This window comes from Microcebus murinus, chromosome 5 (genome assembly GCF_040939455.1).
Source record: "Microcebus murinus isolate Inina chromosome 5, M.murinus_Inina_mat1.0, whole genome shotgun sequence".
NCBI classification, from domain to species: domain Eukaryota; kingdom Metazoa; phylum Chordata; class Mammalia; order Primates; family Cheirogaleidae; genus Microcebus; species Microcebus murinus.
The window spans coordinates 70285736-70574093 of record NC_134108.1 but is presented as its reverse complement, the minus strand read 5'-3'; the positions used below and the strand labels follow the sequence as shown (position 1 = coordinate 70574093).

The 288358-nt window shown below is 38.4% G+C and overlaps 3 protein-coding genes and 1 non-coding gene across 4 annotated transcripts; all 4 read left to right on the top strand.

Annotated features, from left to right (window-relative positions):
* The first annotated feature begins 46564 nt into the window (after positions 1 to 46564).
* Positions 46565 to 105227, top strand: RIPPLY2 (ripply transcriptional repressor 2). Its single transcript, XM_012769157.3, has 4 exons — positions 46565 to 46680; positions 101757 to 102156; positions 102473 to 102537; positions 104954 to 105227. Exons 1-4 carry the CDS (start codon positions 46565 to 46567, stop codon positions 105099 to 105101), a joined length of 729 nt encoding a protein of 242 aa, XP_012624611.2. The 3' UTR covers positions 105102 to 105227.
* A 1967-nt stretch (positions 105228 to 107194) lies between these two features.
* Positions 107195 to 193830, top strand: CYB5R4 (cytochrome b5 reductase 4). Its single transcript, XM_020287073.2, has 16 exons — positions 107195 to 107440; positions 112175 to 112328; positions 135850 to 135950; positions 139350 to 139431; positions 148143 to 148172; positions 151296 to 151356; positions 152701 to 152758; positions 154579 to 154672; positions 155793 to 155825; positions 157218 to 157340; positions 169758 to 169898; positions 172057 to 172209; positions 175210 to 175360; positions 176023 to 176109; positions 185973 to 186137; positions 189460 to 193830. The coding sequence occupies exons 1-16, from the start codon at positions 107366 to 107368 to the stop codon at positions 189512 to 189514; spliced, it is 1563 nt and encodes a 520-aa protein (XP_020142662.2). The 5' UTR covers positions 107195 to 107365; the 3' UTR covers positions 189515 to 193830.
* Positions 145028 to 145164, top strand: LOC142871295 (small nucleolar RNA SNORA2/SNORA34 family). Its single transcript, XR_012919545.1, has one exon. It is a non-coding gene; the product is annotated as a small nucleolar RNA SNORA2/SNORA34 family (small nucleolar RNA).
* A 51487-nt stretch (positions 193831 to 245317) lies between the features above and the next one.
* On the top strand, positions 245318 to 284163 carry MRAP2 (melanocortin 2 receptor accessory protein 2). Its single transcript, XM_076003136.1, has 4 exons — positions 245318 to 245453; positions 264006 to 264139; positions 270962 to 271061; positions 281818 to 284163. Exons 2-4 carry the CDS (start codon positions 264013 to 264015, stop codon positions 282209 to 282211), a joined length of 621 nt encoding a protein of 206 aa, XP_075859251.1. The 5' UTR covers positions 245318 to 245453; positions 264006 to 264012; the 3' UTR covers positions 282212 to 284163.
* Positions 284164 to 288358: the final 4195 nt, after the last annotated feature.

Genomic DNA, 288358 nt, shown 5'->3' with positions numbered 1-288358 from the left:
ATGATTCTAGTTATCTATTGTTGTATAACAAACTTCATGGCTTAAAACAAAAATATTCTCTCTCACAGTTCTGTGAGTTAACAGAGTTATGCTGGGTAGTTCTCCTTTGAAGTCTCTCAGATGGTTGCAATCAAGTGACAGTAGGTCAGGTGACTCTGTGGTCATCAGAAGTCTCCACTGGGCTGCCCAACATGGCTTGTTCACTCCCATGTCTAGCAGTTGAAGCTGGTAGTTGACTGAGAGGTGAGCTGGGGTTTTGACCAGAGCACCAAAACGGAAGATCTCTATGTGGGTTACTTATGACAGAGTGGTCCGGGGTAGTCATATTTCTTTACATCGTAGCTGGCTTCCAAGAGAGAACATGTTCCAAGAAACCTATGTGGAATCCAAAAGGTTTCTTATGACCTGTCAAGCATCAGTCTTGATTCTATTGATCAAAAGCAAGTTGCAGAGACAACTTGGGTTTAAGGGGAAGAGATTTATTGGGTATTTACTGGGAGATTTATTGGGGATTCATTGGGAGCCTTATTGGGGAACCAACTACCATAGTGATACACACAAACAAACCCTTGTGAAAAAATTATAGAGAGAAACCTCTCAGAAATATAAGGTTAAGTGATTCACATAGATTCATTGAGAACTACCCGATAATAGTTGGCTACTGCTGAAAAATTTTTTTATTTTTAAACAACAGAAATTTATTTCTTATGGTTCTGGAGACTGAAAAGTCCAAGATCAAGGTGCTGGCAGATTCCATGTCTGGTGAGGTCCCACTTCTTGGTTCATAGAGGCCTTTTTCTCACTGTGTCCTCATGTTGCAGAAAGGGTGAGGGAGCTCTCTGGGGTTTTATAAAGACACTAATCCCATTTATGAGGGAGGCACCCTCATGACCTATCGTCTTCCAAGGTCACCACCCCCAAATACCATCACTTATTAGGTTTTGGATTAGGTTTCAACATATGAATTTTTTTTTTCTGTTACACATATATATTGCATAGTGGTAGAGTCTGGGTTTTTGATGTACCCAATACCCAAGTAATCCAAGTAATATACATTGTACCCCATAGATAATTTTTCATCCCTTATCCTCTCCCATCCTCCTCTATTATGAGTCTCCAATAGCCATTGTATACCCTTGTGTTGCTATAGCTTAGCTCTCACTTATATCTGAGAACATGCAGCATTTAGTTTTCTGTTCCTGAGTTACTTCACTTAGGTAATCACCTCCAGTTCCATCCAAGTTGCTGCAAAAGACATTATTTCATTCTTTCTTGTTGCTGAGTAGTACTCCATGATATATATATATATATATATATATATATATATATATATATATATATATCACATTTTCTTTATCCACTCATCAGTCAATGGGTACTTCAGTTGATTCCTTATCTTTGCAATGTGATTTGTCCCACGATAAACATATGAATGTAGGTATCTTTTTGATAAAATGATTTATTTTCCTCTTGGTAGATACCTAGTAGTGGGATTGCAAGAATGGTAGATCTACTTTTAGTTTTTTGAGAAATCTTCATACTGATCTCTACAAAGGTTTTACTAATTTACATTCCCACCAACAATGATTAAATGTTCCCTTTTCACTGCATCCACACCAACATCTGTTGTTTATTGATTTTTTTAATAATGGCCATTCTAATGGGAGTAAGATGGTATCTCTTTGTGGTTTTAATTTGCATTTCCCCAGTGACTGGTGATGTTGAGCATTTTTTCATATGTTCCTTGGCCATTTGTATATCTTCTTTTGAAAAATGTCTGTTCCTGTCATTTGCTCACTTTTTAATGGGGTTGTTTAATGGGGTTGCTTTTTCTAGCTGAGTTGATTGAGTTCCTTATAGATTCTGGTTATCAGTCCTTTGTTAGACATATGGTTTGTAAATATTTTCTCTCATTATGTATGTTGTCTATTACTCTTTTTATTATTTATTTTACTGTGCAGACAGAAGATTTTAGTTTAATTAAGTCCCATTTGTCTATTTTTGTTTTTATTGCATTTGCTTTTGGGATCTTAGACATAAATTCTTTGCCTAGGTCTATGTCCAGAAAAGTTTTTCCTAGGTTTTCTTCTAGGACTTTTATTGTTTCAGGTCTTACATTTAAGTCTTAATCCATTTTGAGTTAATTTTTTATATGGTGAGAGATAGGACTACAGTTTCATTCTTCTGCATATGGCTATCTAATTTTACCAGCACCATTTATTGAATAGTGTGTCCTTTCCCCAGTGTATGTTTTTGTTTGCTTTGTTGGAGATCAGTTGTAGGTATTTGGATTTATTTCTGGATTCTCTATCTTCTTCCATTGACTTATGTGTCTACTTTTATACCATTATCATGCTATTTTGGTTATGATAGATTTGTAGTATAATTTGAAGTCAGGTAATGTGATTCCTACAGTTTTGTTCTTTTTGCTTAGGATTGTTTGGTTATTTGGGCCCTTTTTCATTCCATATGAATTTTAGAATTGTTTTTTCTAAATATGTGAAAAATGACATTGGTATTTTGATAAGTAATTACATTGATTCTATAGATTGCTTTGGGCAATATAGTCATTTTTAACAATATTGTTTCTTCCAATGCATGAGCATGAGATGGATGTTTTTCCATTTGTTTGTGTCATCTATGACTTCTTTCATCAGTGATTTGTAGTTCTCCTTGTAGAGATCTTTCACCTCCTTGGTTAAATTTATTTCTAGGTTATTTATTTATTTATCTGTAGCTATTGTAAATAGCATTGAATTCTTATTTGGTTCTCAGCTTGGTCATTGTTGTTGTTAGAAATGTTATTGATTTTTGTACATTGATTTTATAACCTAAGACCTTGCTGAATTCATTTATCAAATCTAAGAATCTTTTGGAGGAGTCCTTGGGGTTTTGTAAATGTAAGATTATATCATCCACAAACAGAGATTATTTGATTTAATCTTTTCCAATTTGGGTGTCCTCTATTTCTTTCTCTTGCCTGATTGTTCTGGCTAGGACTTACAGTACTATGTTGAGTAGAAGTGGTGAAAGTGGTCTCCTTGTCTTGTTCCAGTTCTCAGGGGTAATGCTTTCAACTTTTCCCTATTCAATATGATGTTGGCTGTGGATATGTCACATATGATGTTTATTATTTTGAGGTATGTTCCTTCTATGCTGAGTTTTTTGAGGGTATTTTTATGAATGGTTGCTGTATTTTATCAAATGCGTTTTCCATATCTATTAATATTTAGACAATCATATGTTTTTTGTTTTTAATTCTGTTTATATGGTGAATCACCTTTATTGACATATGTGTGTTGAACCATCCTCACATTCCTGGGATAAAGCCCACTTGATTGTGGTGAATTATCCTTTCAATGTGGCATTGGATTTGGTTTTCTACTATTTTGTTGAGGATTTTTGTGTCTGTTCATCAGAGATATTGGTCTGTAGTTTTCTTTTTTTGCTGCATCCTCTCCTGGCTTTGGTATCAGGGTTATATATAAGGAAATTTAAGACTAGGGAGTTGAAGGGACTTTTCCTCTATCACACAATGAGGTAATGGCATAACCAATCCTAAATTCCACTTGTTGAACTTCCAATTCATTTTTCTTTCCATTGCACTAATTGCTTCAGATAAAGGTATAGTAGTATGATGGTAGATTCCCATTTCACAATATTAATTATTTGGTCAAAAAGTCTTTTTAAAATTTATGGGCTAGAAGATGTGGTGACTAATATTTTAGGTTATGGATAAGCCCTTATTTGAGTTCCTGGCATTGGCCTTTACTAGCTATATAACTTTGAACAAGTTTTATAGCCTTTAAGGCTCAGTTTCCTGATGTATAAATTAGCCATGATCATAATATCCATTTCAAAGAATTGTTATTACTATCAAATGAAATATTGCATATAATAGCACAGTGGTACATAATATAAGTCTAATAAATGTGATTGATAATACTCTGAGTAATTGTTGATAGGATAATTGGTATATTATTTTATTCATAAATGTTTATATTTCTATTACTTTATTTTGTTATTTAGAACTATAATCCAAGTGTATACAGTTCCCTAATTGATATATCATTCTATTAATATCATTTTTTAAATAATAAAATAAACAAATTATTTATATAGCTCATGAGATGTGAAATCAAGTTACTCTTCAGTATTATCATGGGTAGAACTGAGCTCCCATTCTCAGGAAACTAAAGTAGAAAACATAATAGATATATATATGTAGATAGTCATTTTACAGCAATGCTGTTATGAACAGAAATTCGTTATTTCCTTTTTTCAAATCAAAAGAGATGATTGTAAGGGAATTCTTGGGAATGAGAAGATTTTTCTTTGAGAAAAGAGAGGATTAACCAGGGAAGTCTGTCTGGAGAAGGAAGTTTCCAAAGAAAACTTCTAACTCAAGAGCATGGGAGAGCAGAAGCAATGTGCCTACCCTTCAACTGTATATCTCTAGGGTTTCCTCTCATTCTTTTACTTTATCCTCTATTTTCTGTTGCTGTTTGTGTTTGTCTACAGTTAAGTTTACATTCTGAGTTGCTTAAGAGGAGCGATACTCACTCCGCTTGATAATTCATCGCCTGGGTATTATAGAAGTCACCAGCATTTGTCTTTGTATAGCTCCAGGAAAACAGCAGAAGACTGTGAGAAGAGCTGATATTTTCACATTCTTTCCAAGTGTGTAATAGAACATATCCCTGCTACTGGTCAGTGCAAAAAGTTCTCATGTAAAAAACAAGTTGTGTGTGTGTGTGTGTTTGTGTGTATGTTTTTTTTCAGTCAATAATTTTTGTTCCTCAGTAAAGAAAATATTAAAGAGATGGAAAGTTTGGGCTATTTCATATTCAGTATAACCAGAGAATGAACTGCTGTGTTACTGTTTAAACTAATTTTCGCTGGAACAAGTAAGGTTTTACTCTTTTTAGAGCATAATGTGTTTAACAATATTGAATTTCTTTTCTACTTGCCTCAAGTATTTTCCTTTGTCCAAAGATTTATGCTTCAGACAGTCAGGAGTCATACATAAGACAGAGTGCTGTTGTGGGAGGTTCAGAAAATTAGCAACTCTACATTTACAATTTATTTTAATATTGTATTTATGTTAGCTTCATGTCAGAAAGTTCCCAAATTGATCCTTACATAAAAGTACACTAAAATGTATAATATTCTTTCTTTTAAAATGTTAGTTTGCAGAGCCACGTTTTCAGGTGAGGATCACATTTTCACTTTTAAGTAGGAAAATAAATTAGAATAATGCTAGAGTGCCAATGATTCCCATGGAGAAACTACAGAGTGAGTTGGTTATACTTCCCCAAATTTATGGCTGTTATTGATTTGATTAATTAATATCTTCACTTTAAAATTTTGTCTTATTCACCCTAAAACCGGGTTAATTCTGTTGTCATTTTGAATGACTTTAAATGTATTCTTAAAAATAAAACTCAAGAAATTCTCTGCCATAATCACTCCTGGACTTGGGTTAAATCTCTATATCCGATGCTTTTAGGTAGACATTATCAGAGATGTGCATTTGGTTTAATGACACCCATGGCAGTGTTAATAGTGCATCTCTTATATCTGGTAGATGCAGAGAGGCAATCAATTTGTTTCTATTGTTACCCACTTCGTTCCAAAGCCCCTGTCAAGTTCACTCAGGATTTGGCTGATAAGAAAAAACAGGCGTTGGCCTTATAAGAAAATCCTGAAGTTTCCACTTCATGGGCAAAAGTAATGAAATATGGATCAAATAAGTAAGTTGATAAACTTAGTATTTATGCAACAATGTTTCCCAGGGACATCAAAGTATTTAGCCACTAACCTGCTGCTATCCAGTGAGTGACATTATTTAGCAGCTGCATGATTTATTGCTGGTTGCGTTTGGAGATGTTACTGATTGTTATTGTCACATGATCCCTCTTAGGAAGCCATAGCCCATCCTGAACTGTGTATATAAATATTGCTGATTGATTTTTACTATAGTAATGCTTTATGTGGCTGCCTCCATTTGAGACCTGCCTCAGATACACAATTTTTTACTTATAACCTCTTAATGGTAATTATGTCTGCTTAAGTGCATCATCTTTCAGGGGCCATAATCTCTCAGTGGCCTTGCCACTTATTAGGCATCAGTAAGTCCTTAAAATATCTTCTGTGTTTTCTCTAGTTGCAGTTGTCTGAGCTTCAGCTGGCCATCCTGGAGGTATTTCCATATCCTCATCCTCTTCTGCTTCACTGCATACAGCTGTGTGCATGAAGAATCATTTTAATGACAGGGGACTGGTCACAGTCAAGGGATTCATTGCCAGACAGTCTCTGTTGCCACTTTGTTCTCCATAGCTACCATCTCAAAAGTGGGATGTGACATTATAATAGCTCTAAGGGTCACTGTCATATGGGAGGTTTGACATATACCTCTGGAGCTTGACACCTCACTGGCTCTAAACTTTGCCAGTTTCATCTTGACTTCCTTCATTCAGAAAACCAAAGTACCTATCATCAAACAATGCACCATGGCTTTTAGCCACACGGAATAGATGAAAGGTCCTGATTGTGGGTAGGGCTACATGACAGAGACTTGTCTGAAATCAGGTCAGTAGAAATGTGCTCATTTCATGGTTGGCAAATTTTTTCCTACGTGGGAACTTCCAGAGCATAGTAATTAGGAGAATCACTTGAGAAATTAAATAACTTGAGCTACCTTCATAATGCTGGAGGATATTTTGGACTAATGGATTTTCTTAAACGTGTGAAAGAATATTCCAAGACAATGTCTAATTTTTATAACACTAAATTACATGAGCAGGTTTGTGAGGAATAGATTGCTTTAGCTATTGCTCAAAGCATGTACTCTGATGCTTCATTGAGATGGGTCCAGCTACAGAAAGATGAAAACAATGGGATGTGGACCTCAGCCTACCTCCAGGGGTCAAGATGCAGGTGCCTAAGCCCAAATTGCACATGCAAGAATAAAATTCAACATGCCTGCAAATGCTTGGTGTTTGTTAGTGATGACAAACAGAGGACCAAGCAGGCAGTACTCGGTGGTCCAGGTAAATCTGCCATGAGGAAGCAGGGCCCAGTCAGCAGGCCAAGGACGGGGCAGGACTCCAACTTTGGTAGGGATACCAGTAAGAGAAAATCTAGAACAAAGATTACATGCCATTCTTAAATACCTTTTGGTTCTGACTTGTATGTAATAGCATTGATTCTGCAAATATGAGTAAGATATTACTAGTCCCAATTCTAAGATAGGGTGCAAAGGCAGGAAATCAAGGTCACTGAGAACTATAGGTGCCTATATAAGCTGTCCTCAAACATATAATTGGAATAATATTACTTTTGGTATTTATATTTGGTTTACTATATCTACATATGTTTAATGCAAAGAAGATGTTTTGTCTTAATCTCATCTCCTTGTTTGCAGCCTTTCTCACAGCAAAAATAACTTTTGAAATTAGTGCTAACTGGATTTTTATAAAATCCAGTTTTCTTTTTATAAAAATCAAACATGTCTTCCTTTATTTACATATCTTTTCAATTTTTTAAATAGATGAATTAGTTTCCTGGCTATGTAACCGTCCCATTTTACCTCTTAAAATCTGTACCTCTCCTCAGTACAGATACATGTTTGATGAATGAGATAATAAATAAATGGACTATACCTAAATTTGCTGTACCTGAAACATAGTAGATGCCCAATAAATAAATTTAATAAATGAATGAATGTGAAATCATGTGTATAATGACATTGCCAATAAAAATTAATATTTCCAGGAAACTAAATTTCTGAAATAAGCCAGGAACCTCTGATTATATGAGGTCAGATGCACAGAGAAATTAAAAGGAGACTGCCTGACACTTTTTGCAAATCAAATGGCTTTACTCCAAGGAATTCTAGACATTGTCACAAGCCTTAATTCGTCAACTGCGTGTTAGTGCTTAAAATACCTTCAGTAAGGCTACAATAATTGTTCAAAAGTAGTTTTATAGGGTTAATCACTGCTGTGTTGTGAAAATACTATAATTTTGTTAGCACAGCAGTACATTTTAATAGGTATATGTAGCCACATTGTAAAATAACTAAGCTGTCACTATGACTCATGATTCCTAATCAAGTTTCATAATCTTTTCTTCCTAAAAATTTGCTCAAGCTTTTGATATTTTATCAACTAAAATAACATTTTTTCATAAGCTTTAACAAGCATGTGATCAATTTCTTCTGCAAGATCAATTTTCATATTTAAGAAATCACAGGGACCTAGGGAATCACATGGTTAGGAAACGGTTGTTTTAAACTAGCTATATTATTAATAAATCATAAACACTGATAGATAAACCATTCTTACAATATTGCCTTAAATAATAATGTGATATGTCATTAATTCAACAAAGATTTGTTGAACACCCATGTGCAGGCACTTTCTAGGAAAAAAGAAATCCTTGCCAAAGTGGAGTTTACATTCTAGCAGAAGATGGACAATAAATTAATAATAAGTAAATTATCTAAAGCAGCAGTCCTCAACCTTTTTGGCACCAGGGACAGGTTTCACAGAAGACAATTTTTCCACGGTCGGTGGGGGGATGAGGTGGTTGGAGCTCAGGCAGTGATTCGAGGGATGGGGAGCAGCTGTAAATATAGGTGAAGCTTTGCTCACTCACCTCCTGCCCTGTGCACCCACTTTCCTATGTTTCATAGAAGACAATATTTCGAGGCAGTGGGGGGGGGGGGTAGTGGAGCTCTGGAGCCCGGTTCCTAACAGGTCACAGACCAAAGGTGAGGGACTGCAGATCTAGAGTGTTAGAAAGTGACAAATGCTGTGGCAAAAGAGAAGAGCAAGTGGCATCTGGAGGCTAGTGTGGGGAGAGTAGAGATGTAATCTTAGGGTGATCAAAGGCAGGGTTCTTGGAGGAAGAACATTTGAATAAAGAAGAAGGTGAAGGAATGAGCCACTCTCCTGTGCAATACCTTGATAATTACTCTTGTAAATTTCCTTTTGCACAGCCTTCAAATGTCTATGTGGATGATGTCATTCCCTTTCCTAAAACTCTTCAGTGACTTCCTATAGCTTTTAGCATAGTGTGTAATGTCCTTAATTTGTTCTATGACAACCTCTGTGATCTGTCCTAGTCTCCAGCCCCCTGCCTCTTTCTCTTGCTTACTCAACTTCAGCCATGCTGGATTTATTTCAGTTCCCTCCTGAGTATCAATGTCTTTCCCACCTTTCAGCCTTCTCTCTGCCTGTGATCATTCCCTGGACTTTTACCCAACCAGGTTCCCGACTGGCTGACTACTCTGCTATGCCCTGTTCTTACATTCTCATTGCACACCATATTTACCTTCACAGCTCTTATTGCAATCACAAGAAAAAAATTGTTTGTGTAACTATTTGTTTTATTTCTATCTTCCCTGATAGACCATAAGTTCCTTGATGATGGGGAAGTTGTCTGACATCTGCCTTGTTCACTACTATATCCCCAATACCTGGTGCATCGTAGATGGTCCATATTAATTGAATGAACAAAGCATGCTTCAAATGGAGTGGGATTCATGTTGCTGGGCTGAGAAGAGAGAATGTACCCAAGGTTAGGGTGGGAAAACAGAAATGAAAAGTATACTTTCACTGACTGAACTTAACATTCTATCAAGTTAAATGGCCACGACTGAAAGATGATTAAGGTCTTTAGGAAACTCTAGGATATATTCTTCTCATGAATCCATGTATAGCTGGCAATGACTCACCTTAGATAATGATCATAGGCCAGGAGTGTGGCTATTAGGGCTTTTCTGTAAATATTCTGGTTCTCCTCCTTCTAGGCATGTGGTAGAAATGCACTTCCCTACCCTCTTAAAGCTGGGTGTGATCATGTCACCCTGGGTTGTGAACCGTGAGTGGATATAGGATGTGTCACTGCTGGGAAGAAGCTTTCAAAGTCACTACACAATTAGCACCTTTCTCTTTGCCACAGTATCTGGCAGCACTTGAGGTAGCTAGTCCCTGGTGGGGATAACATGGAGATCTCAGCTACCCATGAAGGACATACAGCATGAATGAGGAATTAATCTGTATTTAAGCCACTGGAACTTTGGGTGATTTGTTTTTCAGAATAATCTAACCCATCCTGTCTGACACAGAAATAAATAGGAGGCTTTGAGGCTCATGTGTACAAAGAAATTTTCAAGTGGCCAGTACTAAAATGAAAACTGAACTCATCCTCTCTCCTCCAAAAGTGATATCTCTAGACCACTGACCCAAGGTCAACCAGTTGTCCAAAGCAAAGCAGCTGACTCTATTTTTATTTATTTATTTATTTTGAGACAGAGTCTCACTTTGTTGCCCAGGCTAGAGTGAGTGCCGTGGCGTCAGCCTAGCTCACAGCAACCTTGATCTCCTGGGTTCAAGCAATCCTCCTGCCTCAGCCTTCTGAGTAGCTGGGACTACAGGCATGTGCCACCATGCCCGGCTAATTTCTTGTATATATATTTTTTAGTTGGTCAATTAATTTCTATTTTTAGTAGAGATGGGGGTCTTGCTCTGGCTGGTTTCAAACTCCTGACCTCGAGCAATCTACCCGCCTTGGCCTCCCAGAGTGCTAGGATTACAGGCATGAGCCACCACAGCCAGCCCAGCTGACTCTATTTCGAACTCCTTCCTTTCCTTATCCTCTATGGACAATGCCTCTTGGGTACTTTCTCTTCTTCACTATTTCATTTCTCTGTCTTATCTCAGGTTCCCACCATTTCTCTTCTGCATAGCTATAGCCTCTTACTGGTATCTCTATCTCTGTTTTCACTTTCACCCCTCTCTGATGCATCTACTGCATTGTTGCCAATGTGGACTTTCTAAAAGAGAGCTCGGATCACGCTCTTTGTATTTTAAAACACTCCAGGGAATTCTCATTAACTCGAGGATTAAGTCCAAATCCTCAGAAGGATGTATTTCAAGTGATACCTTTGAGACTCTCAGCCTCTGCCCCATCCCTTCATAATCTAGGTGGACACCCATACTCCATGTTTCCATAACATCTTACACTTACTTCTGCATTGATGCTTTTCACAACACCCCACAGCAACTCCTTGTTGGCTCTGTGGCAGAACACTGGCTGCAGGGATTATAGTGCTACTCCATGGCACCCGGAAGTCTTTTTTACTTCAAACTAACCTAGTGAGTAAAAGAGACTATACACCATGCTTGTTTTAGAAATCACCAGGTATATAATCTGCTCTTTCACTTATCATCTTTTTTTTCCCTAAAAAGTTAAAATATTTGTGTCTGGAATCGCTGGAGAATGCTATCACATCCCTCTCACCCATCTTGGTTGCCACTCTACACTCCAGAACTCTCCAAGTCACCTTTGGCCATTTCTAGTAACACCTGACACTGTTCCCACGGTAGTGATTTGCTCCCAGCATAGACTCTTTCTCTTAACTCCTCTAAACCTCGGCAAGGTGGGGACGATAATGCTTTACTGACTGTTTGGAAGGTCAGGTTTGGTGCCTCAGACTTACTGTGGACATTTGAGTTCATTGCTGGGGTTGTAGCCTCGCTGCCTACAAATTCCCATGTGTCTCAAGGCCGGTCCACTATGCCGGCTAAGGACAAATCTCTACTTTCCTTTGCTTCAGAACTCCTATTTTTTTTTTTTTTTTTTTTTTGAGACAGAGTCTCGCTCTCTTGCCTGGGCTAGAGTGCCGTGGCATAAGCCTAGCTCACAGCAACCTCAAACCCTTGGGCTCAAGGGATCCTCCTGTCTCAGCTGCCTGGGTAGCTGGGACTACTGAAATGTGCCACCATGCCCAGATAATTTTTTCTATTTTTAGTTGTCCAGATAATTTCTTTCTATTTTTAGTAGAGATGGGGTCTCGCTCTTGCTCAGGCTGGTCTTGAACTCCTGAGCTCAAGCATTCCTCCCACCTCGGCCTCCCAGAGTGCTAGGATTACAGGCCTGAGCCACTGTGCCCAGCCTGGGACTCCTACTTCTTAAGCCCCATATCTCAGAGATGATTTCCTCCTTTCCTAAGGCCCAGCCCACCAATTCTTGCCCTAGCTAGACTGATATTGGAAATACAAACCCATTCCTTAAGCAAAAGAAGCCAAACATAGTCAAGGCTCAGATAATGCAATCACAATAGGCAAAAATGTGTTTCCCAAATTTTGGGTAATTCGATCCTAATGTACAGAAAGCCATTGATATTTGGTGTACATCATAGTTGGGAAAACAATTCTTTAAGTACAATGGTACAGCCTGCCTAAAAATGTAGCCATTTACATTGCTCAAGAACTCATCCTGCAGCTTCTACATTCAGATTTGTGGAGACTTCACACTTTTCTCCAGGAACAATAGTAGGTACTTTTATGTAACAGAAGGTTCCATCCTGGCGAATTTTCCAAAATAAAGGACATTTGTTCCAAAACTTAAATTGGTATTTCCAACTCCAGGAACTGAAACATTCAGCAACCACAAACGGCAGGGCAGTTCCTTTTCTAAAAATAATAACAAAAGCAATTCTTATAATTCTTCCAAGGGAACCACACGGTTGTAGTTAACAGCCACCATGAATTCAGATTAATGTGGGGAAATGTGGAACAAGATGCGGCACATGCCTTTCTTTTTAAAAGGAATAACTCAGAGAAATGGATTGACATTTCTATATGTCCATTTTTTTCATGGAGACAAGCCCTAGTGCAGGTCCCTTTCTATTTTCAGAACAGCATTGACACACATTCATTCAAATTGAATTATATTCTAATTCTAGTCATTTGTGAAAATATAGATCTTAAGCTACAGAGGTGATTTGGGCAATTAGCTAGAAGTGAACTATGTGAAACATGAATAGTGATTTTAAGACATTTTAAACAAGAAGATTTTAAAAATTACACAAGTAGTTATCTGTTTATTGTTTTAAAAATTGTAAGATATTTGAAAGTAGAAATAAGAAAAATATCCAACGACAATCCTACCACCCAAAGATAATCAGTTGTTAGTTTACTGTCTTTCCTTCCCATGTATTTTTGTAATAATACAAAAATGGCTGTGATTGTATGCTATCCTAATTTTCCCATGCTGTTTGAAATAAAAGTATTTTATATCATTAGAAATAATTTATAAATATCGTTTTGATAAAAAGAAAGTAGTATTATTATTGATTTTGGCTTGTGATGGCGTTTTTAGTTTTTGAGGTTGGTTTTAAGCCATGTTCATACAGGTCAATAGAGAACAAACAGTTTTGTTTAGAACTGAAGGTTCCATTACAATCCAGTCTGCTTTACCAATATTGTTATGAGGAGACTGGCTTTTCAGATCCAGTACAAGGTACAGAGCAAAACATATTTTTTGCCTCCAGTCTGCTGAGGTAACTTGAGGTAGAACCCTTGGTTGATGCCTATTAGGAAGTCTTGGAAGAGCCTCTATTGATAAGGGAGCTGAGTGGTCCCATTGTAACTACAGCCGATCATCTTACCTAGTTCCCCATAGACATAAACCAAAAGCCTTTCTTGATTTCCTGTGATGTACCAGCCTCTTTCCCAGATGTCACACATATAGCAAACAAGCAGATCCGGTCCTGCCCTGTGGCCCTGCAGTGAAAGGTGGGATCCCTTTTCTCACCCGTCATGAGGGTCACAGCTGACACTCCTATAACAAAGACAGGCTAACAAGGGAAAAGCACAGCAAATTTATTTAACCAAAGTTTTACAGGACACGGAAGCCTTCAGAAATGAAGACCCAAAGACCCAGGGAAAACCCTGTTTTTATGCTTTGGTTCTATAAAGAATGGACAGCTGTGTAGAAATGTGGTTAAACAAAAGGGTGTGATCTAATGGTAATAGACTGAGGGGGAAAATCCTGCAAGCTCTGTCTGTTTAGATTCTTGGTCTTCTTGTGTAGCATCACTTCCTCTAGGTATGGGGGTATGGGGAAGAACTCCTCTGGAATGAAGGGCTTCAAGGGAGAATGGTGAAGGGAAAGACCTTTCTAGGGTTTTTTGTTTTGTTTACTTTTTTTGAGATGAGGTCTCACTCTGTTAACCTGGGTAGAGCGCAGTGGCATCAGCCTCGCTCACAGCAACCTCAAACTCCTGGGCTCAAGCAATCTTCCTGCCTCAGGCTCCTGAGTAGCTGGGACTACAGGTGTGAGCCACCACACCCAGCTAATTTTTTCTATTTTTAGTAGAGACAGGGTCTCACTCTTGCTCAGGCTAGTCTCAAACTCCAAACCTCAATCCATCCTTCTTCTTAGGCCTCCCAGAGTGCTAGGATTATAGGCCTGAGCCACTGCGCCAGGCCCCTTTCTAGGTTTTATGGCTTGCACTGAGGGAGAGGAGTTCTAGTGTTTATAACCCACCTTGAGAGTGAGGAATTCTGGTTTCTGTGACTTGCTTTGGGGGAGAAAGAGGAGGAAGAGATAGCAAGGTAGGAGAAGATCAGAGAGAATTTGCTTCTAAGGTCCTCTACTGTCCTTTAGTTCAAAGTGATCATCATGCCAATGCGTCATACTTTGGGGTATTGTGTTCTGAGCTCTAACTGCACTTACAACTTAGCTGGAGATTGTTAACCAGAATTTATTTGGAGGTTTCTGTGCAGTATCAAATCATTGGAGTAAGTCTTTTCAATCACTAAGCAGTAATATAGCAGTACAGATTATAAAGCAATATTCTAAATCTTCAAAGTAAAATAATTGAGGAAGTGTCTATTTGATTATCTGGTATATTTCATTTCTCAAACCTTGCAAAATAAAGAATGCCATTTATAGATGAACTAGGGAAAATAAAAGCATGAAGTTATCCTGGTTAAGAGCAGATAATGAGCCTCAGGAGTCAATGAGTAATTTGTCAAAAGTATACTGCACAAAATGTACCCTTCATAGAGCATTTAATCAGAAATTGTGTACTAGGCAATGGATTCTATATTCAAAATAATCAAATAGATGGAGGTCTTATAGCAAAAAAATATGCTATCTGTTTTATTTATTTATTTATTTATTTTATTTTATTTTTTTTTTGAGACAGAGTCTCCCTTTGTTGCCCAGGCTAGAGTGAGTGCCATGGCGTCAGTCTAGCTCATAGCAACCTCAAACTCCTGGGCTCAGCAATCCTGCTGCCTCAGCCTCCCGAGTAGCTGGGACTACAGGCATGCGCCACCATGCCCAGCTAATTTTTTCTATATATATATTAGTTGGCCAATTAATTTGTTTCTATTTATAGTAGAGACGGGGTCTCGCTCTTGTTCAGGCTGGTTTCGAACTCCTGACCTCGAGCTATCTGCCCCCGTCGGCGTCCCAGAGTGCTAGGATTACAGGCGTGAGCCACCGCGCCCGGCCTGCTATCTGTTTTAGAATTGACAATTCCTCCATCTTAAAAGAAGTGTTCTAGCTGGATTTCATAGCAGCACAAAATAACAATATATATTTGTCCATTTAATCTGAAGAACCTGCCAGTCACTTCAGGTAACTTGTTCTTGAACAAGCGATAGATAAAGTCAGTGGCTTAAGAAAGAAGAGTAACAGAGCAGAGCAAACAAATACAGGCCAAATGCATAGTTCTAGATGTATATTTATATAGCCAACACCTGCTACCGAGAAATTGTGAAGATCGCATTCCATGCATGCTATACTAAAAGCAACCATTTTATCACATGTGCATTTAAATTGTTGGTGCATTAGATAATACTCTTTTATCGACTTGCTTTCTACACTCTAAGATTCCTAGGAGTGTAAAGTGTCACTAATTATGGTGTATGAACATGTGGTAATTCTGTTGGCACACAGCCAAGGGCAAATTTGTTTATTCAGTTATTTGTGTTGCCATAGGGCAAAATTTACTCATTACTACGATGTGGGGATTTAACATTTTCCATTACACTCATCACTCTGTAATATTTATGTGAAACTATGAATCTTTTACAAAGTAGCCATAAATATCTTTTTCACTAGGTGTTCCCATTTGATGTCTTTCCTTGATGTTTGCATTAAAATAAAATTAATTATGGCAAAAGATAGAAGGATAACATCACAATTTAAGTGGCTCCTAAGCTAAGTATGCAAAAGTCTTAATTGCCCGTTTGTAAGCATTGCAAAACTGAACTCAAATATGTGTGACTGCAGAGGTAATCATATATATTGCTAGTTTATTTTTATGATTCGATTTTGAAAGAAAATGGCCCAGAAATGTTTTTACACAATGAATGAACAAATAGTATTTGATAATTAGAGCTAAAAGTTTAAGTTTTGAACATGTTACTCTTGATGATATGTTAAAGTAAAAGGATGCCTTTCATGCTAAAAACCAGTTGTTCACTTGGTGTTGGCAATGAATCACTGAAAAAACACTGCCTTGAAGAAGCCAAAACAGTGCTAGCTTTCTTATTTTATGCTTTCTAGTATTCAATGGGGGTAGTTACTGAATTTACTAATTACAAAACGCTCATTCTTTTCAGTCTTGCTTACAAGAGCTTACTGGACTAATAAACTATACATTTCCCTGAAAACACATAAAAATAGAAATAGAAATTTTATTCTGTTTTTGAATGGTGAGGGGTTAAACTAACTGTTTTGGATCTGTAACATTAGAGGAAAATATGAGGCTTTGCTATAGGGAAGCACTAATTTAAAATGTTGTGTATTTATTCAGCTAAGAAAATCCCCATAGCAATGGAAAATGTCAAGAATTTCATAGGGCAGGTGAAAGGTTTTTATTTCTATTATGCTTGCCCTGTTGCTAGGGTTCATGTTGGACAGGATGGAATTGTTTATACATAGTCATTTCAAGACTTTTATTCCAAGTTTTAAGATCGTGGCTGTGAAATTATTTTCTTAAATCTGAACCATTGAAAAATCATTTTATAATACAAAATAAAGTCTGAGGAAGAAGTTGAATTCTGCAAATGATCTGATAACTGAACTGTTAGTTAAATGTGGCTGAAACTGGTGCTTTCAGTTTCACCTGAAATCGATTTTAAACAGGTCAATGAAACGGTGGGACAGAAGTGGTATGAGTCCTTCATATGAAGACAGAATTTCCCTGGGATAAAGTAGAAAGACAGCTTTCTTTATAAACAAGTGAAATAGGTTGATTGTGAAAGCAACAACATTATTTATTATGAAAAAGAAAAGTCTCCACTGTATTCTTCTCAAAATAAATTCTTAGTATTTCTTGATGACTCAAAACAATCTACCTACTTACATGACAATGATTACTGGAAAGCCATTTTTATGCAAATCTAGTGATCAAGAAACATCTGATGAGTCAAATAAAGTAACAGTCAGTTCTACCTTCTGATATAGTTATGGTTCTCATGAGAAAATTTACCAACTTGGAGGAAGATTGAGAAACTATAAAACTTAGGACCTTGGTAGTACATAGCTTTAGTTCTGAAACCTACAGGGACTATTGTGGGGAATGAGGATCAGTAGCCATTTAGGGATATCCAACATCAACTTTAAAACTTCTGAACATGAAACAGAAATGCAATTAAGACAAAAATGAAACACAAATATCACAAAATGCCTAGGGACATCTTTTCCTTTTTAAACATGAAAAATATTGTTTTATTAGGCAAATCTGTGTTAATTATCTACCTGGATTTCAGGAAGGCATTTTCCAGAGTCTCTTATGGTGACACAGTGAACAGGAGAGAGATGTGGCCTGGATTACAGTGCGGTGGCATGGACCCCTAAGTGTTTAAAGCAGAGAGGGGAGCTTGAGTGCATGTCAGCAATCCTGCACTTGACAATAATTTTGAGTCAGTAAATTGGATGAAAATAAAAGGAACATTCTTATCAAGTTGTAGATGATAAATCTGCGGGTGTGAATATATTGAGGAACAGAATTTATATTCAGAAGGATCCTGAAAAGTTGATTTATGGGTCAAAATTAACAAGATTAAGATTTAAAGGAAGAGCATGACACTGGCCTGCCAGTCCCAATGTCTGCCACAATTTGACCACTTTCTGAGCCTTGAAATTAGGACAAATCATGAAGGGAATGACCAACAGATTCTCTCAGAGCAGTGAGGTAGGATAGGATCTCTGTAGAGGGTCAAAGGCCAGTGGAATACAAAGCCAAGAAGTGGCCAAAGACGCTGAATTGTAACATAGCTTTATGTCCGGGCTGTGCATGGGAGGTTGGGGGCTGCACTGATGCTGACAGACACCATGGTCTTTGTGGGTGTAAACAGCAGTTTGAGATCATGACATCCAAAAGGTGAGGTGAGTTCAGACTCAAAGGAAGCCTTTTATTATCACTAACGGTTCTGTCTGAGAGTTGGGTCAAGGCAGTAGGAGTTTCTCAGGAACAGGTACAGTCTACTGCGTAGTGCCCAGGTGGCCTGTCTAGGATGAGCAGGCCGTCCTGATCAAGGAGCAGCACAATCGCCGGCAATGGAGGCTGGCAAAAGCAATGAAGAAAGTTGGTCCTATAAAAGAATGGGTCTCAGTCCTGGCAGGGAAAGGAAATTACATTCTGGAAGCAAAGATAAAATTTCCACAATCAGGATTACATGGGGAGGTGGGTAGTCAATGAATATGCAGATACTTGCAGCCCACTTTGGGGTATCAGATGCCAGGCTGGGCAAATCAACATTGAAAAACAACCAATATATTTGAGGGAGTAGGATTCTGAGGGCCATAATCCAGCTTGAGTCTGGATTGTCCTAGATAATGAAATTATTTTAAAATTTTTATACAATATTAAACTATAAAAACAAAATAATAAACAACTATAAAAAGCAAAATAGACTAGTTGATTGATTATAGCAAACATTATAAAAAGTCAATTTTAAAAGATAAGCGCAGCATAAAATCAGGATGCTGAGGTGCCTGGGTTTGCATCTTGGCTGCACCACTCACTGTGTGACTTCAGAAAAGCTACTTAATTTCTCTATATCCCTGTGCCTCAGATAGCACCTATCTCAAGGGGGTATTGCAAAGATTAAATGAGTTAATGTCTGTAAAGTATTATACTTGGAACAATAAGTGGTAAATATTAATAAGTGCTATATAAACATTTGCTAAATAAACAGAAATTAAATGAACACTCAGGTTGATGGGAGAAATATGAAAGCCTATCCCAACATATAAATGGGCGAAGAACATAAACACTCACATAAGGTGATTTTCAACATTAATAATAATCAATGGAATGCATTTTAAAACAATAACAAGGTATCATTATAATGATAATACTACTATCGACAAGATTTAACGGTTATGTTTCTCTATTCCCTCATAAAACTCCTACGCTTTATGTTAGGTACACTGATAGATACTATTAATATTGATGGAAAAATGAATATCTCTTCCTTCCCTTGAAAATCTCATAGTCTAGATGAAAGACAAACATGTAGACAATAAGTATGGAACAAAGTGATAAGTTGTATACCTTACTCATGCACACATATGAAAGGTTATTGGAACATAAAAGTGGAAGTTATTAACTCCACTTAGGGAAAGAAAGGAGAGTAGGAGGAAATGATCTGAGAAAGGTAATTCCAGCCAGATCATAGCAAATGCTTGCATAGCATTGCTAGGTAACATGGCATAAAATGAAAATGATCATAACTGCTCTTCATTATCTAACATTGGGAAGTTAAACCCAATATTCGTAATGTCCCTGCGTTGACTTGAGGAAAACAAAGATGCTCTTAAATGCTTAGTCCTTGGGATCATTACTTCTGGAGAGTTAGAGAAAACCTAGCACAAGCATCTCCTTCCATTTTGGAAACAATTTGGCAATAGTACTGTAGATTCATAAAGGGGCTTACTTAACCTTATAATCCTGAGGATTTATTCTAGGGAAATAAGGAAGGTTATTTACAATTTTAAAAAAACTAGAAATGCTTAATGAAACTGTGGTATATCAATTTGATGGAAGATTTAGCAGATTTTAAAAAGACGAAAATTTTGGAATTCATGTAGAAATGTGTAAACATGTTATGACATCTTATGAAATAAAATAGTTGAAATGATATCCATTATATCATTACTACCAAGCATGTGGGAAAGACTTAAGGAAAAAATTTAAATAGTTGACATGCTTAGATTGGTAGAATTGTGTTTATGTATTTTGTGATTCTATTTTTGATAATTAAATTTAGTGCAAGAGAAAGCAAGGAAAATTTTTCTTTTTTTTTTTCTAGAGGTGAGGTCTTGCTGTTTTGCCCAGGCTGGTCTTGAACTCCTGGCCTCAAATGATCTTCTCACCTTGGCTTCTCAAAGTGCTGGCACTACAGGTGTGAGCCGCCACACCTGGACAGAAAATTTCTTCATATAGATCCAAAAAGATAAATACTAAATTAAAGATACTAGCTTGACAACAAATCATATAAAATGGCTCAAGTTTAATCAATTGAAAAGTCAAAATGAAACAACCATTTAACATCACTGCCAAAAAAAAAAGCAAATTCCATGTTAAAGAGCAAAAGTACAAGAGACAGGATTTACAGCAGGGAGGTGGTAGCCCCATCTCAGTTGTCATCTGTCAGACTACGTATAAAACTTGCTTTGTTTTAGAAGTCACATTTTAAGAGGGATATGGGCAAATTAGAGTACAGTCAGATAAGGATGAGGGAATGAAATTGAAGAATGTCCCAACGTTTAACTTGGAAATGAAGAGGCAACATGGGGATGAGTAGATGTCATAATTACCTCCAAAAATTTTAAGTGCTGTCTTCTCTAAGACTTTTTTAATGTAAATCCAGGAGTCCCAATCAGTGGACATTACAGGAAGGCAGGTCTAGGTTTACAGTATTAAGGCCATTTATAATACACTTAAGTACTATTTAAGGTAATACATGATGTTTGTGGGATTCACTGATCTTTTTCTTTTGAGACAGAATCTCTCTCTGCTGTCCGGCTAGAGTGCAGTGGCATCATCATAGCTCACTGCAACCTCAAACTCCTGGGCTCAAGTGATCCTCCTGCCACAGCCTTCCAAGTAGCTGGGGCTACAGGTGTGCATAACCACACCTGGCTAATTTTTTCTATTTTTAGTAGAAACGGAGTTTCACTCTTGCTCAGGCTGGTCTCCAACTGAACTCCTGACCTCAAGCGATCCTCCCACCTTGGAGCATCCCTGAGTGCTAGGATTACAGGTGTGAGCCACCATGCCTGGCCCACTTTAGTACTATTTAAAACAAAATAATCTGTCATGAAAGACAATTAATTCCTTGGAGTTAGATTGATTTAGCCAGATACTGTCAACAATCTGCTGGGGATATTGCAGAAGGGGTGAGAGTTTGGAACAAATGTTGATTAACATCTACCCAATACTGAAGGCCAATAGCTCAAATTATTCTCTCAAGAAATCCACAACTTGGCATGCTTTCCAGAACTTGCAGAACCTACTTGTTACTTCTTTTCTTTTTTGTATTGTGTTAAGTGAATTGGGCTGCTATGATTAGTAATGACAAAGGGCTGGGTAAGATGTTAGACTGACAGCTGAAATGAAGAAAGTTGGTATTTAAGGAAGAAAAGGACGACTTGAAGAAGGTGCTACTGTCAAATCTTTAGTAATGAGAAGTTAGAAGAAAAACAGAAACATTGTGTTATAGTAACGGTTCCAGTCACTGACATTTTTCAATGAGGAACATTTTTATTAAATTTAATTCCAGTAAAAATTAAATCCATTTAAATCCTCAGAAAGAATGTTGAAGGAACATTGCAGAACCTTGAGAAATAGCTATGGGCTCGCATAGTTTCTGGCCTTTGAAAATGAAAGATATACTTAAAATATATTTTAAAGTGAAATCTTTTTACTTTTGGAAAGATAATTTTTGAACTGGAAATTTTTGTGATTAATGATTAAAGACCAGTCTCTCCAAAGTTTCCAATAAAATAGCATATTTATTGCTTTCTGTGTCAATGATTTTCACAGGGCAGCATTACTTTCTTTGGAGTAACAGTATGAACAGAGTCAAAGATTAAGATTCCTATTGTTGTCATTCAAGGTTTTGTGTTTTAATGGAATGATTTGTGGCAAACTACAAGGACATGATTCAGCTAAAGGAATGCTCTGCATGTCTTTTGGTTTTGTCTTCTCATGACTCTAGAAGTGTTGCACTGTGTAATCACTGAGGAATGACTAACATTTAAGAAGTTCCTCCTCATAATAACTCACTTTACTAGATCTTAGAAGTTTTGTTTAAATGTGGAATTTTAAGACTAATTGTTGATATCTGTTTTTAAAGTTCTTAAGGACTATAAATACTGTGTTTAATTCTCTAATGAGAGGAATGGGTGCTATAGTAGTTTAATTAAAAACGCTTGATTGAACTATTTTATCTTGTGGCAAATTGATTTTGTGGCTCCAAAAGAGATGACCCATGTAGCCTACATTTCATTTCAAGACAATTTGGCTATGTCCTTCCTGTCTAATGGTATTTGTATTGTTTTGTTTTGGTGTTTGGTGTTATTGTATCATCAGGAATTTCGTTGAACTTGAAACTTTGATTCCATTTAAACTCTATTATCTTTATTCTGAAAGAAAATATATATGTATGTATATCTATATGTGTGTCATATATTATTTGTCATTTCAAAAAATAGCTCAGAAATTATTCCATTTTGCAACATTTTCTTTTGGCGAATCTCAGAACAAATTGTTTATATTTTAAATCTATTTTTCCTTAGTGATTGGTAGGCTTGGTAGCAGATATAAGTAAATTAAAAGAGACAAAGTTAATTAGTTTCAGCATATAACATGCTGATACCCATAAATATTTGAAAGTTCCCACTGCTAAATAAACAGACAGCCAAATAAAACTGGGCTATTGTTTTACAGGTTCCAACCTCTATCATATTAAGCTTTAAAGCTGATATATGGAAGAAAATCTAAATGGATTAAATACAAACATAATGGCATGTTTGTTTATTAGATTGCTATAGTTCCCTATTCTTAGATAATTAGCATTCAGAACAAATGCTTAGTGATCCACAAAATGCATGGTGGGGAAGTAGAGCTTAAGAATTATGAGAAAAGATTCTTTTCTCCAAACACTTAATAAGCAGGTGTCCTTATGATGCACAAATATACACAAATACACGCCCACGCATGCCATCCATCAACAACTGCTGCTGCTCTACCCTATAGACCAATTCTGTTCTTGGCTGATGGCCCTGTATTTCTGGCCTTGGGCTTTGACATTGTCCTTAAAAAAGGAAACAGATGACTGTAGGAAACTGTTCCAAGAAGATGTAGGTCTAAATTATCAAAATAGCCAACAATCCCAGGGAGAGAAATGCCGTTATGTCTTACAGAGCCTGAAGCACTGCTCATGGTATTCTTTGATGGCAAGAAACAAATAATGGGTGGCATTAATTGATAGAAGAGACCTTGTAGGAACAGAGAAGTTGTTTCATATCAAGTCTGAGTGTTCCTGCTTCCTGGCTACATTCTAGGAATTTTAAATTAGTAATATTGTAATATTAGTAATTAGTAACATTAGTGAGAACCATGTTTTAAAGTTTATTCCAGAAGGTATTTGAGTACAAAGAGATAGAAGAAAGGACCTGATTAAGTGAAAATTCATACAGTCCCATGTTCCTGGTTGGGAAGTCTAAATAGTGATATCAATTCTTCCTAAATTAATGTAAAATTTTAACATATTTAAACACAATGTCAGTGACATTTGGAGAAATATATACCAGTATTAACTATGGATAAACAAAGAGATGACATATGACAGAGTTAACTGATGAAGGCCCATTTGCCCATACCACCCACTTCAAACACATGGCAAGTCTAAATAAAATATAATACAAAAAGCAAATATCTAAAAATGAGATTGAGGGAATAAAAATCCCACCAAGAAATGAAAACAGAAAACAAAAACCTTCCATTCAAAATGACCCCACAAAATAAATAAATAAATAAATATAAAACAAAATGACCCCACAAACCGAAATTCCACCATACATGACCAAACTTTCACAATGTGTGAAGTTTAGTCTCAGAAAGCCATTTGTAATGGTTAACTTTATTGTCAACTTGACTGGGCTAAGGGATGTCCTGCCTTTGGACTCAGACTGGATTACACTACTGGCTTTCCTGATTCTCTAGTCTGCGAACAGCAGATTGTGAAATTTTTGACCTTCATAATTGTGTGAGCCAATTCCCATAATCTCTCTCTTTCTCCCCTTCCATCTCTCTCTCTCTCCATATATATATATATATATATATATACACATACACACACACACACACATATACACACACACACATACACACATTATATATATGTGTGAGTGTGTATATATATATATAAATATATATATTATTGGTTCTGTTTCTCCAGAGAACCCTAATATACCTAATACATCATTTAACAAAATCAACAATAGAACATGGATTGTCCTCATATTAAAATAATATAAATAGTTGGGCAAAAACTTTAAAATAAATATATGTAGAATGCTCAAAGAGTTAAATTAAGTAATCAGAATAATAAAAAATGACATAAAAAGGCAAAAATAAATTAAAATAAATGGGCATAAAACAAGTATTTAGAGGTTGTAAACTAAAAGTCACTAAAATAAAAAACTTTAAAAATAGAATATTCTGGATTGGATTTAGCTAAAGAGAGAATTAGCAAATTGAAAGATGGTATTGAAGAGTTTACTTAAAGTGTCAAAAAGATAAGATATATGAAAGAGTGATTGAGACATGGAAACTAGGTGTTGCAGCTCTAACATGTGCATGATAGAAATGCTAGAAAAGGGAATGGAAGAAAAATAATATTTGAAGAAATAATAGCTGAACTAGAGAAATATATGAGTTAACATAACAAAAGTACATTATGAATATTAAGCAGAATAAATTCAAACCAAGATATATTATGGTGAAACTGCTGAACATGAAAGAAATAAATAAAATTACTGAAGCTGCCAAGAAGAAAACATAAATTACGTTAAAAGGAAGCACTTTGAAACTGGTGACAAATGTCCTTGGCAACCATGGACGCTAGAAAATAATGGGGCAATATCTTTAAAGTGCTAAAGGAACATACCAGCCAAAATTAAAATTGTCAGTGGATAAACTATTATACAAAAGTAGGGTAAAACTAAAAGATGAAAGTCAGACATAAGAAGAGAGTTTTTACCCTCATACACCTTTTCTAAAGTATTATAAAAGTATTAAGAACACTGAATGGAGAGTGGAGGTAATGGAGTCCAGGAAACAATTGTAAATTCAGAAAATAACATATTTTAAAAAGGAACCATTAAATGTAATTTAGTATTTAAAAATAATTAAAGTTTCGCATTAAAAAGAAGAATAAAACTCTATATAACATCAAGATTGCAGGTACAGTGGCTGAAGAGGCAAATTGCAGTCATTTGAGAAGAAGATAGAAGTATTGAAAAAAGTGGACTGTTAGAAACATCTACAATACATGTATGAAAAATTTTAAGAGTAACCAGTAAAACAGTAAAAATGCAACATATAGCTTCCAAATCAGCAGTGGAGGGAAAAGTGAGGATCTGAAAATAAAATCAATTCCAAAATGGCACTAAAGGAGGAAAAAACAAGAACCAAATAAGAAGAGTGATAAAAAGCCTCAAATAAGATGTATTAGTCAATCAAAATATATCAATACTTAAATACCAATGCATTAAACTCATAAATTAGGAGAAATGAGAATTATCTAATTAGATTTTTAAAAATCCAGTAATATATTACTTTTAGACACAATTTAAACAAAAGTACACAGAGAAGTTGAAAATCAAATGCTGGGAAAAGATACACACACTATTGCTACATGAGAGCAATATTGATGCCACAAATAGAATTTGAGACAAAAGTATTAATAGGAATTAAGAGGAATGACATAATAATACAAAGAAAAATTCATCAAGAACATAAATTATAAACTTCTAAGTACTGAACAACAGGATCTTGAAATATGTAAAGCAAAAACTAAGAAAATAATAAGCAAATTTGACAACTTCACAATTATAGTGAGTGATTTAACAAAGCTTGCAAAAATTCACAGATCAAGCAGACACAAAATTAGTAAAGGTATAGAAGATCTTAACAATGAAATAACAAGCCTGATTTAATGGATATATATGGAACTCTGCACCTTCTAATCAGAGAATATACATTCTTTTCAAACCCACATTGAACATTTCTAAAAATTCACCATGTACTAGGCCAGAAGGAATTCCAGTAAATTCCAAAAAATCAGTATAATATCTATCAAATTCTCTCACTATAACAGAATATTAGAAATCAACAATTAAAAAGTCAAAACATATACTGTTGAAAACATATAGGAGAAATTTAAAAAACAATGAGAAAAGAGTTGCCAATCATATATATGAATGTACCATAGAGATACAATAATAAAAAGTGTTGTCCACTCAAGAATTGACAGTCCAGAAACAGACAACAGAACATATAGAATTATATACATAACGTATAAATATATATTTGTGTATGGCATAATAATTGAATAGTAAAGAAAGAGATTCAGTAAATTGTATTGAAACAATTATTTCATATTTGGAAAAATTCCTTTACATCTTCATTTTGTACTATATACCAAAATCAATTACAGATGGACTAAACAATTGAGTCAAAAAGTCAAGACAGAAAATAAGTAGAAAATAATATAAATAAATATCATATCTCTTGGTAAGAGAATGTTTTTTAAGCCTAAGAAGCCAATAAACTATTTGATGTGCAAAAGATAGATTTGGCTATATAAAGCTTTTCTAGAAACAGCTTCTGTTGTGGCCCGTTTGCAGGACAGAGGATGAACACAGAACATAAAACACAAATGCGCAGAACACAAAGAAAAATGCGGACACACATACAGATGGTTGACTCGAGTGCCAAATACACCAGATCAGTTTTATTCTTATACTCTAAAAGATTAAAGTTAGTTCCTTGTACATAACGGCCCAGGCATTGCAGCAATGGCCATAAATTCCAGAATAGCCTTAGGGAAGCAGACGTCCCCTGACTCAGAATCTCAAGGTGGTTGCTCTAGGCACTAGGCATAGATAAAGGACCGAGATTAGCAAGGATGGGCAAGGTGAGCCACAGGGGCATTTCTCATCCCCAGCTTCTCTTAGGGTGATGCCCTAAGATCTTGGGCTGAACCCCGGTGACTGTGCCTAGCTTAGGTTGCCCCTCTCTTGAGGAGTCTTACCCGTCATTGACTAACCAGCCATCTTATGGGGTGTATGCAGCAATCACATCGTGTGGCCTCCAGATCCCTAATGCCATGGGGTGGGGCTGCTCTTGCTAGTTGCAGCTCAAGTCCTTTGTTATGCCTCTAGGCAACACCTTTGTTTATCACAGGGAGCTTGTCCGGAAGAGATTACTTTCAAAGGCTCTGGGCAGAACACGTACATTACTCACTAACTTTAATTCTTAAACTAGGAAAATATATGTCAGTCCCCTACAACTTCTGTACATTAAAATGTCTGAAAATTTAAGAAAACAGAACAAAACATTTCTAGCACTGATTCAAATGAGGACAATATCCATAACTATAAATATCACATACAAATCAAAGAGAAAGACATTATGAACTTCAGTAAATGAGCATTGAAAAAAATGGATTATTTACAGAAGGTGAAATACAATATAAATTTTAAATTTTCTATTTAAACAATGAGATTTGATTTTTCTTGAATCAAATTAGTCAATACCTTAAGAGTCTGTGAATCTCTGGTGAGATGGTCTGTCCTGTACAGAGCCGGTCCTCAGTTTGGCCGTCTGCATCAAGGTGTTAGTAAAGTTTTGCTTCTAACCCAAAGTATGGACAAAATTTTATGCACAATGACTCTTTCATCTCTTTATTTGAATAGTAAAAATTATCAGATCCTGATTACAAAGGATTTAACTATGTTATGATTACAGAGTTTGATTATATGAAGTTATGTTTATATTCCAGGAAATAATATAATAATATGTTTTGTCATAATTTAAAATAAATCAGTATACTGAACTATTTATACAGTATCATTTAACTACATAAAAAATTAAAAATAAATACATGAACATGTTAATTATATTTTTCTTGGAGATGAATGGTAGGTAATTTTTATTCTTTGAAATGCTCTCCTGTATTCTCTAGGTAGACCATATATTACCTTTTATTAACAAGTAATTAAAGTGAAACAAAAATAGGCTAGAAATGGAATAATAGACCAGCTAAAAACTTCAAAGATAAAAGAAGTAACAATTTTAGAAATTTTAGAAACTCCTAGAAATCTTACCTAGCAACCAAGTCTTGTCTGCCTTTTAGAGGTTGTATGACCTAGCCCAGGCCAAAAAAAAAGCAACAAACACATAAACAATAATATTTTTGTTTCATTTAATGCAAGTAATTACCAAATAGTTCTTAGGATGGTGCTCAAAAATATTTATGAAGCCGGGCGCGGTGCCTCACGCCTGTAATCCTAGCTCTCTGGGAGGCCGAGGTGGACGGATTGCTCAAGGTCAGGAGTTCGAAACCAGCCTGAGCCAAGAGCGAGACCCCGTCTCTACTATAAATAGAAAGAAATTAATTGGCCAACTAATATATATACAAAAAATTAGCCAGGCATGGTGGCGAATGCCTGTAGTCCCAGCTACTTGGGAGGCTGAGGCAGGAGGATTGCTTGAGCCAGGAGTTTGAGGTTGCTGTGAGCTAGGCTGACGCCATGGCACTCACGCTAGCCTGGGCAACAAAGCGAGACTCTGTCTCAAAAAAAAAAAAAAAAAAATTTATGAACTGTGAAGTTATACACCAATATCTTATCATGTAATTGGATTTCTCATTCAATTATTGATAAATATCTTGTCAGCAGGTAAAGCCCTTCTCTTACTAATATTTAACATGTATTTTGATGTTATTGTTTCTCCAGGACCAATGGGTTCATTGATCAGCAAATCTTTACTGACACATTTTGTTCAGGGAGCTAGCTTCTCTCTGGCTCAGTTTTTTGGCTCATACAATGAAAGGTGTGCTTTTCAAACTTTACAGTGTACGTGAGTGAATTGGGGAGCGTATTAAACCACAGATTCTGGGTCAGTAGTTAGGCAGCAAGAGTCTGCATTTCTACTCAACACTTATTTTTAGTAGCAGGGTTCTAGAGAACTCTGAGGCACCCAGCAGCTATAAGAAGTCTATGATTTCATCTCCTACTGTTAAGGGAATTCCTGCAGAGGTGTGGGGCTCAGGACTAGTTATGCTGTAAAGGGCCTCTTCATTGTCTCCCTACCAACAATTTTATCTACTTGAGTTTTTTGGCTGGAGGGCAGAGGTGGGAAGTGACATCTGCCAGATTGTGACTGTCAGTATGGAAGAGGCAGTTGAACGGTGACAGCAGAGGGAGGAGGAAATGGAATCACAAGCTGACATGAGTTCTATTTTATTGACCCTGACTGCCCTGTCTTCTCACTGGAACTAATTAAATAGGTCCATCAGGCTGATATGTGACACAGCTTCAATCCCACCAAATAGTAAGATTGCATTCAATTGTCCCATTCTTCCAAGCCCTGGGGACTCTTTTACCCAGTGGACTCAGGCCAGACACTGAAGGCAACGGAAAACAAGGAGGCTTAATTTTTCTCTCTGGAGGGGCTCACACCCTGTTTGAGGAGGCAAGAAAGTGGGAGAAGCCATAAGAGAAAGTGAGAAAAATTGGGGTATTGTCCCTTTCTCCAATCAACTGAGAACATAATGTTAACCTTGCTTTGTTGGAAGAAATTTGGGGATGGTGTGAATTTTATAAGAGGAAAGATTGCATCTGAATGGATCCTAATCAAGTTAATTGAACAAAGGGAAGAGTTCCAAGAATACCTTTATTACTAAATGAGAACATTGATTTTCATTGCAAGACATAGACCCTAAGGATGAAATGTGAACTCTTACAATAAAGTTGATATTCCACTTTACATTATTATGAGGATCAAACCATATATTTGGATTATTAATAAGCGACACAAGTTCTAAACTTAGAATACTAAACTATTTTTTGTTTTGACTTCAAGAAGTATATTTGAAACAATTATTGGCCACCAGAGAAACAAAGAAATTTGGTTTGACAGTTGGTAAGGCAATTGAAAACAATGGTTTAGCATTCCTGTTGTTGAAACCGTTATTGAAAATACTTTTATTGGCCTGACATCAGAAGTGCACAGTGTGACCCTGTGAAACCTATTGCACAGGAAGCAGATTTCAAATTAGTTCACAGAAAAGCTCTTGTGTCCTTGGATAACATCCATGCTCTGCCCAGTGGACTTTTTCTTCTGTAGGCTGCTCTGCGGGTTTACGGCAGCTGTTTCAAAAAGGGAAGGCTTCGGGGTAACGGATGCTCAGTTTTTTGTGAGGCAGAAGAAAGACAATTCTCAAGGGAAAAAAAGATTAATGTTCCCAAATTAGGAAATTTTAAACTTCCACTAAATTCAATGGTAGTGGTTAAAGCTTTTTAGTGCCCAAGATTTAGTGCCCAAGATTTAAGCTACAGAGTTATGGAATTTCTGTCAAGATTCGGGGAGATAGGAAAAGACCAAGGAGGTTTTTGGGAAAAGGTCCCTAGATCCCTAGAATCTGGCTGATCCTCACAAGGCTCAGAAGGTAATATCTACAGCAGGGCCCAAGGTTAAACATACTTGTATGGGATACTATGAGTTTCCTCCCCACACCTTTTCCCCTCTGATATTAAATCACTTTCAGTGAGTTATATCATTTTCCCCCCAAACTTTTTTTCATTTGTAATCTTTCTTGAAAACCAAACTAGAAATCACTTTCAAAAGTACATCTTAAAAAACCTTCTCAGTGACCTTACAGCATACCAAGTATTTAGGTCAGTGAGATTTTGGAGTATTTTCCAATGTAAATGAGAAAGTTCTGGCACACACTCTGGGCTGCAAATTAAGATCAGGCCTGAACGAAGCCTATAGTCTTTCAAGTAAAATCTGGGGTCATTTTGGAGGACTGGAATCTTTTTCAGACCTGACCTAATCTGCATTTATCCTCATGGAATTCTGGTGAAAACAACTGATCTCCCTTCCAGGAAGGATTGGATGGCTTGGCTATCAGAACCTTCTGGGTCTGTGTCCACTGCAAACAGTCCCTTCCTTCGAGGGCACAGCCTTCCCAGGGGGCACACATCCAATGACTGGTGGCAGTGGGATGTAAAGGCCCAGTGCAACCCCCCTCTCATGAACCACATGCACTCTAGCTCTCCAGCGGGGGATTGGCTGAGACTTCGTTGTCCTGTATCATGGTTTGGCATATTTCTATGTCCCATTCTGCTCCTGCTCTACCCCCCCCCTTAAATGTGAGTTGATTTCTGCATCCAGAGAAGCCAGTCTGAGATGTTACCGGGAGTGGTCCCAGAGCCCAGGTGATAAGATGGATAACATCTTTGGAATTGGATCACTCTGCTACCCAGGCAGCAATGAGGACTCTGACACTGGTGGTGGACTGGGCACAGTGCCCCTGGCACTGGCTGTGAATTAGGACGGTGGTATGCTGGTGGAATGGATTTCACTAGCAGGTGTGATTTATCAGGCATGTTGAGAAGTGTGAGAAAACGGCAACTACAAAGAAAATGACATTGGATGGCTATTGTTTAGCAACATCGATACATTTGAAGATAAAGAAAAGCTAAAGGTCTAAGAAAAAGTGTTTCTATCAATAGACAATGAGCTGGGATTTAGATAAATGAATAAGAAAACACATTTCTAGGCTACAGAGCATTTTGTATAGGTGACAACTCTCTGGAAGACCAAAAAAAAAAAAAATAATAAGTTTAGAAGGGAATAAAGATTCCCCGGGGGGGGGGGGAGGTGAGAGATTCTGCCCATTGATATAATTTGTTGAAATAAAGATGATTACTTTTGGTCACTGTTCTTACCAGTCTTTTTTACTTTCTTACCTTACTTTGTGGTTTTTAAGGGAATATCAATATCTACATTTGTGAATTTCAGCTGTGTCAATTGACTCTTCTTCATTAAGCTTCTTGTCATGATTGCTAATAACTAGATGTGCAAAGTGATAATGTGTCTTTTTTGTTCATATTAGAGAAAACTCTTGAATTTTTTTGATCTGAATGCATTCCACATTGCTCCTCCCAAAAGCAGAGAATGAGAGCATTTTTCTGCCTTTATTATCTTGTCAAGTAGAATTAAGGCACCAAATGAACGTAAGCATTTTGTATTGGGTCAAACACTGTGTTTCTCAATCTCCTAATGGAGAGAGAAACTCTCCTTTTCCTGAGTATTTTCAGAATGTTTTAAAATTATTGTTAAAATAAACAGAGTTAAAACTACCAAAAATTAGAAAATGAACACTGGGGATATCAGAACATCAGTTTAACTAATATTAACTAGAGATGTAAAAATGAACCCTGAGAGACATATATATTACTTCCTTTATGTTTATTTATGGATACTTTTATGCATATACCATTTTAAAATAATAGAAATTATCTAAGAAAGTTTTCATGGGAAAAGAGACCAAAATGTTCACTTTCTCTTAGATGAAAGAGATCTCTCAAGCAAGCTGTGGAATCTACACTGAGTGGGTTTGTTAAGGATAGCAGAAACAGTGTAAGATTTGGGATTCCTTTTGCCTATCAATCTTGAGATTTATTAAAAATTCTTATTGAACATTTGGATATCCTCTTTTATAAAATGACTGTTAAAGGTTTTACCCATTAAAAGTCGGTTTGCCTTTTCCTTATTGAGCTGTAATGGTTCATCATATAGTTTGGATACAAGTCCTTTGTGAGATGTATGAATTGAAAAATTATTTTCCCTTTCTGTGGCTTTTCATTTTCTTAATGCTGGATTTTGATAAAGAGAATTTATTGATTTAATGAAGTCTAATTTATCATTGCTGTTCTTTATGATTAATGCTTTTTGTGTGTCTTATTTAAGGCTACCCCGTGGCCATGAAATATTCCATGTTTTCTTCTCACAGCTTTACTATTCAAAGCTTTTATATCTAGATCTATAATCCATTTGAAATTGGTGTAAATTAAGGGTCAAGTTTCATTTTTTCCCCATATGGATATCCAGCCATTTATCAAAAAGATTTTTTGGATCTATGTTCATGAGATAGATTGAGCTATAATTCACTTTTCTTCTAATATCCTTGTCACAGGTTTTGTTATCTGTATTATGCTGGCCTCACAAATGAGTTTAGAAATGCTTCCTGTTTCTCTATACTCACAGAAAGTTTATGTCAGATTAGTATTATTCCTCCCTTAAATGTTCAGAAGAATTCACCAGTGAAGCCATCTGGGCAGTTTCCCAAACCAAAGTCCTGCTGGGTTAGTGTTAGAGCCCTGTAGGTATTCTCTGGCCTGTCTGTGTATCCCCCAACCCCCAATTTTTTGCTTGTTTGCCCAGTTATAAAGCCATTTTTTTTTATTTCGGCATATTATGGGGGTACAGATTTTAAGGTTTCAATAAATGCCCTTCCCCCCCCTCCCCAAAGCCATTTTATTTTTTTTTATTTTTTTCTTTTTTTTTCTTTTTTTAACAAAGTCACTGCCATTGAACCCAAAGCCATTTTAAAGCACAAAAGAAGAAAATACTTCAAAAGATTTTCAGAGTGTATTCAGATTAATTCCATAGAGGAAATTCTAGTTATAGTTTAGAAAACTAGGAATCATGTGTCATTTCTCCATTTAAGTGAATGGAAAAGGGGAAAAAATAGTATGTATGTGTGATAAATGTTCTTCTCTTTTTGTAAAAAAATAGGAGAGCTGTGTCTGTGAACTAAGGACATATTTACTTATTTATTTGATTTCTGAAAAAGTGCCTTTACTAATGGGCCACTCGGTGTTGATAAAAAATAAGCACTGTAATTAAGTAAAATGGCATGGATCTGTTGAACTGTGAGAGTTTTTTCAGATAGAGATGACTATAGTCCTATTTAGGAGAGTGGTAGAGAATAAATATTAATAGGTAGGTTGTCCAGGTATCTGACAAATATCACCACTGTCTGCTACAGGAAGAAGGGGAAAAGGACTGCTTCCATTAACTTAGCAATCCATTAAGTGACTTGAAAAGGATTAGCTACTGCAGCAGGTTGGAATTTCCTACAGAGAATCAATCTCATTCAGTCTCTCTCTCTCTCTCTCTCTCTCTCTTTCTTTCCTTTGACCTTCTATACTTATACTTCAGCTCTTTGGGTCTCCCAGACTCCTATCCCTCCTGCTAATACAGCTTAACTATGTAGTACAGAATAAACTCTCATCTCCCAACAAAATCAAATGAAAACTATATGGTGAAACAATTCAAACAGGCAAAAAATAAAACCAATAAAGTCTATGCAAAGACATACCATGATGACGCTTCATGTGGAGTTGTGCAGAGAGCGCTGACCAGATGTAGGCCCTGGAGTGTGGAAAAAAAAAATCACTGGAAAAACTGGAAGAAAATTTGGGAGTTTTTAGGGAAGGTTTTAGAACAGGAAGAAGTGGTTGCAGTATGGATACCTTTGAGCTTCTGAGCCAAGGATATGTAATTGGGGATAATTTTATAAACAAATTAAGTTACAGTTCAAGTGGCTTTAAGCAATTAGATGGATATGACCTGAAAATGGAGGTGACCCTGTAGTTCAAAGAGAAGAAATTTCTCATTAGCAAGGAAGTTGAGAGAAATAGCTCTGCTTTGCAAGGCTGACAGATGGAAGATGGAAGTACACAAAAATTAGGAGAAGGCTTGCAAAACTGCCAGAAAATGTCATCACAATGGTCAACTTATGCCAGAAAGAATATATTGGCACCCACTCAAGTAGCTGTAACTGCCCCGCCTTGTGTGTAGTAAAATGTCTGTGTATTCTATACAGCTGACGGAACCAGGTGGGAGAGGATCACGGGAGAGCTTGAGGGGTCACGCTCCACTGGGTGTGGTTTCTTCCGGGATAGCTTCTGGCCTCCTGGGTGTTAGAGGTAGAGGACAACCCAGGTGAAACTGTAGAAAGCCTTTTTGTAATATTCTTGGTCACCTTATATGACCCTAACCTCACAGTCAAGACAAAGATTGTCTACCAAGCTAGAAGGGATCCAATTTGGTTGGTGGCTGTAAGAATTCCACATGTAACCTCTTATCAGTGTCTTGACCTCTAGGGCAGGATTTACAGCTTCCACTTTCTTGGTAGCCTTTGCATTTACTCGGCCCAAATAGAACCCCCTGGGCCCTGATATCAGCGCTCTGGGGTTTTCTGTCTGATAATAGTGTTTCCCAGCTGTCACCAACCATGTGAAATTGTTCCCGACTGCACTTTCACTTCGTGAAACCTTGAAGCGTTTCATCAGACCGTTAGGTGTACCGATCCCCTCTCCTGCTTGCCAGTCTCTGGGAAGCAGGTGCTGACTGTGGTTCTTTCTCCTGTGCCTTCCTCACTGGGTGACCTGAATTTACATACAGCTTTGCTTCCTTTCCAGAAACAAATCAGAAATACTTTGCTCAGCCTTTTGAGGCGAAGTGCCCGAGGAAAGAGAGGGATGTAGCTTGATCTCAGTGTTGAATGTGGCTCTTGAGGCTACCCTAGGATAAAACTCAAAAAAGGATCCCTTCCCAACACTCACACACATTCACTCTCTCCCTCTTCCTCCTCCACCCCCCTGATTCCTTGTGGTTATGCTAGAGACAAGAAATCAGTTGGCAGGGAGTGATTAAGACTGAAGATTAAGCTACACTTGAAGAATACAATAACCGTTTTTCTAGATGCTGGGGGGAGGAATGGATAACTACTAATGATTCTGAAATATTCCACTTTTTTCCAGCCCTTAAATAGTAATTTTCTTTATTGCTTACATGCTGGCAAGTGAAAGCGCATCTCGGAGACCATGCAGGTGAGACAGAGCAGAGGGGCCTCCAAAAGGAAACAGCCCAAATTCCATTTGTCCCTTGCTATTGACCACAGAGAGTCAACTCTGGGAACCTATTATTGACCCTCCTCTGGTTCCCACTGAATGAGATACAGTAAGAGTTTGAGCCCACACTGAGTTCGTGAAGGCCTAGCCGGTGGGTTCATTTGTTGCTAACCCCGCTGAGGTTGCATCCTCTCACCCTGCTCTTCTGTCTTGAAGCTATAGGAAGTTCTTGGTGTCCTGGAGGGGTTGCTCTTTGATCACTCTGTCCTCTCTGACAGAGAGGAAGTTGACTGAGCATGTGAGTGAGGGGATGTGAGGGCCTTTTGGCCAACATCAGTCAAGAGGGAGTATGGAAGAGCAGGGCAACCAAGGAAGGAAAACAGAGCCTGGAAGAGTGGGCCAGGAGGCACAGAGGTCCGATGGAGGAGGGGTTTGGGAATGAAAGTGGATGATGATCTGCAAGGGGGGTTGGAGAGTTCATAAGACAGTTCTCCCTAGATGCTGAAGAGAAGGCTGTATCCTTTCCTGCTGCTTCTCATCTACCCATGTGCACCAATGGTAAGACGTGAGTAGGAAGAACTGGGTGATTGACTCAAACCTATGTTAGGAGGTGAAGCCACCAGACCCCTCGTCACTCTTCCTTCTAGGTCATGTGTGTGTATGTGTTGAGTCTCTTTCCTTAAAAGTTCCCATGTCCATCTCTTCTTGTCCATTCCAATGGCAGAATGGCAGGGCTTAATTCCAACCCTCATATCATTTCCTGCCTTAAAGTCTGGATTGATCTAACTCATATCCCAGCCTCTAGTGGTAACTGTCCAATCCATTACCAACATTGTAACCAGAGACATCTCCAAATCCCACTGTCTTACTGCCTTATTGACAATTCTTCAGTGGTCCCACTGAACCCCAAATTTAAGGCCTACAGGATACTTTATGATCTCCTCCCTGCCTACCTTTTTAGCCTATTTTGTGCTAGGCTCCCAGCACTGCTGAACCACTTCTAGCCCCAGAGATTCATGATGTGTTTCTGACCTCTGTGCCTTTCCATAAATGGTTCCCCATGCCCTGAATCCCCTGTGTTTTTTCTCTTCTCCAACCTTCTACTCCTATCACCTGAGCGACTCCTACTTATTCTTTTAGACTTTGCTGAGCTATCATCTGACCTGAGGAGCCTTCCTGGCCTCCCCAACTATTGAGATGCCCTTTCTGAGTGCTCTTTAGCACCCTTTATTGTAGCAGTTATGACAATGTCTAAACACTGTTGGTTGCTAGCTTGCTCTGCTCTTCTCCGGACAATTACCTTCTCAAAAGCAGAGAGTAAGGCTAGAACAGGAAAGGGCACATAGTGACTGTTCACTAACTATTTGAAAAAAAAAGCAATAGTGAGAGAAAGTTATAAGGAGACTATACCAGAGATGTTGATCATCACTGCCCTGTTCATAGTCCCTTCTGTAGCATGTGATACTGTCCTTCAGGCTGAATGGATTCAAACCATCCTAGTTTGGCTTAGAAAAATCCAGCTGAGCCAATCAGATTCATTTCTTGGGGCTTTGGACTTAGGGAATGAGAAACTGAGTGAATTAGAAGAGGGGACTGCAGCTGAAGACATGATGTAGAGTCAGGACACAGAGGCATGGTGGAAGCAGAAGTCAGTTAATAGAGAGATGCAAATTGAGCAGATGCACGTGGAAAAACAGAGATGTCATGAGAGAAAAATCAGAGAGAGACACACACAGAGAGACAGAGAGAGGGAGTCTTTTGTGATTTCTGTCACTTCCTGCAAAATCTCTATATTTTCATAGTAAATATTAATGGGAACTATTCTGAATAAAATTCTGTTATTTGTAAGTAAAGGAGTTTAAACTGAAACATAGAGAGGAGAAAAGCTCACAGAAGAGGAGAGAAGAAACAGAAAGGAAAAGAATAAATAAGAATTGCTTTATACCCCCAAATTCCCCTTTCTCCTAGGCTTCTCTGTTTGCTTTGAGATTTAGTCCATGCCAGAAAGGAACAAGGAAACCCGTCCCTTCTCTGCCGGCCCCGACCAGGGAGAAAGTGCCTCCAGTGTCTAATATCCATCATTTCCTCCCTCCTGCGAGCTCACTTTGGTCACTGCTTCATTGCATTGTCGTGAATTATGTACAAATAAACAGAGGTTGGAGGAAACACTGTAAGTCCCTGGTGCTAACATGAAGAAACTAATTAAGGAAGTTAAAAATGTTAAAACCTTATTGATCTCCAGATATGGTTGGTATAAGCCTAACTTCAATAAGAAAAAAAAAGTACAAAGAAATATTTTGGCTTTGGAAAATGGATTATTAAATGTTTTTAAAATATGCATGAATTAAATATCAATGCTATCAAAGAAAAGTTGTAAAATAAGTGATGAAAGGCAAAGATTGTTTTGTTTCTAATTCTATACCTGAACAATTGGTTTATGGGTTGCTTGTGTGGTTATAACTTTATATTTTATTATGCAAAATTAACATAATGATTTATAATACTAAGAAATATAACTTTTATTTACTACTTTCTGGATTTATCAAAAGGAGTATCTTGAAAGAATGTCTCTAGGCTAATTCTTAGTAAAGAAAAGTTAATATACTTACGTGAGATGCCAAAAAACTGATAGAGGGAAGTAATAATTTATGTGTAGTTGTAAGCATAGCTAATATTTTAATAAATTTGTAGGAAATAATTGAAAATGTATAATAAAGTGTTAGATTTTGGCACAAATTTATTAACTATACGTGATAGCTGTCATGGACTTTCTTGGGAAAAGAGTCCCCAAGGCATGTTTGTATGGAGATGACCAAAATTTCCAAGAAGGGTGGCTTTTGACTTGTTAAATGAGAAGATTTACATTTAATTCTTGACTTCTTTCTTTATAAAAAGCAGAAGTTAGAAAACTGCCAACTAAAATAATAGGTGTGCAGTATAATATTTAATGAATCCTTCGGGGAATTCCATATATTTTGAAAGCAGTTTCTGTCTTAACAAGAAACGCATTAAGGGATAGGTTCTTTTCTACAGGAGCATTTGAGCTGTATTATTCTTTATTAAGTTGTCTGTGGCTAATGTAAACAAAGTAGATTATATATACTCATAAGACTATAAGTGAAGAACCTATTTTTCCATCAAGGGCTGTTGATTTCTAAATGTTAATCAGCTATGGGTCATACAAGAAGAAAAATAAACAACTTGATTTTTGTTAGAGAAATAAGCAATGTTCAACTCATCTGTTTAAAACCTAACTAGAAAGATGGAAAAAACATCACCACGGATCCCATGGACAGAAAGAGGATGACAAAGATAAAGTTTATGAATTTAAAAACTTGACTAGAGAACTATATTCAATAAGCACAGAAAATAGCATATTGTTTCATTCACATGTTCTAACCAATTCAGGGGGAAGTGGCACTCTCATGGTCACTGGCTCCTCCATCTTGCTCCATTTTCAAGGACCCAACTTCCAAAACTTACATCACTGTCTATTCTGCCCCTAGGTCTAACAAGGGGAACTCAGTGAAAAGTCATGAAAAATGTTAGAAATGCAATTTTACAATATGCAAAATAGTTCTGCTGGTTTTAATCACACGAAACTGTTACCCTTTAGAGACTCAACTAGAAAACCTGTAACAGGACCAGTTGGAATTTCAACTACTCAGTGAAACAAATTGTGACTTAATGTTTTAGCATCTTTGTGGTCTTTGAATCTAGTCAAAATTCATTTTCTCCTTAAACTGACAGAGATCTCTAAATACCCTTGATCCAGATCCAATCCTAAATCATGATTCACTTGTTGATTTATGTATCATATGACACCTATAGCTATCACTAACTGGATAATATTTTTTATTGTGGTTACAGAAATGCTGAGAGAATTTATTCTATTATAATTTCATGACGTGAGTGGGAATTTTAGAAGTAGGAAAGGTCTTAGGAACTATCTCATAAAACACATCATTTTACAGATTAGGGAACTGAGTGACAATGAATTTAGTGACCTGACCAAAAGGTCATTGCTAATTAGTAGCAAACCTAAGATTAGAACCTAATTTCTATAAATTAAGAGTTTTGAGTCAAGAGAATACAAAGTGTTGACCTCAAAATGGAAATGGGAAAATATTTGAACACTTAAAGCTTTTATCAATCAAAATTTTGAGCAAGAGAAATTAGCAATTTGACCAAAAGGAGTTAATTTATCAACTCAAACTTTCTTTGATTTGATATGGCTTGCTTGTAGCAGCAATGCACTGTAACACAACTCAAAGAAACAAGAAATTTATTGCAGGATATGACTTCAGTTTCTCTCTTAAGGGTCTTTCCTTAAAATAGAAGCTAGTTCTATTTAGAGAGCAGGTGTGTTTTTGCAAAAAACACAACAGCTTTACACTTTGAGTACATTTCAATAGAGCACTCAATTCCTGACAAAGGGGAAAGAGGAAATATGCTGAATATTTAATAATACAATGCTTTGTGGTTTCTCCAAAACCTCAACATGAAGGCAGTATTTGTTTGTCTTGAGTGATGATTATGTCTGATGCATTGTGTTCCACTTTGTATGTTATCCATACCATGTCAAAATCATTACTGTTGTGAGAGAAGAATAAAGCAAAACTTCATTTGTTTGTGGTCCCAGAGAAGAGAAATAATATTTTTGTCATTGTATAAATCAGTTTTCACAGATAGAAGGCATCTTCATCAGAGACAAGCAAATGATAAAGTATTCTCCTTGCTTGAGCTTGCCAATGTGTCCCTTCCCTAAGATGACTCTTCCTTCAAGAAAGAATGATTGTTTCTTTCATTTTACCTACTTCATTGATTTACTTCCCATTTTATAACAGAGGATTCAAGAACTTTTGTTACTATGCTTTTAGATTTCTATCAAAAGCAAGGCTGGAGGCTCCCTACCTTGAACTTCATTCAAATATTTTGAATCTCCCTGCATGACATTTTTTTCTCTTGCCCAGTCCCCAAAAGCTATTCTAATTTTAACTTTTCTCTTGACAACTCCTCTAAAGAGAGAATCTTGTGTTTAGAACTAATAATCACTATGGTGTAGCACAAGCAAGCAGTATATTGATTTTCTCCTCTAATTATTCCTTGCTTCTATTTAAATTAATATTGACGTTTTGAAAGTATTTTACCATATCTCAGAAATTCAGTGCTAAATGTAAAAACTGCTTTAGTTACTTGTGGTGAAACATGAAAACATTCCTTTTTTGTTGTTGTTTTTTTTGGTCACAGTCCCTTATAGTATTGAACTATCAGACTGTACCCTGAGCATTTGTTCATTTCTATGATTTGTCTTCTTTATACTTAGGTAGAAAGAATTTGCACCAGGCATGCAAATAACTTTGAAAAACCATTAGGTGACAGAAATTATATATTGATTGGCTATTCTTAATTTTTATAATTTCTCCTTCCAGACTCTCCTGCTTATCACTTCTTATCACTGAGCACGAGAGTGCCGTTGCCTTACTAAAGCAGTGGCACGAGGATCGTGTGCACGCTCCCATCACCCAGCACACCAAACCAGAAAGGAGGGGCATGGCTGTTATAGAGTAAGTGGGATAATTTATGTGAGAGGGATTTGTTATTGCAAAATAAAACAGTAAGAATGTAAATCCTAGGTTTTTTTTTTTTTTTCGGCATATTATAGGGGTACAGATTTTAAAGTTTCAATAAATGCCCTTCCCCCCCCCCCAAAAGTCTGAGTCTCCAGCATGACCATCCCTCAGATGGTGCGCCTATCACTCGTTATGTATGTATATACCCGCCCCCCCTCCCCCCTCCCCAATACTCTATTACTGCAGTACCTATGTGTCCACTTAGGTGCTACTCAGTTAATACCAGTTTGCTGGAGAATATATCTGGTGCTTGTTTTTCCATTCTTGGGATACTTCACTTAGTAATATGGGTTCCAGCTCTAACCAGGAAAATATAAGATGTGCTATATCACCATTGTTTCTTAGAGCTGAATAGTACTCCATGGTATACATATACCACATTTTATTAATCCATTCTTGAATTGATGGGCACTTGGGCTGTTTCCACAGCCTTGCGATTATGAATTGTGCTGCTATGAACATTTGAGTGCAGGTGTCTTTTTTGTAGAGTGTCATTGGATCATTTGGGTAGATGCCCAGCAATGGGATTGCTGGATCAAATGGTAGATTCACTTGTATCGCTTTAAGGTATTTCCATATTGCTTTCCACAGAGGTTGAACTAGTTTGCAGTCCCACCAGCAGTGTAGGAGTGTTCCTCTCTCTCCACATCCACGCCAGCATTTGTCATTTGGGTCCTAGGTTTTGAGTTATTATTAGGAGTTATTGAGGCCAGGGGCAATGGACTGGCAGGCAGGACACTGATCTCTAGACTAAACTCTGCCACTAACCACTTATGTGATACTAGGAAGAGCATTTCATTACCCTTTTTTCTTTGTGCTTGTATCACTTCAAAAATTATTACTAGTCTAACACCAAGCCTATCATATTATAATGATTTGCCTATGTATCTGCCTCACCTATTAAAATTATGTTCTCCTTAAAGATAAAAACCGCATTGCACACATTGCTGCGTCACTCATGCACAGCCCTGTTACTGATACAAAGTAAGTGCTGGAAAGAACTTAGGCTGATGAATACAAAAACAAATCTGTGACTCTAAGATTTTATTGCTTAATTCTCAGGAGGCCTGTCTTGACTTGTTTAAGACCCTATGTACAAAGCCTGGTGCCTGTTTTTTTTCCAAATCTGATTTAAAATAAGCTCTGTGTAAGGAAGTGAAATGGAGGATATAAGGTGCAGGGGATCATCTGACAGACAAAACCTCCGTGAAAATCAGCAGCAAGAGGTGTTTTATAAGATCACTGTCAAAGTTTAAACATACGCATGTGAAGCTCCCACTGAAATAGGAGTTATGCGTGTCAGAGTCTGCCAAACTGAGCCCGCCTTCCCTATTTCTGTCAGGCAACTCACCTCCCACATGAAAACCACCACAAATGCTTGCACATGCTATTTTTTTTTAATGCATTTTTAAGCTGTGCCCTTTCATGAGCACTATTTCTAGCTGGCCATTTTTTGTGATACAGGTTTCATCTGGGTCAAATGGCAGTGGCTGGTTGGGGCACTAGGTTTAGAAAGATTTTGTTAGGAGGATTCCATGAGAAGTTTTCCGAGCCTATGTCTAAGTTCTACCGAAAAGCATGGTCTTGGTTTGTGATGTGGCAGTATGCATGCCAAGGGTTCACCCTCTCTGTTGGATGTTTGATATTGATAATATCTGATATTTATTAAATCCTTACTGTGTCAGGCACTCACTCCTGTGAAGCTCTTTATTATAACTATTAGTTCATTTGGTGCTCTCAGTAATCCTCTGAGGTATGTACAATTATTAAGCCATTTTACAGATGAGGAAACTGATGCCTCGAAATGTTAAGTTATCTGTTCAAGGTCGCATATCTACACAGTAGCTGGTCTGTGATTTAAACACAGGCCATCGTTTCCCTGGGCCTGTACACCTGAATCTATACTTTCTGCCCAGATATATTTACCAGGAAGTATATTATTTCTCTTTGATATCAACAACAAAAAATTGGTGAAAATATGAAGGCTCTCAAATCCTCTGCCATCTGCCATGGCCTTTTCTTTCTTTCTTTTTTTTTTTTTTCTATGTGCACATTAATCTTTATTTATTTTTCTTTATTTTTTTTATTTTGGCATATTATAGGGGTACAGATTTTAAGGTTTCAATAAATGCCCATTTCCCCCCCTCCCCCCAAAAGTCTGAGTCTCCATCATGACCATCCCCCAGATGGTGCACATCTCACTCATTATGTATGTATATACCCGCCCCCTCCCCCCTCCCCCCTGCCCAATACCCTATTACTGTAGTACCTGTGTGTCCACTTAGGTGCTGCTCAGTTAATACCAGTTTGCTGGCGAGTATATGTGGTGCTTGTTTTTCCATTCTCAGGATACTTCACTTAGTAGTATGGGTTCCAGCTCTAACCAGGAAAATATAAGATGTGCTATATCACCGTTGTTTCTTAGAGCTGAGTAGTACTCCATGGTATACATATACCACATTTTATTAATCCATTCTTGGATTGATGGGCCCTTGGGCTGTTTCCACAGCCTACCATGGCCTTTTCTTAAAGGGACAAACTGGCAGCAATGGGCAGGGGGACTCTGCCTCCTTTCTGTGTGGACTTGAAATGGCATCTCCAACATGTGCATCTTTACAAGGCATAAGTTTGGAAGTCTTAGGAGGCTGTGAGATTACTGAGTTACTTGCTATTCCTTACCTTCTTCTCCAGCAATGACATTATTCATGTTATTATCTAGCAAATGTTTTTGCTCTGAATGCATTTGCATCTTTAGTAAAGGCTCAATGAGTTGGGGCCTACATCTCATTAACTTAACAGAAAGAAGTACACCGTTACATTCCAAGAACTCATGGGATAGTGCAAAGATGGACTTCACTTATTAGTATTGGGAGCACAACAGAATATTATCACATGGGGAAAAATGGAAGATTTTTCAAATAAAATACATCAGTGTAGAGTTGCAGGGGACCTACACCATAGGCTGGAAAAGCTAGACCATGTTTCTCCATCTAGCTTTTTATGAGATGAATGTTTGAACATTTGCATAATGTAGACTAAGGCACCTGCTTAACCTCCATGCAGCATTTTTATTTATAAATACCTTCTCTGTTTCCTTAGAAAATAATACATTTGCATTTCACCATATCAGAGAAAATGCTTTTAGCCTTTAAAAAGAAACACTTTTTGCCATACATTTTAACAACATAAAGCATTCCTGGTAAACTTATTTGAATTACAAATGAGTATTTTATTAGTTCATCCCCTGCTAAAAAATCTGGGACCACTCCTTTCTATAACTTTCGATGATGCTGACCTCCTTAAACGCTAATTATCCCCAGGATTCTGAGCTGGGTCCTAAGAACTTCTCTTTGCTCTACCCACTTTCCCTCGGATCTTGTTCTCTTCATCCTATAGCCTATTGATTGTGAAGATTTTTTAAAACACCCCTGCGCCAGTTCTTATTCCTATTGTGATGGTCGTAGTTCGGTCTAAATTCCACTAGTTTCTTTTCTTGGCCAAGGAAATAATACTTATAGGAGGCTCAATAAGGCAGGGCCTACACCTCACTGACTTGACAACAGGACATTAGCACATCTCAAAAACTCACGGCAAAGTGCATAGACGAACTTCACTTATTACCCTTTGGAACACAACAGAATATTGTCACGAGGAGAAAACTGGAAGATTTTTCAAATAAAATATATCTCAGAGGTGATTGTATTAGACTGTGAGCAATGAGCAATTTTTAAAAATTTTATACAGCATGATTCTGTTTCCAAACCATTTCTGAAAAGACGTAGTCTCAGATAATCAAGAAAACACAATGATTTCTCTCTAAATTAGCACCATATTACATTAAAATAGCTAGTTTCTCTTGTGACAAAGTCCATCAGGACATTACCAAAATAAAATCATGTTGCTAAACAGGCATGTTGTTGAGGAGATGAAGATCCATGTGCTCATTGATTGGTGAACATATTTTTGATAATACAATTTGGGAAAGATACTCATATGTACTTTTGCATTAATGCAGGTGTACCCTGTCACCACAAGAAGAGGAGAGGTGAATTGTCTCAGTGCAGAGACAGAATTTTCTTAGCCCACACCTCCACACTGCCTATTGAAGTGCACAAATGAGTTTCTAGTTAAGCTCAAAGTTCTGCATCATAAAATACAGGAGAAAAGGCTTTGGCTTAGAAGTTTTGCTTTGTTTTGTTTTAAGAGCTGGATCTTGCTATGTTGCCCAAGCTGGAGTGCAGTAGCTATTCACAGGTGGGATTACAGCACACTACAGCCTCAAACTCCTGTTCTCAAGCGATGTTCTCTCCTCAGCCTCCCAAGTAGCAGGAACTACAGGCACCCACCACTGTAGCTGGCAGATTTTGAAAACTGAAGTTGCAAAATGCCCTCACTCACATTTATCCTCATAAGACTTACTATGGTTAAATCTTTACATAGCTCCCTTTCACACATTTATTTTGTGCAGAAAAGTAACCTTACAAACCTGTCAGATTCAATAGACATTTTTTACACAACTACTCTGTGCTAGCGTCTGTGTCAGATAACATTAGCCACAAAATAGACCCTGGGCAAATGACAGAGCTGATCTGTTAAATATAGTTGTTTGATGCATTCATTAGTATGCATGTTGAACAAAAATAACTGTTTGAATGTTGATATAATAAATATTTAGATTTTAAAACCATAGTGAACTCATAAGACCATTCCTAGTGTGAATAGCAGAATATAGGGTATTTATCATCATGTTTGTTGTGGGTAGGTCACCTGGTATGCCTGGGACAATTCCTGCTGATACCTGTTGCCCTGGTGAAGTTATTACTAGGACTCCATTTTACTTTCAAAACTGTGCTGGTTTAGATGTCAAGTTATATGATTGTCTCAGCGTTGGCACATATCATAGCTCAGGCAAGCTCAGGCTGAGACATGCTGTGACTGAGCAATACGGCTGAAGTGGAGATCAAGAAGAAAACCTCAACAGAATAGGAATGGGAGAGTTGAAAGACCCTAGGAACACGTAACACACTAAAAAGGCCCAACATAGTGTGTTTTGGTTCTAGAGTGTGTTACACAAGAAAGATCCAGTCTGGTAGATGGGACCAGCAATGGGCAGTCATTGGACCAGTCATATGGTCCAGTTCTACGTAGGACAAGACTCCATGCGAATGCACAGAACAGCTGGTTCTGGTAGTGATGGTGGAGACATACTGGCAGAAGCCAGGTGAGTCAGAACCCCCAAAGTGGACTGACTTAAGGCACATCCCAGGGCTGGGAGGGAGGCTAGGATGCAAGTTGAGAAAACTGAGGCATAGACTTCATTGTATGGATTGGGCAATACAGCAGGAAGTAAGAGAGGGCTGCAATGCAGGGCTTCATTCCAGGCACACTGGATATGGGGCCCACAACAGAAAGACCTATTGCAGGGTCAATCCACCAGGAGTGCTGCACCTCCTGATCATCAGTATTGACCCAAGAGCAGGGAGTAACTGAATAACAGGTATAAGCCATCGTTGTAACTACAGATAGAAGGGGCTGGGAAAAGGGTAGTCTAAGTCCTTCTTTGGGGAAATAAGGAACAAATTCAAGAACTGAATCTCAAGGCAGGGTGCTAGACATATATTAACTGTTTTATAAAAATTTATTGAGTTTTAACTGATCAGCACCTAAGTGGACACATAGGAATTACATTTATTGGGTATTGGGCAGGTGAGAGGGGGGAGGAGGGGGCGGGTATATACATACATAACGAGTGAGATGTGCACCGTCTGGGGGATGGTCACATTTGAAGCTCAGACTTGTCGGGGGAGGGGGACAAGGGCATTATACGCAACCTTAAAATTTGTACCCCCATAATATGCTGAAATAAAAAATTTTAAAAAATTAAAAAGTAAAAAAAGAAAGAGAGAAAAAAATTTATTGAGTAAACAAATGCCCAAATGTTGTGGGGTTCACTATTGAGAAAACCCCAAGTGAAGAGAGCTGCTAGTATAAATGCAAGCCAGAGTTTGTGAAGGGCATCAAAGTATGGACCAGAAATTCACATGTCTCAAGGTCAGGAGTGTGGTCCTCACAGAACTGATGGAGGCAGGGGCTGGAAACCAGACTGGGTCACAGGAGGAGCAGGCAGCACGAGTGAGGAGGGCCCACTACAGTGGACGCCACCACTAGATGGCCAAGGCTTATCTATGTGGGGCTACAGATGTGGGCAGCAGAGAGGTGTCTGCTACAGACACAGAGCCGAGCTCAGTGACAGGCAAAACTGACCCCAGGAAGGAAGCAGCTTTGTTTTCTGAAAACTGACCCAGTTATGAAGCATGTGATGAGAAAACCAAGAAGGGCTAAGGTAGCCGCCTGTTTTATACCAATTTTAAAAACATAACAATGCCAGAAAGGCTTTTCTGCCCACACTGATTCACGTGGTGGGATTTTAATACAGATGGTAAGAGAGCTTAAAAGCTTAAAATCAATATTGTAATTGTACCACTTTTTCCTATATATGATTCTTGTCCATGAAGTAAAAAGGACAATAGGTCGTTAAATACTTCCAAAGGAAAAAAAAAACAACTCTCAAACATTTTATGCAAAAGTTTCTTAGTTAAAACAATATGACAATAGTCAAAGGTACAGTAGTTAAACTTTAAAGGTGATAACTCCCCATGTGGGATATTAGATATAGAAACTTGTTTCTTAATTATTGGAAAGAAAAGTAACATATCATTTAAGGGGAATATCCAGTTGAAGGAGGTCTGTAATTTGGGGAAACTAATGAGTTTCTGTTTATATAGATAAGATATATTAATAGGACCGGGCGAGGTGGCTCATGCTTGTAATCCTAGCACTCTGGGAGGCCAAGGCGGGTGGATTGCTCAAGGTCAGGAGTTCAAAACCAGCCTGAGCAAGAGCGAGACCCTGTCTCTACTATAAATAGAAAGAAATTAATTGGCCAACTAATATACATAGAAAAAATTAGCCGGGCATGGTGGCACATGCCTGTAGTCCCAGCTACTCGGGAGGCTGAGGCAGTAGGATTGCTTGAGCCCAGGAGTTTGAGGTTGCTGTGAGCTAGGCTGACACCACGGCACTCACTCTAGCCTGGGAATCAAAGCGAGACTCTGTCTCAAAAAACAAACAAACAAACAAAAAAAAAACAAGATATATTGATTTAGATTATATTTTGGTCCATCCTGTAGGTACCATATCCAGATTATATTATTACATATACACTCAAATACACACACATATCTCCAGTTCTCATAGCCATCCAACAAGGCAGTAATCACCCTTTTATAGATGAGGAGATTAGGAATGACTCCACTAAGTCTATCTATGAGAGACTGGTGTAGGGTTTTAAATCCATATCCACCTAACCTCAAAGCCCACTTGCTTTCCAAAAACTAATACGTCACTGTGCTACTTCATTTTGATTATTTTACTTTCCAGCCTGTTTCTATGTGTGTGCTAGGAACTCAATAAATAATACTTCCTGGTTAAATTGCATAAAAAAATACATTAAATACTATCAAAGTTCCATTAACATCTATAGGCTCCTAAGACTGTAAATTCCTGTTCATGGATATATCCTGGGTACTTTTCAAGGAGTAACCACTCAATAAACATTTGATCAAGGAAGAGTAAGAGAGACGGAAGAGGGAGGGAGGAAAGGTGGAAGGAAGAATAATTATAACCTTGAATGTTATTAATATATGGTCATTGACAATGGAGAAAGGGGATTTGAAAGATTAGCATTTGAAGGTAAAGATGATTTCATGATTGTCACCTAGTGCGGTAGACTGGCCCCTGAGGCTAAAATCGAGCAATGGGAGAACGTTTCTGGCTCAGATGAAGATGGAACATAAGGGACAGGGAGAAGTAGGTAGAAACCTATGCTTTTGAGAGTTGAAAATTTGAAGGGCATTCAGGTGAAAAGAGAAAGTGGAAGAAAACAGAAGAACATAGAAACACTATGTTCCCAAGAGGTGAACACTGGGACTTGTCAGACATGTAACCCAGGTATTAAAAAGCACTTCCAAAAAATTAGCCGGGCATGGTGGCGCATGCCTGTAGTCCCAGCTACTTGGGAGGCTGAGGCAGAAGGATCACTCAAGCCCAGGAGTTTGAGGTTGCTGTGAGCTAGGACGCCACGGCACTCACTCTAGCCTGGGCAACAAAGCGAGACTCTGTCTCCAAAAAAAAAAAAAAAAAAAAAAAAAAAAAAAAAAAAAAAAAAAAGCACTTCCTTTTTCGTGCTTCCTGCTGTTTTCTCTACCCAGTGTGTATTTCAATTAACAGATGTTTCCAAGGGAAAAAGCATAAGAGATAAAAGGGGATCTAAAATTTCAAGGATCCATATGTGAGAGTGACATAAACCTAGAAGGATAATCTCAGAAAGACTCAAGTGTAGGATGTGCTAACAATATTTTTAAAGGGTTTTGAGTGATCTTTTTCTTAAGATGAGTTCAGAGCAAGAATAACAAGAAAGATACGGCCAAGGCTTGGGGCAGATGGTATAATATTAACAGATGGTAGAGAAAAGACAGAACTCAACTGTCTTTTTATTTCTCTGTCAAGAAAAGTGATACTTAAACTGGGACTCATGAAGCAAATGCTGTTAAGAGGGCACAAAAGACCACCTTAAGGGAGGCAGTTATTGAAAACTGCCTGTGCTTATTTAAATGTCTTTAAAATTCCAGGTATACATGAATTGTACCCGAGATTCTCAGAGATTTGTTCACTCTGCGAGTAAGCTTTGAAGTTCATGGGTAAGAGTACAGCTGCCAGAAGCAGGAAAATATTGCCATGATTTTTAAAAAGTTGGATTTTGAAGGATGGATCTTGGAAATGCAGATCAATGAACTTGAGGTCAATGCCTGGCAAGATTCTAGCATAGGTTATTAAATAGATAGACAGTGAGCACTTAGGAAAGCTTGTTACCGAGCCTCTGCTAGCCAGAATATTGACAATGGAAGGAGGAAGGCACACAAGGGAGTTTTGAAGGGTCTGAGGAGCTATTCTGATTAAAAAAGAAATCAGACATAGACAGAATCAGAAAATCATTCTGATACCAACCAAACAAAGAGTAACGAAAGGACTGGGAGGTCTGAATCCACAGACAACAGGAGACAGAATAGGGCTGGAAAGATATTTGAGCTAGGCCAGAGCCAGTGGGGATGAAACAAGCTAGATCTGGCAAGCTGAAGTGGAGTTTGTCAGGACTAAACTGCCCCCGCATGGTTTGGTGCCTTTGGAAGCTTTGGACTCGGTGCTGCTTTTGGGCTGCCCAGGACCACGTGCCCTCCGAAGAGACAGACACCTGGGGACTAGCCCCTCCCACCCCCCCTTCCAGTTCAGAGCACTTTCCAGATGTTTTCATTTCTTTGTGTAAAAAGAAAAGTCATATTTTGAAAAGAGAAAGAATTTGATCTTCTTATACCATTAATTGCTTAAGATGCTTGCTGTGGTCTGAAGGTTTATGTCTCCCCATAATATGTTGAAATCCTAACCCCCAGGGAGATGATGTTAGATGCTGGGGCCTTTGGGAGGTGATTAGGTCATGGGGGCACAGCCTTCCTTATAGAAGAGGCCCTGGAGCCACCCCCCCACCCCTCCCAACATGTGAGAACACAGTGAAAAGATGCTATCTGTGAACTGGAGAATCTCCGCAGACACTGAATCTTCTGGTGCCTTGATCTTGGACTTCCCAGTCTTCAGAACTGTGAGAAATAAATTGCTGTTGTTTATAAGCCACCCAGTCTAGGTATCCTGTGCTTGCAGCCTGAACTAAGACAATACAGCTTTAGAAAAGCCTTGATTTTTTTTTTTAGTCACCAAACATTAAGCACTCACAAAGGAAAAGCTGTTTCTTTCCTAAACATTGCTGTAGGCAGGAAATGAGTGCTGCAGAAGTCCTGCCTGCCTGAATGCTATTTACTGCCTGTAACTTAAATAAAGGATATTAGGAAAGAAACAAAATAATATGTTTTTCTCAATTAATTTCAGTGAATACTGATTATAATTTTCAGCATCATTTTTCAAAATGATAACTTACTCCCAATTAGCTACTCTTGGCAGGACTGTTTCAATTGTTATAGCTCATATTTCCTATATCTAGGCAATTCTTCACTGAAAGAACTGCATTAGACGTTCAGTAATATACAGTAGAAATTTATATTTCCACTCTGAGAGGCTAGAATAACATATTATTTATATATATATATATATATATATATATATATATATATGTTTTTCCCTCTGACAGTTATATGGTTTATTTTGTTTTTAGGTAACCTTTCCTCAGATTTAATTTCCTGTCTACTGTCATGTATTTCTCTCATCCTTGAATGTGTTTAGGGTCAGGAATAAAATGGATTTATTTTTCTGCACAGGAAATCTCTTGATTGACAGAAATTTTCAATTGATGTTTTCTGCCATTGTATCAACTTCCTGGTTATATAATCAATAATTGATAATGAAATACATAGCATTGATAATTGAAAGGTGTTTATTCTTAAGAAGTTAAACCACTGTTTTTCATGAACTCAGTTTCACTCTATCTCTCTGTCTCTGTCCTTCTTCTCTCCTGTGTCTTTCTCCCTTTCACCTCTAATTTTGACACATTTTATGAGTTAAAAGTATTTTCAGTGGAAAATAAACACTTTTATAGTGGCTTAAACATACAGGAGTTTATTTTTCTCCATGGATTGGCAGGGCAGTGTGTCTGGCAGCTCAATGGTGTCATCAAGGATTCAAGCTTGAACACGTTCCGCCATCTTTAGTGTGTTAGCTTCTGTGCTGGTGATTATTGCCTCACTCCTGTTCCACCTCTGAGCAGGAGCAGAGGGGAGAGAATGGCAAAAGTCAAGTCTTTCTCTTTATGAAAACCTTTCATTTATTTCATTGGCCCTACCTGGATTGACGTCCCCACACCAGTCATTGGAAGGTGACTAGACAGAAGGGGTATGGATGGGACTGGGTCAACCAACCAATTGTCTGCCACATTTATCTATTTTCTCCTACCACAGCCTATAACTTAGTAAAAGAGTAGTTTTAACGATTCCTAACATGTTTAAAATGTTCAGTATGTGCCAAGCATGATACAAAGTACATGATAGTCATTATTTCATTTCAACCTGACAAAATTCCATGCAATAGTCATCACAGTTATTATAATTCTCATTTTAAAGTTAAGAAAAGAGAGAGGCTTGGACAGCATAAGGTCACACAGCTAATGAGTGGCAGGGCACATGTCTGGCCCACTCTAAAGCCCATGGATGTAACAGTATCAATTTGGCATCCCAGTTGGGAGCTACAGTGTAAAAAAGTGGGCCAGGAGACTGTTTTTTCCCTAAAAACAAAAATGTAAAATCCTTGCATGTTAATTCGCTCAGATTGCCCTCAGATTTAAATAAAGCGAACCTATAAGATGAGGTATGAAGAAATGAAAGAAAGGAACAAGACACTTTTCTACAATCAGCAATTGTAATCCTACCCCTCTGCCTTACTTCTCTTTGAGAGGATGGACCAAGCAGATTGAGGAAAAGAATCCTAAGCTTGGGAGACAGGGTCTGAGCTTGAATCTCCACTTTAACCCATATTAACTGAGATGAGATGGCTTGTTAAGAGCAAAAACCAGCATAGCCCTATAATGTTCAAGGACTTAGACAGGGTTCTAGCTATTATTTAGTCTCCATTAATCTTTATGAGAGTCCTGTGAGAAGGTATTTTTAATCATATTTTAATTCTTAAGGGGCTCAAGCACACTGGTTAGACTGGGAATATGGTAACTATCAAGTTGACAAGTGCAAGGAAGGGTATATATGATTTGTGTAAAGAATATTCATAGAAGGTGTGTTGGAGTTTAAAACTGGTATGTGGAAAAGATATTTGAGGTATTATAGATATATAAGGAAGTCTATTGTTAAGTAATTAATAAGTGTTTATTTTTGTAGCTGTAAAATTTGGATCACTTGAACATGGGGAAAATGTGCTCCAAAATTCCTATACTTAAATTTTAAAATAAGGACAAGTATTTGGGGAAATTAGTTTTCTACATATAATGCCCAAGATTGTATCTGACAGTCACTACCAGTGATTCTACAATAAACTTCAGTGCTTTTAAAAGTTGGATGTCCTTTCTGAATTTCACAATAGTATTTTACATTTAAGGGTATAATGATGGCTATTAATATTTATCACATTTGACTAATACATATAATAACTCCTTAATTTGAACTAATAAATTAATAGAAAAATTTAAAGCTCTCCAAATTATACACAAACATGTAAACTTTTAAGTAATGAATTGATATATGTGAAATTAATTTAATCTTGAAATTTAAAAAGAAAAAATCTATAATGCCCTTACTCATGCAAAGCTTAGTTTTTATTAAGAAACTGATAATGAGGCCGGGCGCGGTGGCTCATGGCTGTAATCCTAGCACTCTGGGAGGCCGAGGAAGGCGGATTGCTCGAGGTCAGGAGTTCAAAACCAGCCTGAACAAGAGCTAGACCCCGTCTCTACTATAAATAGAAAGAAAGTAATTGGCCAACTAATATATATAGAAAAAATCAGCTGAGCATGGTGGCACATGCCTGTAGTCCCAGCTACTTGGGAGGCTGAGGCAGAAGGATTGCTTGAGCCCAGGAGTTTGAGGTTGCTGTGAGCTAGGCTGACACCACGGCACTCACTCTAGCCTGGGCAACAAAGCAAGACCCTGTCTCAAAAAAAAAAAAAAAAAAAAAAGAAAGAAAGAAAAGAAAAAGAAACTGATAATGAAAATACTGAATTTTAATAATTTTTCCAACTCCTCATCATTCTTTCTTCAAAATATCCCCATTATCGTTAAAAAAAAAAATATATATATATATATATCATCCTGCATGAGTTATCCTGAACATTTTGGTCAGAGTGTCTGCATACAGCAAGAAACCATTCACCACTTGCTTATTATCATCTGCTTTACTTCTTTAGGAAAGAAAGTTATTTTGAGATTAGCTCTTAAAAGGCATAGGGAAACTATCAGAATTATTTGCGCTTTTCTTTATAGAAGGATTGCAGAAAGCATAAAGCTTATTCTAAAGATGCAGTATTGGTCACAGGTACATCATGAAGATGATCTCTGTCTTTGAAGGCCCCATTCCCTTCCTCCACTGCTGTTTTTCAGCATCCTCGTGCTTCCTTCCCAGGATCAAGTCTTTATGGTGTTACCTATCCAGGCAAGTACTTGCATTTTTTCATAAGGACCAAACCTTTAAATTAAATGGATAAAATCTTACCACGAGAAATTCTTGAGTTAGCTTGGCTGTATGTGTGGGGGTGTGTGTGTGTGTGCACGTGCACAAAAAGGAAGAGTATGTGGGTCATCATGACATCACATCCCAGGGCCAGTGATCTATTTCACATATGCAGATTTGGATTTCTAAGGCTGTAAATATTGAGATTATATTGCCCTTCCTCCCATTTGTAATTTAAAATAAAAACAGTATTAAACTATAAAATAAATGGAAGGAGTTCAGCAAAATTCTGGCTTTTCTAACAGTGTTTCCTTGAACTGATTTTAATATTCATATCAAATGCTTTTAAACATACTGCTTTTTTAATGGTCTTTGGACCTCTGCCTACCTCTGAAGCCATAAGCCAGATACTAGGTGCTGCCTGGTGGGGATTCAGCACAGCATGCATGGTGAGGCCTTTTCTGCAAAGACAGCAAGCTGGCTCTCCAGGAACAGTAATGGTAACACAGCCTCACTGAAGGCCATTCCACATGGAAGGATGATAGCTGCCATACCTCTGGCTCCCTACTCATTCTCCAAGCCTCTTCCTGGCCTACCTCTTCCACCTCCCCAAGTTTCTGTGTTAATACTGTCTGTCTCATCCTCCGTCTGGTCGGATTTGGTACTAAATCCCTGAACTTTTGTCCTGGTCTTAGAGTTGCAACTTGCCTATAATAGCATTGTCTCAGGAACCACTTAGGCAAAGTGCGGGTCAAGACAAATCAGGCAGAGGTGGAGCAAGGCCTGGCTTCACCTGAGGGTCTGCACAAAATAAATCATGCTGGTGGGAGACCCAGGCCAATAGGTATGTGTGGGTTTGGTGTATGGACTCCTGAGGATCTGAGTAGGATGAGGATAGAGGCTGAAGTGCTGAGCTCCACCAGCAAAATGCCTGCCCTATTTCAATCTCAGTAAACTACCAAGACTCACACACACACACATACACACACACACACACACACACATCCTGAAATATAGCAGTCATCAATTTTACCATCCTGAGCCATGCCAAGGGGCATTTATATGAAAATGAGTCATTTTATGTTTAAATACATTTTTATTATTTTCTTTTTTCAAATTAATGCATAGTAATTGTAGACGATTAGAAAAATGCAAGTAAGTAAAAAGAAGAAACAAAAATCATTCACGCTTGAAGCTCTTACTCTAGTGGGGATGGGGGGCATGGGCAATATATATAACCTTAACACTTTTACCCCCATAATACACTAAAATAAAAAAAAAATCATTCACAAATATATCACTTGGATTTAAGTATTGTTAATATAAAATAATTTTGGTGTGTCTTCCTATACTTTCTTTACACTGTGTACATGTATAATGCTTATATCTATTTATCCATCTTTTTAAATGGGGTCAGACTGTACACACTGTTGGAAGTTTGCTTTTGTTCATGTAACAATATGTTGTGGATATTTTTAACAGAATCGCTTTCAAGTAATTCTTTTCTTTCCCCTTTCTCCTTTCATAGAATGATCTGACAGCTCTTTTTTTTTTTTTTTTTTTTAGGGAACTACTGGAAGATAGATGACAGCTCTTTAATCTTGCACGTTCAGTCATTTTAAGTAATTTGATATAGTTTTTTTAAAGTATGTTTTGAACAGCTTCAAACTAAGTCCAATTGTTTTATAAAAAATATTAACTGAGAAATTGTCAAGGCAGGCAAAAAAAGCAAAAGCAAAATGACCAAGACTAGAGAAGTGTTGACTTGAAACAAAATACTTAATATATTTTGAAGTTTTCGCCTGGTTTTTAAAATAAAACCAAACCACTACAATTTCCAATTTGTCTCAGAATTCTTGAGACATATATTTCTATTCAACCTAAATTTTTAAAAAGGCCCAAGTAATGTAATCCAGCCTGATTCCCCAAATTACTTTGTGATTCTAAATTTCATGGGTTTTTCAGGGCAGTGAAGCCCGCTGAATGTGGTCAGTCCCAGTCTGTAAATGCACCACTGTGAGAGTTCTTTGAAGATGTTCGCACATAGAAAGGCCTCTCAAGCTTTTTGCCCTTACCTGAAGACATCTATTCCGACCATGGGATATCCTGCCTTCCAGTGTGCATTCCCAGGAGACCACAAAGCTCGGGCAGGTGTCTAATTCTATCAACACATTCCTAAACTTTGCCAGAACGTCTTGATGCCTGTCTAACGTATCTCTTTCTTATCATCTGGAGAGATATCCTGTAACTATCAAGTAATAAATGTTTTCTTCTCACAATATAATCTTGGTTTCAATAGTTCCAGGCTCTTTTGGCCAATTCACCACATTCAGCAGTTGTGGCATATAACTTTACTGTCTTCACAGGATTTAAGCTGGGCTGTTCATTTCTTTTATACGTGGCTGATTCTAGGCCCCTTGTATAATAGTAAAATGATGTGTCTTGTTTAAAAATAAACATAAAGATTTGATGATTTGTCATTACTTCCGGGCATGTGAATTCTGTGGTTCAGCCATTCAAAGACAATTTTAAAAATAAGAATTAATTTAAACTTGTGGAGGAGGGTGTGGCTACTGCATTCATACAACTTCCTCTTTTTTTTGGTGGTGGGGGGGGACATGGTCAGAAATGGGGCTTTTATTGACAATGTACCAATGTGATGTCACAAGGGCAAGCCTAGCTCAGCTAAAGACCAACCTTCCTGCCACATGTCTGTGAAAATGTGGGTTATATAGAAGTTCCCTGGGTGCTTCTTGCAATCCAAAACACATTGTCCACACCAGAATCTGGAAACAATCTCACTGGAATTGGAAGAACGACCAATGATACTCAGTGATAAACAATACATTTCTAATATTCATAATTTTTTAAAAGTCTAGCACTTAAAAAAATCACCCTTTCTTTAGCACTTTGCTATTCACAGCAGGCTTTGAAAAGGTTGCACCATCTACAATCACAAATATGCCTTAATTCTATCAAGTTTACATCCATCAGAATTACCCAAGGTGCAAGGAGTTGACAATTCAGCAGAGCAGGAAGACCTGAATGGAACTATATGCAAAACAAACCACTTCCTCTTGAATACCCCATGCTTTTGATGTTCTTTGATTTTCTTTGTAAATTTTTGTTGTTTTTCCCATTTGTGTTCTAGTCAGCTGTTGAATCCATATAACTGGAGAAGCATTTTTTAAGGGAATCATTAGCAATTCTCTCTAATACTTCTTAGAGTTTTATGGCCAGGGAGCCATTTTTCCCAATTCATCTTTATTTCCTCCTGAGCGGTGACCACACACTATCTTTTCCTGAGGACTCGTTGTTGGGAGTATGATTGTCTGCAGGGCAGGATTTCAGTGATTTGGTAGAGGAATGAACAGTGTATAGACTACTTCAGTTGGGTTTTGTGGGAGCCAGTCCTTCTCTTCCTTTGAAAGTTCAACCCATCTCCTTTCTTTTCCTGCTCTGACATGACATGTTCTTCAACATTAACTCTTTTTTCTCTTTTTTGGTTAACATTTAGAACTACAGAAGGTTTCTAAGAGCTCATAGGATGGCATCTTGTCCTAAGGCTACCATTGTCTCTGTTGCTCCCAAGCTCATAAAGCCTGTACTGCCAGCCCATCTGGGTTTCTCATTTTCTTTCCTTTTTTTCCTCAGGGGCTCTGGGAGCACTTATCTTTTCATTTAGGACCATCTATATCCAGAAACCAAGCTTTAGTGCTGTGTTCCTTAGCTGACTTTAGTCTTCCATGATTTTGGTTTCAATGCTCAGGCTTTCTGGTGTTTAATTTCGTGTTCTCTTTGTCCAGAAACATGTAAATTTCCTCTCCTCACTATTCTATCTGGAAGGACATAAAATGTATGCCCATCAAATCCTTAGTATAAAAGTCTATAACATGTCACATTTAAGTAAGCAGTCTATGCTTGTTTATTATGTCATAGACATGTTAAAATAATTTTTACCTTAGGAAAAAGTAACATTAGTGTTCCCTAGAGCCAAGTCACATGGTATAGAATAGTTAGAAATTCAGTAAACATAAATTCTGTAGTTTTGTTCTTAATGCATTTGCAAGTCAATATTTTTCAATGCACATTTGCTTAAATATTTAGAAGTTTTTCTTTGATGACTAGAGATATGATTAATTATTCCATCCTGAGACTTTGAAAACCTGTTAAATTATCCTTTTGGTTCATATGGTGCACTCTAGTGGGGTCTACTTGAATTACAAACAGTCCTGTTCCCAACTCCTTCCCATGGGGCTTGGGGCATGACTTGGAGAGACAGAAATTAGTGACAATTATACTATGGCATAATATTCATGATAAAAAAGCTGGAGAAATTTTTTTGAATAAAAGACACGTAGATCTAGAAAAAAGGTGGAGATATCTAGTTCCTTCACTTGCCTCTGATAAGTACTTCACTTAAATCAATCTAGAAAATAGAGTTCTACCCTAAGTGTACATCTGAAGGAGAGAAGTAAATTATGCAAAACAACCATGTATGTGTTTACTTTGCAAAGGTTTCAAATAGATGTTAAGTATCATTATTATCAAATATTTACAAAGCATGGCTTGTACATTTGAAATTGTACTAGATGTTGCAATTATTTTTTCCTGGGCTACTGTATACACTAAAACTACTGACAAGCCACTACACACAACTGTATCTTTACATTTAATTAAGAAACCACAATAGAACTCTTGTAGGATGGGGTTATACCACAACACTGGGTGAAATAGCCATGTCTTGCCAAGAATGTTTAGAGGCCAGCATGGGAAATTTCTAGTCCATACTTCTTTAATAAATATAGCACATTTTTATTTCTGTGTGTTTTAAAGAAAAGAAATGCAATAGACATGAGGCTGTGTAATGTTGCAGAGCAGAGAGTACTGAGAATTGAGAGGTCTGGATTCTAGTTTGTATTCTTTCACCAGCTAGCTGGGAGAATGAGCAAGCCAATGAACAGTTTGGGCCTCCCAATTAGGAGGTTAGCCAAATATTTCTTCATTGGTTGGCTCATAAGTTGATGTTATCTATGAAATTGCATTGTTCACAAGCAGAAAAACTATTTTTCAAAGTCCCTGAAAGTCTGTGGGAAATTTAGGGTACTTTAACATTTTTTATTTCAAAATATTAAGGGGGTTCAAATGTTCTTGTTACATGGATGACTTGTATAAGGCTTAAGTCAGGGCTTTTAGCATGCTCATCACCAGAATAGTGTTCATTGTAACCCATAGGTAAGTTTTTACCCCTCACCACCTCCCAACCGCTTCTTGGATGTCAATGTCCTTTAAATCTCTCTTTGCCTGTGTGTACCCATTGTTTAGGTCCCCATTATTTGAGAATACATATGGTGTTTGGGTTTCCATTCCTGAGATACTTCTCTTAGGATAATGGTCTCCAGTTTCACCCAAGTTGCTACAAAAGACATTCATTTCATTTCTTTTTATACTTGAGTAATACTCCATGGTATGTGTATGTGTGTGTGTATGTCTATACACACACACACACACACACACACCACATTTTCTTTATCCACTCACGAATCGATTTAAAGTCCTGGAACTTCAGGACATCATTTTAACTATGTTAACACTAGTTACTTGTTAACATAATTCAAGCAAATGAGAACCACAGAAGAATGTTCTTGAACATTCCCATTTGTTTATAATGCTTACATTCCCTTGGATCATTTGAACTGAGTAGTATGAAAGGTTTACGGTACTCATAACAGACAGAAGTGCCTAGTTGCACATTAGGCACTTTTTGGTTTTGATGAGTAAATGTAGATACAGATAGACTCTGTCAGAGTCCTTATTATAACTTTCAATTTGGTATGGGAAATCACTTGTCACATGTTTTCTTTTTTTTTTTTTTTTCTGTTTTTAAAGAAAGCCACTCCTTGATCACTGTCACATGTTTTCTTGTTCTTAATATTAAATATGTATAAAAATTCATATATAATATAATAAGGATTTTATATATGGCTTTAAATATATCTATATGACTAAAGTTTTATATTAAGCCATACTAAAATGTATGAGGATTCTGAGTAATAATTTCCGGTTCTTACTTAAAGCTTATACAAGAAATATGGTCTGCTAAACGAAGCAAAATTGAAGCAAGAATAAATGACATGAAAGCTTCCTTGAGAAATGATTAAGTCCATCTCTTTGCCCACAGCTAAACCTATGCGGTACATTATCTGAACAGAAAGAGAACATTGACCTATTTTCAAATTCCCCATTCTAATGGCTTTTGCAGTCCTCCTGAGTAATGCTCACATTCCTGTGTGTAACTGCCTCTTCAGACTCCACCCTCCTCTTCAGAATACAATATTTAAAAACACCATAGAAGAATAAAAAATCAAATAACATAGGGTATATAGTTTATGCTACAAATTAACTCCCATTTCATACACGTATTCCATTGGTTGTGTGTTTTGCTTTTACCTTATCATGATTACCAAGCAGACGTAGTTGAATAAAAACTTCACCATTCAATCATTTTAAGAATAGTAGTTACTAGTGCCTAGTAGGCAGTGGGTAGCATGTAGATGCCAGGGTTACAGTCTAGTAATTATCTTGAGACCTAAGCTTGTTCTTTTTTGGTTTTAGTAATGTCCCTAACTTCACAAAATGAACTCTGTGGTAAACTACTTGATACCAAACGAAACAGGTGATTCAGTCAATACAGTGCCTGGCAATGTGTAATCAAAATTTAAATAACATTCAATTCAAGTATAAAGTCAGTTGAGGAAAAAAACAATACTATTGAAACTATATGTGGATTCATACAAAACTGAGTATGTTGTTATAATTTTTACTGGTTTCTCACATACACAGAAAGCAATTTTTAAAAAATCATTAAAATATTATTGACCTGAGATTGGTAAGGTACTTGTCCCTGAAGCAAATGAAATGTACTGTAGCCAAGATATGTAATGTCAGCTTACTACAAAAGCTTTAATCATCTACATTACGGTTTTATATTAAGGCACAAGCCAAGAGCAATTGAAGAATTTGCCACACAGACACCCCGATCAAGTTTCTGCATTTAATGAGCTACAAATAGATACTATATTTAGTTCATTTCTCAGAGCAGTACTCCAGTTATTATCGCTATCTTGTAAAAATATTAATGGAAAGGATTCACTTGGAAAGCCGATAAGCTTTCAAAAATACCCTAACTTCACAAATTCATTCTAAAAATGGATACCATATAGATTAGCACAGGAAATATAAATACTATAAGAGGATTCAATTCCTCAGAAATTCACATAGAGTTCATCTCAGGAAAGAATTGGTCTCAGTCCAATAACAATTACCTCCTATAAATTCCGTGTCTGCTATAGGTTATTTCCTATCATACAGGTGTGTTCAGACTCTCTATAAATAAAATGATGGTTAGAAATGTCATGCTATGGCATCCTGGTGGACATTTGACCTGGGTAAAACAATGAAATATAATCACAAATTTTTAGCCTGTCCTTACTATAAATGCTAAAGAGCTGAAAAAGGATAATCACATCTACTTTCATGAAATATTCCATTATCAAATGTTTAAAGTGCTAAAGCACCTTTATTGAGGTGGAAACATTTACTACAATGGAGGACCTTAGAGGGAGTATATTTATACACAAAAGAAATTCTTATTGTAGAAGAGCATGAATTTGGTTGAGCTGTTTTCTTCCTGTTACATAACAATGTGGGAGTCCGCCAATGGACATTTTGCCACAGAGAATTGACAGATGCTTGCAGAGTAAAAGTGGGAAAAGGCCAAGAAGACCAAATTGGCAAACGTCATATTGACTATGGACAAAATATTTGCTTTAATCAAAGATACTCAACTAGTTTTCCAGTTTTGACATAGGCTTTTAAGACTTTATGAACATATTTTATTACCTACTTCTTTGAAATTTCTTAATAACAATTTATATACTCACTTTCATATGTGCAGTGTATTTTATTATATACCAATACATGAAATGGACTATAATATGTGGCCAGAAATACTGAATATTTCAATATTGTAGACATACATTGTTGCTTTTGAGATGCAGTGAGAAATCTGTGGATTTGTATGAGAATGATCAATTAGTAAAATCTCTTAAGAAACAAAATTAATATGTTTTCCTGCAAATAATTATAATTCTCAACACTACATTTCATTAGTGTATTGTGTACTTAAGATCTTCCATCTTTTTCCAGTTATTGGCCCTTTTCCAGCTTACCATGTAGTATGACAGAAGGGCACAGCCTCTGAAATCTGACAGACCCACCCTCAAATCCAGCCCTGCTACTTACTAGCAGAGTGACCTTGAAAACTGAGCCTCAGTTTCATCATTTATACAAGTATAATGATATTAATATTTAATTTGAATGACTATTCAGAGGATGAAATCAGGAAATAATGTTTGCCACACTTAGTGGGTAGATGTTCATTAGCTTTATTTCCCTTCAAATCCTCCTCTACCTTCAAAACAACAAAACAATAAAACCTGAATACATCATAAAGGTATTCTGGTTTTGGATGATAAAAAGCTTAAGAACACAAAATTAGTTTTAAAAATAAATGTACATTTAGAGGAGAAAATACATCGTAACAATCTGCAATTTTTTAAAAAGCTGATTACAAATGAAACATCATACATTTGATCACCTCCTCATCTGACAGCAATTTTATAACAGCATTTTTCTATGTTGAGAAAAGAAAAATAATTCATGTTTTTTCCTAGCATGGTTGAGTGAATTCTGGTTTTTATGATATCTAGGCTAGGAATTGTTTTTTTCAGGATCATAACTGGTTATTGGTAATGGTATGTTAGCTTTTAGAATTGTTGCCAATTTTAGAAAATTATCAATTTTTTTCACATATATGCTGCAAGATTTGGAGGAATTTCAAGTTTTCTCTAAATGAAAAAACACTTGACCAATTTTTTGTTGTTATCCTCATGTGATGTTGAATAGAATAGGTAGCGATTCTAGAAGCTGTTTTTATAACCGGTCAGCCCTCAATTTAACTATATCCAGATGCTACTTTGTGCCCATGAGTCCCGCTAAATCCAAACCAAATTCACCTTTCCCTTAATTGCACCTCATCCTAAGGAGGGGAAGTTAAAGTGGAAAGAGAATGGTCTTATTATCAATTGCAGTTAAAATATCTTGCTATAAGTGTACACACCATATGGCCACAGGAATACATTGCTAGGGCCCCTCCCAGGGCCTTGGAAGGGGTCCCTGTAAGTGAGGAGCCCTGAAGCTTAAGCTTCATTAGCTTCACCTGAAATTTACCTTTGCTTCTCATTTCTTTTTATTTTTTCCCTTCCTTTACTGCTCAAACTGTGGCCATTTATTTCTTTGTATTCTCTCATTGCTTTAGCTCTTTACATTCTGACTTTTAGCTCTATCTCAATTTTGAACTTGCTCTCTCCGGTGTGATCATGTTCAATTGCTTTCCCTCAATTCTCATCCAAGTTGATTATTTTCTTATCACAGGTCAAGCCATTGAAATTCCCCCTTCCTTTTGTTTTCTATTGGCTCCTTAGGTCCCTGTTTGCCTTGTGTCCTTGCAACCTTCCTTTTTTGCCCTTAGAAATGTGTCCTCCTGACATAGAGTAGAATAACAGACATTGGATACTCAGAAGAGTGAGATAGTAGAAGGGTAGGAGGGGGTTGGAGGATGAAAAATTACTTAATGGGTATAATTTACAGTGTTTGGGTTATGCATACACTAGAAGCCCAGACTTCACAACTATGCACTAAACTCATGTAACAAAACTACATTTGTTACAGTTTTATAGACCCCCTGAGTCTATAAAAAAGCCAAAAAACAAAAAAAAACCCAAACCAACAAAAAAGAAAATGTGTCCTCCTCCTCCTCCTCTCCCTCCTCCTCTCCTTTTTTTAAAATTCCTAGACGGTACTGGTTACATAATGGGATATTCAGTAACTATGTGCAGATTAAATAATTAAAGGGATTTTTAAAAATGTTGAGAATAATTCTGCACATCTGTTTCTTATAAGGAAATAGACTATGTTTAACCTTGTTTTCTTAAATTGACTTTACAAGCTTAATATCTATTAAAATTTCAGGAAATCTTGAAACATGGGGAAATAAGGGGAAAACCACTAAGATTTATGAAGATAATGGCATACACACAAGATTCCAATTGTTTGGTCCTTCATTAAGATGAGAAAATCTGTCGAACACTACCATTTGCCTTCCAAAGAATTATAAAATTAAGAAAACACACTCATATGAAGTCAATTGGTGACTCACAACAGGGATACAAGTTTGAAAGGCAACACATTATATAATGAGTAATAAAGTCTAAAACAATGGAAACACAGTGAGGAAGGAGGAGAGGAGGAGGAGGAGGGCAAGGCAGGAGAAGGAGGAGGAGGACCCACGGTGATTACCCAGTTGCCATGTCACTGCCAAGCCTCGGGACAAGAACATGGGGGTGGGGAGATGACTAAATTAACTATTCTCCACCCTCATCATTAGTAACCTACTGTTGCTGAGAGTCAAGAAAGTATTGAATTTCAGAAAGACTTCTTGTGCTTCATGCGATTGTGTTTCTTTTCTTGGTTGAGACTCCAATCAATTGGTGGGCGAAAAATGAAAGGTGGAGAGAAGCTCTGATGTACTCACAGAAACATAACCACCCTAATAAAAGTATGCTGATCCATGGTCGTTCATATTGTTGCAGGGGATAACCCAGCCATTAACAAGAAAAACACTCCTAAAAAGACTTGGATATTGATACCACATAACCTAAGCTGGGAGTAATAACAATGAAAGTTATAGCTACCCTTTATTGAGTTTTTAACATGTGCCAGACACCTCTAGGTGCTATATAGTTACTATTGCATTGACTTACATGGAAACACTATGAATTAGGAATAATTATTATCCTGATTTCACGATGAGGAAATTAAGGCATGGAGAGGTTAATTAATTTTCCCAAGCTTATATAGTTTAAAAGTATGAGAAGTAGGATTGGAACCCAGGCAATCAATCTGGTTTCATTTCATGTCTTAATGAAGAAACCTCCATTCTCATGATATGCTGACATATTACAGTGCATTTTAATGTATTTTAGGTCATTTTATTATTATACAAACAGAATAATTTGAATTAGTTTCATTATTAAAATATCCATAAATTTTAAAATTAAGTAAAAGTAGGTGTAACTATTATAATTATCTCAGTTTTAATAACAGAAACTGAAGCATAAAGGAACCATAACTGAAAGTCACTGTAAAATACTGACATATTTAAGTATTTGTCACTTTTGTCTCCCAAGTGATCTCAGATTATGTATAGTTTTATGACTAAGTTAAAGATCTTAATACAGTTATGGATTTGTCCATTTTGAAATTTAACTCATTGTTGAAAATTAAAAGGAAAAAACATGGAAATTATTTTTGACTGTTGCAGAAAATTCAAATAGACCAATCTTATTTAGTACCTCAACTCAGAAGGTTTTGAAAGGATTTATGAGATTTATATCTGTAAAGTGCTTAGGAGCACCTGGCACAAGCTGTTTTTAAAGAGTTTCCTTTTAAGAAGAACTAACATACAAGAAGCCAAATTTCTGATAACCTGCTATCTTAGTTCCGCCTCCCACAGAAGCAGACCCCAAGATAAGAACTCAAGAGCAAATAGTTTGGAGGAAAAGGACACGACCAGGAGAAAGTGAGGAAGTGAGAGGAGGAAGGAAGGCAGCCAACAAGGGTGTGCTATGGAGCCCACTTATCACCATGTGTGGGTGGAGCCCAATGCCACTGGGTAAATCCTGAAAGCCAGTGTAGACAGTGCACCTCAGAAGGGCAAGGGAGCTGGGACATTTACACGCTGCTTCCCACCAGCCCGTTGCTTCAGTCATGGAGTGACGGCTGCTCTGCAGGGGCAACAATTCTGCCGTTTGTCGGGTCTGCCCTGTAAGAGGCAGAGTGGGCTCCAACAGCAAAGGAAAGCTTTTCTGGCCACCACCGGATGTCCAGCCGGTGTGTGGTGCTGGCAACATCTGCTGCTCTTCTCCTCCATGCTACCTTTCATTCTAAAGGGCATTATTTTTTCCAGAAGTCATCTACTCTTGGAAGTAAGAAAATAAAAGATCAAATTATCCAACAATTAGACTCCTTCATCATGTTGGTTTGTGTGAGGGCAAGTGCCACCTGACAGCACCCAGGCTCCCTGCTTCGAGCTGCTCTGAAGGACTGAACACACAATGTCTTGCATAGAACAGCAGAAGAGGAGTTAGCAAGAAGTGTGCGTGAAGCCAAATACACTGAGTATATCCCTTACTGAGGACACCAGGATGCCCTGTGGAAGTCTCTCTCCCTTCTAGCCCTAAAGTGAAGCGATTCTTACTGTGTTGGGCCTCATGGTCACCAGAAAAAACCATTCAACCGGTTCACTTCATCTACTCACGAAACCTTGTAAGGGCCTCCAGATCCTTTATTGATGAGATTTGTGGTGTGGAGATAGATCAAATGGCTTATCCCTGGTCTTAAACTGAGTTAATGGTTTAACTGGGGCCAGAACTGATTCCACATCATCAAGGAGATGAGAGGACTTGGAGTAAGAAGCCAGCTTCTGCTCACTCACTTTCCTCTGAATTATACACATTTCCATTCCTACCTGCCTTCAAATTTGTCTCCGTCTTTCCTTTCTTTCACATAAAACTTCCCAAATTGACCAAATGGCCAAATGGCCAGACAGATGTTTTTCTTCTCTGGTGTTCTTGCTCTCTTGCGGCTGTAAGCTATAGCTGCATCTCCTTCTCAGGGGTGAAAGACAGGAGGTAACAAGATAAATGCTCATGGAAGCACAAGATGCAAAGAACATATCAACCATCCCCACCTGCCCTTGGATCCTGTTCTTATTCATCTGCCTCTCAGCCATACAGCCACAAAGATAGAAAAATGCATTTATTTGTATATCTTATTGTTTGCCCCAGTTTTTTCCATATTAAAATTTTCTTCAGAGTATATCCTGATGCTTTGTTCTGAAACATCCTAAACAACTATTATGTACCCACAGTAATTACAAGTAAATGTTTACAAAATCCTAACTTGTTATCCAGACACTAATAATAAAAGTTAGTTAATTTTGAAAAATTAATTTTAACGATTCCCCAAGTTGAGAAAAGAAAAACATTCAAGAAAGAAATGTCATGCTTTTAACAAAAAAAAAGGCAATGGAAAGGAGGAAATCACATGCTCAAGTAAGAAGTGTGATTGTCACCCTCTTGTTGGATGCCTGGCAGGATTGCTCAGAAGAGGAAAAAAGGATTAACTATGTGATTTATATTTGCACTTTGAAATTTGTCCCCAGCCTGAAATCAGATCTCTGTGTTTACTCAGCCATACGATGGAATCACATTACTCCTCTGGCTGGTGACTCACAGGAAATACTGGGCGATTTTTATCCTGACAAGTAAGCATAGCATTCTTTTTCTGAGCATCCTGAAAGCTAGGGAGACAAGAGAAGGAGGATGGAAAATGTCTTCCCAGTCACCACTCAATGATCCTCATCCAGTTCTGAAGAGAACAGAAGAGCTTATACTTTTCTCTGGTCTGTGCACTGGGAAGTGTGAAAGGATGCTGTTGCATTGTAAGTGGGTTTGGAGGGAGGTTTTCTTCCCAGCTATAACTTCTGGGTGTGTGTGCATGTGTGAATGTGTGTGTGTGTCTTTGTGTGTGTATAAAACAGAAAGGTACGACTCCAGGGTTTATGTGCATGTGTAAATGTGTGTGAGTCTTTGTGTGTGTGTGTATGTATGTGAGTATAAAGCAGAAAGGCATGACTCCAGGGGTATGTGTGTGAATGTGTGTGTGTGTATGTGTATAAAACTGAAAGGCATGGGCATAGAACTGGGAAAATAAAATTTATAAATGCTTATAACTGGGCTTCTTCTGTATTTCTCTTTTATATCTTCGGAGAGAAACATCATAAATGTAGAAAATATATAAACATATAGATGATGATTAGAAGAGCAAAATACAGAAAAGGTATCAAAGTTGCATATTGTAACCTTGGATAATCCAAGTATTGTTACACTAAATCTTTTGCCAGAATACATGCATTCCTATCAAAATATTAGAGCACAACAAATGCAAACTACTGTGTTTTAACTGCATTAAGAATACTGGTAATCAGCAAACATTGATTGGGTTTAGGATTGCCAAGAACATCCTGCCAATTTAGGGTTTATTTATTTACTTTCTTGGTTATTTAGTCAGAGCTGTTTCAATTATTTATTTAATGCTCTTGTTAATTTGATCTGCACCACATGTCTCTTAGTCTATGGTCTAGTAGACACTGGCTAGTAGTTATGTACTTAAGAGAGAGACTGTATTCTATTTATACATAGGCATGCTAGCTACCCCTGTGATGTACTTAGGCACTTAAGTAAAATATGGGCTGAATGCCAAATTTTGATTTCCTATATTCTCCTTTTAGGTCATAATCAGGGGCTTGAGACTCAAGGTCTATATAGGGAATCTGGACCCTTAAATAGGAATAAAATATTGTGAAAAGGAAATAGCAACTTTATAGGCATTCATAATTGCCAAAGACATCTGGAAATAGTGGCAAATTGCCTTAACTGTGTATTTCTAGCAATTATTCAATTAGGTGGAAATTTCAATTAATGACATGAGTGAAAGAACAGAGGTATCAGATTATTCTGGTGTTACATAGAGACACTGTGATCCATGAATAGAAAATGTAGCATGTTTTATCCTGTAAAAATATAATCCCCTGAATCTACAGAACAGTACTGTACAATAGAACTATTTGCGATTACAGAAATATTCTATATAGGCTCTATTAGTTGGGCCACTAGCTACATGTGGCACTTGGAATGTAGCTAGTGCCACATATAAACTGAACTTTTAATTTTACTTCATTTTAATTTAAATATCCACATGTGTTTAGTGATTTTAGAATCAATGAGCATAGTCTGGAAACATATTAAATTTTAAAGTAGGATCTAACTGTAAAGGGTTGGAGATCTTATTAGGAAAATACATTTTTTCAATCTAGCTCTGACCCTTCTGAGACTTTTGACTTACCTACAAACTCCTTGAAACTCTCTCTCCATCTAGGGTTCTTTAGCACTGATTTCTAGACTCCACTCATATTCTTCTATGCTTTCTCAGGCTCCATTGCAGGCCCCTTGGGTCCTCTTTATTTATATTCCTCCCATATGAGGCATATAAATAATTCCGTCCCTTGAGCCCTTAAGACTTGTCCCTTGATGTCTGCCTGCTCCGCCCAGTCTCTCAGCTCACATTCACTCCTGTAACTACGTTTTTCTCTCCTAAACCGGCATCTGGAGCCCCAGACTTCATACTGGCCTACTTCATCTATGCTTCTAACTTCTCGAGACACTTCTGCCTAAATGGGCTGCACAAACCCAACATCAGAGGATTTGGCTCAATGACCTCTAATATCTTTGGACTCCATTAGGCTATAGTTCTACCATTTTACATTGAAATGGATGTTATCATTGACCTTTTTCCACATCTCACCTTCTGTAGATAGTAATACTATCCTCCCACTCTTGAGACCAGAAATAATGGTGCTTATAGCATTATCCTTTCATTCGCCCCCCCCCAAAAGCAATTTGTCAACAAACCAATTCTTCAATACAACAGTTCTTCCTCTGAAAATGTCTCTCATATACACTCTGTTCCCTCTTCCTGCAGGGCATTGGACGTCTGGGTTTCCAGGAGCGAAGGCAGGCCGGGCATGGAAGTGAGAGGAGGGCTGGCTATGACTGTGTGCTCACAGCACAGGGTAACTGGGTTTATACTCCATGAATCAATGAGAGGTCAAAGCATCAAGTTCATGGGACAGGACTGGGAAAACTGATGGGAAATATGGGGAAGGTTTTGTAGTATAGGAGCTGCAAGATGGAGTAAGCAGGTTTGAGAGGCAAGAAAGGTCTCGAAGGAGTTCCAGAAGCAATTGGATGGATGCAGGGCAAAGGACCTTTTATGAGCTTCCGTGGATAAAGTCAGGGGCAGGAAGGGAGCTGCCGAGATTACAGAGCCTACCAATACTAGGCTGGCTCATTTTCTGTCTCTGATGCATCACCTTGTCTAAGTCCTCATACCCTTATTACTACTTTGTTGCTTTATTACTGCTTTGTCATGGTTGTTTTACCTTTGGAGAGTTAAAAAAAACTCTCAGTGCCTCAGATCCTCATCTGTAAAATAGAAATAAGTTTTCATATGGATCTCACGGAGTCAGTGTGAGCATTAAATGTGTTAACATAGGTAGAGCACTTAGTGTCTGACACAATAAATGCTATATAGCATTAGCTATTTTATTATGTTCTTATATTTATATTATTATTTCTATAATAGTTTTTTTTAACTGAACTTCCACTCCATCCTGCATTTAATTTTGCAATCATTTTCTTCATAGCACTTCCTTTGGTTTTCAGTGATTCCCCCATTGCCTGATAATTAGGCCCAAATTCCTACATCTGACCACCATGACACTCAATAATCAAGCTCCACCCACTCAACTTGACTTCTATTTGCCCCCAATGCTCCTCCTCTCCTTTTTTCAGCATGACCTACTCACTGTCTCCTGTGGAAGTCAGGACCTTACCAGTGTCTATACTGCTCTTCTTCCTTAGAAGGATACTCTTTTTTTACCTTCTACCTGTTTGAACTCTAACCTCATTTGAAGGCCCAGCTCAAGTTTTACCTCTTCTACTGCAGCACAGGTAGTATCTGTTGTGCTTCTCCAATATGTATGTCTAATAACATCGAGCATGATGCCTGGCAAAAACAATAAGTGTTTGATAAATATTTCAGTCTTTGTCATTCTTTCACCAGTATTCAACATCACATATTTTAGAAGACCACATTAATGGAAGGTTAAACCCAAGGCATATTTATTGTGTACCTCCAGGGTTTTATTAAATAACTCAAAAATGTCTTTCTACCCTTTGGTTTCACCATTCTAATCCTGTTTGATTTTCACCTGTGTGCTTTTTACCTCACCATCACAAGATAGCTGCTGTAGCTCCAGACATTACATCTTCACATAATTTTCCCAAGGTGGAAGGAAGTATCAGTGGCAAGTGTGTCATCCCTAGCTAGAGAGGCTAGGCAGGAAAAGATCAGGGAAAGGAGAAAAGGGATGCCATGATTGGCTTAGACAATTTATCACTTGAGGCAGAGCATATTACTACTCAAACAAAATTAGAATCTTGTTGGAAAAAAGAGAGAACTGGCTCTTGAGTAGGCATCTTGGGTAATATCTGTCCCTCTCTTGTACTTTTACTCACAACTATGGTTTCCTTAAAGAGTAACATAACATCTTTATCCCTCAGAGGGCACAGCAGTCTTAAAAACATAGCAGCCACTCGGTAAGTATTTATTTCATAGTTGAATCCTTAACTGCTGTTCAGGACATTCCCTATGCTCTCACCTTATAGCTTTGTTGTAGGTCTACTTCAGAATCACAGACAGCTACCTATTCTGAAAATATGAAAAGTTCGACAGCACGCTCTGAGCTAACAGACACACAAATTTAACACACTTTATATGGATTCCTACAGAAGCTCAGAAACCAAAATACAAATTTCGAGAAGCTTTTTGGTTATTACTATCTGCCTGATGTAAACATTAGGTACTCTCAGCTAAACCGAGAGTCCTTTAATTATCTTTTCATGAAGCCTTGCTGAGAGTATAGATCCTAAAGCCACCACCCAGAGCAGCCTCCTGACAGCCTCTGCTCCTTTAAAATAGGAGTCAACTCCAAATAATAGTTCTTCTTCCCACACATTATAGTCTCTATCGGAACACAAAGTAAATAACATCTCCATCAAGTGAAGTCTCTGATTACATTACATGGTATGAGCTACTCTCAGGCCACTCACACATCTGGTTGCGTTGACTTTGCCATTTGCCGGCATGTGGGTTTGTGTGTGTAGCAAGGGCTGTGTGGGGCAGCAGAGGATTGCTGGGTGTTGGGAGTAACACGTTACCACATGTGCACGCTCGGGTTTGTAACGTGTTCCCGAACACTCCATCTCTCTGCTCACGTAAGAAACGGACAGCTGCTTGGGTCACACCAGGCTTGGATTGGAACTCTGATACATGCACAGCTTGGTGTCTTCTGGAAAGCATCCGCAGCATGGAAGAGACAAATGTTTTACAATTAATTGGGTGAAAATCTATAGTCTAGCACAATTCCTCAGCTATGAAAGTAAACTTCTACAGATTAAGGAAACAATGGCAATTATAGGTGAAAGCTGCATGGAGTTTTTGAGCCATTGGAGAGAAACATATAGAAAAACATATGCTAAAATAGTCTCTCTCAGTCTACTTAAGTATGGCCAAATTATGTATAGCCAGATTAATTTGTACACACTGTCCAGATATTGGGCTAGAAAGTGAAAAGTTCCAAAAATCACCCAGGTGATTTGGTTATATGACAATTCTCTCTGCATCCAAATGTTTGGCATCCAACTTTTTACCTTTCTTTCAACTGCTTTAAAAGCACATATATGTGATGAATGAATCTGCATAAATACAAGGAGAACTAGTCCAATTTATACCATGATTAGTGTCAAAGATGGGAAATATTCAACCCAGAGTTTTGGATTGTCTGAAGTTGCTGTTTATAAGGCTGTCCTAAGAGGTCATTAAGGAAATACAGATGACGTAGCAGACATGTTACTGTAACTCATGAATGGTCATTCCATTTATATGTTGAAACAAAATAAAAGAAATAGAATAGGCTGTAGATATTCTCCACAAGTTAACCATAGTACTTGCAATGAATATCATTCAACAACCAATAAGAGTTTTACCAACCATAAGTTTTACTCTTTTATCAATTATTTCAGTATACCTTTGGTTTAGTTTTGTTTTCCACCAAAGGAAAATGCAAACCCAAACTGGAATGCGCATTTGATATGCTCTCCTCATAGGGGCTGTCATTGCTTTTCTTGGAGATTAACAGTTGTAGCTGCCGTGCTGGGTCGGGGAGTGTGGGGCGATGGAGGAGCAGAGAGGAAAAGGATCTAAACGGCCCCAAATTTCCACAGTGTTCAGTTTGCTATTTGCTACCGTGGCATCTGACTCATTGTCTAAGGTCCATTTAGTGCATGTTGATATCTACCACTGAGAGTGACAGAGGGCGTGAGAACAATCAGCGCAGCGGTTAAAGAGCACGTTCCGAACGGGTCGACATCTTGCTCCACTAGGCTTGGCAAGGCATCTTGGTGTGGCAGTTTGGGCAAGTTGCTTAAACTTTCTAAAACTCAGTTTCCTTTTTTAGTAAGTTGGAGAAAATAACAGTAACTGCCTCATAAGCTTGTGGGCAGACTAAATAAAATAATCCTATATGGAATAGTCCCCCCTTATCCTGAAGGGATACGTTCTAAGAACTCCAGCAGATGCCTGAAACTTCTGATAGTACCGAATCCCACATTCACTATGTTTCTTCCTATACATACATCCCAATGATAAAGTTTAATTTCTAAATTAGACACAGTAAGATATTAAAAATAAGCATTAATAATAAATAGAACAATTATAACAATATATTATAATAAAATTTACGTGGATGTGGTCCCTCTCTCTCAAAATATCTTATTGTACTATATTCACCCTTGTTCTTGTGATGAAGGAGCGATGGATCAGGACAGTGCCAGATTTCATTATGCTACTCAGACTAGCATGAGCACGCAATTTAAAACTTCTGGAATTTTTCATTTACTACTTTTGGACCATAGTTGGTTGCAGGTAACTGAAACCAAAACTGAAGGCAAAACTACAGATAATGGGGAACTATTGTAAAGTGCTAAGCCCATGGTAAACTCTATACATGCCAACTACCATCAATATTATTTTAGTTATAGTGGTTATAGAAGACAGGGGTACAGGAAGGGAGCATTCTTAAGCCTATTCCACACATCATTCATACACTTATTTCTTCTAAAGCAGTATATTGATTGTCACGTTGCGTGTCACCTCTACTGGGGTAGCATAACTGCTTTGGGCGCAAGATCTTGGTAAAATTCTCAAATGGGTGACGTTTGCCTCTCAAATCTTTTCACTCCCTTTCAGCTACCCTCCTCCAGAGTATTGTTTTCTCTCACTGCCCTGGGAGTTCCGAGGCACTCAATGGAGTCACATTGCTAGACAAACTGTCACCTCAGGCACCCTCCACCCAAAGTTTCCTGTGCAAAGTCCCATTTCCTTAGATGCTTCTGGGATAACTGGCTTAATTCATACTAACATGTTAAATTGTATGGTCTGTTTGTACATGTTATTATCTCTTCCAGATGATAAGCCTGCATTTCAAGAGGGACCCCGTAGTGACACCGTGCCTTACACAATGGAGTCCTTCTGGTGCTGGAATTTCAGAGCTCAAAGTGGGCCTGTGGGATAAAGACTTTGGGGCAGATAAGATGTTCGGCACCTCTCAAATTAGTTCACACATGCAGTTCTCTCTACATGCAGGAATGGCTTGGCAAAAAATACAGAGGTCCTGTCATCATTTATGGAGCAGTTTAGTTGGAGAGACAAGAAATATATCAATTAGACAATGGTAAAATAAAACCCAATGCATAATAGTATTATCCTGAGAGTACATAAAAATGCCAAGTTATTTAGTAATAACTCTTATCAAATGCTCACTATGTGAAAATGTATTTTATTTCATTTCTGAAAGAGAGCATTAAAAAAAGAAAGTATATTTTATTGTGATAAAATACACAAAACATAAAATTTACCATTAGTATTCATTTAGTGTATTTGAAATGTTGTGTAACCATCACCACTCTCTAGTTTCAGAACATGTTCATCAGCCCAAAAGGAAACCGCTTACCTATTACACTTCTCTTTCCTCCCTTCCCCTGACCCCTGGCAACTACTAATCTGCTTTCTGCCTCTATAGATTTGGCCATTCTGGATATTCCATATTAATTGAATCATATAATATGTGGCTTTTTGGGTCTGACTTCTTTTACTTGACATAATATTTTCAAGGCTCATGCATATTATATAGCATGTATAAGTACTTCATTCTTTTTTACGGTTAAATGATATTCCATTTATTGATGTGCCGCATTTTGTTGATCCATCAGTTGGTGGATATTTGTGTTGTTTCTATCTTTTCGCTATAGTGAATAATGATTCTCTGAACATTCATGCACAAATCCGGGGAGATGACTATTTTCAATTATTTTGGGTATATACTCAGGAGTGGCATTGCTAGGTCACATGTAATTCAATTTTTTAATTTACTGAGGAACCGCCAAACTGTTTTTCAGTTCCCACTTTATGTTACCATCAGCAATGTATGAGTTTCTAATTTCTCCACATCCCCACCAAACATGTTATTTTCCATTTAAAAAAAAAAGAAAGAAAGAAAGAAAGAAAGAAAGAAAGAAAGAAAGAAAGAAAGAAAGAAAGAAAAATCCCAGCCATTCTAGGTAGTGTGAAGTGATATATTGTGGTTTTGATTTGCATTTCCTTAGTGACTAATGACCTTTTCGTGTGTTTATTGGCCAGTTGTATATTTTTGCAATATAATTTATTTATTTTGTTTTTATTTATTTATTTTTTTGAGACAGAGTCTCACTTTGTTGCCCAGGCTAGAGTGAGTGCTGTGGCGTCAGCCTAGCTCACAGCAACCTCAAACTCCTGGGCTCAAGCAATCCTTTTGCCTCAGCCTCCCGTGTAGCTGGGACTACAGGTATGTGCCACCATGCCCGGCTAGTTTTTTCTATGTATATTAGTTGGCTAATTAATATCTTTCTATTTATAGTAGAGACAGGGGTCTCGCTCTTGCTCAGGCTGGTTTCGAACTCCTGACCTCGAGCAATCCGCCTGCCTCAGTCTCCCAGAGTGCTAGGATTACAGGCGTGAGCCACCGCGCCCGGGTCTTTGTAATATAATTTAAAATATTTCATTTAATTCTTGCCATAGACCTCACAGGTGTTTTATAAATAAGTAAACTGAGGCTTTGTAAGATGAAGTAAATTATCAAAAGTCAGGGCAGAATCAGGTTCAGACCCATATGTTTCACTCTGGAAATAGGGGAAACAAGCCTGCAAAGTAATGGACTTGGGTTACTGACGCCTATCTGGACCTCTCAGATGAAGCAAACCCCCCAAGAACAGTGTAATTGCAATCAAGGCATGTGGGAAGCAACTCACCTGTGAGGCAGGCTCATTTCAGAGGATAGGCGGGCCGGCTGCACACAGCTGGGTCCCTACACCAGATGTTAGATATGTTGGTCCCAGAGGCATTCAGCTGTCACAAAGGAGGCGTTTGGGAGCCTCTGTAGGCCATTGGAATCTTATTTTTATTTAGAAGAGGTGGAGGAGGAGAAGGAGGAGGAAAAAGAAGAAACAGCAGCAGCAGCCGCAGCAGCTGCCGCCTGTCAAAATTGCACCAAGATTTACCATCTTTCATCATTTGCCATTTTATTTGATTAACTAGAACACTGTGGTCAGAATATAAAAGATAAAGAAATTGGACTTATATAACCTACTAGGAATAGAATCCAGATCGTGTTTCAAAGAGCTTCTGATCACTCAGGCTATTCAAAGAGCTTTGATATTGGACAGGTGAGTAAAGAACATGTGTCAGTACTGGAGCCAGTACTTCCCTGGTGTACCTACAGCCTGACCCGGCGGCTCATGACAAGGGTGTCTGTGCACTGACATGTGTCACAGGTACCACGTCTATGGGTGCTGCACACAGAGGCGTGGCACTGGCATGCCACGTAACATCAATAACTGCTGTTGCTTTACACATATCTTGGTTAACTATCCTGCCTTCTCTTGAGAGTATTCTGCCATTGATTACACAATCTGGAAATTAAATAACGTGCAAATAGTAATGAAAGTTCCTACGAAGTATCCTGATATAGTAGTTTCTAGGAAGAGCGCTCCCTGGTAAAAAAAAAGATGCCTAAAGTCACATGGAGATCGAGCCAAATGTGGGGTATTTTAAGTTCCCCAGTTTATTTCACCCCAAACACTGAAAAATCATTTACTTTCTCTGAGACAGTATCAAAGTGATGTATGGCAGGAAATCAGAAGCAAAGAGAGTCAAATACACTCTGGGACTAGTTAGAGAAACCAAAGGTTTACATGTCAACTTTAAAGTATCTTGACAAATCACATTAACGGGACCAACCTTGCTGCCTGTGCTCTGCGGGAACTCTGTATTTTCCCAGGTACTTGTGTGAATAACACCCGCCTGTCACACAGCCTGGCCCATGTGGGGTGTTTTCATTAGCACTCAGAGGCAAATCTCCAGCAACACCGGAGCTTTCTGTTTACTTGAAAAGAAGTGCAAAATATAAATGTTTTCCAAATCCGGACTAGACTGCCTGGTCTCCAACTGAGTTTGGTTGTGGTCTTTACTGTTTTTATTAAATGTATTTTGAGATGAATAGAGCAATTTGGGACAGAAAATAGTGAGATTCACTGAGATCCTATTTCTGCTGGGATCTATGCCTCCCAAGGAAAGATGAGGAAATTGACTGGGATTTTCCCACCAAGAATGGTGACCACGTAACATCACCTGTGTTATGTGTACAACATGATGTTTTTAAGAAATACTTTTTAAAGCAAGTGATTTTTAACAAATTTCTTCAAGAATTTTATCTCCTTATATTAAAAAAACAACACCTCTCAGCAAAACTAACATTTATGGTAAAAATGAGACATTAGTGGAAACAACTGGGAAGCATTTGCTGGTGCCAGGCCTGTATCTGGAGCATTTGTTTCCTGGAGAGAGTGGTGAGATAAAGTAAGCCCTTTTATCCTCTGGATCCAAAACACCAATGACTCAAAACCCTGTCCCAGTGCAGGGCTTAATCAGAGGTAGAGCTGAACCGTGAAAGCACAGATCCTTCATAACAGGATCTTTACGTATAGGACTGGCTAGGGTGTGGAAGGTACGATTCCACTGAATTGACTTGTTGAATGGACTTTTCAAAGCAGTTGTATGTATATTTGAACTATACAATTCCAAATTCAAAAAATACCCCAAATAAGATGTTCTATATTAAAGCTTATGGAAAATTAGAAGTATAAATGACTGGATTTTTTGATCTTCTCTTCCCTAAAACATATTTCACGAGTATCATACCAGGCAAACATGGCCAAGGGTTTATCAGTGTGATGCGAGTCAAAAAAAGGTATATGTTTTTTTCCTTTTCCTTTTGATACTATTTTAGTTTAACTTCCACTATTTTTCCTGGTTATAAATAGAAAATACAAACATCCTTAGGAAAAAATATAGAAAATTATAAAGAAATAAAAATCACCTGAACTTGTAGTCTCAGCTATAACAAACCTTACTGTTTTGATCTATTTTTTTCTAGTCTTTTTTCAATGTTTGCATGAATGTATACATGTAATAGCTGGATATTCATTTACTTACCCAATTGAAATTATACCTTAAATACTTTTGTCTCCTACTTCACTGAACATTATGAAAAGAGATTTTAACATATCACTAAATATTCTTTGAGCATAAAATTTAAATGACTGCATAATATTATTCTTTAACAAATTCAATAGTATTAGGTACGTAGGTTGTTTTGAATTTTTTCTTATGTATAATGCAATGATGAGTATTTGGATACAGAAATTTTGGATGAATTTTATTTCCTTTGGATAGGTTCTAGAATTATAATTGTTGAGTAAAATATAAAAGTAAAACTTTTAAAAGTTCATAATATATTTTGCCCTTACTGTTCTGAGTAAATGTGCCAATGTAAATTGTATAAACTTCCACCACTGGTGGAAAAGAATGTGCCTATCCATTGTATCACATTCTCATTCAGACTTAGGAGCATTGAAAAATAGTTTCCACTTTGATAAAAATAGCACTTCACTGTTGCTTTAATTTACTTTTCATTAAAACCAGTTAAAAATTACTTTTTAAAAATTTTGGAAAGTGGCAATTTGTATGTTTTTTCTTAAAAGTCATTCTTTTTTTGCCCATTTTGGGTATTTTTTGGTTAATTTGATTTTTTTCTTCATTTTTTTATTTTTAAATTAAAAATAAATGGTCATTATAAAAATTTAAACAAGCTATAATTATGTACAATAAAATATTGAAATTACCCTTTGCCTTCCACACCAATAGATAACAATTTTGTATGCATATTTCTTTTAAACATTTGCTTTTACAAAATACACAGACGTACATACACATCTATAGGAATTTTTTTAAACATAAATTAAATCACTTGCTTTTTCACTTAGAAGTATATCATGGATATATTTACTTGTTATAGTCATCAATATTTGTCACTCATTTAAAAAACTTTACAGTACTATTATAAAATTTGGATATTGCATAGTTTATTTCCCCATTTCTTTATCTATGTACATTCTTATACTCAATATGCTCATTATAAATAGGGCTCTGGCCTATTTCTATGCATCTCATCTTCCCTCTTACTGAATGTAAAGCATGGGTCTGATTCAACATTTGGTCTTTTTTGGAGGGAAGAGGCGTCTGTCCTGCAGGCTGAGAACACAGTTCTTACCAACTAGTCAAGGGCAAAATAAGGTGCTTTGACAGGCCACATTCTCCACACTCAGAAACGACAGTACAGGATTCCTAGAAAAGCTGCAGAAGACATCTGACAGCTTTCTCCCACCCCACCCTCATTCCAAAATCAAAGGACATGAGCAGAGCTAGTCACGATGCTAGTGGGGAGGATAGGGCTGAGTCACCTTCCTGCGGCACATCCTCTGCTGAACTAGCTCAATGCTGCAGCTGTTGAGCAGGTTGCCACTGGCCACATTGGCCATGCTGTCCCCGTTCCTAGCACGAGAAGCTCCAAGAAGCTGTGTAGCTAGTAGGCTGTTCATTTCTGCCTCCAGGAAATAGGTCAAGGTCAAAAAACCTCCAGAGACCAGAGGAGAGAGAAGCTTCCAGGCTCAGCTTCATTCCACCTCCTGCCTCTAAGTGCTGTCAGATTGGACTGCCAGTAGAACTGCCACAACCACCTGGCCTCAGGTGAGCATGATGGATGTATGCTGTGTCACACAGAGCCCTCATTCACAAATTCTCACTCCTGGAGATCCTGGGAGGGGACCACAGGAAATCCGTTCCTTCATCCATTCATCAATCATACATTTAATCAATGCCTCCATAATATTAGTTTCAGAAATCTTGTTGGGCAGCAGGGACAAAATGATGATGAAAACTTGGTCTTTGATTTGGGGCAGCTTGCCATCTGTTATAAAGACACAGACATGAACAAATGATTGTTTTATCATATGACTGGTGCTAAACCAGAGGTGTGTGTAGGGTCGGGGAGGCACAAGGGAGGAGGTGCTGTTGGAGCCAGGTCTGTTGGTCTGTGCAAACACTGACTTCCTCTGCATCCCTTAAGCTATGTCTGACTCCAGAGCCAGGTCCCAACAGTCACCAGAGCAAGTAGCCACTAGCTGAGCATGGCCACGCCAGAGTCCTGCGTTGTGGGTAAGCATTCAGCTTGCGTGGAAGGCTTCTTAAACTAGAGACTATGGGCCCAAGCCTAGGAACATACTGTGTCCAGATCAAAGACCCAACCCTCAGAAAAGACATGGATTTGAACCTATGGAGGAGTTTGATTTAGCCTTTGTCTTCCTTTGGGTTTCCCCAAAGCAGACACTGAGACAAAGCTAGATCTTCAAGAAAGGCAGGGTGAAAAACAGATTTATTGTTGATAATTTGGGGACACCATTATCTCCGCTCCTCCCAGGTCAAAAGTGAAGAAGCAGAGAGCACCGTCCACACCCTGCCTTGGATCCAAAAGGCCTTCTTCACTGTCAAGGATAACAGTAAAGAGAGTTCCAGAAATGTGGTTTAGAACAAGAGCCCCTGTAGAGGTAGGAATTTCTCAAAGGTAATAGTTTCCTGTTTCATTTCATCAGGAAAATATGGTTAAGAGTTTAAATAAGTTGAATCCTCATTAATAAAATTCATTCTATTCTTAAAATTAAACTTCAACCTATTAACAAATTAAATTCACATAATTAAATCTAGGATTATGAAACAGACATACATAGTGGAGGCTGGGGTCTATTATTTTTCACGGAAAGAGCACTACCACACACCACTCATTTTGTCTGGGGACAGGAACCTCTAATTGTGCAGTCAGCATTGGAGGCAGAGTGCCATTCATAGGGGCCCTTGGGCCTTTCACTCTGACCTCTGCAGCCTGGAACAGCTCCAGCCAACAACAGTGGTCAGAGTGTCCACACTCGCTGTGTTCTGGTTAGCTCAGTTCAACCTCTACCTACCCATTGTGACCACTTGGGTGTCTAGAAAGCCACCCTACTCAGAAGGTCACCCAGGAAACGGTGGTCCTGTTTAGAGGCCGTGGCAGGCCTATTGATGCCCAGCCTTGCAGCTGGTACCAGAGGCACTGGGCTTGACTGCCTGAGCTCAAAGACCAGCACGGTCATTTGCCAGCTGTGGGACTTGGAGTCAAGTTGCTTAGCTTCTTTGTGCCAATTTTCTCATTTGTGAAATGGAGACCATGAAACCTTATTCAAGGGTTCTTAAGAGGACGTTGTGCCTTGAAGCCCTTCGATCAGGGCCTGGTACATAAAAAGCCTCCAGTGACTGTTATCTCTGCTGAGGGGGCCGATGCTTGCAGGTGCCTCTCAGAGCTTTAGGAGCATTCTGGCCTCATCCCTTCAAAGGTCATAAAGGGCAACTACAAGGCTGTGTGGTGGTAGTCTAGGCCCAAGTCTAGACCTTTTATGCCATGATCACTTATAGCCCTCAAACTCTAATGTGCCTACAAATCTCCTTGCATTTTAATGCAAATCTGAGCAGGTCTGAAACTCTGCATTTTTAACAAGCTCCCAAAGTTTGATGCTGCTGGTTTGCAGACCATCCTTTAAGTAACAAGGACTCAGGCTTCTTACAGACACCAGCCTGATAGCTTCTTTAGTGTGCCCACATTTATAAAAACACAATCATGTAGTATATAACTACAAACCTATACAGCATGGAATTTAAAAGTGGAAAATTTAGAATTAGATGAACTTGGATTGTAGTCCTGAGTATATACTAACTATGTAACCTTAGACAAATTCTTTAATGTATGTAAGCCTCAGTTTCTACCTCTGTTACTGAGGATAATGATGCCCAGTTTACTTGGCTGCTGAGAGTACTGTGTGAATTAATGAGCTGAAACACCTGGGCAGGAGAGTGCAGACTCCTTGAGGTAGCTCCCAGTCCTATAATGGTAGCTGATCTGAGATGGAAGAGTGTTTCTCGGAGGCCTATTCCATATCCCTTCATGTGTTCTAAAAGGGGCAAATAACGTCACCCAAGATTTGCATATACTTAGCTCTGCCCCTTCCCTCCTACACAGACAAGACATCCCAGTAAAGGGATAGCTTTACGTAGCTACTCTGGACTTGCTCCTCGAATGTCATCTGTACCCACCATCTATTCTTGTCTGTTCTCTGGGAGGGAGGACTTTGCTGCCTGTTGTCGTGGTTTCATCTTTGCCTCAACCCTTCCACTGCATGTACAGTTGCCCCCTGGCTGGGACCGGTACCTCCTGAGGACAGTGTGGCCGTCTGCCCCAGGTGCACTAATTTCACCCCTGTTCCCAGGGCAGCCTCTTGGTCTAGACACAGTACATAATACATACTTTGGGTTATTCCTGATCCCGATTAATATTTGGTTTTCATATTATATTTTAGTAGGCAAGTTATAAACTGGTTATATCTCAGGTTTTAATTGACAGATCCCTTGTGAGTGTGGATTATTGTCAAGAAACAGATTCTAAGAAGCACATTCAATTAATTATAAAACACTTATCTCAGTTAATTTAGCATACTCTAAATTCATTATTTTTGGAAGCTGCTTAAAAGGTGCTTGCTATGCTGAAAGAAGTTGCAAGAAATTTCCATCAAAATATGTTGTATTTTCTACAGTGCTGGATCCTGATTTCATTGTTTATTAGGCAGGCAATAAGCCCAACATGCCGCATTATCTTTTAAATTCTTTTAGATTTTTCTCTATCTTGATATTTTTCTATCTTTATGTTCTTGCTAGTTCTGTCTTACTAGGTAGATTTTTTTTATAAAAAAATGTTTAATCTGAACTATGAAATTGCTGCTCTGAGCTATGTGTGCTTTTACTTTGAAAACAAGTGACACAGATTTATGAAATTACACATAAATTCTAACTCTGGATCATGACTCAAAATATAAATTTTACATAAGTTGACTGTATAGTCAATCCCAAGACAGTATGCACACATGTATATGTGGCATTAATACATTCCTGTGAATAAACAGGGCAGCTTCATATAAAATCCCAGTTAATTTTGTATATTCTATAATCTCTATCTATTAGTAATCACTGCAACAAGAGTCTCAAGACTTGAGCTGTGTTATTGCATTCAACAGTGATGATATGACATTATCCTTCCTCTGTTGCATTTCTCCCTCTAAAACTTAGGGAGATCAGTTTTTATTATTTATAGACCATTGGGGGAAAATGGTAGCTAAAAAATTGTTATACCAAGAATCTGACTCCTTTTCTTCCGGCTTGCAGGTGTGAAGGTCTGGAACTGGAGTTAGGAATGCCTGTATGGTGGGGGGAGTAAAGGGGAGGTTTCAGTCCAAACAGGCTCTTTGGACCAAAAAAAAAAAAAAAAAGGAAACAAAGATAGAGAAAAAGAAAAAGATAAAAGACCCTGCTTTGTAGAATTTGCCAATTTTTATGGTGTAAATAGTCCCACCATGTTGTATTTCAGGATACCAATTGTTTAACCAGTAGCTAACCAAATGTTGACAATCAGTTCTTAGGGCTGAGACAGAAAGAGGGGGGGGGAGGGAGGTTGCTGCAGCACACCACTGGATTTTAATATAGAAATGATCAAAATTGTCATGTCACCAAGGAGGTGAATGTGATAGTAGAAATTAGTCAATTTAACAATAAAATTCATTCCCTTTATACCTGTACCATAGGTAACAAACATCTACATTTTATAGTGTTTGCAGAAATGTTTTGAACATTTAGAAGAAAGAACCAGCAGTGGCTCACACCTGTAATTCAGTACTTTGGGAGGCCAAGGTGGGAGGATTACTTGAGGCCAGGAATTCAAGACCAGTCTAGGCAACATAGTAAGACTCCATCTCTAAAAAAAATTAAAAAAAAAAAACCCGGACATAGTGGTGCACACCTGTAGTCCCAGCTACTTGGGAGGCTGAGCTAGGAGGATTGCTTGAGCCCAGGAGTTGGAAGTTTCAGTGAGCTGTAATTATGTCACTGCACTCTGATCTGAGTGACAGAGTGAAACCCTGTCTCAGGGGGAAAAAAAATTCCCTAATTGTGATATCAGGTACATATATTTCTATAAAAATGGGGAAAACAAAAAACTACTAGGTACATATTCATGATTCATTTTCCAAGTATGCATTCAAAAATAGGTAATCATTTCCCTTTTTCTCTATCTCCTACTCCATCCTAACATTATCCTAACCCAATATTCATCATTAACAGAATTATGAGTTTTTCATCAAAATAACTTGGCATGAAAGTTATTATTAAAAAAAACTGCGAACCTCTATCCTGAGGATTGTAAGACTCTGTGGATGAATCAGATTGTGCAATGTTTTTTACTATTCCTGTAAATCCTAAAAGGTCAGATTTCTATAAGAGCATATTATTAAGTTTGCCTCTCTTGTTTAATCAAAGGAAGAGACAACACTCCAAATATTTTTCTGAGTTGTCTTTTCATAAAATTTTAGGGTTCTGATTTTTTAAGTTGGAGCTTTGGAAATTTTTGCCCCAGATCAGTTTCTTAGCAGCGGTGTTGATGGGTTGATGTTATGAGCATGTATCTGTGCATAATGTCTATACAGAAACTTATCTTTCAATTTAGATTTGGCATGTTAAAATCTCAGAAGGACTTCAATTGCTTAACATGTTCTCTCAAAGAAGCTAGTTAACTTCATTACGTCAAACTTTGCTGTGATTATTATACAGTATTGTCCTGAAGTCCTCGTACACTTTCAAGTTTAAAAGTGATGCTGTAGACATCATAGAAACAATATAGAAATGTTACCTGTTACCTAAAAGTAGATTTATAAATTTAACCCAGATTCATTAAATGATTGTATCCAATGCATTATTATTATTTATGATCATATGACAATGTAAAAATAGGTGAATGGTAGTATTGGTAAGAAGATTGCCTAACATTGCATAGAACTTGAAGCCCACATCATGTGGGAAATTCTCTCCTTATCAGATTGATATAGGTTGCTTTTTTTTTTCACACCTGAAACATTTCACATGGATAAGTATGTAAAATTGAATTCACCTCAACAAACATTTATTAATACCAATTGTAGTTTAGATATCGATTTCAAAACTAGAAATACTTATGTGATCTTTTTTGGAGAGGAGTTTAAGCTCTGGCAAGGAGCAGGGCCCAAATAAATGATTACGTACATATATTCACAGTGGTATGGAAACAGGGAGACCAGTTGTCCTGGACAAAGGGACTTTTGAGCTGAATCTTGGAGCCTGAGTAGGAGTTTAACAGGTAATTAGGTGTATAAGAGCAGCAGTAGAGGAGTAACAAAGGCAGAGTTTCAAGACATTTGAAAAACAGCGATTCTTCCACAATGGTTGGGGATACAGAGCAGAGAGGGACTAGAGATGATGCTGGAAAAGTAGCCTGGGACTGGGATAGAAAGAGCCTTGGGTCTTCTATGAGTTTCCTAATTGCTGCTGTAACCAATTGCCATAAATTTGGTGACTCAAATTTATTCTCTTGCAATTCTAGAAGTCGGAACTCTAAAATAAGTCTTACGGGGCTAACATTAATGTGTTAGCAGGGCTGATTCTTCTTGGATGCTGTGGCGGAGAATCCAATGCTAACCTCCTCCAGGTTCCAGAGGTGCCTGCGTTCCTTGGCTCATGGCCCCTTTATCACATCGCGCCAACCTCTTGCTTTTGTTATCTCATCTCCTACTACTGAGTTTTATTCTCTTATAAGGACTCTTGTGATTGCATTGGCTCACCCTGATAATCCAGGATAATCTCCCATTTCAAGGTCCTTAATCATACTTGCAAAGCCCATTTTACCATGCCTGGTAACATATTCACAGATTATGGGGATTAGGACATCAACCTCTTGGGGGTCATTAATTTGCCTACCACAGGTATCATGCTGCTGAGTGTAAACATATCTTTAGGACTTTCAGGAACTATTACAGGCTTCAGAACTATAGAATTCCTTGGTCAGATTTTCATTTTAGAAGATAACACCATCTGTAGGATGGAGGGAAAGACTCAGGACAGGTCCAGGTGGGAGATGGTGGGACCAAGACTGGAAGATGACAACAGGGATGGGGAAAGGGGGACATTAAATGGTCAGAGTGGAATATGAATATTCAGTCATTCTGCATATGAATATGTGTTTTATTTTTTCTCTGTCAATTCTTAACTGAATTAGAGGGAAGGAATGTAATTATTTCCTCTCACTCCCTGGGACGGTTCAAAGACCGAGCCCTCCATGCCCTTAAAAAAAGGAAATTGACTATTTCTGCAGCTTTTGATGTAGGCTCCAGATTTAATGAGCCATTGAAGGCTGCTGTGGGAGAACACGGGCACAGACAGGGATGCAGAGGTTGTGGGGATAGGGAAGACTGAAGAGCGAAGGAGTGAGAGATAAACAACAGCAGGTGGATACCAGAAGTCTGGGGAATTGACCTGTGGGCAGCGGTCCAAGGAGCAGAAGAGCCCAGCACTAAAAGAGTGGGCCTGGGGAGGGGCACGAGTCCTCTTCTGTGAGGGCCCAGCTCCCACTGAACTGGAGCCTCCCAGCAGATATAGCAGAGATATCCTTGGGCTCACCAAGCCATTTTAATTTCCTCCTGGGCACACGAGGAGTCTCCAGACACAAAGATCTAAGGGGCACAGCGTGACTGGTTCTGGCCAGTGAGATATGGGTGGAAGTGATGAGGGCCATTTCCCAACCTGGAATGTAAGAAATCATCTGCTTGATCTTGCTTTCCCTTTCAGCGCACCCTGGGGATTATAAATGTGGAGACAGTCACTCTATGCCATCTGGCGATGGAAAGAGCTTGGAGGACACCTGCCCTGGAAAACACCTGCCCATGTTCTTAATGAGGAACATCTTCCTTGGACTTTGCCTAAGTTAGGAGTAAACTGTAATTGTATAAAACCTCTCAATTTTGGGTTTTATTTGTGAATGCAGCATAGCTTAACCTATCATGACTAAAACCCAGGGGATTTTGCTTTTAGTCCCCAAGAGAACTTCACTCTAGGAGCACCAGCGTCACACTGAGTGAGTGGACAGTAGGAGCGACATTTTGGTAATAAGAACTTTCCTGAGAGTCCCTCTGATTATCCCCTGGTTACCCCCACTGCACCCAGGATGCCTGTGAGCCCAAGGGGAGTTACCTCCTGGACACCTAGCAAGGTAGTGGGGTGGTGGAAAGGACTGGCACTCGTACTTGGGGAGACCGAACTGTCCAAACGCCTCTGAGATGAGACGGCAGTTATGGGCACCTTGGCTACGTCATATTAAGTTTCTAATATTTAAGATTAGAATGAACAGGACCCATACACATGCTGTTCACTACTTTCATGGACATAATCCCTGAGCCCAACTCTGTTTGGGCTCCTTAGCGTCTACTGTGTCTTAGCCTCAGTTCTCTCCAGAGCAGAGCCTGAAATGAGGACTGGTGTGCAGGATGTTTATCTAGCATGTGATCACACAGAGCAAGAGTGAGGGATCAGAAAGTATAAAACAGGGATGGAGAAAAAACTACGACGAGGGTCTTCTAAGTTACCCACCACAGTGGGCAACTGGGGCTTAGTCCTTCCAGGATATGCAGAGGCATGTATAGGCTGTTTCAGAATTGTCCACTGAAGGATCCACAGGGAGAAATATGTCCATCACTCATTGGTTGAGGGTGGCCCAAGAAGGCAACAACTCCCCTGACTACAGGGCTTTGCTCGGAGCATGCTGAGTTTCCTTCTGTGGTGTTGGAGCAGCCACCCCCGGGAACACAGCAAAAGATGCTCCGAGCATGCTGGAGGCAAGGTGCTGTCAGCGTGAAGCCATGTGAAGCCCACACGGTATTGTTTGCCAAAGCCAAGGCTGCAAACAGTGCTGGGGCTGGCAGGATGTGAGGCAGGGCCCTACAGGTGTCTGACACATAGCCCCTTCCTGCCAGCAACCTGATCTCTTCATGGGGAATTCTTGAGGGCATGAATTCCTGCCTCTGATCTCCCATTTCTCAGAAGCTGAAACTCAGGGGGACAGGTCTGTCCTCTGCCTGACCTAAGCTCATCTTATTGGTGAGTGGACGATTCTGAGAGGCAGGCTGTACACACTTCACAAGGTCCCCAGCAGGATGAAGCCCGGTTTCCCATAGTAGTGCATGACTTGATAACATCCCCTTGCAGTGGCTTAGACCAGGTAGAGGACATCCCCAGACCTTGAATTCTGAGAGAGTAAAGCAAGGATGGGGCGATTTGATGATCTATCTTATATAGTGGTGGCCTCAGCAGTAGCATTCTGACTGGATTGTCCCTTTTAGGAGACAATCTTTTCTCCTTGCTTCCTGTAGCAGCCCTTCTGAGCTTCCTTGGTCTTGTCATTCTCTAGCTTGAATCTTAGCCTCCCTGTGAGTCTATGAGCCTCTCATATCCTCCCAATAAATTCCTTCTTCCTTATGCTAGCCATAGCTACACTCTGACAGAGAAGAGATACCATAACCCTCCCAAAACAATCAGGTTTGAACTCATCATGTGAATCTCTGCTAATTTGGATTCAACCACCGGTAGGTATTATCTGTATTATGTGTACATATGTGTATTATGTGTATTAATGGCACATTTGTAAGTGGAAGTGTCTATAGAAGCTAGCTCTGACACCATCTTGCTGGAATTAACATTGATTCAGCAAAAAAACCCCTCCGACTTCTGCCTCAGCAGCTTATCAGTAATAGTCTGATCAAAACAAGAGTATATGCTTCTGATTTTATACTGAGAGAGATTTTCTTCGTTCTGCTTCAATCCAAGTTAACTTTAATGATATAATTAAAGAGTTATCTAGAAATGTGGACTGAACACTTGCATGTATCTCGGTTTCCTCATAAACCCTAGTTAAATGATGGTAAAGGCAAACAAAAAAGGTATACATGCTCAAGGGCGCAGAGCAGAGGAATGGATGGAGGACCAGCTACTGACTCATCAGTCTGAAGAAAGCTGACACCTAAACCAGCAGTGGGAGAAGGCAACAGCCAGAAGCAAGCTGACTCATGCTGCAGAGCCCTGGGAAGGCTCAAGAATTGGAGGTTTCAGGCACTTTTGAAGATGAGAATGTGGGAAGATTCTGAAAACAGAATTAGTTGAAAGTCTGCATCTGCAACAGTTAGACCCCCTTCCTCAGGACATGCACTGGGCAAATGCCCTCCCTGACCATAGCTGAAGACTGGAAAGGTCAACCCTGGAAAGTTCTGGATTTGAGAACAACAGGCACAGCTGAGGTGTGGGTGAGGTACTGTACCGAAATGATAAGGATATTAAATAGACCTATTACAAAGAAGTATCTTATACCCTGAAAACTTTAGATAGACTACATAATCAGGTGCCATATAGGTTCCAGAATTTTTAATATGTAGGTATCTATTTCAACATAACCTTTCTTAGCTATCACCATAGATATAACTTCAGGCTCTCCTGGAAGTGAGATCAGACTTACTCATGCTAATCTGCTGCTCTGGGAACTGGACGAATCTATGACCATGAACCCCAGCCCAGGAGAATAGCTCTGCTCGCCACAGACCAGCAATACAGTTGAGTGTGCACTTCCAGTGCTTAGCTGTGGCCATTGATTATTTATAACCCAGCAGGTATACAGCACAGTCTCTTGAGTTGAGTTGCTGGAGTCTAAACTTTAGCTCTGTAGTTGCTTATCCCTAAGCAATCTTGGACAAGTTATTTAACTTTCTGATGCCTCAGTTTCTTTATCTAAAATAAATTTTAAAAATTCTTCCAAATCTTTGATAGTATAATACACCTACCATTTTCTATTAAAAATCCCATCAAAATTATATTGTTTTCAAAGACATAATTTCAAGAGCTTCATTTACAAATACCATACATTGATTTATTCTTTTCCATGCCCATAGACTGAAATATCAAACAGAATTCTGAAGGATAAGGTTGCTGACTTTTTTTTTTTTTTTTTTTTGAGACAGAGTCTCGCTTTGTTGTCCAGGCTAGAGTGAGTGCCGTGGCGTCAGCCTAGCTCACAGCAACCTCAAACTCCTGGGCTTGAGTGATCCTTCTGCCTCAGCCTCCCGAGTAGCTGGGACTACAGGCATGCGCCACCATGCCCGGCTAATTTTTTATATATATATATATATCAGTTGGCCAATTAATTTCTTTCTATTTATAGTAGAGACGGGGTCTCGCTCTTGCTCAGGCTGGTTTTGAACTCCTGACCTTGAGCAATCCGCCCGCCTCGGCCTCCCAAGAGCTAGGATTACAGGCGTGAGCCACAGCGCCCGGCCAGTTGCTGACTTTTTAAAAATCAAAATACTAAGCCCTAAAATGCCAGCTAATGCATTTGGGAGGAATGATGGAGCCAGAAAGCTATCATTTTGAAAGCATCATCATAGTAATAAATTTAGGCAAGAATCATCAATGAATGTCAAAACTAGTGGTAAAAGTTTAATGAGAAGCAGGGTATTTATATGGTCTCAAAGTATCTTCCCATAACTACTTATTAATTACAAGGGGAAAGTAACTTCCCAGTGGAGAAACCTGGCAGACACAACCTTAAGGAAAAGAATAAAATTTATATCACAATAATAAGTCAAAGCCACATCATGTGCCACCTGTTAGGGTTCACTGAAAAAGATACAACGTTGTTGCTGAGTTTTTCTCCCAAATTTGCATACCCTGAATTAATCATGAGAAACATCACATACACTCAAATTGTGGAATATTCTACAAAGTAATTGGTCAATATTCTTAAACAATGCTAAGATTATAAAAGACAAAGAAAGGCTGAGGACCTATCACAGATTAAAGGAGACAAAAGACCATGCAAACTGTATTCAATGTATAATACTGGACTAGATCCTGGTCCAGGAAAAGAACAAAGGTACAAAAGACATTATTGGGGCAATTGGTGACATTTGAATATTGACCAGGGATTATATAATAGTCATCATATCAATGTAGATTTTCTGATTTTGTCAGTTGTGCTGTGGTTTTGAAAGAGATTGTCCTTGATTTTAGTATGTACACACTGAAGTATTTAGGGGTAAAGGGGCATGTATGCAACTTATTCTCAAATAGTTGAGAAAAAATGTGTGTGTGTGTGTATGTAGGGAGACAGAATAATAAACCAAAAAGATATATGTTTAACAATTGGTAAATCTAGGTAAAAGGCATATAGGAATCTTCATAATAGATAGATTTATCCTATCATTTCATATATCCAACCTTAGAGAAACATTGCTTTCAAACCATGCCCAGTGCTATCAGAAAGGCAAGATAGTGCCAGGCTCCCAGACTCCACTGAACCTGGAAGTATGAAGGTAGGGAATCAATTACTTTAAGAATTATTCTTCTGATAAAATTTCTTGCAAGTAGTTTTAAGTAGTATCTTCTATATAACAGCATGGCAGAATCTGCTAGTTACCACATCAATATTCATTCTTCCATTTCTCTTTGGTAACAAACTCCCTAATTCTAGGTAGGAATAAGGTTTGCTCACAATAAAGTCTATATTTCCCACTTCCCTTGTAGCTAAATTTGGCTATGTTGCTAAATTCTGACCAAGAGACTAAAAAGAAAAGTTATATGGCAACTTCCAAGATACCTTCTTAAAAGATAACAGGCACAGGTCCTTTTACCCTTCTTCTTTGTCTCCTTTGATGATAAAAAAAAAAAAAAAAACAAGTCAACATGACTTTTCAAAGTCTTGTCAGTGTTGTCTGACTATGTTATCTTAGATCAATGATTTGAGAAGTATGTGGGACTCCTTGGGAATCTCTAGAATGCAGTTAATGGATACACAAAATCCTTCTTTTTGCAAAGACATCTGTTTGAGATCGGATTTTCTCTATGTACTTCAACCAAGACAACATACTGTAACAGAGTGAATGCAGAGCAGACATGAGAATCCAATTGTCCTACATTAAGCCAGAATTTATACAGATTTGCAAAAGAAATAAGTTTTGGAAAATATAGTAATTTAAGAAGTAAATATAAATTTATGTTAATATGTAATAGATAATTGTCATTTCAAAGGAATTAGTATGTATATATTATTTAAAATTTTCCCATTTTAATACAGTAAATACTGACAGACATAATCTGCATAAACCTAAGGTCTTTGGGATACTCAGTTGTTGTTTTAACTTGTTTTGAAATAATTACCTTCAATAATTTTAAGAGTTTAAAAATTTCCCAAAACCACAATGTTTGAGAACCACTGTCTTAGACAACACCTTGCTTGGTAAATTTCAACTTAATCTTTCAAAGGAGAGAACTACTAAACAACATTTTCTTTGTGACTGTTTTAAGTATTAATTGAGATAATGATTAACAACTTGTATTTATGTACACAAAGAGCATGGCATTGTAAAAACTCAGCTCATTGCTGTGAAGGATAGTTTGACCTATCTATATTGAAACACGAATTCAAATGCATATTTGGAGTACAAAAAGACTATGTTCCTTTTTAATCTACTGAATCATACCTGAGAATAAAATTGGTCATTGAATAAGGATACATATAGCTTCTAATAACTACAACTGTCCTAAAAGAGGCTAAAATTAAAATAAGAAAATTTATATTCTCATATAACAAGAAGTCTAGAGATTGGATATTTTCATAGATGGGGTATTCCTTATGCTCAATGACATCAAAATTATTTCCAGGATTTTTACATCCTTGCAATATGCTAGTTTCAGCATTTTGGCACATGTAAACTGGCTCCCCTCATAAGCTTCAAATCCTGACATAAAAAATAAACACACCATGGGGAGGTAGAACACGGAGGAGTGGAATGTTTCTTCCCACGCTTTCTTTTAGGCAGTATGACTTTTCCCAGAAGCACCTTGCCACGCTAACACTGACTGCTTTTCAAATACCATTGGTTAGAATTGGATCACATGACCACTCAAACCAATCACTGGCAAGGAAAATGAAGTTATCGCGATTGGCTTGGCTTAGACCAATCATGATTATCTTTTCGTGGTTGAGGAAGGCCCCAGCTTTTCTGAAAGCACTTGATTTCTTGATTTTTGCACAAATTTGGGTTTTTTTTTAACAAGAACGAGGGTGGGAGTGGTGAATAGCTATAGAATAGGCAAACTAAAAGGTCTTAAATAACCACAACAACTGGAATGTCTCATGGCTGTAACTAATAGATTATCATAGCATAATAGATGAAATTCAGAGAAGTTTTATAAAGATCATATTTATCTGTTTTCCTTCTGTCAGTTAATCAGTAGTCATGGAGAACTTAGTAATTGCCTAACAGAATTAAAGATTTATAGTCTTGTTTTCTTAAACCTTCATTGATAGTTCATTCTTAGTTTATAGTTTTCTACAAATCTATAGATTTCGTTCAATAATAACAAAAATTTAGTTCTATTCAATCTCATACTACTATATTTTTGTGTCCTTACTTAAATTATCATGCGCTTGTCATCGCTGATTTATTATAGTATCCTACCTTTTAAACTTAATATTTTCAGTTAAAATTTGGCTGTCCCATTAAACTGGGAGTCACTTGCATATTTAAAGAATATAAATTTCATTTTATAATCAAAGTAATTCTCTAATCTCAGTAATTAATAAAAGTCAGAAACAAATACAGACATATATTATCCAATATGGCCTTCTTTCTCTGGAACAACCCACACACCAGCTGTCTGGTCTCCTATTAATAGTATGAGCCAACCAGGGCAGAGAGATACTTTCTGCTATAATTTTACTATGGCAGGAACAATTTATGGATAATTTAGGAAATGGTCCTCTGTCATTTTTCCTTCAGATTTCAGGTTAAATGTCATCTCTTCAGAGGCCTTTCCTGACCACCCTGTTTGAAAGAGGCCTCCTCCAATTATGTTCTATTAAATTACTCTTCTAATTCTGTTTACAGAATTAGAACTCTTGCAAATCTGTAATTATCTCCTTCATGTATTTGTTCATTTTCTGTCTCCCACCTAGACTATAAGAACAGTGAGTGCTGGAAAACATGTTGGTCTTATTCTATACCGTATGTTCAAAGCTTAACCCAGTGCTTAATCATAATGGCTGATCAATAAATATTTGTTAATTGAATCTAGTTTTCTTTTCTGAATCATTTCTCATTGAAACATTTTAAGTTATATTCTGAAATAAAATTTTAAAATAAATCTTGGTGTTTGTCATATTTTGTCCAATGATGTTTAATAATACAGGATATTAAATTCATACAGTTAGTGAACATTTAACATAAAGTGTCAGTTGTGGCAAAACATGGTAAAATATAGTTGATAATGGTACAGATATCTGTTTATGTCACATGGATACTTCTCTACATACTGTATTTTTATTTTACATAATTTATTAGGTATGAGAAATTAACCTATTTGGGGTTAATATAGAAGCTTAAAAACACCTGGATCTGAAAGCATCAAGAATCCACAACAGTTTATTTGTTCAAAGCTGAACTCCTGCAAATATTTTGCGTCTTCAATATACTTTGAATTAGAAACCTCTCATGAACTCTCCTTGTAGTTTTATTAATACAAATCCAGTTGTAGCTATAATATGAAGCATGAAATATTTTAGGCCCTTTGATATTTTACTAAATACGTAACTACATTAAATACTTTATTGTCATTATTAACCAAGTAAGAAAATTATAAGAGGAGCACATTGAAATCTGGCTGTTTTCAATGGAGATATTCCCATGTATGAGTGTCATTAGCACAGACTTGCTAAATCTCTCTCTGAGCCATCTGTGAGCACCTTCTTGGTTTAAAACAACACACGCCAGCTCTGCTCAGTTCTAAGTCAGTTTTTACCACAACTGTTATCTTTATCTTAAACCTGGGAATATTCTCAAATGCTTGAAGCTTGGAAATGCCACCTTTCACTAAGGATCTGATCTTTAAACTGAAAAAAAGATTTCTATTAGATCAACTATTTCAAATGAGATTTTATTGGCATAAAATGTGGACCACAAAAGTTCCAATCCATTTTCAAGGAACAAACTAGAGTATTTTTGGATTACGAGTGAGTTTAGAATATAGTCATGTGTTTAACCTACTAAGAATCCAAAATGAAATTCCTAGTCACTTGAGCTTACTTGCTTGCTCTTTAGTTCAACCTCCAGTGAGAGTGATGCACATGCTCCTTTTATAGCGGCTTCAGTGTGAGGTCCTGGGTTTTGGCAAGTCAGCAGTAGGGAAGGCTTTCCTGACAAAGACCTGACAGTAAATAACTGTACTTCCTAGTTTGGAGGCTCAGGTCCTTACTGCAAATCCAGTGCAATCTGCTCTAACGGACTTACTCTGATCACCACGAATCAGAGCATTCAAGTGCAGTGTCCAAAAGACTGCACTGCAGCAAAACTACCTAGTACTGCCCAGAGAACAGTGCATTCTTTAAAACAAATTCTAAAGTTATAAGAGACATTATAACTCACTTTCTCTACTGAAGATGCATGTTTTTAAAACCTGCAAATCAGAAACATTTAAAGTAGGATTCCTTTTAACTGTGGTGTTTAGTGCTTCAAGTCCAGACTGAGTACGGTTAAGAACCAATCCTTTAATGTCATATCTAAGGTTTCTATATTGGACTATACTCTGTACACCATAAAGTTCACCTGTTTTAACTATACAAGTTAATGACATTTAGTAAATTTACAGAATTGTAAAACCATCATCACAATCTAATTTTAGAACATTTCCACCACCCTCTAAAAAAAATCCCCCATACACATTATGTTTGGAGTTCTATATTTAATTTTTCACAACTTTTCTGCATGGAAGCCTAACTGCATAATTGAAATAGAATACAAAACCATTAACACACTTGATTGTGTTGGCATTCAGACACAAATCAATAATTTGACTAGAAAGGAGCACATTTTAGGTGTACAATTTTTTTTAAGAAAGGAATCTAGCTAATTAGGCAGGTGTTACAGTTTTCCTTAAATAATATTCATAAAATCACAAATAAGAGGGGATGTGTACAAACTGAGACTAACCTTGCTCTTGTTACAAGCAAAGCTGGCATTATTCAGGAGGCACATGGTGGCAACAGCAGCTGTGAGTCATTATATTCCTCTTATTCCTTCACACTTCTGTTTTTCACCTTGGTTTCTAAGCGTGGAATAAGTCATACCCTAGCTGAGGTCATCAAAAAGGGTAGGGCAACAGCCGTCATCTTCAAAATGGGAGACTAGTTCAAGCTCCAATTTTTCTTTTTGTCAGGCTGGAATTTTTGTTTTCATTGCTTACTGTTTTCTGGATAATGCAGAAGCTCATATCCGGTTTTTAATTGTCTTGATTTCTTCCCTTCTTCCTCCTCTGGGACCATCGCCTAGCACCCTCTCTCCAGGGTATACTTCCTTTCTTACATTTTATAGTCATGTAAACATTCAAAGATTTTTTAAAAAGCATGTTAGGCATAAATGTACCAAGTATAAGTCAATTTATAATACTTTCTCTTAGTCAAATATAAAGCTTAGTGGCTTGGATGTCTGTTAGAATGTAGCTCCATGAAAATATGGGAGTTTTTCTGATTTGTTCACTGACATATCCCAAGCTCCTAGAATAACTCCTGGCACACAGTAGGTGTTCAATAAATACTATTTGAATAAATGAAGTTTTAAAATATTTTTAGTCCTAACAAATTATGTAGGTTGGTCCACCCCATTAGAGTGTTATGGAAAGTGGGTTGTTATGTTACATAAAGCACATATTTTAAATGTACTAGTGGAACTCAGCATAAAATTCTAAAATAAATCTAAATTGTAACATGAATAAGTTATGCCTCAGATTGTATTATTTTATAATTCTGTATTTCTTTATATTTATTTTACAAGACTTTACATTCTTATACTCCATAAAGCTTACTTAAGAGGTACATATATTTGTTCTCAAATAATAAATATAATGTTCCTGAAAATTGTATTGATGGTTCTCTTCTTCTGGCACAGCTTAAAATTATTATTTTCCTTCATGATTCAGCTAGGAAATCCCATGTTTGATGGAGATGATAAACTATGCAAAAAACAGCTTCAAGATGCATATAAATAGGTGGTATAAATAGAATAAATGTATAAATGGTAAGTTTAAGATCTATTTCTAATAATCCATATTTCTATTTCTCAGTTTACCTAGATTTGATCAAGTATAAATCTTGCCATATTTTTATGAGGTGGATGTCCCTTTTTTCCTTACAGTAATATTGTTTGACAATTTTAAGTCAACTGATATTTTCTCATTATCATACTATACCCCTTTTCCCCCACACCAGATCTAGTTACTTGATTAAGTCTTTTTCTTGGGAGTTCCCAGGCCTGGATTACTGTCATCACTGATTCACACGCTCCAACCTCATGAAGAGCTTCCCCAGAGCTATTGATTTCATTTCTTCCTTTCCCTTGGGGGACAATGAACCATCATCCAGTCCTCTCTCCCCATGAAGAAGCCTCTCCTTTCCTCATGTTATGAACATACTTTTGTCGCTTGCACCCTAAAAACAAACCCTTTTACTGATCCAACATTCCCCCCTGCTCTTTTTTCCTTTCTAAAGAGTAGCCTCAACTCACTGTTTTCATTTCTTCACTTCTAATCTCTAACTCAACTTGCTGTCAAAACACTTCTGTCCCCATACAGTCAAATGATGTTGTTCTAAAGTCCCTTATAACTCCTTAATACCCAAATCTAAGTAACACTTGGCCTTATCTTACTTGACCCCTTGCTAGCATTTATTGCCTTGGACCTCTCCTGCCTTGCTGGCATTCTTTCATCCCAAGTTTCCACCACACCTGCTTCACTGATGGGCCTTCTATTACCTTCACTACTTCTTCACGATGACTTTTTATTTTTCATATCCCCTCACCTTATAATCAATCAGATGTTGATCTCTAGACCTATGTCCTTGGCCCTATTCTCAAGCTACAAAATTTCCTTGGAAAAACTAATCAATTCCTATTGCTTTAATTACCACTTCTTTGCTGATACCTACCACATTTTAGCCTTTAGCCCTAAATTCTCCACTGAACTATAGACCTCTTATCTTTGGCTGTCTCCTGGATATCTCCTCCACCTACATGTTACTAGACTCTCTAAAATCTATTAGATCACTTATGGGTTATTTTTCTTGGGTGACTGTATTTTAAACGTAGGAAGGAAGGTGAACTCAATATTCAGTAGCCAGAAGGGCATATTCTGGTACTCTTACATGCTGTTTATTTCTGTTTCTCCTCTTTTCAGGTACAAGGTAGACTACCACTTCCTCGTTCCTTTAAAATTGGGTATGTCATGTGATTTGTTTTGGCCAGTGAAATGTGTGTCACTTCTAGGCAGAAACCTCTGAAAACTGGCACACAAATAATTTTTATTCCCTTCCTCTTATTATGACAACCGGCAACATTTCAGAAGTAAGAGGCTCCATCAGCTTGCATCCTTAAGTGAAGATGATGTGGAAAAGATCTCCTGCCAACAACCAAAAAATGGACATAGAGCATGAGTGAGAAATAAACCTTTGCTATTTTAAGCCTGGGGGATTTTGGAATTATCTGTTACTGCCATATAGCCCAGCCCACCCTGACTGACTCAAGATCCAAAACCAAATTCATTATTTTTTTTCCTGTATACCATTAACAGAATAAAACAACATAAAAGTATCTCACCTGCTGTTAGTCCTACATTCCTTGTTTTCTTTGTCTTGGAGCCATCACCATCTACTCACTTCCTCAGACTAGAAACCTGGGAGCATATCTGGACTCCACTTTCATGTCAAGCCACATTTTATGACTCAGGTAATTTTATAAATTCTATTTCCTAAATATCCTTCAAATTGATCCTTTCATCTCCATTCTTAGTGTACATCTTATTATTATCTCTTGACTAGACCTTTTAAATGGACCTTTTAAATGACCTTTTAAATGGACTCTTTGTCTCCACTACCAGTCTTCCCTAAATCTATCTTCCATATGCCTGCCAGAGTGATTTCTACAAAATACAAACTTTGACCATTGTACTTTCCAGTTTAAAATCTATTCTGTGCTTACAGAACAAAGTCAAAATGTCTTAGCATAGCCTACAGTGATATCCTGATCCTTTTCCTCCCACCATTTCACCACATAGATAGTACTATTCTTTGATCCTTTTAGAAATCTCAATTTAGACTTCATTTACTCCAGGAAGGTTTTCCTTGTTGTCCCAAACAGACTTTTTAAGTACCTCCCTTTTGTTACTTCTCCACCTAAAATGTGCTTTTGCTACTAAGTGTGTCATTTTTAGAAAATCTTTGCTTATGTGGCCATTGTAATGGTTATAATCCTGGGGATAGGAGGAATGTCTTATTCACCATATCTGGAAAGTATAGTATTTAGCACATTACAGACACCTCAAAAAGGTGTTTATGGAACAGAAATGATAAGTGATTTCATCAGATAGCTTAACATCTGTTAAGAGCTCATATTTTTTAAATAGCTTAAAATCTGTTGAGGGCTTACTCTGTGTCAGGTAGCTTTATTTTTATTTAGCCTAACAGTAACCCTAGGGCATTGAGACATGCATTAGGTATCTATCCTTACTGATTTCATTATCAGAAGCAAACCAAATCTCACCTTCTTAGCAGGTAGATCATTACAGGCCCTTAGGTACTAATCAGATGGATTATTTTCCTACGCAGTAATTGAATGAATAGCAGAGACATTATCGTTTACACTCAAGGTTTTTTATCTACAACTTTTAAGAGAAAGTTCAGGTCCATTATTTAAAACATTTTGAAAAAAATTATAACATCTATATGTCATCTTTCCTTTAAGCATACTTTTTACCAAGTTTAGTGGACCTCTGTAGATAAATGAGGGGTAACTCAAATAAGAGAAACAGGGGCACAGGGAGATTGACTTTTCTCCTTTCATGTTTTCAATATTTCATTATGATTCCATTCACAATCCCAAATGAATTTTTCTAATTATCATTAAGTGACAAAATACCAAGTAGTGATAGAGGTGTATACATGAACTCAAGACTTCTTGTTGCAAGGATAATGATAAAATATTGGAGAAAGCATAAAGGTATGAGAAGACACTATAGAGTTATATGCCCATATCACATGACTCCAGTCTGGCCTTCTTGGCCAGAAACAGTCAACCTTTTATAATTCACCTCTTGTTGCCAATAATTTTCTATTATCTCAAATAACAATAAGTAGATGTACAAACCAAGTTTATCAATGCATTAAAAAAACAACAACAGCTCGACATTCTTATCTTATGGAGTCTATTAATTTGTCCATTTTTTAAAAAATTGCTCCGGTATGAGGAATTGAGGCCCTTCCTTTTTCATTTTAGTCCTCATCCCCGCTTTTAAACCATGAGATGCAGTCAGTTGCATTTGCCAAAGCCTGAGCCGTGAGACTCCGGCTAGTGAAGCAATTACCCAGCCACTTGGCCCTTTTGCAGAAATACACAAAACGTGTAGAATTGCTTAATTTTATCCCCTCCTGGCCTTTTCACGTGGAAATTGGCTGCTTGGGCGAATGTTGTTTTTCACCGCAGCCATGTGTCGAAGGGCGATTAACACTCGCTTGACAAAACCCCTTGCCCGGCCATTTGGGAGTTGCACGCGTTCGCACCCCGAGTTCAGCCCGGTGCGCCTTCACGCGCAGCCTTTTTGTTTATGCGGCTAGCAGTGGGGAGAAGGGCGGAGAGGGAGCGAACCTGGCGATCTGCAGCAGGCCGCGAGGGCTATATAAAGCTCGGGTCCCGGACCTAGTGGAAGGGGCCAGGACTCCCAGCAAGCCAGCACCAGCTTTCCGCCCAGCCTCGCTGCGTCATGGAGAGCGCGGGGAGCGGAGCGGGCCAGCGCGCCGCCCCCTATGGCCCCGCACGGCGCGGGGGCGCGGACTCCGGGTAGGCTCCTGGCGCGGCTGTGCGCCTCACCCCCTCCTCCAGCGTCCTTCCAGCCCGCGCGTCCCCAGCTCCTCCCCTTGGCTCTCCAACCCCCGACACTGTGGTGCCAGCGCTTGGCTTGGGTAGATTCTCCCAGGTCTGGGCTCACGTCCCCTCTGCGCGCCTTGTGCTCCCCATCCTGCAGATCCGCAGGCTTCTGGAGACCCTGGATCGACGCCCGAGGCGAGAAAGAGGAAGCGGTGCCGCAGCACGCCGCGGAGGCGGTGAGTGAGCCGCGCGTGGCGGCGGGCTGCGCTTCGCAGGGGTGCAGAGATGCAGAGGATCAAGGGCCGGGGACGCGGGGCCCAAGGGACACACGCATCCATCCTGCCCCTCGCTTAAGATCGCGTCTGCTAGTGGTCCTAACGGTGCTGACGCGAAGGATGTGTCCCCCTGCAGCGACTGGGCCACACGAATCAGGCCGGGAGCAAGGCTCGTGGGTCACATTCGCTGCAGGCACGAGAAACGCTTGGTGCTGCACGTTTCCACTTTCTAGAAGGAGGTGGGTGGTAACTGCGATTCATCTCCTTTCGTCCCCAGATGCCTGATGGCTCTGGAATGACCGAAGCGTCAGGAAAGCTGTCCCAATACAGACACCCAGTCAGGTGAGTGATGGGCCTCACCAAAGGTCCCTCGGCCCTCCAGCCCTGGAGAAGAGCCAGGGCCACCGCACAGCCCAGACCAGCAGTTGGTCCTGCAGTTTCTTTCTCTCAGAAAAATCTTCAAGGTTATTTTACCTTCCCACTTGCAGAGGTCCGTTACTCATCGATTTGAAAAATGTAGGAGCTCACGCTTTCACATAAAAGAAGTGTTAATCAGTACATACTCAGTAAATGCTTAAGGAATATATTATGAAGAGGGATAGTGCATGGTATAGTAAAAGAATGGTAACAACTTGTGCCTGCAAAACAGTTTTTGGTTTTTGTTTTTTTATAATCCAAGGGTCCAAATGAAATTGACTTCACATCAGGCATAGTGTGTATGTTTAGATTAATAGCTACAGTTTTACAGCAAATCAAGCTTGGTGTATAAGAGAAAATGGAAATATAATGAAAATCCTAAAGATTACTAAGGATAAATGTAAAAGGGGTCAAAAGTTATTTAACATAACAGTGAGGAGCTAATTTACCATTCTAGACACAGGAAGTCAGCCTTTCTCTAAAATTCTTCATAGCTTTTATTCAGGTGAAAGGTTAATAATTCTGCAGTTTTCCTGCCTCAGAGAGCTGTTAAATGAGGAGCTAGATGGTGTTTGTAAAGGGTGTATGGGTTTATAAATAGCACACAGTAGTCAATACATGCTGATTAATTTCCTACCGTTGCTAGAACTAGTGAAGGACTCAGGGAAAAATAATCAAAGCATATGGCAAAGGTTGTATAGGAGTTTAGTTTGGTCAGTTTTACAATATGGACAGGGGATGAAGTGCCATTCTGTCAGGGGTAGAGGGAAGGGTCAGGGCAGTGTGTATGGTAGGTTGTGGTTACCTGGCTGAGTCTTGAAGTTAGCCAGATGGATGGTAGGTGGGGGAGGAGGGGCAGAAGAAACATTAGAAAAGAGATGCAGGATCATGGAACAGTATAGCTCCTTCTGGGAGCTCCGAGGAACTAGAATTTAACTGTATGAAGCTGTGGTCATTCCAGGAGGATAGCCAGAGGCCAGATCTTGTAGACCTTTGAGTTTTATCCTGATCCTGCAGGTGGTGTTGGGAGCCCATGGACTTTATTCTGTAAGTGACATTGAGGGTTACTTAAATGATTTTAACCAGAAGATTGGTGTGATCAGATTTATCTATTAGAAAAAAATCACTAAGGAAATGTTATATAGTGCTAGTTAGAACACCAAAAGTGAAATTGGAAGCTTTGCAATTGTTCAGGTAAGAAACAATGAAGAGTCATTTTGAGACATTAGAAGTGGGGATGGGACTGGATGAACTTGGGGAATACTTAGGTGACAAGATAGATTAGGCTTTATGATGTATTAGATATGATAGATGAAGCCAGAATGGCTCCCATGTTTGTATCTGGTGACCAGGTGAATGCTGTATGAAGAGAATCGAAATTAGGGCTTAAAATAGATTTGGGGAGCAAGGTAAAGAGTCCAATTTTCCATTTATCATATTTAATATGCCTATGGGGTATCCAAATAGAAATATACAGTAGAGAGTTTCATATATAAGTCAGGGGCCCAGAGTCAAGATCTTAAATGGAAAAGCAGACTTGGGAGCCTATGGAAATGAAGGGTTGGGGAAATCCTGACAGTAGATCAGATCATCCTAAAGGGTGTAGAGGAGAGAGCTGATCATTTTCAGTGAAGTCCTAGGGGAAGGCCAGCATCTAAGTACACATCTAAGTAAAGTCCTCAAAGGAGACTGAGAAGAATCAAATTTAGTTGAATGGGGAGAAATGAGGGAGATGGGATCAAAGTTGGCATCAGAAGTAGCCTTTCTATATGCCTCAGGTTGTGAATGCATAGACAAACCTTAAATTTTTTTTTGTAATTTTCTGAACTTATAATGGCAACATCTATAGCTGAGAGTTTTAAGTCTGTGAGTTTTAGGGAAGATAGTAAGTGGTTTTCACCTTTGTGTAAAGTGCATAATATCTTGTCATTTTTACAAAGTTGGCTATCAAAAGAATTTTTCATTTAGTGGTAGAATTCATTTTTCCAAAGGAATTTGGAAACTGGAAGACAAATCTTCTGTGTATTTTAAGAATAAATACATCCATAATACTAAAGTAACCTAATTGATCTTATGCTTACCCAGGGTTTAGTGTGAATTTTTTTGATACAATTTAAGCTTGGATAAAGATTTAAAATAATCAACTTGTTATTGATACTTTGGCAAGTAGACTTGACGGAAGCTGTTGCATTTTTAAACTCTATCTCAATGCTGTGTCTAAATGCATAAATCAATTGTTAAATATATGGATCTCTTGCAATTTGACCATTTCATGAGTGTAAGGATTTTGAATGTTAAACAAACAAGCAAAAACCCATATTATGTTGTCTGCTTCTTTCAGACTATTTTGGCCAAAATCAAAGTGTTATGATTACTTATATCAGGAAGCAGAGGCTCTTCTGAAAAATTTTCCAATTCAAGCCACAATTTCATTTTATGAAGATTCTGATAGTGAAGATGAAATTGAGGAGCTGACCTGTGAAAATTAATGTTATTAATTACTTTTGATGACATTCAAAACTTGTAGGATTTAAATTTAGTATATAAATGTATCATAATCCTTTCAAACTAATTTATTTGTATATAAATTATTAATAAAATGAAATATTTTGTAATTACTATGGTATTTTGGCCTTTTTTATACCTACACTAGAACTAAATGTTAGAATTAAAAATAGGTGCCATTTACAAATGTCTTCATTGTATTATAAATATTGGGGCTTACAAAGGCTGATTTTGTTCTCTTCATTAAATTAAAAATTTATCTTTAGTTATAATTTTGCAAAGAATGACAATATGTAATTTTCTAGACTGAATCTTGTAACATCTGCTATCTCCTTCTGATCCCAATTGGATGTTGTAGTTACACATTAATATTATCATATTAGATAATGAATAAAATCCCCTTATATTACCAATGACCCATTTATTATTATGGGTTTGCTAGCAGATGGTGAAAAACCCATTAAATCATTATCTATAATTGAGAAAGGGAATCAATCTTAGGGCTCTTAAATTGTAGGAGTTTTAAATAAATTATGAGTAAAGTAACTCTCACTTTAATATTCTGTTGTCTTTAAATCCAGTAGTAAAATAGCATGGGTGTTTAATAATAACCATATTATGTTAAGGGATCCCTAGAATTAAAACAAAATGTTTAAATAGAAGTGATTTACATGAATTTTTAAAAAGCAGAGCCTAAAGGCCAGAATTTGATAGTACTTTCCATTTCTGTCCAAAGGGGAGCTAAGAAATTTGGCAGATATGGAATATTTAGCTCAAATACAATCTTCTCACAATAAGCATTTTAATTACAAATAAAAAATATTCCTATAATATTTCAGAATGATAAAGTGGGTAGAGGTGAAGATCAAAGCTGGTTACCTAGCTGGAAATGCTTCCTACTTGAATGGCTACATATATTCACACACTTTTTCTTCTAACATAAAAGATACTAAAAACCTAACTGATTTTCAGGCACTTTAAGAACCAGGTAATTAAATAGAACAAGCTCATACATGACGACGTGTTTAGAGTTAGGAAAAGTTAGTAATAAAAGAAGGTTGAGGAGGATGATTTAGAACTATGTTTTTTTCTCCTGAAAACTTTTCTCCTTTATCAGATTCTACTCTCAGGATCTGTGTTTTCCCCAAGGGACATGCAAAAAAAATTCCGTCAGGTCGCCAGTCTAGTCCTTGAGCATTAGGGACTGGTATTTACCTGCACGGTGTTTGTATGTATCACATTAATATGTTGGAATAGTACAAAGGGCTACTGACATTTATTGAGTATCTACTATTAACTAGATACTGTACTATGTAGTTTATATATTACCATTTAATCCTTACTAAAACCTAAGCCCATTGTGCAGATAGGGAAAATGAGACTTTGAGAAATACCAAAGTAATTTGCATAAGACAGCTCAGTCATTAAGTGTAGGGATGGCTTCCAGACCAAATCTGTCTGACTCTTAAAAGTAGCTGTTCTACACCACAATTGGGAGTGAGCTGCATCAGTACACAATTCCCTGTATCTTCCAGGAAGACAGGAAGTTATATGAGGAGGAAAAATTTGTGAGTGGGTGAATAGAACAGAAGGAGGCTTTTCTAACTGTCTTACTAAAGGAAACTTTGCTAAAAGGAGTCTTTTACTCATTCATCAGTAATCACGGAGGGTGCTTAAAGGTGAAGTTTTCTTCTTACCTCTCAGTAGTGGCTGTTGGCATTTGATACCTTCACTCTTAAAGGTGAGAGCACGGCCTAGTGCTTTAGAAGAGACAATTTCAGAGAAGCCAAACTGCTTTGCTAGTGTTATTTTATTTCGTATATCAAGTAGTGTGATGGTACTGCTTAGCAAGGGACAGACACTGGTGTTCTGGGTTAACAGGATTCTTGAAGCATTTATTCTCAGATTCGGTCAGCACTAGGGCTAGTGAACAGCTTCACCCTCTGATCTTTCCATGAAATAGCTGTCACCTCCGTCCAGTGCTGAAGTTCGGGACGCAGGCCTAACTGAGCATGCGTACTTTCTTTGGTCCCGCCCCAGCCGGCCCTCCCTGCGTCTGGTTGGCTCCACCCTCCGCGGACGTGCTGCGTCAGAGCGCGCCTCACCCGCGGCGACCCCGGAAGTGGGTCGGGGGCTTGGCCTCTGCCCGGCCCCAGAGCCGGAGCGGGTGGTGCTAGCTGAGAGGGGTCTAGCCAAGCGAGCCCTTCCGGCGGCGGACCCCGGGCAGGGCCTGCGCAGGGGGTTCAGGATGCTGAACGTCCCTTCCCAGTCTTTCCCGGCCCCCAGCTCTCAGCAGCGCGTCGCCTCCGGGGGGCGTAGCAAGGTAAGCGGGTGACACCTTCGGTCTCGCCTAGCGCTCACCTCCCGCCAGCGTTTTAGCTCTGGCATGCTCTGTTCTCTCCTTTATCCGCTCCCGCTCCTACCTCTTGTTCCCCTCTCTAGCTTTCGTTTCTTCCTGCCCTTGCTGGCGACCTCTTTCTGATCCCACGCTGTCTCTAGTCCTCGAACTCTTCTAACCTCCCTCCTTCTCTCCTGCTAGTCCCTGTTTCCCGTTCCTTTATCCTCCTTTATCCTACTCTGTCAGTTCCCTTCCTCCAAGTTCTTTCACGCTAATTAAATTCAACTCTGTATGATAGGGCCAGGCATTGTGCTTGCTGTATTATAGGTACTCAATTATTGGCTTCCTTCCCTCAACCTTTCCTCTCTGGTCTTTTGTTCTTCACTGTCCAAAGGAGTTGTGAGTGATGTGGGTTCCCTCGCAGAAGGGAAAGGCTTGGCAGTGGCGACAGTGACCATCTGTGCAAGGGTGGGGACATTTGGAGTTAGAGGAGATTGAAGAAGGTCCCAACAGGTTTACGGACACTTCTCTCCAAGACATACTGCCTTTCTTCCTTCCTCTGGTACCTTATTGTTTCATCACTGCCTTTTCTACTAGTATCACTTACTGACTTCGAAGCTGATATAAAACTCTTTGAGTTTTTTTGAGGATAGTTACTGTTAGCAACAGGTGGAATACTGTAAGAATGTATTTTATATTTGCAAAATTTAATAAAAATTGTGTCCTCTGTTTATTGCAGCATGAATGTTGCTTGCTTCCTCATTCTGTAACCACATCTTCATATTTTGTTTTTGAGACTTCCACCTCCTTGGGCCACTCTTTCTTCTTTTCATTTCTGGACTCTTGAGTCTTAGCATCATATGGGACCTCCACCGACTTTTTAATTTTTTGCCACTTAGACCTGGAGTTCTGATCCTACATGAGAATATGGGTTCAGGAATCTGTAGCTTTCATTAGCTTTTCAGAGGTCTGTAACACCAATTATAATAATAATAGCTGAGATATATTAAGTGCTTACTGATAACTGAAGTGCTTAGTGCTTTACATATATGGACTCATTAAATCTTCACAGTGATCCTGTGAAGTGGTTGCTTTTATTATCTTCATTTCACAGAAAAGGAAACTGGTTAAGAAGTGTTGCCTTATATCATATAGGTTTGGGATGTGGTTCTGTGAAATTTCACTTATGAATAGGTATATCTTTCCAGCCATCCAATCGTGTGTCTTCTCTCTGATATTTGACCTCGTTTTTTATGCTAAATACTTTGCTGACTAGTGTAACCATTCCGGGGAGCATCTCTGAATTAGAATGTGAGTTGCTGCCCTTCTCTGTGAATACTACCAACTTTGTTCTCAGTATCCATTTAAAGGAGAAAATATAAAGACAGAGACGCAAAATCACACAGTTGGTGATGGCAAAGGTGAGTCTTTGGGTCAAAAAAGAGAGTAAAATAAGGTTATTGTATAATTCAAAGTAAAACTCAGACTTCATTCTTTTATTTCTCCTTCTTTGTGGAACAAGGTAATTTTGAACATGTAAGAAACTGAGTCCAGGATTGGGCGAAATGGGTAGAGGATGAGAAAATAGAACCTAGTTGGGAAAGTTGTGTATTATAAAGAGGTCCTTGAATAATGTTTTGTTCTAATGTTGAAAAAAAATCAATCCCTGGCAGGGGCCACTGTCTGTGTGGAATTTGCATGTTCTTCCTATGTCTGTGTGTTTTCTCTGGGTACTTTAGTTTCCTCTCACATCCCAAAGCTCTGCACAATAGGTTAATTGATGTGTCAAAATTGCCCCAGTCTGAGTGAGTAACTATGTGTGTGTGGGCTGCAATGAAATGGTGTCATGTCCAGAGTTGGTTCCTGCCTTCCGTCCCGAGTTGGAGGGATAGGCTCCAGCCACCCATGGCCCTGAATTGGAATAATGGGGTAAATAATTATCTTGTTTTTATTAATCTTAAAGGTATGCATAGCTCACATTTATTTCAATTTTAACATTAGAAGTATTTTGGTCTTTATTTAGAGTTTGGTAATGTTTTTATGAGCAGAAATATGCTCTAGGGACTTAATTCTTGTTTATAGCAATTAGTCTATGATAAAGTTGATTCACTTAAAGTCTCAGTTTCCAAGAACCTATGGATTATGTTATGTGAGGACTTACTGTAATTGTTCAAAAGCGTAGACTTTGAAGTGAGAAAGACCTAGATTCTTTTCCTGAATCTACAACTTAATCTCTTTGAGTCTGTTTCCTCAGGTGTTAACATACCCATTTTACAATATTGGTCACAGGATTAAATGAGATAATGTTTCTCTTAGCTCTGCAGCCTTGGTAAGTACTCAGTAAATGCTACTTGCCCTGAGGCTTTTATTCAAACCTGACAGATTTGTATGCACTCAGTCTATGATAGCTATTATTATTTCTACTAACACAGGTAAATAAATATTTATTGAGAACCTGCCCCATACTAAAGATGCGGTCTTCGATTTCAAGGAGTTTATACTCATAGGCTGCACAGAAAAGTTAACACTCAGTTATAATGTCATAAGTACTACAACACGGTGTTATGACCACAAAGGCGTTGGGTCATAGAAGTGCAGGAAATAATATTAGAGTTAGAGGAGAGATTGATCTAGGCAGAGAAGCAGCACCACTGTGAGCAAGTGCTTGAATACAATCAAGGAATCAAAGAATCAGTTCCCATTTGGCTAAAGCATATAATAGGTAGGAGCAAAAGTTACAATGGGGAGCTAGTGAGGTAAACTATGACCAGATTGTGAAGACATGGTAAACCACTAGGGAATTTAGAGTCATTATTATAAAGTAATCTGGGGAGCCACTGAAGGAGGGAGTGCCGTGATTTGCTTTGCATTTCCAAAAGATTAACTATTCTGTGGATTAAGGAATGGAGAGACACCAGCCATTTTATTTTGGGATGGGAAAGATTATTTTCTCACACTTTACTTTGTTTATTGAGACCAAGAGAACTAGTTTCAGTGATGATCGAATGGGACTTTGTAGATTGGTAGGATGGAATGTAAAATTGGAAAGGCACCACAGACCTATTAACTTGGTTACCTTGGGGGTAAATGGATCCATAAAATAAGCATAATTCAGGAAATTGACATGTATAAATTTTTTTGAATGTGCCTGGTTTTTATTGTTTTTGAGACAGAGTCTCACTCTGTTGCCCAGGCTAGCGTACCGTGGCATCAGCCTAGCTCACAGCAACCTCAAACTCCTGGGCTCAAGGGGTCCTTCTGCCTCAGCCTCCCGAGTAGCTGGGACTACAGGCATGTGCCACCATGCCCAGCTAAAAATATATATATATATATATATATATATATATATATATATATGCTGTCCAGCTAATTTCTTTCTATTTTTAGTAGAGACCGGGTCTTGCTCTTGCTCAGGCTGTTCTCCAACTCCGGAGCTCAAAGGATCCACCCCCCTTGGCCTCCCAGAGTGCTAGGATTTCAGGCGTGAGCCACCTTGCCCAGCCAGTGTGCCTGCTTTTGCAATAAACATTCTTCTGATACAGTGTTACAAACTAGTTAGACAAGTTTAAATAGTTCCATAGAAATGTCTTGAAAAATTTCCACTGTGCTGTCTTAACTGGTTAAAATGCTAATAATACCTCTTATCTAAAAGCCTTAAAAATGTATTTTGTGAAACAAAACAAAATAAAACCCCCACACATCCTGTTATTAAATTCTCTGGGCAGGGATTAGCAAACTTTTTCTACAAAGGGCCAGTTAGTAAATATTAGTATTTTAGACTTCGAGTGCTTTATAAGGTTTCAGGCTCTTTACCACCACTTGTGGAAACTATTCTTAGCTCAAAGGCTATGTAGAAATAGGTGCAAGCCATAGCTTGCCAACTTCCCTACAGTGTTACAGTTTTATTCTTTTCCACTATTTGATAAACTTTGTTTCTCAGTGGATTCTTAGAAAACAGATTACTGGCTAATGATTTCTCATGTTCTGTTTACATTAACAGTTCAGAAAATCAACTCTTCTGTCAAATCTCTTTTGATTTTTAAGGAGAAGAAATTTCAGTTCAAATTGGTGATTATAACATATTAGTGACAGAGCCAGGATCAGAACTTGTTTTCTGTTTTTTGGTTTAATACTATTGCTATTATACAGTTGGCCCTCCATAGCTATGGGTTCTGAATCTTTGGATTCAACCAACAGCAGATCAAAAATATTTGGAAAAAAATAACAATACAACAATAAAAAATAATACAAATAAAAACCCAATATAGGATAACAACTATTTACATAGCATTTATATTGTGTTAGGTATTATAAGTAATCTACAGGTGATTTAAAGTATATGGGAGGATATACATTGGCTCTATACAAATACTATGCCATTTTATTTCAGGGACTTGAGCATGTATGGATTTTGGTTTACTGAGGGATGACTACTGTGATAGCATTATGATAAAAATTTGTGTGACAGAATTTCTAAGCCCAACCTTGTAGCTCACGTATTTTAAATGTTGTTCTATTCATAATTCAAATATGGCAAAAACAATTTTGACAGTCTCCTAATGCTGTAAGAGGATTTGTAGAATTATTAGATTCGAATTTTATTATCTTTTTAAATGGGATTAAGAATAGTGAAGTAGCTTGAAGACAAGCAGCAGGAAGGAGAAGGGAAAATAAGTAATCTGAAGAAGCCAATTTAATTCTTCCCTTTTTCTTTTTTAGGTACCTTTGAAACAGGGCAGAAGTCTTATGGATTGGATTCGGCTGACCAAAAGTGGAAAGGATTTAACAGGATTAAAAGGCAGGTTAATTGAAGTAACTGAAGAAGAGCTTAAAAAACACAACAGAAAAGATGATTGTTGGATATGCATAAGAGGTAGGTGATATTTATTAAATATTTCAAAAAATTTCACCTGGGCTTTCCAGTCATAATGCTGTATAACTCCATAGTCATGTTATTTGGTGATATGATTCATAATTAGATAACAAAAATAGGCCTTGTACTGGATAATGAATGATATAATTCTGACTTGGAACAGTACTTCTTCCTTAAGTAACCATTACATTCTGATGCAGGAAACAGCGAACTTCTGAAATGAAAATTTTTTTCTAGTATCCTTGTACTGCATTCCCTTTGAAAGGGAGCAAGTGTTTGCCGGGCAGTGTAGTACAGTAAAGTTATTCAGTAATTCCCAGTTTATGTAGAGTAACTTTCTACCTCAGTACCTTGTAACAGAATTCTGTTGGAAAAATGTCTCTGAGAATCCAAAGTAAACCTAAAAGCCCTGCATTAAAGGCATAAGTTCAGCTCTCATAACAATTTTTTTGTTATATAATGTATGTTTTTAGCAGTATTAGTTACCTGTTATTTTTGAGCTTATGGTAAATGAGAAGCTCCATATTAGAGATTGATGTGTTGGAAGAGTGTACAGGCAGACAAGAGAGTAGCTGATAGAAGCACACCTCATGGTAGCAAACAACCTGGCATCTAGGAGGGAGGCAATTATAATAAAATGAAAAACATGGAACTGTAAGTGGGCCTCCATACTGATGTTCTTGAGTCATCTGGATGTGTTTAAATATGTCAGTTGTCATCTGTTTAAAGAGGAAGGGAAATGTATCATTTTTGCTCTTACCACAATTGTAATTTTATCATAGTATAATTTTGGTTTGTTGTCAGTGATCCTGAGTACACTATAACCTGTATGAAGACAAGGACCATGTCAATCTTATTGCTCTGTCCTTGGCACACAGAGGCCATTGATATGTGTTTGTTCGATGAATGTTAACACTTATCATTAAGAAGTTTGGTTACTTAAAAAGAGCTGTGTGGCGATTATCACAGTGGATCAGTGATATGATCAACAGAAAGACACCAAGAAATGCTGTATTAGTTCTCCATGGATGCATAACAAAGGGCCACTAACTTGGGTGGCTCAAACAACAGAAATTTATTATTTCACAATTCTAAAGGCTAGAAGACTGAGATCAGAGTGTTGACAGGTGTGTTTCCTTCTGAGGACTCTGAGGAAGAATCTGTTCTGTGCCTCTCACCTAGCTTCTGGTGGTTTGCTGGTAGTCTTTGGAGTCCCTTGGCTTGTAGAACATCACATCAATATCTGCTTTCCTCTTCACATGGCATTCTCCCTGTGTGCCATGTGAAGATTTTTTTGTCCATACAAAAACAGCCAAATTTTCTGATTTTATATGGACAACAGTCATATTGGCTTAGGGGCCTACCCTACTCTAGCGTGACCTCATGTCATTTTACATCTGCATCAACCCTGTATCCAAATAAGATCACATTCTGAGCTACTGGTGGGTAGGGCTTAAACCTTCACATTTTGAGGGGACACAATTCAACCTATAACTGACACAATTAGAGTGTGAAATTTTTAATGGCAAAGGATACGGAAACTTCTAGCATGTGATGGCATAGCTTGCTTCAAGACAGAACAGCTGCTCAACTCCCCAAAGTTCTTCAGGGACAAATAAACATGGATAGTACCAGGAATCTAGAATGAGGATTTTGCCAAGTATAAAAAGTTCCTTTTGCCTTTTTATAGTTTTTTTTTTTTTTTTTTAAATACCCTCGTTATCATCCCCTCATGCTGTCTACCTTTTACTAGGTACAAGTAACTGGTACAAAATGACCTTTCACTGTAACTGAGTGCTTTTTGCTAGACTGGGTGAAGTCAAGGTCAGTTTCCCAAGAACATCGCTCAACTGGCCCAGGCTACAGGCACGCCTGAGCTATGTTTCTGCAGTAGGATGCCACTTCTGCAGAAAACTTGATTACATGAAACCTTCATATCCTAGTGAAATTAGATAAATAAGGCATTTTTAGAGTAGAGTCATAATAAAGTTATACTTTTATTATTCATTTGATATATTCATGGCGATAGGGATTGGATTGCTGTGTTTGAAAAGTAACATAGGGTGAACATCCCTTATTGGATATGCTTGGGATCAGAAGTGTTTTAAATTTCAGACTTTTTCAGATTTTGGAATATATACTTAACAGTTGACCTTCCTGTAAGGTTTTTCGCCAGTGAAAAGAAAAGACAGACACAGAGAGAGAAAGAGTGGGGGCCAAACCACGTGGCTTTATTATACACTCGTGGATGAGGTTCTGGGACCCCAAGAGAGGGGGGCCGCAGAAGTCGCCTCAGTTTGAAGGGGCTGAGGCCTTTTATACCCTTTGGGCAGGGCTAGGGACTTGTGGCGGGAAGAGCTGAGGATTCTCTATTGTGACCTTGGATGGTCATTGAGAAATAGGAGGGGCTGGAGGTATTTGTGGAATCCAGGAGCGAATCCAGGTGGACAACTGGGTGTGGTTCCTCTCAGTGGGGCTTGGCAGTTTGTCCTTGGTGGGTCTGGTCATGTGAGCGTTTTCTTTTTCCATCTAGGAAGGGGAGGGGGCCTGCTACCAGCCTTACACTTCCCAAATCTGAAAATCCAAAATTTGAAATGCCCCATGAGCATTTTCTTTGTATCATGGTGGCACTCAAAAATTTTCAGATTTTAGACCATTTTGGATTTTGAATTTGAGGTGCTCTACCTGTACACTGCTCCCAGTTTTTATTTATATATATATATATATATATATATATCTCCTATAATGATTTAATGTATGGCACCTCTTCTGGTAATATTGTTGATTTAATCATGAATTTTAAAAAAGTTTCTGTTGGGGAATGTGTTCTAATCTATCAATAGTAAGAGTTTTCTCCCTTTGCAAAAATAAGATTTTTTTTTTCTTTTTGACAGATTTTTTTAAATCAAGAAACACTCAATTTAAACCTGTCCTTGGAGCAAGGATAAGTGCGTGTTAGACAGCAGGCTGAGTGAAATGCCATAAGAAGGCAACAAAGAAAGTGATAGTAGATTTAAAGGAGGGTGTTGGGATTGTTAGGAAAATCTGAAGTGCTTTTTTTTTTTTTTTTAATAGTTGATAACAATGTATTGTATTTTTTTTTTTTCCGGCATATTATGGGGGTACAGATTTTAAGGTTTCAATAAATGCCCATTTCCCCCCTCTCCCCCCAAAAGTCTGAGTCTCCATCATGACCATCCCCCAGATGGTGCACATCTCACTCATTATGTATGTATATACCCGCCCCCCTCCCCCCTCCCCCCTGCCCAATACCCTATTACTGTAGTATCTATGTGTCCACTTAGGTGCTACTCAGTTAATACCAGTTTGCTGGAGAATATATCTGGTGCTTGTTTTTCCATTCTGGGGATACTTCACTTAGTAGTATGGGTTCCAGCTCTAACCAGGAAAATATAAGATGTGCTATATCACCATTGTTTCTTAGAGCTGAATAGTACTCCATGGTATACATATACCACATTTTATTAATCCATTCTTGGATTGATGGGCACTTGGGCTGTTTCCACAGCCTTGCAATTATGAATTGTGCTGCTATAAACATTCGAGTGCAGGTGTCTTTTTTGTAGAGTGTCATTGGATCATTTGGGTAGATGCCCAGCAATGGGATTGCTGGATCAAATGGTAGATTCACTTGTATCGCTTTAAGGTGTCTCCATATTGCTTTCCACAGAGGTTGAACTAGTTTGCAGTCCCACCAGCAGTGTAGAAGTGTTCCTCTCTCTAACAGACTTAAACCTAAGGTATGAAACTACTAGATGAAGTGCTTTTTTGATGGCTATAAGCCTTGAAGCAATGGACTGCTTTTCAGCAAGAAATGAGGAAGTACATTCAAGTGGAAAGGCCTAAACAAAGGTGCAAACACAGAAAAGCTTAAGGTGTTTTGGAGCTTAGGTCAACCATGGAGAATAAGAAAGAAGTCTGGAATGGTATATTAGGTCAGATTGTGTGTCTTCAAAGCCAGACTGAGAAATGTGTTCATTTAGATGCAGTGCGAGCTATTGAAGGGATTTGAATGTGGGAAAAGTATGATCAGAGCATGCCTTGGAAAGATTAATCTGGTGGTAGGTGTAATAAACTGCATTTGGGCAAAGAAAGCATTTAGCTCATTATAGAAGTTCAGATGGTAATAGGAGATGAATCAGGATGACAGTAGGATGAGTGAGAAAAACAGATAACTGGTAACATGATCCTAAATGAAACTAAAATAAAATATTAATACGTGACTAAGTGTAATTATCTTTTTTTCATAGATGTTCTAAGTTAAAATAATACTGATAGTTTATTTACTCTTGAAGGTCAGAGATAATGTTTGGACCTAAGTTTTAATCAAAACTGTACCATAGAGAAACATGCTGTGATTGTGTCATTCTTTTCCCTTTTTTTAAGTATTAAATCCTTCATTTTATAACAATGGCCCCATTTTTAGATCAGGTCTGAATTCACCTGATCAGGATGAGGGCGACACAATGAATCTTTTCAAGAAATCTTAGAAAATTTACCATTTGGTGTGGGTTTTTATGGCTAATATTGGGGCCTGTTTTCTCTTTTTGAGGATGTAGCAACATTTGTACTTCATGTTCAGGTATGCTGAGCCTGGTCATGTACCTAAAAATGATGGTAAACTAGCAGGGTACCTTTCTGCTTGGATAACAGCAGACTGTTAATTGTATAAACTGTAAAATGTAGGCATTGGTCTGGAAGGATTTCTAAGACAAGGTATATGTTCCTCATTCATTCATTTAATTTTCACTGTTTTATGTAAAATATATAATTGCTGTAATGGAGTAGTAGTTAATTGGAATGCTGAAGGAATGTGTTGGGTGAATGAATATTGCTTTTTAACAGATTTTGTTGAATTTATCATTAACTTGTGCTTTTGTAATTTTCTCCCTTATTACTGTTTGTCCTTTATTCAAGAATTAAAGATAATTTACAAACATGTGAAAGTTTGAGCAAACATCTAAATCCCTCATCTGTGAGAGCTCTGTAGAGCCTAGATTAGACTATTTTTACTGTAGCATAATATGTTTTATGGTTGCAAGTAGTCAGTTGTAAAGTCATCATTTGGCAGCAAAGGATAAATCATTAGTCTTTTTGATCTTTGTGAGGGTGAGGGAAGTGTGGCCTGATACTCAGTAACAGTCATTTGAGTAAATGTTTCAAAAAAGTTGATTACAAAGGACTGGTGTCTCTGTTGTTATAAATTTAGCAGATTAGGTCCTTCAAATGGAATTTAATGGATTTTGATTTCATTTATAATTTAGAAATGAACACACTTTGATTTCTCCTAATGTTGATTGGCATATACTAGTAAATTGAAGAGACCTGCTTGAAACCACTGAAAAAGTGACTTTTTTTTAGCCAAAATGGTGCTTTTATTATACTATACACCTAGTGATGGAATTCTGACTGGCTATAGTGCTTTTCTTTTCTTTTCCTTCCTTTTCTTTTTCTTTTCCATTTTTTATTTCAGAGTATTATGGGAGTACAAATTGCCTTTGCGTTGCCCATGTCAGAGCTATAAGCGTGCCCATTCCCTAGACCAGGGGTCCTCAAACTTTTTAGACAGGGGGCCAGTTCACTGTCCCTCAGACGGTTGGAGAGTGCCCACTGTGGGTCCAGGATGAGTCGGCCGCTAAGCGGAGGCAAAAACACCCAGAGGGCCGGATAAATGTGCTAGGCAGCCTGCATGTGGCCCACGGGCCGGCCGTAGTTTGAGGACGCCTGCCCTGGACAGTGCACTGCATTCTTTTTAGGTGTGGATTACCCAACCCCTCTTACCCACCACCTGCGCGACACCCTATGAATGTTATTTCCCATATATGCACATTAGTGTTGATCAATTAGTACTAATTTAATGATGAGTACATTTGGTGCTTGTTTTTCCATTCTTGTGTTACTTCACTTAGAAAAATGGGCTCCAGCTCCATCCAGGATAATACAATAGCAGTGTAATTCATAGTTGCAAAGATGTGAAAACAACCCAAGTACCCATCAATGCATGTGTAGATTAATAAAATGTGGTATATGTATACCATGGAGTATTACTCAGCCATAAAAAAGTGGTGTTCTACCTATTGTAAAAAAAAAAGTGACTTTTAATGGGTCTGTATTTTTAATGATTTGTAACTATTTTTTAAAACTTGGCAAATTGATTCCAAGAAGTAGTATTTAGTCCCATTATGTTTCTGTTACAGTTTTTTAGATTGCTAGCTTCATTTTCCTTTTAAAATTTACTCGGGATAGTAGTGTAAATTTTTGTGAATACAGTCAATTCTCATTATTCATGGATTCTATATTTGCAAATTTGCCTACTTGCTGAAATTTATTTGTAACCTCAAAATCAATACTCACAACACTTTTATAGTCATTTGTAGAGATGTCCAGAGAAGTAAAAAATTTGTGTTGCCTGTCATGCATTTTATTAGCTGAGGTCAAACAAGACAGTGGCTCTGCCTTCTTGTTTCAACTGTCATATTGTAAACAAGCATCACTTTTGAGGTCTATTTAGTACCATGTTTTTTACATTTTTGTGCTTTTAGTTGATGATTTCATAGTTTAAAATAGCCCTCAATGATAGTGCTGAAGTGCTATGTCAAGAAGGCTGTGGTGTACCTTATGGAGAAACTAGGTGTTAAATAAGCTTCATTTAGACATCAGTTATAGTGCTGTTGGCTGTCATGAATCAACAATTTTTTATGAATCAACAATATGTATTAAATAAGGTATCTTGAAATAGGATACAAACATTAAACAAGGTTATATATTGACTGATTGATAAAAATGTTGTGACCAGAAGCTGAAAAACCTAACCTGCTATTTTCTCTGGGGAGAAATGGTGGTGTTCACTAATTTGGTGTTTGCAGCAACTTTATGGAAAGTAGTTGCCATGACTAACAAGCATCAACTGTGTTTCTTTAGACTATCTTTGATTTATACTGCAGTAATGATAAAGTAATATAAGTTTTATACTTTTTAGGTTAGATTCAAACCCACCAAAAATAGTGCTGATTTTTTCAATAGTAAGTCCTTTTCTCTAGACTTCTTTAGCTCCCTGCTTCAATTCTGTTTTGAGAAACTGAAGTATTACTTATTTCTATCAGAGAAAGTTTTTCTATCTGAAAATTTCTTCTAGGAGCAGTTTTTCAAATTTGGAACCAAGGTTTTAATTTAAACCAGTGTACTATCACAGCAATATAGTATCTAAACAATAATGTGGTATTATTGTAGTTAGTGTGACTCTTCTGTAGATTGTCTACTTTATGTACTATCCTTATTACTTTCTTCTTGACAACACAATTTTAATAACTCTCTTCTGCTGGTACTTGTTTGTTTAGGAAATACAAACCATTTTTTTAGAGGTATGTTTCCTCTCATTCATTGACTTCTGACCTAACCCATAGATTTTTTCAGGTTGCCTAGTTTAGTCTGTGTATGCAGATAATCTTGTCTTTGTTTATTTTATCAGTTCTTCTGTCTTACTGTCATCTAAGATTATTTGCTTTCTCTTCCATCCTGTCTTTATCTCCTAAATCAGGGGTCCCCAACCTATGGTGAGTTGTATGATTATTTCATTACTTATTACACTGTAATAATAATAGAAGTAATGTGCACAATAAATGCTTGAATCATCCCCAAACCATCCCTCCTTCCCCGGTCCTCAGAAAAATTGTCTTCCATGATAATGGTCCTTGGTGCCAAAAAGCTGGGGGACTACCGCCCTACACCGTCATTTGCTTTCCTTTCCTTTTTTTTTTTTTTAAAACTTTTCTTCTCTGTGTATCTTTCTCTTATTCATTAAAAATCCAGTAGAGGAAAAAACCTGGTGGTTTGGGGAGGCTTCATCTAATCCTCAGGTGTTTTCTTTAGTTGACACAGTGCTTTACAAACTTTAGCTATATTTAGAAATTTTCTTGACATAGTGCTTTATAAACTTCAGCTAATATTTTGAAATTTTCTTTGTGGAAAAATTTTTTAATTACATATTACATTTTAAAAAAGGATAAAGGACTATTTAAATTTTCTCTTATTTTGTGTCAGTTTTAATAGGTTGTGTCTTTCAGTGAATTTATTAATTTCATCTCAGTTATTGACTATATTGGCATGAAGTTACTTATAATATTCTCTTATTCTTTAATATTTTTAGGTTCTATGATATGCTCTTTACCCTCTTTCATTTCTGTTGTTGCTAATTTTTGGTTTCTTTCTTTCCTTTTTTCCTCCTGATCAGTCTTATGAGTAATTTATCAATTTTACTAACTTTTTAAAGAAATTAAAATTTAAATTTTTGTTTTAATTTTCTCTGTTGCTTGTTTGTTTCCTATTTCATTGATTTCTCTTATCTTTATTAAGGAGATAGCTATTTTAAGATTTTTTTTCTTCTAGCATTGGCATCAATATATTTATGGGAATAATTTGCAGTAATGCTCATTATACGCTTGGTTAATGCCTGAATTACTGGTAATGGCAAATTCAATATGTGGTTTTTATTACATTAATGTTTTGGTTCTTGACATTATCTTTTAGCCAGAGATTTTTGCACATTTGAACTTACTTACTACCCAGTCACACAAGTCTCAGATTTTAAATTAAAATCACGTATATGGTTCAATAGTTTTAACAGGAAGTGTTTTCTGTTTGTAAATACCTTAGCAGGGTTCATAATCTGTCAGGTATGTGCCATGTCCTTAAGTGTTAATTTTCACAACAGACCTATTAGGTAGGAATGACACTTCACAGATTAGGGCACTGAAGCTGTGAAAGTGTATTAGGGATTCACAGATATAAGTAATAGAAACCTAGCCTAACCTGGTTTAAGCAGAAAGCAAATATTGACTAAAAAGTTACAGGTGAGGATCGATGCAGATGCAGGGTTCAGATCATATCTCCAGGAGCTGCTTTCACAGCATCTTTTGGTTCCTTTCTGAGAGTGCTCCATTTTAAGATTAACTCTTTCTTCATAGCACCAAGATGACATAGGAATTCCAACCCTAGTAATTTTCCAGTTCTATTTATCTAATGGCTAAAATAAAAGTCTTAGAATTGGCTCTGATTGGCATAGTTTTGATTATGCTCCCATTGCTGGAATAGTAATTCTATTTAGGGGAAAATGCTGTATTTATTCACCTAAACCTAGTTTGTCCTATAGCTTAGAGTGGGATCAAACGGAAGCGTACATGACTGACAAGAGAGAGTGGCTCCCTGAACAAAAATGATGCTGTTGCTGGAAGGGAAGTGGATGCTGGGTAGGGGAAACGTTAATGCCCACTGCATTAAAGGGAAGTAGAGTAACTTTCCAGACATAGTTGACAGGAATGGAGCTACTATTTTAACCCAGGCAGCCTAATTCTAAGCTTTTTATGCTTAAAATTATTACCTGTACTGCCTTCTTTTTTTACTATATTTAACTCTAGAGTTAATCCTGATTTCAATGATTTTGCATTTATATTTCTCAGTTTGTGTGACATATATAAATTCACTCATTAAGAAATTACCACGGGATGTCTGTCAACTTGTAACTGTTCTCTTGTGTTAATTAACATTGCTAATTAAGAATCATATAGGATGTCCTTCTGAGACAGTTTTTATCTCTAGTAATTTAATAAAACATAGTTGTTGCCTTTTTTTGGTGACTGTGTAGTTGTTATTCATAAAAAATAGACAAGGGAGGTTTTAACTTTCTGGTTCATTTATTAATCAGCATTTCTCAAGGGTCTACTATGTGTCATGCACTGTGCCAGGTTCTCGGGGTTAATGTGGAAATTTAAAACTGAGATGGCCTCTGCTCTCACGGAATTTACAATCCCATTGGGGAAGAGAAAATGTTATTCCAGTCTGATAGGGTATGTTAAGGAGAGGTATGCTAAGGATGAAGATTGCAGAAGATTGAGCTGAGGTCTGAAAGATAAATGGGAGTTAACTAGGCAAAGAGAGGAATGGGAGCAATATTCCAGGCTCCAGAAAACATGCAGAGGAGGGATAGTGTGTTTGCATGAGAAAGAAATCATGCACATATACTCATAGATGTTTACAGTGAATATAAGGAATTTAGAGTGATATCTGTATTCTTTCTTCTCTGTCTTATATCAGAAAGACATACTCCTTTCAAAGACATGATTTTTTTTGAAGACATTTTCTTTTCTAAGGCTAGTCCCTGTAGGTGCTCTTACCAGTCCTCGCCAGCCTTATCTATGATGTTGGGCTGTTGCATCCTACATTGACACCCTCACTCAGTTCATTCCTTTCTTCCAACAGCTTCTTTCCTTCAGTGTGTTCGTCTTTGAAAACCTGACTCTGACCTTCCCTGACTTTGCTTCTTCCCCTGGACTTTTCTTCTTCAGTGCCTGGTGTGTTGGCCCTTCTTTATATTTTTGTCTTTATTCTTAAATTGAGTTTCAGAACATTAATATATTACTACTCTCCCTCTATCCCCTGCATCTAGCAGAGGGCATGGCTCATGGTTACTGTTCAGTAAGTGTTCTTTGAATCATGTGTAGATTTTAATATGGGCAAGATGTTTAAACCACATTATGGGAGGGGTATTTTAATTATTTCACAACCCAGTTGAGGGGCTTTCATACTTTGATTAATTACTGCTTCTTGTTTGAGATATAATAAACTAAACTTTTGATTCAAAATTGGACAGTTCATATTTAATGAATTAATATACCATTTTACATATACTTTTAAAACTTTATAATAATATACTTCCATTTCCCTTTTCTATGCCTTATTTCACTATTATTCATTTTACTTCTACATAAGCTGTAAACCCTAGTGTTTATTTTTGCTTTACACAGTCACATTTTACAGAGATTAAGAAAATGAAAAAACTGTCTTTTTTACCCACATTTTTAATATTTTTAATGCTTGTTATTCCTTTGTGTTGACCCAGTTTTCCCTGAAGAACTTTCTGTAACATTTTTCATAGTACAGGTCTGTTGGCATGAATTCTCTCAGCTTTTATTTGTCTGAAAATGCCTTCATTTTTAAAGATAGCTATATTGTCATTGGTATACAATTCTAGATTAACAGTTTTTTTCATTTTAAAGATGTTACTCCATCTTCTAGTTTGCATAAATGAGAACTCTGCTTTTATTCTTAACTTTTTCCCATAATATGTAAGATTCCTTTTTTCTCTGAATGCCTTTAAGAATTTTTTCTCTTAGATTGTCAGTAGTTTATGGTATGGTTTTCCTTGCATTTTTCCTGCTTGGGACTCCCTAAATTAATTTTGGAAAATTTTTAGCTGTTATCTTTTCAAATATTTCTTGTTCTTCCTCTCTTCTTCTTCTGGCATTCTAATTACAAATATGTTAGACTGTATTGTCCCAGGACTCTTAAATACACCATACTATTTGTTCACTCTTTTTCTCTTTGTGGATAATTTCTGCTGTTCTTTCTAGACTTTTGCAGAGTCTTTCCTCCATTGTGTCCAGTCTTTCGGTAAGCCGATCAAAGGACTTCTTCATTCAGATATCATGTTTTTCGTTTTTAGTATTTCCTTTAGACTGTTTAATAGTTCACGTCTCTGTGCTGCAATTTCCCATCTGTTAAGTGTCATCTGCATTTTCTACTAGATTTTTAAAAATATTAATTACAGTTATTTTAACATCCCTGTCTGATAGTTCCAACATATGTACCCTCTGTAGATCTGGTTGTATTGCTGTTTTCTCTCTTGACAATGAGTTGTTTTATTTTCTTTTTTAAAAATGTGACTTGTAATTTTCAACTAAATGTCATATATTACATATAGATGTAGACAGTAGAACTTCTCTAGCGGTTGGCTGTTACCTTGCTTTTAATGCAGGGCCTGTAGTGCTAGAGGTTTTTTCTCATTTTTCCAGTTGACCTTCTGAAGTGCTTAGAGGCCTTTATCACATTCTGTTTATTGGGGAAGTATCTATTTAAAATTTTTTTCCTCTAGCATTGGCATCAATCTTGGGCTGGTCTGTTCCCCTTAAGAAGAATCTTGTAATCATCTGCAAATAAGTGTCTTGGAAGCCATCTGGGGAATGGATATTGGTGGTAGGATGTGGCTTTTAATGTTTTCACATGTGGATTTTTCCTTGTTTTTAGTTCATACCTTCTTCCCACTTCAACTGTGTCTATCCTGTCTTGGAGAGTAAACCTACACTTCTCACAGGGTTGGGTAGGAGAGTTGTTGCATGGTTGTGTGAGATAAGGGGCAGGGGATTTATGGGTCATTCTTCTTCTTATGTTGAATTTGAGACCTTCTTACAGTCTTAACTTTCAGAACTACCTGGAATCCCTGATCTTGTACTTTTGGGGGACTCTGTTGAACAATTTGGCTTTTTTAGAGGTTCTTCTTCAACTTATACATAGGGTTTATTTCCATCTTTCTTCATTCTGCTAAATATGTTACCATTCATCCTAACATTTCAAACTGCTAAAAGCCAAAGATAAGGAGAAAATCTTAAAAGTAGCCAGAGAAAACATACTGGAAAACAATAAAAATGACTGCTGAAGAAAAAAAATAACACCATCAACCCGTAAAGATACAGAATTCCTTAAGGATGAAGATGAAGTAAAGACTTTTTCATATAAACAAAAACTGAGATTTATTAGCAGCAGACTTGTACTGTGATAAGTGCTAAAAGAAGTTCCTCAGGTTTGGTAGGCAGTGATACCAGATGGAAGCTTAGATCTTTTGGAAAAAATGGTAAATATGTGAGTAAAAGAAAAGATTACTTTTTTCCCTCTTTATTTAAAAAAGTTGTGCAATTGTTTAAAGCAAAAATTGTAACATTGTATTATGGAGTTACATACAGGATAAGAAATAGAGAACAGTAAATGGTTCTTACATTACCTGTGAAAGGGTACAATATTAACTCTTAAGTAAGCAGGTAAAAGTTGGTGATATATATATATACTATAATTCCTAGAACAGTCACTGAAAAACAATGCAAAGAATTAAAGCTAAAAAGCCAATAATAGATAAGATACAATGATATTCTAAAACCAATTTGGTTAGCCCAAAAGAAGGCAGAGAAACAGGAACGGAGACATAACAGAAAACTTGGATTATTAAAAGGGTAGATCTGAGTTTAGCTACATTAGTAAATTTAAATGTAATTAAACCAAGCATTGTAATTAAAAGATAGAGATTATCTGTGTGTGTGCACATGTGTGCATGTTATCAAGACCTAACTATATGATATCTATAAGATGGATGCTTTAAAGGCAGATATATTTAAAGTAAATGTATAGAAAAAAGTGTGCTATCCAAACAGTAAACAACATTATTGGTAGGATCTTATTGCTTGGACTATATTAATGTCAGATAAAAAGGATTGTCAGACATAAACAAAGAATCTTACTAGAGATAAAGACATTTCATTAGGAAGACTGTTTATGCCTATGATAGCAAAACATCAAAATTAATGAAGAAAGCAGTAATATAATTGAGGGGTAGAATTAAAATCCACAACATAATTGCACATTTTGACACCTTCCCTCAGCAATTGTTGGGACTAGAAAATCAGTAGGCATAAAATAAAAAAAGTAGTGTGCAATTTCTTTGCTGAACACAAGATGGCACAGTAGTCACAGTACTTGGAATAATCAATCAGTGCATTTGAATACAATGAAATATGCCAGATTACGGTGTGAACACATATCCTTTTTCCCCATTTATTTTAAAGCCAACAAAATGAACAGTGGTGAATAATTGAAATAAATAGGAATACCACAACATAGTGGCATAATACTTGGTACATACATGGTAGACATTAAGTAAATTTTTGTTGAATGAATATAATGTGAGGATTTGGGGTTAAATATTTGTTTGATTTTTAAAACCCAAAATTATTTTAAAATCTCATTATGAAAGTATTACTTTTACTTATAGCAGTGCTTATCTAACTTTTTGGTCTTAAGATCCCTTTATTCTTATGTAAATTATTGATGACCCCAAAGGCTTTTGTTTCTGATGATATCAATTGATATTTACCTTTCAGAAATTAACATTAAGAAATTTAAGGAATATTTAAAATTAAATTAAAAATACAAACTGTAAACCCACTATATGTTATCATAAATAGTACCTATGTTTATGAAAAATAGCTGCATTTTCCAAAACAAAAAGATAGAAAAAATGGCATTGTTTTACATTTTGGTAGATATCTTTAATGTGTAACTTTAGTAGAAGACAACTGTATTCTCATGTCACCTTCTGCATTCTCTCTTGTATCACATGTCATGTAGTCTCTAGAAATCTCTACACTTGTAAAAGAATGAGCATAAAAAAAGACAGGCTGGGTATGGTGGCTCATGCCTATAATCCCAGCACTTTGGTAGGCCAAGGCTAGAGAATTGATTGAGGCCAGGGGTTGTAGACCAGCCTGGGCAACATGGTGAGATTCTGTCTCCACAAAAAATAAAAATAAAAAAAAATTAGCCAAGCATGGTGGTATGTGCCTGTAGTCCCAGCTACCTGGGAGGCTGAGGTAGGAGGATTTCTTGAGCCTGGGAGGTTGAAGTTGCAGTGAGCTATGTTAGTGCCACTGTACTCCAGCCTGGGTGACACAGTGAGACCCTGTCTCAAGATAAAAAAATAAAATAAAATTTTAAAAAGCAGATAACAACATAGTATTACTATGTTGTTAAACATAGTTTAACAACAAATAGCCAAAGTTTTGTCCTTAGATCACTGAGAGTATTGAACTTCCTCAGGAGTCCCTGGACTATACTTTGAGACTCTGACTAACAGAAGAGAATGAAGAAGAAATGAAAATTATTAATCGATGGGTGTGTGGCCTGAACTGTGGTGATGCAGTTTACTCCTTATTGGTGGGCCATTATGGTTCACATGTGTGGTTACCTAACCTGAAAATTTGTGGTAGCTTCATCTGGTAAATAGTGGGTATAAAATGTCACTTGAGTCTTACCATGGTGCTGTCTTTAATCAAAACCTGTCATACAGAGCTGCGTGTAAGATTGAGTTGGAGTATGCTGCAATCCAGTTCTCAATTTAATCATCTGAGATATGTGGTGTGATGAGGTTCTGTAGGTGGGAAAGGGCTTTTTGTCTCTATGGGGAGTTGGAGTATTGACTAAAAAAGACCTCTCTGAATTTGGAACCTTGATACATTGCTGGTGAGAATGGAAAACAGTCTGGCAATTCCTCGAAGGTTTAAGCATAGAGTACTATATGACTCACCAAATTTACTACTAGGTATATATACTTAAGAAAAAGGAAAACATGTCCACACAAAAACTTGTACATGAATGTTTGTGGTGGCATTATTAATAATAACCAAAAAGTGGAAACAGCCCAAATGTCCATCCACTGATGAATGGATAAACAAAATGTGATATATACATACATAGAATATTATCCAGCCATAAAAAGGAAAAATACTGAGACATGCAACATCATGGATTAACCTTGAAGACATGCTAAGTGAAAGAAGGCAATCACAAAGACCACATGTTGTATGATTCCATTTATATGAAATGTCCAGAATATGCAAACCTATATACAAAGCAAGTAGATTCATGGTTACCTAAGGGTGGGGAGGATGAGTTTAATGCTTCATGAGGAATATTTCTGTATATTATTAAATTGTAGTGTCTATTATGTGATCACTTTGCCCTGTATAAGGACTCAGTTCTTCACAATATGAAGAGAATTTTTCCCTTTTAAAGAACTAATGAGTTTCCCTCTTTTGTTTGTTTTATTTTAATACTTTTTAAGATCAGATACTGAGACCAGTGTTACTAGTGTCTCTTTTGGCCTTGGCTGCTAGGAAGTTCAGGACTATATTAACACATTAACTTCCATGTGAATTATATTTAACTCACACTAGTTTTGAGCCTAGGGCGTCATGAAGCAAAAACTGGGCAAAACCCTGCAGTTGGTTTGTGAAAATCTTACTTATTAATGTTACAATTAATATTGACAATTCTAAAAATATAGATTAAATGAATAGAAGTCAATAACAAATTTTTCATTATATTAGAAAGGATCATTTTGTTTTCAAAGTTTTTATTCTATTTTTGTAATAAAGTACAGAGGCCCCAAGGACAATTTGTTTTTTTCCTAGTGTGGCAGTCAATGTGTTAAATGCTCACTCACAGTAGCACTGTTAGTTAGATTATGCAACTGGTATTTTTTATTTTCTCCTGTGCATTTTGTTATGGGTTTTCCCATAAAACTTTTCCATACAAAAGCTTTTCCATACAAACCTATACAAGCAGAAAAGTAAATATCTTATTGCAGAGGCAGTTGGGGTTTAAATTTAAAACAAATAAATATAAAAAGTATACACAAAAAACTATAGACAGTGTTTGCCAAGATGGAAAGAATTCTTTTTGTGTAAAATGTCAACATTAGCTTCCAGGCATAAGAATGATATTGATCCTTGAACTAAGCTTTTTAAAAAGAGGTGAGCTCCTTGAACTGTTCAAGCAGGAGATGGATGGTGCTCTGTCTATAGAAACTGTAGAGGTGAGTTCTGTGCTGGTGAGGGATCAGACTAAAAGTTGCTTTTAGAGTCCTCCTACTCTTAAGACTATCATTCTGTGATTGAAGTGAAGTATGTTTCTGAAAAGTACTAAATGGTAATTTTGAAATGGGTAATTCTTATTCTAAGACCTTTTTTGAGTGCGCAGAGTTCCAGACATACAATACAAAAGAGATAATTTAGTGTGAAAAAATGCTGAGAACAGGTACTACCAGTACATTGCCCAAAGAAACTTAGTGTGGTTGTTGTTCTGAATATGTGCTGTTAACTGTGCTGCAACTCTGCTAGGATGAATTAGACATACAGTGTACCACTGAATATTGCTAGAACATGATTTATTTAAACATTGGAGTATACCTTCCTAATACAACTGTTTGTATTTTAGTTTTAACAAGTTGTTCTTAACAGTACTAAGGCAATCTTTTCCCTGCATTTACTTGTGATTAGAATTTAAAAAACAAAACACACAAAAAATAAACCATAAGTGTGAAGGAGAGGATGGATGGATAGAAAGATAGATAGATAATAGATATCCTCCTGAAATGCCTCTCTGCCACTGAAGATCACCCCATGTAAATGATCTAAAAGTGCCAGTTGAGTTGTGACCTGATGACCTTAGTCACAGCCCAATTTTGCACCATTCAGGATTAATGTTTCATGAATCTATTTCTGCCTATTTTAGCTATTAATGTTATTAGGATTTAGGTTTTGCAGAATTTATTAATAGCCTAGCATCAATTTGAGGTTATGTATGTTGATCCATAAATATTATTTACTTCTATTTAATGGGCAATTAGGTGCTCAGAATATGCCACATTTGAGCAATTAAGAGATGTAGGAAGAAGTTAGTGAAATTATGTCATTGGAAAATTTAGAAAGCTACAAAATTAGTTTCTAAAAACCAGATGATAAAAACCAGATGATAAAAACTTATAAGAGGCTAGAACCTTGTGCACAAGAGATTTGCTTTCTAAAAGTCATATATAATACAAATAGAGTATAGACATACCTTGTTTTATCATGCTTTACTTTTTTTGTGCTTCACAGATAAACTGTGTTTTTTATAAATTGAAGGTTTTTGGCAGCTCTGCATTGAGCAAGTCTATCAGCACCATTTTTTCCAACAGCATGTACTCACTTCATGTGTCTGTGTCATGTTTTGGTAATTCTCACAATATTTTGAACTTTTTCCTTATTATTATACCTTTTATGGTGATCTGTGATTAGTGATCTTTGATATAATTGTTTTGGGCTACCATGATTCACACCCAGATGGCAAACTTAATTGAAAAATGTTCTGTGTTCTGACTGCTTCACCAATTGACCATTCCGGAGTCTCTCTCTTTCCTCAAGCCATCCTACTCTAGAGACACAACAATATTGAAATTAGCCAGTTAATAACCTTATAGTGGCTTCTGAGGGTTCCAGTGAAAAGAAGAGTTACATCTCTCACTTTAAGTCAAAAGCTAGAAACGATTAAGCTTAGTGAGGAAAGCATGTTGAAAGCTGAGACAAACCGAAAGTTAGGCCTTTTATGTCAAATAGTCAAGTTGTGAAGACAAAGGAACATTGTGGAGGAAATTAATAGTGCTGCCCCAGTGGACGAATGATAAGAAAGTGAAACAGCTTTAGTGTTGATATGAAGAAAGTTTACTGGTGTAGGTAGAATATAAAACCAGCCACAATACTCCTTTAAGCCAAAGTCTAATCCAGGGCAAGGCCCTAACTCTGTTCAATTCTGTGACGGCTGAAAGAGGTGAGGAAGCTCCAAAAGAGATGTTTGAAGCTAGCAGAGGTTGGTTCTTGAGGTTTAACCACTTTGGTATGAGTGTCGATTATAGTTGATAGCCATAGATGAACACCCACAGCCGAGCGTATGCTATAGTCAGTAGCCACCGATGAACCGAGCATCGATTTTAGCCAAAAGCCGTGATATTAAGGTGCACAGCCGAGTGTCCACTGTAGCCAACAGCCGTGATGTGACTTTTCTAATTTTTCCTTTATCAAAATAAAATTGTGAACATTTAAAAATAACGTAATGAAAACATATATGGGCCGGGCGCGGTGGCTCACACCTATAATCCTAGCTGTCTGGGAGGCCGAAGCGGGAGGATTGCTCGAGGTCAGGAGTTCGAAACCAGCCTGAGCAAGAGCGAGACCCCATCTCTACTATAAATAGAAATAAATTAATTGGCCAACTAATATATATGGAAAAAAAATTAGCCAGGCATGGTGGCACATGCCTGTAGTCCCAGCTACTCAGGAGGCTGAGGCAGGAGGATCACTTGAGCCCAGGAGTTTGAGGTTGCTGTGAGCTAGGCTGATGCCACGGCACTCACTCTAACCTGGGCAACAAAGTGAGACTCTGTCTCAACAAGAAAAAAACCAAAAAAAAAGAAAACATGTTTATATATGTTACCTATTTTGATTTGCATTACAAGTAAAGCTGCCTGTAAAGTAAAATAAGCTTTCAGTGCTTTAAAGCTTTCCTTATCATACAAGAGCAAAACGGATTCGTCGTCAGTGCACAGCACAAACTATCGTGCAGACTACGACTACTAGCTGTGGGCAAGGTTTAACTGCTGGTGAGCGCCGTACTGAACTGGTTAAGGAAATAAGCCATCTCCTTAACATAGAAGTATAAGGTGACCAGCAAGTGCTGATGGAGAAGCTGTAGCAAGTTATCCAGGAGATCTAGCTAAGATTGTTGATGAAGGCAGCTACACTAAACAACAGACTTTTCCATGTAGACCAAACAGCCTTCTATTGGAAAAAGGTGCCATATAGGACTTTAATAGCTAGAGAGGAAAAAGCAGAAAAGTCAATTCCTGACTTCAAAGCTTCAAAGGACAGGTTGACTGTCTTGTTATGTACTAATATAGCTGGTGACGTGAAGTTAAAGCCAATATTCATTTACCATTTCAAAAATCCAAGGGCCATTAAGAATTATGTTAACTCTACTCTGCCTGTGCTCTATAAATGGGACAATAAAGCCCATATTACAGCACATCTATTTATAGCATGATTTCCTGGATATTTTAAGCCTACTGCTCAGAAAAAAAGATTCTCTTGAAATTCTTACTGCTCGGCCGGGCGCTGTGGCTCACGCCTGTAATCCTAGCTCTTGGGAGGCCGAGGCGGGTGGATTGCTCAAGGTCAGGAGTTCAAAACCAGCCTGAGCAAGAGCGAGACCCCGTCTCTACTATAAATAGAAAGAAATTAATTGGCCAACTGATATATATATAAAAAATTAGCCGGGCATGGTAGCGCATGCCTGTAGTCCCAGCTACTCGGGAGGCTGAGGCAGAAGGATCACTCAAGCCCAGGAGTTTGAGGTTGCTGTGAGCTAGGCTGACGCCACGGCACTCACTCTAGCCTGGACAACAAAGTGAGACTCTGTCTCAAAAAAAAAAAAAAAAAAGAAATTCTTACTGCTCATTGGACAATGGACCTGGTCACCCAGGAGTGCTGATGGAGATTCACAAGGAGATGAATGTTGTTTTAATGCCTACTAGCACAACATCCAGTCTGCAGCCCATGGATTAAGCAGTAATTTTGATATTCCATTCTTATTAGTTAATAGATTTTGTAAGGCTATAGTTGCTACAGATAGTGATTCTTCTGAGGGGTCAGGACAAAGTAAACTGAAAACCTTCTGGAAAAGATTCACATTCTAGCATATGTGCTGCCAAAGTGAACACAGGATTCACGTTCTAGGCGCTATTAGGAACACTCACGATTCATGTGAAGAGGTCAAAATATGAACATTTGGAAGAAGTTGATTCCAATTCTCATGGATGACTTTTAGGGGTTCAAGACTTCAGTGGAGAAATTTACTGCAGTTATGATGGAAATAGCAAGAGAACTAGAATTAGCAGTGAGGCTGACCATGTGACTGAATTGCTACAATCTCATGGTAAAACTTTATGAGGGGTTGCTTCGTATGGATGAACAAAGAAAGTAGTTTCTTGAGATGGAATCTAGTCCTGGTGAAGATGCTGTGAACATTGTTGAAATGACAGCAAAAGATTTAAAATATTATATAAAGTTAGCTAAAATATTATATAAAGCAGTAGGATTTGAGAGGATTGACTCCAATGTTGAAAAAAGTTTTGTGGGTAAATGCTATCAAATGCACGTTCTGCAGAGATATCTTTTGTGAGAGGAAGAGTCAATTGATGCAACAGACTTCATTGTTGTCTGATTTTAAGAAATTGCCACAACTGCGTCAACCTTTGGCAGACACCACCCTAATCAGTCCGCAGCCATCAGTATTGAGGCAAGACCCTTCACCAGCAAATAGATTACAACTTGCTGAAGGCTCAGATAACTATTAGCATTTTTTAGCAATAAAGTATTTTTTAATTAAGGTGTGTACATTTTTAAGACATAATACTATTATTGCACACATAATAGAATACAGGATAGTGTAAACACATTAATAACTTTTATATGCACTGGGAAACCAAAAAATTTGTATGACTTTATTGTGGTATTTGCTTTATTGTGGTGGTCTGGAACTAAACTAGAAATATCTCTGAGCTATGCTTATATAATACAACATGAAGGAAAAGCATAAAGTTTGGTATTTTTTACTTGTTTTCTTCTGCCACATTCAAAGGCCCAAGTTTTTAGTTGTTAGGAAATGCTTTTGAAAAGAGAAAAATGGAAGAAGGTAAGGAAGAAAAAGAGAAAGAGGAAAAAAAGCCTCTATATAAGAGGAAATGCACTAATTTCCTTTTGGGGTTGGGTTTAAGTCTCATAATTAGCAGGTTACTAACACTGCCAGGTGTAGTTGGATCTGACATATCATGGACTGAGACATTATCTAACAGTCTTAATTTCATATAGTGAGGGATTTTATAGGCATTCCTAGTATTTTCCATCTGAAGAAGATGGGATGTTTTTCAGTTTTACAGAGTGATCCTAGTCTATGGAAAGAGAGGTGAGATTTTAAGAGGATAAGGGTCAATCTGAAGGGCTATGAGGCAGCAGAAAGCACATGTGTAGTGTTTCAGGATATATGTACTGATCATGGATAGATAGCTGTTAAAGCAACTGGAAAAGCTGATTGCTATAACACATGAAGTTTCATCACAAGTAGTCATGTATCTGTTCTTAAGAAACTTTAGAACTCTAGTGAAGACTTGGTTGCAAAGAAAATTTGGAACTCTTGTTTAGGTACATCCTCTGTCTTAAAAAATCTGTTGGGAATACTTCTGATCCTAATCATTACCACTCACATTTATTGTCTGTGGATTTTGGAGTGTTCAGTGATGGAGAAGATTTCTTTTACATTTGGTGAAGACAGATGTATGGGGAGGGAGAAAGGAGGGAACTCAGTTTTTTTCATACTTATTTGGAGGACTGCTGAAAGAAAAATTCTGTGAATTTATTTCCTTTTGTGCTTGACTTTAAGCAGCTTTACAAAGAAGTCTGAACTGGATGGTTATTTTCTAAAATTTAACTGGTGGAGGCTGAGTGTGGTGGCTCATGCCTGCAATCCTAGCACTCTGGGAGGTTGAGGTGGGAGGATTGCTTGTGCTTAGGAGTTGGAGACCAGCCTGGGCAAGAGTGAGACCCATCTAGTAAAAATAGAAAAAAATTAGCTGGGCTTGAGACACGCACCTCTAGTCCCAGCTACTCAGGACGCTGAGACAGGAGGATTGCTTGAGCCCAGGAGTTTGAGGTTACAGTGAACTATGATCATGCCACTGCACTCTAGCTCAGATGACAGAATGAGATTCTGTCTCAAAAATGAACAAACAAACAAACAAACAAACAAAAAACTGGTGGAAAAATGCGATACCTCTCTTGGGTCTGAAATCTAATCTCTCCTTTTCTTGCAATAATATATAATATGAACATTTTAAGTTATCTAAGGTTATTTAAATTCAGGGAAGTCACCATATAAAGAGGGAATATTCCTGGGTATAAGAAAACCAGTTGTTCTCATTGCACTTTTCAGGTGTCTTTAAGGCTGGATGTATCTACTATATCTTCAAATGAAGACTTAAAAAGCAGCTCACTTGCTTAGGAAAGCTTTTCAATAAGATATTCTGCTCTATTTGTTCCCTATTCTTTCTTAAAAGATAAAAATAAATAGTTGAATATATGACTTGATGAAATAAATATTTGGGGAAGATAAAAAGATTAAGATCTAAACAATAATCTTTGTTCCTTGGGCAATTGCAGGGGAAAGTTGGGCTTCCTTTTCACAGAGCAGGCTTAAGTGGTCACTATTGCTTAGCCTTTGCTGAGATGACTAAATACATGGAAGAGAGCTCAATTCTTTCTCATCAGATTCTCCTACCAGGGCAGTAGAGGATGGTGGAGTGGAAATATTATTTCTGTGTAATCTGTGTGTGTATGTACTTTCAAAAACTATGTACACCATATTTCATCATTTCGTTATGTTGGGAGGCAATTTCCTGTAGATCTTTTGCATTTCTGCACGTCTTGTGAGCAGTGGCACTGTCTTTGTTCTGGACAGTCTTTTCAAGGATGTTTGCATAGTGAACTACCTTGGATAATAGTGTAAAGGACAGGTTTTTGCATACTGTTCCATATAATACAGACAATGGCTTCCTCCAGCACAAAGGGCAGGTGCATGTATAAAAGATTGTAGTTTCCTAAGCCTAAGGTTCCTCTCCTATAATGCGGCACATTGAGTGTGCAGGTATCACAGGGCCATCTTCACATAGCTCTGTGAGAACTGGGGTTCAGGGAGCTGATGCAAATGTAGATAATCTAGTTATTGCTATTAATGTGAATGCTAAACTATTGTCTCTGACCTAGAAGTCTCATGTTATCTGCCAGGATTCATGAAACTGGCAGGTTAACTTTTAGCTTGCAAGTATGGTGAAATCTCAGACCTTTTATAGTTCTTGATACTTCAAAAATAATAATGATTTGTTAAATAGAATATGTTTGGAAAAATTTATTGAAACTTATAGATTTTACAATTTTTAAGATGTTCATTTAGGATTTTATTTCTCCTTGCTTTAATATAGGGTTTGTTTATAATGTCAGCCCATATATGGAGTATCATCCTGGTGGAGAAGATGAACTAATGAGAGCAGCAGGATCAGATGGTACTGACCTTTTTGATCAGGTAAGGTGCTAAAAGTAAAGTATTTCATTAGAAGAGTACTCATGGATTTAGCAATATGACATTTGTAAAATGAAAGAAAATAGTTGCATAAATTTCAGATGTGTTGTCTTGAATTTTGAAGTATAGGAAGATGCCCACAAGTAGCAGCTGTTCATTTAATTTGCCTTTGAATTATGTTATTAAAAATTTTAAGGTGATTTCAAGTCTGTGTCTAGGAATGTGTTCTGAGTGCTTGCTGCTTCCTCTGCTGACAAGTGTTTACTCAGTCTTGATTAATTTTAATGGTAATGATGATTGGCATGTGGGAACCAGTGATGTTTGGAAGAAGGAATATTGGGATCTGCTGCTAACTTGCTGACTCACTTTAAACAAGTCACTTAGCTTTTTTTCTCTTAAGGGGATTGTTATATATGCCGCCTGCCTCACTGTACTGAATTTGCATATCATGTAGAAAGTTAGATAATGCTGATTAATGAGTGAAAACTTAATTTTTCATAGAGTTATAACAGAGATTCTGTATAGGTAGCTCAAAGGATATTTAAATTAGTCTCTTTTCTCCTTATGTTTACTAAAAACAAGCCTTAGCACTTAACCTGTTTAAAAGTCATACAGAACATGCTAATAACTATCAATTTGCTAAACTGTTATTCTGAAACAACAGTATTTAGAAGGATAGGAATTTGCCTTAGTCTCACATATGCTTTCTTTTGTATTTTAATGGTGATTAACCATGCTGCAGTACTGGGTTTTTATCATTTGAGATACTTGAATCAGATTTGGTTATTTTATATTAATAGTTGTTTTTGATCAAATATAATTTGATTTCTGTTCTTCCTACTTTCTCATCCATTTTAGGATTTATTTTTTGACCAGGTTTCCAGAATTACAATTGTTTTATATTTAGAGAGACTTAGCTGCATCTACTTAAATGGCAGAATCTCATTTGCCGTTAATGTTCTTTCTGGGTTGGAGAAAAGATGTTTGCCCATTGTTCCTAACAGCATTCTCCTTGGGAGGTTTTTATTGCTGTTTTAAGGCAAGTTCCCATTGTCATTTGGTATTTGTTATTCTATAGTAATGCAAGGCAAATAGAAAAGTTTAGGAATGTTTGCCTGAAAACTTGTCTGCCATACTTTTCTCTTGTATATTCCCTGTGACTTCTTGATAATTGAATGTACTCTTCCACAAGAAGAATTTCCTGTAAAATCTAGTCTTATTTATATCCCTCAGTGTTAGGAGGTTATATGGACCTTATGTAAGGAAAGCTTGTTCTGGAGAAGTTATGAGAACTGCTATATTGCTAAGTTCTTTAGCAGTTAAAACAATATTTTAGTTACCAGATTGCTGTATTACCCTAGGATGTAGTAAGACCAGTGATATTTAAATTATTTATAGCTTTGACTCACCATGAAAGTAAACTAGAAACTTAGGTGAAGCTTCTTACATCTTTCAATATGAGAATTTACTTGTGTCCAGTATTTGAGTTGTACAAAGAATATTAAGTAATCTCTTTGTTGTCATACTTCTGCCTACAGTTTTGATCCCACTGCTGACCTCTTGTCTTGCATTTCCAAATGCCTGATGGGCAATTTAATAACCTGTTGGCAGTTCAATTCAGTGTTTCCTCAAATAATATCAACTCAACTTTCCTCCTTTTCCCTCTGTTTCCTTTAATATAGGGACTTGAAGCCCCTGAGTAATCTTTGCCTTCTCTCATTGTGCCCCAATATCCAATCACTGGCCAAGTTATATGATCTGTCTTTAAACATTACAGCTTTTTCTCCCTTTCCACTGCTTTAGTTCAAATCATCATCACCTTCTCAACTCTACTATTAATATTTTAATACTATCCTGATTTCTTTGCCTTCAGCACCAATTTAGGTAACATGCTTGCTGGTCAGTTTTCTTAAGGACAGTCATCTTATTACCTTGGTTCTGCAACTCTCAGTGGCTCACCACTGACAGTGAAATAAATTTACAGTCAATAACTTGGCATTTTAGGCCCTAAAAAGAGTATATCAAGGTAAATGTTCTCAACATTGCATCTTGCTTTGAGCAAACTGAGTTGCCTGCCATTTTTCACCAGTCCCATGATTGACAGACCCTATACCTTTGCCTCCTTGAATAGCTTTCTCCTTTATCTATATGTTTAAATTCTATCCAGCCCCATACCCCCAAATATAGTATTTTCAACATTAGTGGATGCTCTATAAATATTTAGTAAATGAAATTCAGTTTATATTAGTGAGTGCCCATTTATAAGTACATATACATTTTTTACACATTTGCTATTTTAGTGTATATGTATTTATTCAGGAACATAATGCCGTACAGATTCTAATGTCAATATTATTTTTGACCTGATTATTATATAATATTGAATAATATATCATCATTTTTCTTTACTGATCTTTTATAAGTAGACATTTAGATTGTTTCTAGTAGTCTGTTTATTTAAGCAATAGTATGGTAAATGTCCTCGTATACCCACATCTTTGTATATATGCAAATATTTTCTCAGGTAAATGCCTAAATATCTGAGTAAAAGAGCTATATATTTTTAAGGCTGTAAGCATATTGAGAAAGTGCCCTCCAGAAATGTTTAAATTTAATTCCTCTCAGTGGTGTCTGGCAACAAATATTGTCAGTTGTTTTCCTTGAAGTGATAGTCTCACTTTGTTCATTTTTAAGAAAATGTCTGTTAAATACTCAAGTCTGAATAATTACTTTATCAATCATTCTTCTGTATATAAATGGCCTTTCATGAAAAAAGCCCAGTTCAATATACAAATCATGTGTTTTCCTCAAGGAAACCATCATGCTTCATAGCAGTAGTGTTTTTAAGTATTTCCTATTTGGTCACAAAGAAAAATATAAAAAGATACACTGAAGAGTCAAGATTTTAAGTAAATTAATACTTTCCCTACTTCATGAAGGATATTCTTAAATTTCCTTAAATACCACACCCCATCCCATGGTGGTGAAGAATGTAATGATTACTAGTACAGTTTGGAGCCATGGCCTTGATTAATGCTAAGATGCCAGCAGTTTTACCCACCATTGTTTTGTACATCAGTGCAAATGTCAAAACAATTTAAAAAAATAGGCAAATAGCATCTGATTAGTATCATCGTGAAACAAACTGAGACCCCATAGATACCTGAAAGGGTGCGGAACCTCCAGAGGTCTACAGATGGCACTTTGAGAACACTGTTCTAAACAGTCCCTGTCTATGCTGCCTTTCTCTCACTGCCTTGTTGACTAATTGAATCTACTTCTTAGTTTTTAGGTGTTGTGTTCAGAGCAGTTTAATAAGGTTTAGTTTTGCTTATAATAGAATAAGAACATCCTGTAGAGTTAGAGTCATGTTGCTTTTCTGTTATTTGTCTTCCATACCAGGTTCATCGTTGGGTCAATTATGAATCTATGCTAAAAGAATGCCTGGTTGGCAGAATGGCAATTAAACCTGCAGTTCTGAAAGGTAAGTGGCATTGATGTGTGATGCATACACACACACACACACACACACACACACACACATGTATTTTTTTTAACTTGGATCACAACAAAAATTTTTACATAAATCATTGTATTTTTCTCATTTTTATTAGCTTCCTGGTCTAGCCATTTTAAAGGTCTTACTGTAGTTCTTTAGAATCATATAGTGACTTTCACTTAAAAATTTGACATATTTTGTAGAGAAAATGCATAGTGTGAGGAGTAAGCATTGTAGAAGTAAGAGAACTTTATTCTTTGGTTTTCATTAATGTCTTATTCTGGCAGATTATATGGCAGATTAGCTATAACACTTGATTAAAGTAGCTTTTTAGAATTTAATTTTTTGCATAAGTAATACTTTCATATGATTCAAAAATCAAAAAATATCGAATGTTATACATTGAAATTTTCTCTTCTAGCTTTGTTTCCCATTTGCCTTGAACCTTCTCACTCCTTGTCCCCTCCCACTGCTTGTTCCCTCACTATTGGTAACTCACTATTATTATTTTAAACTTCTTTTAAAGTGTAGCATATTTCTTCTCCTTACCTCTGAGCTTCGGCTGTATAATCTGGGTGGCATTTAAGGTCATCTCTTTACTAAGCTTCTTTCAGAAGAGCACCCTTTGAAAATATTAGACATGGATTGGAGTAGCAAGCACACTTTGCATAACCTTTTTCTATGAAGGAATGATAGTTATTTCTTTTGAGTAACTCCTGACCTTGACACTGAAATTTGCTCAAGAAATTGGCTTCTTCAACCAGTCGTTCACTACTTCATTGAGTTTTGTAATTTAAGGCTGTATTAACAGAAGCTTTAATTCACAGTATGGAAATATCACAGGCATACCTAAATTTGAACCCTAGCTCCATGGCCTGTTGGCCTGTTCAGCCACTTTCCACCTCTGAGTCTTAATTTCCGAATCTGTACATCAATTCATAGGAGATGGAAGACAAGGTCTTAGGTACGTAAAAGGCAGAGAATTGGACACTGAGACCTCTGCCTATGGCCCAGACTCTGAAGGACTATATAATCAGTGACATGGGAAGGCTTGAAAAAAAAATCTGTCCAACAACAAAGGGAGCGGTCAGGTATTTTGTCTGTTTGACTTTGTTTATGATGTGATGGAGGTGAGGAAAGAGAAGTTTCCTATGAGAATTTGTAATCATAGCCCTACCCACATATGAGCTTGGAATTTGAATATACCTCCTATGTGGTCTCAAAAACCTCAAACCAAGAAATAAAATAGTCTTTCATTATTGGTTTCCCAGGTTGCTTGGCAGATGTATGTACACATTTTTAATGGAGGGACAGACTTTCAACCTAAAACCCTCAAAATTCTCACAGATACAGATCAGACAATGATTAGGGCATCCAAAAAATTAGAGAACACATGAGGGGACAAGTTAACAGGAACAAATAGCAGCAGAATTTCACCCGTAGACTTCATTATTCAGGTACAGGGTAAAAATAATTATGTTTTAAATAATTAGGAAAATAAGAATGAATTGGTACATGAGTAAAAAGTGAGAGGCTGTTAAAAATAATTATTCACAACTGAAAAAGAACCACCTAGAACTTCTCAAAATGAAAAATGCAGCTGGCGAAATTAAAAAGTACATAGCATAAATAGTCAAACAGATTAGACATAGTAAAAGAGTTAAGTGAATTGCGAGATTGAATAGCAGAACTTACACAGACTGTGGCACAGAGAGACAAGAAGATAGAAAAATATGCAAGAGACATGGAAGATAGAATAATAAAACCTAACACATTTATTCAGATTTCCAGAAGGAAGTAGTGGTGAAAATGAGGAAGAGGCAACATCTGAATAGATAATGGCTTTGAATTTTCTAGAATTGATAAGTCATAATTCTTCAAATTCAGCAAGTTCAACAAATCCCCAACAAGATAAATAAAAAGAAATCAAGGTTTTTTGTAGTGAAATTTAGAACACCATAGGCAATGAGTAGTGAGAAAAATAACTGACAACTTATTAATAAAATCAATCTGTAATGATTTGAGACTAGCCCAAAAGGTATATGAGTATACCTTTTGGTATATGAGACTATACCCAAAGGTATATGAGACTAGCCCAAAACTCCCCATTAAACCAAAATTAGAAGGGTTTAGGGAACTGAGGATTTTAGACTAAACCCTGGTCGTAAAGAACTAAACTGTAATCAGTACTCCTCCTCACTACCTGGTTCAGAGGAATGCAAACACATTTCTTACCCAGAATGTGGTATAGACTCTGAGATACCATGTATTCATAAATTCATAAAAAGCTTCCTTTTATACACTGTCTCTAGCCCTGATATTGATTACTGAGGCAGCATGACCTGTGGAAACAGCACAAGTTTCATAGAGAGATAAACCTGGGTTCAAATCCTATCTCTGCCACTCATAAGTTGTTGTGTTCTTAGGCATCACTTAACAGATCTGAATGTCTTTCCTCATTAGTAAAATCGGGTTTCAGAATAAAACATGCTAATATCATTGTGAGGGTTAAATAATGTTTGCTAACCACCTAGTACAGAAGCAGCAACAGATGTTTGAAGTAATAGAAGTGGTTATTGCTATTGTAGCTACCATTGTGCCTCCATTTCCACAATGCTGAGGCTATTTTTGACTCCTTTATGCATCCCTACAATTACCAGGCATGTACTGATCTGTTTATTGTGAAAGATGGATTTGTTTTGTGAAAAATGTATTATAAATATTATTACTATTATTATTATTGACAGGACATACAAGAGTGGGGTTGTGAATTGGTCTGTGCTACACTCTAAAGCCTTTTTGCATGATGAGTGTTTTGCCAGTGTGAAACCAGTAATAGGAAGTAATATGAGACAACTTGCTAGGTATTAGGAAGCAAAGATAATAATGTTGCAAATCAAAAAAGCATTGGTTGTGAGAAAGGGGACTTTTGTATCAATAGAGATTTAAGATATACAGACATAAAGATTGAAAGTCTGACCAAACAAGCAGTGGATTGGGGTCAAGTATTAGGTAAAATCTAGAAAGATACAATCAGAACTTCAGCTAACCAAAGTCTGTTGTTATCAAGCAAAGAATCAGTTATGTTTATTAAATATAACCCTTTGTTTAAAAAGTATTATGGTTTGTATTATGCTTTAGAAAGATTTATCAATAATAAAAGGAGAAATTTTAGTTGAAAAGGTAAGCTTCAATTATTGATAATTTGTACATGTGGAATACTTCATTCTCTGGTGAAGATGAAAAATTAGTTCTTACTTTTTGCTAACCTTATTCTTTGGTTGTTGTAGCTACTAGTCACATGTGGCTATTGAGTAACAGAAATGTACCTAGTGCAAATTCAGATTTGCTCTAAAAGTAAAATACACACTGGATTTCAAGACTTAGTATGAAAATATATAAAATATTTCATAATTTTTATATTGAATACATATTGAATTGATTATACTCTGAGTATATTAAGTAAAAATATATTATTTAATTTAACCTTTTGTATATTACTTTGTTAATCTAGTTATTAGACAATTTAAAATTACACTTATGGCTTGCATTCTATTTCTTTTGGATTGCACTGTTCTAGGCCATAAGTGTACTTTAAAAAGTGTAATATACCATATTTTTAAAAACAGTTATATTTTCCAATGACATAATACAGTCTCAGGAATGTTTCTTCTTAATTTCTCATTGCTTTATTATAGTTTCTAATGCTTTATGTTTTCAGATTTCATGCCCACTCTCTCTAGCAGTTAATGACTATAAAGCACTTAGAACATTTATAGAACACTTAGAGATATAAGGGGGATTTAGAGAGGTTTAAAAATGAAGATACTGAGGATTGTAGGTATATGTACCTTACTAAGTGCTACAGAATTATTTAATTGGAGAAGCCCACTCTTTGAAGAAATGTTATAGGTGCTTCCTTTTCTAAAGTAGAAAATTGCCTCATTAATGTTAGCCTACTTTTGTGTATTTTATTTCCCTTTGGTACATGCCAGTGGTTCTTAACTGGGGTTAATTTTTGCTCCTCAGGGGATAGTTGGCAAGGTCTGGAGATATTTTGGTTGTTACAACTAAACTAGATGCTACTGGCAGTTTAGTGGATAGAGATCAGAGATGCTGCCAAATACCTTATAGAGCATAGGACAGACTCCCACAACAAAGAGTTATCCAGCCCAAAATGTTAATAGTGCTAAAGTAGAGAAACCCTCTTATATGGATTAGTTTTTTATTCTTAAAAATGATAATATTAGTTTCACATGTATGGTAAGCTTGTATGTAGACAATGGACAGCTAGTTCTATGATTCATCCCAGGTAAACCCTGGCATCTGTAGAACCAGGGATGCAGGTTGATACCAGGACTTTATAGGGTGCCAAGGCATTAATTTCAGAGTCCTGTTACTGTCATGGCATTGTAAGCAACGTCAGAACAACTATTGAATGACCTGGAAGCTGGAAGTTCAGTTTTTGTAGAGTCAGTCAAAGTTCATTCTTCAAGGAGCCTCAGTTTCCTCATTGGCAAGATGGGGACAATGTAGGTAGACAAAGCACAAGCTCAGAGGCTAACTTGTGGGGGAGAAGTAAATGAAGTAGATTTTACTGGATGAGCAAATTTGCTGTCTCAGTCTTGCTGCCTTAATTTCCTCTTGCTGTTTGCTATAGGGCCCATTGTCTGGGTGATTCCCACCAAAAAGACTTAAGGGAAAAGTAATTAAAAATAGGAGGTGAGAAGTTCCTGGTTAGGGAGCAGATGCAAACATGAACAGGAAGGTGAATCTTGCGGTATGACTAACTGATGTTTTGTTTGTGTTAGCATTTATTTTGTTTTCAGAGAAAGAAGATTTTTTTTTTTTTTTTTTTTTTTTTTTTTTTTTGAGACAGAGTCTCGCTTTGTTGTCCAGGCTAGAGTGAGTGCCGTGGCGTCAGAGCTCACAGCAACCTCAAACTCCTGGGCTCGAGTGATCCTTCTGCCTCAGCCTCCCGAGTAGCTGGGACTACAGGCATGCGCCACCATGCCCGGCTAATTTTTTTATATATATATCAGTTGGCCAATTAATTTCTTTCTATTTATAGTAGAGACGGGGTCTCGCTCTTGCTCAGGCTGGTTTTGAACTCCTGACCTTGAGCAATCCGCCCGCCTCGGCCTCCCAAGAGCTAGGATTACAGGCGTGAGCCACAGCGCGAGAAAGAAGATTTTTGAACATGTGTATATTCATGAGCAGGTGATTCCAAAAAAGGAAGGAATTATTAATCCCTCAGAGGATAGGACAGGAATGGAAAATAACTGATGAATTGGAGAATTGAGTAAAAAATAACAAGCATAGCCAACTTAAGGAGAAAATACAAACTTCTGAAAATGCGGTATATCCTGTGATTAGCTAAACGAATAATGGAGGAAAAACCAATCCTAGAATAAATAAATACTCTGGTACTTCTAAAGCTTTTTAATTCTGGGATTTTTCAGAGTATGTGTTTGAACTATTAAATCTTCATTTTAATTCTGCTGGTGAACTGCTTCTAGGATAATGAGTAATTCTGGGCCTTGAATTTTGAGAGATGTATAAAATGTAAAGATGATTGCAATTGGCCCTGAATCAAGGCCAGCAGTTTGCTGAAGCTGTTGGTTTCAAACAGGAGCCTAAAGAATTATCTTTCTATGGTCTGTTGGCCATTTCAGAACTTTGGAAATGTAATGGTCAATTCATTAGAAAGAAACATCTGAGTTAAAAAAATAAAAAAAAAAAAAGATGATTGCAAAGATGACTAAAGGAAAGTAAGAGGTAAAAGGTAGTTTTAAAATATAGAAATTATTGTTTTATAAGATTTGAAAAATGAGTATGTAACTTTTGAAACAAAAACAAGAATTAGTCCTAAGTTGTGTTAGGAGGAGTTCTGTTTAGAGATATGGAAGAATTTCTAGAGAAAAAGCGTTATTATACACATTGCAGAGAACCAGAGAAGCCTTCTGGCAAGGCTAAGCTGTCAAGGGAACACAGAATGGTACATTTTGGACTTTGTGAGTAAGATTCCTGGTAACAATACTGAGCTCCATGTCTGATGGTCATGATACCAACCTTTTAGAATAAGAAAGGGAGATGAGTTATGTAGTTAAAGTGTAAATATTAATATAAAACATTCAAATATAACTGCTCAGCATTTTTTCCCCTAGAATGCTTTTCTTCAGGGACTTCTGATAAATGCCTACACATTATCAAAACTTAGCTACATTATTACTTCTTCAACAGAGTACTTTCAAAGTTCTAAGTAGAAATGCTCGTGGTCTTCTCTGCTTCCATAATATCTTCTATATACTTCATTTATAGTATTTATTTCATAGTATTAAAGAGAGCATATTGATAATTTATTTTTAATTCGGTTTATGTAATATTTTGAATAAGTCATACATTCATATGATTGAAGATGTGTCCATGTCATATCTCTCTTTTGAGGGTAGCCTCCCATCTGCCCTTTTCCCTCCCATGTACATATGAAGGTAACGAGATTATTAGTTTTTTTGTGAATCTTTCCAAATTATCTTTATGTATGTATAAGCAAACTGAATATATTTTCATATTTTCCTAACTTTTTATCCAAATGATATCATATTATGTCATCATCCCTGTTAAAAGGCTCATCAACAGATATTTATTAAAAGAATGAGCATATTGATGAAACAGAATTTTTCTTTTTTTTATCCCAGGGGATCCTCTGTGACTACATTCAGCAGAGGTAAACTGGATTTGGGTCAGAATTAAAAATCTTAGCCTTCTTCCCAAGGAAGAGTAGAGTACTGTTAGATCACAGCATGCTAGCCTTCTAGAGGACGGTGACCTCCCCCAAAATACAGGCTCTCATCAGAGTCATGCAGTTTAACCAGCATTATGAGAAGATACAAATTTTACTGGCCATGGAGCCAACCAAATGGTAGAATTAGTTACCAAGAGAAGATATCAGATTTCTTTTCAGGGAGAAAGGTATCTCCCCTTACTAAAATGATTCAGATATAAATATGCTTAACAGTGGGGGACAAAAAGTTTCCTATATTTCTATGACTCAGTTTTTGAGAAGAGTTACAAAATTATAGTAGAGTTTTTAAAGGTAATTCGGATCATTTCAATGGAAGTTCTCTTCCTACTTGTACTTCTTGAGACTCAGGAAAAAATTACTAACTTAGCAGAATCCAGAGAGTTCTAACAGATTAAAATCATTTCACATCAGGCAGGTAGTAATCATATGAGGTAATATTGTTTTTTTCTCCTAGAAACAAATTACCTGGGACAATTTTTCAAAATCTGTGAACCTCTTAGATAAAAACAAATTGTTTTACAGGATAAATGAGATTTATCAAACTCCCAGCTATGTTGTACACTGAAAATAGATTTAATTTACATGTTATTGTGAATTTGCTGTTTGTTCTAAGATACAACAAATAATCACAAATGGAACAGCAAAGACAGATAAAACTCACTAGATAAAAGTAAGTGACTGAGCACGGACATCAGTGGTCCCTTGCAAACTGTAATGACTAGATTTTTATCTGGCTGTTGATAAACAAAGCCCATTTTAGGTATAATTTAAATGGTTTTTAGGTCTTGTGTCTTTTTAGGAAGTATTTAACCATAGCTTGTCAAGAAAAATAAGGCTGAGTTTTAGGGGAGACAAATCTAATCTTGGCTTTGCTGTGGATGTCATTCAAGTCCTTGACCTCTGATTTTGAGACTTAAATGAGGGGATTTGATGATAATTTGCTGTATATTGTTAAGATCCCTTTCAGCTATAAAATTATTTTGGTAAAATGAGGGAAACAAAAAGAATAGTCATTTGGACTCCTTAATCATTATTATTTTGTGACGAGTGAGTGAAGTGGAAGTAATTATGGAATTTCTGGTGATTAAAAATTAGACCATAAAAATTTGAAAGCTTTGACTTAAGTGCATTAGTTCCTTTTTCTATAAAACGAATGAGGTGGTGTCAGCTTAGCAAGGGATTTCTTTCAATTTGACTACTTGAGTATTTTGCATTAGCTTATCACCCTTTTTTGTTTTAAACTCTCACAGCTTTGCTAAGGGGTTTGTTTTTACTATAATGGTATAGCGCTTGTAGTTATTAAGATATGATATAGGTTTGTGAATTGTCTGCCATCCTGAAAGAAAATACCGGTTAATTTTTTTTTCTGGGTTGTAACACTAAAAATTGCATTGTGTATACATGTGAAAGTGTTAACATGTTTTTGGCTGTTTAAACTTGTAGTAGCAATGATCATATTAAGTACTGACCTTCATGAAAGAGAAAGATAGTAAGATGTCTTTCTTGGGGTTAGCGTGTGTGTTTCATTTATAAAATGTAATCTAATGAATTCTGGTTAATTTAGACTAATTTAGAATATGATAACCTGGACAAAAGTTGGGGTTTATATGCTCTCTAAAGAAATTAACCAAGATATTAGAAAAAAGTGACCAAAGAAGTAGAAAAAAGCCAAGTGAAATGGGATACAAACATCTGGAGACATGGCCTGGTGATGGACCTTGGTTATTTCAAACAAAAGCCATCTATTTGTTAGCCTATTTCTCTCCTCAGGCCTTAGACGAAAGTCTTTCAAGAAAGGAGGACTGTTATCTTTAAATCAATAGTGTGTACTCATTCTCTCTGACATCATAGTATTCTTATCTGACCTTTTTTCTCCTAAATCACTGTACAGATCATCGTGAGGAAAAGAAAGTCTTAAATGGTAAGTCATATACATTTTAATAAAAATGAATTATACTCACATGCTTATGCACAGTATTGCTTTACAGAATTGTCTGGGGTGTTTACATTTTAATATGAAATATGTCTTTACTGGCCCAAACTTAGAGCATATAAGAGAATTTTATAGGCCTCTTATTCCAGCTATTACTCTTATAGTGGTCCCTTCTTTGACATCCCTGAACATATGTTCATCTGCCCTCAGCCTGAGTACTTATAGTGATAAAGAGTTTAATTCTCAGAAACAAGACTGAGCAAGTCATTTTTCTTAGGCAGGTGAGCTGATCTGCAGTGTTTGCATACAGTTGCCAAACAACTTATTAATCTACTCTTTTCTGAGTCCTTGAACAGTGCTGGCTTCCTCAGCCATTCAGGATGACTTGCAGTTATGACACTTTCCCTCCTCCCTCAAGAAAAGTTCACTGTGGTGGTCTGGACTATATTTATGTACATTTAGAAATAGATTTTTTTCTCCCTGTTTGCAAAAGAAAGTCATAGAAGGTGCAGCTAACAAGCTAGATTGCCAGATGAATTACCTTTTTTTTCTTTTTTAACTAGAGAAAACAGTCTAAATTGTAGACTAATTTATGCAGTTTATGGTACCTGAAGTTGTTTGTCTGATGGCATAACACTGCATGAAATGAGGGACTGATTGTAGGCTTTATCTGGTGATTGGCTCTTCTATGATAACTACCAAAACAACTGCTGCTTAATGACTAATTACTGATAGACTGGGTATTTTGTTTCCTCCCACTTTTGGCTTCCAGAACCTTTACTTCTCTGTTGCCCTTCTTTGGATGCAGTGCATTTAAAAGTGGCCTTAAGAATAGAATATAGCATTCCACAACTGTTCTGGATAGCACCGTTACCTCTTGCGACCTGGACCATATAAAATTGGAACATATCTCTCTATATTTTTTATTAGCTGTCTCTCACATTTGGCTCATTTAAGTCTGTGCTGAGTCTGTATATTTGCAAATGTGACCTGCCTGCCTTCTATGTCATTATTCCTACAGCTGCTTAAAATATTGAATGGGATGGACTACTTCCATATTCCACTGGAGACCTGATCCCTTCAAATTGACATCATTCAAACAGCATTTTAGGGAGGGAAAACATTTATTCAGTCCATCTTACTTATTTTCCTCCACTCTGCATTCACCTCGTATTCTTTCAGCTCATCCAAAGGATATTATATAAGGTTTGTTAGTTTGTTTGTTTGCAAATGTTGAAATCAAGACACATTCCACTGCATGTGACATTACTCTAATAAGTTATATTTTTATGGTACTGTGTAGTTTTGTAGAATGTTTGGAAATTGTCTCATTTACTCTCTCATGAGATGGTAGAGCTGATTTCATTATTGGTTTGAATTTGAGGAAAAGGAAACAGAGGTTTGTATAAGATCACAGTGCTGACACTGAGCTTAAATCCGGTTTTTTGGTCCTAATTAGGTCATACAGGGTTAAAATTGGCTTATAATTTGTGAATTCTGTTGATAGCTTTTTCTTACAGAATATCTAGATTGTGATGCATTTGATTTTTATTTATATACCTAAGAGACTTCTAAAGTTAAATGACATTAATCTCTTAGTAAAAATAACTTTTAGTGTTTCTCAAGTAATTTAATAAGATTATATTTTCTTTTGCCATTTAAGAAAAAAATTTAATTCTTATAGTCGTCTCTCTTATTATACCTTTAATTTTATAGTAGAGCATTCTTCTTTTAGGGCCCACTGTTAATTAGTTCATAACTTTGACATATTATCATATCTTGTTTTCACATCTCTGAGGCTTCCTTGTTTATCAGAAAATTAAATGTATTCTTCATTGTTACATAGGAAAAAATGGAAGCTGAAAGAGTATGGCCTGGGCTCAGGGCTTACCATCATCCTCATTCAGAAAAAATATGCCTGTTTTACATTGTGTGCTTGCATTTGAGCATGTATTTAAATAGAAAATTCTGTGGCTAAAGTGCATCTTGAAAACCTCCAAACTAGCTGTCGCAAAGGTGCTTCCCAACTCTAATTTCATATAAAATACTGTGATTTCTAATTTGAGAACTGCAGTACTCACCAGAGACTAACAATTAATTTTTTCCCTACATAGTTTGAGAAGTAGTAAATGTAATTGATGCAATGATTTTCAAAAATGGTTTAACAGCAGTGCTCCTTTTTTTTTTTTTAACCAAACTAAATCTTACAGATATAAGCAATGCACTCCTGCTGAAGGAGGATTAATGTTTGCAGGATCTTGAGTTCTTCCATATCTTAGAGTTTTCTGTAATGATTTGTAAATTACAGCTTTAGTGGGCTTTTAAAATTCCATGTTGGTGCATACCCACAAGAATGAGTAGAATGGAAAAAGTCAGAATACGCCGGTTGGTGAAGTTGTGAAACAACTGAAACTCTCAAACACTGGTAAAACGTATAAATAAGTACAACCAAGATGGAAAGCTGTTCAGTAATATCTACTAAAGCTAAGCATGCACATCCTGCTATTTACCCACCAGAAATGTAGATATTTGTTCTTTAAGAATGTATATGTGTATATAAAGGAATATTTATAGCAGCACTGTGCATAACAGTTCTAAACTAGAAACAAACTGAATGTCCGTCAATAGGAGGATGAATAAATTATAGTACATGCACACAGTGTAATACTACTCCGTCATAAAAAAGAACAAACTATTGATACATTCAACAGCATAGATAAAATCTCAGAAAGCCCTAGGTATGATTTATTGGTTATTATCAATCATGGTAGTTTTACATAAAAACTGTAATGCCTATAATGCTGGACATAAAAGCCAGACCAAAAGAGAACATGTCTTACGATTCTACTTATATAAAGATCAAACACAGGCACAAACTTATCATGGTGTTAGTAGTCAGAATAATGGGGAGGGGTGGTGATTGCAAGGGGCCATCAGGAGAGTGCTGGCTACAAGGGTATGTTTCACGATGTGAAGATTTATTGAGTAGTATATTTATGATGTGTTTTTATGTTTATATGTAATATTTCAATAAGTTAACTAGAAAGACAAAAAAAAATTTACTGCTATGTAGATGAACTGTAGCTATTCTGTTTGTTTTTCTTTGTGAAGGCTTGCTTCCCAATAGTCAAGTGACAGATGCACTTGCCAAAGAAGACCCTAGTTCTCCAAGGTATGCATTCTTGTTTACATTTTTAAAACGTAATTAGTTCTATACAAAAAATGCACACATTAAAAAAAATAATAAAGTAGCTCTGGGTTTGATTTATTGCTTTCTATTAATCATGCTTCTTTGACACAAGAACTGTAATACCTCATTTATGAGACGTTGTTGGAGAATGAGCTGTTCCAAAAATGTGAATTTTAAATACAGCTGAAGTTTGGTCCACTAATACTTGAAAAAATTATTTAAATTTTTTTTATTTTAAAAAATACATTAATGGTAGAAAACTTGTAAAATACAGAGAAACAGAAAAGGTAAAATCAGTTGTAGTCCCACCAACCTTAGATATAAACTCTTAACATTTGATTTATTCCCTCCAGGTTGATTCATATAATACCTAGTTCCATATTATTCTATTTTTATAATATTAGTTTTACAGTATATTCTATGAGCATTTTCTTATGTCAGTAAATATTCTGTGAAAGCATTTTTCTCTACATTCTGTCATATGTCTGTACCATAATTTACTTAACTATTCTATGTTTTGTATATCTAGTTTGTTTTATCAATTTTTAATGGAAATCTTTCAAGATGTATTATACACTAATTGTCTCACATAGTTAACAGTAAATTAAGCAATACATATCTATTTTGTTAGTGACACTTCAAATGCCCTCAGATGTGTTCTCTGTAGTTCTTTCTCTTACTTGTTTTTTCCTCACTGCCTACTATGTCATTCTAACAGCAGCATCCTGCTGTATTTGTCCAATTATTTCATATACAGTTTTAAGTTAAGGGACTGAGGATACCTCCTCTAGATTCAGCTCTGGGTACCTGTTTGTGGCTAATAAGGGCAAAAACAGTATCAGTTTGATCAATAGCTATATAACAAAACAGAAGACTTATTTTTACCTTATGTTTTATTAATTATTGATCCATTAAATAACCTTGATGAATTAATTTCTTTAATAATATATTTGTTACAGGAGGAATGAAAGTAATAAGCATGTACATTTCTTCATTTCTTCAGGCTCCTTAACAAAATATGTTGTGTTTTGTTATTGCTCTGATAAAAGATTGTAGTAAGAGGTGTTTAATCTTTGTAAAAAGTATCTTGTTAAGGGCATTTTGTTTTCATTCTAGTCAAAATACGTGAAAATATAGATATTTTAAATTTGGAAATAATTATCAGCTTATATAATGAACGTAACATGGTAAGACCACTATTTATTTAGAAAAAAGTTTAATCTAGAGAAATATATTTCTCACTGTAAAGTTTAAACATTTAATGATTTAATATATGTTGATACATATGATTATTGATATAATTGTTATTTTCTTAATATTTTACAGCTATGACTGGTTCCAGACGGACTCGTTAGTCACCATTGTCATATATACTAAGCAGAAGGTAAACATGTCTTTAAAATCAGAAGAATAAAAAAGTAAATATTCAGTAAATGTTAATTTATATACCAGGTCTTTTTCTAAGCACTTTTGTTCTATTATTTACTTCTCACTACAACTCTACGAGGTAGGTACTATTTTTATTATCCCTATTTTCTAGAAAAGGAAACAGAGAGAGATTGAGTAATTTTACCAAAGTAAGTAAAAATTTAACCATAGTAAGGTAGCAGAGCATTCGGAACCTAGAGAGTCTGGCTCCAGAGCATATGCTCTTAACAACCATTGCCTCTTAAAGAGTAGACTAGGAAGTACTTTATGTGCTTTTCTGTGGTTTTTTTTTTTTTTTTTTTAGAAGCATGGGTAACAAAAGTGAATCCCAGTTAACCTCACTATAAGAACAAATTTCCTGAACATATATTGAAATTAGAGAGACTATATTGCTATGGCTTAGTATAATATGGTTAAACCACTAATGGTGTTCAAATGCCCTTTTTTCTTTTTCCAGGAACAGACTGCAAGAATAGATACCCTTTTGAAACTAAAGTTAGGGAGCTAATTCATTCACTAAGTACTTACGTAACACCTACTTTATCTGAGGTACAGACTTAGATGTCAGGGATCTAAATGATAGGCCAGATACATAGAGACCTGGCTTTCATGGGGCTTGCAGTCCAGCTGAGAAATCCATAAACAAGCAGACAACTCGCAACATCTCCAACACGTCCTGGAGGTTCCTATACTTTGAGGAACCATGTAGGTTTAAAGACACATTCTGGCAGCTTAGGGGTTTTTAAGAATTTATGCTATTTCTGCAGTAGCAGAACCATCTGAGCCAATAGGTTCCTCTGACTCTTGCAGCATGATTTGGCCGTTTGACAGAATGACCAGCCTCTGCCTGATGTAGCCAAGAGAGCCAGAGGCACTGCTTGTCCCTTTTCCCACTCACTCTTACTGTTTTCTCCTCGTTATGCAGTCCAAAACCAGGAACACAGGGCCTAGGGAGGTCAGAGTCCCTCCTACTGCTAATATCAGTGGGGCGCAGAGGATGAATGGCTAAGGAAGGGGGGGAGATTTCCACATGGGATAATATGTTAGTATGTGGTACAAATGATAGATACCAAAATACTTTGCACCAAGGCTATGTAGAAATTAGAGATATCTGAAAATGTGTTAGTGAATTGATTTTTTTGATAAGCTGAGAAGTTGTGTAACCAGCATCACATTATAGTGTAAAGATGAAAATGGTTTATGGTTTCATTCTAATGTTTTTCCCACTTTGCTTATTCAACAATTATTTTTTGAGCTCCTACTAGACGCCAAGCAATATTCTGAAGATAGTTCCTTAAGCTAGAGTAAGGGTCCTCAAACTTTTTAAACAGGGGGTCAGTTCACTGTCCCTCAGACTGTTGGAGGGCCGTTGGAGAGTGCGGCGCATATTCCACACATGCGCACTGTGGGCCTGGGATGAGTCCACCACTAAGCAGGACAGGCAGCGGCAGCAAAAACACCCGGTGGGCCAGATAAATGTCCTCGATGGGCCACATGTGGCCTGTGGGCCATAGTTTGAGGACACCTGGACTAGAGGGTAAGATAGATATTACTAGAGGGTAAGACAGATGTGGAGTAATTAAAATTGTGATACGTGCTTTGAAGGAGAAGAACTGGGTTATATAAGAGAAAAAAACAGGAGTAAAATTTATTTAGTTTAGGGATTCAGTAAAGAAGCACCATATAAACATCCACAGATCACCTTAAAAGTATAGTTATAGATGTTTGTGGAAAAAATTTACTTTCTAATCTTTCTGTTTTTGCTTTCTGTTTAAGGATATCAGTTTAGAGTCAGTAATAGTTGATCATCAGGATGATTCCTTTAGAGCAGAAACAATTATCAAGGATTATTCATATCTTATACATATAGGTGAGTACTTTAGTTTTATTAATAGAAATAACTCCAGTTTCCTTTAAATATAACAATAATTTGGTCTACAGTCTAAGTAACTATAATATTTTATCTGTTGTCATTTTTGATCATTTTTTTCTATAAGTAGGCATGTAGGTGCTCCTGAGCACCCATCACTAGGTGCCCCTTAACACTGGCCTGTTCCTTACTAGCTCTGCCATGAAAAGTCTGGCCTGCAAATTTGTGTTGTATCCCTCAGCTACCAATCCCTTCATGACTAAATACCAGCTTTGTATTTTTCGGTTAGGACAGAGAAAAAAGTGGGAGAAACTGGGGTACCCTACACTAGCTCATATATGAAAAAACAAACAAAAATTCCACGGTCAAAAATATGAAACTCTTGGTTGCCCCTATTGCATTGGAAGGACTGAAATAATGCAAAATTGTAAATTCCAGATAACCATTTGAACATAGTAAAATTTAGAATAGACATTTGTAAAAATATTTCTTACCTCTCCCTCTTCTAGAATGTAAGTTCCTTAAGGGCAAGGATTTTTCTTTCTCATCAACTGTTAAGTCTATAACACCTAGAAAAGTGCCTGTCACACATAGATGCTAGATATATATATATATATATATATATATATATATATATATATATATATATATATATTTTAAATAACCAAATGAGTATTCAGCTTTGGAGAACAATAAGAAAACAAAAACTAAGCTTGCCCCAGGCCTGGCCTCTGTTCACATATGCACATGCACACACCCTGGGGCATGCATGCTTCAGGTCTACCTCTCTCATATCCTGCTTCTTTCTTGATTTATAAGATTGTCAGTCTGGGGCCATGCTTGAACTAATGTCGGTTAGCCACTGTGGGCAATTGAGTATTTACTGTTCAGTTAATAGGGAAAGAAATGGAAGAATTGAATAAATATATATTTATGATAAATAATTTAATTCTCCATTTTGATTATGTATAATTTCTTTCCTTTGGTCTCTCAGAATACATTTTACTTATTTTGAGGGATTTGAAATAATGCATAAGAGAACTGTTTAAATGATCTTATAAGCTATAAACTGTGTATGAATCGAACTTAGATTTTAACTAAATACATTTTTTTATCTCAGGGCTAAGCCATGAGGTTCAGGAAGATTTTTCTGGTAAGTTTCCAAAAAACAAAAATTATGTGTGTACGTATGTACACATACTTACAGAGAGAAAAAAAGAAAAATCAGCATTTGTCTTATTTTTCTTATGTTTATTTTTATGTTGCAAGACAAAGATTTTTTTTATATAAATAAGTACATTAATTTTTAAATATACTCCTCCCTCTGGTTTCAGGTTGTTTCTTTTCCCTTTGTTCCTTTCATCTCTTTACCCTTTCTTATTTTCTCCTTAAAAAAAAATTCCTGTCTCCTTTCTATTCTTCTTCCTTTCTCAGCTCTGACATATTCCTGACATGTAGCTTGTAGAAATATACTAGAGCAGAAGAATTTTTATTACATGTATATATTGAAAATTGTTTAATATTGACAGGGCATACTAAATTATGAATATTGCTGCATATAAACTTGCAGTGTGGATTTTACGTAGCTGTTTAACAATAGAAAACTCATCATAGAATGGTGGTTTTGTGTTTTCAAGTGCCATCAGATATATGACACTGGTTCAGTGTCTCCCTTTTTCTGTATATCATATTATATAGAAATTGTAAATTGTATAAATTGTTAAATTGTATAAATTAAGCTCTTTGAAGTCAAGGACCATGGTTAAGCATCAAATCGTGTCAGTGCTCATTGAATTGAGTTCATTTGACCTATTTATCTTAAAAAGTTGTAAATTGTTATTGATTTCTATGTTTACAGTAAGAGAGAGCAGATGCATTGTTTCTAAAGAAAAATGAAATATGCTTTGGATCTTTAAAAGCATGTTCAATTTATAAAATTTAAATCAGTGTATAGAAGTCTCTATTATACCCATATATTCTAAACTATTTTAATTATTTAAAAAATAAAAAGATAATCCAAAAAGTTTCTAATTATCAAAGATTCCCATATACCTTATTAATTCACTCTGTATTTACTAGGGACTCATTTGCCTGAGGCTATTCTTTTGTTCATTAGGCTCAGGATTGGTCCACTGAATTTACTCATAAGAACCCCTTAGATTCCAACTATGAACTGTTAAAAGAGAGTAAATTAAATTTGCTTCTGGCTAAATTGTATATCTCAGCCCTATTTTTTTTAGCTGTGTGTTAATTAGTTGCTGTGACTATATTTGAGCTTTTATGAAAACTAGCAATATATATTAGTTTGGCCCTTGATAAATTAGTTCGAAAGAAGTTAATCTGAATCTAAAATAAACTGTATTTAATACCATATAAGGCATAAACACTTGTGATGAATAGGTGAACAAAATCTTATTTATCCCATTAATGATTAGCGTCATTCATAATGGGTTAGGACATTTGGACTGTTTGAGAATTACTGATTTTAAAATAAAATCTTGTATTTAATATCAGTGAATACAAATGAAATTTATCTTGTTTTTAGTGCGGGTTGTTGAGAATGTAGGGAAAATAGAGATCGTCCTTAAGAAAAAAGAGAATACTTCTTGGAACTGTCTTGGTCATCCCCTGGAGAATCATAATTCATTTATTCCAAGAAAAGATGCAGGTATGCTGTACTATTATTTTATTACAATAATTTCATGTTCATGAAATGTTGTGTTAGTTGTACAATTGTACCAGAGTTTGGAATGCTGCTTTGGAACTAGCTAAAGGGTCCTTATATCTCCTTCTAGAAAGTTTGAAAGTAACATTGTATCTGTTGGCCTCCTTTTTTTTCATAGAAGTTAAATTTCAGACTCTACTGTTTAATATTTAGGCAAAGAAATGTCATTAGGTAATGATAGTTTGAATAGAGAAGGCTACTTGTGTTTAGACTGTTGACCAACCATTGACTCCGCAGGTCCTCTTTTATGAAAGATGCAAATACAAGTTTTAAGTTTATGCCTTGTATGCACATTTGATTTTTTTTCCTATTAAGAAAAACATGTTTACTGTTTTTCTGCTTACATAAACCAGTTTCTCAGTTTATTCCTAATGGATGATGCCATTCATTTCCTTCTGTTCTTTCAGTATTTTTAAAATCTGAGTTTAACGTATATAGAAAAGGGAGCATATTGTAACTGGTCTATTTGATGAAATTTCACAAGGTGAACACATTCTATATTTTCTTTTTGGAAATTGGTAGGATTTTTTTCCTTGTTTCTAGTGTTTTGAAATTTACAATGATATACCATAATGTAGATCTGTTTTCATCCTTCATGCTGGTGTGCATTCTTAGTGCTAATCTTTTCAATATGGTAACTTATTACTTTCAGTTCTCAGAAATATTATTGATTTTTCACTTCCCTAATCTGTTTTTGCTTTCTAGGTGCATTCTTATATTGAACCTCTTTAACCAGTCCTCTATCTTACCTTTTCTCTCTTATTTTCAGTTTAGCTATGTCTTCTAGCTCTTCTGTTGAATTACTTATTTTTACTCATATTTTTAACTTCTAAGAACTCTTTTGATTTCTATTCCTTTGTTGTAGCATCCCATTCTTATTAGCTTCTCTTATCTTGTCAAGAAGTACTGAAAATGTTTTAGAGTTTTCTTCCTCCTGTGTAACCTCTGTGTCCTCCAAGTTTGTTGTCGTTTGTTTCTTTTGGTGTCTTTTATGTATTAAATACACTTTGAATGTTTGCTGATCCTTGACTATATGCTCATATTTAAGGGAGGGGTTCTAAAAGCTGATTGGAAACTATACATGTGGCTGTGATTTGTCATCAGTTATATTCACTATATGGCTGGATTGTTTCTTTGGGAAAAGTTCAATACCAGTATTTTGTCAGAGTCTCTAGAATGAACGGTCTCCTACCTTGTACCTAGCATTTCAGAAGCCACGTGGGGAAGAAGACAGGGGTATCTATAAACATCACTTAATTTCTTTTCTTTTTCTTTCCCGCTTAGAACATTCTATTAGTTTGATAGGGCTACTATAACAAACTACTACAGACTGGGTGGCTTAACAAAAACTTATTTTCTCACAGTCCTGAAGGCTAGAAGTCCAAGATCAAGATATCAGGGTTGGTCTCTTCTGAAGTCTCAACTATCTTTTAAAAGACCCCATCTCCAAATATAGCCACATTCTAAGGTACTGGGGTTTACGACTTCAACATGCGAATTTGGGGAGCGATACAATTGAGTCATAACATAGACCCAATCCAGAGTCTTTTTGTTTTACCCTCTCTGGAGAGCAAACTTCTAATATTTTGCCATGATGGAAGAGTGTCGGTCATGTGGCTGTGCTAAGTAGGGAAGGATTTCAGGGGGGTGGTGGGACATCCAAGCTTCTTAAATGAACTTTCATTCAGAAAGTGGTTTTAGCTCCATGTTGACTCTGATTCCAGAGGTACTTGGTCCTACAAGTTTCTGACCATCAAAGAGATTTTGTAGTAAAAGTGTGTTGGTTTTTGGTTTTCTACACTTCTAGCTTAGAAGTCAGCTTTCTTGGGTCTGCTGAGTCAATTATCAATCATCTCTTTTGCCTTGTCACCTCCCAAAGTTTATTGCTTTTGTCTCTGATTTTCATTCTTTATGTATTTGTGGGCTTATACCTTAAAAAATAATGAAACACACACACACACAAAGACACAAAACTTCTTTGCTGTTATTTTAGGGGATTCAGAAGGAACTAGCTGCATGTATCAAGTTTATCATCTTTATATATTTAAAATTATTATAAATACTTAAAATTATTGCATGAGATAGAAAAAGCCAAAGTGTTTTCCTACTCTCACCACTCAACACAGAACACTCTGGTTACCAAAATGTGTAGATTTCTTCCTACCAACAACCAATTCTATAGTGACACCAACTGGGTGTTCTACAGTTTAACTCAAATTTGATACTAACTGGAGTTCAGTGCAGACCCCAGAGGTTGAGGGCTCAGTTCCACAAGACTGCCCCCCACTTCATACGACAGTTGCCAGCTCCAGATTGTGACCTGTGCTTCTGACCAACCACCTATAAATTGGGGTTGTCACACCCTCCTCCCTGGGCTCAAAAATTTGCTAGAATGGCCTACAGAATTCAGGGAAATGCTTATGTTTATCCATTTATCATAAAGGATATTACAGAGGATATTGATGAATAGCCAAATGGAAGAGATGCACAGGGCAAGGTATGTGAAAAGGGGTGTGGAGCTTCTTTGCCCTCTATGTGTATGCCACCTTCCCAGCACCTCTATGTGTTCAGCTTTCTGGAAGCTCTTCCAACCCTGCCCTATTGGGTTTTTATGGAAGCTTCATTAGAAAGGTATGATTGATTACACCCTTGACCAATGGTGATCACCTCAACCTTCAACCCCTCTCCCCTCCCTAGAGGTCTGGGGATGACATTGAGGGTTCCAATCCTCTAATCACATGGTTGGTTTCCCTGGCAATTGCCCCCATCCTGAGTCTATCCAGGAGTCTACCAACAGTCTCAGTAGAACAAAATATGCTCCTGTCACCTAGGAAATTCAAGGGATTGAGGAGTTTTGTGTCAGACACTCCTGTTAGGAAATTACAAAAGGTTTTAGGAGCTCTATGTCTGAAACCAGGGTTAAAGACCAAATATTAGAACAAAAGATTCTCTTAGTGTCCCTGTATACAAGGGTGTTAGGAATTCTGTGTCAGGAACCAAGGGCAGAAGCCAATATGTATTTCTTACTATTTTAGAATTATGAAAATATGCTTATAGGTAATTAATTTTCAGAAAAGCACAAAGCAGCCTTATTTTGAGTACACATTGTGTGTAGAAGGCTATTTTATGCACTGTGGTATGAAACAAAGAGCATGAGAAATTATTTTCCCAAGTGGAAGAGAGAAAATATACAAACATGAGATTGAAACATACTTTTATTAAGGAACAGGCCAACAAGAACAAGTTATATAATACAAACCGAACATATTTTGAAGTAGCCCCAAGTGAATAGACACAGATGAATTTGATCTTGAATGACTCCCTGAAGAAAGTGAATTTCAAGTAATGTTTTGAAAGTGAGGTTCATGGCTTTCAAAAAAATTAAATAAAAGTAAAAACTGAAGGACTTTCTGGGTAGATCTACATATTGTTACTGGTTACATATTGTGCCAGGCATTTTGCAGATTGTAGAGAAATAAAAATTTAAGTGGTGTGTAGGAAAGTTCAAATAGATTAATTTTGCCAGAGGAGGAAGCCTGATTTTTGTGGTATTAGGGAGGAAGGACATAGAGGAATAATAGAGTGATTTAGCAGGTCAGAAAAGAATAGGAAAGAGACAATGAAAATGAAAAGAAATAATACTAGAGTGAAATGTCTTGCCCTGAAATTATCTGATTTAGCTAGTGATTGAAAAATAGCAAACCAGATAAAAACCAAGGCCAAGAAATAAAACTGAAACCCAAGCCTGACATCCATTTCTAAGTACTAGTTACAGTGATCATCATTCAGGCATTCTTCTCTGTAATTTCCTGAGAGTTTCCATGAACTCTTTTATTCCTGCTATAAATTTTTCCTCAAGTCCTGAACCACTATTTAAAAAAAAAAGAAAGAACGCTTTCACTTTCTTGTGTGAAATTGTAGCTGTGGATATATTTTTCAGTGAAGTAGGTTTTCTACTTTTGGAAAATAACTCAGAGCTTTGGAGATACTTTTGTTTATTTGACTGAATCAGCAAAGATAATTTTTTCTTTCTCCTTCTCACCCTTAAATCGTAACAAAAACTGTAGGGTATTTTATTCGGTAGCAAAGGTGAATACTTACATCATCAAAGTGTTATAATTAACTGGGTATCAGTAAGCTCAAACATTTACAGCCCGTCATGTGGTTCCTGGGTTTTCAATATATATTGCTAAAATTATTGATTTCTTTGGTATAGCATTCTGGCTTCATCTTACTGAAGTTTCTTTGCTAAAAGAATTTTAGTTTGAAAATAAACTTATAAGTTGAAAACTTTTAATACAATGTCTTCTCATGTCAAATCTAGAATACACTCACATGAAAGATTCATAGTAAAGAACATCAGAGAAGTGAAGCTATTTCATTTTTATCTTCAATTCAAATGTAATATGTAATATTTTAAATTGTATGATGCTTTCAATTAATTTTTTCTCCCCAAAGATGAAGATTATGAGTAAGGGTGTGTGTGTATGTGTGTGTGTGTGTGTGTGTGTGTGTGTGTGTGTAAGAGAAAGAAGGGGAAAGAGAGAGAGATGGCTGAGGAACTTTGCCTATTAAGGGTCAGAAATCAATAGATATTGGGTTGCTATTTCTATACCCAACTTAACATTAACATTTTATTTTACTTACTACTACCTTTATTATGGAGACTTTGATTACCAAAGTTAGTTTTGAAGATTTATCAGCAAACATGCCAGTAAATTAGCCTTGAGAAACAAAATTTTTAAAAAAATTATGTCACAATGTTGATATGTCAACAGCCACTTACAGACATACCTTGGAAACATTGCAGGTTTGGTTACAGACCACCTCAATAGAATGAGTATCACAATAAAGCAAGTCACACAAATATTGTGGTTTCCCAGTGCATATAAAAGTTATGCTTGTACTATACTGTAGTCTACTAAGTGTGCAATAAAATTATGTCTAAAAATACAGTGTACACACATTAATTAAAAAAAATGCTTTATTGCCAAAAAATGCTAATGATGGGAAAGTTGAAGGTAGGAGGAAAAAAGTGCTAATGATTATCTGACCCGTCAGCAAGTAGTAATCTTTTTGGTGGCAGGTCTTGCCTTGATGTTGATGACTGCTAACTGATTAGGGTTGTGGTTGCTGAAGAATACGTTGGCTGTGACAGTTTCTTAAAATATGACAACAGTGAAGTTTCCCACATCGATAGACCCTTCCTTTCACAAAAGATTTCTTTGTAGTATGTAGTGCTGTTCGATAGCATTTTACCCATAGAACTTTCAGAATTGGAATCAGTTGTCTCAAACCTTGCCACTATTTTATCAACTAACTTTATGTAATATTTTAAATCCTTTGTTGTCATCTCAACAGTGTTCACAGCATCTTTACCTGGAATAGATTCCATCTCAAGAAACCATGTTCTTTGCTCATCATCCATAAGAAGCAACGCCACATGCATTCAAGTTTTATCATGAGCTTGCAACATTTCAGTCATGTCGTCAGGCTCCACCTCTGAATCTAGTTCTCTTGCTATTTCCACCACATATACAGTTACTTTTTGCACTGAAGCCTTGGACCTCTCAAAGTTATCCAGGGGTTAGAACCAACTTGTAAACTCCCGTTCCTGTTTATATTTTGACCTCCTCCTATGAATCACAGATGTTCTTAAAGGCATCTAGAATAGTAATCCTTTCCAGACAGCTTTCAATTTTCTTTGCCCAGATCCTTCAGAAGAATCCCTATCTATGGTAGGTATAGCCTACAAAATGTATTTCTTAAATAATACGACTTGAAAGTCAAAATTACTCCTTGACCCATGGGCTGCAGAATGAATGTTGTGCTGGCAAGCATGAAACATCTCCTTGTACATCTACATAAGAGTTCTTGGTGACCAGGTGCCTTGTCAATGAGCAGTAGCATTTTGAATGGAATCTTTTTTTCTAAGCAGTAGGTCTCAACAGTAGGCTTAAAATATTCAGTAAACCATGCTGAAAACAGATGTGCTGTCATCTGGGCTTTGTTTTCTCATTTATAGAATATAGGCAGGATAGATATAATTCTTAAGGGCCCTAGGATTTTCAAAATGGCAAATGGGCATTGGCTTCAACTTTAAGTCACCAGCTGCATTAACCCCTAACACGAGAGTCAACCTGTCCTTTGAAACTTTGAAGTCAGGCATTGACTTATATTTAGCTATTCAAGTCCTCGATGGCATCTTCTTAGAAAAAAGATGTATTCAGTCCTCAGTAGAAGATCTACATTGAAAATCTGTTGTTTAGTGCAGCCACCTTCATTAGTGATCTTAGCTAGGTCTTCTGGGTAACCTGCTCCAGATTCTCCATCAGCACTTGCTGCTTCACCTGTACTTCTATGTTGCGGAGCTGGCTTCTTTACTTAAACCTCAGGAACCAATCTCTGCTAGTGCCAAACTTCTCTTTTGCAGTTTCTTCACCTCTCTCTCAGTCTTCACAGAAATACGGAGAGTAAGGGCCTTGCTGTGGATTACTCTTTGGCTTAAGGAAATGTTGTGGCTGGTTTGATCTTCTATCTAGATCACTAAAACTTTCTCCATATCAGCAGTAGTCTGTTTCCTTTCTTATTATTCATGTGTTCCCTGGAGTATCACTTTTAATTTTCTTCAAGAACTTTTCCCTTGCATTCACAACTTGATTGTTTGGTACAAGAGGCTTAGCTTTTGACATGCCTTCTTTGCTAAGCTTAATCATTTCTAGCTTTTGATTCATAGTGAGAGATGTGCAACTCTGTCCTTTTTTTTTGGACACTTAGAGGCCATTGTAGGATTATTAATTGGCCTGATTTCCATATTGCGTTTCAGGGGATAGGTGTGAGGAGTGGGAAGAGATGGAGGAATCGGAACACAGAGCAGTCAGAACACAACATTTATTGGTTATGTTTGCTGTTTTACATGGGTGAAGTCATGACACCCCAAAACAGTCACAATAATAACATCAAAGATCATCGATTAATCAAGGTAGGGTAATCAAGGTTAGGGTAATCAAGGATTACCCTAACAGATATTATAATAATAATGAAATAGTTTGAAATATTGCAAGAATTAATAAAATGTGACACAGAGACAAGAAGTAAGCACATGGTGTTAGAAAATTGGTGCTGATATACTTACTCAACACAGGGTTGCTACACACCTTCGATTTGTAAAAAATGCAGTATCTACAAAGCACAATAAAATGAGGTGTGCCTGTATACAGGCCTTTTGATTAAAAATATATATACCTTATATATATTGATAGATGGATATATACATGCTTTGTACCTATCTTTTAAATTCAAGTTGAAGTACATGAAATTGCTGATATTTAACAGGTTTTTTTAGCTAGAAAAATGGCAGTTTCACACAGTTTGACCTGTACTTTCATCAAGGCTTCTTAGCAACTGACACCATGTGTGGGAGCATGCAAACACACGCGCGCGCGCACACACACACACACACACACTGGAGTATTGTCTGTACTTGTAAATTTGCTTATCAGCGCACTGTAAGCAGTCGTTTGATTTAGACTTTCTGTAGGGCATATGATTCTGCAGGTAAGCTGCTTGCCCTCACAATGGACAGATCCTCTTGGAGGTGTAGAAAGAATCACCCTCGCCTCTTCTCAACCCTTGCCTGTGCATCCATGTTTCTTTGCTGTCTTAAATAAGCATTCGAAATTATTAGAAATGAAGAAATATTGTGCATAGCAAATAAAAACTTCACCATGCTTTGTTTTCTCCTTAAATTGCTTCTTCTGCCCAGCAGGCATAAACTTGTTGCTTGCACAGTAACTGTAAAGTGCTTTGGCATCTTACTATCTTCCTTTCATTTCTATCAGAATGGCCTGAATATGAAATCTGAATAAATGCAAAATAGATGGGGCAGTCTGTAATTGAGTAAAAAATTATTTACTGTATTAAAGGAGACAATAGGAGAAGTTTGAAAATTTACAATTGAAGTGATCAAGCACTGCAGTATATAATATTTGCTGAATTATTAGTTCCGGAACATTAGAGGAAAGATGATAGGCATAGAAGTGTTTGAACTTAGTGACAATCTTGCCAAATGTTTTCGTTTTCTAAAGACCCCATTTAACCTAGGCTTGGAGAAACAGCTGCCTTTCTCTTAGTTTAAGGCTAATGGTTAACTCAAAATCTTTACTTTGAAAGAAAGATTCAGTTTACATCAGTCTACTTGAAGTGGTGAAACATCTTAATACACTTTAGGAATATTTTTAACAATAATTAAAACAAAAAGGAATCTATACTCTATTGTCAATTTAATATTAATTTAGCCAGTCTTGGTGGCTCACACCTGTGATCCTAGCACTTTGGTAGGCTGAGGCAGGAAGATCACATGGGCCCAGGAGTTCGAGTCAAGTCTGGGCAATAGTGAGACCCCTCTCTACAAAAGATAAAAAAATTAGCTGGGTGTAGTGGTATGCACTTGTGGCCCCAGCTACTTGGAAGGCTGAGGCAGGAGGATTGCTTGAGCCCCAGGAGTTGGAAGCTGCAGTGAGCTCTGATGACACCACTTTACTTTAGCCCAGGCAACAGAGCAAGATCCTATCTCAAAAAAAGAAAAAGTAATAATAATTTTAAAATCATATATAGAAATTCCTAATTTTTGAGTATTCTACTTCATGATGTTTTATCCAAATATATAAGTAGACATGAACCCATAGATATTTATCATCCCTACTGTTTAAAAGTTGTGAATATATTCTTATTCATGTATACAAGTGTGGTTAAAAAACTATACTACTAGAAATTAAGTGGAAACTCAAAATTAGTGAAAATGCTGAATAATTTTTAAAAACAATAACAAAATACATGCTGTTATATTTCTAAAGGTATACAAAAACTCAGATTTTGTTTCTTTAGTATAAGAAACTATTCTAATGACTTTATGAGTTTCAGTTATTTTATCAATCATAATGTTAATAAATGTTTTTAAAGTGCTTGAAAATAGTTTATTTTCAAGTGTTCTAAACATCATCCCTATAGTCAAGTTGACTGCTCATCAAAACCACTGTCTTGGAAGAAACAGACAGCTGGCAAGGTTAAATCAGCCTGGCTCCTGCTGTATGAACTATAACAAATTCTAAATGGACTGTTTATTGAATTGAAAAGCTGTACATTGTGGGGTTTTTTTCTTTGTGGTCATATCTAAATATTTATGTCTATATATTTTTAAATATTGTAGCTGTTTTAGATTGTTTCTTTTCCATAGATAGCATTTTTAGTTGTGTAGTCTCACCAATTGGTTGTCCTGGTTGGTTTAGGAAGTTCTTGCAGGAATAAATGAGAATAAGTAGATTGTAAATTAGGAAATAAATAAATTATATTTAGGTAATTGAAAGTAATAAAGAATACTAAGAAAAGGTATCGGAACAGTAAAGAATGGGAATAGTGAGAAAGAACTGTACCTGGGAGGAATCTTGACTTGCTGAACTGCTGGTTCCTTAATTTGAACATTAAATAGTCAGTAGCGAGTTTTAAACAATGGAGGGATAATCTATAAATATTTGTGCTTGGAGTGGCATGCTTAAAATAAGTAGGAAGACACTAAAGAATGATGTATTAGTCTAGAACATGGTCCTCAAATGTTTTAAACAAGGCCTAGCGAGTTAGGACAAGAAATGCTAATAACTTTTTGTTCTATCCCACGCCTTTTCCAGCTGTCCTGTGACCTTGGGCAAGCTTTTTAACTTCTGTAAGCCTCTGTTTGTAGCAGGGAAAATAAAAGTACCTAAGTACTTTAAAGGTACACTAAATGCCAGAAGAAATCCCCAATTAAGGGCAATGTGAACTCCTAGTCCAGTCCTCTCTTTTTGTTGTATCTCCCATTGAAGACTATGCCTGTTTTCTATTTTAGCATTGTGAAATTCTATTTTTTTAAAAGGGGAAAATACAGTTTCTTTTTAACTTTAAGAAAATAGTATGCCTAAATTATATAACCCTCCATTTTTCATTATTAGTCTGAGTATCTCAATATTAATTATGTGTATTTTATTAAAAGAAGTTAGGCATTTGAGGCAGAAATGTTTCTGTTTTATGTTTTTGTTTCACAATCTTATATTTATTTTAAAATTTCTCATTTTTTATATAACTATCTGTGCTTACAAAGCCAAAAGCCTAACGCTTAAATAATGGCATTGTCCAGACTGAAGTAGTCAGTAGCATCTGCTTTCTGCATCTTTGTCCTCATACGCCACAGTTCTCATCTGTCTCTGCTGTCTTTCTCAGTGCAATTGAAAAATAAAAACTTTCTTAAATATTTTTTAAAACATTTAGAACCTATAGTTAGGATGTTCTCTTGAAATTATATCAGCCTTTTATCAGTAAAAGATTGAAATTATGTCAGTGACATTAGATAACAGGAATGCTGTGTCAACTCTCTAATGGGATAAGTCAGTAAATCACTGTAAGCCAATATTTCTTTGTGTTTTATGTAGAGTCGGAGAGATGCATACTTAACTATAGCAATCCTTTCTGGCAAATTGTGGAGTGGAAATTGTGAAGTCAGAAGGTAAACATTTTCATCCAGCAGTAAAGTTATCAGGGTGACATGCACTAGATTTGATTAGAGGAAAACATTGTGGCTCTTAGACTTGGGCGAGAGGGGGACCTGCTCTGCCCCAATGAGTGTCCAACAGAGCTGAGGATGAGAAGGCAAGGGATTAGCAATGGGGGTGCAGGTTTCGTTCTTCTGCCATCACACTGGATGATACTCTGACTTTAAGAATCCTGAATTTGAACTTAGCCTTCTAGGATAGTATGAAGGTATATATTTCAAGGTACAGCATAGAACATACTTTATTTGACAGTTATCTGTGTGATTTATAACTTTTAAATATTTAGACATATATTGTTTAGAGGTCTCTGTTTGCATTCTCACTGTGGGTTCCAGAAAGCTCCCAAAGAAAGGCGTAGGAGATCATTTGAACCTTCATTTCTCCTTGTGGGTGGGCCTATGTCCTTTGGCCCTTTGGTTGGTCCAGTGCAGGTTAGGCCTTCCACAATCACTTTAGGGTGGTGGTCTTAGCCATAATCTGGTCCAAGCCTATGTCTTAGCACTAGAGTGAGGTGACCTGAAGTGATGCCCCCAGGTTTTTGTGTAAAACAATAAACTCTACAGTTCTGTACTTACTGAGCTACCAAGGTAGCAGGTGGAAAATTGAGTGACTGAGATCTTTGGTGTACAAAAGGGAGGAGAAAAGTTCGATCCAGCTGTGGCCAAATGGTTTCTTAGGATTACATATGAATTTCAGTTTTTCACTGAGCGTTGATTGTTAGCTGTTGGGCTTCTACTTTCTAAGATCTGGAGTAAATCTTTCTGCACCCACTTAAATATTTTTAGGTTGAAAAAAAAACAGAATAATTAGGATGAGAAATACATTATCACGGTTAATTTCTTTATATCTCTGTAAATACTGTTTTATGAGAGAGGAAATAATGAAAAAAATGAGTATCCTCAGTGTACTCTGGTATGCTGTTTATGTCCAAAAGAGAATTTTTAAGTGAAAATATTATTTCAGAACTTCTATAACAAGTTCTTCTAATCTAAATGGTATTATTTTGCTTTCTATACAAATAATATTTTCTGAGCCTGGAGTATTAATTTCAGATATTTCCAGTATTTATAGAAATACTTGGTTTCTTTTATTTGTATATTAGTACAACAAATCTAGCATCTTCAGTTTTCCACTTAATTTTCCAGATACTAAAACTTATACATTTAAGCATAAAAGTTTATTTTTTGTTTTAATAATTTTTGACAGTTAAAAACATTCTATAATTCATATATATAGTACATATACACAGAGAAACACAAGAATGTATATTTTTCTTGCATTTATCAAAGAAATATTTCTAAAATTGCTTAATAATGCTAATATTCTTAAACCTTAAAAGTTAAAGCTTCAGGACTTTTTCATTGTGTAAGAAAAGACTTTAGAATATAAATTTGTTCATTATCAAATATTTTTCACACATATAATTTTATAAATATAAAGCTTGAGAAATGGAATTATTTAAAAAGCAAATTTAAGAAGAAATAAATTAGATTTATTTTTTAGAATGTAATGGTTTTAATGTGCTTTAAAAACATGAAGAAATAATGCTCATAAAGTTTATTTTTCAAATTATAGAAGCATTTATAAGCCTTAACACAATAGAAATGTCAGGAAACAAAGTAAAAAATTAATCATAATAGTGATGAATTTTTTAAATGTGTAGGCATTTTAGTGAAATTGAAGCTTTCTAGAGAGCAAAAGGTGAGTATGTGCTCTCTCTAAGTGATCTAGTATTCTTATTAATTTATGTGTCAATAAGAGAAAATGAATCACTTTTTAGGTTTGTACTACAGAAAGTGCCAGTTAATTTCCAAGGAAGATGTTACTCACGATACGAAGCTTTTCTGTTTGATGCTGCCACCAACCACTCATATTCTGGTGCCCATTGGGCAACATGTTTACCTCAAGCTAACTATTACAGGTAAGGTGAACAGAGGCTTTGGGGGAACATTTTCTTCTTTTATAAGCAGTTGAAAATCAATACTAATCTTTTTAGGAAGCAACCATTTAAGTTATTAATAAATGTTTCCAGGCCAGCTAGTTTAGTATAGCTAGAATCTAGGTTTGTGGATGCAGTGCTTCCTACGCGTTGGAACGATAGCTGTGTCACATTAGTGTACGGAACAAAGAAATTGCCACTAGTTAGAGATGGTTCCACTAACATTTTAATTTACTACTAATAAAACCCTAAAGGGAAGAGGTGAGGGGGTACACAAATGGTCCTCCATGAAGACAACTACTAGGAGCTCATACTAGCATCTCTTATTAGCTACTTAGGACTATATTATTTAGAAGTTGAATTTATAAAATTCAAAATGAGTAGATGATTATAAATGATTTTCTTATATATGCTATCAGTATTAGAAACTCTATAAATGTATAAATGTGAATTCTTTTCCCCTCATTTTCATCCTAAAATTACCTCACTTGTTTTAAATACTCTTCTTATTGATGTCCAACATTTTCTTGGCCTTTTGAAGCTGCAAAAGATAAAATTCTCATGTTAGTCATAGTGTTTCCAGCAATCAATCTTTATAGGCTACCAGCTAGGATTTGGTAGATATGGTGTACTATGATGACACTGTTAAGTTTTTATCTGCATCATCACTAGTGGCAGGTTACCATTCAATATCGGGTATCTTCCCCTATGCAGTTATTGCCAATGTATTTTAATTTACATATAGTTTAATTTTGTATATATCAAGGGGTCATTAATAAAATTTTGATTTTTTTAAATGGGTAACGACTCTTTAGAATTTGACTAGCTAAACGTATAACATGAATTCTTATTTATTTTACCCTTTTTAAAAATAATATTAATAGAAGTAGTTGGATTAACATTCTTTTCATTCAGTTACCAAAGTAATGTATAATATGTTAAAACATTAAAACAATTAAAAATATGTAAAGTAAAAAGTGAAATTCCTCCCTTTCTCCCCAAATGATCTCATTGGCCATCAGTAACCATATTAAAAATTTGGTATATAATTAAAACTATGTTAATACTTTTAGATATCTCTATGGTAAATCTTTGATGCTATTTTTGGTGTAGCCCATTGTAGTTTATGTGCTGATAGGGTAGATGGTTGACTAAAATCATTAACATATATCCTGGCTGGGCATAGTGGTTCATTCCTGTAATTTTAGCATTTTGGGAGTCTGAGGTGGGAGGATTACTTGAGGTCAGAGGTTGAAGACTAGCCTGAGAAAGAGCAAAACCCCATCTCTACAAATAATAGAAAAAATTATCCAGGCATGATAGTACGTGCCTGTAGTCCCAGCTACTTGGGAGGCTAAAGCAGGAGGATTGCTTGAGCCCAGGAGTGTGAGGCTGCAGTGAGCTATAATGATGCCACTGCACCTCTAGCCTGGGCAACAGTGCAAGACCCTGTCTCAAAAACAAAAAACAAACAAACAAAAACGACCGGGCGCGGTGGCTCATGCCTGTAATCCTAGCATTCTGGGAGGCCAAGGTGGGAGGATCGCCCAAGGTCAGGAGTTCGAAACCAGCCTGAGCAAGAGCAAGACCCCGTCTCTACTAAAAATAGAAAGAAATTAATTGGCCAACTAAATATATATGTAAAAAATTAGCCAGGCATGGTGGTGCGTGCCTGTAGACCCAGCTATTTGGAAAGCTGAGGCAGGAGGATCACCTGGGCCCAGGAGTTTTGAGGTTGCTGTGAGATAAGCTGATGCCAACGCACTCTAGCCTGGGCAACAGAGTGAGACTCTGTCTCAAAAAAGAACCAAAACAAAACAAAACGAAAACACAAAAACAAAGAAACAACCATATATCCCTATTTGATTAGACTACATTTAATAAAAGAAGGTTGTTTACATTATGGGTAAAGTATTGATTTATTAAAATTATTTTAGCACATATACTTACATATATGATACAGAAGTGTATATACTTACATATATTATATACATGTACTATAACATATAGTTAGAATTATATACATATTAGGTATATAGTTTTAAGTGTATACTAATATTGTAAAATTTGTATGTTTCATCTTTATTAAGAGCTTTTCAGATTTTTAGAATTTAATTTCTTTGTTGTGATTTTTTTCTAGGTACAGAAATAGTAAAGCCATATACACCTGTATCTCATTCCTTACTCCCAGAGTTCAAAGAACCAGTTCTTCCCAATAATAACTATATCTACTTTTTGATCAAAGTCTATCCTGCTGGACTCTTCACACCAGAGCTTGATCATCTTCAGACTGGTTAGTATTTTACATTTTTTAAACCTCATTTGTGCTCTAGATTGGATCAAACTGTCCTCTAGTTATTTATCTCCATGTGGGAGTTTATCAAATATCTTAAACTCAACATGACCAGGGTCATCTTCTCTTTGTCTCACTCAACCTATCCGTACTCCACATTACCTGTCTTCATTATTTGCAGCATCACTGTTCAACCTTGACCCAATCTGGAGACTTGAGTCATCCTTGATTCTTTCCACTTTCTCTCTCTCAATCCAATCAGCCAGTAAATACTATTGAATCTACCTCTCGGTGACTTTTTAATCTTTACTCCCTATCGCTTCTGCCATTCTCTTAAAGCAAACCTTTATCATTTCTTTCTTGGCCTGTAACTGGTCTCTTAAAATTGACTCTAACTGGCATCTTTCTCTATCTGCATTTTCCAGTTCTTTCTCCAAACTGTCCTTAGAATAGAGTCAATCATGTTGCTCTGCAGCTTTGAAACCTCTGATGGGTCCCCATTGCCTTTACTTTGTAGTCTACGAAGACTTTGATGATCTCTTCAGCTTCATCTTTGCTATGCAGAAATACTTGTGCTACTCATAGTTTCACAAGTTTGTCATCCTCATTCATTGGTACATGCAGTTGCCTCACCTAGGATGCCCATGAACCCTTTTTCTACCTGTCAGGTGTCTATTTTTAAAAACCCAAACAAAATACTACTTCCTTTATAAAACCTCTCTCCTCCCCTGAACCCCCCAATAGCTAACACTTTGTTCATAATGCTACTATAATAATAAATATGTTCCTTCTTTATAAGTCTTTGGGTTTAAGGGCAGAAATTGTCTTATCTTTGTATCTGCAGTGCCTTGCATGGCAGTTGGCACATAAGAGGCTGTGAGTAAATGTACTTTGAAAGTATGAATAAAAAACTATAGTGAGATCTATTAAGATTTAAAGACCTCTCTTCTTGCCTCTTCCCCCTTTTCTGTGTTTCCTTTTCACTGCTTTTTACCTAATGGCAAAAGTGTTTTTCCTCTTTCTAAGGCAGCATTAGCAGTTCATTGAGGTACCAATGAAGTGGATCACTAAAATTTGAAAATAAAGAAAATTATGTTACTTTCTAAAAGTTAAGCTTAGAAATTGACACATAGTCATTCTCAGTTATATAAACCAAAGTATTGTATATGAATGTGAATCTGCAATATTTTGAAATACCTACAAATCTAGTGAAGGTCACTATCACATTGTGAAGAAAGGACTGACACTTGATTGTCATATAGTAAGTGGAAACTTAATGAAATATGTATTATAACCTGTTTATAGAGATGTTGTGAACATAGGAGGGTAGAGAGAGCCTAGAGCATGGAGAAGGTAAGCCCAAAGTATAAGATGAAGTGTTATTTCAACTTTATGCAGGCAAGTGAGACATGGCACAAATACTGTGTCACTTAGAGAGTTGTGCGCTTACATGGTAGTGATAACTCAGGCAGCCTCATCATGGCCTAAATTAATGCCCCCATACAATCGTCCACCTCTTTGTTTCAATCCCATGTTCACCAGGCAACTTTTATATGATTAATTTGGCCTTTCACATGTTCTGATACTAGGAATAAGATACCCTGGGACATGTAATGTCCAAGTCACTAGATACATATAACCCCAGCTGTAAATCAGTTGCCATTCTGGCATGTGTACTCTCATCTCTTGTCAATTTGATTAGCATCGGTCACCGTCCCTCAGTCTAATCAGTTTTGTAACATTGAAAAGACTGAACTGTTCGTGAAAGGTGCCAAGTTAATACTATCCTGTGAGGCTTCTTTAGTAACCAGCCATCTATCTGGATTTTTCCTAAGGGCATTCTGATCCTATGATCCCTTTCAAGCTATAACAAGAAGTTTCTATTACTTTCAAATACTGAATTAATCAGTTACTGCAAGATTCTTACTATCCTGCAATGGAAAACAAAGGTGAAGTTGTAAGCATCCAAACATTTTAAAATAAACTAGATGAGCCAGGTGCGGTGGTGCACACATGTAATCTCAGCACTTTGGGAAACTGAGGCAGGAGGATCACTTGAGCCCAGGAGTTCAGGGTTACAGTGAGATATTATCATGCCACTATGCTCCAGCCTGGGTGACAGAGTGAGACCGTGTTTCTGAAAAACGTAATAATAATAAAATCGAATATTTGAAATCATTTAAAAATTATGGACACTTTTATTTTTCATTTTTAAAATTACATTGGAAATTCTGAATCTAGTCCTAAAGGCAGTTTTCTTGAATGATACATGGTGTTTGTATCAACTGTAGAAAATGGGCACTGGGGATTGTATGCACTGTAGAAAATAGGCACTTATTTTCATCTGTGTTGATTCTAGATTGGAAAGTGGCATGCTCTGAGTACAGTTGACTGTTTCTGATCTTGCTTTGTTTTTATAGGAATTAAACTCAAAACAACCTTGTTGTTTTAATTGATAGACCTTTTCAAAAATTTGATGGAGGAGAGGTCATCACATTTACCAGCATGAGGTTTTAGAATACATTTCTATTTCAATTTCCTCACCTACTAATACTATTACTATGGTTAATAATCAGATGTAAATAGTGAATATCTATTCTCACCCTTTGCCATGCAAGACATGTATATATGGACTCTGCTTTTAAAGTACTTATAATTTAAATTAGCAATCAATTCTTTATTGATAATTTGCAGATAAATACTTTGTAGTAGTTTGTAAATTTCAGACTTCAGGTGATTTGGGAAAATAACAGTGGGAAATGATGTCATAAAATCTCATTATTAATTTGATTATAATGATGTAATCCAGACATACTTGGTGGCATAGTGATTACCCCTGAAACTCTTCGCATATCATAAAGACTGATATATTAATTTGCAAGTTCAGTATTCATCTTGTTACTCATCAATCTTCTAAATTCAGCTACTTTTTAGCCTTCTAGTTTCCCTGCTGGGTGTTTCATTTTGTTTTGCTGATTTAGTTTATATTTCATTGTTTAGGAAATTTTGTTTCTGTAAGCAATCCTGAGGGCAATTTTAAAATATCCATCTTACAAGAATTAGAAGATCTCTTTTTGTTGGCAGCTGGAACAGGCTTCACTCCAATGGTTAAAATACTGAATTATGCTTTGACTAGTATACCTAGTCTCAGGTATGTATTTTTATGTCTAATTACTATCTTTTTTGAGGCTGTTATATTAGTATAAGATATCCTAAATTGACTACTTGCTGGATCTTAATAGACATGTTCTCATTCCCTCATTAATCATTTCTTTTTTTTTTTTTTTTTTTTTTTTTTTTTTTTTTTTTGAGACAGAGTCTCGCTTGTTGCCCAGGCTAGAGTGAGTGCCGTGGCATCAGCCTAGCTCACAGCAACCTCAAACTCCTGGGCTCAAGCAATCCTTCTGCCTCAGCCTCCCGAGTAGCTGGGACTACAGGCATGCGCCACCATGCCCGGCTAATTTTATATATATATATTAATTGGCCAATTAATTTGTTTCTATTTATAGTAGAGACGGGGTCTCGCTCTTGCTCAGGCTGGTTTCGAACTCCTGACCTCGAGCAATCCGCCCGCCTCGGCCTCCCAAGAGCTAGGATTACAGGCTTGAGCCACCGCGCCCGGCCCATTTCTTATACGGCCTCCTCCAGTCCTAGCTATTTTATTAAGTTGGTTCTTATCTCATTTCAGTTTTTGATATTTTTGGTTATCTACTTGACACTAAAACATTCACCCTAGTTCACTTTAGATTTTCCATTTGTGTATATTTTAAATGTTATTAATTAGTTTTTTCTGAGTTTTTTTTTTCTTTTAAGGAAAGTGAAGCTGATGTTCTTCAATAAAACAGAGGATGATATAATTTGGAGAAGCCAATTGGAGAAATTAGCATTTAAAGATGAAAGGTATTAAACTGGTATTAGCTCTGCATTTATATATTTATATCTATATAGTAAGTCTAGGCCTTATCTCCTTTGGTGGGAGCTTGAATTTACCAGGAAGCTCCTTCAAAGAAAAAATAAATTAATTAATAATTACTTAATGTAGATAATGTTAATGTCCCCCCTCCTTCAAAGAAATACTGTCTAATAAGATCTAGGTAACCTCATATATGTATAAATAAAATGTATATTTGGCTTTATGATCATGTTATATAATTTGTACTGAGTTGGGTTTCATTGAAAATGTTCCAGTGTAGCCAATTTGGTAATCCAAGATTTTCTTGTATAAAGAGGGGGAGATAAAGCAAATTTGGTAAGGATGAATTAAGCAAAATTAACCACAGTACATACAAGATTTCTAATGTCTGTTGTGACTTTCCAAGAGAGGGATTTCTTATGCATTGTTTAGCAAGATGCTCTTCATTTTTTGTTTGTTTGCATTAACACTTAACAATAGCCCTATCACTAGTGGTCCTCAGTATATACTTTGAGAAATACTGATAGAGACAATAAAAAAAAGTTCTAGTCAAGCTGAACTCAGTAGTATAATGAGGCAGAAAATATAGCAAATTAAAAATGTATTTTATTGAAAAAAGAGTCCAGCATAGTCAACTGAAATAAGAAGATAATTTAAATGAGCATATGCCCCATCGCCCCTAAAAATATTTGAAAACAATAGAACGTTTAGAACAAATTTTTTACAAGGGGAGTGAATTGGACAAGCTATTATACTTTCTAAAGCATTTCTGTAATCATTAAAAGCTATTTGTAAGAATTTCAGGACTTTATAAGTTGCACAAAATATGTGAAGTAGATATTTGTTGATGATAGTATGGTATAGGTGAAATTCTAGGCCTTTTAAAATTTAGAGGTCAAGCCCTTAGAACTCAGTTGTCTCAGGGGCTCTAGGTTCTTCTGAATATTTTCTCAATATCCATAATAAGGTAATGCTGTGGTATTTTCCAGTTCTTTTTCCTTTGTTGCCTCCTATCATCCTCCCTTTAACTTATTCATCCTTGAATTATTTACTATTCTTTACATACTAAAAACATAAACCTAAGAATATTTCCTATACTTAGGTAGTTGTATGTCAATTTAGAGAATAGTTTAAAGAAATACAAATTCTTAGGTTTTCAAGTATCTTTTACACTAATTTTCAAAGTAGAAAATTGGAAGCATTTATCAAGAACCCTAAAGACCTAAATTCTAGTTCCCATTATACTCCTCACTGGCATGAAACTTTATTCAAAAATTACTAGTTCTATGGGCCTGTCTCTTTATCTTCAAATTACATAATGAGATCTTTCCTACCTACTTCATAGAGCTATTGTGAGATTTGGAGAAGATAATGTAAATGCTTTGGAAACTATGAAGCCCTCCCTCATATATTTGAATGTTAGTTATAGAGGACCTCTGTGTACATGTGTTTGTTTTCTGTCTTATGTGTAAGAGCTCTGTTTTCCTAAACAAACATTTAAAAGAATTTAAGCAGACATAGCTAGGCTTTTTTTTAGCTAGGTTTTAGAAAACATATATTTCTGGTGGTTTTTCGACAAAGATATTCTTTAAGATAGTTCCCTTATAAAAGAGATTTTATAAAACTTTTAAAAGAAATTTATTATCTTAATGAATAAACATTGTGCTTTCAGTCTATTAATAGGAGTTAAACTTGATTTATAGTTTAATTGATAAAAAGGAATGTGTTGACAGCCTCTGAACATAAAAGTGTTTTTTCACGAAGTCAACTATGTTTTTTGTTTTGTTTTGGTCTACATAATTTGGGTTGGTGGAATTGCATAGGCTGGAGTTGTGAGGATGAGGAAAGGCCCCTTTTTTTTCACTTCTGGATGCCTGGCTCTAAGAGCACACGCCAGGTGAGTGATGCTCTCCAGCTTGCTGAGAGAAGTGATAGTGTCCCGACCTCCGGCCTGCCCTTATCCTCCCTCTTCTCTTGCTCCTCTTGCTGTCCTTGCTGGCTCATGTGTGCTCTCTCCCCTCCTCCCTAACCTTCTCCTTCCTCTTTCTGGAGACTTTGCTCTCCTGGCTCAATGCACCCTGTTGACACTGCCTTCTAGCATTGTCTGATTTACGATCCCGAAGGACTCATGGCCTTTTTTGAGTGAGGTCAGGTCAGGCCCCTTGCTTGAAAACAAAAACTCCTTGCTTGTGTAGACGCCTTTGGAATATTTGTCAGAAGTTTTACTTAGAGGCTTTACATAGAAATAAACAAACTCTAGCCTTAAAGGCTTACTGATGAGTTTGGGTAGTATTATTCAGTCAAACAATACATAAGAGGAAAGTAAAAGTTCAGATTTAATATAAGGTAATTTTAATTAGTTACAGCTGTATTTTAGTTAACATTTAAGGCTATTAATTTATTAATATATTAAATCACACTTTTCTACATCTCCCTATGTAACTTCTATGTTACATAGAACTATGTTACGTAGTACACATGTACTCCCCTATGTAACTTCTAGTTTCAGTAATAAAAGTTTTTGATGACAAAATGTATTGTCTGGCTGGGCGCAGTGGCTCACACCTATTATCCTAGAACTCTGGGAGGCCGAGGTGGGAGGATTGCTTAAGGTCAGGAGTTCGAGACCAGCTTGAGGAAGAGCAAGAGCTCTGTCTCTACTAAAAATACAAAAAAAAATTAGCCAGTCAACTAAAAATAGAAACAAAAAAAAAATTAACTGGGCATGATGACTTGCACCTGTAGTCTCAGCTACTTCATTGGCCGAGGCAGGGAGGATCACTTGAGCCCAGGAGTTTGAGGTTGCTATGAGCTAGGCTGACACCACAGCATTCACTCTAGCCCAGGCAACAAAGTGAGACTCTGTCTCAAAAAAAATGTATTGCCTGGACACATTTCCTTAGTTAAAGTGTTATTGAATTATGAATATAAAAAAATTCTAAAATTTAGTAGTTAAAACAAGTGAAATATCCTATTCTCTATAGAATTAGGTCTTAGCCTTCCACTTAATCCTTTGTGGAACAAGGAGGGATAGTAAGGATGGATACTGAGGCTGGTATATGTTCTAATATTTTCATTTTCAGTAAATATGCTATGCTTGTCCTCAGAGTTTATCTGGATAATATCATTAGCAAATGAAATTCTTTGAAATAATATTGTACAATGGAATCTTTTTAACCTTGTGACCTTGGGCAAGTAACTTGATCTGAGTGAGCTGCAGTTTTCCCATCTATAAATCCGAGACATTGGCCAAGCACAGTGGCTCATTCCTGTAATCCTAGCACTTTGGGAGGCCGAGGCAAGAGGATCACTTGAGGCCAGGAGTTCAAGACCAGCCTAAGCAAGAGCAAGACCCCCGTCTCTACAAAATATAGAAAAATTAGCCAGGCATGGTGGTGTGTGCCTATAGTTCCAGCTACTTAGGAGGCTAAGGCAGAATGATTGCTTGAGCCCACAAGTCAGAGGCTGCAGTGAGCTATGATCATGCCACTGTACTGTAGCTCCAGTGGCAACAAAATGAGACCCTGTTTCAAAAAATGAAAAAATAAAAAATAAAACAAGACATTAATACCTACATCATAGAATCATTTGGGTATGGGGATGCTTGAGTTAGTCTAGTCCAGTCTAGCATGTTTGTAACAGACGTTCATTCATTCATGAAATATGTGTGAGCATCTACTATGCACCTATTCATGGGAGTACAACAGTAGGAAGATACTGTGTTGGCTTATTTTCTCATGCAGTTCAGGGAATGCATCTCTTTATTTTCCTTTATTGCTGCACTCAATAGAATTGTATAAATAAAGGTACTTCATAAATAATTTTTTAGGATATTTCTCTTTCTCTTTCAGTCTAGTTATCATGTCATTAAGTAGGAAATTTGAACAGAAAAAAAAGTCAGCTTACCTGAATTTTATCCAAATGTGTTATTACACTTGGCTGTTAATTCCAGCAGCAGTTGGGATTCAATTCACAGCATTCCAAGTCTAGCAAAATCTTAGTTTTTTTTCTTACAAAAAATTGAGAGAAAACAGAAGGCAAATATGTGCAGTTGTGGATTTAACTAAATGCTATGTAAAACTGAAATCCGTGTTAAATTTCACCTATCCTTCTCTCAAATATGTGAGCAGTGTTATGAGGCTCAGCTGACTCAGGCTTACACGTTGGCCCACCTCCTTCCTCCCATCAGTAGAGTGCACTGGCTCTGTGAGTGCTCTGTTATTGCAGAACCAGTTGTGAGGAGTGGCACGGTTTGACAAGGAGGTTGGCTTCTAGAGAACCTTTTTAAATATATAAATATAATGAGTATTTTTTCTTCCTTTTCAAAGCAGTCATTTTTATGGCAATTAATTGTATTTTATTAGAGCAAGTAGTACATTCTTTTTGTAAACAACATTTGTTCATTTTTCCCTTCTATTTATAAAATTAATACATATTTATATAGAAAAGTATAAAAAAGTGAAAGGAAGAAAATCACCCATAATCCTGTCACCCAAAGAATAATTATTAACAGTATGATCAGTATCTTTCCATTACCACATACGTAAACACACATCTTATTGTTTTTTTTTTATTTTTAATATAATACAGTCATACTGACTATACTTTTTACAACTGTATTTTCTACTTAGTGTATTGTGTGTCTTCTATGTATATATAGAGTATTTTCAACTGGTGGTTTTCAACCTGGAGCAGCCCTACCACCCCAGGGCCATTTATCTCTGGAGACATTTTTGATTGTTGCAACTGGGGGAGGAGTATTACTGACAGATAGTTGGTAGAGGCCAGGAATGCTGCTAAACATCCTACTATGCAGAGGACAGCTCCCCACAACAAAGAATTATCAAGCCCAAAATACCAGTGGTACCAGTTAAGAAACCCTAGAATATACCATGATTTTTAATAACTGCATTGTATTCAGTCACATGGGTATACCATAATTTATTTAACAAGTCCCCAACTATATGACATAATGACTAGAAGTTGTTCTCTATAACAGTGTAAAAATTCATCAGAAGAATCACTAGGTCAGAGTGTTCTAAGGCTGTTGATAAATTCTGACAAATAGCCTCTGAAAGATAAAGTACCTAGTACAGAATATTGTACCCAGCATGCTTGATATTATTAGTGTCATTATTTTTCCATAAGAAGGCTGGGGAGGATAGTAGGTGGGGAATAAGAGAAAGAAAAAGATACCAAGCAGCAAGGGAACTGGTCACAAAGGAAAGGAAATTATTTATCCAGTTATATGCAACAACAGAAGATAGAGGATCATTTGTATTACTGTAAGCGTTTGTGTGCTCACTAGTTGCATAATGTGCTTGACATTGGGGAAAGATGCAAAATAAGTGAAACTACCCTATTGGTGGAGAAGTTCCGGAGTACATCAGTAACTGTAGAGTCTGTGCCTTGAGAGGAACAAATAACATGTCATAGAATTCTGGGAAGAAGAAAGAGTAATTCCATTTTTGTGAAGGTAGGATATCAGAACTTATGGAAGAAGGGACTTTTGAGTTGGGCTTTGGGAAACACATTAGCATATCTATGAACAGGAAAAGAAATTTGGGTAGTGGGATTGCATGTGTAAAGACATGAGGGCCAGGATGTTTTAGTGTTTTAGTGACAGAGCAGAGTCATTTTGTTGAAATAAATATAGTGTATGAAGGAGAACATGTAAAATAACTGTAAAGAAAAACCTATTAAACCTTATATCATTATTTGAAGGAATCTTAATGGTGATTGTTTCTAACCCTTTTGTTTTACAGTCACAGAAACAGGGTAGGCTAAAATCAGATAAAGGGAGGCCTTGAATGTAATTCATATGCTAAGTAAATTTTATGTATTAAATGGACATGGGAAGGCCCAGAGGCACTCTGCAGCTCATCTCCCTTTAGTACTAACAGGCTTCATAGATGATGTTTCTGTACTTTGGTGTCAGTGTTGGGACTAGCAACGAATCCGTTCCATTTAAGGAACAAAACCAGATGATTCCACAAGTATAAGTAAATTGAACAGTGTACCTGAAACCCTTTTTTCCCCCAGCCTCTGATGCACACAGATAGGCAGACCCCTAATTCTGGACCTTTATACTACTTTCTGTTCCCAGGAGATGTTCCTCAGTGGTTTGTGTTTCTTGGAATGTACTTGAAATACTCGTGTTCTCACCCATGGCTCTATGATTGAATAAGTTTGGGAAACAATGTATACCTTCTTGAAGATTTACTCTGAACTTAGCATTTTCAAGACTTTCAGAAAGTCTAAAGAAATGTATTTAATTTTTTTAAAACCCTGTATGTCCTAAACTTATTTAATAGGTTAGTCTGTTTTCATGGGAAAATTACTAACATCTTAGAGGCAGTCTAGTATTTATTTCATCAGATTTCATTTTGAAAAATGTTTCTGTAATTATGTATAGCTTATCTAATTTTAACCCCTAGTTTTGTGAACTGTTTTTCCTGTGAGCAAATAGCAAATTTTCTGGCAATTCCAAGTATTATTTTTTAGCTAGAAAAACTGAGGTCCCCAGTACTCTGAAATACTAATGTGTGAGCAATGAGGAATCACTGAAGCTTTTTAAGCAAGGAGTTAACAAGATTAGATCTGAGTTTTTAGGAGAACTAATATGGTAGCAGTGTGTCGAATATATGAAAGACTGAGGCTGTTAGTGTTTATTTTAGACAGGACATATAAGGGCCTGATCTGGAGTTGTGGCAGTAAAAATGGGTGGTTGGGGGCATGTGTGAGAAACATGGAGGAGATAGGCTGTGGAAACCGATGGCTGGAGGAGGAGGGAATAAGTTGTTGGATGACTGCAGACTCTACATGTGATTTAGACTTAATGAATATATGTGTAGTTCAAGATATTTAGTCTCAGATCACTGTCAGTCTACTTTAAAATAAAATTTTTGACAAACTTATTTACTTTTATTGACACTTTTTACCACATAGGCATTTATCAAAAGCAGGTCTGTTCGTTCTCCTCTCCCCCTCTCCCTCCCCATCTCCTATGTTGCTTTGCATGGGTTATCTGAATTTATTTTCAGGTAACCTTTTTAAGAGTCCTAGTTCCTTCTGACCCTTTTGAAATTATGGAGGAATTCCAGGATGTTTACTAATGTGCCTCCTTATGCCTCCAGCAACTCAGTGTTGCATTATTTCCGACAGGAAGTTGTCCTTCATCATAAAAACCCAGGAGAGAAAATTCCACAAAAATCGTATATATTTTGATGTATTATAAGAAATCCTTCTTGAGTCTTAACTTGGGATTGCTTCTGCTCCAGTTTAAGTTCTTTTTACTTCCTGTGAAGGAGATAAACAAGATAGCAGCTTCTTTATACTATCCTTAAATTGTAGTCATGCTGCCTGTTCACTTTTTCTGTTGAGTGCCCAAAATTATAGTCAAGAGACTATTATATGAATAAATTACAAAATGCATGCGGAGTTTATACCATTTTTGTAAGGATCTCAGTTATTTAACAGTATTTAGTAGATACCTGCAGCAAATGTGTCACTGATTAGGCTTTTTTTTAGCATCCCAGTAATGGAAAATTATCAATATATATTTATTTCAGCTTACAAGGACTTCAGCATTAATTTATTTATCTTAGCAATTTTATTTCAGTGCTAGGCTCTTTGGAACTAGAGTCACAGGAGACTTTTTTTCCCTTATAATTTAACAGAGCAATTTCTCTCATATATCCAAATATTTGTATATAATTGGAAATTTGTTAAAATAGTGGTTTTGTAGCTGCTTTCGCATCCCCTTTGATAACCTTGTGAAAGATTATGGAAATTCTTCCCAGAAAAATGCACTTATGAATCCTTATACATTTTTTTTAAGAGATGGGGTCTTGCTCTGTCCCCCAGGCTGGGGTGCAGTGGCACGATCATAGCTCATGGCAGCCTCAAATTCTTGGCCTCAAAGGATCCTCCCACATCAGCCTTCCAAGTAGCTGGGACAACAGGCATGTGGTACCATGCCCAGGCATATACATTTTTACATGTAATTTCATAGATGCCAGCACATGGCTTTGTTCTTCTGGGTATAATTTTTTATATTTAGCTTCTTTAGTATGCCTTGTTTGTAAATAAATTCCTTATTCAGCAAATATTTTTTGTGCATTTATATTGAGCCAGGCCTGGATACAGTATTGAACAAGACAGACAAGGACCCTTCTTTCATACAGCAGTAAGCAAATATCACATCCTGAAATTATCTAAAACTTGTCTCAATTTTAAGTGCTAGGAAGGAAAACAGCTTAGTGAATATATTTGGGGAGCTATTTGGTACAGGACAGATTAGTATTGCTGCTAATACCAAATGGGAACCTTGAAGGTAAGAAATAAAGCACAATTCTGTAGGTGTTCTGAATATAGAACCATAAAATATTAGAATTATAAGAGATTATGCAGTTTCCTGACCTCATTCCACAAATGGACAAGTAAGACCTAGAGGCTGGGGTCTGTGTGCAGAGTTGGAACTGGTTCCCTGGCCCCTGGCTCAGGTGCTTTTACTTGGTCTGTGCTGCTTGTGCCAGGCTTCTCGATTCTTGGGAACCTTAACCCAGCTGAGACACAGTGGTATGAAGACAGCCATGCCAGCCACACTTGTTTCTGTTCTCATGTTTGGTTCCCTAAACTCCTCATAAGAGAAACTGTTCAGCTTTTTCTTAAGATTTAGATTAATGTGTAAACAATGTCTGCTATTCTTCAGAAAATATCTTAATTGCTTACTGGAACATGTAGAAATGCATTTGATCTCATGCTATTGAATATAATAATAGTAAGAAGTAATCATGTTTGCTAAAATGGAGCAAACAGAGCAGATGCAAAATAGCATTTTGAATTGACTATGGCTTTTTACCAGCAATTTACTTAATAGACTACAAAGCCTGTAGGAAGAAACAGTCTGTAGTTACATTGTGAGACGTTTGATGTTCTTCTTTCCTGTTTGTTCATTCCATAGTATTTGAGTGCCTCCTGTGTGTTGGCCACTAGCGATACCGTTATAGCCAAAGCAGACATGGTCCCTGCTCTCATGGAATTTATGGTCTATTGGGGAAATAGACCCATTTAAAATAATCTTGGTGATCACATATTTACAACCTGAAGTAAGGGCTATGAGGAAAAGGAAAAGGAAAACATTTCTACAACCTGTAAAACATAGGACCCTGGATTGGTGGGGACACTGTGCTTTCCTGTGGGAATGATGCTTGAGCTAAGAACTGAGGAGTGAGGGTGTTAGAAGCATTACAAAAGAAGAAATAGACCAGGCAATGTTATGGCAGTGAAGGCTAAAAGAAGTAGCCAGAGAGTTAGGAGCTGGAAGGTAAGACAGAGAGGTTCAGAAGTAAATCCCGGATTTCTGGATCGTGCAAGCAAGTGGACTGTGGTCCCAGTCACAGAGATAATGTCAGGTGTAGGGGCGTGGAGATCACAGTTGCAGTTTAGGATCTTTGAGACAGCAACATTGAGCAGTCAAATAGGCTTCTTACTCAAACTGGTTATAAGGGTCTGGAACTCACTGCAGAGTAAAATGCACATGTCACTGGTAATTGTTTTTTACTGTGATTCATATGAGCAGATTATTAATAGAAATGTGGGGTTCTCTGGAATCTCTTGGAGCTCTCTTTCTAATGAGTTAAATGAAAAAATGCCAAATTACTTTCCTTATCTATAGCAAAAGCCAATCCTTAGTAAATATGAGTTTACCTATATGTTTTTGTTAAATCTTATAATCTATTCCAGTGGTTTTCTAGCAATTATATCAATATTTACATATTAAATTGTTCTTTTGTGGGGGGTGTTTTCATATTAATAATAGACTTTAAAAACTATTTTTTCCCTCTAGATTTGATGTTGAATTTGTTCTCTCAGCACCTACTTCTGAGTGGACTGGCAAACAGGGGCACATTTCACCAGCTCTTCTTTCTGAATTTTTGAAAAGAAATTCGGATAAATCCAAAGTCCTCGTCTGCATTTGTGGGCCACCGCCGTTTACAGAACAAGGAGTAAAGTGAGTGGCAGTGTGGTAGGAAACAGAATGCCTAACACTGTGAAGTAAAAGATCTTTCCTAAAAAGCAATTGATTTATCTTTCAGTTCTTCCTATTCATATGAACCTCTACTTTAATAATCTGTTACAGTGTAAGGAAGAAAATAGAAAAGTGTTTAATGTTCATACAAGTGAAGGGGTTGGAGGCCAGGATTGTGCCTAGTGTTAGATACGAACACAAGAATAAGACACGGCCAGCAATTAGTGTTCTCTGCTAACGACAGGCAGTATGGACACTTTCACAAGATTGGTGTCACAGTCTTATTTGGGACATTAGGCTCAATCTCTTCTTTCACCAAAGCTTTATAATATATAGTAATTAAAGAAATTAGTAAGTAATATCATCTCATTATAGCTTTCGATCTTCATTCTCTGCATCTTGGTGAAAGTTAGTAGATAATAAATATGTGATCAAAAGCCAGGTAGCAACATAAAAACGGAGAAACTAGAACATAAATAAGGTAAGACTAATAATTGAAGCCTGGATAATGAAAAATCAATGGCAGTGGCCATCCTATTTGAAATTTCTCGTGATGTGATTTAACTCTAAAATGATACTTTACTATGTTTGGTTAAGTAAAGCCACAGTTGAGTTTCTAGATAATTTTAAAATATGGCTGCTTTAAATGCCCTGTTTTTTCTTATCTAGTATGTGACTAACATTTTCTAGATAATTTTATATCTTGTTTTTTTATTTTTAATTATGAAAAGGATTTACTCCCAATCAATAAATAAAGGCACTAAAAATATTTCTCCTCATGTTATATTTTAAATGTGTTTTAATTAAATTTAAGTATATTTCTGGATTTTAATACTTTCAGAAGAATGTTTTGCTGGTTAATCTCTCAACTTTAAAAAAAAAATTTTAGAGTTTCTATTTAAACTTTTTTAAGACTCAAGCAGAACTTCAAATTACAGTGAAGAGTAATGATATGATTTGAATATAAAATAATTTGGGGGGAAAAAAGGCTAAGAGCTATCCTATCTTCTGCTGTATTGACACTACTACTTTAGAAGTATCTCAATGAGTACTTTATAGATTGTAGTATCATACTTTTAAATGATTAGAATATATTTTTGCATTTTTAAAAAATGTACTATAACCTGTATAGCTTTCTTTTCCCAGTTTTACCTCATAATGAATCTTTTAATGCTGTACTAGCTGACTTACCCAGAATTGCTCCAGAGTGTTACTAATCATTACATAGGGATGCCTGCTATTACCCTTGAACATGCTGCATAGTAATGCCTTTTGAGATGTAATGTGATTCAAATCAGTACTTGCAATTCATAGCAGCTGTCCTTGTAACTTTCAGTTAGGATTCATTTCTTGGCTTCCTTGTCCTCACCATCTTAATGGCTGTGCTGTATTTTCCTTAATTGGCAATTATAGGGTGTCTCTTAATATATTATAATTTTTGCTGTTTTGAAAAATGACTTTCTTTGGGATGCCCACTCCTAGGGCCCTCCAAAATGAATCTCATGTCCACAACATAAGTTATACTATAAGTATAATCATCCCAAACATACTCTCCACATTTGGTGAACATTTGTCAATATGCATGATGTGATAACAGAGAAAGACTCAGAAACCTATTTTTTTAAAAAATATAGATAAACAGCTTATAATGACTTAGTCAATAATGGTTCCTTCATCCACTAAATATCTACTTTATTAAACGGAGATGAATAAAACAATCTCTGCTTTCAAAGCCCAACTGTCTAGTGGTAGAAACAAATGCTCATACTGGTAGCTAAAATATGACTCAGAACATCATAAGTACTCTTACTAGAGATAAAAACAAGGTGTTAAAGGAAATTCAGGGAGAGACAAGTTACTTTTACCAAAGGTGTATGTATTGGAGTGACAGGAACTGCATGGTCAGAAAAGACCTGTGGTCTGCGCGATGACTAAAACATTACCACTCAAGAGGGAGGTGGAGGAGGTAGCACAGGCAGAGAGAACGAGCAGATGTATTAAGGGTGCAGGTATTCAAAAGACCAGACTGGTTTGGCTGGAGGGAAGCCTCTTGCTGGGAGAGACAGGATATATGGCTGGAAAGGTAGGATGGGCTCAGATGGCGAGAGGCTTGACTGTTGCACCGAACTGGCTTCCTAACTCCTGTGCCATGCTGGCCCTTTGTGTGAATGTGTGTGTGTGCTCTGGAGCTGCCGTTTGGGGTTTCAATCCCAGCTCTACCACTTATAAGCATCTTATAATCATTTACTGGGTATCCTACGGCCAGTTACTTAATCTTTCAAAGATGAATGCACTCACCTTTAAAAAGGAATAAATAGTAATACTTTAGCATGTGAAGTGCTTAGTGTAGTGACTACATATAATATAGTACTAAGTAAATGGTTATTATAGTGTTTTCCAAATTGAATTACACTTAAACATATATCTACTTTTCCTATACAGTGGAGGAGAATGAAAATAGAATGCTAGGGAAATAAACTCCTTATTTTAAAAACTGGTCTATAAAGGGGAAAAAAATCAAGCATTTATTCTGCCTTTTCTACATGAGCCATACTATTGGATAACCACATAATAAATGAGCAGAAGTTTTTCTTTATAGAATTCAGCTGATTAGCAAAAAAAAAAAAAAAAAACAGGCTAGAAATAGAATATCACCGATTTCAGTGCCTAATGAACTAATGGATCCATACAAAGATCATCAGTGGTTGCTAGCATCCAGAGAGAGAGGCAACCATGTGTTATGTGCCTCCTGATGGAAGAACAATAGCTATGAAATAGTCTTGTCAAAAAGATTTGAACTTGTGTCTGAACAAGCCTCTAGATCCAGTTATTAAATTATGGAAATAAGAGGACATAGGAGCAGATTATTAAAGAATACCACAGGGATGCAGCAAAATGAGGACTGTGAGAGACTCAACAGATAAAAATCTGATTTTTGTCAACAAATTGCAGAACAGAAAGAGAATGAGCAAGGGGGGTTGAAGGAAATGGAGGGAGATCTTATAGATCAAAAGATACCTAAAAGACTAACCAGCCAATTGCAATGAATAAACTTCAATTAGATCTTGATTCAAACTATTTAAAAATTATAGCATTTATGAGAAAATTGAAAATTTGAACACTGATTAGATGTTTGATATTTAGAAATTAGTGTCAATTTTTCAGAAGTGATAATTGTGTTTTTTAAAAAAACATACTAAATGGAGAAAGATGAAAAAGTAGTATGTTTATAATGGTAAACGTTGATCTTATTTTTTTATTTTTAAATATTTTCCCTAAGAAACATGTACTTTTTGTTTTACAGGTTGCTGCATGATCTTAACTTTTCCAAAGATGAGATCCATAGTTTTACAGCATAATGAAGAGCTGTCATTGTCTTTTATTCAACTAGTTTATATCTAAATTTGTGATTGCTTAGGGGTTTTTTAAGAGAACATTTTTGTATATAATAAAAGGTTAACTAGAATTCAGGCTTCAGTTTCTTAAATGAAAATCAAATATTCCTTCATTATAGGTAACTTCTTGTCTTTTTTTTGTACCATAACTTATTTTACTACTGATATTTACCCTGGAAAGTCAATCATGGCAACAAATACATACAGGATTCTTTGTTATGAATCTAAACTTTCCTTACCATTTAAATTGTATAACTGTTCTACAATAAGCACTTGTGTTTTATGACATGATAAATGATCACTTTGATCACGTTTCTATGTTGTAAAATGTCTTACTAGCAATACATTGCACTGTTAACTCAGGAAATGATCATTTATGTCCTTGTTATTAATATTAAAACATGGAATGTTATAACTTATTAAGTGATCCAAACATCTGTGTGTGTGTGTGTGTGTGTATTTATATGACATTGATGCAAAATAGAATAAAATTATTTATACTTAAGTACTTTTAATCCTTGTGGTAGAAATGTGGTTGAATGCAACAATATTGGGCCAATATATTAAGGGGGATTTTAAAAGCAGCAATAAAAGATACTAGACATACTTCAAACTTACACCTTTGGACTGGGTGTGTTAGAGAGCTTAAGAGAATCTTGACAGCTCTTTTAATTCTTAGCCAAAAACAAAGGACTCAGGAAAGAGAATGAAAGTAGCATCTAGTCCCATGGCCTAAAATTATCATTGGTGCTTTGGAATAGGTTGAATTTTAATTCTTTTTAAGCCCGTCTAGACCAGCTGGGCAAATGAGGAACATTCTGTCCTAAATGGTTCTTTCCCTGGCTGGCTGCATTCTCCACAGCTGGTAGTTTGGCAGGGAGCCCTCCTAGGCTCTGTTGTACAGACAACTTTTTCTTTCTCCCTGCTGCTGTGTGCAACCTTCAAATACTTTCACAGATTGATTTCAGCAGAGGGTATCAAGAAAAGTCATTATGAGCTTTTCATGAGGAAACTGTGTTGAATGCATAGGTAGCTACTGCATAAGCTAACTCAGATTTTTCAGTCTTAATACAGCAGCAATGTTTTCACAGAATTAGGGGATGGAAAGAGTCTCAAATTTCCCTATAAATGATTTTGTGAATAACTAAATCTTCACTGATGGAAGATGTGCTCAAGAGGAACACAATATTAACATATTCCCAGACTACAGACACCCAGCTTGTGAAGCTCCCTATGTGCAAAAGGCTGGTTGAACACTGTCACCTTTTCCTGTGTCTCCCTCTTCCATAGCCAATTCCACTCTTGTCATTCACTAGGACCAGGGCAGGAATCTAGCTGGGATGGCAGTGCCCCCTGGGGGCTAACAGGAACTTTCTCTAGCTTCCCGTCTTCCTACCACCATTTTTTTTTTTTTTTTTTTGTAGTTCATTAGGAATATATCATTTAACTCTACCTTAGCCAATATTTTTCTTATCTTTTCTAGCCCCTTTTTTTCCTCTTCAATCTTTTTCTGGTTACCTCAAGCAAAAAGAATCTCCTCTCTCCTCCTCTCTTCTTCATTCCTCCTCTTATTAACATCTTCTGAGTAATTTCCACTCACATGATTTTATCAACTTCATATTAATAATGCCCAAATTGCAGTCTCTAATTGGAGAATCACCTGAGCCTCTGTTTTCAATATCCATTTACTTTCTGGACTCCACCTGGATGTTCTACAAACCCCTTGGACTCAACATGTCCCCAACTAAACTGTCATCATGATCATCTTTTCCCAAGTCTGTTCTTCCCCTTGGGATTCTCTGTCTGATTCACTAGTTCTGCCTTCCACCTAGTAAGCCCTTCTGAAGCCATTAGGAGTCAACATCAACATCTCCTTCTTTATTCTGGCTTTTTTCCACCCCAGCTAACCCAGCCCTGTCACCCCTTAATTGGATTAGTACAGTAGCCTAACAGTTGATCTTTCTGTTGCTGTCTTGTTCTCACTGAAACCCATTTTCCATTTCAGTGTGTTCTAGAAGGACTTGGAGAGGAACACTCTAAATAGAGCCTCACTGAATACAACCATATACTGTGGGCCACAGATAGGAGCATAGACTGTAACTAGTATTCTTGAGCAAAGAACTCAAAGACTACATCACTTATTTGCAATGAGAAAAGAGAATTATGCTCAAAGTCACTTTTGCTTGGGAATTCTGCTTGCTTTTTAAAAAAAATGATTTGTTTATATAATAATTACCATATACTTAGTGGCTTAAAACCACCCATTTATTATCTTGCAGTTCCATGGCTCAGAAGTCTGGGCAGAAGAATGTGGCTCAACTGAGTCCTCTGCTGTAGGAGGAAGAGCCTCTATATAAGAGTCCTTCCAGCCTCATTTAGGTTGTTGTTAGAATTCAGTTCCTTGCAATTGTAGGACTGAGTTCTCCATTTCCATGCTGGCTGTTGGCTGGGGACTAACAGTTTCTAGAAGCTGCCCATATTCCTTCTCATGCTTTCTGTGTGGCCTTTTCTAGCACTGGTGGATCACATCCCTCTCATGCTTTGAATCTCTCTGAATTCTCCTGCTGCCATGTCTTTCTTGCCCCAGCCAGAGAAAGTTCACTGCTTTTACAATCCTATGTAGTTAGATTGGGCCCACTCAGATATCCAGGGTAATCTCCCTATTTTAAGATCTGTAATCTTAATTACAGCTGCAGAGTTCCTTTTGCCATGTAATATAACATATTCAGAGGTTATAGGCAGGCATTAGGGTGTTCACATCTTTTGGGGGCCATTTTGTCTACCACAATCTATAAAAAGGAACTGAGAAATTTGTCCAAGGTAAAATGATACAGTTTTGTCTAGATAATGCTATGGGCCCTCAATTTTTACCTTAAGGCAATAAGACATGAGAGGAGCTTACACACACCAGAATATTCCACTTCATTATATTGGCAAAGGCTTGGCTACAATCTCCTCTATGATCCATCTTCTCAGCCATATAAGCTTGTTCTGAACCAGATTGGAGCTGGGTCTATTTGATAGCTCTGACCCCCACCTTTAGACAGATGAACCAGACTCTGTATGGTCTACAATATTTATAATTGTGGCAAATAGGTTATAAAGGAAAAGTGAAATTTCAACCAGCCCCTGTCTCCTGGTATCTTTCAACTTTGGTTCTATTGTGAAGTCATCTTCCTCCAGAGTCACTAATTTGGCAGACCTCAAAACAGAGTGCTAGAGTAATCTAAAATTCAAAAACAAGTTTACTTTCTTGACGTAATTACTTTCTTTAGTAATATACTAAAATTGACTGTGGTTGTGGTCATACATAGCTATGAATATACTTAAATCCATTGAATTGTACACTGTAAGTGGGGGAATTGTATGGTATGTGAACTGTATCTCAATAAAGATATAAAATATTTTCAGATATTAAGACTAAAACACAAGAGTAAATATTAAGAAGAGTGAAAAGGATGTAAATCTTTTTCATCCTGTAAAAAAGGATTCTAGAGGAAGTAGTAAAATGTTGAAGATAGGTAAAGAATATCCAACATACAAATAATAATCCTCAAAGATGAAAATAAAAGGGAAAAGAAGTACTCAAAACTATACTTCAAGAAAACTCTTTCTGAAGTTGACCAAAAAAGTGAAATTAATGTTGAAAGAGCACACCTGAGAATATTCACTCAAAAAAACCAACACCAAGATAAATTTCAGTAAAATTACTGAACCTTAAATAAACAGCAAATGCTGTTAGTCATCCAGACAAAAACTCATGACCTAAAAGGGAAAGAAAATTTCATTTCACAATGCACTTTTCAACAGCATTGCCTTATGACATAAGAAAGTGGTGTACATATTTAAGATCCTCAAGGAAAAACGTGAGCCAAGGATTTTACATCCAGCAAAACTTAATTGTAAATATAAAGACACGAACTATTATTGAATGCAAGAATTGAAGAAATACTGTTTTCAGAAGCCTTTTCAAAAGAATCTACAAAAGAACACACTTTAGACAACAAGGAAGACTAAAGAAACATTGATATGAGGATTGGTGATGAACATTAAACGTGTAAAACTAAATGGGGGTTAGAAATGAAAAAGTATAGATGTATGCTCTGACATGGAGATATAATTACTATTTTAAAAAGGAAGAGAATGGGGAGAACATATGCAAACTTTTTAAAACTATTTCAGTAGTAGTAATATTAGCAGTGGTTGAATTTGTATTGTTATTCTGAGGATGTGAAATAATGTAAATGCATAATAAAAAATAAAATGTCATCTGATCTTCAGCCTCTTTGTATTTCTCATTTAAATATCTTTGGGGTGAAATGGATTAAAACTATCTCTGCCAATCAAACTATTATTAGACTCTGAGAACAATTTTCTCCAGCTAAAAATCTTAGAGAACTTGGCTGTAAGATGCAATCTCCCTCATGGTTCAAACCATACAAGATTTTTACTAAAGAGAAAACTTGGCAATTTTGCTCTTCATTTTGAGACTTTTCGAGGCAATTAACAGTTCTGTTTCTCTCTTACCCACTAGTACTTCACTCTACACCTAAAGATTTTAAAGTCCCCAAAAATAATTGTATGTGACCCAGTGAGGGACCATCAGTGGCTAAAAGCATCCTAGAAGATGTGGTTCCCATAGTAAAGTTCTTTGGGAGGAGCAGGAACAGGAAGGGTCTTGTTACCAGTAAGTTTTAGGGCTTCGAATATTCACACGTTCAGTTTTCTCCAGTGTCAGAAAAGCAGGCTTCAGGGAAAATCTTAGATCATCTGTGCTAGAAGAAACCCACATAAACACTGGGAATTGAGTTAGGAGTTGTGCACATGAACCATCTAGTTATAAATCTGAGAAGGAATTAGACCATCATCCAAACAGACAATGGGCCAAGGACCATTTATATACCTTGACTGTTGATAAGCTCCACATCTGGGCAAAGTTGCTCCTCATTCAAAATTAAGAATAAATTTAAAAATCCAAAAATAGGTTTTATCTTAGAATAATGCAGGAATATAGGAAAAAGAAGAATATCATTCCAAAGATTCCAGAGGAAGAGCAAAGCTCTTCTTACTGTGGTTTTAATTTGCACTTGTCTGACGTCCACAATGTTGAATGTATTTCCACATGCTCTCTGGCCACTGGTGTGTTATCTTTTGTAGGCTGTCTGTTTAAATCTTTTGTCCATTTTCTAATTGGGTTGTTTTCTTCCTGTTTAGTTGTAAGTGTTCTTTATACATTCTGGATACAAGTTCTTTGCCAAATATATTTTGTGAATATTTTCTTCCCATTTGTGACAAATCATATGTGTGCTTTCATACTTATTAGTGCTTAAGGCAAAAATAAGCTTAGAAATGTAAGTCGATTTAGATTTGACCAAAATAAAAATGTCAAATAAATAATATCACAGGTGACAACTGTGAAGTTGATGTATGAATAACTGAAATTCAAGGAAGAGGACTTGGGCTTCAGAGGAAGGCCTTAAATTTGTGTGCAAGGTGTTCTGTAAGATGTACAGCCACATTCTTATGGAAGGTGTTTCACTCCTGAAGTTTCTACTTTCTGTTCTCTTGGCCGGCCTTGAGATCTGAAATAATAGTGGCTCATATTCACCTGGTACTTTTCAATTAGAAAAGCAGCTTCCAATATCCCTTCAGTAGTGTGGTGGTAAATGTTTAACAACGGAACTCCCGCCCTACTCCCTCAAAAAAAGACCTGATCTGTAGAGTTTGCCGATTTCTGTGTGTAAATACTTGTATCATAGCCAACTTCAATGTGAGGTGACTAAATGTGGTGTTGTGGAGAGAAGCACTAGTGGCTCCGCTAAGTGGGTAGCAGTCTCAGAGAAGTTATGGACCAGGCATTGTACAACAGCTTTTTGTTTATTTGTTTGTTTTTAAGAGACAGGATATCACTCTATTACCTAAGCTGGAGTGCAGTGGTGTGAACACAGCTCACTGCAACCTCGAACTCCTGGGCTCACACGATCCTCCTCCCTCAGCCTCCCAAGTAGCTAGGACTACAAAGGTAGCAGGGGTACACCACCATGCCTGGATAATTTTTTAGAAATTTTTTTGTAGAAATGGGGTCTTGCTATGTTGCCTAGGCTGGTCTCAAATTCTTGGCCTCAGGTGATCCACCTGCCTGGGTCTCCCAAAGTGCAGGGATTACAGGTGGGAGCCATTGTGCCCAGCTGCAAGAGCTTTTTAAATGCCTTAATTAAACTCACTCAGACAAATCTGATGAGGTAGGTGGTGGTATCTCTATTTTGCTGATGAGGCTTAAAGAAGCTAAATCACGAGTCATAAAGGTAGAGTCGGGTCTGATTAATTTGCCCGAGGTCACACAGCTGGTAAGAGCTGGAGCAAGGCCTCAGAGCCAGGTATCCTGATAGAGAGGTCTCACTTCTCCCAAGTAAACACTCAATTTTGTCTTCCAGTTTATGAAATTAGAAAGCTCCACATCATGGGCAGGTCCAGATGCTGTCAGAATGCTCTTATTTTATCCATACTTGTTTAAAAATCACTTGGAAGGGAGACAGAAAAATAAATGCTGTTCTGGGAGGGGTAGAAGAGAGAGTTTTGAGAGGGCTCTGGAGGCAGCCCTGTCCCCTATTAACTGTGTGGCTTTGGGAAATTGACTTGATCTCTTGGTGCCATGTTGTTCTCCTGTGTACAATGGGGACGGTTAGTGTCTGGCACCGAGTAGGTGCTCAATAAATGTTAGCCACTGATACTATCTTAAAATGTTCTGACTTTATAAGTTTGATGAAACAAAGAAGCTGAGCTTTTTGGAGGAAAACTTACACGTTATTTGTAAATTCAGAAACAAGGAATGATTAATGAAAGGACAATTTATGAACCATTATCTCTTACACCAGCTGTGTGTTATGAGTTCTTATAAATGCATTTCAGAGTTTTGACAAACATTAGGATTGATATTTTTAGTTGGGTGATAAAGTAACTTGATGCAAGCCCTTCGTTTTGAATAAAAATCAACTACTTCAGACATGGGGAAATGTAATGAAAAGGCAAGTATCACCCACCCAGCTTGAGAAACCAACTACCTAAAATATTGTTGAAGACTCCTGGGACCCTTCCACACCCAAACTCCCTCTAAACTCCCAGGGTTACCACTACCTTAAACTGTGTGTATAATTTCCATGCATGTCTTTATACTTTCACTATATGTGTATAGGATAATCTCTCCATGCAAAATGCAGAATTGCCTTTTATGTTTTTAAACTTTATATGAATGATATTACATATGGTCTTCTGCTACTTGCTTTGTTTTAATGGCATGGTTTGAGGGATTAATACATGTTAATACATATAGCACTAGTTGATTGATCTTAACTGTGATATAGTATTCCATGATTGTAAGAATATAAAACATTTTTAAAAAATCGGTTTTCCTACTGATGGCCATTTGAATTGTTTCCAATTTTTTATCATCTCTAAATAGTAATATTCTTGAACATGTCACCTTGTGCATATGTGTGAGATTTCTCTGGAATTTATAGCCAGCAGTAGAATGTCTTAGTGACAGAGGGTGTTCGTATTTTACTAGGAAAAAAAGAATCCTACTTTCACAATTGGTTGTGTCCATTTACCTGCTCACTGCCAGTGTATGAAAGCCCTTATCAAACCGTATCCTTCAAATGTATTTTATTATTTGGCTTTAGAAATAATTCATATCTAATGGATATGACCTGGTCTCAGTGTAGCTTTAATTTGCATTCCCCTGATGGGTTGGGCATATTTGCCTCTTTGCTCTGAGATCCCCTCTCTGCCCTTCCCCTCTTCTATGCTGGAGGGAGCCGATCCCTGCAGATACATGTCTGGGTCCTTTGCCCACTGACTTCTGCTTATGTTCATCTAATGGGAGGCACTGATGGGAGATTGGAGAGGAGAAGCCAAGTCTGTCTCCCCACCCAGACTGCTTCAGGTGGGGTCTCAAGCAGTACTTTACCTCCTCCATGGTTCTAGCTCCCACCGACAGCCCCAGCACCCACTGTACAACTCCCGTCGTGGCTACAACTCCTGCAGGATGCCGCCTTCCCCACTCGCTGCCCACTGGGGAGTCCCCGCCCTGGATCCTGGAAACATCATCTCTTCATCTCTTCTCTTTTCTTTGCCAGCCCTAGAGGTTCCCGCAGTTACATTTCCTGTTTGCCTTACCTTTGAGGTTTCCAAAGCCTCAGTATTAAATTTCCTGTATTGAACAACTGGGTGTGAGTGTTGCTTTCCAGACTGAACCCTGGCCAGTACATCTAATGGAAGGGAGATCGAGCGTCTCCCACCTACCTCCTTCCCAGTTTTTCTTTTGCCATTTATATTTTCTCTTTTGTAAATGGTGCCTGTTTTTGTCTATTTATGACTATTTTTCTATTTTGTTATTTGTCTCTTCTTGACTGATAGGAATTTTTAAATTCTGAATTTATATGAGTTGCAATATTTTATCCTGGTCTATGACTTGTTATTTTCACTTTTTTTGAGACAGAGTCTCGCTTTGTCAACCTGGGTAGAGTGCAATGGCGTCATCATAGCTCACTGCAGCCTCACATTCCTGGGCTCAAGCCATCCTCTTGCCTCAGCCTCCTCAGTAGCTGGGACTAGAGTCATGTGCTGCCAAGCCTGGATGATTTTTCTATTTTCTGTAGAGATGGGGTCTTGCTCTGTTGCTCAGGTTGGTCTTGAACTCCTGGGCTCAAGCAATCCTGCTTCAGCCTCTCTGAGTGCTAGAATAACAGGCCTGAGTCACTGCACCTGGCCTAAAATTCATTTTTTACTATGGGTTGTTGGTAAAACAAAATATGAAAATCACTGGGCTACTTTGTCTTTTTTTTTTTTTTTTTTTGATTTGCAAAGCTACTTCTGTCCTATGTCAGGGTTTTTTTTATGTTTTTTTTTTTTATTTCAGAGTATTATTGGGATATAAATGCTTTGCTTACATAAATTGCCTTTGTCAGAGCTACATGCATGCCCATCCCCCCCATTAGATATGAATTTACTCATCCCTTCCTCCTCCCTCCCACCTGCCCAACACCCAATGAATGTTACTTCCCATATGTGCACATAAATGTTGACCAGTTAGTACCAATTTGATGGTGAGTACATGTGGTGCTTGTTTTCCCACGCTTGTGATTCTTCACTTAGAAGAATGGGCTACAGCTCCATCCAGGATAATAAAAGAGGTGCTACATCACTATTGTTTCTTGTGGCTGAGTAGTACTCCATGGTATACATATACCATATTTTATTAATCCACTCATGTATTGATGGGCACCTGGGTTGTTTCCACATCTTTGCAATTGTGAATTGTGCTGCTATAAACATTCCAGTGCAGGTGTCTTTATTTCACACACACTAATGCATCCACGCCTGGGTTCTCCATTCTTCTCACTGATCCCCTTGTCTGGCCCTGCCACTGTGCTACCTCACTTGGTTCTTTTAGCTTTAGGAAAGTCTGAATAGCAAGTAGGATGGGAATCCTCACCCTAAAGCTGTTCAAAATTGTCTCTTCTATTCTTGTTCTATGCTCTTTTATTTAAGGTTAAGACAGAGTCATCAAATATCATGAGAAATATTGTTGAGAATAGCTAAATTACATTGGCTTTATAGCTTATGGGGGTGGGAATTAACATCTTTACAATATTTATTCTTGTTATTGTTGAACATGGTATATGTCTCTGCTAACCTAAAACTTCTTTAATGTCTTTCAATAAAGCTTTAGAATATCCTTCATAAAGATATATACCTTTCATTAGATTTATTTCTAGTACCTTATAGTTTGTTGCTATTGAATATAATAGACTCTAAAAAATATGCGTATATGTATGTTATGTAGGAATATAATTTTGGATTATGTTTATATCATATAAATAAGATATATTTATCTTATGTCCAATTACATTCTGACTTCAATTACTAATTCTAACAATTGATCTATTTTTGTCTGAGTTTTCTATTTAGATAATAATACTATCCGTGAATAATTATGGTTTACTTTCTTTCTTTAAAATGTTCATACCTTTAATTTTCTTTTTCTTTTTTCTTATACTAGAAGTTGACCAAAACAAAAATAAAAAAGAATGATAATGGAAAATCCTTATCTTTTTTTTAATTCTTAATTTTAAAGGAATGCTTCTAATGTTTCCCCATTAAGTAGGATATTTACTGTGGTTTTACAAATTTTATCAGTTCAGGAAAGTTCATATTTATTTGTGGTTTGCAAAGAGTTTATTAGTAGTGTTGATTTTTATCAAATATGTTTTTCTTATTTTATTTTCTCCATTAAGTATGATTTTGCTATTGTGTTAAAACTTTTGAGTTGAGGAAATTTCCTTCTATTCTAAATTTGCAAAGAAATGTGCTATGTTTTCTGAATCATCAATTTTTCAAAAAATGTTTTTTTCTTCATCTACTGAGATGATCGTATGAGTTTTCTCTATTAATCAGCTATGTGACAATAGGCAAAATATACATATAAGTAAAATTGATAGATTTTTCTAAACTTACCTCATACTTGCATTCTTAGGATAAGCCCAGTTGGGTCATAATTATAATTATTATTTTTTAATCATTGAATTTTGTTAATATTTTCTTTAGGAGTTGTTGTGTTGTTTTTTTTTTTGGTCATAAATGAGATTGGCATTTTATCTCCATTCTTTTATCATTCTAACCTGGTTTTAATATCAAAGAAATACCAATCATAAAACATGTGCTTTGGAGTGGGCAATTCTTTATCTTTTTTTTATTTCAAGGCATACCTCCTACATGGCAGCAATCTATTACTTCGACATTGGTAGATTTCACTTGTAAAACTTTCATGACCCACCCCATGACCCCAGAGGCAGATTTTTAAATTTCTGATTGTCTTTGGTATTTTTATTAATAAGTCTACTTGGTTCTGTGATTTTTTTATTTGAATTAGTTTTGCTAACATATTTATCCAAAAAAATGGTTTGTTTCATTTAACTTTTCTAATTTACTGTCAAAAAATTATTCAAAGTATTTTCCTGTTTTCTATATTACAGTTAAGACCATTTTTTCATTCACTGTTCTCTCTCCTTTCAAAGTTTTAGTTATTTTATTCATATTTTTAAAAGACTGAGTGTCTGGTTTTATCAATCCTCTAATGTATTTTTGGTTTCAATTTCATTACTTTTGCTCTTACCTTTATTATCTACTAACTGTGGCTATTTCACTATAATTGTTTTTTCTTCCTGGGACTAGGGAGCAGAGCTCGAGAGGAGGAAGAAGAAAGTGTACTATTCTTGAAATGAAATTAAGCCAAGAAAAATTGAGACAGGCATTTCCTCTGGAAAGTGCTAGACTCAAGTTGTTCTTTAAAGGAAAAAATTCTGAAACTCTTCCTTTGAGCTATTTGGAAAGCCCTAGAAGGTATGTTCTAAGGGAACATTTTCAGAGCATGTTAATCTTGTTTTTATTGAATAACAAATTTCGATGCAACCTTAGAGGCAAAAGGAAAGGAATTTTCTATTTTCTTTAAATGCTGTGATTCATTGCAGAGCTCATTAATGCTAAATCACAGCGTGGCAGGCAAGGGAGGAGAAAATAAGAAAGCAATGACTATATAATTTATTTCTAAGTCATAGTCCATGCGCCGAGTTCTTTCAGCACTTGGCACTTTGCCTAGCTGATGGGCCCCTACCCACATGTAGTTAAGACCTATACAAATGGCATGGCTTTCCCTGCCCCCAGCTGCTGCAAGTACCCAAGTGATAGAGAAGTATTTGGAAAAGCTTGTTTATATGCATCTTTGTTTGTCACCCACCAATTTTTGGTAGCTTTGGTGACTCAGAATTTCTGATGTCTTCTGAGCCCACTCTGGGCTGATCCTTCCATCCCTCAGTGTGGTGGAGTTTTTTATATTCATGAAGAAGCTCCCAGTTTAGTGAGGCATACAAATAAGTAGACCAGCAGCGATGGTGCATGATAATAAATGCTACATTAGAAACATGCAAAGAATGCTATGAGAGAGAATCCCTCACTCAGCATCAAAGAATCATAACAGGATCCTGGAGGCAGAACTAAAGCTTAGGTTATCAAGGTTAGGTGAGACCTGAGGCAAGGTTATCAGAAAGCTCTTTACGAGTGGGTGTGGGTAGCCAGAAGGGAGAAGGGATTAGTGGGGTTGTACAAGGCAATGAGGCCGGGTGCACAGAGGAGCTAGTGTTCCTATCTGCTGAGTTACTCCGGTCATGAGAAAGGCAGGAGACGAGAGGGAGAATGAGCAGTGAAGCATACCTTTTCTTAATTGGAACAGCAGGTGGTCCTTCCAGCCCAAAAGATGCATGCACACGTCTCAGATCTCCCCTGAAGGGAGAACAGTGCCACTTCATTCCACCAGAGCCACTCTGAGAGTGAGCCATCTGGTCCCCTCTCACCTGACTGACTCGCACCTGCGCATGCTCATGAATGACTGATGTGGGGATAAGATCTCTCTCCCTATCTGGACCACGCCGTTTGCTGACCTCTTCTCCTACCTCGTCTCGTCTAGAAGGTAACACCAGCTGAGCCAGACCAGGGTGGTCAGGGATGGGGGCCTAAACTTATCCAGTCAGGAGAAAGCCAGGCCTCAGGACACAAAAGCCCGAAGGCCATGCATGCAGCCTTAGCAGCCGGCTGACCTGCTCTGTGCTTAGGGCAGGGAAGGAGGGGACCTGAGCCTTCTTTCGACAGAATAGCTTCCAAGTCATTGCCCTAGGAAATATGTGAATGTTGTGTTATATGATTTCTACACTTACATCAGTTTAGATAAAAATCTTAATCTGGCTCTCGCTGAAAGTTTGGTGTACTGGGACCAAGTCCCTCATCCAAAGTGTCTCTGGGGCAGAAGGGCTGCAATTGAGAAGCCCATGGGGACCCAACCTTAGGAATGACTAATTCCTCACTAAACCCGATCAGCTGCATTGCATTAATAATTCTCTATCTGCAGGTGAGGAAACAGATGCTAGGGAAAGTTGCAGAATTAACCAAGTTCCTCAGCTGGTGAGCACTGAGGACTCATACTCAGATCTTCTGACTCCTGAGCCCATGGTCTGTTCCCTACCCGGCTATCATAAACCCCTCTCCATCTCAGCTGTGAGGAAGTAGGGGGCAGGAAATCTAGCCCTTTAAGCTGTGGCACAACAAGTGGGGCCTCAGTTGAGCTGGAGCACTAAGTCAGTCCAAGACAAGAGCAGGATCAGCAATTAGAAGACCCTGGGCTGGGCTAATCCACTGATCTTGTACTTCTTATATCTCTTCAGCTGGGCCAGAGCAGGGGCAGCCTGAATGTGCAGGTGAGTTGAGGGAGCCCCAGATGGCAGAGTGCAGGAGTAGACAGAGGCCAGATAATTACAGCAGGACTCAGCCTTTTTCACCACTAAAGTTTATTCTCATGTTGACCTTGAGAAATTTCTCAGTGACCTTGAGAAATTGTTCTACTTCCCTATGTGTCTAGCTCTGCAATTAATATATGAGTGCCTGTTCTATGAAGATGTAGAGGTGGTCCTGTCCTCAAGGTGCTTACATCTAGAAGGCAGATAGTGCATTTTAGAAGGTCTATGTTATGAACTAAAATAAAATCTTAATCCCCCCAGCCAAGTGAATGGACCAAGGCAACCTCAGAAATACCCTAAAGCTGAGTTGCTGGCCATGAGAAGGGAGGTCAGACATGCCTCATCATGCCCCTCTCCCTTCTTAGAGACATCCTTTGTAACTCATTAATAGGCCTAAGGCTACACAAGACAAAGCTTAAAACACACCTGCAGATCCTCAATTTACCCAGCAGATGTAATGAGTATGAGTTTGGCGACTTGTCTCTGATTGGCAGACTTCCTTAACTCAAAAACATTCCAAGCCTTTAGACAAAGCTTCATGTCTTTAACCAATTACAAATCAAAGAATCTTTAACCCACCTGGAACCTGTAATCCCCTGCTTTGAGACATCCCGCCTTTTGGGGCCAAACCAATGTATGTTTTCCATGTATTGATTATGACTTTATGTGTAGTTCCTATCTCCCTAAAATGTATAACCCAACCACAGTGGGTCCATTTGCTCAAGGCTTCCCAGTGTGGCTCTGGGCCATGGTCACTCATGCTTGGCTCAGAATACGCCTCTTTAAATTATTTTACAGAAGCTTATTCTGAGGCTTATTCCTATCTATGCTGACCCTGCTCTTGCCTTGGACTGACTTTGTGCTCTCCGCCCTCCCACCCCGACTAAGGGCCCCACTTGTTGTGCCACAGCAGGGCTAGATTTCCTTCCCTCCCCCTACTCCCTCACAGCTGAGGTGAAGAGAGGTTTATGAGAGTCGGGTAGGGAACAGAGCATGGGCTCAGGAGTCAGAAGAGCCGGGTATGAGGGTTCTTTTTCGTTAACAAGATGGCACCCGGGCTTAGGGCTCAGAGAAGACTCAGGACTCACCAAAGGAGTAGCCAGAACTTGGTGCCAGGTACTGGAATGGCCCCTTTGGAGCCCTGACACCAAGCTTCTCCCTGGGCAGAACTGGTAAGTCCTCCTGAGACCTCGACCTCCCATTCTTGGTTGATGGTCCTGGTTTATTCTGAGCTGTTGGTTATTTTCCTAGGAAGTTGTTGTTTGGGATACTAATTTTGATTTGGAGGTGCATTCTCAAGGGTGTTCTCCATTGCATCTTCTTCCCAAAATTAATCTCAATTAGCCTTTCTGCATATTTGTGAAAGAGGAAACTGAATTGTCATAGATAACTGAGAGGCTGAGTTCCTCAGCTCCGGACAGAAAGGGCATTACTTCTTCCAGCCAAAAGGCGCCCCTGGGTGACCGGGGTCCTGAGTGGAAGTGTCTGAGATGATTTTCTGTGGCATGAAGTGATCCAATAGGGAACCCCCAACAAAATTAATCAAAAGAAGCCTCATCCAGGAAACATATATAAGAGCCCATCACTTGGTATTTTGAGATCTTTTGGAGTAGTAGACCCCCAAAGAGAGAAACTGAGACATGTAAGAGGGTGGGAGCCACTCAGTGGGGAAACACTGTGGCGTCTTGCCCATAGTCAGCACACACTGATCCACGGGGTGGGGAACCTGCAGCCTCAAGGTCACATGTGGCCCTTCAGATCCCCAAGCGCGGCCCCTTAACCGAATGCAAGCTTCGCAGAACAAATCCATTTATTAAAAGCATTTGTTGTGTAACATTTGGATTCAGTCAAAAAGCTGCACTCCAGGATCCAGAAGTCCACATGTGGCCCCAAGGCTGAATGGAAATGTTCAAAGGCATGCCAGGTTTTCTAGGACTCTAGCTGGTTATGGCCAATTCTTGTGTACAAGTTTTAACTGCAGAACAAGTTACATCAAGGAAAATTCAGACCTGAATGGTCAACCTGCCACTATAAAATTAAAACGTTGAGTCTCTTAAGCTCTCTGTTTTCTTTTCTATCTACTCTGAACCTACTAACTTTTTCTACTGATGTTGAGATAAACGCAATGTATGGTATCACTAATTGAAGGCTACTTGGAGATCTTGCAGCCAGTTCTAGCTATGTAAACACTGAAAACTCATTTTAAACTGAAGAAAAAAAAAGGGTAAAAGAGGTTTTTTTAAATTAAACTGACATGAAAACTGCTTTACCCAAAACTTTGATCTACAGGTGTAATTACGTTACCTATCAGGACAACTAAAGTTTAGCCATGTGAACAAGTTCGTTTTATAAGAAGAAATTTGGATCCAGTTGTCATTTGCAAACCAGTGAATTTGTAATATTATCTCATAGCTAGAGTGCTGAGGTAAAGCTATTGGAACTTTGTGTCACGTGACTATATATGTTTAGATATGGCTTGTGTGTGTCCATGTGTTATATGTTGTGCCTACATGGTTCCAGACTGGCTTATAAATAAGGGAACACTTATAAATTAATTAAACACAAATGCTTTTCTAGTTCATGTGAATTTAATAATCCTTGGTAAATAAGCTGAGTTATTAAAAAGAAAAAAATATAAGTAAAGTAAGAATAAAAAAGTGTTTTCAAAAATTGTCAGCATACATTATTTGCCTGGGTTTTACTGAACATTTTTATTTTCGTAAGGTGTCAGGGTTTGACACAAAGGTTATAAAACTATAAACCCAGCCAAAACCAAAATGATCTATGTTTGTATGATTTTTGATAAGGTAAATTAATATTGTTGGTTGTCTAATGATAATAGCTAAATCTTCTGAGTTATCAAAAGAAATACCCATGTGTTTAACTTTAAGGATCTTAATTTGTAAAAACATAGACATACCTAAATAAAAATAAGTATCAGTAATTTAGAATAAACAAAACATCCCACCAACAGTGTATAAATGTTCCTTTCTCTCTTCATCCTCCCCAGAAAACTAGTGCAACCTTTATGGAAAATAGTATGGAGATTCCTCAAAGAACTAAAAGTAGACCAACCATTTGATCCAGCAATCCCACTACTGGGTATTTACCCAATGGAAAAAAACAGTCATTTTATCAAAAAGACATTTGCACTAGAATGTTTATTGATGCAGCACAATTCACAGCCACAAAGATGTGGACTCAACCCAAGTGCCTATCAGTTCATGAGTAGATTAATAAAATGTAGTATATGTACACCATGGAGTACTACTCAGCCATAAAAAAGAATTAATCCCTTTGCAACAATCTGCATGGAACTGGATACATCTTCTGAAGTGAAGTATTACAAGAATGGAAAAACAAGCACCACATGTACTCACTATTAAATTGGAACTAACTGATCAGCACTCATGTGCACAGATGGAAGTAAAACTCAATAGAAATCATGCAGGTGGGAGGGGGAAGGAGGGGTTGGGTGAAATCATACCTAATAGGTACAATGTACATTGTCTGGGTGATAGGCACACTTTTAACTTTGACTCAAACATTAAAAAAGTAATTCATGTAACCAACACATTTGTACCTCTGGAATATTCTGAAATAAAAAAATAATAAAACATAAACAAGAGCACAAAAACAGAAACTTATGGTCAAAGGTTTATGAAAATATTTTGGTTTGGGTCTTTTAATCCTAGTTGTAGATGCAGTTTCTTCCACTGATTTCGATGTCTATAGAAAGGTATACATAAAACATATTTCTAACCACATGTACTCACCAGCAAATTGGTATTAACGGATCAACACTTAAGTGGACATATAGGAGTAACATTTTCAGGTGTCGGGAGGGTGGGAGGGGGGAGGAGGGGACAGGTATATACAACCACAACGAGTAAGATGTGCAACGTTTGTGGGATGGACACACTTGAAGCTCTTACTCGGGGGAGGGGGGCCTGGGCAATATATGTATCCTTAACACTTGTACCCCCATAATACGCTAAAAAAATACTCTACAAAAAATACTCTACAAAAATACTCTACAAAAAAATACTCTACATTTGTAACAAAAATTTTAAAAAATTTAAAAAAACATATTTCTAACTCACTCTATCATGATATTAGCAGTACTGTTAGGAATTCAAAGCTGTCCTAGAAATTGTAGTTACAAGAACTTTAAATTGGAAGCTTTAGTTTTTCCTTGGTCTTGCCTACTCTTGGTTTGTCCTAGTCTTCACAAGCTAGCCAGTTATGCATACATTATGTTGCCATAGCAAAGCTTTTGTCTAGGGGATAAAAAAAAATCCCTAAACTGTTAATTTTTATATAGTAATTTAAGATAAACAAAATCTTTATGAAAATCTAAACAGAATCTCAAAACAGTCTTACTCTTTGGAAATATTACAATTACTCAAGTTTACACCCAAGTCGGAAAATGTTTTGAGACTAGATTGTTTTTAAAATAGCTTAATATGAATCTTCATGTAAGAAGCATGTTATAACTTTGTGTCACTGTTTGAGGTGCTAAGGATTGGTGCTGAAGGTTTAGTTTTCAGACTATAGTCAAATGATACCATGTTGAGGGGCTCAGAAAACTACCCTAAAATGAAGGCCTCAGAAGCAAAAGTTCTCTGACCTTCTCTTATCCTCCTGCCTCCTGGTCCCATTCTTCCCTGAAGCTAGCCATAAAAACCAGAATCCCTCTTCCCCAAGGCAGGTTGTAAAAGTCAGAACTCCTTTTTCTGAAAGCCAGCCATAAAAGCTAATATTATTCAATGTAAATACTGACCATAAAGTAATTATCTGACCTATCCAACAGAGACTGAACCCTGGAATCTGGAAGTGAGATTTAGTCTGCAGTTGATACTAGTAACACCACCACAGCCTACATGGCTGCTCCTCCTGCAAGACTTAGATAGCATAGGTTTGTAAGATTGAGGTGGCACTTCTGAAGGACACAGGAAGTCTATAGAGTAAAATAGAATTAAACCAGGATAAGCAGCTGTCTTAGAAACTGTGACAATAGTTTTACAGATAGTTTTGGTGATGCTGACGAGACAGAGCTGGAGAGTAGGAGATGGGCTGCCAAGTCAAGGCTCCCAAATGGCACCGTTCCTCACCACACCCACCCCCCACACCCACACACACACCCAGGACTTGGTTTTAAATTTCCCAGTGACCTGGAAGACATATTCCTTCTTCTGGGAGCCCAGTTTTCTTATCTGTAATACCACAGGGGTAGGCCAGATGATCTCTAAATTCCATTCCAATTCTGGCCTTCTGTAACTCTATAATTTGTTTTCTCAATTCAGCTCTGTGATTTGGAAGAGAATGAGTTGATAATCCAGTAGGCTTTGACAGTTATAGTTCTCTTGGTGAATTAAATTAAAATATTCATGTTTTGGCATTCAAATCCACATCTGTGGGCTCTGATTAGCATGGACAAGTTCTTTCTCGCAAATCGCTTCCAGACAAACTCATCAAATCATTGGAGTCGTCCCACTTATCTTTAACACATCACATCACAAACCAGCACGCATGGGGCAGTTATAACGTTCCCCAAGGTTTCTGCACAGTGACATGTTGACCACTGGGAACAGGGTTCCCTTCTTTCCAAAAACAAGGAAAATGGCTTTTACAATACCATATATAATTAGGCAATACACAAAGGTTAATGAAAAAGGCAAAAATGACTAAAATCCCACCACACAGAGATGAACACATTAACATGTCAGTGACCATTATAACATATATTTTCTTTGTTTATATACACACATACATAATTTTGTATATGTAAGATTACATATGCAATTTTGTAATAATTTTTAATGTTATTGAAAGCATCTATATTTTAAGTTTTTATCAAGAATTTAGAGTTCAATAATATTTTACTGTAAAATAAATGATAATATTTTTCTTATATTTAAGGAAGATTATTGGTATAAAAAGGGGAGATTAGAAAATTTGTTCTCTCAACCCACAGTTGCACTATCCATGTCTAAAGATGCTGAAAAACATGAAAACTGACATAACAGAGTATTCTCTGACTCTCCAAAGCAGCCATGCAAAACTGCAAATGAAACAAACAAATGACAAGAGCTATGTTTCCGTCACATTTTAAATGTTAATGTTTTGCCATATTGGCTCTTATGCAACAGAAAATTTGCAGATGCTGTAAAGTGTCAATTAAGTTGTGGCCAAATACGAGGTCAAGGACTCACAGGTTGAAGAAGAAAAATGGAATATTTTACTGATGGACTTGACAAACTCTTTAAATGCCAAAAATTATTTGTTACAACTTTTTAAACTAGAAAGGAAAACTCCCTGAAGCATCTTGTAGGATAAGTAATTGTATTGCAGTGACCAGAGGAACACAAACAGTAGCTGAGAGACCTTTTACAATTTTACAATCAAATATTGCTGAATGCCTCCTGGATGCAAAATAAGTAAAAGACATCACAGCAGCATGACTTTCCAATATCACAGAGACTCAGTGAAAATCACTTCTGCTGCATATACCAAAGGAAGATGGTTGTCTTAGGAAACTCAATTTGAGTTGCAAACTGAACTCGCTACTTTATTCATAGAATATAATTTTTACTTGAATGAACAAGTAATATACAAACTATGGTTATTCAGATTTGTGTATTTGGCAGAAATTTTCTGGAAAATTAACAATGTAGCCTGTCACTGCCAAGACTAACATTTTTTTTTTTTTGCTAATTTTACTGATTTTGTATTTTGTGCTAATGATAAAGTTTCAACTTTAAAGAGATTGGAATTTTGGGAAACTTATCCTCCGCTGTGAATTTGACAGCTTCCCAATGCTTGAAGACATTTTTATGAGATTTATGGATATTAATAAATGTGATTTTTGAATACCATACAATTTTTATTTATGATAAATAATATGATAATTATAATAAGTAATTATATTTAATAATTAATTAATATAAATGAATAATAAATAATGTGATAATTTTATTAATTTATACAATATTTTATCAGTATTTAGAAGATCTACACAACTTAGTGAACTGATATTTACCATTATGTGATCTTATAAAAAATATGTATGGGTAAAAATTATTCAAAGTGCAAGGTAGACCAGTAGATTTTAGTGTTATAAGGAGCACAAAAATTTTATTACCATTTCAGATTCCACAATGCAACTTGCCTTTACTGTTGAAATTTGGTATTGTATCAAAGAAAGCTATCCACAGGTATTCAAAGGCTACATAAATATTCCTCTCCTTTCCAACTATATATATCTGTGAAGTCTGAGTTTTTTCAGCCAAAACAGCATATTGCAAGATATTGAAGAAACAAATTTGAGAATCCTACTGTTGTCCTTAAGCTAAATAGTAAAGAGATATGCAAACTATAAAACAATCCCACTCTTGTCACTAAATGTTTTTGTTTTAGAAACATATTTTTCATAAATATATGTTATTTATATTAACATGTAATGGGCTTAGTGTTATTTTGGAATCAATATTTTAAATTTTAAAAAAATATTTAAAATCAAAATTTTAAATATTTTTTTAAATCTAGGTTTTAGTTTTAATATAAATATTGATAAATATAATCCACATAAACAAAAGCTTTTTAGTGTCCGCAATAATTTCTGAGTTGTAAAAGAGTCTTAAGACCAAAATATTTGAGAACCACTGATCTAAAGTAAATCTTAACTTGCCTAATTTATTTAACTAGTGCCTTTATGGAAACTGCCCACTACCAATCCATGTGCATAGATGTTTTTCCATTTGTTTGTGTCATCTGCAATTTCTTTCATCAGTGTTTTGTAGTTTTCCTTGTAGAGATCTTTCACCTCTTTGATTAAATATATTCCTAAGTATTTTATTTTCTTTGTAGCTATTGTGAATGGTATTTAGTCTTTGATTTGACTGTCAGCATGATCGTAATTAGTATATAGAAATGCTATTGATTTGTGTACATTGATTTTGTAACCTGGGACTGATGAATTTATTTATCAATTATAGAAGTCTTTTGCTGGCATATTTAGGATTTTCTAGATACAAGATCATATCATCAGCAAAAAGGGATAGTTTGACCTCTTCTTTCCTGATTTGGATTCCCTTTATTTCTTTCTCTTGCCTGATTGCTCTGGCAGGACTTCCAGTACTATGTTGGATAGAACTGGTGACTAGTGGGCATCCTTGTTCCCATTCTTAGAGGGGAATGCTTTTCCCCATTTAATATGATGTTGGCTGTGGATTTGTCATATATGGCTTTTGTAATTTTGAGGTATGTTCCTTCTATACCTAGTTTGTTGAGGGTTTTTATCATGAAAGGGCACTGGATTTTATCAAATGCTTTTCTGCATCTATTGAGATAATCATATGGTCTTTGTTTTTGCTTCTGTTTATGTGGTGAATCATGTTTATTGATTTATGTATGTTGAACCATCCTTGCATCCCTGGGATGAAACCCACTTAATCATGGTGAATTATCTCTTTGATGTGCTGTTGAATTTGATTTACTAGTATGTTGTTGAGAATTTTTATATCTATATTCATAAGGTATATTGGTTTATAATTTTCTTTTTTTGTTGTGTTCTTTCCTGGCTTTGGTATCAAGGTGATACTGGTTTCACAGAATGAGTTAGAGAGGATTCCCACCTGCTTAATGTTATGAAATAAATTCTATAGGATAGGTACCAGGGTTTTTTTTGTTGGTCTGGTAGAATTTGACTGTGAATATGTCTGATCCGGGGCTTCTTTTTTGTTGGGAGATTTTTATTACTGCTTTAATCTTGCTGCTTGTTATTGGTCTATTCAGGATTTTTGTTTCTTCCTTATTGCAGTTGTGTGTTTCCAGGAATTTGCCCATTTCTTCTATGTTTTCTAGTTTGTGAGAATAGAGTTTTTGTAGTATTTCTGGATGATATTTTGTATTTCTATGGTATCAGTTGTAATGTCTCTTTTTTTCATTTGTGATTGAAGTTATTTGAGTCCTTTCCCTTCTATTTCTGTTTAATCTGGCTAGTGGTCTATCAGTTTTGTTTATCTTTTCAAAGAACCAACTTATTGCTTTGTTGATCCTTTGTGGGGTTTTTTTGTTTTCCATTTCATTTAGTTCTGCTCTGAGCTTTGTTATTTCTTTTCTAATGCTGGCTTTGGGTTTGGTTTGGTTTGCTCTTCCTCTTCTGGTTCCTTGAAATGTGACAATAGGTTGTTAATTTGTGATCTTTCTGTCTTTTTGACATTTATCTTGTTTATTAGAAAGCCTATACTCTGCTAATGAAATAAAATTTAATATATATCTTATCATAAAAGAACAATTGCTTAAACAATAATGTTTAATGTTTGGTATGGTTCAATAGTATCTATAGTTTTTTAATTTTTAGTGAATTTGAAGTCCAAACTTACATTTTCACCTCCTATTATTCTTTCTTTTTTTTTAATATCAGTGTAGCAATAGGGACAAAGGGACATATTCTATTAAAACAGTTCAGTGGTCAAGTTCCAGTTGAATGTGGATTACAACTGGACCATGAGCAACCTTCTTCCTTACTAGCTCACAATTTGTTAGGTTTCATTTTTAAATAAGTCTAAACGTAAATTATTCACCAGGCTTCTTAGAAGGAAGTAGTACTTTCATTTCAAATCTTAAATTTGTTAGTGCATGATCTGTGTTTTATTGACGTTTTCGCCACTGGCATTCAGCAAAGCTCCTGACATACATGATATGCTAAGTAAATGTTTGTTGAATAACTGACTGATTGACCAGATAAATGATGAATAGATAAATGAAAAAATGAGCAAATGGATGAGTGAATGGATTCTTCAGTAAAAGAGCAGGTTTAGCCATATGTGTATTACATAAAAAATTAGAAACAAGGATGAGGCCTGAATGTGTGTGCCCTGTCAGGCACCCACTCCAGGTTCAGAGCCTCCTTTCTGACCCACACATGGGCTGGCCTGATGGCCTGAGCCCTGTCATACCTCCCCACAGACTTTCTTTATGTTCCCTTTTAGCCTGGACTTCTGAGTAATGTCTGCTCCTGTCTGACTCTTCACAAGTACTGACACAGCCCGTTATCCCATGTTGGGCTTTTCTTGGAAGCAGCACAGGATAGGGATTAAGGGATCGGACTCAGGAGGAAACTACCTGGCCTGGCTCTACCACCTCCTACCTGGGTGACTTTGGGCAAGTTTCTTTAACCTGTCAGTGCCTCATTCCCTCCTCTGTATGGTAGGGATCATAACAGTATTACCCTCACAGGGTTTTTACAGGAAGTCCGGGAGTGAGTCTTTCTAAAGCAATTAGAATGGTGCCTGGCATACAGTAAGCTCTTTATAAATGTTTAATAAATAAATGTAAAATTCATCATGGTTTAGCTGACATGTAGACACCTCCAGACTCTAGGTGGGAAGAAGCGGCTTGGGACTCTCTTCCCCTAGCACCTGCCTGCCCCAGTGAGCAGCTCTCTGGGCCCAAGTACTGGGGGTGAGGGGAGGGGGTCAAATATAGCTGCATCTTGAGACAAGCCATGCTGCCTAGAGAAGAAAAATTTCCACATCTAGGACAAATAAAACAACTGCCATTCAAACACAACTTTTGCAGGGTATACTTCCACCTATATATAAATATCAAAGCTGATCAGAAGAAGGCTGAGAAGAGTATACTCCAAGAATAGAAATTACTCACAGGAACAAAATAAAGGAAGGTAGAAAAAATAAGTTCAGACTGGGAATCAACATGTCTGGATTACATCACAAATCATGTGTAGTTGGAAAAAGTCACCCTGCCTAAAAGGATCAATAAATCTTTTCTGTCTGGTGTAAACTCTATTCAGACATTGATTTGAGAGGACTTGTCTCCTGAAAGCCCATAGCCTTTGGCTGCAGTTTATTCAGTAGACACAGGTAATTATTATACTTTTGAGTTAGTCTCATCATGATGGGTGAGGCTTCAAATCACTTCTAATTGGATCAGTTGCAAACCTTTCTTTTTCCTGTCTAAACCATAGTACCTGGAGTGTAGATGTGTTTCATTTCCTATGAGCTGGTAATAAGGATAATGTTCTTCTTCAGAGTCAGAATAAAAGAAAAATTACCTTAAATAAGCACCTGGAAGCCTAAGAAATTTCGTGGAACTATTACATCCCAGAGATAGGGCCCAGTCATTGTAGAAGAAATATCTTAAAATAGATAACTTTCACATGCTTTAACCACCATGTTTTGTGTACATAGGAAAATGCCAGTAACTAAACTAGCATTTAATATGGAGATACCTCAAAGAACTCAAAGTAGAACTACCATTTGATCTAGAAATTCCACTACTGGGTATTTCCCCAAAGGGAAAAAAGACATTCTATAAAAAAGACATCTGCATGAGGATGTTCATAACAGCACAATTCACAATTGCAAAAATATGGAAACAACCCAAGTGTCCATCAATACATGAGTGAATTAATAAAATGTGGTATATGTATACCATGGAGTACTACTCTGCTATTAAAAAAAGATGAACTAATACCTCCTTGTACTACCCTGGATGCAGCTGGAGCCCATTCTTCTAAGTCAAGTATCACAAGAATGGAAAAACAAGCTCCACATGTACTCACCATTATATTGGTACTAATTGATCAATACTTATGTGCACATAGGGAAGTAACATTCATAGGGCATTGGGCAGGTTGGAGGGGGGAGGAGGGGATGGGTATATTCATACCTAATGGGTACGATATGTGATGTCTGGGTGTTGGGCACGCTTGTAGCTCTGACTTGGGTGGTACAAAGACAATATATGTAACCAAAGCATTTGTACCCCCATAATATTCTGAAATAAAACAATAAAATATAAAAATAAAAATGGATGGTCATCAAACAGCATTTGAGAAGACCCTAGAATTGCCACATTTGCCAATGGATAACATAAACAGCAATATATCAGCTGGCAAACGCTGATTGTTCCTCAGTGACTGGTGTGTAGAACATAAAGACCATTGGCTCCTGCCAGCATTTGTTATTTTATTAAATAAAGGAATGTTACACTAAATCCGTAAAGTATAAAAATGATTACGCCCCTGCTTTGCAAAGACAACCCTGTATTTTTTAAAGTTATGTTTCAAGGAGGGGATTTTGAATTTTATAACTTCTTATTAATCTCTATTTTTGTAAGGTTAAAAAAAGAGAGAGACCATTGCAATCAACTGTGTTCCCCAAGAACCCCTGTGCTTCCTGCCAACCATTACCCACCACTTGGATCTCTAACACTACAGCTAATTTTTGCCTATTTATGTATTTAAGTGAATGGAACCATGCCCTGTGTATTCTTTTGACTCTGGATTCTTTCCTTCACTATGGTTTGTGAGATTCATCCATGGCATAGTTTAATTTTAAGCCTTGCTACTTGCAGGCTCTGTAAACTCAGGGAAGTTGTTGTGGAATCAGGGCAGCAAGGGCTAATCCTTAGGACTGAGTGTGAGGATGAAATAAGATAACATGAGAAGTCCTCTCATCCAGTGCCTATTTCTTGCAGATGCCCTTCCTATCACTCCTCCCTCAACCTGCCCCATCCCACCCTACTCCTTGATCCCGAAACCATGTTGAGGCATTGAGTAGCAGCCATGGGGGATCCTGTGGCTCCCTCTGGCACTCCACACGTGGGGCTGGACATTTGTAGCGCTGGGCATTCGACACGCAGGCGCCTGGCAGGTCTGCATTCTCTAATCCATAGGCTTCAGAAAGGACTCAGGATAAAAAGAAAAACCGTAGGCTGAGAAGAACTATTTGAAAATCACATAATTGGTAAAGAACTTGTGTCCAGAATGTGTAAAGACTTTTTAAAACTCAAAAAGTTAAGAAAACAGAGACCTGGGACTCTGTTTAACAAGAGCCTCAGGGTTCCAGGCACATTGGGGAAAACGTAGATGATGCTGATAAAATTCCATATTTCCTACATCCATGGGTCTCAAATTTGAAGACACATAATAGTCATCTGGGGGTCTGGTTGAAATACAAACTCCCAGCATCCCCCCCCCCCGAGATTCTGATTCAGCTCTGGGATGGAGTCCCAGAAATTTTGTTTTAAATAAGCTCCCCTTCTCCTTGGCGATTCTGGGAAAAAGGCCTCTCAGCCCACATTTGGGGAAACACTGCCTAATGTTGTCCTACCCTCGTTTAGACTAAAAAAAGAACTCTAAGAATAGTCTGTAATCTGGCTAATGTTCAATAGCTTTGCTTCTGCTACCAATTCATGGAATATATAAATTAGAGGAAATCACTTTTTTTTTCTCATACCACATTAAAATTGGTCCATTCTATGCCAAGTTTTTTTTTCTTAGCATTAAAACGTGACTCACCAGTCTATTACATGTTTGATGCACCTGTCCAGGGTTTGCACAACTGTGTCGTGTAGGCCTTTTACCAGCTCTGATGGCTTAATCTGACTTAGTCCTTGTAGGTCCTCTGAAGGTAAGGACTGTGCTTGTTTCACTTGTGTGTGATTCTGGGTACTTCTGAGGCGTTTGTGATGAGCAGAGAGCTGGAGGGAAGCAGGAACCAAGGAGGTGGGAGCTGGCCGGACACAGAGGCACTTGGTTCATGGCAAGGCTTTGTGGTGCCCAGCTCACCCGCTGCACCAGTGCCTGTCCCCATGGTTCTGGACCTACCTAATGTGCTGAGGTAAAGCAGCAAACTGGTCCTCAGAGTCTAGCCACGTGGACATTATATGTATGGACTTTGTAACCCGGCCTTCAGTGGGTCTGAGATAAATGCTCAAGCATGTGAGTAGCCAAAAGACAGATCTGGAAAGTTGAGCCAGTGTGGCTGAGCTAAAATTGCTGAGGCCTGGAAGGGAAGCAGGACTCTGATAGAGAAGAGCAGGGAGGTTTTCTGTTAGTCCTGTGGACTTCAACCATGAACCGCAAAATCATCTCATGCCCAGAAAGTTAAGAGCCATAACAAAACAGGGTTTAGGGTATAAGTAAAGCAAAACTGTGCCACCAACCTGGGGAAACATCTTGCTAAGTAACTGCCATCTTCCATACGTGCACTGGCATGTGCGATCACTAAACCTGGGCTTGGACCCTTTTATCCATTTCTTTGGAAACGGACTCAACCTGTTCTTTAAAGCCAATCCAGGCACTCAGTCTCATTTTTCACAGTGTTCCAATTCAAAACGTTACAGTTCTTGAAATCCTTCTAAAATAGCAATGCAGGAAACTTTGATTTCTATAGCTGCTTCTATCTATCTATCTATCTATCTATCTATCTATCTATCTATCTATCTATCTATATCTATCTATCTATCTATCTATCTATAGATAGATAGATAGATAGATAGATATACATATAAGCCGCATCATTTAGAGAATTTGGGTGAAGAATGGAAATTTGGGATGCACCAAGGTCTACTTCTGTGTCATTTCTCATTTACTGGGAGAATTCTGGCAAGTGACTTTCACCCCTAGTTCCTAAATTTCTTCCCTGTGATCTGTAACAATCCCTGGGTGCATCAAGTTCATGCAGCTCTCGTAAGAAAAGGAGATTAAAGTGTCTTTCCAATTCTATGGGGATCACACCTGCTGAGTAATAAGGAAGATGCATGGTTTACATTTAGAAAAGATTTGCTACAGGTGGAACTGGGAATGGTCAGGAGGCAGGTCTTCTTACAAAAGCGCTAGGAACTACAGTTTACTAAATGAAGGGTTTTTTTTTTAAATGGCCTCACTGGTATATATAAAAAAAATAGAAAATCAAATTAGTATCCTTTATTTTTCCCACACACCTATGCTATATGGTTTCAAAGCAAAGGGGGGATTAATTTGCTTTGTCTCACGGGCAGGGAGGTGTTCAGAAACCTAAACCATAGATCAATTGAAACAAACCCATCATTAAATGATAGTAGTGACCTCATTAAATCGGTAGTGACTTCCTTAATTTGATAGCGACCTCCTTAAATCGGTAGTGACCTCATCATTAAATGATATTTGTTATGTCCCTATATGCACAACTCTGCTAATTTATAGCGCTCAAGCTAGCTTGTAAACTTTATGCATTTCTTTCCTCTCAATATTCCATCTATTTCTATTTCCCTGTTTCTATTAGTTAGGAATGTTTTTAGCCACAAGTAACAAAGCCCAACTAAGAGTAGCTAAAATCATAAGGATATTTATTGTAACCTTAATAAGCCCAGAAGTAGATGGTGTCATGGCTGTTGGTGTCTCAGTGATGCCATCAATGGTCTTTTATTCTTTTGCTTCATCATTCTTAGAATATTGGCCTGTTGTCCTCTTGTTTGTCAACGTATGTTCATAAGATAGCAAGATTCCAGCATCACATCCTTACCTCATTTTCAATAACAGGAAGCAAAAGATAAGAGTCAGGTGCCAAAAAAAAAAAAAAATCTGGCACTGACTAGTTACACAGGGAATGAAAATAAGAGCACTAGCATAGTATAGGTTAGGAAATGTTAAAAACAAAAAACAGTAATAATATTGTGTACTTTGTGCCAAGCATTGTGGGTTATAATTGTTATTTAATCTTTAAAACAGTGCTATGAAAATAAAAATATAAAAAATATTAAAATCCCCACTTTATAGAAATAAAAAGATGATGTAACAAAATTGAAAATGATTTTTACAAAAAAAAAAAAATCTCACAATTTTTGAATGACATTTTACCCTACCATTCTAAACAAAATTTTCTTCATTTTGGATATGGACAAGTGCGGCTCAGATTGACCTTCAAGGACAGACCTGTTGCCTCAGGTCCTGGGAGTGTTGTCAGCAGACACCTTCAGCTGGCAGCCCTGGCAGAGAGAGAACTGCCTCTCCCAAGGCCTCCCCCTACCCCTCCCTGGGTGGCCCCTATCCAGTGACTGACTGGGGTGGGAGTAACAGGCCGAGTATTCTGGCCCAATAGGGACCAACTCTAACAAGCCAGTTCAGCTAGACTTCTGCCTCTGCCCAATCCTGATTCCTCTTTCTTCTTTCTGTGGGCCTTGACCCTAAGAGCGCTTCCTGGTAAATGCCCTGAACCCAACTCTGTCTCTGCTTCCCAGGAAAATCAAAATAGAACAATTTTTAAGATGCCTTCCTCCATCTCTCATGTAAAAGTACTTTCGTTTTACTTTATTGCAGACATACTGAAGTACTATTTTTATTCTAATTTTTAAATTTAACATTCTATCATGAACAACTCCTTGTGTTGTTAAATAGCCTTCATAATTACCTTCCTAAAATTTAAAACTAAGGTAACCATATTACAGAATGTTTGAAAAAGAAAAGGTTATAGATAATCCCATTACCAAACAGTTGATCACTTTGGTATCTTTCCTTTATGTTATTTTTTCCAATGAATGGCTTTTGTAGGGCTGTTATCACAATGTATAAGCAGTGCCCCTTGTTCACACTTTAAAAATTATTTATTTATTTACTTAATTATTTTTAAGCTCTCACTTGGGCCAGAAAGGTTTAAAGGCAGCTTATAAAATGACATAAATTCAGTAAAATGTAAACTAGTTCTCAGCTGGGGCCTCCTATTCCTCAGTGAGTTCTGTAAACTTACATTGAACGCTTGAACACGTGGAAAATGGGAATCCAGAACCCTTCTAAGATTTGGAGAATTTCTGACTTCTCTTATTCATGCTTTTTTCTCAGCTGCTTTGCCTAATGGTGACAACTGGCTGCCCAAATCTTGCCCATATTGATCTAGGTGATAAGCACAGCATTGTCACCAGTTGCCCCCACAAAATAGATTAAAGATAAAAGTAAAACCCACTTTAACCAGGCATCTTGCGACTCCACTCACTTCACTGGAGGTTTAGAGACCCCCGTCTTTCTGTCTCCAGCTTCCTTGCTCATCTGCTGAAGTAACAGGCAAATTCTCACCCTGACCTCATGCAACGACAGCTCTACCCACTTTCAGGCTCTTCGGATTGAGTTTCCACCCCAAAGCAGCTTCTCTGAGCATTTCCTCAACAAGGGCAGGTTGTGTCCTATTAGAGTTCTCTGTTTTCAAAGGTTGAGAAAAGAAAAATATTTTTGGATCATTTGTACATTAAAATGAGGGGGTGAGGGACAATGGGAGTGGTGAGTACAATGCCAGGAGATGACCATGAAGAATAGGTCATGCAATTTCTGCCTTTGACAGTGGCTAGGGAGGGCAGGGGAAGGGATGAGCTCAAGCAACATGGCAAAGAAGACTCCGAGTAACTTAGCAGCTGGCGAGACCTGGCGGAACAGAAGAGATGGGGATATGAAAAGTGACACCAAAATTACGAGTCAGGGAATTTTAGGGAAAGTGGCCCCACCATGAAATGAGATGGAGAACCTGGGAAGGAGAGTCACCTTGGAGGGGAAGGTGATTCGTTCATCTTTACAGGCAAGGATCCAGCTAAATGTGTTTGCAATTGGACTTGGAGTGTGGATGCATGGGACACTGGGAGGGTTATTGCAGCTGACCTGGCTCCTGGCTGTGAACATCTGTGAACGACTATAGAACTGAGGTCCCCAACCTTTTTGGTACCCGGCACTGGTTTCATAGAAGACAATTTTTCCACCGAGGTTGTGGGGAGGGGGAGGCGGAGCTCAGGTGGTGATGGGAGGAATGGGGAGCAGCTGTAAATACAGATGAAGCTTTGCTGGCTCACTGGTCGCTCACCTCCTGCTGTGCAGCCTGGTTCCTAAATTTCATGGAAGATAATTTTTCCACACATGGGGCGGGGGTGGGGGCAGGTGAAGCCCAGGTGGTGACACACCTAGTTCCCAACAGGCCCCGGACTGATACCAGTCTGCAGCCGGCAGGTTGGGGACCGCAGCTATAGAATGACACTGTCACTATCAAATCAGTCCAAAGAGAAAGGAGATTTGTAGTAAGGGATATAATGAATCAGAAAAATACTTTTGGTAGAGGTTAGGTGATAGGTGGTGTAGGGAGGTGGATTAGTGGAACAAGAGGTTGTACCTATGAATTCTAAGTGCCCCAAATTCAGGATTTTCTTTTCTATTATTTTGCCTGAGTGTTGGCATTATTTTGTGAAAGGGGAAGTCATCGTGAAGGGGATGAGAAATGATTTTCTGCCACTTGCTGCTGCTGCCTCTGTTACCATAGCAACAAATTTCATCAGCCAGGAGGGAGAATTTTACTACAAAGACAGCCAATGTTGGACTGTTGTGATTTCAAAGGGAAATATTTACAGCTCTGCCAGTGTGGATGGTTCAGTTGAGAATGTAATAGCGTGGTAGATTAAATTCTATTTCAATGATTTCTAAAGAGTTTATCCATTACTGACTCTGAGTAACACTGTTTTTAACCAGTTACCAACAGCAAAACCCTGTAGGATGTATGGCCCATGGTGACTGGGAGTAGTTTTTTTTTTTTTTTAAACTCTGTTGATGATAAAATTATTCTGTCCCCTTTGAGGTTTAAATCAAACCAAAAGACTAAAATTATTGTGTGAGACAGATGCTGGGCCTATGGATAGCTTTTGTTTCATCCCATGTAGAACTCAGAGGGTTTCCTTATTCCTCAAATAAAAAAGGTTCTCCATCAAGCATTGATGAGAAATAGACATTTCACTGAGAGCTTGGTGGGGAAGCTGGTTTATATCACAAAGCTCAGAGCCTTTCACCTCCTCCCCATGTGGACAGTATTTTCTCATGACTGTCATTGCAGCCAGAGGCTGAGTCTTTTCTCTCCTCCACTCCACCTCCTTCCTCCAGCTCTTCCTCCCTCTGTGGCTCCATCCTTAGATGGGACAGTAGGGTGTGGTACAGACTCCTCCAGCTGTGGCTTCCTGAATCCATTCCTTAAAACCATCTATAAAGACAGCCAGAGGTCATCTTGGAAATGCTGGTGACTTCATTTGTGCTCTGCAAACAAAATCTTTCATTTGCTAGAATCTTCTCTCCTTAGATGATAGAGGGTAATTGTAAATTAATTTCTTCTCTGTTTACTTGCTGTGTTAAAAAAAAGAGTTATTTTAGGCTTCTGCATGTCACTGGTTTTCTTGGCTTTTGAAGTGGAGCACCTTTCCAGATTCCTGCAATTACAAGATCTGGACATACTGTTCTGCAACAGAAGTACAAAGAGTGAGAGAAGGAGTCTGAGCCTTTTAGGGTCAGATTCCCTCCCTTCTCTTCTAGTGTAAGATACACTCTGATCATAGCTAAGTGTGGCTCTAATTAATTGTAGCATTCAAATAATTGTTTTACTTACTTCTCCCTTCATCTCCCAGTGGCATTTTCCATTTTGAAAGATGATCTTGTTAATTAATTTTAATTGGTGAAATATTTGGACGTGAAGAGGGATTTGAAGGGGGAGATATTGAGGATTCTTGGGTATTCCCAGCCCCATTTCTGGAACCAGCATTACTCCGCTCTCAGACATAGTTTGCCAGAGACTTAAATGCACAGAATCAGCTTACAAACACACATCACTGAACTTTTAAAAACTTTCTCCCCAACTTTTATAATCAGTTCCATGCACAGCCCTCCCCATATGCTTTCCTTGTAGCTTTCTTATGCTTTGGATTCCCAGGCCTGTAGCACTCAAGGAGCAGACAGTTACAATCTTACTGTTTAACTAACCCTTTTGCGTTTTGAGTTATCTCCCGGAAACGGCAGACTCTTTGTAGGATAGCAATGCCAAGACTCACCATCCATCACCAACCTGTGACTTCTGAGTGAGACCTCCTGCACACCAAGACTCACCATCTGTTGACAGCCTGTGCTATCTGAATTAGACCTCCTGCATACATTGCTTTCAATACAATCTGCTCCAATACATTTAGCCACCTTCCTAAACCCCTTAATAAAACCCCTACCCTCAGTGGGCCAGAAAGACAGATTCGAGGCATTTCTCCCATCTCCCGGGTGATGTCATCTGTAATAAATTGCCTTTCCTCCTTGGCAATCCTCATTGGCTTTCTGTGCTGCAAGCAATCAGACCCAGGCCAGACCCCCTTTGTGGGTTTAGTAACACCTTCACCTAAAACAGTTCATCACTCCTTCATTCTTTATTCATCTATAGGTTTGTTGAGCCACTGTTGTAGACTTTGGACATCATGGACATATGTTATGTACATTGTTCATGTTATGCTTGAGTTTGCCTCTGGCAGGGTTGTCATTTTATTTTACCTAAATGGCAGTCAAGAAAAACACTAGACCTAGAATTCGGAGGTTGTTGAGATTAACAAAAGGGTACTACCCTTTTCCTTTTTGAGAAGAATAATGACTCAGAACTTAAAAAATTAAAAATATTTGGCATAGTTGATTTTCCCTCTGAATTGTTTTTTTTAGTTGTGATTGGCATACAAAGAACTGTACATATTTAATGTACACAACATGATGAGTTTGGAAATAAGTAGACACCTCTGGAATCAGCACTGCAATCTATGCCATAAATCTATTACTTCCAAAAGTTTCATCCCATCTTTTTAATTATCATTATTTGTGTGTGTATGTATGTGTGTGTGTGTGTGTGTCTCACATGAACACTTAATGTAAGATCTACCTTTTTAGCAAATGTGTAAGTATACAATATGGTATTGGTAACTGTAGGCATTGTGCTGTACAGTTGATCTCCAGCACTTCTTCATCTTGTATAAACAAAACTTTGCACCCTTTACCAAAATCTCCCTGTTTTTCTCTTCCTTCTCAGCCTGACAGCCACCATTCTTCTCTCTGCTTCCATGAGCTTGACTATTTTAGAGTCATCATATGATAGTATCATGTGGTATTTGACCTTCTCTGCCTGACTCATTTCTCTGAGCATAATATCCTCTAGGTTCATCCATGTTGTTGCAAATAGTTGAATTTCCTTCTTTTATAAGGCTGAATGACATTCCATTATATGTGCATACCACATTTTCTTTATTCATTCATCTGTCAATGAACATTTAGGCTGCTTCCATGTTGTCTTAGTATATTTGTGCTGCCATCACAAAAAATACCACAATATAGGTAATTTATAAACAACAAAAATATTTCTTTTGGTTCTGGAGGATGGGAAGTCCACGATCAATGCACTGGCAGTGTCTTGTGAGGGCTGCTCTGTTTCCAAGATGGTGCCTTGTACCTGCACCCTCCAGAGGGGACAAATGCTATGTCCTCACATGGCAGAAAGGATAGAAAGGCAAAAGAGAGAGAGGCAGCCCTTTGTACTTCTTTTATAAAGTTATTAATCCCATGACTTAATCCCTCTTAAAGGTCCCACCTCTTAATTCTGTCACATTGGCAATTAAGTTTCAACATGAATTTTGATGAGGATACAAGCATTCAAACTAAAGCACATGTCTTCGCTATTTTGAATAATGCTACAATGCACATGGGTCTACAGGTATCTCTTTGAGACCCTAATTTTAATTCCTTTGGGTATATACCCAGAGTTAGAATTCTCTCTGAATTCTTAATCAAATATCATTAATACCTATAGTATCTTTTAATTTTAACTGTCTGAATTAAAGTATTTTGGAGCTTTTTTATTTCCCTTCTAAATGCAGACAGAGTGCCAGCAGTAAAAATACGAAGACATCACAGATCAAGACAGTCTCTCTTCTCAAGGAACTTACACTGAAGTAGGGAGACAGAGTAAGTACGTATACATCACGATGCAGTGTAATAAGGGCAATGACAGAGGTAAGCCCAGAATTTTAAGGGAAGATATTCAAGGGCCTGGCCAGAAGAAGTGGGAAGGAGTCAGGAACTTTTCTCAGAGGAGCTAACAAAGGTATGTAAGGACCAAGATGAGATTGCCTGGTCAGAGTAGGATAGGGATGGGCAGATGATCCAGACCAAGGAAATGGCAATAAGGCAAAGAGAATATTGATTGACAGATGGAACTATGGTAAAAAATAAACACAACTTATTGAGAAGCTATTACATGCCAGGTACTGTGTATGCTACCAATGTCTATGTTATTCATAATTCAAAACTCCCTAGGGCATGTCATTATTATCCCTTTTTTATAGGTGAGGAAACAAAGGTTTAGCAACAGTTAAACCTTATCTTCCTGGAGAGCCTCTCCTTACTTTTCAGGCTCAGCAAGTGACAAGATCCAACAGTGATGACTGAACTGGAAGTTCAGCTCAGTGTAGCCTAACTCCAGGAGAATTTTGTTTTACTTCTTTTACACAAAATTTTTTTCAGTAAAAAATTGGACTGAAAAAAAAGGCATAAGTATTTCTGGTCGATTCAATTTTCTGATAAATTCCAATTATGATAAAAAAAATTGCACAAGGATTCCAGTATTTGAATAAGTCTTCAGATATAAAATATGAACCTGAGATTGAATTCAATGATTAAAAATTTTTGATGAAGCATAAATTAAAATGTATTTTTCTGACATGTAAGAGGTCCAGGGCCAAAACCAAGGCTTTCATAAAAAGGTTGTATGTCTACTTATTTTATGATTGGAGATGTGTAGGTTGGTGTTGGTGAAGCCAAGGTAGAAGCATTTGTGGACTTTTTCTTCATAAGCAAATAAAACAAAATGGTAAAATAAATGAGTAGCACATTAAGTTTGGAAGTTTTAGATATAATACATGCATAATCAAAAAATAAACACCCAAACTATCATCTTCAAGTATAATGTACAACTAATGGAGTTCAAGTTCAAAGCATGCTTTGGACATTATATTCCCCATTGTGCAACTGTATTGATAGTGAGGCCACTGTGCATGTTTTGAAATTGAATGTAGTCTGGTGCATTTAGGATCTATTTAGTACATTCCAGAGACTGCTTTTGATTCTGTTCCTGAAGCTGTAAACATAGTAGAGCAGACACTGTTTAAATGGAAATCATCCCATTTCCTTAAAGTGTTCAAAATATGTAAACCCAGAATGAGTGTCTAGATTTTCTCATTCCCAACTATGTTATTTATACCTCACTTTTTGTGCAGTCATATAGCTTGAGGCCAGGTACTGTGCTAGCTGTGTGCTGCCCTATTGGTTTCTACGGATGAAAAGATAATTAACATCTGGCATCTGTCAAAATTTAATGGGTACCAAACCTGTATCCCAATGGAACAGAGAGATGGGCAGATGGCATGGAAAGGCATAAGTGGGCACAACCAATTGTGCCATAATTAGAGGAGTTTCCAAAAGTATTTCATAGGGGTGTTACTTGCTTAGTCTCAAGAGTGAGGAGAGGCTCTCTAGGAAGATAAGTAGCAGGATATTCCAGAAAGTGAGACCAGCAGCTGCAAAGGCACAGAGGCATGAAAAGGCACAGTAGGTTTTGAAAACAGGAAGTTACACCAGGCTGATATGAGGGTTTGTTGTATAGAAGGAAGAAAGCAGAAAGAACTAACTGATAGGTTCAAAGATAGGCTGGTGCGGATTACGAAGCGCTCTACTGTGCTCCAAAGCAAATGGACTCTGTCACAAGTCGGCCCAGTCTGCCCTCTGTTTTCAGGGAAGTGACAATTGGCTGGCAGCCTCCTGGGTGCAGGAGTTCCATCCTGTGCCTTCTCAGCTGAATAGCAGAGACTCATTCCCACTCCTCAGGGGCTTATTCTCCAGCCTTTGCAGCGTCCCATTGAACTTCTGCCTCGTTCTTTTCCTCCCCCAGTCTTCTTAAATAAAATAATTGATCTATTTTCGACCAGGCAATACATCTGTATAATTCAACCGTAAAACACAATGGTATCCTTTCCTCCCTGTCCTCTATCTGTCCCTTTCCTATTGTCCCTTCCCAAAGATTGTTCGCTTCCTACTTGCCTTCCCAGAACTTTTATACATATGAAAGCCAATACAAATGCATGTTATTTTTCTTCTTTTTCTAAAATAAATGTTATGTTTCTCTTCATAATATTCTATACCTTGTTTTTTTCCCCACTTAATGTCTTGAAAATATTTCTAAAGCAGTTAATAAGTTTTTATCCATTCTTTTTTTTAAGAAACATATTCCATTATGTGACTATACCATCATTTGTTTAACCAGTCCCCTGTTGATGGACACTTAGAGTGTGTGTAGGTGTTTACAACTACAATTTCACGCATTTAAACATATCTGGAGGATAAATTCTTGGAAGTGCAATTTCTGTATCAAATGCTACATGCAATCGTAATTTCGATAGATGATGCCATGTTGCACTCTCTCACTGTAAGACATTGAGAGTTCCTGTTCCCTCACACTCACCCATAGAGTGTGTTAGCAACTTTATGATGTTTCCAGCCAAGTAATGAAAACTGGTATCTAGAGGTATTTTCAATTCGTATTTCTTTTATTATAAGTGAGTATAACATCCTTTCATATATTTAAGAGGCATTAAAAATGATCTTTTGCTATAAATTGTTTATTCATATATGTGCCTGTTTTTCTGTGAAGTGTTTATATTCTTTGCCCATTTTTCTTTATCTTATAAGCCACATACATATATATATATATATTTTTTTTTTCATTCTTTCTGGATACTTTACTATTCTCTCTGGATACTTTCTGGATACTTTTTTTCTGGGGGCAGCATTCATCCCTGCCCCCTCTATGCCTTCTCCTAGATCACAGGAGTTGGAAGCTGGAAGTGATTTACTGGGCTCCTTCCCACCCTGGATCAATGTACATTGTATGAGCAAAATGCCTGTAATGTACATTGTACAATGTACATTGTATGAGCAAATGCCTGTAAGATTTTGGAAAGTGTTGAATTTCCTTTGCCTGTTTCTTTATCATTTCCTCCTGAATCCTTTTAAACTTTTGAGGAAAATAAATTTCTCTTTCATTTTGATTAGGTTACAGTGTCTATTTTATTTCATTTATGCTCCCTCCAATTATGCCTTATTTCTATGGTTATTTTCCCCTCCTGATTCTCTGCTGGTTTCCACGGTATTTCATCTCCTTCTATTGCTTTGTGATCTCTTCCCTGAGTTCTTGCATTTTTGTTTTCTGGACTTCTTTTAGAGGAGGCAATTACTTCATTCATTTGTTAAAAAAATTTTTAGCTGGCCCTACTCTGTTGATAAACTTCATTAATTTTTTTTATTTCAGCGTATTATGGGGGTACAAACGTTAAGGTTACATATATTGCCCATGCCCCCCTCTGACTCAAGCATGCCCATGCTTGAGTCAGAGCTTCAAGCATGACCAGCCCCCAAACGTTGCACATCTCACTCATTATGTTTGTATATATACCCATTCATGAATCGCTTCCTGTTCTTGTTATCTCTCTCCATTAAATCAATGAATGTTTTATTTAAGCCTTTTTGTGTCAGAACAGAGCTATATTATGCATGCAACCCCTGCAACACACAGCGGCCCATGAAAATAGATGGGGCAAGAATTCTTTCTTCTTAATGGAAAGATAGCTTTTGACAAATATTAATAAAACACAAAGTTATGCTTTAGGGATTTTTTTTTTTTTGGTGAGAACTTGTATGTGAAATAGGATTGTAACATAGTGTAAGGTGGAAGATGCCCTAGTGGAGACGTGATTATTGTGGCTGCTGGAGAGAACTTAAATCAGTACATTCAGTGTAGTTATAGGACAGGTAGGAACCGTGAGGCCTGAATTCTGAGGTTGCACCCACCCCTGTTCTTGTATATATGCTCAGGGAGGGATATAGTGTCATTATTTGTGGATAAGATGACTCAATGAATTCTTTATATTCTGCTTTTTAAAATATCTTGATATAAACTTTATAAACCATGCTTGTCTTGTATTTTAGATATTCACTGAAATGCTCAGGAAAAGGAATATGCTACCTGGACACTTACCATAAAGGGAATCCTCTTCACAGAGGTGCCAGGCATTCTTCTGTAAATATCTCACAGTTTCTGTGATCTGCTCAACAGTTTGAAAAGCTATGGACATCTGTAATTAGTGATATGCATGCTGAAGTATTTAGGAGGATATGTACTGATGTCTGTAATTTACTTCGAAATGCATAAAAATAAAATGGATTGATGTATGAGAGAGTAAGCATAGTGAAATGCTGACAGCAGACTCTAGATGACAGTCACTGTCAAATCTTTCAGCTATGCTTAAAAATTTGTATTATAAAATGTTGAGGAAAAGCGGGGAAGTGAAAGCAATTATGATGTACTTGGCATTTACAAGGCTCCCGAATTAAGGGCTTAGTACATTTAATTCCAGCAGGTAAAAATGGAGGAGTCAGTCACAACAGCTCAGTGATTTCTCTCTACTCTGTCTTTTTCTCAACGCTGCCTGGTTGACTTGCTCAGTTAAAAGGCTGGGTGACTGTAACTTGAATGTCCACAGTGAGGTGCTCCTGGCCAGGACCTCTTCAAGGATAGTGACAATAAGACTAATTGAGCCAATTTCGGTGGAACTGCTGTTAAGGCCATTCTCCTGTTACTATTTTGAAATCTGAAAAAGTACAATCTTGTGGAATTCCCCTGGAGGCAGTCCAAGTTGGGGTGGGTCTCGAACAAAACTTGCAGCTTTGGATCTCCTACTTGGGCATCCAACACTCGAGCTATATAAACACTAACACCCTATATTTGGGTCTCATCATATATAATAAGTCTAGAGGCTAGAAGTCAACTTCAAATAGGATATTTCTAGAGACTGCCCACGTATAGCAACTCAATGGATTATTTTAATGAGGCCGAAGGGCACTGTCCTGATGGGTCTCTTTTAAAAGCCACTCACTCACTTTTGGGCTCTTGTATAACACATAACTTGCTAACATCCAAATCTCATAGGTTGAGCCAAGGTTTTACACTGTTAAGGGTGAAAGCATCCATAAAACAGTTCATGCAAAATGATTTCTTGCCTTTACAGGTCATTTTTGTTAAAATCAGAAAAAAATTTTCTGACTCTTGTGAGTTGAATTGTGTCCCCCAGAAAGATATATTGAAGTCTAAATTCCTGGTACCTGTGAGTGAGTCCTTATTTGGAGACAAGATCTTTGCAGATGTAAATAAATTATAAGTTAAAGAAAACTTCATCCACCCTGAAGTAGGTGTCTTAGCCAATGTGACTAGCATCCTTATAAGAATAGAAAGCAGATACAGACATACAGGGAAGAATACCATGTAACAATGGAAATAGACACTACAGTGATGCATCCACAAGCCAAGGAATGCCAAGGAATGCTGGAAAACACTGGAAGTTTGGAAAGAGACATGGAACACTCTTCCTCAGAGCCTTCCAGAAGGAATTAACCTTACGGACAACTTAATTTGGAGCTTATGGCTTGCAGAAATGTGAGGGAACAAATTTTTGTTGTTTTGAGCCACCAAGTTTGCCAGACTTTGCTATGGCAGCCCCAGGAACTGATAGACTGATCACAATTATGAAGTTTTGCAGACATAACTGCAAAGATCAGTATGATCATAAATAATCTTTTCCTCTTTTCTAAAGTCTCACCACTAACTTATTTGTACTCTGAGAGCTACATATGCCATCAGTGATGTTTTCAACTTCAGTTAGAAAAGACTGTAAAATAAAAAGACAAGGGAAGATTCACCAGTAAAAGCCGGGAGTGATGCATGAGTCACATAGGTGGCAACTCTGGCAAAACATTTTGTGTTGGATTTGGGTTTTGCTCAGAGAAGTAGGCTTGCAACTCCTTTGGTAAAATTTGTACTTTCCCTGCCAACAAGATTTCTTCCCTCAAACAAAAAACTCATGGGGGAAATAATTCTTTAAAAACCCAAACAAAATTTAAGTCAGCTTCTGGCTTATTTGAAATAAGGGTTTTTTTTTTCCCTGTTTTTGACCTGAATTTCCTCACTAAACTCATATTTTCTCAGTCTTAGCCTTAGAAAGGGAGCACAAAAACACATAAAACTTTGATATCATGTTCTCTTCAGAAACAAAAAATAGATTGGTTTTTTAATAATTTAGAACCGGAGGCAGAATTTTCTTTAATTTGTTGTGGTGAAGTCCTTAAAATTTGGCTTGGCAAAAGTATGAAAGCAAGATTTAAAAAATTCTATTGTTATTTTCCTTGATTCATTTGGAAAGCCCTGGAGCTAGGAACTTGTATTTCTGGGCATCAGGAAATGAAACAGAGAATTTTGAACTTTCTCAAATTTAGGGTCACTTGCTGTTTATCAGGTTAAACACAATGACCAATTGGCTAGAAGAAAATAATTTGTATTACCTGAACATTGCAAAGTTTGTGGCTTAGAACAAGCAAGGTCATCCTCAGCAATGACAGCAGCCAGAAATTGCACGACAAAGAGCTTTACAGCAGTGTTTTTTGCAAATTTTTATAATTGCTGTAAAATGATTTTCCTCCATCGCCAACAGACAGTCCCTTGTGCATCTCTACTGCCTTATATCCAGGTAGCTCTTTCAAAGGACATAGTAGTATTTTGAAGTACAGCATCAAAAATCATGATTAAATTTTTTTTCCTATCTTTTTGTTCTAGGGGCTTCACATTCAGGTCTAAAGAGAGATATGGAGCCCTAGAGTAATGCACTGGCTCCTTAGAAATAGGTTAGTGAAAACAATTTGAGCTCAGAAATGTACTTTTCTGCTAGGATATAAAAATGTCAGTGTTACAGCTGGAGAGGAAGCTGATGGAACCATTACATGGGCGATATTGGGAGCGCCATGGACCCTCTTCACTTCAGGTCTACGCAAACTATATAGTCTTCCAAATCCTTAATTAGTCAAAGACTATATAATCAATCCATTGCATGGTTTTACAGTTTTCCTCCCAAAATCCTTATCTGTCCATTGGGGTCAGAAAGGAAATACTGATTAAACATTGAATGTAAGTCCTCATATGTCCATTAGAATGGAGGGTTTTTTCCCCTTATATCTCTTCTTTAGGTCTTGCTTCTCAAATGGGAATGACTGTATATAAAAACAGTTTCTGAACCCATAATTGCTTTTTCTTTCAAGGTGCTTTTGTCTCTTAACATGACCCATTTACCAACACACCGACTATTAGTAATTATGATTCCCCAGATAACCATGAAACACTGATAATTTAACCATATATTGTTAGGGGCAGCTGATTTTTGTTGGGGATGGGGAAAGTTGGCCCATTCAGAAAGTACATCAGCCAGCTCTATAGCAGGAAGTCTGGGGCTTTGGGGCTACGCTTTATTGCCTTTCAGTGCTGGGTCTGACCAGCCTGACTTTGTTTTCCAGAGGGTGGCATCTCAGAACATTGTTCTCGGCACACAGTTGCTTTGATCACCTACCACAGGGCACTGCTCAGCTCTACCTTCTGACCTCCCTTGCAGCTCTCCTGCTCTTACCCCAGAGTAGCAAACCTAATGGCTCACACGGGCCTGGAATTTGTTTAATTGAACCCTGAAGGCCTGCCAGCACTACTGAACACAGAGGCCCCTAAGGCTTTTCCTTAAACAGACTTGCAGCCATCAGTCTGCAGCTATGCCAAGAGCTTCTTTCCACACTATTCTGGACACCAAGATCCTTCATGGGGATAGATCCTTTAGTAAAGGTGCCCTAGCACACTGGCTGGCACACTCATTATTTGCTATACATACTTGGACATAGTTCAGTAAATATCTATTAAATGAATTAAGTCTTACAAAAGATATTGGGGCTTTTCCTAGAGAATATGATAATGAAATGCCAAAAGCAATACTGAAGGCTATAGCATTGATCATTTTGTTTGGAGCCCTGGTGCTCTTCTGAGAGGAAACAGATCGCTCAAGGTCAGGAGTGAGAAACCAGCCTGAGCAATAGCGAGACCCCGTCTCTACTAAAAATAGAAAGGAATTAATTGGACAACTAAAAATATATATAAAAAATTAGCCAGGCATGGTGGCACATGCCTGTAATCCCAGCTATTCAGTAGGCTGAAGCAGGAAGATTGCTTGAGCCCAGGAGTTGGAGGTTGCTGTGAGCTAGGCTGATGCCACGGCGCTCTAGCCCAGGCAACAGAGTGAGACTCTGTCCCCCAGAAAATAAAAATAATAATAATTTATAGATGCACTTGTAATTCCTTTTTCATTGGCAGCCTTCTTTAAAGCCTGTATGCTCTGTGAAGCAGGTGTTGAGTTTATCTTGCTTACTGATAATATCTGCAAAATCTAGTATAGAGCCAGGATCATAAAGGCAGTTAATAATGTTTGTTTTGATTTGTACCATCACAGTCTCTAGAACTACTGCTCAGTAATTGAGGGATGAATCACTATTCTTTGAGCTGTCTGAAATACTCCTGATTAGCATTAATGTCAGGATGTTCAGTGACATTTTCATTATATTGCTAATCCCATTTTTTATTATATTTATACTCACCTAGAAGATATTCTTCCTGCCAAATATGGGCTTGGCACGTGGAAGGAGTTTATAGAATGAATTAATGAACAAACAATCTTGGAAAGGTTAGTTGGCAACCAACGGGCAACAATAATTTGGGAGCTTGGGAACAAAACAAGGAACAAGGAAACAGGTGGGACCCTCTATTCAAACCCCACTGATGAAGGCAGAACTAGGACAAGAGGGAAATTTCCAGGCCTTGGCAAGACGATTGAGTCAAAGCAGCAGTTGCCACTTTGTGCTGGAAGGTCCTCAACTCACATGCTGAGGTTTCCATGCATGCAACTTTTTTAGATAGAAAAGGAATATTTTGAGATAGAGAATTAAATGCTTTTAAATTTTGTGATTAAAATATTAAATAAGGCACAATAGGATAGTGGATAAGAGCATAGATTCTGGGGCAGACTCTAGATTTTAATCAGGATGGCTGTGGGACCTTGGGCAAGTTATTCAAACTCTCTATGCCTCAGTCTCATCTGTAAAATGGGGAAATTTTGAAATGATGAAGATAATAATAGTGCCCACCTATTTCATATGGTTGTTATGGGGACCAAATGAGGCAATCTTTATAACAGTGCATGGCATATAGTAAATGCCATATAATCTGTGTTATGTAAAAACAATTGTCTTTTGGAGGGGAAGATAAGAATCTTACTATTTGTATTAACCTCCAAGGTCTCTTATTCTGTTGCAAATATTTTATATTTTATTTCTTTAAGGTATGCAGAAATCCACAATCTGTACATGAGATTTAGGAAAGTATTGATTTAAACCTTGCATCTGGTGTAGAATTAAACCTTTCCTTCCGAATGAAGCATCTGAAATGTAGTGCACAGTTGATTGTTCTTTGATGACTCGTTTTCATTCTGCTTCCAAAGTCTGATGGAACATCCATTAGGGTTTGGCAGAAACTCTGTTCTCTAATCAGCACTACAAGCCCTGAGTTTGCCTCAGACGCTGGAGGGAAGAAGTGGTTTTCAAACAATTTAATTGCCATCTAAAGACATACATGGCTTAGTTTGTCTGATGTATGAGTTAAATGATTTCACCTGGTCCTGGGAGGGAACTGACAACTCACCCTGCTTCTCATCTCCCCTCCGCAAACAGCTGCTTCTGGTGAGCACAGCAGCCACGTGCACTTCCTAGTCTGCATTTAGCCAGGCGACTCACTGTTCACTGATTCGTTTGAGTTGTTCAGCAGAATACTTAGAAGAGGATAAAATAAAGCCAATTCTCTTCCTATTAGGAGGAAGTGTCTTGTGAACTTTGTTTTCTTCTTATAAAGCGAGTATCTTTCCAATGTTGAGCTCAGAGGGAATTAAAATAAGAGGAAATGAGTAGAAAATCAAAATGATAGGGAGTCTGAGGACACAGGAGGAGTTCATAGACGGAGAGGTGGGATTGTTAAGAGGCAGAGCTAGAGGTAGGAGTAGGGGTGTGCAGCCAGGAAAATAGCAGCATTTCTGCATTGCGTGGTTGCCTTGCTCGATTAACTACTTTTTCACAAACACTCTATGTGCCTGGCAAGATTTGGCAATGTTTGGTTTAGCCATCCCTGTTCTGATGTTATGGGCTTACCTGCATTCTTTGAGGAGATTCAAAGAGCAGTTTATAATGAAAGCCCTTTATTTTTGAATTTGAGAGAAAGCTGTCCAATTGGAATGACATCACCACTTGGGGTTCTAAATTCCAGCCCTTTATCCTCTTAATACTTATCTAGATTATCTCTGTTTTGAGAACCGAGTTTCAAGGCCCTCGTGTATGGCAAATCTCAAAGCAGATTCAAACAGAGCACCTGTCTTCAGTTTATGGATACTCCCAAGAAGGCAGGAAGTTCACCTCCCAGCCTGGTACATGCTGCTTCAAACATGAGCCTGGCCCTCCCTCTTCTTTCACCAGACTCCTAACTGGTCACGGGGGTAGGGGGGAGGGGCTGTCAAATCAGACTCACGTGCATCAGAGGTCTTCCCCAGTGACAAGCTTTACTAATAATTCCAAGGAGACAAGTAATAGAGAGGCATAGGCTGAGCGGGGACCAGCATGGGACAGTCAGCACAGGTGTTCAGGCCCCCTCTTAAAGTTTCAGAACTACTCTGGCCCAGGGGAACACATAAGATCTCAAAGCGAGGTGTGCAGGTCAAACCACTTATACAGAAGAGAGTCATGTTAGTCCTGAAATCTGTCCATTTTATTCTCGGCTGCTGCTTTGGCTGTGACAGGGAGCCATGCCCTAGAAATTCACACAGATCTCAGATTTGTTTAGCAGAAGCAATCCCAGGTGATCTAGAACACAGATTAAACCTTTTTTTACAGAAGGACTCTCCCACTAGCAATTTCATTACTTTACTTGGCAGGAGACCCATCGTTAGCATCTTTACAAGGAGATCAGAGCGGGTCACCAGCCTTCTTTATTTCTTGAGGGAGCATCCCTGCCCCCTTAATGAGGAGAGTGGATTGTAGACCTGCTGCTTAATCTCATCCTTCTTAGAGACAGAGCAGCTGCTCACTTGCAAAGCCTTGGGGAGCACTGCTCTACGGAGTCCGTGGTTAACCCTTTGCACTTGGATGTCGAGTGTGGATAATGTCGAGTGGATAACGAGAAAAAAGCAAGCGAGTGCAAAGGGTTAAAGCAAACATCCTTGAAGAGTCCACTCCTCTCAACAAAGGAAAGAAGAGGCATGTTATAAGAGCTCCCCAAACAGCAGATAGTGAACAACTTCTTTTCTATTTGAGTTGGAAATGCTTCTGCCCAGAGATTTATTTTCCTCATTATGTTTTGCTTGGCTTCCTTTAAAAAAAAAAAAAAAAGTGTTTGAGTTCCCCAAGCAGCCACCATTTCTTGTAAGAAGGAAGCAGCCCAGCTCCGGAAGATGCTCTCGGGGACACAGAGAAAAACCAACCCGACCCAACATAAACCACAGAGAACAGCTGCAGCGTGTCCTGGGAGACATCCTGGTTTTATGGAAAGCCCATTTGACGTGAAACCCTCTCAAATCTTGAAGTGATGCTCGTTTGAGGGGGGCCATCCCTGGTACCACTTTTTCTGTGACTCTGGAATTGAAGCAAAATTAGTTGTGAGGATTAGATGAGGGATGTTTTGTCCCCCAAAAGGTGCATAAACAGATTCATTGACTTGCCTAGAGTACCAAAATTATATGTTAATACCTTTGAACTCAAACTCAAAGGTCCAGCTTTGAAATCTCACCTTTTCTCCACAAGGTGGGAATGGTGGCCATACAATTGCTGTTCACATCACATATTACCAAGGATAACAGCTGCTGCCCGGAGATGAGTATTTCCTCTGTGACAGACACCATCCAAGCTCTTCACATGTGTAATCTCATTTCATGGTTGCAACAGACCTGGAGGCAGTGTGTATCCCTACTTTACAGATGAGGAAACTGAGGCACAGGACAAGGTAGTGCCAGAACAGAGATTCCAACCCAGATCTCTTTCACTCTGACCTTGTGTTCTCACTGCCTATTGTATTGCCTCTCCTTACTTGCTTTGATCCTGCCAAACAAATCACTCCATTAAGTGATCTGTTTTTTTTTTTTTTTTTTCTCACAGATGAACAAGGGTTCAATCTGAGCACTTGTTTTGCCAGGGCACAGACACCCATGAGTTTATAGCAATCTTCAGTATTGAGTATTTTGAAATTTTTCTACCTACCTAGGTAGATGTATGTGTTAAATTATTTTCACTTGATGCTCTTTCCCTTCCACTGAATATTCTCTCTCTCTCATATATTACATATAATTTATAAATGTATAATGTATGTTTGTAATACATATATGTTACATATGTGATATGGTCTGAATGTCTATATCCCCCCCCCCAAATTCATATGTTGAAATTCTAACCCCTAAAGTGATGGTATTAAGAGGTAGGACCTTCTGAGAGGTGATTAGTCCTGAAGGTAGAGCCCTCATCAATGGGATTAGCACCCTTATAAAATAAGCCCAAGGGACCTCATTCATCCCTTCTCCATGTGAGTGCACACTAATAAGGTGCTGTTCTATGAACCAGGAAGTGAGCCCTCACTAGATACTGAACCTGCCAGCACCTTGATCTTGGACTTCCCAGCCTCCAGAACCATGAGAAATTTCTGTGGTTTACAAGCCACCTGGTTTATGGTATTTTGTTGTAGCAGCAAATAGACTAATATGTGGGTATGTGTATATATGGATATATATCACCTCTCCTACTTTAGGATTAATATGGCTTCGTCCTCAATTAATGGGAACTTGAGGAGTGGCACATGCTACCATTTTTTTCATTAACTTCTCCCTCTAAACAAAGACCAGCTAGAAATCTGCCATGGAAAAATGTGTTTACATTTCCTAATTTCAAGTGCAGAGGATATCTGTGATGTCACAAGATGACTCCACTTCTGGGTAAATACAGTTGAGGGATTACAATGAAGAACTTGGTAAAGTGCTAGAAAGCAAAAGGCCAGAATTTATTAAGCAGAACATACTAAAGTGCACTGAAAAATAATCTTGCACCTCTCGAAATAATTAATGCTTTAAAATGAAGATTAAAGCAGACCCTCTTTTCCCCAAAGCATCAGACCTACACGTGTTACAAAGCGTTTCTCTTATCAATATGAGCCTTATCTTACCCTACTAGTTTTTGGAAGTCATATGAAACATCATAACTTTCTATTCCTGAGGTACTGTAACTTCACAAGAGCAGCATATTTTAAATGCATATCATAAGAATAGTATTTGATTTTTATGAGTTGTGAGTATCCATTAACAAACACTGATAAAGCATGTGCTATGTGCCAGGCATGTGCAACCAAAAACAGTTGATGCCTATAAAGATTATCTAATAAGATAGTAAAAAGCCCCATCTAATGAAATTATGTGAAAAAAATCAATATGGAAATGTACAGGTGTCATATGATTACTATGTAATCAGCCATGTTTTACAGCAGTAAATGCAATATGTTAATTGAAATAAGCCAAGCACAGAAAGGTAAATAAATGTTCTCACTTATGTGTGGGAGCTAAAAGAAACTGAACTCATGGAGATAGAGTAGACTGATGGTTACCAAAGGCTGGGAAAGGCAGTGGGGAGGGAAGGATAAAGAGATAATGATAAATGGGTATCAAAAAACCAATGAGATAGAAGGAATAAGATCTAGTGTTTGATATCACAATAGGGTGACTATGATAATAATTTATTGTATATTTCAAAATAACTTAATGGAATTAGAATGTTCCTAACACAGAGGAATGATAAGTGTTTGAGGTGACAGATATCCCAGTTGTCCTGACTTGATCATTACACATTGTATGCTTGAATCAAAATATCACATGTAACCCATAAATGTGTACAACTATTATATATTCATAAAAATTAAAAAAGGTAAATGGAAAATGCTACCTATCATTGATAGTTTTGTGGAAGTGAAATTATAGATTATTTTCTTCTTTTTAGTATTCTATAAAGTTGATACTACCTTTCAAATAATAAAAAATTTACATGTTTTTTATATATTTCAACATTTCTTCCTGAGATTTCATACACATATACGCACATCTTTTTACGATTCATCTTCTTCACTTGAGTCAGTTTCTACCAAATAGGGATGCATTTTGCTGGAGTCAGAAATGTTAAGAATAGTATTATGGATAATTTCAGGAGAGGCAGTACTATGCTGAACATTTTTAGCACATAGGAGCATATCCCTAGCCTTGTAAAGAATTAGCTTCATTATGTGTAAAGGCGATGGCAGTGACAACCACAGCTATTTCAGGGGGTTGTTGTGAAGACTAAAGCACTTGGCATAGTATGGAATAAGTGCTCTGAATATCATTGGCTTCTCCTCTAAGATAATTGTAAAAGTGCAATGGATTAAAATTGTGTGCATGCACGTGGGTACATGTATGAACCTGTGAGCTGTCAAGAAGACCCAAGGAGATGATCAAGGGTAAGAAGACTGTGGCTAAGAGGTGAGGGAAGCCTCCCTCAGGCAAGTTGACCAGGTGACGTGGGAGATGAGAGAGCGTGGAGGATGCTGAAAGCTTCCAGACCAGCAGTGCTAAGGAGCCCACAGGAGTTGAGTGAAGGCAAGGCAAGTGGTGGCCGGCTCCCACTGGAGTTCTGCAGGTGGCATTTTTGGGATCGCTGCTGGGCTAGTGTGTGTTTTGTGATGGCAGGGCTACAGGGTCATGGTCATAAACCGAAACCAGGGAATGAAAACCTGCATGTGAAGATGGTGAGCACAGAATTCCCTTGAGGCAAAGATACCAGGAAGGGAAAAGTGGCCTTTGTGTTGCAGATGAAGCCACCTAGGGCTACAAGACCTCATCTTCCCCTCACTGCCAGGGGTTGCCAGGGAGGTGTGCAGGCATGCAGGAAAGAGAGGGACATAAATATGTGTGGGACACCACCCACATAGCTGTAGCTGCTAATGTCTGGACTCAGTGTATTTCTCCATTTTGGAATAATTCCATCATGCCATACATTGGTATGGTACAATTTAAGGAATAGCAAGAAGGAAGGAGCCTGGACAAGCCAGTCTCTCTTTTCCATTTGCTGTCAGAAAGCAGCTGAACCCAGAGTCAATAAACTGAAGCTTCCTCATTATTGTGCAGTAGTAAACAAGAAGCCACCAGGATTTCACTCTGAAATGCACCAATTCAATTTTGAGGGAAAGAAATATGCAAGAGTTAGTAGCCTAGGGCTATACGTAATAGCCAGGAGGCTACAGTTTCTCCCTGGTGCTTGGTCTCCCTCCCTCTGGTAGTGGAAAATGAATTCTAGTTGGCATTTCGCAACAGCTCACAGCTCCATCTTCTTGATTGAATGCCAAACATGAACTAAAATATATGAGATGTTTTGTCTGCCTAGTGCCACATTCTGTGGGTGGAAGTCTGTGCAGTTCTACCGGAGGAACGATAGGATTAGCTGCAAGAGAGAAGCTCCAAGTGAATGCTTAAGCATCGGAAGGGAAGGAATGAAATGAGTATCACGAGGGTCTTGCCCGTATGCTGCTGCAGGGGGCTGTGTGCCCTGGCATGTGTTTCATGGAAGAAAAAGAAACAACTGGCAAGTGAAAGTAGTGTGTCTGTATTCAGGAATATTTGTGCTAATTTGAAAAGAGCAATAGTATAAAACCAAAACAAAGCAAATGAAATCCAATTTATGCCAAAGCGTGAGAACAAAAGATTATAATAAGTGACAATCCTCAAATCACCTAAGGAAAAATGAGTGGAGAACTATTGCCATTAATACGAGGGGAGAGATTCATGATTAGAACATGACCAGCTGCAGCCTGCGCCCCTCACATCTTAGAAGCCTCAGAGTTTCTGAACACTCACGCCTGTCTCTCATGAGCAGAAGGAGGAAACTGTATCCTTGAAGTGCGTTGTACTTACTGCTCCCTTCGACGGTTGCGGGGGTTCTTCTGTGTGTGTGTGTGCATGTGTGTGTGATTTTTGCCTTTGCTTCGGCGGGATGGTAGATTATCCTATTCTTTAAAGCAAACAATGAAGTTAAAGAGGTAACTGTATCATATTATGTATTTTAGCATCTGAAAAAATGTCAATTTTTCTTTCTCATCATTTTCTTTAGCTGTACCTGGCCTTGTTGGGCTCGTTAAAAACCAGCCAGGTTTTGCATGCCCAGACTCATTAACTCTTAGGGATGCATGCATCTCGGAGATGGTCTTGGTTGCACTGCTTCCTGCCGGGTGTGCTGGCACAGGCCCTAATCAATGGGAAAATAAATGGAGCTGTCCCTGGTCTTGGGCCAATACTGAACCCCTATTTTCTGGATCCCGGAGAGCTGCTAGCTGGCCCATTGCCAGGAGGCCAGAGCCCATGTTCCCTTATTTTCTCTCTGCTTCCTTTCCCTATCTCCTTTCTACCTCTGCAGTAATACCCCTGGGCATTCTCTCAGCTCACTCTCTTTCCACATCTTTCTTTATTACTCAGATGTTTGGGAACATTCTTGCTGTGTTTCATTGCTGTGTACTTTTTTTATAGATGACTTCTTAACTAGATGGTGTCATCTTGAACAAATAGGAGAAAATATATCTTATGTTTTCTGTTGTATCCATCCACTCCCTAAAAAACTTCCCCACTCCTGGAAAGGGCTAGGACAATGCAAAATACTCACCACTAAATGATTAAATTTCCCAAAAGATGACTCAGATTTTTTTTCCTCGAAAAGTTCTCTTATTTTCTTACTCTTTTCTCTAGTGTCTTATTTCATCAATTATTTCTGCTTTCAACTGTCTCCAACTTCTCTCTTCCTTTGGGGTATGCGTTCTCCATCTATAAACATGTTTATGTCTCTCATCTGAAACAAATGAATGAAGAAAAAACAGAACAAACACCACCTTTCCCTCTTTTCCACCTTCTCTTGTTCACTTTCTATTTCTCCAGTTGCTTTTTCTGACATCAGCCCTCTTCTCTTCCCTCTTCATGTTCCCAGGGAGCAATTTCTGGGAACTGGTTCCCCCAGCTTCAACCACACTTCTCCACTGACAGACCCCAAGTCATCTTCAGATCACCATTCTCAATTTCCTAAGGCCAGGCTTCATGGGCGTATGGCCAGTGCAGTGGCACAGGTGTCACCAACACCCCTCCCACCCCTTGAGATTTAATGCTCTGTGTTCACCATCTTGAAATTCTTAAAAACTTTATCTTTGAGTTTCGAATTGATATTCTGTAGGTCTACCTACAGAACATCAATCTACTCAATTAATCCACTGAGGCTGCCATAACAAAATACCACAATTCTGGAGACTGGAAGTCCAGGATCAAGGTGCCGAGGTGCCAGCAGGGTGGGTTTCCTCTGAGGGCCATGAGGGCATGCTCTGTTCTAGACCTTTCTCCTCAGCTTGCAGCCAGCCGCCTTCTCACTGCCTCTTCACATGGTCATCCTTCTGGGCTCACGTGTCCTTGGTGCCTCTCTGTGTGTTCTAATCTCTTCATCTTATAAGAACATCAGTTGGATTGGATTAGGGCCCACCCATGTGACCTCTTTAAAGGCCCTATCTCTAGATACAGTCACGTTCTGAGGTACTGGGTTTTAGGGCATATGAATTTGTGGTGGATACAATTAAGCCCATAGCAGTAAGTGAAGTTGGAAGGTGCCATGGAACATACACTGAGAGCTTGGAGTCCCAGCTCACTGTGGTCTTGCTTTCTGCTGCCTTCTAGAAATGTTCTTAGCTGTCAGCTAGCTCCCTGCCTCCTGGCCACCCAGCAACTCATTCCTTCTGCCCTTAGAGAGAACATGGGTGCTGGTGCTGGGAGGGCTGGGGTCCATCGACCCTTGCCCAAGGCTGGCAGTGCCACTGCATGTTTGGAGGTGATTTGGCAGGGGTGAGTCTGGCACCCATCCCCAATCCCAGCATCCAGCAAGTCCTGGCTGATGTTGCAATTCCTACATTACCTGTGGCCCATGGGTTGGGCAGCAGGCTATGGGGAGGGAAACTGACTTCCCTACCTCCCAACCCTGGGTCAGGCAGCCTCTGACTAAACCTCTGCCTAGAAAAGCTGACATACATAGACAGTCATGATTTTTAATACATTTTCAAGGCCTAACAGACTCCATGAAGCTATTCCACGCACCCTGTGGATTTGGCCCTGCTTCCCTTTCCAGCCTCACCTCAACCTCTCTTACCATGCTGCAGCCCTCCTGAATACCGTAACCATTCTCCAAATGCATTTTATTCTTCCATGCTTCCGTGTTTTTGCACATGCTCTTTCCTCTATCTACCATATGCTTTTCTTCATTATCATTGTAACAAACTACTATTGAGCCTTTAAAATTAACATTACATTCTATCTTCTAAGTGACTTCTGTCATTTCCTACTTCCCATTACCTAGTGCTCCTTTAGAGCCTCTAGGAATTTCTTTTGTAAGGTTTTATAACACTAAATTTTGATTATTTTTTTACCTGTCCACCCTTCCTACAGAATTGTGAGCAATTTTGAGGACAAGAGCTATATTTTAATCATTGTTGTTTTCCTGGTGCCTGGTGCAGACCTGATAACAGTAAATGTTTCTAAATATTTGGTGAAAAATTAAATGAATGCATGAATGAATGAATGATTGAATGCATGATTGAATGAATGAATGCATGAATGAATGAATGATTGAATGATGGGAAGTATGAGCTGGTGGTCAAGAAAGTAATGGGTTTAAATCCAGCCTTTATCAATGATTAATATTGTGACCTTAGGGAAATTGTTCTAAAGCCTCAGTTTTCTAATCTCAAAATAGGGCGAATGGAATTTACCTCAAGGCAAACTGTTGTCAATTTATATTGACAAAGAATAGCTACAGTGACACATACCTCAGTCCTATCACTAAATTTCCATGAGCTCAAAAGTTATTTTGGAGTGAAATGACGAAATTAAAGACAATGAAACTGTGTCCTTGCAGATTTATTTATTAAAAAAAATAAAAATACACTCATTAAATGTCCAGTGGGTGTGAGACATTATGCTAGAACCTGTGGAAAAATTAAATGTAAATTAATATTTGGCCTGTAGAGGAGTTAAGATAATACAGTATAGGCTAACCTTTAAAATAAAATAGAAAATGTCATGTGCCATAAGAAAGGTTTCAGATTTTAAATTAAGAGTTCATTTGTAGCTGGGGCAGTGAGGAAGGCTTCCTGGAAGAAGTGGCATTTGAGATAGATCCTGAAGGAAAAGTAGAAAGATGTTGCTGACACTGGAGGAAGAAGGAAATGAATGCAGCTATGGGAAGGTAGAGATACCTAAGAGAGAAATCTGAGCATTACCATCCTTTGATGATGTTGCTTTGTTGGATGCAACAATTTCAGTTTCTGAAACTAACGGTGTTAGTGACCTGCCTTTTCCACAAAGTACAACGTGCCCTGGCTCTGTCTTATATGAGCTGTTGACAGTCTGCCAAGAACAAGGCCACCTGATGCTGCCAGCTAAGGTAGAGCTTGGCCTGTTCGCTTTGTTGCCTTGGAGTTCTGTTGCTCTGCTTTTTCTGAATGGTTTCACCACGCACTGACAACATTCGGCACAGGCTTCCGTGAACAGGAATGTGCAGAGACTTGGGGAACGACTAACAAATGTCATCACAGATGGTCAGATTATGTTATTTAGAATTAAACTGCCTGTGGATGAGGCAGAGGAATACACACACATGCTATAAAGATGGTTTTCAAAATATTTCATCTTGCATGTGATAATGAAGCTAAGCTTAAAAAAAAAAAATCAATGAATCAGATGTCATTTCCAGGATTCCTTTTCTGGTGCCATCTGCACGTGCTCTGCTATTGCCGCATTTCCCCCTTTACAGAACAGTCTTGGTTAAACTCTGGCTCTGGGCACCAGGCTTCCCGAGCTTCAAGGCAAGCTCCTCCATTCACTAACGTGTGACCTTCGGCAATTCATTGAACCTTCCTAAGCTACAGTTTCCTCCTCTGTAAAATGGAAATGTTAGTACCACCTGCCTGATATGGCACCTGGGAATAGTAAAAGAAATGAGTGATGCAAGAAAGAACATCTCAGTGCCTGGCACACCCGAGTGCTTTCTCTGCGGATACCGACTGGCACGACCTGTTCTCTCCACCTTAGTTAAAAGTGCACCCCACAATCTCCCAAATTATCTCATTTCCCGCGTTCTTTTTTTGTCCACAGATCTCACACACTACATATTTTAGTTATTTGTTATGTTTATTGTCTTTTTGCTAAAATATAAGCGCCAGAGGCGTCCAGATCAGCGTCTGGCATGGAATGTGGACTCAAGAGGGGAGTGAGCCAGGTCTAACTTGAAAGGACTCCTGGCCCCGTCCTATCCCTGTGGGGCTCTATTTGGGGGGCATTTGATTGCCTGTTGGCATCTGTACCAGTGGGTAGGAGGAGGAACTACAATCGAGGTGGTAATTTAAGCAGCGAATCACCGAGGGCCCTGGCCTTGATGAACTTGAACTCTGTGCTGAGCATTTTTCATAAACCTGGATCCATGCTGTCCAACTGTCCCTCTCGCAAAGCTCACGAGCTCCTGTTACCCAAAGTTGGCCCAAGGGACCCACTGCAGAGCCAGGGAGGGCAAACAATTCTGATTCCTTCTTCCTTTCGCCGCCGCAGCCTCCGACCCGGACTCGGAGGGGGCAGCGTGAGCGGAAAGGGTTCTGCAAAGCTCCCTGCTCTGCGCTCGGCGGCTCCGGGCCGGGAGGCGGCTCCCGCTCTCCGCCGCTGCCCCTGCGCCCCGCGCCGCCGCCGCGGGTCGGGCGCGCGCGTCCCCGCCGCACCGCAGCGCCGGGAGCGCCGCGCCCAGCCCTGGGCCGCGGGCGGCGGCGGCGGCGCTCACGCACCTCGGAGGAGCCGGGACCCGCGCCGAGCCCGCGGGCCGGGCGCGCCAGCCGGTAACCGCGGGGCCGGGCGCCCGGGGCGGAGCAAAGCCGGGGCGGGCGGCGCGGGGCGCGGGCGGCTCCCGCCAAGGCAGGTGGGCTCGCTCGGGTTTGGGGGGGGTGGTCTTCAGTTTGGGGGGCGGAAAACGGGGTGGGAGGAGAACTGCGGTTTGAGGATGCCCGGGGGAAGAGCGTGTGGACCCCGTGGAGAGAACCCAAGTTTAGCACCGTCCCCGCAGCCCGCTGACGTCCGGGCGTCCCGCCGGAGGGCGTCGGAAAAGCCTGGAAGCCGCGATGCTGGGGGCTTGGGTGGGCTTCGCCGAGCCATGATCCACACCCTTGCCCGGGGAGAAAACTTTCCTGGCTCCAGCCCTCCTGCCCCCGCGGTGCCCCGTGGTCCAGAGAGCCCTGCTGGCCCGGGCACCCTGCCTCTCCGGGGGAAACGCGCTGCACCCTGGCCCCGGCACGCGTGCCCTGCGGCGGGCAGGGTTCTGCGAACGAATCCGGACTTGACAGCTGTTAATTCATTTTGTTGTGCCTGGGGAGCCTGCCTGCAGGTCATTTTACTGATTAGAGGGAAATTGCGGTTAAGGCACTCCCCCAGCTTTTCTGTGTAGTCTTGTTTAGAAACCTGTCTGGAGGCTTTGTGGTATCTGCACAGCCTTTCCGATGGCATGGAATCCCAGATATTACTCTGGATTTAATCCCACTACGATGAAACAATAGTGCTTTCAAAGCAAAAGATGCTTGGGGGGAAAGTGTCCATGCTACTACAGGGAACAGAAGGGAACTCTCATACATAAATTAGTTCTTATGAAAACCCCAAAAGTTAGTGGTATTTCCAGTTTACAGGTGAAAAAAATTAGATCGAGATATTAACCTTTTCGAGCTGAATCCCCCAGTTAATAGTGGGGAGTAGTAGGTCTGGAAACCAGGACTGTAAGTTTAGTGTTCTTTAGGTACATCGCATGGGCCATATGGCATGGGGCACATCAAGAACAGGTACAGGACAGTGACCTGGGCTTGCAGGGATAAGGTTGGGAAAGCCAGAGGCTACTGTGAGCTGGGGCGCCCACAATGAGGAGTTTTGTTCTGATGTGGAAGACCACCCTTAGTTTGTGGAAGCTAAGGTGGTATTAACAGGTGATAGGAAAAGGCAGAGTTGCTCCCAGTCTGTATCTTCCTTTTCAAAATGTGAAAGCCGGTCTAAACCCCCTGAAGAGGCCTTGAAACCCGAATGTGGAGTGGATGGCTCAAAGCCCAAATGGCAGGCATCTGAGAGCAGTGAAGGGGGTCACAGTCATCTTTGCCACACATAGGAGAGATGAGAACAGAGCCAGGAGACTTTTCAAAAGAGGGAAACATTGAATCCTGGTAACATTCCAGAACAAATTCTTTTTTTTTTTTTTTTTTTTTTTTTTTTTGAGACAGACTCTCACTTTGTTGCCCAGGCTAGAGTGAGTGCCGTGGCATCAGCCTAGCTCACAGCAACCTCAAACTCCTGGGCTCAGGCAATCCTGCTGCCTCAGCCCCCTAAGTAGCTGGGACGAAAGGCATGCGCCACCATACTGGGCTAATTTTTTCTATATATATTAGTTGGCCAATTAATATCTTTCTATTTATAGTAGAGATGGGGTCTCGCTCTTGCTCAGGCTGGTTTCAAACTCTTGACCTGGAGCAATCCTCCCACCTCAGCCTCCCAGAGTGCTAGGATTACAGGCGTGAGCCACCAGAACAAATTCTTAAAAAAGATATCTCAAGACTCCGTAGGGAATCATTTAGAACACAATTTGTGCTAAACTAACTTCTTTTCCTTTTCTATCAATCTACCAAGCTAGATCCGGGTGTGCCCTATCCATTGTTTTTCAAATGTGGGCTATGACTCATTAGGTTAATGATCAGTTTAGTGTGTTGCAACCAGTGGCTTTTAAAACACGAAATTCAGAAGAAAGGAAGAGAAAACAGAGTGCACTGCGTGAGCTAAGGCAGTGGTCCCCTACCTTTTTGACACCAGGGCCGGGTTTCATGGAAGACAATTTTTCCACGGTGGGGGATGAGGGATTGAGGCTGAGGCAGAGCTCAGAGGGTGATGCCAGGGATGGGAGGGGCTGTAAATACAGATGAAGCTTCACTTGCTCCTGCAGCCCACCTCCTGCTGTGTGGCCCACCAGTTCCTAAGTTGCATGGAAGACAATTTTTCCATGGATGGCGGTGGGGGTTGGAGGGTATTGGGGGGGGGGTGGGCATGCAGCATGGCTCTGTGGTCCAGACCCTAACAGGCCACAGACCCTTACTGGTCCACAACCCGGGCTTTGGGGCCCACAGAGCTAGGACATTGTTTTCATAACATGCATGCTTAAGCGTGTGTGTCTTTGTGTCTGAGTGTTACTCTGCGTTGTTTGTCCTGCTGCCTCTGCATGGGTGTTCGTGCCTATCCCTGGCCGCTGCCTTCCAGCCTTCCGGGCTGACCCCACTCTGCTGCAAGCCGGCATCAGTCTTCTTTTACCTTGTGAATTACACCATCACACACTCTGCAGTGTAGCCTTCCTGCTCCCCACGTGCTGAAGTGTTTCTGTAATCAAAATTCATCTCTGAATTCTTTAGTTTTGACTTTTTGTTGATAGCCATAGTCCATAGATAACTTTTATTAAACATATTCAATTAGTTCAAATTGTTTAAAGAGAATGTCAGTTCTTTCCTTTTTAGCTTTCAAGATGGAAATGTTTTGTTACTTGGAGTACAAAAAAATATTGGAGGAATAATATTCTCATGGTCTTATATAATACATTTATGGAAACATTGCCATGCCAGCTATGACATTTGGAAAGTGACCAGATAATGCGTCACTGTGTCATTTTCTGGCTAGTTTTTTTTTTTTTTTAGCTTTTTAAACAATTTTTGGTTTATTTTTAACCTTTTAATGTCTCCAGTGTAACAGCAACATGGCTAGATCCTTTCTATTGCACAGTCTAGTTCTCACAGCAAAGTGACTCGTCATTTCCATTTTATAAACAGGAGGTCCCCAAAGCCAGGGACTTACAAACAAGTCAGAGTCACTGATTGACGGCCACCGGTGGACAATCTAAAGTGTCCTGCCTTTGCAGAGATACTTACAAAGTCTCATACTGTCCCTAAGGACAAGGAGGAGAAGGGTAGAATACAGCAAGGCTCTGTCCCTGGTCCTTCTTGGCATTACTCAACAAGAGAAAGACAGAGAGAGATATCGGAGTTGCAGCAACTATTAATACAAATCTGGGAGGATAATCTATGAGAACCGTTTTAAATCTGGGCAAGAGATAATAATACTAGAATATTGGGCTCCCAGTAGAGTTAAAGGTCTAGTTCTGCGTTTAGGTTCAAAGAGTCAATTAGAACAGGAGAGGATGGAGCAGCCCCGCTGAGCAGCCGTTCACCTGCGAGGAAAAAGCCTGGGCGTGTCAATAGCCACCAGCCCTGACTGAACCGCAGGGCGAAGTAGCTACTCAAGGGCAAACCTGGGATGTGTTAATAAAGACGTGCCCTTTTTAAAAATAGACATTTGTATGGAGCTTGTCACATGCCAGCAGAGTTATGAGTGTTTCGCAGTTTTCACTCAACCCCTGTAGCAGCTCCATGAGGTAGGGAATGTAATTATCACCATTCCCATCCAACAGATGAAGAAACTGTGGCACAGAGGGATGAAATCACTTGCTCACGGTGGCGCAGTCAGTAAATAGTAGAGCTGGGATCAGAACCTGGGCCTTTAATAACTATTGTGTGCTCCCTCCTTGTGGTGTTTGGATTGGAAGAGCCCAGGGTCCACGCTGATTTTCCATTCTGGGCGGCTCTTTTATAGAAAATAGGGGCCAACTCCAGCGTGTTGGTGGGAGGGAGGGGACCTGGATGACAAGGGTCTGGACACCAGGCCCCACGAGGAACAGGGGGCGTTCAACCTGGCAGAGAGGAGCCTTGGCCAGGTTTTGAGCTGGGTTTGTTCCCAGCAGCAGAATTAGGACCAGTATTCTAGCAAATGCTAGAATGTGATTTTAGGTCAGGATTTTGGAGAAGAGAGATTCTCCACTGGCTGAGGCTGGGTGTTGAATTTTATGTCTCTGAAAGCCCCTTTCGATGCTCAGATTTCTCTATTTGTTAGAAATATGAGTAAATATGAACTTTGAAAATAATTAGAAATTAAGTCTCTCCTAAACACTTATGTATGTGTGTATGTAAATAAAATAGAGTACTAAAAGTTTTGACTAAGGCACACATTTAAAATGTGTGAAATTATTAGTTATGTGAAATTCCAAAGCAAAGTGCTAGACCACCAAGTAGAAATGTCAAAGTGGGTATTTGAGAACCTTTCTATAACTTGTGAACCCACTGGCTACTTTAAGACCATGAGAGTTGAAGGAGGAGGCTTTGTTGAACAGATTTGTTCGGAGAGGTCTGTTGCTGCTTCCTGCATCCGAAACCTACCTAGTGAGGGGGACTTTGGAGGGACCATGAGTTGAGCTGTCCATGTGCTTCCTGCATTTGGGGCTCACACAGGGACTGGGCAGCTGGATCACTTGCCTTCCCAGAGTTTGCTGGGGCAAAGATGCTCGCAGGTCTCCTAGGAGCCAGGGGCCAGGAGGGAGGGCCCACCTAAGGGCAAGGGCACCCCAGCAGCAGAGGTAGCAAGGTGAGTATCACTGAAGCACCCATAAGGAGAGCAAGTGAAGATAGTGAATTCAGCCCTGTCCTGCTTTCATCTCGGAGGGGTGAGAAACTGAACAGTAGTTGAGCAAATGGTAGAGAAAGAAAAAAAAGCCAACCTTTCCCCAACCCTAGCAGGAGACCAGTATGCAGCAGGACTTTACTGGAATAAGGGGCAGGTTTCATGTTTTAACCAGGTCAGAGTTTCTTTTGTTTCTAAAGACTGGACATCTTAACTCTGTTAGGACTTTGAAATGATTGCATAAGCAGAAAAATCATGAGATCTGCTCAGGTGCTCGTTTGAGGGTGGAGAAGATGAATCCTTTGATTACATTTTGAGGGGCAATAGAAGACAAAAATAAAATTGACATTTGATCAGGCTCCACAAGTTGTGCTAGCCCAGTGTATGGGTTATATCTGCTTGGGTTAAAATAATAAATATTAGCAATCTGCGCTTGATGTTCCTTTTCTGACAAAGGAAGACTTAGAGGCAGGAGTCAGAAAAGGAAAAAGCGTTACTTTCCCCAGAGTGCAGGGGAGTCAGGCCTCCTAAGACTGGCTTATCCAATAAAATCACAATAAATACTTGAAGGTCAATACCCCCCCTCCCCCCAGTTACCAAGGTTCTCAAGCGCCCTTTAGTCTGGTGTTCAGGATTGGAAACAGCTTTCTTACGTGATTATCCTATTCCCAAAAGTCATGACTTATTTTCTGACATCAGCATAGTAAATAAAGGAAAAATAATTTTTTTTGTTAGGGAGTGGGATGTATTTGAGATAATAAAATCTCCAAATAATAAAATAATAAATAAATAAAATAATAAAATTTGGAGAACCAACCTCCAGACAGGATGATCATGTTATTTTGGGCTTATGTAACGGTGCAAAGTGATTTTTTTTTCCCCACTGGAGTGTGAGAAGTGCTTAGTCCTACTTGAAAGAGGGAACGATGTGCATTTTTGCTTCTCTTTTCTTGCGAACATGATTCTTGTATCCATTACGGTGTTGCTGAGGTGTGAAATAAAAAAGCATAAGATGAGAATCTCTTTATGAGATGCTAAAATGATGGATGTTAAAATCTGGGGTTAATTGTTGCTCATGTTTCTGTTATCAAGACCTATGTAATATTTGCCTGACTGGAGAACATTAGTAAACTTTCACAACCCTTCAAGTGAGAATAGTTTGTAAGCTTCAAAACTAGGTGCATTTGTTTTCCTCGTGCTTAGTAGCACGGTAATAGCCAAAACAGCCATCGTGCGGAAGCAGAGCAGGCTGAGGGAGGTGCTGCCTACAGGCTGGCTCTGAAGTTGCATGTCGATGGGGAAAGAAAAATCAGGAGATGCGTGAGGGGATGTGGTTGTAAACATTTCCTGTCTTTCTACACACCTTTGTGCAGATCGTTCCAGAAAACATAATTCTATCTTGTGTGGAAAAAGAAGGGAAAGAAATAGAAATTTAAGATGAAGATCTGGAAACTATCGTATAAACCTGCATCATATTCCTACCAGTGCTTTAAAATTTCCACTTAGTTATCCCCTCGGAAGAGGAGACTTAACCCATATTTCTGGGAGTCTGAAGCAGAGGCCAAGGGTGACGGAAGCAAGTATAGGTTTATTTTAAACATTTATTTGATACTTGCAGTTTACTCTGTAGTGACATTATACTTCTTGAATTTAACAAATAATCCTTCCAGTCTTGTAAAATTGATGCTCCAGAAAGATGAACGAGGTATGTCTTGAGACTTTGGGGGCTATTTGGCATCTTCTGCCCTAGGCAAGGTGAGGGACCCTACTTTTATAGGCTCACTTTACAAGGCCCCTCTCATCTGGCCAGGCACCTCCCTGCAAGATGAGACGGCCGGTGGGGGTACCTGGAGCCCATGATCCCCTTGCTCCCTGAACCCTGGTTTATTATGCTAAGGTAGCAGTGATGGCGTTAGTGGCAAGACTAGACAAGGCACACATCTAGTTTAAGAATCCCAGACCTAGCAGGATAAGAGGGTCATAGAAAGCTCACCTTTTCTGCTGCTCTGTCTCAAGCTCTTAAATAAAACATTGCTTTATTATTTATTTATTTTAATTTTTTTTATTTCAGCATATTATAGGAGTACAAATGTTTAGGTTAGATATATTGCCTTTGCCCCACCCGAGTCAGAGCTTCAAGCATGTCCATCCCCCAGATGGTGTGCACCGCACCCATTAGGTGTGAATATACCCATCCCCTCCTCCCGCTTCCCACCGGCCCAACATCTGATGAATGTTATATGTGCACATAAGTGTTTATCGGTTAATACCAATTTGATGGTGAGTACATGTGGTGCTTATTTTTCCATTCTTGTGATACTTCACTTAGTAGAGTGGGCTCCAACTCTATCCAGGATAATACAAGAGGTGCTAGATCACCATTGTTTTTTATGGCTGAGTAGAACTCCATGGTATACATATACCACATTTTATTAATCCACTCATGTATTAATGGGCACTGGGGGTTGTTTCCACATCTTTGCAATTGTGAATTGTGCTGCTATAAACATTCCAGTGCAGATGTCTTTTTTATAGAATGTCTTTTTTCCTTTGGGTAGATGCCCAGTAATGGGATTGCTGGATCAAATGGTAGTTCTACTTTTATCTCTTTAAGGTATCTCCATATTACTTTCCACAGAGGTAGTACCAGTTTGCAGTGTATACACTGCTTTACATTTCCTTTTCTGTGGAACAGAGACAGAAATACCTGATCCCTCTCCTTTTCACTTGTTTGTCAAAAGAATGATTCAGCTTGGGCTGTAATGAGCAGTATGTGCTGCTTGGAGACGGATACTACGAGCGAAAAATACAAAGTAGTCTTATTTGGCAAGTCATCCCCAAAGTGATTTAAGATATGACTGGTTTCACTGTACTTAGTGTTACTGTGCCGAGGGTTTCAAAAACTCTACTCATTAAAATTTAAAGGATGGTTGATTTCCTAGTACTGTTAAACTGGTCTGATTTTAAAGTTTAAAAGCTTTAAAATTTTAATTCACCTGGCCATGACGTTTTGGAGTAGCAGCTATATAAATTAGTGTGAGGGTTCAGGGAGGGGCAAAGTCTCATTTCTAGAAAGTCCGATTTATATTCTCTTGCTATTAAAATGAAATATTCACATATTCCAAGTAATGGGATTTGAGAGAAGAGAGGGATCTTTATGGGCTGAAATAATTGGACAGGACTTCATGGAGGTAGTGACTGAGTCCTACCCCCAAAGGTAGGCAGGAATGAGAGAGGAGGGAGATAAAATCTAGTGGGGCAGGCAGAATAGAGTGGGCAGAGCCTCAGAGGACTGGATTCCTGTGCTGTAATGAGCCCTCCCTTTCTGAATGGCCCTGTTGCACCTGCTGTCTATGTCATCAGGGTTTTGTGTTGCCCCTTAACCTCTGTGTGTGTGTGTGTGTGCACGTGTGTATTTGGGAGGGTGAAGTTTGACGGGGGAGAGAGGCTGGTTCCAAATATAAGGCTGAATTCTTTGAGGGTACAGGTCTCGACTTTTTGACCTCCACTAAATTTTCAGTTTAGCTCATAGTGTTTAAAATATCCTTGTTGATCTGAATGGACTTGTACTAATTTCAGCATGTTCAAAACATGTGTTCTTTCTCCTCGAAGGGTATGTTTATGAGAACTGTATTTGTTTTGCAAAGGTTTTCTTTTCAAAAATATATTTGTTTTCTAGTTATAGTAAGTGTGATTGGTATAAAGTAAGTCATTTTAAGGGACTTCCTACGACAGTTTAATTCATTCATCAAAGAGAACATTGTTTTCCCAGCATTAATTTCAGTGCCTCTATTAGTTTGCTAGGGCTGCCATAACAAAAATACCAGACTGAATGGCTTAAAAAACAGAAATGTGTTTTCTTACAGTTCTGGGACTGGAAGTCCAAGATCAAGGTGCCAGCAGGGTGAGTTTCCTATGAGGGCCGTAGGCTTGCAGCTGACCGCCCTGTCGCTGCCTCTTCACGTGGTCGTCCCTCTGTGCATGTGCGCCCTGGTGCCGCTGTCCGTGTGCCCTAATCTCTTCTTATGGAGACACCCATCAGATTGCATTAGAGCCTCTGTTTAACTTGGTCACCTCTTTAAAGGCCCTATCTCCAGATACAGGCATATTTTGAAGTCCTGGGGGTTAAGGCTTCAACATGTGAATTTGGGGTTGGGGCCACAGTTCAGCCCATAACAGCACTATATCCATATGGTAAAACAGTTGGTGCTCCGTATCAGAGAATTCTACGTCTGTGGAGTCAACCAACCATGGATAGAAAATATTTGAGAAAAAAAAAAATAGTTGTGTCTTTAGTGAACACCTACAGACATTTTTGGTCATTATTCCCTAAACAATGCAATATAACAACTATTTACATAGCATGTGCATTGTATTCAGTATTATAATAATTTAGAGATGATTTAAGTTATACAGGACGATATGCATAGGATTGTATGCAAATACTGCACCATTTTATATCAGGGACTTGAGCATCCATGGATTTTGGTATTTGTGAGGTGGCTTGGAATCAATCCCCTGTGGATACCGAGGGACACTTGTGTGCATGTACATACACACACGCACACGCACCCATAATTTTTACAAATAGATACACATGGTAGAGTCTGTGATGCAAGTATAAAGCAACTGGTATTTTGTTAAATTACAGAATCATAGATCTGGAAGGAATTTCACAGCATCCCTTTCGGTCCTTTTCCTTCGATTTTAGAGTGGGTGGGTATTGCAGCCATGCAGGTAGCTGTCACGTGAGTGCCGTGGACAGAGGTGCTGTAATGCAAACCCCCATGGAAGTGTCTGCTTGCTGTGAAAATGCTGATGTCATCTGCTAGCTCTCCTCTTTGCAGAGGACTATATCGTAAAATTATATCTTCCCCACTTGGAGGGTGCTGAAGATAACTTTTTGTCTGCAAAATAATTGTTAATGATAGTTGTTAAACATTTTCCTTACTTAGTAAAATAAAAATGTTGACAACCCTATTTCCCAGGTCCCTGAAAACCAGCTGGTCTCCAGAAAACTTTCCCCAGAGACTGGAGCCGGTTTAATGAGATTAAGGTGCTTCCTCTTTGTCATGAGGAAACCACTAACTTTAAATGTAATTCCTGAGGAGGACCTGAAAGCTTTGGAATGGTAACTTGTAATGGACTTCTGAAATGAGGTAGGCTAGTGACAGGGACAACAGAAGGCGAAGTTTATAAAAAGCAGTGTTTCTAGGACCGGTCAGGGTGAGCGAGCTGTGGGCTGGCGTATTCTCCTAGCTGTCTGCAACTCTCCGTAGGGTGAGAAGGGTGTTTCCTCACAGCCCACAGTGAGTATTCCTTTTATTTGAAAAGGGATCCCCACAGGGTTCTTGAAAAAAAGAGCAAAGCTGGATTCTTGAAGCTTGGCCAGGGAGGAAGGACCTGCACAGGGAGGGGTGTCTGGATGTCTCAGCACTATATTTTTCTTTTTTTATATTTGAAAAAAAGAGAAAGGTTTATTTGGCTCACAGTTCTGGATGCTTGGAAGTGTCTATGAACACAGCACTGTCAGCGCCATTTTTTATCCTCTTTTTCTTCAGAGAGCTCTCAGTTACCCTGCCCTCAAGTGCCTTGATTGAGAAGCACTGCTTCTTATTTTTAATTTTTAAAAACAATTAGAACCTTTTCATATTTTGTTAAATTATTCATAACATAAAATTTACCATTTTTGAGTGTACAATTCAGAAGCATTGAATATATTTTCATTGTTGTGCAGCAATTACAACTGTCCATCTCCGGAACTTTTTCATTATTCCAAACTGAAAGTCTGTACCCTTTAAACAATAACTTTCCACTTCTTCCAGCCCCCAGCTTCTGATAATCACCATTCTACTTTCTGTCTTCAGGAATTTGGCTATTTGAGGTATTCAGATGAGTGTAATCATGCAATATCTGTCTCTTTGTGTCTGGCTTATGTCACTTAGCATAATGTGTTCAAAATTCATCCATGTTCTAGCATGTTTCAGAATTTATTTCTTTTTAAGGCTTAGTAATATTTCACTCTGTGTGTTTACCACATCTTGTTTATCCATTCATCTGTCAATGGTCTCATTTTGGCTACTGTGAATAATGCTGCTATGAATGAGGGTGTAAAAATATCTGTTCAAGTTCCTGCTTTCAGTTCTTTTGGGTATATACCCAGAAGTGGAATTGCTGGGTCATATGGTAATTCATGTTTAAATTTTTGAGGAACCACTATATTGTATTCCACAGTGGTACCATTTTACATTCCCACCAGCAATGCATAAGGGTTCCAGTTTCTCCATATCTTCACCAACAAATTGTTATTGTCTGGGTTTTGATAATAGCCATGCGAATGGATGTGAAGTGGTATCTCATTGTGAAGCATTGCTGTTTGGTAGTTTGTTCTTTGATTAGACGCTAGTCATTTTAAACACGCTTCTACTGAAGGCACAAGAATAGAGCAAAAATAGACAGACATGGGAGCCCAGAAAACCTGGCTATCACAGAGTGGTCAGCTTGGGATTCCATTGTTCCCCTCAACTTGCCTAGAATTTTTTGAAGTATAGACCAAGAAAAACAAGGTCCAGAAAAGCCAGGAGTTAAACCTATGATTTTTTCTGTGATGGGACCCAAACCCTACCATGGTAGTGGCCTCACTTTGTAGTGGCAACAGAACGTTGGTGTTGGTATATAAGACAAGAAACATAACACCTTGTCACACGTGTAGTGGGGTAGAGAAGTAGGGTCCTGTTTTATTATAATATAACTCCCTTCCCTGATTCCATATTCACCAGCTAATCATCTGACCTTAACTTTTGTTTCCCAGACCTTGTAAAACATGTGCTCTGTCTACTTGTCCATTTTATTCCTTATTGCAATTGTACAAATGAGTGCACTGGTAATAAACCATTCTCCTGTGGCTGGTCAGCATGACTCAGTCCATAAGGGCCTTCTCACCCCAGAAGACTGAAAATCCAGCTGTCTGAATCTGCAGAGCCTGAGGCTGAGATGCAACTGCACCTTAGGGCCATGCTCGTGTCTTCTCAGGAAAGTCTCTCCAGGTGGAAGTTTTAGAGCTTCTTTTTGGGGTATTTTATCCCTGTGTTGGCATGACATTCTTCTCAGTGCCCACCTGAAGTCTCTGTTAGAATGGGAAACCTCTGTTTTTAAGTTCTGGGTTGAGAAGGAGAGTGAAATAAGATAATTCTGTGGCTTCTTGACCTCATGAGAAACAGATTCAACATGCATGTATTGCACGTCTGCTTATGAGCCAGGTCTTGTGTGGTGTCTTAGTCTATTCCTGCTGCTATAACAAAATACCTTAGACTGGGTGGCTTTATAAACAACGGAAATTTATTTCTCATAGCTCAGAGGTTGGGAAGTTCAAGATCCAGATAGTAACAGATTTGGTGTCTGGTGAGTGCTGTCTGCTTCATAGATGGTGCTATGTCCTCTCATGGCAGAAGTGGGCAAAAGAACTCACTTGAACCTCTTTTATAAGGGCACTAATCACTTGCATGAGAGTTGAGCCCTCATGACCTAATCACCTGCAAAGGGCCTCATCTCTTAATACTATATCACCTTGGGCATTAGGTTCCAACATATGAATTTGGGGGAGGAAGGAACCAACTTTCAGCCCATAGCATGTGCGTTGCTGGAAATCCAACAGTGAGTGAAGCAGAGGAGGCCCCTGCCCTGATGGTGCTTACAGAAGAGGAGGCCAGATGAGGAGAAGGCCAAGGGAGGATTGGTTTGTGCAGTCCTATCATAGTCTTCACCGTGGTATATTGCAAAGAGCTATTACCATGTCCAAAAAGTCCCCCAAATGCTCAAAGACAGTCACAGTGCCCCCAGCACCTAATAGTTGGTGCAATAAATATTTTCTGGACTGAGCTGTAGAGTATACAGAGTCAGGGAACACTAACTTTAAAAATTACTACCTAGTCTATTTACTACTGTATAGGCGCCTAGGGCATAACTAGAGGAGGTAGATTTATGAGTCCAAACTGCCTGTCCCTTTGAGACACCAGCTGGTAGAAGAAGGATGCAGCATGGTTGGCCTTTACCTTTGGTTTCTCAGGTGTCTTTGCTGGAAGAGGGAAAGGATGGGGAGTAAAGAGGGTGACTTCTCTGTGTTGTGCTGGGGACAATTGTTCCTGGGAACAGAAGGAAGAAAAAGCCAAGAACAGGTAACTAATGAGACATTTATGGTCCAGGCCAGAACAGAGGTTGGTCCTGGGTGGCATGCCTACTTTTTGAGTTCGAGGATTGAAGACGAAGGAGGTAGAATCATTGCCATTGGGAATTTTGATCTCAAATCTGAACGGACCATTAGGTCTCCCTCTGTACAAGCTGGTCACTGTGGGTCCTTGGATCTGTGGCATTGGCTGGCAGCTTGTTAGAGTGCTTTTCTGGCTGCACTGTATGTGTGTGATGTGCGCACATGCACTCATTTTTCAGATTTCTAGGCCTCTTTTGGATCCCTCCTCAATGTGCAATGTGCTAGTCCTGTGCCTGAGTTGGTGGTCACTCAACAAACTCATCTGCTGGTAATTAGCCCTCAACATGGAAGTAAAGGTCATCCAGCTCCATGGAGACAGCCCCCTTAGCATGTGCACCATCATGACCTACCAAGGATGTTGGTGAAGAGCCTTTATTCACTCCATAGGAAGTTCCATGTCTGAGTACCTCTCCCCAAATTCGGGGAGGTAAGGAGAATTGTTTGATCTGTTTTTAAGAAGGAAAAGAGCGCACCCAGGAGTGATGTGGGAACCAGGGTTGGAGGAAAGAAAGTTGGGTAGTCAGAAGAAGGGGTGAAAGCGATGGGAATGTGGCTGGGAGAAGGGGTGATGGTTTAGTGAAAGGTGTCTGGGGCCTGTTCATCACGCTTCCTGTTTGGATTTGCAGTTCCCTTCCACCCTGAATAGCCAGGCCTGGCCCACACTCCCCTGTGCACACCTGGACAAGGTAAAGTTCCCTTCGGAGATAGCTGAGGTACAGTTGTCATTTTTATTTTTGCTATTGTTGGCAGTGGTGCTTTCATCTGCTCAGAGCAATTTCTCTCTCTCTGCTGTTCCCGGAAGCTTGTTTAGGACATATTTCCTGTCAAAGAAATTTTATTTAATGACTCTCACAGTATGAAGAAATCTGACATTCGGGAAATCTGGGCGGGGGAGGGTGGTGCTCAGAAGAGCAGAGGCCCAGAAGGCAGCTGCCTGGGGAGCTGCCCTTTCCCATTTGTGTGTTCAAGAGGGAGCAGCTGCCGGCTTGTCAGACCCGTGAGGAGCCGTGGTGCCAGCCTGCCTGTCCCTCACTGCATGGATGGCCCGGGCGGCCTCACTGTGGCAGAAATATCGGGCTCTGGGGGCTGCTGCCTAGAGGCGCTGGCAGTTTCCCAATGATGAAACAGTTCTAGCTTGTGTTTTGGCAAAGCTCAAAAGTCGACCTTGGGCTTCAATAATGGGATTATACAAAATACTGCCTTAGCACAGCTTTCTATCGTCTGTCTTTGTGCAAATAAGCTGATTAATTTGAGACGTAGGTGAAAAATTGCCTCATGGACTTTTTCAAGGGCACCAGGTGACCACTTCAAAGGAGAGGCCGGAGGTTCTGTCCTCCAAACCTATTTTTAGGGTTCAAGAACTGAGAGGAAATAGCCAGTGAAGACAAAAGCCCCTCCTTTTATGTAAAGGCTACCAAAGGGGTGGCTGCTTGAGGGGAGCTGGTGTCGCATGTCGTCATCCTGCCTGAGGACAGCCTGAGCTGGGCCAGCTGTGGCACTCGCTCGGTCCTGTGTCCAGGCATCCGTCAGAACCGCGCTCAGCACGGCCTTTCCGCTGTCAGGACCTTTGCACGTGTAGCTTGCATGTTGCCTCTGGCACTGTTCTTTGGTCACCTATCCCTAAATGGTTCACTTAGATGAAAGGGACCAGTGTGAGGGAAAGAAAAGGAAGGCATGAATAGATACTGTCTCTGCAGTAGGTGGGAAGATGGGAGTTCCTGACAGCTGACACTTGCATAGAAATATTTTGTTCGCTGGTTCCTGACAGTTCACCTCCCCCGGGAGGTGGTGCTGCTTCTGACCTGAGAGTGCAGCACGGAGACCTGCTGGTCCCCTGGGCCTTGGCAGCCACAGATGGGGTCACCGCTGTGTGCCGACGTGGCTGTGGGAGAGCAGTTCTCACGTCTGGGGTGCTGCTGAGAGAGAGAACAGACGGCACTCTCCATCTTTCTTTTCTTCATTGTTTTATATACTTTTCACTATTTTTCTGTTCTAGATGAAGCCTAGTGCCTCCCTCTGCTCTGCTTATTACATTGGCTGTAATGTCAATTTCCAATAAAAATGATACGATCAAACCAGACTTCATCTTATTTTCCTAAAAAAAAAGTTATTATCCTATTTTTGAATTGGTAGAGCAGCATGAATCCCAGGATATAAATGTTGATCATTATGACTTTCAATCAGTCTAAATGAATGCCTTTTGAGTTACTTTTTAGTATTATGTAATCTTATGTATTGATCTAGTACACAGAGGTCAACTGACCACATGTTGAATTTAGTAGGAATTGACTGACTGGGGAATTAGTGGTGTCTGAAAAACAAACCTAGGGCTTTCTGTCCCAGGCCAGCATTTCTTAGCTAATAATAATAGCACTGACTGCTATGTATTGATCTTAATCGGGGTCTTGGCTACCCATTTTTCATGCAGCATCACACGCAGTCTGTACAGCAGCCCCATGAAATAGGTACCATTTTTGTCACCTTTTTCCTAGTGGGAAGACTAAAGCTCAGGTCATTCTTTTTTCATGGCTCTAGAGCAGAGGTTGAGAAACATTTTCTATAAAATACCAGAAAGTAAATATTTTAGGCTTTTGGGACCATATCATCTCTGTCACAGCCACTCAACCCTGCCATTGTAATTCTCAGAAGCCATAACACATACAAAAACAGTGGGTGGCTGCATTCCAATCAAACTTGATTTATGGACACTGATAGTTAATATAATTTCCTTTTTGTAATTTTTAAAATTTTTAATTATTATGGGTACATAATAGTTGTATATCTTTATATAGGGTACATGTGATGTTTTGATACAGACATACAATGTGAATTAATCAAATCTGGGTAATTGGAGTATCCACCACCTCAGGCATTTAAAATTTCTTTGTGTTGGGAACATTCCAATTCCACTCTTTCAGTTATTTTAAACTATACCCTAACTTATTGTTGATTACAGTCACTTTGTTGTGCTACCAAATATTGTTCATTCTATCTAACTGTATTTTTGTTCCCATTAATCATTCCATTTTATCCCCATCCCCACCTCCCACTACTCTTCCCAGCCTCTGATAACCATCATTCTACTCTCTGTCTCCATGAGATCAATTGTTCTTAATATTTAGCTCCCACATATGAGTGAGATAAGTGAGATTTGTCTTTCTGTGCTTGGCTTATTTCACTTAACATAAGGTTCTCAAGTTCTATCCATGTTGTAAATGGCAGGATTTTAACCTTTTTTGTGGCTTCATATAGTTTTCTTGTGTCATGAAATATTATTATCCTTTTGATTTTTTTCAACCATTTAAACATTTCAGAAAACATTTTTCCCTTGCAGGCTGTAGAAGCACACAGGTGGTGGGCCGGGTCTGTTGGCCGCTGGTCTAGATGAGGGGAAGCAGGGCAGGGGTGGGGTCAGGAAAGGTGGTAGGAAGAACACTCATGCCAGAAGGAGCGGACTGCATGCAGGTGGCAGAGAGCACAAAATACTGGAGGAACTGTAATAAATGCGTTACAGTTTGATAGGGTATGAGGCAGAACGGCTCAAGTAAGAGGAGACAGTGGGGCCCAAGTCATGACCTTGGGGGACATTCTAAGGATTTGGGACTTTGTCCTTATGGCAGTGGGAGACCATTAAAAGTGTTAAGCAAAGGAGTGACAAGTGCAATTTGTCTTTTGGAAAGATCACTGGCTGATGAGTAGAGAATGGATCCCAGGGATTAATAAAAGTGAAAGCAGAAAAACCAGTTAGGAAGCCTGAGAAGTGGGCCAGGTAGGTGAGGATGGTGTTCATTAGTGGCCAAAGCCAGAACTGTTTCCTGACAACGGTGTTCTCAGGACGTCGTGACGATCAGTTTTGCAGATGGGGGAAATGTGTTTGGGAGAGACATGTCTTGCCTGGCAATATCACAAATGGAAGTAGAACAGAGATTAAGACCTGCTCTTCCAACTTCAAATCCACCGCCTTTTCCTGTGTGATGTGAAATTCTTAACATTCTCACCTGGAAGCTGTGTTTATCCTAGTCTACCTTTTATCTCTGTGCCCTGCAACTGAAGAGCTACTCCTCTCCTTCTCTCTCACAAGTGCTCATAAACGAGGCCAGTGCTTCTTAGGTAGGAGTTCTTAATTTTTCATTTCCTGAGGAAATTTATTTCATCGTCGAGGGAAATAATCTCTTGTTCAAATGATAAAAAGGCCAAAGACGGTACCGCGGTAATGGTTTTATTATTTTTATGCCGGCGTTAGAAAGGTAACTGAATGCTTACTTACGGTAAAGGTCAGCTTTTCTTATAATTTGTGGAGCTTTCTTTCCCAAATGAGAATTAGAACATTCTTTTCTACCTTTGAAAAAAAAAAAAAAAGACTTGTCTGGCTGGGCCCTCAGCGTCACACCCCAGTTTCTGACACTGACACTCATCTCTAGGTCAGAGGAACCCGTCCTTTGAACAGTGTGATGACGTGGGGTTGGAGTCTCTCTCTCTCGATCGGGGTCTGTGTCTGGGTTTGGGGACGAAGGGATGAGGGAAAGGTGAGACTCGTGCCTTGGGGCAGATGGATGGCAGTGATTTTCCCTCAGCTTCCCTGAGGGTTGTGCCCTAGGGATGGTGCCAGTGATTCTTCTGTGGTGGCTGGGACAGAGGGAACTTCAGAGAGCTCCTGGGGCCCAGTGGTAGTGCCTGCTCAGCTAAGCTTGGTTTCAGCTGAGATTTCATTAGATTTCGCCTCCTATTATTGTTATTTCTCAATTTGTCCCCCTTTCCCCATGCTGAGGGAAGGTCTGTGGGGTGCCGGTCTGTGTCTGTCTGCACAGCCACGGAGCACAGCACCTGCCACGCAGCAGATGCCGAAATTCAGTAATTCAGCCTGACACGGGCTGCACTGACTCATCACCTTTGGTATCCGAGCTGCACAGTGCAGCATCTTCTCCCAAAGCAGTCAGAATTTTCTAGTCTAAGGTAGTCATGGTTAACAAAGAAGCTATTTGGGAAGCCCTGATAATATGACAAATTTTAGGAGTAAGCAGTGGGTAGATCGTGGACTTCTATTGAACTATGGTCTTCTATTGAATTGAATTGATTGTGGTCTTTTCCCATTATGCAACTTTTCTTGTCCACTTCACTTTTGTCAACACACGTGGGTTGCACATCTTCATGGCTGCATAGTAGGTACACAGTGATACATACTGAGCTGGTTCATTCCTGATACTATGGTGTTTATTTTCTGTAGGCTCTTTACCTACTCATGCAGGTATAGGTGGTGAGGCTGAAGTCATAAGCTCAGAGATTTTGACATACTCTCTCCCTTTTTTCCTTCTTTCCTTTATCAGTTATTGAAAGTTGGTATGTGCCAGGCGTTGGGTTAAGTTCACAAAAAATACATGGTGTCTGACTTCAATTGTATTCCCGTCTAGTGGAGAGACAAGAGGAAATATTGGCCACGTGGTCTGAGGTGTGGGCAGCTGGTGAGAACCTGTCCCTGGCCCCGTGGGTGGGACCTCCTAGAGGCCTTTGTCACTGAACTCCCGAGTGTGGTCAGCAGTGATTAGGGTGTCTGTGCAGTTGTGGGTGAATTAATAGGTTCTGCACTTGCCTTTCTCCATTTGTGCAGGGTGGAGATGTCTGCCCAGAGGTTAATTTCTAACAGAACCTCCCAGCAATCTGCATCTAATTCTGATTACACCTGGGAATATGAGTATTACGAGATCGGACCAGTTTCCTTTGAAGGACTGAAGGCTCATAAATGTAAGTCTTCCCCATTGTGAGCATGATATGTATTTGTTTCAACCTGTGAAATCCCCAGTGATGAGTTCTCTGGAATAATCTGTCTTCTTACAGAACTCTGTTCTCTACCTCCAACCTCCCACAAAATGTCCTCTCCACACATAGGCTCAAGTTTGGTATTCCATGAGGGCCCTGATGGTTCCGATTGATGAACTTAAAAGATTCCCTTCTATCTGGGGAATATGAATCAATGTCAAGCTCAGATTGAAACTTTTTTTTTTTTTTTTTTTTGAGACAGAGTCTCACTTTGTTGCCCAGGCTAGAGTGAGTGCCGTGGCATCAGCCTAGCTCACAGCAACCTCAAACTCCTGGGCTCAAGCAATCCTCCTGCCTCAGACTCCCGAGTAGCTGGGACTACAGGCTTGCACCACCATGCCTGGCTAATTTTTTCTATATATATTAGTTGGCCAATTAATTTCTTTCTATATTTAGTAGAGACGGGGTCTCGCTCTTGCTCAGGCTGGCTTCGAACTCCTGACCTCGAGCAATCCACCCGCCTCGGCCTCCCAGAGTGCTAGGATTATAGGCGTGAGCCACCGCGCCCGGCCAGATTGAAACGTTTTTAAAAAGCTTTAACCATTCCATCCCCCTTCCCCCAAACTGTTAATGTTTGAACTGTCTAAAATGTGTACCAAAATAGAATCCGGGACTATTATTTGAAGAATCTTCTTCTGTAACACACAGTAAACAGCATCCTTTCTTCCCAAGTGGTCTTTGGAACTGTGGAGGGCAGTCTATCAGCGTGTGTTCATCCTGACAGAGAGAATAGCCTGCGCTCATTCCCAACTCCAAATTATAGGCAGGAATTGGGTTTTGTGTTATTGGAGTGATTAATGACCCAGGACATATAATTCTGTGAAAGGATATACTCTTCAACTGCAGTCATAACTGAATGGTGGCCAGGCATTCAGTGTGAAGCATCCTTGTTTCACGAAGTAGAGTTGACATCGTAGGCAGGGACTGCTGCCCGGTTCCAAGGCCTGTCGTGGTTACCCCATAAACAGCTCTGAAATGTTTACTAGTTTCAGAGGGAATAGCCATAGCACTCTAAAATTTTCAGGTTTGTAACTGGTCCAGATTAGTGAGACACATCAGGAAACATAAGAGAGATTAGAATCAGAGATGCAAATGTAGCCAAGGAAATGCTTTGGTCCCTTTAATTGTTTCCTGGCTGCTTCTGCTCTGACCTGTCTTGGTATGTACGATCCCTGGTGCCCAATTGGTGCTCCCATGCAAGGAGAGCTTTCTATTTTTGTTCCTTAAGCAAAAATCATTAACTAAACCACATATCCTTTACTCCTCAAGTGAATAGTAATAATTAAATGCTTTCCCTCAATCCTTTATTGACATCTGTTCAGTATTTCTTTGGGGGGGGGCAGCACACAGAATCCATTAGGGCATGCTGTCATTGATTATCCGATAGAAGGCTGTTACAGTCTGGGTGTGAAGTCACCCTCCTTAATTTACTTAAATTCTTTAATCTGTTATTTTTCTGGTATAACCTTTATGTAGGGACACTTACTTGTTATAAATAATAATGGAAATCAAAACGACTGGGAAAATTGCCATATATTTCCCTGTAATGTAGGCTGTCACCGCTTGGTGACATCAACTTTATTTTTGTGTCACTTTGCTCCTGTCTCTTTTCCTTAGTCTAAGGGCACAGAAGACAGGCCTGCTGCTATAATTTTTGTTGATACATTTCCAGAAACAGCTAAGGAAAATCTCTTTTGAGCATATTACATTTTAGAAATGATTATAGCTGGAAAAATGTCCTGCAAAACGTAGGCAGAGGTGTGACACATTACATGCTTATTTTACCTATTATACCATTAATAAGGATTGCTTTATTAGTTTTAATATTTACATCAAGGAAGAAACAAAAAGGCCCAATCCTTGGATACTTACTGTTCTGATATAAAAGATCTGATTAAAGTAGAGGCCCTTAGTTTCAGGAGCCTGACATTACATGAGATATATAGAGTACCAAAACCAAAACAAAAAACCAAAAACTTCCAGATATACATGAAAATGAAAAATTTAAGTCAACTATGGTAATTATTGGTACAATAAGACTGTGTGATTCTGACTCTTGTTTTGATGAGCAAAATAGGAAGCCAATTAAGTATAGGTTCAAAAGAACAGAGGCAGGACATTTCAAGGGGAAGTGCTTAGTGAGGATAGGAATGACCATAAAAGTTACCTGTGATGGATCTTTAGTTAGACTAAGGTCCTCTGCCTGCTGAAATTAAGATTCCTACCTTCAAAGGGTCTTTCATCTGAGAAGCAGCCTCTGATGGTCATCACAAATTCTCCTTTGGCCCTAAGTTTTGAATCCAGAATGAAGCCTTATGATATATCAAAAATGGATATACAAGGGCTGTCTGGAAAGTATCCAGCTAAGGAATATGTTTTCATGGTATTAACAATGGCTGGCTACTTTCTGGACAGCCCTTGTATATCTGACATACATTTGGCATAAGCAGAGTGGAAATTTATTTATTCATTCATGCAGCATGTATTTATTGAGCACCTGTTATATACAGCACTGTTTTAAGCACTGGAGACAAAACAATGAACAGAAAAGACAAAAATATTTCCTCCTATGGAGCTTGCATTCTAGTGGGAGAGATAGACAATGAATAAATTAAATTAACTATGTCAGATGGCAATGAAAAAAGATGAATAGAGTAGGGAGAGGGGATGTGGAGTGTGGAGGTGAAGTATAGAGAGAGTGGCCATGAGAACGCCTTACTGAGGAGGGATTTGAGAAAAGATCTGAGGAAGAGAGATAGCTGTAAATATCTGGGGGAAGAGCATTCTAGGACAGGCTCCATGGCAGGAATGGACTGGACCATGCAAGGAACAACAAGGAGGCCAGCACAGCACTGGCGGAGTGAGAAAAGGCAGAGCAGCAGGAGACAAAGTCAGAGAAGTTATGGGGACCAGGGCATGGAGGTCCTGAGAGGTCATGCTAAGGGCTTTGGCTTTTTGCTCTGGGAAGTCATTTGAGGGTTTGGAGCACAGGAGTGGCATCTGACTTAAGTTTTAACAGGATCCCACTGCAGCTGGGGCATGAAAGGGGTGAGACTGGAAGCAGAGACAGTCAGGAGGCTATTGCCACAGTCCAGGCAGCTGATGGTGGTGGCTTGGATGGGAGGTGGTGGGAGGCAGTGAGTGGTGAGAAGTGCTTAAACTCTGGATATTCCTAAAAGACAGATATGAGAAGATTTGTCAATGGGTTGGCAATGGGATGAAAGAGAAAGAGTCAAGGATGATTTGAACATTTGCGACCTGAGTAACTAGAAGGATGGAATTGCCTTAACTGAGATGGGGAAGAGTCTGGGAGAGGAGGTTTCAGAGAGGAACCTCAGGAGCTCAGATTTGGACCTGCCACTGGAGACACCAATCAGACATCCAAGAGGGCCTGGGAGGGGAGGAGGGAGGGGCAGTGTAAATTTGAGAGTCATCAGCACATGAATGGTATGTGTTCAAAGCCAAGAGGGTGGGTAAGTGAATGTAGATAGAAGACTGAAGAGTCCCAGAGCTGAGCCCTGGGCACACTTGCATTTAGAAGTTGGAGGGCTGAGTAGGAAGCAGCAAAGAAGCCTAAGAGGAATGTACAGAAAGTAGGAAGAAAACTGGGCAATTGTGGTTTTCTGGAAGCCAACTGGAAAGGGCTTCACAGATGGTCTGTGTCAAATGCTACTAGGTCAACTTAGTTGAGGATGTCACCATTGGATTTATAATGTAGAAGTTACTGAAATGGTCTTATAAACAATGTTAGTGGAGTGGCCGGGTGAAAGGCTGATGGAATCAGTTCATGAAAAAACTAGAAGAGAGGGATTGGAGGTAGAGGCAGATCTCTCAAGAATTTTTCTATAAAGAGAAGGAGTGATATGGGTCACTTATGAAAGGGCGTGGCTGGGTGACAGGACTACTCTGGCTGCTGTGTTAAGAAAAGACTGAAGGAGCATCCTCTTATTCTGAGCCATCAGTGGTGGCTGGATCCCATGATTTTTTAATATGCTAACTTGCAGATAATACCAGACACATGCATGGGTGAGTCGGTAAGAAGCTGCGGCATCAGGATGAGAAGCAGAGCTAGAGCTTGCACGGGCATGGAGTAAGTGTCATCAGGAGCACAGTAGAGACAAGTGTGGGGACATCACCATTGGCTCCTTGCCAGGAATTGATACCATAAAACTGACCCTACTGCCTTAGGAACGGGAGTGGTATGAGAACACGGCTGCTTTGGTGTCCTGAAATCTCCCTTTCAAATAAAGTATTAACTCTTGTTTTTTCTATAGCTATGAAATGGAAAGGTCTCAATTTATCCTTAGGAGGTGGAGAGGAGGGGGACTGGGATGGGGTATTGCTCTAGTCCTAACTCTAGAGTGGAAAAGAAAAAGATCATGTCCACTTTCAGCTCCCTTGTTCCCTTCCATTCATTACAGGTCAGGGTAAGGGGAGTTATTTTATTATGACACATTCCATTTGGAATCTCCCTGAGCAATTTATCCTACCCCCTCGTAGTCTCCAAGTAGCTCACTGTGTGGACAGGACCACGTGTGGCTGCTTGGCTGCGGTAGGAACCCCTTTGGAACACTTTGCTCATGAGAACACCTTCCTGGTGAACAGATTGGAAAAATGTCAATCCACATGACTAAATTCTAAATCAAGGCCTTGAGTATTGACGTGTAATTTTAGGATTTGCTTTTGCTGTGCAGGCAGTTGATAAAGTACAGTATGTGGAACTGTTATTTATCTGTGTAGTGTTTCTTCACAGCCCATGCCCAGAGAATTGATATTTTATTGTTCCATGTTAGTTGCACTTGAGTACATGTGTTTTCGAGTACTTGTCCTTATGTCTTTTTTTATGCCTCATTTCCACGATATTAAAAGGCAACATCTACAATTTCTGTTTCTTGGGCACTTAAGGTTAAGAACCTAAGGAAGGCACATTAGTTTTACAGAGTGCTAAATAAAATGTTGCTAACCTCTAGGCAATAGTATATGCAGGGTGGAAGTACCAATTATGCAGAGTAGATTGTTTCTTTTACAGTAGATCTGGTTTCTTCATTTCAGAAATATATATATATACACACACACACACATATATATAACTTAATTAGAATAATGTTTTGCATTTAAACATATTTAATGTGTCAGCTCCAATTGTTTATTTTTGGAAAATTGCTGGACATCCTCACTATATGCCCACATAAGTAAATGTCTTAGTATAGATCAGAAAATGTAGAACGATTTAACTCTGCTGCCCCCAAGATTTGAGCCCTGGCTGCGCATGCGCCAGGTTCTGTAGGCGATCTCCTCTAATCCCTGTCCCAGAGATATACATTTGCAGCTGTTAGCCAGGATAGGACCACAGAGGAGCCTGCAGGACTCAAAATGTCTTGGAGTTCAAAGGAGCGGGAGAGCCATCAGTCAGGGAAGTTCTGTGAGGCTTTGGGAAGGAGATGGTGTGAAAGATGGCTAGACATCTATTAGCTCCAAGCTGGGAAAAGTTTTTCTAGCTAGGTAGAGGTAAGGGCCTCTGTAAAGGTGTGGGTGTGAGTACGAGCAAGCTGTGGCTGAGAGTTAAGGTAAATACAGGAGCACACTGGCCCCTAGTTTGATTGGAAACACATGGGTTTTAAAGTGAGGTAAAGTGGGAGGAAAATCATAATTCTAATGACAATAGCTGGCACCTGGGAGCACTTTACATGGAAACTCTTAATTTGGAAAAGCAGGACAGGTCTATATTTCTTAGAGAGTTTTTTGTGAAAGAGCTGTATCGCCAGAGCCGTGGTAAAGCAGGTGTGTACAGAGACAAAGCACAGGGAGGAGCAGAAGGCAGAGAGAGTGCTCAGGAGGCTGCTTGTATGTTCTCTGCAAGAAGTGAAGAGGGCCCAGATTATTCCATTGTGAATTTAGGCAAAAATGCAAAGTTGCGTTGCTAACTAGATTGGGTTGATAAACTAAAATTTGGCCTGAGAAGGCCTCTGTACTTCCATACTTCAGTTCTTAGCTACAAACCACAACTTAACTTAGGTAAGTCACTGCAAACTTAACTTAGGAGACTGCTTCTGCAACAATTGTTGAGTCTCGGCCGGTCACAGCAGCCAGACTTCAGCCACTCACAGGCGGCCAGCTGTTCAAATCACGTTCAATACGGCAAACCCCAGCTATAACCAGTCCGGCTGCTTGTGTACCACACTTCTGATTTCTGTATGTCACTTACTTTTTTCTGTCCATACATCTTAAGTGACCATGAGGCAGCCATGGAGTTTCTCTGAATCTGTTCTGATTCTGGGCACTGCCTGATTTGAGAATCATTTTTTTTTTTCTTTTTTCTTACCCAGTGAGTCTCTGTTAAATTTAATTTGTCTAAAGTTTCTCTTTTAACATTTGGAATCAGAATTCATTTTTAGCTTCAGATGGCAGTCTCTGGTAAAAATTGGATTTTCTAATGCAAGATACTTGAGTGGAATCTTGAGGACCTAGATGACCTGACATTCTGTGCCAGCTTCCTTCGTTGGGACATGGAAACCAAGAGTCAGTGAGGCCCACATCACTTCCTGTTATCTGAGACAGAAACCTGGAGGACACTTGGAGAACCTTCCCTCTCCCTCATTCTCCCCTGTCCCCATTCGTCCCAGCCAACTGGGGATCAGACAGTTGATTTCCTCTCATACCAATGTCTCTCCAAAAAGCTCTGATTCCTTGAAGGTTCAAGTTTTAATCTGCTGTGAAATACTAATCCTGGCATCAACTGTCTTGCAGATTCCATTGTGATTGGATTCTGGGTTGGTCTCGCTGTCTTCGTGATCTTTATGTTTTTTGTGCTGACCTTGCTGACCAAGACAGGAGCCCCACACCAAGAGTAAGTCTGGCTGTTCCTGTTCCTGGGTCTGTTAAGCCCCACATGGAGCTGAGGACTCAGAAGCTCCTGCCCAGGGCTGGGGCTGCTTCCGGTGGTGGAGAGAAGGGGCTGGTTGTGGGTTTGCTGCCCAGACCTGGGTGCCTGTGGGCGGAATCCCACTTTCCCCCTGGCTTTTTGCCTTTTGCTTCTGGGGCTTATTTTCAATTTGACTCTTATAAAATTGGATTTCTTGGTCCTTTCCTGCAGTTTAAATGCTGATCCAGGCCTGATTTTTATGTTGCAGTATATATTAATTAGGACTTATTTTCTCTTATTCCCAAAAGGATTTAGATTATGCACCAGATTAAAAACAGTGGAAAAGACAATGGCAAAAATGGGATGAAAACTAGTTTTAAAAAATATTTTGAGAAGCAGAGACATAATTGTTACTGGACACTTAGCTAAATTAATTAGCGACAATGATGAATGAGTTCAACACTGAGTTTTCTTGAAACTAGGATAAAAGGGAAACACTGTGGATTACATAATTCTCATAACATGGCAAAGAATATTAGTGTTGGGCTTTGGGTTTCTGGAGGAAATTACTACATGAGTGCTTAACACATTGATTGCCACACTAGGAAAAAAACATTTTTCCCTGGGGCCACAGTGTTTTATTAAAACAAAACAATCCTTTCTAAGTTGCTATTTTTTATTGTTTTCCATGTGTGAGTTATATGCAACACAATCTATGTTTTTAGAATTAAATTGTCAATATTAACTGTAACAATAAGAACATCAACAAGTAAGATTTTCATGAACCAACTGCAGGATTTTGCTTCACACAGCCCTAGGTTCAAAGCTAGGCTGAGTTAAATGCAACTCACATGACAGTCAGTGTGTCAAAGAACATTGAGTAACATCAGCATTTGTTCAGTTATGGTTTGTAAAAAAATTCAGAAATGTCTTAGAGGAGATATATATATATATATTTATATTTATATTTATATTATACCAACTCTTCAACAAAAGGGAAAATTGAGTATGCTGAATACCTTGTTACTTGGCCCCAGCAGGCAACAAAAACCACATTCATACTGCTAATTGAAAGAGCGTTTGGTCAAGGGGCTATTTACAAGTCATGGGCAGGGAAGAGTGCAGGACCCCAGGGCTAGCAACACTGAGGTGCAGTTACCACCCTAGATCTCAAGGAGGGGCGGTCACTGGAACCCAGGAGTCAGCTGAGAGGGGCCGTGAGCTTGGGTGGAGGGACACAACCAGTCCAGTGTGTCTTCTTAGGGAAGAACCCTCAAAATAAAGAACCTCACTCTTCCCCTCCTTTCCATCTCTCCCCTTTGCTCCCCACGGCTGAACTTGAACCCAACCTGCAGCCAGAGGCCCCATCCAAGGCCAGTTTCCCAGAGCACAGAGCAGGATGGGGAGGGGGCAGAGCCAGGAGAGCAAACGGAAGAGACCCTAGCAGTTTTACACTCCGTATCTCGCTTACCCTGGCAGCCTGGCCCAGCACTCCCTGATCGTCTCCTCACACAGTCTCCAGTGTCTGCTGTTCATTCTGCAGCCTGCGCTTGAACTGTAACAAATGCCTGGGCAGAGGGGACAGTCCTGTTCTTCACGCAGCTATTTCCAGACATCGGGGGCTGGAAAAAAGTCTTAAACACAAACATTTTAAATGAAAGGAAAGTATCGTTTTATTGAAGCACATGGAGACACACAGCTGAGAGTCTCTTTAACAGCCACTAAAAAGACATGAACTTTCCCTTTTCTCTCTTCCTGTCCTCATAAACATGCACATGTCTCTGCTTCTATTATGTTGGTCCAGGGCATTTGGAAATATGGTGTGGATTGCAAGAGTAGTAAGAAGAGCTGAGAATAAACCCAGATTAGGGCACATTTCAGAGTGGTCAGGGAATAATAATACTGTGTTATTTTCCTTTTCCTCAGAGGGACAGATGGGTTTTGCAGGGTTTTGAGATGGATGTATGAGAAGGCAGGTGATGTTACGGATGGGAACACTCGAGCACAAAATAGAATGTGACTTCCTGTGATGGCTAATTTTGTGCATCTATCTATCAAACTAGGCCATGGTACCCATGTATGGGGTCAAACATCATTCTAGATGTTTCTATGAAGGTATTTTTTAGATAAGGTTAACATTTAAATCACTATGTTAGAACCAGAATTTGCAGGGCCGCTGGACAGAGAGACAGAGTCACCGAGGCTGTAATTATCAAAAAGGAGTTTTATTGTCTAGCTTGAGCTAGGGTCCAAGCCCAAGAGTGCCAGCACAGTGGCCTCTTCTTCGGGCAGGGACCCCCCCCCAAGACTTTATACCTAAGCTGTTTACGCGATGATCATGCATCTGCCATCGACAGCGATTGGTGGGTTCCCGCTGATCACGCATCTGCCTAGCCTCTTACTTTATCCTGCCCCTGATAGGCTCTAACCTATTCTGGGTCCTGGCCGAGAGGCTCCAGTTTCAGCGTTTTTTTTTTTTTTTTCTGCATCCTATAATGCACCCATAATGCCCTGCGGTTAGCAAACAAGCAGTAAACAGAACTAAAAAGCGGCCGTTAGCCTAGTAGCCCAATATTTTACAACTATACTTTGAGTTAAGCAGATGACCCTCCACAGTGTAAGTGGGCCTCATCTAATTCAGTGGAAGGCTTTCAGAGACCAAAGACTGACCTCCCCAAGCAAAAAGGAATTCTGCCAGCAGCTGCCTTTGCCCTGAAACTGCACTCTTTCCTGCATCTCTAGCTTGCTGGCCTGCTCTATAGATTTTGGACCTGCCAGCCTCCAAAATTGAGTAAGCCAGTTCCTTAAAATAAATCTCTCTCTTCACACACACACACACACACACACACACACACGCACGCACGTACACGTTGGTTGTTTTTCTCTGGAGAACCCTGACTACTCCACCTGTACGAGGTGTCATGGTGACCCTGGGTAGCCATGGCTTGCGTTTATAGCCTTCTAGTTGTCAGCTCACTCCTGTCGCTAGAGGATCTTTCTTCTTGATGGCAGTTCCGAACAATGCTCAATCACAGAACAGGGGCCACTGTCACCCTGTATGCTTCTATCAAGATTAAGGAGAAACTCTGAATTTTTTCCTTTTAATAAAATAATGGATCAGCCTTCAGTCCCACATTTTAAATGCCCAGTCTTAGGCAGTGTAAAACATGGTATTTGGTTGCAGTATATCATAGAAAACTGAAAGAATCAGACATGGAAAAACCTTCAAATAAATCCATTGAAAAGAGGTTTAGATCTTAGCAAGCTGGACATTTATTTGGCAGGAATTTTCTCCTAAAGTGCACATTGTTTTTTTCCATATAGCTAAATTTAATAGAAAACAACCAATTTTAAGTTTGTGATACACAGGAGTCGGGGGAGAGAATTATTCTTCATGACTGAGAAGAAGAACAGCCGTTTTGTGAGTGTTTACAACTGTGCCAGTGTCACTTTGTAGGTATATTCTCACGATGTTCTCACAGGAGGATGAAGTAAGTTCCATAAGTGTTCCCACTTTACAGATGAGAAAAGTGAGACTGAGTCACTTGTCTGCAGTCCCATGGGTTGAAAAAACTATAGAGCTGGGCCTCAAACTAAAGCCTCTTTGGCGCTGAAATTCTCATCGTTAACCACCACTATGCTAAACTATTTCAGATTGGCAATTTTTAATCTCTTCCTTCTGTTAAACCAAAGATGTTAGTAAGTAGTCATATTTATTTTCTTTTGTCACATGCTGGGCCAACCATGGACTCTGGAGTCAAACATTTCCAGGTTTACTTATCAAGACTTTGGGCTGAATTCTTTTTTATTTATTTATTTATTTCAGCATATTATAGGGGTATAAATGTTAAGGTTATGTATATTGCCCTTGCCCCCCCTCAAATCAGAGCTTCAAGTGTGTCCATCCCTCAGATGGTGCGCATTGCACTCATTGTGTATGTATATACCCATCCCCTCCTCGCCACCCCCACCTGCCCGACACCCGATAAATGTTATTCCTGCCGGGTGCGGTGGCTCACGCCTGTAATCCTAGCACTCTGGGAGGCCGAGGCAGGCGGATTGCTCAAGGTCAGGAGTTCGAAACCAGCCTGAGCAAGAGCGAGACCTTGTCTCTACTATAAATAAAAAAGAAATTAATTGGCCAACTAATATACATAGAAAAAATTAGCTGGGCATGGTGGTGCATGCCTGTAGTCCCAGCAACTCAGGAGGCTGAGGCAGGAGGATCACTTGAGCCCAGGAGTTTGAGGTTGCTGTGAGCTACGCTGATGCCATGGCACTCACTCTAGCCAGGGCAACAAAGTGAGTCTCAAAAAAAAAAAAAAATGTTATTCCTATATGTCCACTTAAGTGTTGATCAGTGAAACCAATTTTCTGGTGAGTACATGTGGTGCTTGTTTTTCCATTCTTGGGATATGTCAGTTAGTAGAATGGGTTCCAGCTCTGTCCAGGAAAATATAAGAGGTGCTATATAACCATTGTTTCTTATAGCCAAATAGTACTCCATGGTATACATATACCACATTTTATTAATCCACTCATGAATTGATGGGCACTTGGGTTGTTTCCACATTTTTGCAATTGTAAATTGTGCTGCTATAAAAATTCGAGTGCAGGTGTCTTTTTAATAGAGTGTCTTTTGTTCTTTTGGGTAGATGCCTAGTAATGGGATTGCTGGATCAAATGGTAGATCCACTTGTATTGCTTTAAGGTATCTCCATATTGCTTTCCACAGAGGTTGAATTACTTTGCAGTCCCACCAGCAATGTAGGAGTGTTCCTATCTTTCCATATCCACGCCAACATTTATCATTTCGGGACTTGTTAATAAAGTCCATTCTCACTGGAGATAAGTGATATCTCATTGTGGTTTTGATTTGCAATTCCCTGATGGTTAGAGATGTTGAGCATTTTTTCATATGTTTCTTGTGGGCTGAATTCTTAACCTCTCTGTGCTTCGGACTCCTTATGTATAAAAATGAAATAGTATGTGCCTCCTAAGATTATTATAAAGATGAAATGAGGAGAGTGAGCCCAGGCTGTAGAGCTGTTTGCAAAGCTGGGCTCATGGTGTCCCCCGGTAAAGGCCAGTCCCTGGTGCAAGCTGAAGGGTTTGGGTAGAGAGAGCAGGAGAAGAAAAAGGAACGCATCCTCCCACGAATTGCCTTGTATCCACACTGGACAAAACGTTGCCTCATTCTGCTCCAGCCTCAGTTTGGCTATGTCTTGCAGGGAACAGTAAGATGAGTCTAAAAGACAGCTAAGTAGAGAATCCTGGCGGTGGGTCAGGGCGAACATGTCTGAATTCTGACAGCTTTACATGTCAGGTTCTCTGGGTGGTTTGTCACAAAGAAACATTACTTGCTCTTGTAAGGTATCAGGTAGCATCCTTTTGGAACGTACAACTCTAACAATCTGGTTAAGATTAAGATGTCTGATCCAGTCCAAAAGCTCAGAATGGACTAGTGCTAGATCTACCACTTAATTTAATTTTTTTCTCCATGGAGGCATCTCAGGGCAGGGCTGAGTGCTGACACACAGAAAGAGAATGAACATTCCTTTAACAGTAGTAGGAAACAAGCTGGCAGGTGCCACCGCCCGTGCCCCTACTCACTGCGCCCATACACACAAGGGATGTCACCAATCGATGTGTCCTCTTCCCTGCATTGCCAAGACCTTGTGTCAGAATCATTTTCAAAACAGAGCTCCAGGCCTCTGCTAGAAATTACAGTTTACCTGAGAAAGAACATATATTTGCCATCCGTGGCTGGACTTTCCTTTAATAGTATTGTTGGTAGAAATTGAGGTCTATTCAACTGCATGGAGCCAATGACACCACAGTGAAATAGGCATTTTTTTTTTTCCCTTTGAAGTTTTCAACTTGGGGTCGTGGTAGGAGGAGAACTTCCATTCTGGAATCACTACTCTGTTAAGGGAGGGAAGGGGTAGCAGTCAGGCTGGGTTAGGCTATGAGACAGTGACAGATAACTCCCCAAAGCTCGCTCAGTGTAACACAAGGACGGTTTATTTCTTGCTCAAACTACGCGTCTGTCTGCTGGGGTTGGCAAGGGGCAGACAGAAGCGTCTCCAATTCAAGTGGCACCGTCTATACCACTCAGCCTCCTGGGCTGCTGAGACAGGGAAGAGCACGCCTGTAGGCCTCAGCCAGCCCTTCTCTTCTTCAGTCCGGAAGTGGTGCTCAGCCCTTCCCCCCACAGCTCATTGGTCGGGACCAGCCACGCCCGCTTGGCTGTCCCTGGGAGGGTCGCCTTCCACACTGGAGAGCGTGACATTGGTGAGTGCTGGGGAGGTGTAGTGTACTGCAGAGGGAGAAAGACCTTTATAAAGCTGACATCACCTCTCTTAAAAGCTTTTAGGCCTAAGAAGCAGCTTTGATAGGGATTATTTTTTCCATGGACTATTTGCTGTTGTGTGAGAGGAAAAAGCTCTTATCTGGATTCTTTATGGACAATGAAGATAAAAGAACCATTTCCTCCTACTTTCTCAGCTAAGGAGCCATTTACTCTGTATGCTGCCTTGTTAAAGCATTATAGCCCCATTATCATAAATCTGTCTGGTGGAGAGTAATGGGAAAGGCTTGGATCCCATTTTTATGTTGAATATTTTGGACTTCTGAAAAAAAATGATCAAACCCCAGACATTGTGTACCTCACATACCCCGCCCTCTGTAGCCTTTGCTAAGTGCACCTTGTCCAGGTGGGAATGTTCTTCATTTAGGGGCCACTGTAGGATTGCTCATGACCTTGTAAAAATGGGAATAACACTTTACCTTGAATAGTAATTTACCGAGTATGGCACTCATTAAAGGATGGGTACATGGAACTAAAAGCTAATAGTGAGAAAATGTCAGTGTTCAAAATCTTTCATGATGATCATAGTCACAGGAACTAGCTGGCAAAGTGCAGATGTGGTTAGTGGTTCCTGAGAGAGTCCTGTCATTCTGAGAGGTCTACTGCCATGCAGTTTGGCCAGCGTCTCTATTAGGGCTTGTTATCTGATGTAAAGCTCTCAGCACAGGCTATGGTTTTATAAATGTTGGTGGTGATTATTATTATCTCACTGGTTATTAATCATAGAAGCTTTCCCTCTTAGTGGGTCTTTGTTTAGCTTACATATCTTTAAAAGCCCACTGGAAGTGACTACTGGAAATACCAGGCGCCCACACGCTGGTGTGCCCACCACTTTTCATGAGTGGAACGAACTTGAGGACAGTTGCCAGCTTGCTGCTACTCTTGGCACAGCATTTGTAGAAACTCATCATAAATCTGGAAAATCCCTAGCAGAATGCCACAGAGCATTGCCCGTGTTGTCTCTCTGAAAGCGGAGATGAGAAGAGTCTTTCCTCCTGACTTGATTGGTCTTTCAGGTCACAGAGGAAGGAGTACTTCACCAAACACTGGGGTGACTGTCCCTCTCCTAAGAATCAGAGCCCTGGACAAGCCCACAGATACAGCCATTCAGTACACATTGTTTCATAAAGTGCTCATTGAGCTCTAATTACTGCAAGCCCTTTGAGGGATGCAGAGGCGAGCAAAATGCAGCACATCAGTATATAGGAGAGAAAAGACCACACACAAATAGCTCTGACACAAGGCATAAAAGGGTGCATCCTGTAGGAGCAGGCATGGGCACAGATGAAGGAAAGATTCTTCTTGTCAAGAAATCAGAGTCTACATGGAGGCAGTGACATTGGAGTTGGACATTGAAGGTATTTGATTTTCACAGAAAGATGGGGGTGGAAGGGCCTCTTAGGTAGAAGGAACAGCATGAGCAAAGGCACAGAGAGAGACAGTCCTGAGTGCACTGAGGCCAGCCGGGTACCCTGTGGCTGGACTATCTGGTTGGCCAAGGGACTGGGGGGAGAGGAACACTGGAAAGGCCAGGTGATGCAAGACAGGGGTTGGGGATATCAGGCAGATTTAGGGGAGTTGATGAAAGTTTTTGAGCAGGGAGGTGTCATGAGAAGTAAATGCCAATTACCGTGTGGGTGTCAGCAGCCTGGCTGGGTGCTTGTTTTAGATGTGCTCTGCTCAGGTACAGAGAATTTCACAGGTACAGAGAAGACATGATGTGACCTGTGGTGAGATGAAGAAAAGGCTGAGAATCAGAGCAGAACATTCTGAACAGTCTTTGTACTCTGGCTGGTGGAGTTCAGTGATATTACAGTCAGTAGGTTAAGTCCAAATTGCATTTCTTGTAACAAGCTGAAAATGAAGAGTACAAATTATCATAACAGATAAATGGGGAAAAAAAGGTTTTGGTGTTCAGGGCTCTATCAAAATAGATAGTTATGGTTTTTAAAAAGTTAAGATGACACAGGAGAGCTTCTTGCAGGACGTGGCACCATAGATGATTCATAAAAAGCCAAGAAGAATTAGGCAAGTGGGTTTCAGTTCCAGTCATGGCGGTGTAGCTTGTTGCAGATAACCTTTCAGGTAATGACTATAAAATCCGGACAAAATATAAGAAACAACTGTGGGAAGACATTAGAGAATGAACATAAGCAGACAAAAACCTAAGGGCTTTTGGCTCTTGAAAGAAGGAAAGTACAGCAGCTTATGTCTATAACTGTATGACTTTCTACCTGAAACCTTCCAATCCACAAGCGTGCTCTGTCTCTCCATGTACTTAGGTCTTCTTTAATTTCCCTTTGTAATTTTTTGAAAATTTCGCAGTACAAGTCTTGAACATGCTTTGTTAACTTTATTCTTAAGTATTCTATTTTTAATGTTGTTTTGGAGTTACTTTTTCATTTTATTATTTTTCATTACTGGTATGTAGTAATACAATAATTTTTGTATAATGTCAACCAGAAGGAAAGTCATTTTTAACAGCAATGCTGCAATAACAGCATAAACATTAGGGAAAAAATGAACCTGGACCCCCTATCTCAGTGTGGATCATATCCTTAAAATAAAAAGCTCCTGGAACAACACTGGCCAAAAGAACTTTCTGTGATAATGGCAGTGTTTCTGTGCCATCCAGTTAGGTAGTCACTAGCTATATGTGGCTATTGAGCACTTGCAATGTGGGTAATATGAGAAAATTTTGAATTTTACTTAATTTAAATTTAAATAGACACATATGTGTAATATATTGCATTGGACAGCATAGTTCTAGAAGAAAGCATAGGCGAGAATATCTTCATGACTTTAGGTTAGGCAATTCTTTTTTTTTCTTTTTCTTTTTCTTAGAGATGGGATCTTGCTCTGTCACCCAGGCTAGAGCACGAGGTTGTGGTTTTTGTAGTCTTTTGTGACAGTTGTTGGTATCAGGCATTGGTGCATGAGAACCCTGTCTTCGTGGCCTTCTCTGGCTCTATTTGTCAGGGATTTTTTTTTTTTTTTTTTTTAACACAAGTGACTCCATTTTCATTCTCACAACTTTCACAACATATAGATCCTCTAGTTTTATTAGTCAAGGAAAGAAAGGAGAAATGAAAGGACAACGTAATGAGCATTTTCTGGACACTAAGAACACAAAGATAAGCTTTTCACTGCTCTCCAGGAAGGAGAAACAGACATATCATACTGTTGTCACACCAAGAGATCACTGGGACAAAGGTGGTAGGAAGAGGGGTGGCCATGGGAGCCCCAGTTTAGCCTCAGGGGAGAGGGGCAGGGAAGGCATCTCAGAGGGGCTTCAATGTCTACTACCCTGGCTCTGCCCTGGAGAGGGGCAGAACTTTCGTGGTCTCCGGTGCCTTAGTTCCCTAGCAAGAGTTGTCAGTGGATCCAATTCTTCATTCTGAGGAAATGCAGCTGTGCAGCGGAAGAGCCACTGCACACAGCTGTGTTTCTGGGTCTGCTGTCACGCTCAGCTGGTGCCCCAGGCAGGCGGAAAAGCAACCCTTACATCAGTCTAGAAAGGTTGGTGGTGAAAGTAGATGAAGTATAAGGTTTTTCAACTTCCCCGTGCTCTTTCCTTTATGTACTTGTAAGACTAATTGCGAGTTATTTTATTCATTATTCACTCATTATTACCACTGAACCGCGAATTTGTTACACACTAAATGAAACAGGGATTTAGGAACCTAGGTTATATGCCCACTCCTATCACAAACTGGTTGTGCATCTCAAGTGGGAAGTTTTGGCTGCTCCTTACTTTTGTTTATACGTTTGTAAAACGGGCACAGCAATTCTTGCCCTAAGTGATTGGACTGTTTAGTTTTGAGAATCAAGTGAGATAAATGGATATTATAATGTTTTGGTACATATTTAATGTACCCCTGTGAGATCGTGTTGTTGTTTTCAGGCTGGCAGGATATAGGCCAGTGGTCCTAGACTTTAGTATGAGTAATGGTACTTGGAGATTCTGTGACAATATAGATTACCAAGCTTTCCTGCCTTCAGAGATGCTGAGGGTCTGCTCCCCAGGAATCTGCATTTTAGGAGGCACTTCAAGTAATGCTGATGCCCATGATCCAAGAATCCTACTGATAAACACTGATGTATCTTCAGATTACGGGGGAATTCCTCAGCAGGATGTCTGTTTTGGGGAATGATCCAGAGCCCTCATCTTTAAGCTTTTGCCTTGGGTTTATTTGCACGTGTTCAGAAATGGGATGGCTCTCCTTTCTCATGTCTGCATGCTTCAAAAAGACTTACACTGAGTAAGTGCTTCATGGAAATGTGCTGGCCTGCCTTACATGCAGAAAACCATGATTCTGCAGGTGAATGAGCTGACGCATAAGCAATCTTTTGTTTTCCTTTTGTTTATAGCAATGCAGAGTCTTCAGAGAAGAGATTCAGAATGAACAGCTTTGTGTCAGACTTTGGAAGACCTCTGGAACCAGATAAGGTGTTTTCTCGCCAGGGCAACGAGGAGTCCAGGTCTCTCTTTCACTGCTACATCAATGAAGTGGAACACTTGGACAGGGCCAGAGCTTCTCACCAGACCACAGGCCTCGGCAGTGACGTCCAACTCCAGGAAGCCATGGGAACCAGCGGGCAGCCGGAGGAGGAGCTGAACAGGCTCATGAAGTTTGACATCCCCAACTTTGTGAATACGGACCAAAACTCCTCCTTTGGGGAGGACGATCTTCTGATTTCGGAACCACCTATTGTTCTCGAAAATAAGCCACTTTCCCAGACGTCACACAAAGACCTAGATTGAGAAACATGCTCTGAAAAGTGTCTACCTAAAGATGTGGATTCTGTTTGGGTACAGCATGAAATTCCCATCCACCAAAATTGTGGGGGTGGGGGAGGGAATGAGAGACAGAGAGACACAGAGAGAGGTAGAGACAGAGAGAACATAGAGACAGGGAGACAGAGAAGACAGCCCCCTTAGAAGAGAGCTGATTAAGCCAAGTGTTTTTTTGTTGCTTTTTAACACATTTGAGGCTTTGAGGGGATTCATATTTATACTGTCTCATCTTCCTCGTTGAAAAACTTGGCCAAATAGTCAATGTCGGCATTCTTGAGTGAGGGTCGGCCTCCTGCGCCCTGATCTGGCCCTGCTGCCTGCGTGCTCTGCCTTGTGCAAGTTGCTCTCCCTCCCTGGCTGCCACCTTTTTAACTGTAAAGTGATGTGTCTGGAGTGATGCATCCAGCTCTAACATTTTGTAAATTTATGACTTTGCATCCAAATGAGGCTGAGACATACATAAAGCAGCATAAACGAGGGCACTGCCTCCTAGCTCTTGTTGTAGGCTCTTTCCGATCTCTGCACCTTCCTCTTCACCCTTAACTGAACCAAGCTTTAGTCAGGGGGAATGGGGTATCTACCAGGATGTCAGGAAACTCACCTTACATAGTCACAGTGGCCAGCATTTCTGCTGAGTCATGCTGAAACAGCTCTTCGGAGGACCTGCAACCTCCCGTGCTCAAACCTGGGGACAGCCCTGCCCTACCTGAGAATGAGTCCGCATCCATGTAGATTGCATGGCACTCCCACCCCCAAGATACGTTAGGAAGGTTGTCAGCTGAGTGAGGGGAGGTGCCTTCTGTGTATCTCTGGGTTGGTGTTTCTGTGGTCACACTGCTGTGCCACTGGCTACAGAATACAAGCATAAGCTACTACTTATAAATACAGTTGTCCCTTGGTATATGTGGGGCGTTGGTTCCGGGACCACCACCCAAATATACCAAAATCCTTGCACCCTCAAGTCCCGAAGTTGGTCATGTGGAACCTGCATGCATGAAAAGTTGGCCCTTCATATATATAGGTTTTGCGTCCCAGGAATACTGTATTTTAGATCCATGTTTCTTTGAAAAAAAAAATCTGTTTATAAGTGGACCTGCCTAGTTCAAACCCATACTGTTTGAGGGTCAATAGTATTCCCACTCAAACAGGAGAAAATGAAAGACAAAAAGAGTCAGCAGTCCCAGGAAATTTCAAAACTCAGCTGGGAAAACTATTAGGTTGCAAGGCCTGCAAATACTCTTCTGCGACTCATGGCTCTGCTAGCACAGGCAGGAAGTGAGACACGGTAGAGGAAGTACAGAGTGGCCCCGGGAGCAGAAGGGATTCTGGGTAAGGGAACACACTGCAAGATATGGGTCGCTATCAGTGTCACAGAATGTTAGCGTAGGAAAAGGGAAACCTGAGCAGAGAAAATAGGAAAGGAAGCAAGAAGCAAAGTAAACTAATGGGTGCTGAGTAAGAGAACGCACTGCAACAGTAGCAAGATAAAGGGCAGTTACAACTGTCACAAGAAACATAGCAGGAAGGACACAGGGCACATTGCACATTACAGCATGCCCTCCCCCCATGGGCTTTGGACCCCACAACACATCCCAGCCTAACCATGTAAGGTGAAAAACTGTTCCCTGCAACCTTCAATGGCTGGAAAATGACAACATTCCCCTTGGTTAAAAAAAAAAAAAAAAAAAAAAAAAGAGGAGAGGAGACAACGTCAGGAAGGGGGAGAAGCCAGATAGGGAAAAACAAAGAGAAACCCAGAGAGACCACAGTGCCACCGTCCACTAGGACGTGTGCCCGCCCTTAACCCCTTTAAGAGTGAGGCAAACGTGATAGCCACTACACTACAGCAACCGCTAATCCCTGTAAGAGTGACCTTTTGCTTTATTAATAATAAAGTTTGCTGCTTGCTGCTTCAAAACTGTCTCTTCCTTTCGTTCTTCAGTCTTGAGACGACAAGAACCGAGGATTTCAACAGCCGGTAACAGCTCCTTCCTTGGGGCCTGAAGCTCTGCCCTTGGAATCATCCCTCCTGTTTCTCAAAGAGTAGAACGTGTTTGTAGCTGAGTAGTTTTATCAGCCTGTTTCTGCATGTAGAATTTTGAGTCTAACATCCCTCTTTTATGTTGTCCTCACTCTGTGCATTTCAGTTCAAGTCAGCAATGTTTCTGCTGGTATAACATTTTTAAGAACCGGTGCGTCTTCTGGATATATCATAGGAATTCATCCCATTAGGCAGGAGGCTCCTCTACAGATCCTTCCTGAATAATCCTAGCTCTATTCCTAGCTTCTACGCAGATGGATAAAGGGATCCATGAATCACACTCCTAGTTTCTTCCCAGAGAAACTCCTGCATGATCGAATATTCTAACTTTTTGTTTCTTTTGAGACACTGGCAAAGCTGTCCAGTCATACGCTTGGCTTTCTCTCCAGAGCATGCTTTCCGGACAGTGAATCTTTTAACTTGAGTGTCCTTTTGCAATCTGCATGCGATGAGAATTTTCCAAATCATCAAGTCCTGGTTCCTTTTCACTCAAACAGTTCTTTACTCAATTTATCCTTTTCCTCTTGCATTTTACCATAAGTGGCAAGAAGAAACTAGACTTCTTCTTTAACATTTTTTGCCTGGAAATCTCCTTAGGGTAAATATTCAGATTTGTTGTTTACAGATTTTGCTGTCTACGTAACTGCAGAACAAAATTCACCTAAGTCTTTTGCCTCTATGTGACAAGGATCCTCTTCTCTCCAATTTCCAATAGAATCTTCCTCCTTCCCATCGTAACACTCACCTTTAGTGTCCATATTTTTGCCAACAGTCTGTCGTGATTTACGTATTCCATAAGACATATATTTTTTTAATCATGCTCATCACTTCCTTCTGAGTCCTAAGTTGTTAACATCCATACTTCTACTAAGAGGCTGCTCAAGACAACCTGGTTATTTTCTATCATGCACCTCAATATTCTTCCAGCTGCTGCCCATTGCCCAATTTCACACTTTTAGGTATTGTTACAGCAGCAATAGGATGCTATTATATAGTTCCCCTTTCTCCCAATTCTCACAGTGGGGAGGTGGAGGGGCTCGGGTGGATGCTGGACATGTAGTGGGTTGGCATCACTCCTGAGGAGCCCTGAGCTTAGGGACTCCATGTTTTGACAGTGGGCTGCAAGCAAACCTGCCTGACCTTTATCCCGGAAGGAAACAACCTCTTTTTTATACCGAATAGCAAGGAAACCTGCTCTCTGCTTCAGAGGGAGACAGTGTCTCCATCTTCCAAAGCTGTTCACTCTCCAAACATTGTTAAATAGACAGTTGAGACAAAAGCTGTCAGTGCCTTTGCTCACAATACGTGCAGAAACATGAAAGGCCCTTGGAGAACTGTCTCCAAATCCTAAAATGATCAAAGAGTATATTGTCTAAGTCATCTGGGAATTTTTAAAAAGAGACAACTTTGAAGAAATTGCAAAAAGAATTAAGGTGATTTGAAAAATGCCTGAATTTCCCTTTTGGAAGTGTACAACCACTTCAGGTTAAATTCAATGGATTTCTTTCCTTCTGAAAACTGTGAATATTTTTCCAAAATGTACACTGTGTATGTAAATCTTTTTTTACCCACTAAAATACTGTCTCTTAGTGGTAGAAAAATAATCCACTATGCCACCCAGAAATGGGGTATGATAGAAATAGAGAATGTTTGTGTCTAGGCCAGACTCTTAGATATCTTGAGAGAGGAGAGTTCAGGCAGCCTGTGATCAGAAGCAGAGAAATGGCAGCCTTTGCTGATTCTTGAGACAGACGTGTGGGGTAGAGAGAAAATATTGTTGTTTTTTTAATAGAATTGACTCTCTTGAATAAATTTTGCAGAAAACTTATGATCCTGGGTGAAGAGCAAGCCTTGGGAGTTAATTTACAACTGTAAAGCTACTGAGAGAAATATGCCTAACTCGGGAGGTACGTGTTTACATTTCAAGAGAAAATATGTTCCAGGACCTTGGCGACATCTCTAGATCATAAAATCCAAAGACACTTGGGAGGGATGTGTTTACATTTCCAGGATCCTTTCCATCTGGCCTCTCTGGAGCAAAGCTTTTTCTTCCTCCTATTTTGCTTCCTTCTCCTGTATGTAAACAGAGAAACTTCATTTTTCTCCATTCCTTGCCTAGCATACAGATTTTGTATGTGTAGGAGATGTTGACCTAGTTTGCATTGTTACTTCAGGGGTAAGGATTAGGATGTGAGGAACCGTGTGGTTGTGGTTTGCTTTTAGGATGAATCATGAGAATCTGAGCTGACCCAGATCACCTTGGGTGTCCATTCATGGTAAAATTAATAAAGATGAACATAACACAGTGTTAGACTTCATTCCCAAAACACCTTCTCAGACAGCAGAATAATGTCCAGTGTAAGCGCAGGAGAGTTTGTACACGTGACTATGTCCATGCAGTACCCTCAGAGCCTATGAGCTACTACTGTGAGTTTGGAAGCACCAGCCTTTGGCTTCAAGTGAAGTGTGTGAGGATGAATTGCATTAAAGAAAGGTAAGCTGAGAGACAGTTGTAATAACAATAGTGTCTTAGGTTCTATAGGAGCAGAGCCAGACAAGAGGATTCTTGCTGAAGTGATTTCCTGGAACCAGCCCATCAGAAGGGGTTTGACAGAAGCAGCTAGGGCAAGGAAAGCTAGCAAGAGTGTTTTCTCCAAGGGGAGCCCTTGTACGCTGTTGGTGGGAATCTAAATTAGTGCAACCACTATGGAGAACAGTATGGAGGTTCCTCGAAAAACTGAAAATAGAACTACCATAGGACCCAGCAAGCCCACTGCTTGGGTATATATCTAAGGATGGGAATTCAGATACTGAAAAGATGATTCTGTGTTCCCATGTTTATTGCAGCACTGTTCACAATAGCCAGGATTTGGAAACAATCTAAGTGTCCATCAGTGGATGAATAGATAAAGAAATTGCAGTACCTATGTATAATGGAATATTATAGAGCCACAGAAAAGAATGAAATCCTGCTATTTGCAACAACATGGATAGAATTGGAGAACATTATGTTCAGTGAAATAAACCAAGCACAGAAAGACAAATCTCACATGTTCTCATTCACATGTGTGAGCTGAATATTAAAAACAATTGATCTCATAGAGACAGAGAGTAGAATGACGGTTATCAGAGGCTGGGAAGGGTAGCAGGAGGTGGGGTGGGGATAAAGGAATGATAAATTCCTGAAGTGATGGCTACTCTAATTACCCTGATTTGATTAATTCACAATTTATCTCTGTATCAAAACATCATAAGTACCCTATAAATATATACAGGTAAGGCTGGGCATGGTGGCTCACTCCTGTAATCCTAGCACTCTGGGAGGCCGAGGCAGGCGGATTGCTTGAGGTCAGGAGTTCAAAACCAGCCTTAGCGAGACCCCGTCTCTACTAAAAATAGAAAGAAATTAATTGACCAACTAAAAATATATATAGAAAAAATTAGCCGGGCATGGTGGTGCATGCCTGTAGTCCCAGCTACTCGGAAGGCTGAGGCAGCAGGATTGCTTGAGCCCAGGAGTTTGAGGTTGCTGTGAGCTAGGCTGACGCCACGGCACTCTAGCCTAGGTAACAGAGTGAGACTCTGTCTCTAAATAAATGAATAGATAGATAGATAGATACAGGTATTATCTACCCAGAATAATTAAAAATTTTTAAAAATTAAAGAAAAAGAATGTTATCTCAGCGAGGGGCCAGCCTCATTCTGATCTCATGGGAAGTTCTGGGGCACAAATTGCACCACAAAGGCTGTCCCCGTTTGAGGGCAGGAGTGTGGCCTTTTGTAGCTTCAAGCCAGTGAGAGTAAAGGTGGTTTCTACTGTGATCAAGGGAGATTCTTCAGAGCAGGGGGCATTGCCTAGCATGCCCATAGCTGGGAGTGGGCACTGGCTAGTAGTGGGCACTGCCAGCAGCCATTACAAACAATAATGGGTGGCATTTATTAGGCGCTAAGCTGCCCCTGTGCTGATTTTTGTAACCCTGTTGTGAGAACTCTCAACACAGAGAAGTCTAAGTGATCCTTTTATTAATCAATATGACTTGTCAGATTTCTTTCTTCTTTGAAATTCTGCAATG

What these genes read in the sequence shown, in the direction of transcription:
- MRAP2 (XM_076003136.1), top strand. Translation starts at nt 264,013, where the DNA reads ATGTCTGCCCAGAGGTTAATTTCTAACAGAACCTCCCAGCAATCTGCA. An exon ending in AGGACTGAAGGCTCATAAAT is followed by an intron (nt 264,140 to 270,961) that starts GTAAGTCTTCCC and finishes ACTGTCTTGCAG; the next exon opens with ATTCCATTGTGATTGGATTC. An exon ending in ACAGGAGCCCCACACCAAGA is followed by an intron (nt 271,062 to 281,817) that starts GTAAGTCTGGCT and finishes TTTTGTTTATAG; the next exon opens with CAATGCAGAGTCTTCAGAGA.
- CYB5R4 (XM_020287073.2), top strand. Translation starts at nt 107,366, where the DNA reads ATGCTGAACGTCCCTTCCCAGTCTTTCCCGGCCCCCAGCTCTCAGCAG. An exon ending in TAAACCTGCAGTTCTGAAAG is followed by an intron (nt 139,432 to 148,142) that starts GTAAGTGGCATT and finishes ATCACTGTACAG; the next exon opens with ATCATCGTGAGGAAAAGAAA. An exon ending in GGAAAAGAAAGTCTTAAATG is followed by an intron (nt 148,173 to 151,295) that starts GTAAGTCATATA and finishes TTCTTTGTGAAG; the next exon opens with GCTTGCTTCCCAATAGTCAA.
- RIPPLY2 (XM_012769157.3), top strand. Translation starts at nt 46,565, where the DNA reads ATGGGCAGTCATTGGACCAGTCATATGGTCCAGTTCTACGTAGGACAA. An exon ending in GACATACTGGCAGAAGCCAG is followed by an intron (nt 46,681 to 101,756) that starts GTGAGTCAGAAC and finishes TCCCGGACCTAG; the next exon opens with TGGAAGGGGCCAGGACTCCC. An exon ending in CAATACAGACACCCAGTCAG is followed by an intron (nt 102,538 to 104,953) that starts GTGAGTGATGGG and finishes TGCTTCTTTCAG; the next exon opens with ACTATTTTGGCCAAAATCAA.